At 37.5% G+C, this 288,358-nt stretch overlaps 1 protein-coding gene and 1 long non-coding RNA gene across 5 annotated transcripts; one reads left to right on the plus strand and one right to left on the minus strand.

The window, feature by feature from the left end:
- Nucleotides 1–28,232: 28,232 nt before the first annotated feature.
- On the minus strand, nt 28,233–182,517 carry CHRM2 (cholinergic receptor muscarinic 2). 4 transcript variants are annotated; one of them, XM_079149776.1, is made up of 4 exons: nt 182,092–182,517; nt 181,673–181,831; nt 53,498–53,575; nt 28,233–30,293 (listed from the first exon to the last, which is right to left on the minus strand). In XM_079149776.1, the coding sequence occupies exon 4, from the start codon at nt 30,251–30,253 to the stop codon at nt 28,853–28,855; it is 1,401 nt and encodes a 466-aa protein (XP_079005902.1). In that variant the 5' UTR covers nt 30,254–30,293; nt 53,498–53,575; nt 181,673–181,831; nt 182,092–182,517; the 3' UTR covers nt 28,233–28,852. The 4 variants fall into 4 exon arrangements, with proteins under 4 accessions (XP_079005902.1, XP_079005903.1, XP_079005905.1 ...); XM_079149777.1 differs by lacking the exon at nt 182,092–182,517 and adding an exon at nt 181,911–182,065; XM_079149779.1 differs by lacking the exon at nt 53,498–53,575.
- LOC306667760 lies at nt 86,961–136,970 on the plus strand. Its single transcript, XR_013765639.1, has 5 exons — nt 86,961–95,578; nt 104,385–104,455; nt 116,059–118,912; nt 131,299–131,359; nt 135,521–136,970. It is a non-coding gene; the product is annotated as an uncharacterized lncRNA (long non-coding RNA).
- Nucleotides 182,518–288,358: the final 105,841 nt, after the last annotated feature.

Consider the following 288,358-nt stretch of genomic DNA (forward strand, 5'->3'; position numbering starts at 1 on the left):
GTTCCTCTAAATATATAATCATGTTATCAGCAAATAGGGATAGTTTGAGTTCTTCTTTTCCTATCTGTACCCCTTTAATTTCCTTGGTCTGTCTAATTGCTCTGGCTAAAGTATCAAGGACAATGTTGAATAGAAATGGTGAAAGAGGGCATCCCTGTCTTGTTCCAGTTTTTAGGGTGAATGCTTTCAGTTTTTCAGCATTTAGAATGATATTAGCCATGGGCTTAGCATAGATAGCCTTTACAATGTTAAGAATGTTCCTACTATCCTTATTTTTTCTAGTGTCTTGAACATGATGGGGTGCTGTATTTTATCAAATGCTTTTTCTGCATCTATCGAAATAGTCATGTGATTCTTGACTTTAAGTCTGTTGATATGGTGAATTACATTTATTGATTTCCAGATGTTGAACCAACCTTGCATCCCTAGGATAAAACCCAATCGATCATGATGCACTATCTTTTTAATATGTTGTTGTATGTGATTTGCTAAAATTTTGTTGAGAATTTTTGCGTCAATGTTCATTAAGCATATTGGTCTGAAATTTTCTTTCCTCAACGTGTCTCTGTCTGGTTTAGGTATCAGGGTGATATTGGCTCCATAGAATGAGTTTGGAAGGGTTCCCTCCTCTTCTATTTCATGGAATACTTTGAGGAGTATTGGAATGAGTTCTTCTTTAAAGGTTTTGTAGAACTCGGCTGAGAATTCATTTGATCCTGGACTCTTCTTTGTTGATAGGCTTTTGATGACTTCTTCTATTTCATTACTTGAAATTGATCTATTTAAATTGTGTATGTCCTCCTGGTTCAGGTAATTCATATGTCTCTAGAAACCTGTTGATGTCTTCGAGATTTTCTATTTCGTTGGAGTATAGATTTTCTAATTATTTTTCATATTTCAATCGTGTCTGTTGTGATATTTCCTGTTCATTCTGAATTTTAGCAATTTTGAGTTTTCTTTCTCTTCCTCTTTGTTAGTGTGGCTAAGGATTTATCAATTTTGTTTATTTTTTCAAAGAACCAACTATTTATTTTGTCAATTTTTTCCATTGTTTCTTTTGTTTCAATTTCATTGCTTTCAGCTCTGATTTTAACTATTTCCTGTCTTCTACTACTTTTGGTGTTGCTCTGTTCTTTTTTGAACTACTTTGAACTGCAGTATTAGGTCGTTTATTTGTTGATTTTTTCTTCTTTTATTGAATGTGTTCTATGAAATAAATTTTCCTCTAAGTACTGCCTTTATAGTCTCCCAGAGATTTTGATATGATGTATCTTTATTCTCGTTTAACTCTAAGAATTTTTTTATTTCCCCTGATGTCTTCTGTTATCCATTCATATTTAATAGTGTACTATTTAATCTTCAGCTGTTGGAGTAGTTTCTGTTTTTTATTCTGTCATTTATTTCCAATTTCAATACATTATGATCTGATAGAATACAATGTAGTATCTCTATCTTCTTGTATTTGCTCCAAGTAGCTTTGTGGCATAAAATATGGTCTATATTAGAGAAGGATCCATTTACTGCTGAGAAGAAAGTGTATTTGCTCTTTGTTGGATGGTATATTCTATATATGTCCAGTAAGTCTAAATTATTGATTGTGTTATTGAGATCTATGGTTTCTTTGTTCAATTTTTGTTTGGAAGATCTATCCAGTGGTGAGAGAAGTGTGTTAAAGTCACCTAGTATTATTGTATTGTGGTCTATTTGATTTCTGGAATTGAGAAGGATTGTTTGATGTACATGGATGAATCACTGTTCGGGGCATAGATATTTATGATTGTTATGTCTTGCTGATTTATGCTTCCCTTAAGCAGTGTGAAATGTCCTTCTTTATCCCTTCTGACTAACTTTGGCTTGATATCCACATTATCTGATATGAGGATGGATACTCCGGCTTTTTTGCTGAGTCCATATGCATGTATGTTTTTTCCCATATTTTCACTTTTAGTCTGTGGGTATCTCTTTCTATGAGATGATTCTCTTGCAGGCAGCATATTGTTGGATCTTTCTTTTTAATCAGATCTGCCAACAGTCTATGTCTTTTGATTGATGAGTTCAGGCCATTAATATTCAGGGTTATTATTGAGACATGATTTGTATTCCTGGTCATTTGGTTCATTTTTGTTTTTTAACACAACTTGGTTTCTCCTTTATTTGGCTATTCCTTTAGGGTGGTTCCTCCCTTTGCTGATTTACATCATTGTTTTTCATCTCTTCCTCCTGGAATATTTTGCCGAGAATGTTCTATAGTGCAGGCTTGCTTTTTCTAAATGCTTTTAGCTTTTGTTTATCATGAAAGGTTTTTATTTCATCTTCAAATCTGAAGGTAAGTTTTGCTGGGTATAAGATTCTTGGTTGGCAACCATTTTCTTTCAGGGCTTGAAAAATGGTGTTCCAGGCCCTTCTAGCTTTTAGGGTCTGGGTTGAAAATTCTGCTGATATCTGTATTGGTTTTTCTCTGAATGTACTTTGATTTTTTTTTTTTCTCTCACAGCCTTTAAAATTCTGTCTTTATTTTTTGTGTTAAATATTTTCATTATAATGTGCCTTGGTGAGGGTCTGTTGTAATTTTGTATATTTGGAGTCCTATAAGCCTCTTCTACTTGATTTTCTATTTCATTCTTCAGATTTGGGAAATTTTATGGTATTATTTCATTGAATAGATTGTTTATTCCTTTGGTTTGTTTCTCTGTGCCTTCCTCAATCCCAATAATTCTTAAATTTGGCCTTTTCATTTTATCCCATAATTCTTGTAGATTCTGTTCATGATTTCTTAGCATCATCTCTGGTTAACTTTGTTTGCAAGATTAAATATTTTGTCTTCAATGTCTGAGGTTCTGTCTTCCAGGTGTTCTATTCTATTGGTTATGCTTTCTATGGAGTTTTTAATGTGGTTTTTTGTTTCCTTCATTTCAAGGATTTCTGTTTTATTTTTTTTAATCATTATCTCTAAGTCTTTATTGAATTGATCTTTTGCTTCCTGCATTTGCTCTTGCAACTGTTGATTGGTGCGATCATTCAAAGCCTGCATTTGTTCTTTCATCTTATTTGCTTCTCTGATCATTTTAATTATGTACATTCTGAACTCCTTTCTGACATTTCTTCTGCCATTCTGTCATTGGATTTTATTGATGTAGCATCTAGGTTTGTTTGGTACATTTTCTTCCCTTGTTTTCTCATGTTGCTCAGGTATCTTCCCCTCTAGTAGTGAAACTCTAAGATATTGCAGATTTTCCCTATTGACTTATAGTGTCCCTATAGATTTCCAGTAACTCACTTCCTATCCTTCAGTAGCCTGAAGACTTGAAGGAACTTGATAATGCAGTGATCCACAAGGAAGCTGCCCCTCTAGGTGTGGTAGCCTTCTGGTGGCATATATTCCCTGCTAGTGGACAGAGGTGCCTCCACTTGTTGACCAATGGTCAACCAAAGGGGGACTAGACTGCGAGCTGGTGCATGACTGGGCTGGGCTTGGGTCTCTGGTTCTACTGCCCCAATGGGAAAACTTCACATGGTGGGGAAACTCACCCAGTGGGGAAGTCTCCCTGGGCTGCTGTCCTCTGAGAAGTTACCTTAGTTCCGGAACTACCGCCTGGGCAGGGGGGCCTCACTCTGTGCAAAGTATCTCGCTGGACGGCCCTCTCCTCAATGCTCCTGGCTGTTGGGGTTCACTGCTCCAGTGGGGGAGTTTCACTGGGCAACTCTTCTCCATGAAGTTCCCTGTGTTCTGGGACTACTGCCCCAGCCAGGGAGCCTCGCCCAGTGGGAGAGACTCATCCGGTGGCTCTGAGTTGGTTCCAAGTCTCTCAATACCTCCTCTTCTTGAATCCTGCGTCCTGGAGTGACATGAAATGCAGTCACCATCTAGTCCGCCATCTTGAAAATCCCCCATTTTTCTTTTCTACCTCTGTATTTCATGAGGTCATTCTCATTTAGACTAAAAGATTTTTCCTTCATCAATTGACTCCTTAGTATGACAAGATTAACCCACTTTCTGAAGGATGTGTGTGTGCAGGTGTGTGTAAACTGTTCCTGGTTGCCATGCCCATAAAGACTTTAAAACCATAAATCTTTGAAGCAATCTCATTAAACAGAGAAAGTGCTATGTTCATCCTTCAGGGAACAAATGTCTTCAGAGCACCTGTCACACCAAAATGAATAAACATATGGAAAAAAATTAACTTTTAGGGAAGAAAAATAAAACAAACCACAAAATATATATTGTCGCCTTCAGAGTTTTTTGACTGTGTCTGTGTGTATGTGAACTATGAACTTGTCTCTCTTTGGGATTTTTTTGTTTAACATTCTCTTTCAATGTTCATTTCCCTCTTTAAGAAATAGTTTTGTTGCTTGCAGAATCTTTTGAATTGTTTAAACAGACTTATGCAGCCTCATATCACAGTTATAAAAATCATCGTAAATGATTTTATAGATCATTTCTTAGCATATTGTAATAATTTCGTTTTCTGCTGAACAATGGAAACAAAGATCACAGAATAACTTGTAAGCCGTTCACCACAGTTGCTATTTTTTGTACACCAAGAAACATGGTATTTTATTTCTGAACGATTTGCCCTCCTCAGAGCCTTATAGTTCACGCTCCTGCCCAAAGTGTCTTCCATATGGTGTCACAGGTAAGAGGGAAATGGGCAAAGCGGCACTGGAGCGGGGCTCACGACTTCTCCCTTGAGTGATTCTTATCTTTGAATTGCTGCAGACATTTATTGATGTGCCCAGACTCATATGCCCAGAAAAGCTTTCATTTTCCTTTTCTAGGAAGTACTTTCTATGAAGACATAACAATTTAATGGTCAGGACTGAATTTTTGCATTAAGTATTTGGAGTGGCAACTCCAAATGCTGTAGTAACTAAACATACCCATACCCAATCCCTCTAGTCTTAGAAGAGCCCCAACAAGAAATACCCACTGAATGCTGAGTAGCTAAAGGTTTTTTGAAATAAGAAAGGATGGATAAGGGATTTTATTCAAAAAAATCTAAACGTTAAAATGTGGTGCTCTTTAAAAGCAGGTGGGGTAAGTGAACCGTCAGCTCTTCAGATATTCAACTATAAGAGAACCAGTAAAAAAGCTAAAGAAATAACAAACAAACAAACAAAAAAGAATTAAAGGATTACAGTTTTAAATTAAAAAAAAAAGTTAAAGAAGGCATTCACAAACAAAATGTTTCTCTGGGGATAAATAGTTGAATGTCATGCTCAAGCAAAGATATAAATCTACCCTGTGCCTAACAAAAATCTGGGATGCAAGGAAACCATGGAGGTCAAATAACTTTATTAAACCAGTAATGAAAATATCTAGCAAAAGAAAGCCAGGATCTTAATACTGTCCCAGGACCAGCTTAAGAAAGAGAATTCATGTCTCCCAATTACCATTGTTCTGATTTCTATTTTAATATGTAGTTTCTGAAGGATTCTATAGTTCTCTAAGAAGCATAATGTAGATATGAATGTTGAATAAAAAGGAAAACAGTTTTTAAAGGCTTACCAGAGTGACACCCTAGTAATATTGAACATACTCAATACCCAGATTATAATTTCTACACACCATTTTTCAAGAAAAGACCAGGACTCATTGGAGAAATAGATGATTCTAGGACTGTGATACTGAAAATGTAAGATAGACCTGGAACTTCTTGTAGTGTTAGAAAATAAGAGCATGCTCACACAAAACAAAACAAAGCGAAGGATGGGCAAGTCCCACTAACACAGGAACCAACCACAAAGAGCATGCCATAGCCAAAGCTGAACAATAATGACGGCACTGAATAATACTGCAAAGAATCAATGTTCATGGGTATATAAAAATGAGTATGAGTAATATTGATACACATACTATCGATTTAACAAAATAGTTTTTAGGTATTTATATCAGTAAATGCCTTAAACATAGAAGAAAAGAAGCTAACTCAATAAATATATAAAGAACGGGGAAAGGACAGATTATTCTTAAACAAGCATTTCAAAAAATATTTAATTTCCCCTCTCTTCTTGTGTGGACTAGAGTTTGAGATCTTCCTAGTTGATTCTATTATGCAGTTAGCTTTGAGACCCATTGTACCTAATCTACTGAGGCATATAGGCATTGAGATCCAAAAAAGAATTTAAAAAGAGAGAAAGATGCAAAATATTATCTTAAATCTCCAGAAGAGTCATTCGATAATTTCATGGGGAAAAAAATCAAAATATGATTATTCCACTAGTATACTAATCATTCAATTGTTCATGTGTCATGATTGTGGGATAGATAAGGAAAACAGCAGGCATATCAGGATTGAATATGGAATTGTCTCATAAGAACCTGCTTTTCTACCTTGAATGAAAGATAAAGAAAGGGGAAGAGGTGTGTCAAAGCAAGGTGAAGGAGATGAATGAAAATCAGGATCTGTCACTTATTTTGCCCAAGGATCCCTCCTTAGGCCTACGTAATCAGAGTAGCCCAGCTTTCCTTAATGGCTGGAGCCCTTCAGATTAGTATTCACAGATTGCATTGTTATTGGTAAGTGACTTTCATAGCATATTAGCTATTATGCATACTAATTGAGACTGATGGAAGAGTGCTAATGAGAAAAGAATTCACTCTTGAGTTTCTGCCATTTCAGCTGACTTTATGGCATCTCTGAATGTCAAGGACCAGAGTGCTGGAGGGGGAAGAGTATGAGAGGGAAGGCAAGCTATAGCAACTGAAAACGAAGGAGACAGAGAAAGAGAAGAGAGGGAAGAGAAAAATGGTTTCTAAGGGGATTGGTGGTGGAGGCACAGTTGAATTCACATATGCAGTGTTTCCTAATCCTAAACACATCTAATCAGCCTGAATGGATTCTTAATAAAAGGGCACCTCCCCTGTCCTGTATTTTACAGTTCAGAATCTATTACTTGGCCAACAGGGATTGGGAATCCTCACAATTCAAAAGGAACCCTGGTTTCTACGACAGACAGACCATCGTCTGAATCACAAAGCAGACCCTCCCAGTCACAAAACTACCACTGCTTTGGCTTAGGATCCTCTTCCAGAACTGTAAGAAACAGATTGCTCCTGTTTATTAACCACTTAGTCTACTGGTAGTCTAAGTAGCCTGAACAGACGAAGACACTGTCCAACATGTAATTATTGCTGTGTGTTAGACCCTATCCAACTTTATGGAGTTAGTAATGTACTAAACAGACAAATTATTGTTAATGATGAGTTTATCATTCGGCTCACATAACGGTTAGCCACAATTTCAGAACAGTAACTCATATTTTCTTTACAATGACAGTCTCAATTGTCACTTCCTATATAAAAGGTTTTTAGTTTATCAACTTCCTCATTTACTTATTAATTCCTTCCTGGATAATTTGTGTCACCAAATATTTATAGAGCTTCTGCCAGAGCATGAGTTCCATGAGGCCACGGGGCATGTTCGATTTTTCTTTCAACCCCAGCACCTGGCACAAAGTTTTATGTATTCTAGATACTAAACAAATGAGAAGAGATTGAACATGCTCTGTATACTGAGTTAATCAATATGAAAACAGGTTCTGAACCATCACCATCCCCATCCGCAGTCTTCGCTTCTTACCTTAATCAATTTTTGTTTGTTTTGAATCTCATCTCTTACATGAGTATTTATATTCCTTCTCTGAAATATATTATTTTTTCTGCAGTAGCATCTCTAAATATACTTCCAGGGTATTATTCCTTGAAATCCTGCAATAATGAAAATCATTGAGATGGTTTTAGTGGGAATTTAAAAACCAAATTATTTGTAGTTTTATATTATGAGTTCCATAATACATTTTTATTGTGTTTTGTTTGTAATTGTAGTTTTCCCTGAGATTTTATTTTAATTATCATTTACATCTGGGTTGAAATTAACATTTTGTTCATAGGCTCTTTGAAAAGACAAATGCACAACTCTCAGATGTAAGAAGCTATCATTTTGCTGGTTAGTTTTTTTCAGAATTTAAAGGTAGGAATAATACTACCTTTGGCCCCTGATGGAGAGGAAAGGAAACAGACACTTAGCTTAATTTAAATTACAATAATCATTGTACTTTTTTTTTCCTTAAAGAATAAAGTCATATTCAAATGTCATAATTAATTTTTATCTGTTAATTATTTAATATTAACTTATAAATAGTTACAAGAAATTTATCATCGGGCTCTGAATAAAATTTTTTAAAAGTAGGTTTATCTCCTTATATCTGAGGCAATCATTTGAAAATGTGAGCAGAATTTATATCCAGAAAACAGTGAAAACTACATGAAAAGGAGCTTTCCTTTACAGATGGTACCAACTCAGGTCCACATTTAGTCTATGGTTTTAGAGTGGGGAGGACAGAGGGAATTGGGTTTTTTTTTTTAATTTTTTTATTTTTTATCATTTCCAAATACCATTGCAAAATGGTTTGGAAGGAATGTAACAGAAACTTCCACTTTTCTGTTTGAAGTAAACTCCTTCATATGAAAATCATAGTTCCTTTGAGGATCAAACCTACTCAATAAGATTATTGAGGACATTTATTATTAAATCCAAACAATCGAAGTGTTTGTGTTTAATTACATAATTCTTTTTCCAGGGGATTAAGCTTCTAAATTATTGCTGAAAACTGAGCATTTGAGGTTATTTGAATAAAATTATTATTCTGTATTCTTTATTATTAAAGAGATACAGAGGATTTTGATGTGAATTATGTGTCCTAAATCTACAATATCCCTGAAAATGGTGGGTCAGGACGTCATAAATTCATGGGACATCAGCCTCAGGAGTCATGAAGTACTGAAATACAGGGAGAGATGAACTTGAATATGCCAATCAACTATTCCTTAGCAGTTAAATGTTGCATCCAGATGGTGTCTCCTAAATGTCCCTGTTCCAGTACATTTCACCAACCCACTCTTAAATCCACAAAAGCCATGAAGAAGCCAACCAGTTAGTATCCCCTGATTCAGAGTTTAAATTCTCAGGTGGAATCTTTATGGAGTACTTTAACGAACTTGTGATTCTCAGGGAGACTATATAACATAAATGTGTTAGTCAGTTTTTTGACACTGTGAACAAAATGCCCAACAAGAACAACTTAGAGGATAAAAGATTTATGTTGGCTCACAGTTTTAGAAGGTGCATTTCATGGTTGCTGGCTCCATTGTTATGGGCCTGAGGTTAGGCAGAACATCATGGCCTAAGAGGGAAGTGGAGAAAAGCTGCTCAGCTCATGGTAGCCAGGGAACAACAAGCACGGAGCCAGGAATGATATATACTTTCAGGCTACACACCCAGTGACCAACTCTCTCCAGCCACATTGCACATGCCTATGGGTACCACCCAATAGACCATTCATATGATTTATCCATTTATATGGATTAATCCATCTATAAGCTTGCAACTCTCATAAACTAATCTTTTTACCTTCTGATCACGGCAGCATTGGCTAACACAAGAGCACGTTGGGTGGCATTTTAAAGCCAAATCTTAACAAAAGGAAATAGATGTAAACCCTGAGGTTATTTCCTGAAACACCTTGTTCCCTCCCAAAGAGGCAATGAATCCACAAAAATGATTTCATTAAAAAAATAAAAAACTCAGGAAAAATGATAGCATGTTATTTATTTACTCTAGGATCTCATGTTCTTGAAATAAGTTAGGAGATTTTTCATTTGTGAAGAGAGATTACAATGGCCAGTAACTGATCACTGTTTAAAACCTGTGATCCTTTCAGTTTTATACCTTCTTTTCATATTTTTTACATGAATAAGTAAATGACTAATTTGAAATTATTAGCAAAAATAATTTAAAATAAATTTATCTTACCTTACTCTGTTTATATTTACTTGCATTCCTGTTTCTCTCAATTTTATGTGAGAACAAGAGAATCAGAAAGATCTCAGCTTCTTCCATCCCTCATAAACTTCATGATGCTCGCTCTGTGTCCCAAAAGACTTATTTCTGCTTCTTACATGTATCTGTGACATCTAAGTCCTTAGGATGAATTCTTCATCACTTAGGCAGGCTTAAGAAGTTTTCTGTTTCTCAAAAGTGCATAATAATCTACAACTAAGATAATGTTCTTTTCTGTTACCTGCTCCTTATTTAATCAGATGACTTTAACAACTGTCCACGTCAATGAAATTCTTCAAGGTTTTAATGGGATAGAAGTGCCTTTTATTCAGCATTGTAATTTATTTTCCTTAGGATACTTGGTGCAATTGAAAATTTTAAATATGAACGTATGTTCCTGAGAAACACATAAATACAAAGTAGAGCAAAGAAGATAAAATGCAGTCACAATTTGATACCCAGTGTCCATCAGAAACTTGTAGCAGTATTTCCACTCCAGTTGTTATTTGTTTCATTTCTTTTAATTCCCCCAAGTAATATTTTTTCCTTGCTTAAGAAATAAAACACTGCCGCTCTTTCCCTCTGGAGATGGGCAGACTTCTCCTTTGAATGTACATTTCTTACTTTACCCCAAAAGAGAACCTGGGTTCTCCCTTGAATGTTGATTTGCTTTCCTAAATAAACATGACTCTGAATAAATAAATTGCCAAAGCATCAAAGTCTCCCATGACAATCATTTCCAATTCTGACTGTTCAGTCATTGGAAAGACTTTTTTGGGTTTATTGTATAATCTCACAGCCTGTTTCCCATACATTTACATATGGTAAGTGAAATTATAAAATGTCATTTTTGTGCCTGACTACACAAGTCTATAAATGATGTATTATCCTGTGCATAGTATTTTATAACTTTTTCACGTATAGTTATTTAGTTTATTTCTTTTAAAGAATTTCCTCCAATTTCATATTTGTAGTAAATTATGCTTTCTCCACTGAGAGATGTTTAGAATTAAACAGTATTCACAATTATGAACAATGCAATAATGAAATTTCTTGTACATGCCTCTTTAGTTCTTCACCCACCTGGGTCCTAGTCCTAGAAACAGAAAGCTAAACTCTCGGGTCGTCTTCGTGTGAATCATCTTACCCCCATCCATATGACAAAAGACTTAAGATTCTGAATTAGTGATGTCTCAGAGTTAAGGGATCACTACTTGAGTCACTCTGGAAGTGAACTGATCAACAGAAGTTCCCACCCTGCCTTTGCTCTTCCATGTAACCGAGATCTATAGTAATTCATGTCACTAGTATAGATATTTGTACTTTGGAGTGCAACCCAAACCATCACCTATATGATGGGATTTTGGTTAGTGGAAACCCTGATGTCAGAGGCAGGAAAGAGAAATAAATGCTTGGAATAATCTGGGAGGAGAACTCACAGCTCCTAGGGGAATCTAGGGAGAATGAAAACATGTTGACGATTATTGTGAAAAATTTCTAGGACAAAAACATGATTTCAGGGTGGTGGGTGGTGTGCAATAAACAATAGCTAGTGTGTAAGCACTAATGGAAGGCAAAGTGGTGATTCTGGACATGGCAGGTTGAGAAAGCTGACTGATGTTAGAGCCCCAAGGGGAAAGAAAGAACATTTTTAAGAGCTCTGAGTGGTGAAAGCCCAGAATATCTCACCCCTGTAAAGTGACTTAGAGCAAAGATAAGATGTGATCCTTTCACCTGTTTTCCCAAAGAGTTTAAAATTAGTTGCTATTTAGTAGAGAAAGTAAAAAACATGGTGTTAAGAGTGGAGAAGAAAAAAAATTTTTTAAAGCAGAACAGTTTTGTCTATTAAGCCCCCAAAGAATACTAGGTGTGGTTACCATGACATAGAAATGACAATCCAACAGAGCAACTCTGTGTTTAAGAAATTGTAGTTTTTAAAAAATTAAAAAAAATTTTTTTAGTTGAAGATGGACACAGTACCTTTATTTTATTTACTTATTTTTATGTGATGCTGAGGATCCATCCCAGGGACTCACACATGCAAGGCAAGTGCTCTACCACTGAGCCACAACCCCAGCCTGTAAAGTTCAGTTTTTATGACTAGACCCAAAAGTCTTTGAGTGTTCAAAGCAAAAATACAAACACAGTAGCAAAGCGACTAATCCCCTTGCCAATACCACAGGGCTTTGATTACTGTAGCTATGTAAGTCCTGAAATCAGGTAGAATTGATTCTTCACCATTTACTCTCCTTTTTCAAAATTGTCTTAGCTATTCTGGTTTCTTTCTTTTTTTCCATATCATTTTAGAAAAATCTTATATGCTCCTTAAAATGTCTTGCTGGGATTTTTTTTCATAGGGATCTGTTAATCATTTATATACTATAAGGAAAATTGACATCTTTACTATGTTTAATCCTCCAGGCAATGAACATTTTATTTCTCTGTATTTATACCTTTTTTTAAAAGAAAAAAGTTTCATCATCATTACTTAGTTTCCAGGATAGACCCTAACCATGTTTACTAGATTTATATCTAAGTATAATGTTTGAGCAATTGTAAAAGATATTGTATTTCTATGTTGTGGTCCTTAAGTGTATTGGTAGTCTAAAGAAATACTATTGATCTCTGTGTGTCTATATTGTATCCTGTGACTTATTAGACTCACTTAGTGGAGGAAGTTTTAGAGTTTTTTGTTTGTTTGTTTGCTTGTACATTTCTTGGGATTTTCTATGTGATCTGCATCCCCAGGAAGGGAATGTTTCATCTCTTCCTTTGGAATCTGTGTACTTTCCTTTCCTTTCTTGACTTATGCACTGAATCTTCCTTCTAACAATAAGTGACACAGTAGTGAGGCCAGAAGTCCTTCAATTGGTCTTGATAATATGGAGAAAACATGAGCTCTTTCAGCATGAAGAACAACATTAGCTGCATGGTTTTGTAGAAGTTCTTTTATCATATTTTTGTTTTTACAATTCTTTTGCCATGAACGAGTTTTGACCTATGTCAAATTCTTTCTCTAGCATCACATCGTCATGTGATTTTCTACTTTGGTTTCTTGATGTGGTGGGTTACATGAAATATTTTTCAAATATCAAACCAATTTTGTGTCCCTGAAATAAAGGTCAAATAATTTTAGTGTGTAATTTTCTTAACTTATTGCTGAATATATTGCTAAGGATTGTTGTACCTGTATTCTTGAGGAGTAACCCCACCCCTTTATTATTATTATTTTGTATGTACCAGGGATTGAACCCAGGGCACTTAACCACTGAGCCACAACTACAGTCCTTTTTAATGTTTTGTTCTGAGACAGGGTCTCACTAAGTTGTGTAGGGCCTTGCTAAATTGCTGAGGCTGACTTTGAACTTGAGATCCTCCTTCCTCAGCTGCTCAGCCACTGGAATTATGGGCATGTGCCACCATACCTGACATCCACCTCTTTTACTTATTTATTTATCTATTTATTTATTTTTTCTGGAGGAGATTGTACAGAATTGGGGTCCATTGTTTTAAAATGACTGGTAAGATTTTTCCAGTAAAATGGTCTGGCCTAGCAATTTTTTTTTTTCTTTTTGGGGAACGGGTATGTTAAAATTACTAATTCAATTTCCTGATAGTTCATAGTAACTCTTTCATGTTAAGTGAGCCATGGTTATTTGTGCTTTCCAAGGAAGGAGTCTATCTTACCTAAGTTGTCAATGTGGCAGATATAGAGCTTTTCATTAGATTCTCTAATTATCCCTGGAGATATCTGCAGGTTCCATAGGTATATACCCTTTTTAATTTCTCATATTGGTAATTTATATCTTCTCTTTTTCTTTGTCCATATTTTTTAAAGTTTATCAATTTTGTTCAAACAACCAGTCACTTGTTTCGTTGGTTTTCTTTGGGATAGACTAATGCTCATTTTTAGGGTTTTATTATAAAATGTCCAATTTCTCATAAAAGCAAAAATATACTGACAACCTCACAAGCGTTCTGTAAAAAACCTCATACTTCTATTGACATAGATTTTGCATTTTTGAAAACATTAGTTCATCATCACATAAAAATGGAATCTTACTGATTTAAATTGCATTTTTATTAATAATGATAATGCAAACTATTACATATTGAATAGTGTTCAACTTGTGTTTCTGTTTTCATAGGGTCACTTTTTCATTTCTTTGGCCAATCTTTTGTCAGTCTCATCTTTTTGGCAAAGTTCTATCTATCATGATAGCTCTCTCTATATATGAATGCATGAATATTTTAAATATATATATAGCAAATATACATATACACCTATAAATGTTGCAAAAAAATTCTACTTTTGCTTCTATCTTTGTTGAAGGGAGTTTTGTAATATAGATATTTTAAAACTTTTATTTCAAAGACATGAAAATGTTTGTTTTATGATTTCTGCTTATGGTATCAAAGCCTTAAGTCTTATAAAGTATCTTTTTCAGATATGTGATATGCAGAAAACAATAGCCATTCAATTCAACTCAAGTTTTTCTAGTTGGCAGTATCTGTATAGAATATCTTTTTGACCTATTTCACTTAGCATGATATTCTCCAATTCCATCCATTTATTTGCAAATGCCATAATATTATTCTTCTTTATGGCTCAATAGTATTCCATTGAGTATTCCGCTCTCATTGGGGGTGGGGGGTGGGAGATGAGAGAAGAATGGGGAAACTTTAGACTATGTAGAAGGAAATGAGAGGAAGGGGGTATGGAAAATGGTGGAATGAGACAGACATCATTACCTTATGTACATGTATGATTACATCAATGGTATGAATCTACATCATGCACAACCATAGAAACGAAATTATGTACCCCATTTGTGTGCAATGAATCAAAATGCAGTCTGTAAAAAATTAAAAGATAAATAAAAAATAAAAAAGAATATCTTTTTGAGGTTCAGAACTATTTTTTTGAAGTAGACATTACGATATGTTTTAAAGTCTCTAATCTTGTGCATTTTAAACCCAATGAAATAAGGTTAAAAAATTAAACAAATCCAGAAAGGAACATACTAAAATTAAAATTCACATTTTTGAAAATCTCTGTCAAGGATGCCATACAGTGGAAGCATGAGATTAGGAAAATCCAGAAATACCAGATAGTCACATTTTCTCACAAATTATTTGGCATCCAAATAATGTAGGACACTTTTCTAAACTTAGGAAAATACTTCCAAATATTCCAAAGCAATAAAATTATCATCCTTGTTTTAGATGAAGAAAATAAACATGCATAGTTCTGTTTGCATAAGAACTAGTTTGTTATCTGTACAAGATAATACCTTCAATTTTCAAAACCCAAATTTCTTGGTAATTTCAATTAATGGTTTTTATTGATCTGTTCAACATTCCAATTGAAACAGCTGCTAATTTGTCTTTCAGGTCACCAGTAAATATTTAGGAATGGCTTTTGATTTCTTTTGTTCATTGTAATTCATTATTTATGTAGAGCCTAGTGTATTCTTTATCTTCTATTTTTGGAAGATATGTTAAGCTCATCTGATTTCAAGTTCTAACAGTAAGTGAATATTTCATAATAGTCCTATAAATAATCACCCTTACACTTTGTTTAAAAATTCCCTTTGTATTTTCTTAAAGATTGTTCACAGCGAACAACATTGAGAATGATACTTAACTTAAAAATTAAGTATTTTATTTCTTTTTAATAATACATTTTTCATATAAGTCGAAGACAGCTGAAGCCATCATGGCTGGTGATTAAGCGAGAGATGTCTCTTTGAACATCAGTCTTAAGAAAGTACATTAATTATGTCAGTAAATAGAAATCTTGACTAGTGCAAGAATCCCACCACCCTGTGTCTACCTCTACCCCATCCTCTACGTTGCTGAGAACAGCACTGTAAAATCTCAGTTCTGAACATAGGCCGTCCCGCTTCAAATCCCCTTACCAGCTTGGGGTTATTTGGAGCATCTTCAGTACAGTCTTGTACTGAACCACCTTCCAGACTTCCATCACTCTGCTTACGTCACCTGGATCATGTGACAGTGAGGCATGAGGATTATTGGTCCTTTGTCTTGTGAATTCAAAGACTGAGATCCACGAACATGAAGGGTGAGAGGAAAGTAACAGAATTTTTTAAGATAATAAAAAGAAAGAAGAGCTCTGGCAGAGGGGAGGAGCCCCCAGGAGGGTCGGTGGAGGGTAGCTGTTGTCGAGGGGTTCACGAGATAATGTTAGAGGGGAGTTAGGTGGCCTTGAAGACCACAGGCTAGAGATGGTGAAGAAGTGGTAGAGTCAGTGCACTCGGGCATCCCGTGTCCATGCGCCCCCTGTCCAATCAGGAAGTTGATCAAGCCCCACTTCACCTCCGAGACTGACTTCAGGTTCTGGTGCATACTGCTCCTGAAGGCGGGGGGCGCTTAAACTGGTCAGCCTAACACATTTCTATCTTCTACTCTCAGTGGGAAGCCCTTTGCCTCTTCCCTGTGAAGTTTCTTAAGCATCTAGCAAAGACCCAGGTATATCATTTTTACTCTATAAATAATTGGCTGAATAACTGATATTGTACACAAATGGAACAATGAATCACTGGCTCCCGTGTTTTCTGGGTAGTCCATTGAATTAGCCCACGTCTCTAAAAAAGAAATGGATTGACAATTCCTCTTTAATTTCTTAGCCCTACTTCTGGTTTAAAGTTGATGTGTGAGACAATGCAAGAATTTTCAGAGGTGAAATGATTAGATTGTGAGAGGTATAATCTCGCTTATCGGAGGATTGATCTACTGATATGGATTAACTGAGTAGTAAGTGTAACTGGAGGAAGTAGGTCACTGGGGATCTGACTTTGGGGCTTATGTTTTGTCCCTGATGAGCAGAGCTCTCTGTCTTCTTCCCGTTTGCCACGCCCTGAACTTCTTCCCTCCACCACGCCCTTCTACCATGATGTTCTACCTCACCTCAGGCCCAGAGCTGTAGATACAGACCTCTGAAATTGTGAGTCAAATAAACTTTTCTTCCTCTGCATTGTTTCTGTCAGGTCTTTTATTCATCGTAACGAAAAACTGACAAAACAGTCCTTGTTCTGAAATTCTGATTTTTTAACCCAATTGCTTAATAGGTGGAGTCCTAAATTAATTTCTCTGTTCTTTTCTTTTCTTTTTTTTTTTTTTTTTCTTTTCATCTGTGAATTTAACCAGAGATGCTCAATCCCTAAGCCTCATTCCCAGCCCTTTTAATTTTTTATCTGGAGACAGAGACTCACTAAGTTTCTTAGGGCCTCACTAAGTTGCTGGGGCTGGTTTTGAACTTGTGATCGCCCTGCCTCAGCCTCCTGAATCACTGGGGTTACAGGCGTGTTCCACCATGCCCAGTCTATATTACCTAAAAAGCATTTCATGGAAATTAGAGGCATGCTCATGCTTTTTACCTTCATGAATGACATTTTAAAATTATTATTGCCTAGTGACATAGTGGGTAAAAGTATAAAAAAGGTACTTAAGTGCAAAGGGCGAAACTGTATATGTAAATATGGATTATCTCTACATATAAAAAATTAAATGACTTTCTCAAAGTTAAATAACTAGAAAGTCAGTTCTTAGAGTAAGAACAGTAACCAGATGTAAGTAATCACGTCTAAAAGTCCACCCTGTCTTTTATGGACAAATGTGGGACATGCTTTTGTACTTAAAATCTATAGGCAGAGATGAAAATGTGTTCAAATAAGTCCACACACATAAATAAGACTGTGCTCTGAGAAAGACAAAGAAGCCCTAGTGGAGGAATTCATGTTATTGCAGAGGTCAGGACAGATGATCCTGAAAATGTCACCCTTACCCTGAGATGTGAAGCGTTATTAGGAGTTAACCAGGTAATGAAGGGTGAGGAGAGCTTCCCAGGCAAAGTGCTATGTCTTCTGGTCGAAGGAGTCTGAGGAGGACGGTGTGGTTTGCAGCAAAGTGACACAAGCAAAGAAGTCATGGGGAAGCCTGATAAGAAGGGAAGGGATCAGCTCTTCCAGGGCTGGTAGGCTAGACAGACGAATCTGAACTTTGTCAAAAGAGTCATTACCAATAGATCTGAAAGAGGGGAATGACTCCCTCCACTCAGCCTTCTGAGAAGATTGCTTTGGCTGCACGGTAAGAGGCAGGTGGGATGGGCTTAGAGTTGATGTTGCAAGGTCAGGAAGGCCATTTCTGCTGTGAAGTGGTATGAGCAAAAGTGGGGGACATTGACAGGTGTGTTCGACAGAATTGACAGGTAAAGTTGTGAGGATTTGGAGAATGATAAAGGGTAATACCTTGGTTTCCATTTTGCACAACTTAGTAGACAAAAAAGTTGAGTAGAACAGGGCTGATTTTGTGGGTGAAATCATGTTACAGTTTTGATGTGAGATGTCCCCCAAAACTCATGTGTAAGACAATGAAAGAAGAGAAATGATTGGGTTTTGAGAGTCTTAACCCAATCAGTGAATTAATCCCCAGATAGGGATTAACTGAGTGGGAACTGAAGTGGTAGGGTGTGGCTGGAGGAGGGGGGATTAGGGACCAGGCTTTGGGGTATATATTTGTATCTGGCAAGTGGAGACTCCTCTCTCCACTTCCTGATCATCATGTAAGCTGTTTCCTTCCACCACTGTCCACCATGATGTTCAGCCTCACCTTAAGCTCCGAGGAGTGGCGCCTCCCTTCTATGGACTCAGAACTCTGAAGCAGTGAACTGTCAAATAAACTTTTCCTCTTCTACTGTTGTTCTGGGTGGGTCTTTTAGTCACAGCAATGAAAACGCTGACTAAAACAAATCAAGAATGCGATTCTGAATGTGGTGAGTTTGAGGTGCATTTGAGATGTCCAAGAGAGGCTTTGAGATGCTGAGACTATAGCACCTACTGGTCTGGTCAGGTATGCAATGGTGAAGACTAGATAGATGTGGCATTAATGTCTTGTCACATGTAAGGTGATAAAAGCTGAGGTTATGAATGAGAACACATTGGGAGAGAATAATGAGATGGGAAGGATGAGGCTCAGCCCTATGATCACAAAAGAGGTGAAAGAGAATCCCTGCTCTTGGAGGTGAGAAGAGGTGGTAGATGAGGATTTGATCAACCCCAGACTCAAAGTGTCTATGTTTACCACAAACCTGAGTGTGTGGATGTCTGAATGAGTTCTTTGCCAAAGTTGGCCTTGGCACTGCCTCACTGGGAAGAACACAGTCAACTCTAAGCCCAGTTACCATGGTACTTATGTGTATATTTGAGAACATTTCACGTTGGTGTATATGGGTTTCAGTTTTCCTCTCCTTGTTTAGAAGGAGAAAAATAATTCCATATTTGTGTCCCAAAGTCAGTTCATTGAAGAAAGTACAAAACAGGAAAGTTTCCCTCTAGAAGCAAGCAAACTTGACTTGCATCTACCCAGCATTTTAGGAATTTTAGAAATGTAGTTCAGAGGACAGAACGCACAGCCTTCATCTGGTAGACAGAGACAGTGACATGAAAGTACTGAAAGGGTAGAGTTGGAGTTAGCACTTATTTGCACAGAAATTAGTATTTACTTACACTAGTTGGTATTCTTTCTAGAGTGCCCAGTAGTACTCCGAATCTTATTTTCAAGATGTTCACAAATATGTTCTAAACATAATGAATCATTTTTTTTTAAAGCAAAATCTTTTATTTTTATATTTGTTGTATTTTCTTAGTGCTGTAATGTTTCTTTAAAGGATATAGTTGGGTAAAAATATATCTATGGACATGACATGTGATTGTTGTTTTCCAGCTCTTTCTGGGACTTGGCACCACCAAGTCCTCGGCCCTGGATCTGGACTATCTTAGCGTACATGCTCCATCAACACGTCAGCCCACACTCTTTTGGTATGTTGAGTATTTTCCAATGGTCCATATCTCATTGCTTTTGTAAATTATTTTCCATTAAATTCTAGTACCATCCCTTTAAAAATGTTCTTTTCTTTGTATAAATAAAATGTGAGATATGAATGTATTTATACGGTTTGTATAAATATGTGCAATTTATAGGAACACTGTATATATCCAATCAAATTTAAATATAAACTTGGATTATCTTTAAAGACCCTATCAACAATTATACATTTTATGGAATATAAAACATTCCTTCTTTAAGAATATGCATTCTTAAATTATTCTAGTGTGTCCATTCCACTTATTAAATAATCTCTTTGTGATTTAGAATTCACATCTACTTAATATCACCTTATGAAATTTTTTTGGTATACTTTTTATTAGGATAGTTTTTTTTTTTTTAGAACATTGTAATTAGGATACTATATTATGTATTTTCTATATTATGTGTGTTTCTTTCCAATGAATATTTCTTGTTTTTAAGAAATCAGTGTTGTGGAAACAAACAAGAAGGCATCAGTTTCCTTTGTCATAACAGGTTTCTAGAAATCATTATAGCTAGTAAAATTTATAATTCTCATTTGGCAGTTACATAAAATAGCTAATCTACACATGACCAAGAAATGTTATTTATCTGTTAAAATTTTCTTTCTAATTGCTATGTGTACACTAAATACAAATATTAGCTCCTTTTTTTAAAATCAAGCCTGAATTTTTCAATAATATTGTCATTCCTTGGTCCTCTCAAGCTTATGATACAGCAGAGTTTCTCACACACTCTGTGTTCAACAAAGGCGTGGCAATCTTTCAGTTTTTGATTTTGGATCAATAATTACTCATGACAAGTTCTTGACTGATAACCGTGTGCATGTTCGTATTCCCATAAGGCCTAGTTTAACACAGCAGTGATATGTCCAGTCTTCATGGGGTGATCTTGGAGCAATGTCTTCTGCACTATAAGCAAGCTGTGAGGGAGCCTACAAGACCACAGAGGAAATAATTGTCATATTGTTCAGAAATGTTTGCATATGGAAACCATCATGTGCACAGAATTACTTTTTAAATTAAAGTTGTATTTTTGCTATATTTTGTTTTAATATTAAAGCATATTGCATCATTATTTGCTTTTGTGGTAGTTTTTTAAAAAAAAAATTTGCTTTATGGAATGGCAGTATGAACTACAAGTTATAAACAAACCAGAGGAAATAGCAGTGTTTGTATTTTCCTTTGAAAACATTTATAAAAAGTACCTTTAAATGCCATTAGTAAGACTTTTGCAACAATCCGTGAAAGAGAAGAATTAAGTGCGTATAAGAAAAAATTACAACCAACTTAGAAAAGGAGTTCTATTAAAACTTTATCATCATTCCTTGGAAAGAATTTAGGGATAATGTGATTTTTTCTTCACTTGGACATCATACGTTTGCTTTTTAAATTTTTTTTTTTTGAGGTGCTGGGAGACTTCATATATTTATTACTCATGTTTCAATCTTTATTTTATTCTGTATGGCTTTTTTCCTGCTTAAATATAAAATTGTTCAGATTATAGTTTTTCTCTAAGTTAACGAATACTGTTGAGATAAATAAGATAGCTTTATTCAGTCACTTAATAGCTGACCTTTAAATGATGCTCTTTATTTCTTTATTAAAAATCTAAAATAATGAGATTCAAAACAAAAGTAATCTGAATTGTAACTTCAAATGTTCTGCAAGCTTGCAGACCCATTTTTGGCTTCCTTATTGCTCACTCAGGACCTCAGACATTTTGACCATTTGATTATCTTGTGCATATTTGGGGTACATATCGTTTCTAAATTTCTCTACCATCCATTGGTGTAAGAGGCTATTAGTTGAAAAAGAATGTCTGAAAGGGATTTTGGAAGAAATGGATTGAGGCATCATCCCTCTCTCCCCTCTGCTCTCACGATGGTTGATCTGTTGTGAAAAGCACCATATTATCTAGCTGCCTGGTGTTGAGGGAAAACGTTGTGAGGATACGTGTCTATGCACTGGTCCTCTGTGGGTTATGATGTATATCTCTGATCTTTCAATGACCCGTTGTAACCAGTGGGATGCAGTGAAGAGATGGCCTGCAGATGACTGGAAGGATGTTGGTGGAAGACACAAGGGTAAAACTCATGTGACCCGAACAATCGTAAGAAAACTCTGCAGTAAACTGACCATATGCAAAGAGGAAAGAGTGTTTCTGTGTTGTTTTTATTATTACTATTTTTAACACAGCTCAGTTGAACCCTAGAGTTCAGTGCTTTCTGTAGTAAAATTCCCAATGCTTTTGAAAGTAGTAGAAAGGTTATACCTCTGCAGACTGTCAAGAAACACAATGTGAGGCTTGTGTGTTTATATGTATGTTGGTGTCTTTGCATTTTTATGTGTACATGTGTGTTTATGTGCCTGAGTATGTGTGATTATATATGTGTCCATGAGTGTGTATATGAACAGGTTGATGAATTACTTAATTACAATTATTTTTACTCTATCATAATTTCAAACAGCAAAATAACGAAACGATTCATTCTCTAATACTCATATGGAGAGAATATGTGGCCTATATCATCTCTGGAAAAATATATGACATAGGTCATCATAGAAAAATCTATGTTTAAAAGTCTTTTTAGTGGGGATTTTATAGAAAAAAAATTCAAGTAACTCTTTTATTTAACTTTAAATGTTGATATGCTCATGGTTCTTCAAGTATCAATATTGTATCAATATGGCTATTTTTAATCCCTGCTGTTGAGAATATGAGACCCCAAAGTTTTCCAAGAAAGAAGATATGAGAGCTTACTTGTCCTAAGTTTGGATATGAGGTCTACCCCCAAAGCTCCTGTGTTAATGCAGGAATATTCAGAGATGAAATGATTGAACTGTGAGAGCTGTTGTTTAATTGGTCCATATAGGTTTGAACAGACTGATGGGATGGTAACTACAGGCAGGTGGGTCCCTGGTGGTGTCCCCTGGAAGGGTTCATCCCTGCCCCATTTCCTAGCCACCAGGAGCTGAGCTGCTTTCCTCTGCCATTCCCTTCTCTCATGTGTACTGCCTTACCTTGGGTCTAAGGCAATGGACTCACCAAGGTCCATAAACTAAACCTCTGAATCGTGAGCCAGAATAAAGTTGCCCTCCTCTAAGTTGTTTTTGTCAGGTTTTTTAGTCATAGCTACTCAAAGTTGATTTAGTGCAGTTGGTAAGCCTCAAATTTATGTCTAAGAAAAACTTCTTTTCATACAGATTGTGTTTTAGATGTAAATATTTTTTCCATCAAGAGCAGAGGTCTTGCTAATCATCAGGATGCTTGGTGAAATTTTTCACTGGACTAATAAGTCAGTCATTCTCTAAACGTGGTATGCATAAGGATGACTTGAGAACTTGCTATAAATACAAACTCCCAGACCCCACCTCCAGCCTACTGGGGTCTTGGAAGGAAGTCTCCACAACCTGTTTCAGTAAGCCCCCAGTTGATTCTTTTGCAGACTAATGTTTGAGAACATTGATATGTAGTGTAATAAAATATACCTCTGGCGAAGTTACACCAATGTAAGCTCCTGCTTCCTACACAGTGGTGGCCAGGAGACAAAGACAATGTTGAAGAAATTAGAGTGAATTAAGATGTTTGCTTTTTATACAAAGAGTGAAGCTATTATCTAGATTTAAATTAGCCACTTCTGTAATCCATTGTACTTCCAGACACAGACATATAGTGTAGTTACTAATGTGCTCCATTATTTTAGAATAATTTGAAAAGGATACTAATTTTCTAAAATCCTCTAACAAAACCTCAGGAATATCCCAATTTCCAGCAAAGGAATGGCTTATGAATTTAGATAACTTGCTGGGTGTGTGATACAAGTACAGAAGATGGATACCTTGTATTTTATTTCTGTGCAAGTTCCCATGACTATGTGAGTGTGTATTAGGGTTTTTTTTTTTTTTTTTAATGTGACCTATTTAATAAATCCTAGGTTCCACAACTTATCACACTGTGTTTCCTCCATTTGGGGCTGAAAAAAAAAACTGATAGATACAAGTATATGGTGGAAAATTCTTCCTTAATAATGGTAAGATGAGTTTTTTTTTTTTTTTTTCTTTTTTTTTTTCAGTGTTAGCAAACATCCTGTCAGGAATAGCATTTGACACTTCATTGACACAGATTTCATTGTTTGAAATGAAATGCGACTAGGTCACTGGGACAAGATGAAACCAATGAGAACTGATAGAATCCTCAAAGGTTTTCCTTTTTATTTTTCTATAATTGACTTTGGTATATAGGACCCCAATTCACCAATGGGTGAATGGTGTCATATGGGGTAAAACTTAGGAAGTACATGAACATCAAATGTGTCACAAGTTATGTAAAGAACACTAGAATTAATTGAACAATTTCTCTATCATTGTATGCCTTGGTATCTAATAACTGTAATAGTAATCTTACAAAGACTCAGTGTTAATGCTTTTTGTATTAAAATACAAGCATATCGTGAGATGGCTTGCCTGATCTCAACTAATTACAATAAGACCTTGGTAATGGACCAAAGGAAATGTTCCTGGGAGAGTGTGAACCAAGGGAAATATTCTTAGGAGAGAGTGCAACAGAGAGAGGAAGACTTTGTGGAGAAAATGTAGGACACTTGAGAACAAGCCATCTGTTTTATAATTTCATGGGGAAACTTGCAATTTTATACTTCATTAAAAAATTTTTGGTGTTTAATGTATGGGAGGCTGTATTGGAGCCCAGTTGAAAGAGTGGTTTATAAAATACAGTGCTTGTACAATTTTTTACCTTGTTTATCAGAATAAAAAATATTCTGAAGGTCATCCTTTTCTCCCAGTATGATTATTTTTTATTTCCCTAAAATCAGTTAATTTGGAAGAGAGTGAAACTTTCTGAGAACGGGTTGGGTGCAGCCTCATCAGGCAATCAGACACTAGATCAACACAGCTGTTGGGACTGCACCAGCTGGGAAGATTCTCATCACCAGCCTGTCAGGGGTGCAGGAGAAGAAAGCCTGGTTGTCATGCGGATTGGATGCCAGCAAGATTTATTAATTTACTCCTCCAAGAGATATTTAAAATCACTGCCTGGCTCTGGAAGATTATAAAGCAGTTGAATATTAATATAAGTAGGATTTGGGCTGCTCTAAAATCTCTTTCTTCAAATGCAAACACTGCTTTCTTTGAAAACAGGGCACATAAAATCTACTCTTATTTTTTCCGAAGCAACATACACCACATTGCATACCAAGATTTTGTGTATAATATATTTATTTGCATACAGAAATATGTATTTCTATTGTACATTTTATTATTGTATTTATAGTATATATATTAAGCATACAGCATATTCCAGGAAGATATATTAAATATGCACACAGTTCATGCTACAGCGTGCATCCTTTTGAGAGAAGCTTATTGAAGAGGCATGGTATTGTATATACATGCTGAAAATACAGAGGTTCATCCAGCTGTGGGTGCTTTCCTAGTCTATTTGCAACACCAGTACTATGGTTGTTGAGAAGGATGTTATCAAACTGGATGGGGGAGGCAACTATCAATGAACTAAGTAGAAGAAAATAAAAGTAGACTGCATTATTACTAAGTAACTGTTGCCATCATTTTGAACGCCCATCTCCCAAAAATGTCATCTCTTCAAGGTCAAAAATCAGTGAGTAGACCAAAAGCAGAGTACATGGGACCTGCAGCTTTCACATTTCAACCCAGAGAGCTTATTTCTTGTGACGTATTATGTTGGCAACTCTGTCCTATGCTAGGGACCTGGGATTAAAGTAAGGATGAACTGGACAATTATTTCTTTTTTCAGGAAAGTACTGGCTCATTTCATATTCTTAATCCCCTCTTCTTTCAGGACCACTCTGGGATATTTACATTATTGCTATGAGGAAAGAAGCAATAAAGACTTAACAGATATTGATGTTTCCAGCAAAAGCAAAGGAGATGAATCATGTTGTTTCTTTAAATGACTCTTCATTATTCTGAAAAGAAAAATGGCAGCTCTGATAGAAACTGACTATATGAACTGCAAACATTTTTAATGGACAACAACTACAAGCTTTGACTGGACTGCATGGCAATCATGATCAAACATTAAGATGTTAGAAATAATGGACAATATGCAGGGATGGGTGATTTTGACTACATACATACGGCCTGTGTTCCCAGTCTGAGAATTGCAAATACTCCAGAGTGAATGAAGGAATGTTTCTTATACGTTGTTGATTAATTTTACTTTCCTTTTCCAAGAGGTGAGCAATTTACATTAATTTTCTAAAAGTGGGTTATGTCTCCACTTTTACAGGAGTTTAATTCTAGAAATTCCTTATAAACACAAGCTTCTTAGCCATGGCACTATTTACATTTCAAAATAAATAAATTTTATTTGGAGGGGGTGGGGAGCCTCTCCTGTGTATGGTGACCTGTTCAGCAATGTTTCTGGCCCTACCCACTAGGTAAAAATGTCTTTCTCCAACTTGTGACAATCAAGCTCACATTGTTAAATGTCCCCTGGGGGGAAAATTGCCCCTGGCAGGGAGTCACTGAAATAGGCAAATCTAGCAATAGTTAATAAAATTTTTGAATTCAGCTTCCATATCTCTCAATCACTTCAATGTTCCTTCCATTTTTCTGATTCTGGTTTCCAGGGAATGTCAGTCTAACTTTGATTCTTTTCTTTAACTTGGTAGTTTCTTTTTCCATGAAATTGTGGTGACTGTGGTGTATATCAAGAACAGAAGGAAGAAATGGACACGTCTAATGGCAAAGGAGAGAAAGAGACAGTTTGATTCCCATTATTTGGATTCTTGGAGCAAATAAAACAGATGCTGAATCATAGACCTTGGGCTCCAAAGCATCCATCCCAAGTAAAACCAAATCTTCCCCACAGAGGTACAACAAATGAAAAAGTGAAATAGCAAGCCAAGTGGTTCCTTTGTTTATGGGTAACAAGAAGCCCATGGACTTGATGCCCTTTCCACTCAATTGAGCTGATTTGACAAAATGATATGGAAAAAATGTGAATTTAAAATGCAAAAGTTTATACTGAATTATTTGAGTTCATATAGATGGATGTTATGAGGTTACACATAGAATATTGGGGGTGAGTTGATGATATTGTTCAACCAAGAAGTTATTTTTATAAAAAATAAGTTACCTACAATGTTGTGGGCAATTTTGTTCTTACTGAATCACAACTTTTGTTGGTGCCCTGTGCTTCTTCTTCTTCCCTCTTCTTTTTAACTCTCCCAATTGGTGAGAAAAGTTATACAAAATAACACTAATAAGTTCTAGGGTTTAATTCTGACAAATTTGTCATGTAACTCATATTACCTAACACATCATATCTGGGCAAGATATTGTAAAGCCCATAAATTGTAAATGCAATTCATGACATTTGAAATAACATTTGCAAATTTAATTTCTACCCATTGGGCCATCTTTAGAAAATCTGATTGGAAGACTGTGGTGAGTAATGTAAGAAAAGATATAAAGGAGAAAAATGAGTGAAATGTGAATTGATTAATCCTACATTTTTTGTGCTACAAAATAACAAGTCTGTACATGGACCAGTTTCTATATAATGCTACTATAATAATTCCTGACATGATGTTTAGAATTAGATAGTGAGCAAAGACAAGGGAACACCCACCTACATTCTTCTGTCAGATTCTGAGAGTTTGTTGGACTGCTGTTTGATTAATTGATACATTCTGATCACAAAGATTACTGCGATTCTACTGAAACCAGAGAATTCTGTGTTAAATAATCTTAGGGAAAGTTGACAAGTTGAAGAATATGAAATATGTACTTTCAGTTAATGTTTCTGAATTTTTTTCTCCTTCCAACAGATAATGGCATAGTTATGCAACCTTACTTGATTCTAATTTGAATATCAACCATTATTGGGCAATGAATTGAAGATCTAACTCTTCTGAGACAGAATAAGTAAACTAATCTTATTTAGAAATCCAAATGAAAAAAGCTATTGAAAATGTGAGGAGTTTGTATTATACAAGTTAACATTTCCTACTTGGGTCAGGCAGATTCAGGTTCAAACAGAAACAACTCTAACCCTCTTATCTTTCTCATGTTGAAATTCAACATGCTGCATACTTTCTCCAGCTGGACTGACCATTTTTTAATTTGAGGAAATCTCAACTTTAGAATGATTGCTTTCTCAAGCATGTTCATGTTTTAAGGTAGACTATTCTATAAAAATAAAAGACAAGTTTAGAAGGAAACCAGATTGGAGACTATGTCCCACACATAGGATCATAAGTGAATAAAAGCCTTATACATTTTACCCCTCCTAGGAAGGCAAAGGATGCAGTGGGAGGGGTGAAGTGCCTGTGTTCCAGTTGTCTCCAGCTGGATTTAATGAAAGCCCCTTAGGTATTACCCATAGGCCATGTAGAATGGGGAAGTGCAAACCAATACTATAATAAGAAAAAAAATTCTTATAACCTAGGAATCTAGGTGGGTTTTTTTTGTTGTTTGTTTGTTTGCTTTCTTCTTCTTCTTCTTTTTTTTTTTTTTTTCATGGATGGGAAAAGCGACAGGTGAAAAAATAAGCACTGATTGTATTGCAGTTCTCTGAATAAGATCATACCAAAAGAACCGAATATACTTAACACTCTGGAGACCATTTCTGCAGGTTTTTTGATTTTCTTTCTTCACATGCCCATTGTATAAGGTCCATTTCTCCATATCGAAGTCTCCATGTTAGTGTGAACCTCTGGCATATTTCATCCTCACATGGACACTTGAGAACAACAGGAAAAAGAATAAGCAACAAAAAAAATAGGTTTTTCTTCTTGTGCAGAGACTCATAAAATTGTAGATTCAGAAGCCCTTCTTCAAGAGAGTACGGCAGCATAGATTTTTCCTTCAATGAACAATTCCAACATGTCTCTTTCCTGTTCTTGTTGCTCCTAAACTGACGGTGTTTATAAGGTGCAAGTTTTTTTTCTTTCAAACTGGAGCTTAGGCAGAGTAGAGGGTCACTGTGAAGCTCCTTCATTTCCCATTCCATAATAAGACTATAAAGTGCAATGGCAGAGATTTTAAAACTCAGAGCTCTTCTATCCTCTTTATACTTCCCAAGTTCCCCTGACCATTTCTCTTCTTTTCAAAGATGTTTTACCTCGTTGCACCTATGTTCTTGTAATGACACATGAGAAGGTGTTTGAAGGTCTTCTTGAAGGTGGCATTGCACAGTGCGTAGCAGGCAGGGTTGATAGTACTGTTGATGTAACAGAGCCAGTAACCAATGGTCCACACTGTGTTGGGGATGCACGGTGCACAGAAGGTGTTAATGAGCACCATGACATTGTATGGAGCCCAGGTGATGATAAAAGCCAACAGAATAGCCAAGATCGTCCTGGTCACTTTCTTTTCCCGGGAAGGAGGAGGCTTCTTCTTTGCAGGCTGCTTGGTCATCTTCACGATCTTGCGGGCTACAATGTTCTGTTTTTCCTCTCCGTTCTGACCCGAAGACCCAACTAGCTCCACAGTGGTGTTCGTTGGCGTGCAGGAGTCACCTTTTTGGGTCTTGGTGACAATTTTGATGCATGTTTGCTTCGAGTTCTCATCTTTGGAATGGCCCAAGGAAGTGGAAACTGTGTTTTCATCCTGGGTTATGTCATCATCCCTCATATTAGAGGCCACAGCACTGACTGAAGTGGAGTCATTGGAGCTCTCTTTCTCGTCCCCCTGGACGCAGTTCTCAGTCACAGCATCTCTGGGGGCCTTGCCGTTCTGAATTCTGTTGTGTTCTGGGCCACCGTCATTGCCAGGCATATTGTTATTATTTGGCTTCACTATTCTTCCTTGTACCAGGCTTGGAGAAACTGGATCTTGGTTGGCCACAGGCTCCTTCTTTTCCTTCTTTATCCTGCTCTTGCTGGCTCGGGATATATGCCAATACAGCACAGTCATGATGATCACTGGCAAGTAGAAAGCTGCAATGGCAGTACCAAAGGTGACGGCGGCATTGGAGAAAAACTGAATGTAGCATTCCCCATCCTCCACAGTTCTCACCCCTACGATGAACTGCCAGAAGAGAATGGCTGGAGCCCAGAGGATGAAGGACAGGACCCAAGCGGCTGCGATCATCATCCCTGCCATTTTCGTGGTCCGCTTAACTGGGTAGGTCAGAGGTTTGGTGACACAGAAGTACCTGTCAAAGCTGATGATGAGCAGATTCATGACAGAAGCATTGCTGACCACATAGTCCAAGGCAAGCCACAGGTCACACACCACAGGCCCTAGAGGCCAGTAGCCAATCACAGTGTAGAGGGTGTACAAGTTCATGGAGAAAACACCTATGATGAGGTCAGCACAGGCCAAGCTGAACAAAAAGTAATTGTTGACTGTCTGAAGGTGGCGGTTGACTTTAATGGAAACCATGACCAGGATGTTCCCGATAATGGTCACCAAGCTGAGGGATCCAGCCACAAGGACAATAAATACCACTTCGAATGTCTTATAAGGACTGGTAATAGCCAGGCCATTATTAGAGGAGTTTGTTGAGTTATTCATTTTGTGTTCAGTAGCCAAGTAGCCAAATCAACATTTAAGCCTGCAAGGAAATAGAATAAAATTCAAAATTATAATATAAACATTGCTTTAAAATACTTTAGATTTCTTTTGAATTTTATTACCCCCCCACTCCCTGCTATCTTTCTTCTCCTGCATGATTATTGTGCCTGCCTATGACAGTTCCCCACAAGAAGGGGAAAAATTTTATAAGGAGGATTCAAGAGGTCCTTTCAGGTTGGCAATGAACTTGAAGTCCAATAACATTTTGAATGTGTCCATACAGGGATGTCAGTATGTAACTATGCATCATCTCTCCATCTCATGAATTAAGTAGAGTGTAATTCTGATGAATTGAACTAAAAACCAAAATTATATATAAAATTTTCCAAAGCATCCAGAGACTTCTAGAATGTACATAAAAATTAATAAAACAGTGGGAGGACAAAGTTATGGGAGAAAGCATGAAAATGCGTGTATGACTTCTCTAGTCAATGGAACCTTCCCTCCTGGTAGCTCTAAACCTTTTTCATAATTATACTGAGGAGAGGAATAGTAAAGACAGCATAATGATATTTTATTAGTCAATATAATTCCCCCCAAAGAACTATTTTCTCTGACCTCTGTTTTATGCTTGCAGTCATTGTCACCTAGCATTAATACTTCCATTATTCCATATTACTTATTAAATGCATATCAATATAATTGTACCAATTTTCAGAATTTTTTTTCCTTCAAACCACTGTGAACTCTGTTTTTTACTGTGCTTTGCTGAAGATGGAACTGTGGTTCAGAAAGTGGAGAAACTGGTATCCGCTCACATATGGAGTCAGTGACAGGAATGAGATTGTGAACCTGTTTGCACACTCCTTCATTCATCCTATGGAGCAGCTTCTCTCTGTTAGGCATTGTGATATAGTCTGAGCATTCTGTGATGATGAGGACAGAGCTCCTGCTTGTGAGAGGCATGAACTCTGGCCGCTAAGATAGCTTGATAGAGAGATGATTATTAAAGCCCTGTACACTCTCTGCTGCCTAACCCTGTTGCACTAGAGTAAACACATCATGGACATTTTTCCACACAATGCTGCCAAAGTCTGATGACCACCCAGTGATCTTCCATAAGGGAGAACATATTGTGGGCCTTTAGGACAGAAAGATAGGAGGTCATCAAGAATTATGTTTCTGGAGAAAGGCATCTAAGGGAAAATGTGATCCAACTTCCACCTCCTTTGGACAAAATTGTTGCAAGCTGTGTGTCAGAAAAAAATAATTACAGAGAAAGTATTTGGTATCCCTTCAAAATTCAGAAATCTCTATTGATTCTGAAACCACTTATTTCCAGTAATGGTATGAGATTCAGTGGGGCAGTGGATAACTCTTGAAATCCAGGTAGAAAATTCTTTGGTAAGTACCTTCACAGCAGAAATAGCATTTGAACAAATGGTTTATTCTAGTTGAGAAAGCAAATTATCTTCAAGCATTCTAATAATAAAAAATATTGATAATAGAGTAGATTTTGACCCTAATAGATAAACTGCAAATTCAATAGCCATAAAAATATACATTAAGTACTACACGCATCATTTTTACAGAGAAAAAAATTAAAATAGGAAAACTATTTGTAAGAATATTTAAAGAAAATCACCTATTTTCCTTAATACAAAATAGTCTGGAAAAAAAGGAAAGATGGAAGACCAATCACCTAAAACACTGGTATGCTAGTTAGATCAAAGAAAAATTAAATGTAAGTAACTTTTTCATATAAAAGAGATATTCAGCTTCATAATTTAAAAATAAAAACCCATATATATGGGACTACAGTCTAATTTTGAGACAATATTTGGTAATTGCTGTGGGAGAATAATGTATAGCATTTAAGTTTAAAAATATATTTTTGAAATCAACAGATTTGATCCTTTATTTGATAGATTAAGTCACTGTAAGAGTAACTAAGTTATTTGTTCTTCGTCTTCTGGTTCTTGTCATAATTGGTGCTAATAATTATTATTATTGTAGAATTTATATTAAGTCAATAATTCTCACTCTGCCCCTTACTTATTATTTATTTATTTATTTTCCTCCTTCCTACTCATCCTCCTTCTGTTTACAAGTGGCATGCACTTTTTTCAATAGAAAAATAATTAAAGGAAAATGCAGCCTTAGGTTTCCCAAATAGGTACCTTCCTAAATGCTAACAGCTATAGAAAGTATATGGGGCAGATTCTATCACCTCCTTATGTGGAGAAGAATACTGAAATTATACCTTTGCTTTCATCCCAAGGCTGGTGAGCAGATGATCTACAACTAAACCCATTATCCTTCCCTGAGGGTTAGATACTCTTTGTGTCCCCTCTCCTTGGAAGAATTATAATTCATCCAGTTATCACAGGAAGTTGTTAGGCAGGCAGCACGGAGATGAACTGCACCCAGAGGATGCTAGTAACGGACTCTCTTGGTGAACTTGGAATTCTTACTGAGGTACAGCACAGTACATTTACATCATATTAACATACTTAGTTACTGTAACATCCCCTGAATTTTCAGTTGTATTATTTTCTGAGTTATAATAATGCTCTGCGTAAAAGTGGAAAAAAATTCTGTCTTGCTTTCTTCTAGTGTATGCACGGACTAGATATGTAGCTTCCTCTTCCATGAAAGAAAGCTTCCGTTCATAAAGTCCATCAACCCCTCGCTGCTTCTGCTGTTCAAATTTCTGTAAAAGCTTTCACTTCTGGTGTGGCACCCTAGGGTGTCATTAAAGCACTAATGGTTACATCATTGATGAAACAACATAATCACAACAGACTAACTGATGAAGATGACCTCCAAAGAGCTCAGCATCTTAGCATGGCAAGTGTGTCTTGAGAGTCCATCTGGTATTTCACAATTTGGTCTCTAAGTTCTTAAAGTGCTATGGAAACTTATGAGATGAAAAATTCTCTGCCCTTAGTTTGTTTGCTACTTGAGTCCCTATACATAGCAGAGAGGAATGTAACTGTGATTCAGTATTCTCTTCACAATGAGTTCTAATCTCTACCCTCAATTATCAGCTGTGTGACTCTGAGCCTGTCACTTAAATTCCAAAACCTTAATTTTCTTTTCTCTCAAACAGGAGTAATAATAATTAATCTTCCTTTTCTTTCAGAGTAGTGGAAAGGCTCATGGTGACATAAGGTCTTTAAACCATGATCTATAAATGTTAACTATTAAGGAAATACTAGTAATTTTCACACCTGTCAAATGGGTATAAATTATTCACCTTTCCTAATAGCTAACAGAAAATGGTGTGTGTGTGTGTGTGTGTGTGTGTGTGTGTGTGTGTGTGTGTGAGTGTGTCTTTGAACCATATTAACAGTGGGAAGGTGCAGGGTTTGGAGGTAGAAGTAGTACTAAATTATCATTACCAATGATATTAAACTACCAATAGCATTACTACTAACAAAAATTATAATGATGATAGCACACTTAAAGGATAATTGCTCTTCAAAGCAACTCAAAAGGTGATTAGTAATTTTATTACACACCTTTCATACATGTTAAAGATCAAGGAATTAGGTTACTTGAGACTGAAACCTAGGGCACCCAACCCTAGCCTCTACTACAAACACTGTCTGAGGACTGCTGTCAGTAGCTACAGTCACTCATCAACACCAGTGACCTGCCACGCCGGGGCCTTGGGCTCAATCGTCAAGTTGGGTCCATGATTAAGAAAACGAAGTAAAGATCATCTTGTCTAGGCCAATATTGTGACTTTGAGTGGAGATAATCACAGTAAGATAAGGAATTAGTGAGGTCTGCACAAAAAATATGTGATATTGGAGATTCAAAACATTTTACTAAAAACAACCATCAAAAACTGTAAGTTTTTATTAGTAAGAGATCTGGGATGTAGGTGAGTGATGCAGCAAGATATGCAAAAGATCCTTAGCACTGGAAAAATAGCTATATGTATATATCACCATGTGAACTAATAAATGGCCCCTTACAAAAACACTCATATTGATGGCATATATTTTCTAAATACTAACATTAATTTTTTTCTGAATTCCTAAAGAGAGAATACTAATTACAATTTTTAAAATATTCTGAAATACATTCAAACACAAGTTGATAATTAAATAAAATAAATGGGATTTTCTTCACACCTTTCCCGGGCTCAGGCAGTAAGCCTAATGAACATGTGAAGAACACTTTCATAGGTGCATCCATAGTGTAGTAAGCTGTCTACCTGTCTAGCCTAAGGGCTAGACTTTCTTTTTTCACATATTATTTTATTTAATTCTAACAATATGGTGGAATGAGACAGACATCATTATCCTATGTACATACATGTATGATTACACAAATGGTATGAATCTACATCATGCACATAGAAAGAAAAGATATACTCCATTTGGGTACAACAAATCAAAATGCAGTCTGTAAAAATAAAAAAAAAGTAATAAAAAATTCTCACAATAACCCTAAAAATTATTATTATTCTCTTTTCCAGTTTTACAGATGACGATGAGCTGTCACTCAAATTTAGATCTGTCTGACCCCTAGGAATACATTATCTCCACTAATGTTCCACCATGCAACAGAAAGTAAATCACTAAAAAAGTGCTCTAGAAGAATAAGAGAGTCAGGAAAAAAATGAATCTGTGTCAGAAACCATCAAATCTGGAGGGAGACATGTGATTGTGAAATCTAATTTAGGACAAGAAGGGAGTTTGGAAATCAAGAGGGACTTTCATGAAGTTGAATTTACAATTGCTTATATTTCTTTTAACTTTTGTTTTTAAAATGTACACTTTCTAATTTCTGCTGCTATTTGAACAAATTGTCAACAATGGCAAGATGTTCTGGATGATCTTCCTCCATCTCTTCCAGTTATTGAGATCTAAAAAACAGCATATTCGCTGAACAGACACAGTGACAGAATCATCAATCTTGCCAGAGTTGCCTGAAATTCCCACAACTGACAGGGCAGCAATAAGGCCATGTTACCCTTTAAATTATATGTATATATGTATATGTACATATGTATATATGTGTATATATATGTATGTGTATATATATATATATATGAAGTAAACACCATCGTATGTCTTGAGATAGTAAATTTTTAAAAATTATTTTTAGATGTCAATAGACTTTTATTTTATTTATTTATATGCAGTGTTGAGAATCAAACCCAATGCCTCACACATGATAGGCAAGCTCTACCCCTGAGCCACAATCCCAGACCCAGATAATTAAAATTCTGTTACGAGTATGTCATACTTAGATATATAACTTTCAGTATGTATATAAAATACTATCACAGAAAAGAAGAAAAATATAAGGTTGATACAATGTGGTAACAGAAAATATTAAATATTCCCAAATATCATTGGAAATAAGACCCTACCTTCTGAGGGAATAGCAGATGATGGGGGAAGGAACCTGAATATTCCCTTTTTGTCTTAAGAATGAGATGTGGTGATTGTGTGCTGTGTTATCCTTGATTAGGAAGCAAATTAAGCTTATTTATTTTTGATTTATACATAATATCTATAAATAAATGTGGTACATATTAATCTGATAAGTAATATTCCGAGTGTCAATTTTTTCGGACACAGAAGATGTGACTTTTGAGGTATATGATATATGATCTGTTTTTGATATTTTTAACATTCAAATAATCCCAGTAATCTGTAATAAAAATTGGTACAGGTATTAAGTAGGATTTGAGATTATCAATAACCATCACTCCTTCCATCAATAATGTAGGAGAGAAAAAGAAAAAACATGAGGAGAGATTTATTCAAGGAAGTTTTGGGGAGCAAAAGCCTCTTTTTCTAAGGGAAGATTTAAAATTGATGCAGCTGATAACATAGTTTGCTTGTATCATAATGGCCCTTGCAAATCATGAATTTCTTTAAATTTTACTGACAGGTAAAGAATAGCTTTTGCCTGGGGCTCAGAAGGAAGTCTCACACTCCAGATGACAATATTGACATTCCACCTTCTGACTGCTTTGGCAACATCACACAGAAATGGGGTGAGTTTTTATAATTTTTCCCCTTTAATCAGGGTTTATTTTTAATTTTTTTTTTATTTTTACAGACTGCATTAGATGCCCTTCATCAGATGATTGGATAAAGAAACTGTGGTATATATACAAATGAAATATTGTTCAGCCATAAAGAAGAGTAATATTATGGTATTTGCAGGGTTTCTTTTGAGTCAAGCTGCATGTGGGTGTTGGTCAACATTTGTACTGCTTCCTTGTGGACTCAGCAATTTGCACTGGTGGGGGTAGTGTCTTCAGGGAAGAGTAGGAGCCCTGAAATTAGGGTTGTTGCATTTTCATTACAAAATTGCTGTCAAAGGGCCCTTGTGAGCTGATGACCAGATCTTCCTATGTGATCAAGAGCTTTTGGGGTGGAAGTGAAGAGGAATGGGTGCCCAGAGACAAAACATTCTTGCCCATAAGGAATCTATAATGCAGGAGAGACATAAATAGAAACTTCCAGTTTTCTATACCAATTCTGGAGCAATATAATGACAGATGCCAGGACCAGGGATCTACTGAGGAAGATGGTCAGAATGGGGTGAAAGAAATAGATACAGAGGGCTCCCTGGGAATCTTTCCTAAGAAAGATACACCCATTAGGTTCAGAAACATGAGCAAGAACATAGTACAAGGCTTACTCACCTACACTGAGTTTTTCATGTGATCCAAAATAATGTGTCAAAAGTATTCTGGAAGCAATGTGTTTTTCCCATTTAGGAAACTGAGCACAGAATAGTAGATTTTATTAAATGTTCAGTAAGTAAAATATTAGGGGAGAAAACAGCCACACTGAAAACACATGACATTTTCCAAGGGTGCCTTTAAGGGGTGTGCATGTTACTACACAGAGGGTGCACTTTGACAAAAAAGAAAAGAACGCAAAAGCAAATGGTAGAAGAGTGAAAATAGCTGAAACGGCAATCCGGTCTTCACAGTAGTACCCGTGGAAGATAATTCAGGAATTTTTCTCAGTGCAAAAAACTGTCAGGATTATGCAAGACCTTGTTATGGTGTGAACACGTGTGCTGGGCTTCTTTGGCTGCCTGTCAAGTGTGACACTAGGCTTAGTGATTCTGGGACAAACCTCCACTTCGTGACAGCCAAGCCATCTTTTCCCTCTTCAGAACACATCGCCAACACCACTTACCCTAAATAATGTCATGACTAATGGGGACATTGTGGTAAACACAACTTAACTAGGATCCTTGTCTTTCTCATGACAAGCCTAGCGCATTTTAGCACACCTCCTGCTGGAAAGGAAAAGAGATCTAGACAAGAAGAAACCCGGAAAATCCCAAACTTTTGACTTTTAAAAGTCAAATTCCATCTGAGTAAGCCCTGCAGCACCCACCCTTCCCTATGTGAGGAATTTGACAGAACTCCAGAGGGATGATGGATGCGGTGGCAGAGAAGGTGCAGGCTAATCGGTGTGCTCCAGAGCATACAGTCCTTGAAAGGAGGAAGCTCTCTATGCAAAGGTTGTTCTGTCCTCTCAAGCAGGAGTAGTGAAAGGAGAGCGGAAGCAACGCCCGCAGAGCTGCTGAAGGTTGCGTTTGATTAGGCAGCTGGATTTGAATCAAAGTCTGTGTCTTCCCTACCATCTCGAGGAGCTGAAAATGTGTAGTCGGCTTTTTTTGTTGTTGTTTTATTTTTCTTTTCCCCCTGAAGTTGGCAGGCTGCTGGTTTAATAACTCTAAATTAGTTAATTCATTGCTTTGAATTAAAAATGTGAATCAAATTTGCAGAGGCATTGAGGCTTGTTATGATGCCCATGGAAAATTCTAGAATGAAAGCTGTTGTTCTCTGGAGAAACCAATCAATTCAAACAATGCATCCTGTTAGGGAGTGTTTTCAATGGTACACGTGCCTTCCCTTGGAAGCTGAGCACATGGCAAGAAGATTTGGGACAGCAGATCAAGGACAGCTCAGAAGAAAGGAAGGAAAAGCAGTTTAGGAGAAGAGAGGTCAAAGAGGAAGTTACTGTGTTTCCTCTGCAGGGTAGACGAGGATATCCAGGGTAAAATAAGTGGGATTGGAAGTGGTGAACAGGTTAGGAGGTGCACACAGAAGTGAAATATTTTTCTTCCAAGTGTAAAGAAAATAAACATTCAGATAATGCACGTATAATATTTGAGCACAGACAAGAACACTTAAATGTACATAGCAATATTCAGTTGTTTGTTCTTTTTTGATAGCAGGGATTGAACCCAGGGGCACTTAACCACTAAGTTAACATTTTTAAATTTTGAGACAGGATCTTGGTAAGTGCTCTGGGTCTCACTAGGTTGCCCAGGTTGGCCTTAAACTTGAAACTTGAGATCCTCCTACCTCAGCCTCTGGTGTTGCTGGGATTGCAGGCATGAAACATTGTGTATGACTGGCATAGACATCTATTTTAAGTGGTTCTCTACTTTAGGCTGCATTGCTTAAGAAAAGAAAGAAAAAGACCATTAATGCATGTGTTACTTTTCATAAAAGTCACATTTGCATGAAAAATAAATGTAATTAGATTGTTTTATACATATAAATTTACTGGCTACCACCCTTTAAATTACATGCACCTATAAGGATAAGCTTAAGAGATACCCCCTAATCCGGGAGCAAAATCTAGAATGTAGGTACCTAGAACCCAGAGAAGCAAATTTACCTCCATGAACTTTGGATCCTCTCAGTTTTCAATGACAGAAATGATACAGACCTCATATACTTATGATTCATACCAGATTCAATGAAGCTATAAAAATAAATAGTAAGGAAGTGTAGAAAGTAATGGGCAGCGACTATTTTTATTGTTTCCAATCGAAACACAGAATGATTGTTTGCCCAGAGTCTGATTGCAGACTATTTCTAGAACTGAGCCAAATGACCACAGTGTTATCTCACGAAAACTTGAAAAATCAGGGCAGGAAGAAGATGAAAGTCTTTACCAAATGGCAACTGAGATGAGGGAACATAAAAATCTGCATCAACTCAGCAAAGATTTGTGTCTCCAAAGCACTAATTTAGAGTTAAAATAAAGCAAGTTGGTCAGAGAGAATGAAGAGGTTTCTGTGGTAAATCAGGGCAGTCAGTTCTACCTGCTTGAAATAAACCACTTCTTGTTGATAATCTCAGGGGGAATCACAACATTATTATGTGACATGTCATTTCATGCCACCCAGTCTGCTCTTCATCCAGTCGTCTCCCATTTTTGGTCCCATCACCACTTTTTAGAACCTATTTGAATATTTAAATACCAACTCTCCTTCAGTCACAGATTCTCCACACAGGAAAAGCATATCTCTCAGGCAAACTGAGCTATTACTGCAGACCTCAAATCTCCACCTCCTGCCTCCAGGAGGCAGCTTTGTCCAGCATGAAAGTTCTGACAAAATTGACTTTTCTCATCCTCAGTTACACCGTCTTGGTTTGGTAATGGCCCCAGCACTTTTTATCTGCCTCCATCTTCACCACATCATCTAATAAAAAGTAACTAGAGTTTGAGCAGTTCACATAAGGAGGTGTTTAAACACAGTTTCCATTCCATGAGAAAAGAAGACCTTCCAATGCATAGGTTGTCAACAGATTAAGACTTGTGCACAGGTCTCAGAAACACGGTTGAGTTCCTATCAGCAAAGCAGTTTGAGTTTGCTGAGAGAAGGATATGCATAGGTGGACCTCGAAGAAGATGTAGGATTCTGTGAGTAAGTATTAAATCCCTAGAAGATCTCAAGGTGGAAGGAAGCAGGAGGCTGAGAGATTTTACCCTGGATTCTTCACCTAATCACCATGTCAGTCAAGTGTGTCAGTTGAGGAGGAAGTTATGATAACACATATAAGAAGAAAAGAAAGACAATATTTCTTCTGCTAAAGGTATACAGGTTAAGAAAAATTTCTTAAGTATGGGTGCAAAGTGACAATGTGTTACACAGGGGGACTCCCAAGGCCTGAATTGAACTGCTGTATGTAATCATCCAAGTGTGAAGAATGGAACTATCTGGTGCACACATCTGGAGGGAGAGAGCAGCGAAGGTCCTGAATACACATCTGAGGGATGGAGCAGCAGAAGGCTGGCTTCTTGCTCTCTATAAGTGAGCCAGCTCTTCTTCCTGTAACTTTACACACAGAAAACTCTGAGATGTCAGTGGAATCAATAAGCCTGAAGATGAAGCCTATCACTGCTGTTTTCTGGTTGTGTGAACTTAAATATGTTGAGCGCTTTTCCATTTCTGAAAGATCTCACAGACATGGAAAATAGCATGTGACACGCACAAGTTCTTTTATTTGAACACAGTACGCTGGGCTTCTTGAAGGTGCTCCATAAACACTTGTTATGATGGAGTTTATTATAACTGACAGGTGACTCTTAAAAGCAAGCAGAGCATAAAGAAAAAAAAATCAGAAAGGATCAAATCGCACTCTTCATATTTTCCCCCAAATATAAGAAAGTAATTTGACTTTTATTTACTATGAGTCAATTTCATATAACTTTTATTATTTACTTCCATTCATCTTAAGGCTTCCAGAAATCCCACCATCATTCTGTGCTATCCAGGCACTGGTGCTAAAGTGGAATCATCAATCTAACCTTCAATAAGCCAGTCTCTGCCTAACCAAAGGGTCAGAAGGTTACAGACAGGTGAGCCTCCATTCACACTTCTTGCTGTCAATTCGTGAACAATTATTTTGTGATTCTAAACTGATATTTTAGCTCAACGTAGTGAATTATGGGGAAGATTATCTTTCTGAGGTACTAAAGAAAGAAATTTAGTTGTTCACAAATTCAGAAGCAATCCTGAAACTAAGAGATTTCTTGCTGGCAAATAGAAAAATAGAAAAAAAATCACTATCTGTAATATTGTGTATGCTTAGAACATGCGCTATGAATAGCCATAAAATGAATTCATGACTTCCATTTCACAGATGACTCCGATGCTGCTTTCAAAGAAACAACTGCATTTAAAGTTTCAATTTAGTGGTTTTACTCATTGAAAGAAGACACCTTGTGACCAATAGAAGTCAAGAGCATTCTTTCAGTCAGTTGCCTGTTGTCCTGACTCGTCTCTTCTCTTCATAATCTCAGCTGCTTCCACCAAGTCCTTATCTTCCATGTATTTATTCACTTTCTCCCTCACCCATCCCATCTTCAATAAATGTAGCATTTATGAGGTGACATCAGCTGTTGAGAACCACATCGAGAGGAACTGCTCCCTAATCTTCCATGCCATGTTACTCTTCCGGTGTGACTGGCTACAAGTAAGAAATGTAACTCCATTTATGGATTTGGAGACTATAAAAAAAACATTAATTAGGTTTGTAGCTCAGTGGTAGGGTCCCTGGCACACGTGAGGCACTAGGTTTGATTCTCAGCACCACATATAAATAAATGAATAAAATAAAGACATTGTGTCCATCTACATAGTTTAAAAATATTTTAAAAAAACATTATCTGAAAATATTATTCTGCTAGGTAATGGACACAGCTTCACCATCCTAGAATTCAGGAGTCAAAACTAGGTCAGAGCTGAGTTCCAGCAGCAAGACAGGGATTCAGTCCTTTGGGGTAAAATGATACCTAATCACTTGCTGCACAGGCCCTATGGCCCTGTCTGATGAGCCACCCCAATTTTCACAGTAGCCGTGGGGAGCAGGTCTATGCATCCCTCAGTCTTCACCCTGGCTTATGGGTGGCTAGTGCGATGGGAATGCTCAGCTAAAGTCCTCATAGTCCTGGTTCTTCATGATAAAGCATTCTCTGCTCTGTGTGGGCATTTAGGAATATAACTTGTGAGCAGCTGCCTCTGGCTCTTCCCTCATTTGATTGCTTTCTAAGTTCATTGTAAAGCTGAAAGTTGACGACTGGGCCTGTTATTTTTTTCCTTCTTTTCCTTTTTGTATTTGTTATTAAAATTAAAAAAAAAAAAAAAGATAACTGTGAACAAAGCTGACCTCTTTCAAAAGGGACTAAACTAGTAAGTCACAGTGAAACAGCCCACTAGACTGGAATGGAAGAAGTAACTAGACTACAAAAATACCAAGACGCGTTGTGGGGGGTAGGGATGGTGGGAAGGGTTTTCATTATGTTTGTTACAATGTCCAGTACATCCTCAAATTTCCAAAATGTGCCTTAAAATAAAGATTTGGGTATCACTGAACCATAACTAACTCCTGTATTCTTAAGAGGAACTGTACATTCCTTTTCAAGCAAACATAAACCCTTGAGTGGTTACTTTAAAAGACTCACTGGATTTGTATACCTCAAACAATATTTTCATACACTGAGGTTAAATGAATTGGAAAATTATGAATTACTTTCAGCAAAATACACAAAGATATAAAAGCCAGAAAATAAAAGGAAAATAGTTCCTGTTACATGCACAGTAGTATGCAAAGTTGGATTGCTAACAAATAAAAATGTGAATGGACAGATCTCTGATTTGTACCTTGAGAATAAAACAAATCAGAGAAATGAAGTGATTTAAAATAAAAGTAGGTTAAGGGAGGCCTTTAAATTTGGTTTAGGACTGAGGATGTAACTCGGTGGTAGAACACTTTCCTAGCATGTGTAAGAATCTGAGTTCAATTTCCAGATATGACAATGAATAAATAAAATAAGAAATATTTGGCTTACTTTTTTTTTTTTTTTTTTTTTAAGGAAAAGTAGAAATTATGAAAGACAATGAAGAGAAGAAATATCCCAAAACTTAAGAGCAATAGTCATCTCTGGTTAGGCAAGACCTGAAGGAAGCAAAAGAGAATGGGTCTGGAGACATGGAGAGAGAATTACAGAATTAATCTCACAAACAGAAGGGAAGGGGAGAAGAATGACAGTGAATTCAATTAGTTCCGGAGATGCTAATGAATTGGGTGTTCAGGAAAATTTCCTTGATCCCTATATTGAGGATGAGGAGGGTAACAGTAGTCAGAGGCCTTAAAGGGCAATGGAGTCTGGAATCGCCATGGCAATGAAGGCCACTTCAGTTAGAAACTATCAAAAGCTGTTTGTCATCAACCAAACGGGCAGCAAGAGCCCTCTTGGCAGAATCTTAGCCAGGTTTCAGTTTCTAGGTGCCCATCTTTATTGCTTAGATTGCTGCTCTCCCTGGGTTCAGGTCCTGGTGTGACTTGGTCTGCCAGCTGTGACATTATGAGGCTCTGCCATAGCACTTTGAAAATGCCCCACTTCAATCTGAGCACATGAGCACTCACTAAAATTTTTCTTGTTTCTTAATTCTTCAAGAATAAGTTTTCTCATTGTTAATGTTGTGATGACCTCTGCTCAGCTGGTTATTAATTTGAAGAATCAAATGAAATGATGCTCACGAAAGGATTTAAGTTCACTCCAGGCTCTGAATCCTTTATTTTTAGACTTAAGAAAGGCTTAAAATTGTCTCTGGCAGACCCTGTGCCTAATAGAACAAAAGGTAGGCCCAAATCTTTGTCATGTCGGCCTAGGCCCTGACTTCCTTACCAAGACTCCTAAAGCGCAAGAAGTAAAATGAAGAATTAATGAATAGGATGGATTCAAACTAAAAAGTTTTTTCTCAGCAAAGGAAATAATCAATAATTTGAAGAGAGAGCGTACAGAGTGGGAGAAAATCTTTACCACACGCACCTCAGACAGAGCATAATCTCCAAGATGTATAAAGAACTCAAAAACTTAAAACCAAAACCAAAAATAACCTAATCAGTAAATGGACTAAGGAACTTCACAGAAGAAGAAATACAATCGATCAACAAACATATGGAAAAATGTCCGTTACCTCTTGCAATTAGAGAAATGCAAATCAAAACTGCTCTAAGATTTCATCTCACTCCAGTCAGAATGGTAATTATCAAGAATACAAACAATAATAAATGTTGGTGAAGATGCGGGGGAAAAGTTACACTCATACATAGTTGATTAGACTGCAGATTGGTGCAATCACTTTGAAAAACATTATGGAGATTTTTAAGAAAACTTGGAATGGAACCACCATTTGACTCAGCTATCCCACTCCTCGGTTTATACCCAAAGGACTTAAAATCAGCATATTACAGTGATGCAGCCACATCAATGTTTATGCAGCTCAATTCACAATAGCTAAACTATGGAACCAACCCAGATGTCCTTCAACAGATGATGGATAAAAAATGTGGTATATACATACAATGGAATATTACTCAGCTTCAAAGAAGAATGAAATTACGACATTTGCAGGTAAATGGATGGAACTGGAGAATATCATGCTAAGTGAAATAAGCCAATCCCACAAAACCAATGACCAAATGTTTTCTCTGATAAGTGGATGCTAATCCATAGTGGGGGGTGGGTAGGGAAGAATGAAGCAACTTTGGATTGTGCAGAGAGGAGTGAGGGGAGGGGTACGGCAGGTGGGTATGGGAAGGACAGTAGATTGAGACAGACATTATTACCCTATATACGTATGTGAAAAGAAGTTAAAAAAATATTTATTACTGTCCAAAAAATAAAATTAAATAAAAAAATATTGTCTCTGGCTAGGTCAAGAGTAGAAGTAGAAAGAAAATCACTTGTATAATTTGCAGAATGGCCACTATGGTAGGCCTGTTTGAGATGTTGTTTTATACTTTCTATTTACAAAGCAAATTCTTGGATATCTGAATATTGGAAGAATGATATAGCTTTGTCTTATTTATTCTGGTTAATAATAGTTGCCCTGAAGTTATAACCTCTCATATTCAAATGATCATTATTTATTACTGAATTTGTTGTAAGTATATAATAGATCAATTTGCTAATAACTGTTTTCTGTTACTAATGTTATCCATAAGTGGATCCTTTCTTGTCATATAACAGCATCATGAACGTGGGGATGTTGGAGAACACTGTCTCTTCTGTTTATTTGTTGTATGTGTAAAACAAACTGCAGTAGATTATGGATGTAATCAGAGCAAAAATATGTTCTGCATGACTTCTGTTTAAATATCAATATTGGTTTTTTTTTTTTTTTTTGGTGCCTGGGATTGAACCCAGTGGCACTTAAGCACTGAGCTACATCCCCAGCCTTTTTTTATATTTTATTTAGAGACAGGGTCTCACTGAGTTGCTTAGAGCCTTGCTAAATTGCTGAGGCTGGCTTTGAACTTGTGATCCTCCTGCCTCAGCCTCCCGAGTCACTGGGATTACAATGTGCCACCACACCTGGTTTATCAATACGTTATTGAAGCATCATAATGACAGCATTTATGACTCCAGTGATTTCCATCTTTAGCTACATGATGAAAAAGAGATAAGAAGGTGAAAAAGGGAGGCATGGATTGTGAATAGTGTCCATGGATCAATTATTAATAAACCTCCCATGCAAATAAGCGTTGGTCTCAAGTTATTACATTATCCAGGTAAGGATTTTCTGTTGAAAGCAGCTGAATGAATCCGAGGACACCTCCCTGCGGCCCTTCATTTTGTGCGAGCCATTCACTAGGCTGTCTTGCCTGAATGGTAGCTGCTCCTGTTGTTTCCTCCTCCCAAGTGTGTGCATGTGTGTGAGTGTGTGTGTGTGCGTGTGTGTGAGTGTGTGTGTGTGTGTGTGTCTTCCTTAATTTTTTAATTCAAGACTTCGAGACTTCGGGAGCACTATCTGAGAAAGGTTTTGGTTTTGAGTCTGTTTTATCTCAAAAATATGAGATATCGGATTCTGGAACACAGGAGCTTCCTCAGGAATTCAAGCATATTGACAGAGGCTGGTGGGCCACTCACTCCACCTCTTCAGTTCCTACGTGGATCTCTGTTTTTAAACAGCAGTGTTGTTCTAAACTCCTGGATCTACCATGGTCTACCATGGTTGAATATCTGCCTTCTCATCTGGGAGGCGCTATGTAACCTCTCTGTTTGGTTTTTGTCCTCTGTGGCAGTGAGGATGTCTGAATCTAACCTCTCCCTCATAAAACTTTCCATGATTCTAATTTTACTTTAATTCTCTGAGGACCCCCATGATGCTTGACTGAGAGGTCAGAGATGATGTCACTCACTTCTTCCTTAGATCTGCATTTTTCCCAAGACGCTATCTCCTTACCTGCCATGAGAAAACAGGTGCCTCTCTAGCGAATCTGCACTCCTTCAGCCTTGCTGAACTCACTGCAGAGGCCTCTGCTGCACCTCAGCCAGGTCCCTTTGTCATGATCTCCATTCCTCCCACTCCTAATATCCTGGTACATCTCAGCTTCCTTCTGTGACCCTTCATCCATGCAAGCTTGGAAATTAGATTCAAATTGCTATCTGTATCTTCATTTCACTCTCCATATTGAAAACATACAAGTGCAAACTAATTATTTCAATCGAGCTCCATATTTACCTACCAACTCATCCAATAGCAGCTTCAATGCAGGAGCAGGAGATCATATATTAGAGAAGGAAAGCAATTTTGTCAGCAAGTTCATTTGTGTGTTCTCTGGAATGTCACAGCAAAGGCTTGTCCTTGGGATGAGGGTGTTCTCTCACCCTGTCTCATCTCTCTGGATGTCTGATTCCTCAATTAACTGACACCTCTGTGCCAGTGATTTCATTCTGGATGTACTTAGTGGACAGACTAGAAATAGTCGTCCAATGACTTACATCCTCTTTTATAGAATCACTATAATCACTGCCTAAGTAGCCCTGCAAAGAGGGAGGGAAGTGCAAAGAAGACTCCTGGAAAGAGTGTGTTTAAGTGATGCAATAATTTGCAAAGGGTAAGGAAGGGTATTTTGACAATTTCTACTGGAAGCCTAAAATTTGAACAAAATTCCAAAGATCAGACAAGAATAAATTGGCTCATGTATTATGTTTTGAGTTATAGAGCAGAACTCATTGCCAAGGATTATCTATATTAAGTCACAACTAAAAATGGTGTATTTTTTTCTTTTAAATTAAAAAAATGAGGCTTATTTATGATACGATTTTGTTTTGCTCAGAAACTCTTCTCTGCCTTTGGATATTAAGAAATAGAAATGATCACAAATATCTTTTTCCTAATTTTCAAATTAGAATTTTAGAGAAGCAAGCCGAAATGAAAAAAAAAAAAAGATGGAATCATTCATACCTGACCCACAAGAGCTCTCTGTTTAATGACTATGTAACACATAATTTTTTTTAGCCAATTCAGGAGGCAAAACCATGAGCAGTATCTATTTGTTTCCTGTTGTCCAAATACCTTTTAGCTTTTTGGAAGCACCTGTGAACTTTTGGAATTTTGTTGTCTATCTTCCACAACACAAGCATTAGCATGCAATGCCCTCGCCTGCATACACATACAATATTTAAAATTTTAGATTATGCATGTCAATGCATTGTCTCACTAGGGCCGGGCAGGAACTGAAAGATGTCATGCACTTTGGATGGCTGGTAGGCCTTAGAGCTGCAGAGAACCATAGTAGCTTTCAGCCCTGGGCAGAGAGTTGATAGACATTTTGAATTGTAAAACAGTACTGTTAACCTGGATTTTTATGTGTATTCTCTCAATTGTTAAATACTTCAGTTTGAAGTTATAAAATACTGAAAAAGGAACAAAATGTTCTATACATGGACTTGATCTGTAGGCCCATACTTCCTAAACATTGACATTTACTAGGTCACTACATTTCCTAGTACAGATAATCGTGGACATTAGATAATCTTCTAGTATATCATTTTAATGGGTGCAATATTGAATTTTCTGCACATACAATAAATTCATTGAATAATTCTCTATTTGTGATATTTAGGTCACTTACAATTTTATACTTTAACAAAAAATGGCGCTGCAAAGTTCTTTATATGTGTATTCTTTTTATAGATTTGGAACTGCTTTCTTAGAGGAAATTTCTGTAAGTTGGCTCAGTGATTAAGGTTCCATACAATTGCTCTTTGTGATTGTAAAATTTCAAAAGCAACTGATAGTTATGATATATTCCTATAACTGATAACAAAAACAATCATTATTTTAAAAACTTTGTAAATAAGAGATATGAGTATCAATAAGGATAGTTTTACTTATCATTTCATTGATTTGAGAAGTTGTATATTTTTTATGCTATTGATCATTTTTTAAGAGTCTCATGCTGTTCTGACTGAGTTAGCTGAGCTCGTTGGCATTTCTTAAATTTGTCCTTTTTCTGTAGCAGGGGACTTTTGGTACATGTGTACATCTGTTGATGTTTGATCTTATGATGTCATTCAAAAAGATTTTGTCTATCCCAAAAAAGTAAACATTTCACAATAATTTCCTTTAATTATTTCTTGTATTTTATACTCAATCCTGTAATGTATATGAACTATACTTAGGATAAGGTGTGAATATATCTAATACTGATTTTTTCCAATTATTTAAAAAAATCATCACAGAAACAGTCATGGTAAAATTTACATTTTTTTCAATAATTTGAAAGGTTGCTCTAGCATCTACTAAATATTTTTGTATTCTTGGGCCTATTTAAGGGGTTTCTATTCTATTCTTTGTTTATTCTTGAGTGAAAAATACTTAATAAAATATTGGGAAAATAATATGCAAATGTATAGTAAATAATCTAAACCAAACACGATTATACCAAATTTCTAAAAAAGGAAATTTCCTTTTATTCTTGTCCCCATTTTAAATTTCCCTTCTTGGACACTACCACACATCAGTTTTCTATATCTTCTTCTAGTTCTTTTTCTTTGTTCATTAAAAATATATATATATATGCATATATGCTTAATAATATCGCTTTTAAATTGAAATATAATGCACTTTCCATTGGGTTCTGCAATTTGCATTTTTTTACTTTGCAATATATTTTTGAAATCTCTTTATATCAGTGTATACAATTACTTCATATTTAAAACAGTTGCATAATATTTCATAGTATGAGTACACCATAATGCATTAACACTTTCTTAATGAACATTTAGGTGATTTTCAGTTCTTCCCTGTGACAGCTGCAGGGTATCTCCTTGGTTAATATCTGTGAGCATGTGACTACCTATTTCTGCAGGTAAATTCCTAAAAATGTAATTATTGTGTCAAAGGTACAATATGACTTCCCTTCCCATCTTCCATTTTTATCATGGACATTTTCAAGCATACAGAAAATTTTAAAGAAGTGTATAGTGTGCACCCATATATCTACTACCTAGATTCTATCATTAACATGTAACTTTATTTACATTATCACATATTCATTCATTTACATATTCATCAAGCCATCTTTTAATTTGTGTATATATATATTAGAATGAAATAATATACACACAATAATACATATAATAACTATACAATAATAGATGACGAATATGTATTAGTCTTTTGTATTTTCTGTACTAGAGATTAACCATATGAAAATATTGGCCATTTATACTTCTTTTCCTGTAAATTGTCTCTGCATATTACTTTGTCTATTTGTGGCCTGTTTATTCTTTTCTATTCTATTGCTTTATTGTCTCCTCTTGCACCAGAAACATCATTTTTTTCTATCATAATGTTATGACATTTTAAAGGTCTAATTGTATCTATCATTTATTAGTGGTCCCTTTGAAATTATCTTTATTCTATTTTCATAGACCTTAGAACATTTTGTGAATTCATTTATACTGAGAGATTTTATTGGATTGTTTTAATCTGGGAACACTTAATATCTCTATAGTATATTCACGTGAAGAAATGGTTCCCTATAGTTTAGGTTTCTCTCTTGTGATGTCTTACAATCATATATGTTTTAAAGATTTGGGCTCGCATCTTATATTTGTTTGTATTTTGCTAAGTTAGACTTTGCTTATTTTAGATGCATAATGAATAAGGTATTTTTTCTCTGTATTTCTAATTGTGATATATGCATATGTACGTCATATGGACTACAGGGAATATGGAAACAAAATAAAATCATTAATATTATGTGTGGCTATCTCTACATAACAGTATAGGGCATATTAATAAATGGAAGCTAATACTTTACAAATGACCCCTTTCCATTTATAAATGAATAATATATTAATTAAAATTATGCTTATATAAATATAAAATTGTGCTCAAATGAACTTCATCTTATTACACAGTCTTCTCACTTCTGAATAAGAATTGTTGCAATGTACTGGTGACCACTCTCTTGCTTCAAATTTATCTTGTATAGAACTGAAAATTTTCCAAAACAAAGAATAAAAAACATAAATCTGCATACCCCCACTTTCCTATTAAATAGACCCAATCTATACTCAATTGACACACATGTGCCTCGCTTATACATTAGTTTTCATCTCATCATTTAAGATACTTCTAAATTAAAAATACACATCTAATATATTTAATATGTTTGCTTTAATCATCTAATAATTGACAATTATTTGAATAAAGACAACAATGTTAAGTGTGCTTTTTGCTTTAAAGCATGGAAGTTACTTCAGAAAGTAAATGTTTTACAACTAAATAATGCCTCTATATTAATACTAAACATACCTCTGTGTTAAAATAAGGAATGGATGTGGCTTATGTAGTGTGGTCCAGTAAGGGAAAGCAGTGAAGTGGAAATAATACTTTTAAAGCAAAGACATACTATTGATGATTCTGTTACAATGCCAGAATAACTCAAAAGTAACTCTTATGTGGAATAGCCACTAAATGTCAGTAAGCATGGGTACAAAATACATTACCGACTTTTCTGAATTACCATTGATGTCTGAGCTCTGACACTTTTGACTGTAAAATGACAGCTTTATTTTTGCTTTAGAATGTCCCCTGATTCTTCCCAAGGTCTGTCATTTGTGATGCAGAGGTCAGGACAGGCTTGGATCAAGGGAGCAGGTACACTCAGAGCCAGAGAGCATTTGGAAGAGCAAATGCTCTCACCTCTCACCATTAGTCTACTGCATTTGCCTGCTATTGCTACAATCACACACCAGCGAGCACCCTTTAAACAAACAGTGGAACATGGTCACACCGCTTTTCCTGTTAGTATCGTATATGGGAGCTAATTGACTAAAGGTTTTCACTTGGTGGCTATGACCTCTACATGACTGAATTTGTGAGTGGTTTCTTCTTTTGGAAAAAAAAAAATGGTATCTAAGGCTTTGGGGATCTGTATTTTGTCCTCATCTTACTTTTTCTTTTTGCTGTGGGATTGGCTTTCTTTGATCATAGAACTTGGAAATCGTTCCAAGGCTAATGCATTTGAAAGCTGTTCTCTCTGGATGATATAGGGTCAAAATCATGCACCTGCCACCTTCCCATGTTCTTCCTAGCCTGGGCTTATTATCTGACAAGCAGAAAGTCTTTGGGCTTCAGCAGGCACTTTCCTGCATAAGGCCACCCCTGGCGCTTCTCTGCATGCCAGGGTGGGCTGGGGCTCTGCCTTCAAGGGTGTTTGTGCATTTGCGCTCCGCCACCCCCACCATCTCTCTGGCAGTACCCAGGAGGGAGACTGGGAGGAGCTGCCATTGTTTGAATATCTGTTTTAAAAGTCCTAATGTCAAGGGGGGTATGCTATTTTCATCCTCACATTTACAGAAAAGGCACATTAGTAGGGTAAATGGGTAGATTTTCCAGTGCCAGCTAGTGAATAGTGATGCTCACTCTTGAAGTTAAGCGGGTGACAGAGAAAACTTTTGTTCTCAATTATGCAGACTTCTCACTTGTGAAGCCAGAACTGGGGACAGGCAGTTAGTGTAGAAATAGGGGATCAGGTCAAATAGAGGAAATGGAGGCCATGAAAGCATCTGGCTCTGGAAGTTGGAGACTGCCCCTGGGAGAGTGGACTGTCAAGGATCTGCAGAGCCCATTGATTACCAAATTCACCTGCCTTATCAAGGACTGCAGGCAAGGAGCTGCTAATTAATGCCTCTGGGTCTTTGCCTGGCCTAATCCTTTGGCCCTCCCCCTGCCCATTTGCTCCTCACTTTATGCATCTCACCTGCAAAACCAGGCCTAGTCACACAGGCGGAAGGAGAGAATAAGGGGAGAGAGAACTGGAGAACAAAAGGGACCTTAACCTATAAAAGATGTAAGGTGCGCTGACTTCTTGGGACTTTAGAACATCAGCCAAGGCCCCCTTCTCCCTCCTGTGAGAAGTCTGTATTATTACTTTTAAATAAAACCTGCTTAATATCCTTGCCTTGGTGTGCTTCTCTAGGGTTCAAACTTCAACATTAGAGGGAGCAGAACTCGTCACTGATAAATGGTGGCATCAGTTGGAACAGGAACATGTTGGAGATCTCTCTCTCTCTCTCTCTCTCCTCTCTCTCTCTCTCTCTCATCTCTCTCTCCCTCTCTCTCTCTAGTTTTGACTCAGTTCTATAAATAAAAATACCACTCAGTGAACTGGCCTTACTGTAAGCTTCTCAATATCTGTGTCATGATTATGTGAATATGACAGTTGATTTTATGAGTCAACCTAGTTGGGTCATAGTATTCAGTTATTTGTCCAAACATGAATCTAAGTGTTGCTCTGAAGGTATTCTGCTGCCGTGGTTAGCATCTACCATCAGCTGAATTTAAGTAAAGGAGATTTCTGGCAATAATGAAGGTGGGCCTCATCTAATTTATTGAAGCCCTAAAAGCAAACATTAAGGTTTTCTGGTGAAGACTTTCTGCCCCAAGGCTGCAGCATTTACCCTGCCTGAGTTTCTCACCTTTTGGCCGGTTCAATAGATTTCAGACTTTCTACTCTTCACAATTGCACAATCCAGTTCCTTACTATGCATCTCAATAGAGTCAGTCCTTGCTATTCACAAGGGTTGTTCCATAAAATCAGTATGAACACCGAATTTGAAAATACTACATTCAATTTTTTATTTGTTTACTCATATTTTGGTGCTAGAGACTGAGCCCCGAGCCTCGTACATGCTAAGCATATGTTCTACTAAAACTCCAAAAATGATAATTTGAAAATTCTAAGCCATTGCTGCTAGAAGAAATATAAGGCTACGTTCAAGAAAGTCTGATATTCAAAAAATTTTAAAAACTGAGAAAAATTTGACATGTTAAGCTATGTGCTTAAGGTAGAGTGTGCCTCTTTCTTTCTGCTAAGTTAAATCTGTATGATTCAGAATGGCAGGCATATCTTAAATAACAGTTTGCCTTTGGTCTGTGGTTGGTTTCTTTAAGCTAGAGTTTGTAAAAATATCCTAACATGATCATCTAGATTAATTGCCTTTTAACAAAAGTATCAGATGTCCAATTTGACCTTCTGTAACACCTTTCCAAAAGACTATTTTGACTTCATAGCAAAGTATATTATTGTCCATAAAATGTATTAATTCATTAAAAAGTTTATTGAACACTTACTATAGGCCAGGCATTGGGTGCTGGGGATACACTCTTGAACAGGTAAGATCCAGACCCTGCACTCATGTTGCTAACAACCTGGTAGGAAAAGAGAGACAAACAATGTATGGAAAACAATAAAAAAGAATTACAACTTGCCCCCAAGCAGGAAAATGCAAAGAATAAAATTATGGCATTTGCTGGTAAATGGATGAAGTTGGAAAATATCATGCTAAGTGAAATAGGCCAAGCCCAAAAAACCAAAGGCCAAATGTTTTCTCTGATAAGTACAAGACAATATATAATGATGTGGGGTGGAAGGGGAAGAGAAAAATGAAGGAGCTTTAGACGGTGCAGAGGAAAAAGGGGTGGGAGTGGGTGGGGATGGAAAAATAGTAGGAAAAGAAAAAAAAAAGACAATGCAACATATTTGTCTTCATAAGAACAGAACCTGCACTGGAAGCATGGGGAGAGAAGTCCGCTGGTACACAGTTAGAACCCAAGGCCTGAAGTATAGGCACCCTGGAATTGACCAGGCCAAAGCTCCACTTCTCCAGGAATGTGGGGGACTGGCAAGTCATGGAGGCCCGAGAATAGAACCCCGTGTATTAAAGGATCTGTCTCTGAGAAACATGGCTTGGGCAAAGGCCACAGCTTAGAAGGAGTGTGAGCAAGGGGGTAGTAAAACCTGGCTGCCACTAAGAAATGGGAATCTGAGACCACGACCTTCACCCATGACACAGTGTGTTTGCTGAGTTCCCTCATGGAACCACTGAACATCGATTATGCACACAATTCTACCAAGCAGACCTCGAGGGACTTTCATCAGAGAAACAGCAAAGCAGGAGATTGTTCATCTGTGTAAACATATCTGAATGTCACTTCCAGATGTCATCCAAGAAAGTTAACCCAAGCCTGGCAAGGTTCTGAAGGGGAATACTAAGGTGTCTACTTCGAATTCATTGTAAAGATTAGCTACATATAAATCTATATGAATGAAGATAATGTGGCATTGGCAGAAGACAAGACAAATAAGTCAGTGAAACAGACCAACAGAATGAGATGGGGTAGTCTTCAACAAATGGAGATAGAGCTAGACACTCACAGGAAACAATTGAAACTAGACACTGACATTCCACCTTTCAGAACATTGACTCAAAATACATTATCCATCTAAATGTGAAACTATAAAACTCCTTGAAGGTAGCACAGGAGAAGATCTACATGACTTTGAGAATGGCCATGACTTTTTTGCGGGGGTACGGGGATTGAGCTCAGGGGCACTTGACCATTGAGCCACATCCCCAGTCCTGTTTTGCACTTTTTTTTAGAGACAGTGTCTCACTGAGTTGCTTAGCACCTTGCTTTTGCTGAGGCTGGTTTGAACTTCTGATCCTCCTCCCTCAGCCTCCCTAGCCACTGGGATTACAGGCGGGTGTCACCCGCCCAACAAGAACAGCAATAATTCTTTACAAACAACACCAAAGGTATAATCCATGAGCAATAATTAATAAGATGGACATCATTAAAATTAAAAATTTCTACCCTCTGTCAAGAGAATAAGTAGACAAGCCACAACTGGGAGAAAATATTTCCAAATGACATCTCTGATAAAGAACTGTTGCACTAAATTGGCAAAGAACTCTCAATATTGAGAAAACAAACAGCCTGATTTAAAAATGAGCCAAAGACCCAAACCAGACACCTCATCAAAGAAGATAACCAGGTGGAAAATTAGCATATGGAAGGAAGCTCCATATCACATGTTAAAAAAGAAATGAAAATTAAAGATCAGGGTACCATTACACACCTATTAAAATGACCAACTCTGGAACACCAGATGCTGTGAAGGATGGTGGACAATACTACCTCTTGTTTACTGCTGTTGGGGCTGCGAAATAGTACAATAGTGGTTGAGGAGAGTCTGGCATTTTTTATAAACTAAACATACTCTTACCCTATGATCAAGTAATCGTGTTTCTTATTATTTTTCAAAGGAGTAGAAAATTTAAGTCCACAAAAAGCCTTGCACATGAATGTGCAGCTCTGTTCATAACAGCTTGCCCAAACTAGGAAGCAACCAAGATGTCTTTTAGTAGGTGAGTGGATAAAAAAACTGGGGTACATCCAGACCACGAACTATATTCAGCACTATAAAGAAACGAGCTATCAAATCATAAAAAGGCAAGGAAGATCTTAAATGCATGTTATTAATTAAAAGAAATGAACATGAAAAGGCTACCAACTGTATGATTCCTATTATAAGACATTCTGGGAATAGATACACTGTAAAGAGACTAAAAGATCAATGATTGGCAAGGTTTGGGAAGATTTTGAATAGACGAAGGACAGAAGACTTTTAGGGCAATAAAAGAAACCTCTGTGACACTGTAATGATAGGCATATCCCAACTCATATTTGTTCAAACCCACAGACCATATAACGCAAAGAATAAAGCATAAAGTAAACTGTGCACGTTGGGCGATTATGGTAGGTCAAGTGGAGAAGCTATGCATGTGCAGGTTTAAGAAGCATATGGAAAGTCTCTCCATCTTCTTATTAATTTTTCTGTGAACCTAAAGTGTTCTGAAGAAAAATCTTAAGCAATAAATATGATCGTGATCATAATGATGTGGTAATCTGAGAAAATGTAGAGAAGCAAGAAAGTTCAGTGCATATAAACTGAATGGTGCAGGGAAGGCAATTTTTTTTGGGGGGGGGGATAACTGAAAGGAGATGGCTGAGCAAGGGAAGTTGTGAAATATTCATGTCTTGTGCTTAAGAAACACAAACCTTATCCCATAATTGGGACCTGATGAAGAGTTCTAAAAAGGAAGTACTCCAAATAAATGTGTAGTTTAAGTAGATTTCTGTTTTATAAAATATTTTATTTTTTTATTGGTTCTTTTTAGTTATACATAATAATATGATTCATTTTGACATATTATAAAAGCATGGAATATAATTTGTTCTAACTCAGTCCCCAGTACTGCCCCTTTCCCTTTTCCTGCTCCCTCTCCATTCCTTAATATCTTCTTTTTAATTAAAAGCTTTTTTAATTTTACAGACTGCATTTTGATTCATTATACACAAATGAGGTACAACTTTTCATTTCTGTGGTTGTACACAATGTAGACTCACACCATTCATGTAATCATACATATACATAGGGTTAATACTCTCTGCTTCATTCTATTATCTTTCTCCCCGCACCCTCTCCCACCCCATTTTCCTCTACACCATCCAAAGCTCCTTCATTCTTCTCTTCCCCCCTGCCACCCCGCCTCATTATATATCGTCATCTACTTATCAGAAAAAAACTTTGTCCTTTGGATTTCTGGGCTTGGCCTACTTCACTTAGCATGATATTTTCCAACTTCATCCATTTACCAGTGAATGCCATAATTTTATTCTTCTTTATGACTGAGTAATATTCCTTTGTGTATATACACCACAGTTTCTTTATCCATTCGTCAATTGAAGGGCATCTAGGTTGGTTCCACAATCTAGCTATTGTGAATTGAGCTGCTTTGAACATTGATGTGGCTGCATCACTGTAGTATGCTTTGGGTATAGGCCAAGGAGTGGGATAGCTGAGTCAACTGGTGGGTCCATTCCAAGTTCTCTGAGAAATCTCCACACTGCTTTCCAGAGTGGCTGCACCAATTTGCAACTCCACCAGCAATGTATGAGTGTGCCTTTTTCCCCACATCCACGCCAACAGTTATTATTGCTTGTGTTCTTGATAATAGCCATTCCAATTGGAGTTAGATGAAATCTTAGGGTGGTTTTAATTTTCATTTCTCTAATTACTAGGGATGATGAGCACTTTTCCATATATTTGCTGATCACCTGCATATCTTCTTCAGTGTCATCTTTGATTCCTTCTTCTCCCTAGTCCCCCACATACAATCATACGTTTCAATGTGTCTATCCCCCACCCCTTCATTTTTAGGAATGCTCTTGGTCATGGAACATTGTCCATGAAAAGAGAAGACCAATGAAAAAAAGACTAATACCTAGGTCAGGACAATGTTCCATGACCAAGAACATTCCTAAAAATAAAAAGGGGGGAAATAGACATATCTAAACATATGATTCTATGTGGGGGACTAGGGAGAAGGAGGAATCAAAGATGACACACACATGTCTATCATTAACTGTTAACTCTGAACAGCAGAGGGGCTCAAATTCCTTATAAAGGAGTGTTGATACTGCAGCGGATATTTCTGATGTACATCTTTAGCAATGAGCTTGCAAGACAATATAGATTGTATTCTCATTAAATAAACTGCTTCTCAAATAAGCATCTGAATTGGCATAGGTCAGGACATCCTACTGAAGCAGAAAGAGCCCATAGTGCCTGAGGACCAAAGTGTGAGTCCTGCTTCACTCACTTGAATTAGTGACTTCATCCTCACCCCTTTAAATATTTAAATATTAAATCAAAACAAGGAAAAGCTATGATGTGGGAGGAGAGATGCAAAGGCAACATGGAATAATTGAAAACCACAGGATGATACTATTGACCCTCGCATGCATTTCCTCCTAAACACGCACAGAAATGGATACACAGAACATGGAATCCACATAACTTGTGGTCAAGAGAATGAGGCCTAAAATCACACTAGTGAGGGACAGATCTTAGCCCTGTCACAACTGGGTGACACTTAACAAGAGATACCCCCCAACACAGGCCTTAACTTCCTTTTATAAGATGGGTAAAATACGGACACCAACCTCATAAGTTTGGTGGACAGACTATGTGAAACTATAAATGAGAAGTATTTAGAGTATTTTCTTAAGTTCAAATATGAATGGAAGAAATATTAATCTTTAGTATGAATATTTAAACTTGTTTGCATATATATAAAGTACATGTATGTATGCAGACATACTTATTAGACTGAATTATATAAAATTACCAGTGTTCAACCATTTTGACTCACAAAAATGGCAATGTCCTATCTATCTATATCTATATCTATATATGTATACCTATAAATATGTAGAGATACGAAGATGTTTAATACACTAATTTAATTATGTAGTTTCTGATTATTTTCTCAGGTAAGCAATTTTCCAGGAAAGAGTTGAATTTCTGGGCCACAAAGTTACTATTTGTTTGCTCTCTTTGTTAACAGTTATGAAAGAAACAATAAAGATTGCATCCTGGGGCAGATAGTACTTCTGGATTCCAAATCAGAACCGTGTAACCTTGGACAAGTTACTTAACCTCTCCAAGCCTCTTGCCTCCTCTCTACAATGAAAATTGCAGAAATTTGTTTGAAATTTTAAGCGAGATGATATATGGAGTGTACACAGCACACAAGCCAGAAGATAACAAGTGTTCGAATATGTTAGCTCTTAGTACACAAATCATTCATGATTCGCTTAAATCCCGTTTCCTGCAGACGGCCATGTTATATTTTCTGTCCTTCATCTCCTTCCCCTTTTCCTCCCTTCTCACCTTCCTTTGTCATTCCCCTCCCCTCACTGTCCTTTTCCCTCTCTGTCTTCCCTTTTTTCCTCCTTTTCTTTTTTCCCTTTTCCTTAATTTCTTTTTTCGTAAGCTACATCTGAAGTTTTCCAGATATATGATAATTTCCTGGAAGATAATCCAATGTGTGTGTGTATTCATATTTTTATTTATTTTTGAGGGTATATATATACATATTTTTGAGGGTATATATATATATTATATTTGAGGGTGGTGGTGAGATACGTATGAAATTAATTTTGTAAGCAGACTTTAGATACACAATATTCTTATCCTAGAAGAGAGCATATGAATATCAATCTGTGCACCCTCTCTATTTGCTTGTAAGACTATCTAATTAAATAAGAAAATGTTGGAACAGTTGTGATCAATAGAGAGCATTCTACACACTCTCCCGAAAGACAGAAGGACTTCACTGAGGTCTGAATGTGCTTGAGAGAATATTTAAGTGGCCTCAGAGAGGACAATGACTGAAGAAGGAGGGATATGCATTTAGGAGGAGGAGCTCCTGCAGGGAGTCCTTGGTGGCTCTAATTTGTACACGCTCACCTGTGTGCATTTACCTGTTTGCCTACCTGGGGCCATTGGAACCACTGTGGTCTGTGTGAAGGGCAGTGCAAATCAGTCACTTGAGCTGCTTCGAGAAGGACCATGTAAGTAAAAATTGGCTGTGTGATAAATACTGTTAAGTTAACCAGGGACCGGAGGGGGTCGAGGCAGATCTTTGAGAGAAGTACTTTGCAGAACCGTCTTCCAACCTGTAATCTGAAGAACAAGGGGAGACCCTGGATTCGGGAGGTGCAGATGAAGGCACAGTGGGTACGCCACTGGTGCAGCCCTGACTCCAGAAGACCGGGCACCCCTAAATGCTTGTCTGCACACAGAGGGGAGGCCTGGAGGTCGGCTGGGGCTCCTCCAGCACAGCCCCACTGCTGCTGTGTTGGCCCCAGAGAGGGGCTGTGAGCCTGGACTTGAGGGAAGGGAGCCATGGAGGAAGGAGGAGAAGAGAGGAAAGAGAAATAAAGAAAGGATATCTGACTATGTCAGTGACATTGAAGAAACATTCATTTTCCCATTTAGAAGAGCAACCAGTTTTTCTTGGTTTGTATTTGTTTTATCAGTTTGTTTCAATTTTACCAAATACAAAGGTGGAAAACATTCTCCATACGATTACAGCTAGAAATTAGGCTAATAAGTAAATGAATGAATGAACGCACATAATAATAAGCAAATTGAGTCTAGTATAGGTTGGGGGATATTTCATCTATAGTTAGAATAAATTTGAATTAACATAAAACCTCTACTCAACTTACAACCAGACTGGGTTCCTATGGACAAGGGAGGTCCAGATAAGGTCTCTAATATGCAGGTGCTCCTGGTTGAAACTGCACCAGTCTGAGCCTGCCCCTGGGCTTGAGGGAAAGGTTTGTAAAAAGAAATTCAAACCAGATTTTTAAATATTTTCCAAATTATAACTAGGAAAATTATGGAAGAAGAAAAATGGCTGATCCCAACTGGCAAATATATCTCAATGGATAAACCAGATATGTGAGAAGGAAGGAACCTTCTGCCTGGTAAGCAGTCAGTAGTTCACAATGAACTTCACCAGTGTGTCCTCATGACCACGTGGGATCAGTACATACACTGTGTTTCTTTGCTCTCAGGCTAGAGTGAGAACTTCTAGCTCAGAATCTATGGGTAATGGGATTAATACCAGAAGCATATTGCTTACATTTTTTAAAAAATGATGTAAGAAGCAGGAAAGTATTGATATAAACAATTTCATCTTCGAGGGAAAATATATCTCAAGAAATAAAGGAACTAGGATGATTAATACTTATTTTTGAAAAAACTATCAAAATAAAGGAATGCTTTGGTGTTTCCTACTTGTGGGTTTAATATATGAGATGGTTATGGAGTGGGTTCAGGAGCCGCTGAGAAGAGCAATCTTTTCCAGTTCTATCCCTGCTGAAATATGAGTCATAAATCAACTGATTGGATTCTCATGTATTTCTAGTATGATAGAGGAAAGCAACACTGGATATAGTTATTGAGAACATATCCATTTATATCAAAGAAAATTAGAGGTATCATTGTCCTCAAGACATCTCCCCTCTTGTTTTTAACCCTTTGTGATATGGAAAATCATTAAGAGATTTTGAGTGCCTTACTTGCTTGTTAAGAAATTATCTCAATGTGAAAGCTGATCATTGTCAAATTAATATGAAGAATCAATGGCAAGCATACATGTCAATAATTACCCATGTAGGTCCACAGGCTTAGCAATCAAGTTTACATAACTCATTAAACACACCTAAATATTGGTTTTCTGCAGAGGAACACTATATAGGAAACTGAAAGAAATAGTCAAGTTATAATATGTCCTCACCATAAGACAAACACATTTGGATAACACTGGAAATAACTAAGGTGCCAATCTAGGACATTTATAATAAATATTCTTAAAGTGTAATCCTGTCTTAGATTGGTACAAACTTCATTGGTTTCTTCAATGCCATGGCTTAGGTTGTTTCAGATACCAGAGGTGACTTTCAAATGTAATTGTAGCAATCTCCAGAATACTAGTAGCTGGTAGAAAATAATATAGTTGAAATACACACATTTTCACATCTGTAAAGTTTATGTCAATGCTGTGTGTTGAAACTTTTGCATCGGGATTTTTCTGAAACTTGTCATGATGTTATACCAGCATTCATAATTTGTCCCATAGAACATTAGTTCCAAGAGTTAGTAAAAATATTCTCATCAATTACTCACTATGTGAGCCATGATGTACACTGGTACAGTAAAAATGCTAAAACAGAGCATCCAATTTATCTTCAAATATTTCAGCATATCTCAAAATAATTTTATTGGAGAATAGTATCTTCTCATGGAATATGTATTAGCATCTTATAGAAAAAAATATACCATGGAACACAGGGAATCCTATGTTAAATGAATCAAGAAATTGATCTGGCATATGGATTGAAATAAGTAAGGTTTTCTGGATGGTAATTCTTTTACTTCCTTACATTTGTGCTCACTGGTTCTGCCATGAGACTCTATGATTAGCCACCCACCCACTCCACTCCTTTGCCCCATATTGGATTAGATTATTCAAGTCCCAGTTGAAAAGTAATTGTCTATGAGAAATAGCTCAAGTCTGCATTGGTTGTCCCACCTCTCCCTTTTCCTAAAACTATGTACTAGTGTTTTAGTAAGTTTTTTCACTGCTGTGACTAAATGATCTGACCAGCACAATTATAGAGGAGGAAAGGTTTATTTGAGGGCTCACAGTTTCAGAGTTCTTAGTCCATAGAAGGTCGGCTCCATTCCTCAGGGCTTGAGGTGAGGCTGAACATTATGGCGAAGAGTGTGGCAGAGGGAAGCAGCTCACATCAAAAGGAAGCAGAGACAGAGACTTCACTTGCCAGATACAAATATATACCAAATAGCCATGTCCCAATTCCCACCCCCTCCAGCCACACCCTACCAATCTTAACTGATTGGGTTAAGACTCTTACAACCCAATCATTTCTTCTCTGAATGTTCCTGCATTGTCTCCTGCATTGTGAGCTTTGGGGGACACCCCATATCCAACCCATAACAACTAGTCTTTTCACAACACTTAGAACTCTTCTTACTCCTGTCGTCTTACTTAAAGGGACTGGCTACGTCTTATTCCATATTGTATACCTAGTGCCTTCAGTAAGACCCTGTATATAGGAATCGAAAAACAAATACTTGGTAAATGCATGTGTGGGAAGAAAATAAAGATTCAGAAAAGCATATCCTCAGGCTAGTTTGACTGATCTGAAAGAGATATAAGATCTTCAGCAAAGGGCTTTCGGGAATCAGAGGAAACTACCTTGTACCATAAATCTATCCCAGAGAGAATGAATCCCACGTAACCCCTAAAATGATGGAATCAATTGTAAAAGACATTAAACTCCTACTCTCATGGGTAAGAAAGATCCTTAAGATAATTTATTCACAAGTTGCTTACTAATCTGCTTTGAAGCAAGCCATGTGAGGAGCTTCTTTTGGATTCTAAAGCAAACAGATGTTCTTTCTCCCACAATGGTACTGAACTACTTACATCCCCCACCCCACCACTGAAAGCCAATAGTACTACAGACAGCGCAATAGGAATTTTATGCATTTTCATGGAAAAGCAACTACATCATTTACATAGTCAATAGACTGCAACATTTCCAGAAACGAAACCCTATGAATGGAAGGAAGGAAATAAATATCCTTGAGGGAAAGCAAATACCACTCGTGAAAGAGAGTTAGGGGCATTGTTCCAGGAAGCCAGTTGACTTGGGCCTGGCTGAGAAATCCATCTCTACTACAGGGGTAAGGGTCACTCCCTCTACATGAGCTGAAGTTTGACTGCAGAGACATCTTGCTCTGCATGAAAGGGCAAACGAAGGGCTACCTCTTCTGTCCCGACTACTGTTCAGTCCCCTAGCGTCTCAGACCTAATCTATGAGAACAGACTCCTGAAGAGTTCTTCAGCTTTTTTTTTTTTAATTCTACATTTTGACATGCAAACAATAAACTTGATGCAGAGACTGAGGTCCTATCCTGTGCCAGGCTCATGCATCTGCTTTATCAGGGGTTACTGATGCTATTTATACAAGTTCCCTACACATTTCACTTCTCAGTTTATACATCTGGAAAACAGGGAGATGAAAATCTAGCCTACGTCATAGGGTATTATTAGGCCTGAAGTAGGTGTTGTCTGCCACTTGTAATAAGCACTCAGAAAGTGTTTGCTGTTTGTTCATTTAATTAGTATTAATAATGTAAATATGTTATCATTCATTAAGCAGTAAAAGTTCCAACTCCTCCTTCTATTCAAAATCTGCTAACAATTTCCCAAGACTAAACTTCTAAACTTGGAAGGCTTCTATCTCATATGATACTTTGTAGGCCACTATTCCTTGATAGCAATTCTAAAACTCGTCCTGGAGACTGCTACATACACCCTAGACATGCTTAACCCATAGCCCAACCTTGAGATTTTGTACACATGGTTACTTTTTCATAATGCACCTTTCCTTCCTTCTAATGAGCCGATTTCTAATCATCCTTCAAGGTCTTGTTCCAATTTAACTTCATTGGAGAGATCATGCTCCTCTGAAATCATAATACTTCCTCTTCTGACCCGGAAACACTTGGTGTTGTGTCACATATGGACACTGATGAGAATTTCACGTGGATATAACCCAGAAAATTTTTCTTGAAAATATGATCAAGAACCCTATTGTCCTTGAAAGTATTGGAATTACCCTGATACAGTAACAAGATGATCGGAGAAGGTGATAAACTCTCCTACTTTATTTTCTTGTTTTGTTTCTGTCAGTTGACTCTTTTATTATGGGCACTAATCTTACAGGCTTTGTTCCAAGTACTTACCAACTTGCACAAAAAGAAGCCAATAAGAGGAGATGAAACAAATAGTAATATTATATCATTCCTAATAAAATAGCAAATATCTGTCCCTTGATATTAGAGATCTTGTGTGAGGGCAATGAAAAATGATATCTTAATATTTGAAAATGTCAGCATGATGACTTTACTGTTGAATTTTTATTTTGTTTTATTGGATATTGCAGGTCAGGTTTTCCAAGCTAAAAAGTAAAATCTTACTCTTTGACTACTTCCCCATGTTCATGAGAATAATTACTGAGTCCCGTTTTCTTCTTTCCTCCTCTTCTCTCCTTTTCTACTAAGATTTGTGATGGAGATTTTATTTATTTCTCTAATTAGAAATATAATTTTATTTGGAAAAGGTCTGGGTCCAGGGACTCTAGAACATAAATAGGAAAAAGAAAGTGAGTTATAAACCGGGTGCAGTGGCACGTACTTATAATCCCAGGGGCTCATGAGGCTGAGGCAAGAGGATCATGAGTTCAAAGCCAGCCTCAGGAAAAGTGAGGTGCTAAGCAATTCAGTGAGACCCTGTCTCTAAATGAAATACGAAATAGGGCTGGGGACGTGACTCAGTGGTTGAGTGGCCCTGAGTTCAATCCCTGGTATATCCCCTCAAAGTGAGTTCTAAGTCACTTAGGAAAATTGTATTTTTACAGCGTTCCATGCAACACTTCCTGGATACCCTAACTTCCATCCTTACACTTCTCCAAACAGTTTATTTTTTTTAAATAATTTCCCCCTTGTATGAACTTTAACTTACTTGTTTTTGAAACTACAAAATTTAGCAACTAATTATATATTATTTTCCTTGTTCATTCCCATGTAGTAAACCAATAATCTGGACATCATCCTTAAACCTTCCCACATTTTAAAATGGTCTTTACGTACTAAGATACTATTTCTTTTTCTATTCTATGCATCAATTGCCACATTCGCTTTACTACTGTCCTTGTGTTCGTTCAGAGTTCCAATCTGCTCTCATCTTCAAAGGCTACCCACTCACTCTAATCTGTCTTCTACCTTGACTTCTCCATGAGCTTTCTAAAAGTTAAATATGTCATTGCTCAGCAGAAATTAGTTCATAGAAAATAAAATATCCATGTAGAAAGGCCTATAAGAACTTCTATATGATGTCATCTGCCTGACTCCAAGTGCCATCTGAAATCAGAGAGATTTCCTCCCACACTCCACTGCTCCAGAGCAATGCTGACTTCGCTGCAGTTATTGTAAAAGCCATTTGCACTCACGCCAACATGCTCTTGTGTATTCTGTTTCTTCTATTTGAAAAGGTTTTTCTGCTTAAGTTTTCCCTCCAAGTCATAGCTAAAATGGTCTCTTCACAAATAAAGCCTTCCTTGACCACTAAGGGAAACTTAGATGTTCTTTCCTCCTCTTTTCAGTATACTCAATGGATGTCTATTTTAATAAATTTCTTACTGTGCATTGCAGTTTGCAATTCTGTCTTCCATTAGAATTTGAGGCAGTCATTGTATCTCCTCTGCTTGATTCAGCATCTAGCACTTAAAAGGTATTCAATAAACATTCATAGGATAAGTGAATATCGTAAGTTCTCATGAAAATACATCAACCTGTAGGCAAGACCACAGTAACCTTCCCAGTGCTAAAATAAACTCTGAGTGCTTGGAGAAGCTTTGGGAGAATGCTCAGTAAGCAATTTTTGGCAAAGAGACTAATTTATTCAGGTGGCATAAACTTTAGATACTACGTAATTTTATTATATTTGCAAATAGCTGCCATATAAAAGAGATTGACACAAGCTTGGAACTGCAGCCAGGGCCGAAGTAAAAGTAAAATATTTTTGAATGTTTTATTCTCAATACAGGTAACTTATTTCCCAGTTTTAAGATTCTCAGTCAAATAATATAATGTTGATGGAAATTATTTGATATCACTTTAGTCTATTAAATTCTTGCTGTATTTTTCTCCATTATTGTACAATTGGATCAAATTATCCTAAGAAATCCTTACTCTTTAAAAGGAAAAGTACTCTGACCAACAAATAGGTACTGTAAGTATCATGTCCCCTTACCACCACCACCCTCACTACCACCATCACCATCAACACCACCAGCATTGTCATCATCATTGCCAGTGGGCACCATCATTACCACCAATACCATCGCCATCACCATCACCATCATTATCACCACCATCATCACCACCATCATCACCACCATCACATCAATACCGGCATTGTCATCATCATTGCCAGTGGGCACCATCATCAACACCATCAATACCATCACCCTCACCATCATCATCACCACCAACACCACCATCACCATCACCACCACCACCACCATCAACACCATTACCTACAACCATCATGACCACACTAACATCTTCATCAACCATTCCGATATTGGTCACAGCATTTTCCAAAGTCCAGTCTAATTTATTCAAAGCTGAGTTCCTATTTGACAGAACTATCAACCATATTCTTTTTTCCTTTGCAAGAAATTAAATCTGAGAAAATGCTGGAGGGAATGGACTCACTGGTCTGGAAAAGCAGAGTTCTTGGCAAGCAGCAGACCGTTGTGTCACTGACAGAAGGAGAGAGAATAAATAATGGAAGTGCCACAGGCTATTGTTTCTGGAAACAAGATATATAAAGTAATAGATGTTGTTATCCTCTAGTTTGGACAAAAAGAGGTAGAGATTCAAAGAAGGTAGACAGATTCAGGGAGGCTTAAAATGAACATAGGTACCAAAACTTCGCCTAAGGTAAAAGGTAAAGGACATTTTTAAGAAATGAATAAGCATTTCACTCTCACACAAAAAAATAAAACACAGCCAAAGGATTTGTTCTTTAAGTGGATTTATATGATTCTGAAAGATGGCCTTTATTGAACTTTAGGGGAAAAGCCAGAGAATAAAAAAGAGTCCGGCTGACAATCCCCCAAACGGCTGCCTGGCTATTTCTCCAAGGCTCAGTATGCATAATGTCCAAATATCAGATCAATCAGTAGAAAGACAGTCAAACCATTTTGCCCTTTTTAGAATCATGTAAACAAAGCAGCGGTTTTCACACAGTTATTTTGGTTCAACATCAGTCAGAGGGTTCAGAGATTTTACCACTTGTCTGCTCCTTTCAAAGATTAACACCAAAAACACAGATGCAAGTGGTGGATGTGAAAAATAAAAAGTTCCTCTAGCCTGTGAGAAATCCAAGATGCCTTTCAGTTTGCCTCTTAATTCTTTACCAAATCCATGACAGCAAGGTTGGAAACCTTTTTGTGCTTTTTTCCTCCTCCTTTTAGATACTAAGAAAGTCTATCCTTTTCTCTTTAATGTTTTTCTTTCTGGTTTTTTTTACTACTATCCTTTTTTTGTTATAATTTTACTAAACTCCTGAAGCATGTCCTTAAGTTATACCCCCTAAACTCACTAAAGCAGTGGGTCTAAATCATGGCCTACAGTTAAAGGAGCCCGAGGTGGGTGGTGGAGGTCAGTCTGAGCTCCAGTCTGGGTTGGTCGCTCTATTACTTGAGGCCTATATGTGAGCTTCTGCTACAGACTTCTACTCCCTCATTTGGAAACAGAACAAGTGGGTAAACTGAGAAACAGAACAAGTGGGTAAACTGAACTGCGTGGTCTCTCAGATCTGAGATATGTTTCTAATTCTACCATTTTCAGTTTCTGTGCTGGTGGGTATCAGCACCTGTCTTGAGAATGATTTCATTCTGCACTTGAGCTAATTATTCGGTGCTTATGATTGCCAGACACTGGACTAAGAGGATAAAGAGAAGTAAGTAATTTATTTTGTCTTATTTTACCAATTATTTCCTTTGGATATTTTGAATTTGGAGAAGTTAAAAGGACATCATAGTCTATTTCCTGATTCTCAATGGAAACTGAAGGAAAAATGTTGGCAGTCTGGGATATGAACAACATCACCTGAGAGTCTCCAGAGAGCCAAAGTGAGGCAGAGTTTAACTGTATAGAGTTATAAAGAAGAAGAAGAAAAGAGAGATGAACTTTCCCTCTAAGGTATTAGCATGGAAATTTTAGGGAAAGAATAGATTTTAAGAATCAAATGACCAATTTAAGAATCAAATCAGTAGAGAATTATATTTAACCTGCTAGTTCATATAGGTGCTCATTAAATGCTATTGAATAAAGAAGGTTTGAAGATGAATCACATCAGCAATTATTTTCTAGAGACCTGTGTGCTCAATACAAAGAAATCCAAGACATGGTTTTTGCATTAAAAAGAATGACAAGGTAATTGTGGAAGAATTAACACAACCATAATTGGTGTTGTTGCCACTCCATGTATTCATGTGAAAAGCTAAGCTGAAATACATTAAAAGAAAAATAGGAATAAAATATAAAAAACATCTAATGATGGATAGACTTTGAATAAATGGGTGGGAGCAGATCTTTAAGGGACCTGAAATAGAAGTTAAAAGAGTATCAAGAATAAAGTGTGAATACAGATGTAGTTTAAGAAGAGAGGCTGTTAAGGGAACACAAAGAAATGAAACTAGAAATATGGTTTGGAACCAGATCATAATGGCACATTTTGTTATAGGTTGTATGAATGATTGTGTCTTCCCAAAATTTTTATGTTGAAGCTCTAACAACCTAAGAGATGGTACTTGAGATGGTGTCTTTGGGAGGTGACTTGGGTTCTATGATTTATGTGTTTTTTTTTTTCCTTTTTAATTAATTAATTATTTATTTTTTATTTTTTTAAGACTGTGTTTTGATTCATTGTACACAGATGAAGTACATCATTTTGTATCTATGGTTGTACACGATGTAGATTCATACCATTCGTGTAATCATACATCTACGTAGGGTAATGATGTCTGTCTCATTCCACCATTTTCATACCCTGCTTACCTCTCATTTCATTCTACATAATCTAAAGTTCCTCCATTCTTCTCTCACCCCCCACCCCCATTATATATCATCATCCACTTATGAGGGAAAGCATTTGACCTTTGGTTTTTGGGATTGACTTATTTCACTTGGCATGATATTCATGACGGTGGGACTTCATGAAGGAATCAGTACCTTTTTGAGGAAAGACACCAAAGGCTCATGTTTATTTTCCATGGGAGGACAGGGCTAGAAGGCAATCTTCCACCAGCCAGGAAGAGAGTCCTTACCAGCACCTGTATTGGCCAAAACTTTGATCTTGAATAACCCAGCCTCCAGAACTGTAAGGAAACTAATTTTGATTGTTTAAACCACCCAGCCTATGGTATTTTGTTGTGGCAGCCAGAGATGATGAATCCTCACTTCCTCTCAGAATTATTGGGAAACATTGGTATTGAGACAGTGATTTTAAGATAAGCAATCATTAAAGCAGCACTATGGAAGATTAGTGTACTAGAGGGATTTGTATTCATTTGTGAGTAATGAAAAGACAGAAAACCACAGGAAGATGGAAGGGTGGCAGATCCTAGTCAGAAGACTCTTAAGATAGAACCTGTGATGACACAGCTCTTTTCAGGACCAAGACATGGAAGAAAGCACCAAGCAGAGACCAAGCAGGAGAGACAGGCACAATACATGGATCTGGTGGTGATTTGGGGAGGAAGTTTGGAATCATGTAGGAAATTCAAAGCAGAATGATTTTAGAAACTAGGGGCTTCCAAGGCACAGTGTCAAAATTAGGAAAGTAGTGAAGAATCTAGAGACACATGGAACTAAGATTTCAGGGCATGGTCATGGGTTGTACCAAGTAGAGAAGCATGAACCATATGAATCCAAATAAAAGAAAGCAAATTTTAATCAAATGCCTGATAAAAAATATGAAACCCAAAGAAACAGAAAACTTGGAGTGTAAATTTAGAGGGTATTGCTAGGTAAATAAATGTTTGATTCTTGAAAATATTCATAAGAAGTCATCTTTTTTTTTTTTTTTCTCTGAACAATTCTAGTGCTGGGAAACTTCCAACTATGAGGTAGTTCATTCATTTTTTCAACAGTTCTTGTTTTATTAAAAAAATATTCTTAATTATGGAAGGAAGCCTACTAAGTTGTCTTTTATTAAAAAAATTGACCCTAAGTCTTCTTCCTGTAGCTATTTAAGATATGATTAACTTCTACATAACATTTCTTGAACAATTGAAGATGACTATCTCTGTCTGTCCTCAAGAAAAATATCTTTCTTCAAGTATTCTTCGTATGACTATTTGTACATTATTATGCATAGGATGAAGATAATATTCAAATAGGCTCTGTATAGTAGAACTATTGTTGCTCTTTTCCTGAGTACAAAATTGCCATTATCACTCATAAGATCATGAAACACATTTAATGTTTGCTAGTTTATGTTAATGGATATTGCTTCTTTCACTTGGTATAATGGCCTCCAGGTTCATCTGTGTTGTTGCAGATGATAGGATATTCTTTTTTTCAAAGGTTCCATTGTATGTGTTTGCTTCATTTGCTATTTCCCTTGATCTGTTTATGGACACTCAGGTTGATTCCACCTATGAAGAGTTCTGCAGTAAACATGGGACTGCAGATACCTCTTCAATATATTGATTTTAGTTCCTTCAGATATATGCCCAAAGTGAGATTCTGGATCATGTGGTAATTCTATTTTCAAGTTGTTAGGTAGCCGGGGGCAGGGAGACTCAATATTCTTTTCCCAAGTGCCTATTCCAATTTACCTTCTTGCCAACATTGGGCAAAAAGGGGTCCATAACTTCAGCAATTCTTGTTATCTTTTGTCCTTTGGATAAAAGACAGTCTGAGGTGCTATTGCTTTGGAATTTTTATTTCCCTGTTGATTAGTAGTATACAATTTTTCATATGCTGTTGGCTATTTGAGAGGCTTTCATTGGTTGTGGGGGCCAAGGAGATTTGTGGTAGAAGGCTATAAATTTCCAGTTAAACAAGAGGAATTCATTTTTGAGACCCATTGCAGAAAAAATGATAAGTTCTTGACTGAGGAATATATTAATTAGCTTGATTTAATAATTCTATGATATATACAGACATTGAAGAATCATATGTGCCATAAATGTAAAGAATTAATATTTTTAATTAGAAACTGATGGAAAGAAATATAAAACAGTAAATCCAATGTCTACTATTTTTTCTTCTCAAACTACCACAATATCTCATGTATGTGTGTGTGAAGAAAATTCTCAACAGAATAAGAATCGTATAGAAATTCTCTAAAAGGATAGACATGTATGAGATTGTATCATGAAAGAAAGAACTCAGCACAACTGTAGTTTCAGAGGACACTAAGCACTGGATATGGGAATGGAGTTGATAAGGGGCAAAGGAACGGAAAGGTAGAAGGTTAGAACCTATAATTTGATAGAAGTGATAGAGAATTAAAAATAAATGTAAGGGTGGAAATATCAGAACAAAAAAGAGAATTTCTATCTCTAAAGTCTCAGTATTCAAACCAGAAGGTCCTAAGTATGTTTAGAAGAATATATTTGAAATTAACTTGAACAATACGCAACTTTGCATTATCTGAATCATTAAGTCAGATCCCCTTTCATGGACTTGAATAGTCAATAATTTGGATCTCTTTAAAATTAAATTTTGCTTTAATTTGTTTATTGTTGCTTAATGTCAGGATCATCTTGAATTTGGACTGCAATGTTTTCCCTCCCCTATTTGCACTGTTGGCAAACTTGTCAATCATACCCTCTTGACCCTCAATGCATCGATAAAATGCTAAAAGGTAAATCCTTACTTTTAAAATTGGGTAAGGAATCTCTAAGAGGTAATTAATTAACCTTCTATAGATAAAACTGTTCAATCGGGTTTGAGGTGCACTTTATCCTACCTACTTTCCATCTGTTGCCCACATGCACATCCTGAAAAATTTTGCCACCTGGCTAGTTACAATCAAAATGTATGGTCTCTATGATATTCTTCTGTTATAGCCATTTAGAAAACTTGATGAGGTTTCTGTTGATTTATTCTTCAGAATTCATGAATTTTCCCTAGTCATTACCACATGCTTATTTCAACCTGTCCCTAAGCCATTGATCTCAACATAGAGCTTGTGTCTAGTATCAAACTCACCAGTATATCGGTTTCAAATCATTCTCTTTTTGCTTCGTGAAATATTGAGTCAACATGTCCATCTTTCATTCTATAAGATCTCATACTCCAAGATTTCTCAAGAAATTTTCACACTAATTCTATAAGCACAACAATCAATTATTTTGATATCCAGATGCAAGTTTAACTCAAAAGACAAGGAAGATAATGGTTCCATACCCTGGGAGATAGATGGATAATCACACACACACACACACACACACACACACACACACACACACAGTGTTGTGAGGGAAAAGCAAGTTATAGATTAATTGTGTTTGCTACCATTTGTTAAAAAAAGACATCTTTGTGCAAATTGCAGAATTTGTGCAGAATTGTGTATAGAATTAAATATAATGCTTGTCTTTCTGCAGAGAAACTGGAGGACAAGAGGTTGAAAGATAGGGACAAACAGAATACTATCATTGTCAGTATATGTACCTTTTCTGTTTTGTATCACATCCTGCTCCCATTCAAAAAGAATTTTTAAAAATAAAGAAGAAAATTCTAGTTACTTGGGATTTCAGATTTTATGATCCAATGAAACTTAGTATTTATAATGAATATAACTTTACCCAACTTTTTCTTTCCTCATATAAAGATAATACAGATAACTATCTTCTACTACCATCATCATTCACTAAAAACAAAACAAACGGGGCTGGGGCTGGGGCTGGGGCTCAGTGGTAAAGCGCAGGCCTAGCATGTGTGAGGCAGTGGGCTCAATCCTCAGCACCACATAAACATAAATAAATAAAATAAAGGTATAAAAATACAAACAAGAAAAACATGAGAAATCTGCAAAAACAAATGAAGCAAATAACAGTAGAAGAAAGAACACTTTTAAATTAAATAGAGTTTTATAAAGTAAAATCATTACCTTATTTTTATAGTTCTTATTTTGCAAATGATGAACATTTAGAAGCCAGTGATTCAAACCACCCAAACTCTTCTAGGCTAACTTTTCCTTTTTTGGCATCAATAATGATTCTGCCCTTTCTAGTGTAAAGTACACTCTACTTCATAGAAAACTGTAGAAGCAAAACAACATTATCTGAGTTCTAGTTCCCTATGGTACTCTGTCAACATTGCAGCGTATTCTAAAGGGAGACACAAAGCTTTTCTTTCTACCCTTTCTCCAAATAAAGGCTTAGGGTTACTTTGACACACTCTTTAGCCTCTTTTATTTGGACATATTTCCTCTCAGATACGATTCTGCCAACCCATGTCATTCATTTATTTTTCATTTTTCTGTCATTCGTGTGGATTTTTGTCTGTATGTTCCAATTTGTATTGGTAGCCCTTTGGTAAATATCCTCATCATAACATGATATTTGCAGCTGACCACCAGGAGGCTGATTTTCAAGGATGATACGGTGATATCAACTCCAATGAAAACAGTTTTTGCATTGATTTTTTGTGTCTTTAGGAACTTCTCCTTCTCCTTCTTCAAAATTGTTTGCAATTATACTGTCAACAACTTATTTTTCAATTCCCTCCAACGATTTTGAGTTATTTTCCCTAGAAAATAGAGTACATGGACCTGAAGTCTTGAGTATGCCTCTTGGGTTTTGGAATTTGTTTTGCAAGATGTTATGGTTATTATGCAAAATAAAATGGGTTGGCCATTCTCTCTAACAACTTCTCTTTGCTTAAATTTTACTAATGGGCTTTTATCAATCATAGTATTCATTGCATTCACTACTCTCTTGACTTCTAAATTATGAACTTCACAGTAGAACAAAACATTGCCTTTCAGATTTTAGATGATCTCTGTTTAGAAAACATCACCTTCTAACCAATATATTAATATCTGAATTCCCTCACCATTAATGTGCTTTTTTCTGCATCAGCTTGAATATCTGCATTAAGAAAATCTTTTACACGGAAGTTTGTAGAAATCACCCTAAACACCATTTCTTCTGTTTCTCTAATATTTTATTATAATGTAAAGGCCAACTGCAACATTTTTCTGAATTAGTTCATGCATTTCTGTAGTTTATTCTTGATGCAGATATTCCACTATTTATAATTGCCTTATTTAAACAAAGTATAACTTCCATGGTCTGATGTCAATCATGAGTCCCTCTCAACATATTTTCCATTATTTGCAAGGCTTTACAGTGACTAGAAGGTCATTTGTTAAAATTATGTTTAAAAATTCAGAAGGGAAAAAAGTGTTAGTTAGAAATGTGATAGTTTTATTTACTTTAAATAGACTGTTATCAATTGTTTTATTAAATGTAGTCATTCCACTGTTCAGAACAGGAAGTCAAGGCAAGAAAACTGAGATGATGTCAGAGTAGAGAGAGAATAGGTCCTTGCTGCCTGTGTCACAGACATCTTGGGACAGTGTGCTGTCATTAAAGGCCTGCAAAGGCAGAGCTGATTCTGGCTTACTGGACTTTATGGCTTCTGTTTTTCTGTCTGCAAAGGAAAAGGAGGTAGGAATCCATTATTTCCTTTGGGAGGCTGGACACAAAGAAGAAAGTGTTTTGGCAATGCTGACTAGTCTTGTAATATTTTCTGATATTTCGCAGGCCAGCAATTGAGAACTGTTTTGCTCCCGGCCCTTAAACTGCCAAGGCTGACTGAGGACTGTAACATAAACGTTCCAGACAGCATTCAAGAGGCATCCAGAGGTCATAGAATGTTGAGATTTGGGTGATTCTTCTTTACTTATAAAACCTGTAGGCATTGGAACAAGTTGAAGGAAAGGTATTCTGCTAACTAGCAAAAATACATTCAGATAAAAGGCTTCAATTTCTTTCTTATTTTGAAAAAAATGTATTGATATAAACCAGGCATGATGTCACAATCCTGTAATCCCAGTGACTGAGGAGGCTAAGGCAGGTAGGTCTGGGCAAATTAGCAAGACCCTATCTTAAAATAAAAACGTTAAAAGGGCTGGATATGTAGCTCAGCGGTAAAGTGCCCCTGTGTTCAATCCCCAGTACCAAAAAATAAATGAAAATAAATAAATATATATAATAAAAATATATTTATAGATATAGATACATTTACCTTTTGCTTAGTGCAATTAACTAATACCAACAATTATTTTGAAAATTCTATATTAATAAAAATGTTAAACTCTCAGAAATTACTTTTTTCCCTCTGGTACACCTGGGAAAGAATTATTTGGCTGGCCCTTTCATGAAATATATGACTCAGCAGTAAATTGCCACATTTTCAAAACAAGAATGTCCTGTGAATAAATCTATACCATCAATGACTGAATGTCACATAAATTCAACCCAATAGTACAGTGTGCAAATGGCAAGTATAATAAGAAGAACTAAGTGCTGCCAAAAGAAAAACTGCTGTCTCATTTGGAACCAACCAGACACCTTAGCTAGGACTCTACTGGAGTAAAAGACAGTGCAAACCTCTGTGTATGAACTAGTAGGCCTAGATGACTCTGGAAGAATGTTGGAGTCATCTAGAGAAGTCTTGTAATTAATACCTTTTTCCAGATCCCACCTGAGTGAAATATATATATATATTTAATATGAGATATTATATATATACATATTATATATTACATATATAATATATATCATGTAATTTAAATATATTTATATTATATATATTTTCATATAATATATAATTTACATATATATGATTTTTTTTCAGGTTCCTTGGTGACCCTAATTTGAAAAAAGGCTTGAAACTTCAGGGCAAACCACACTTCCAAGTAGGGACAGATGAACAGCTCTCCTTTGCTATCTGCCCTTCACCCACAGTTTCATGAACCCCCGGGTATCATCTGCACTATGTGAGGCTTCTGGAAACTGGGAGAAGGCACTAACCCCAGTGCCCCTTAGCATGTACTGCATAAATATCCAGTCTGGAAAACTGTGGACACTGGTTTCTGTCTTCACACTGAAGCACATCCTCCAGATTCTGAAAATATTATTAATCTCTCCTAATAACTGTCTCATCAACCTTTCCATTTTCATGCTGTCCTGGGTCTGCCCCATCTACAGACCACAGTTCCACGTTGGTCTGCACATCTGTTAGGCACTCTATCCCAGTAAGCACATTTCTCCTGACTCTCCTGCTGTAATCACTTTATTTGATTTTCGGCAGAAGGGCACAACCTCCTTTAAAAATATACTTTAGGATATAGTGTGAAAATTAGCAGAGTAGTTCATGCACGTTTAGTTATAATTTAAAAATGTATTGAGTGTTGGGGGCTGTGCCATGGGACGCGCCAGAATGGCGCCTATCACATCGGCAGCGAGGAGGTTAATTGACATAAGCGCACTCAGGTGATTTATCGTCCACGCACACAATGCATGCACATGTGTTCTCGAGCACTCCTAATCGTGCCTGCTCGGACATCTAGCGTCTTGCCTAATCTTTGCATAAGAGGCGTGGCCCTGCCCTCCGCTTCCTGGAGGGAATATAAGCGGGCAGTAGGTAGAAGGAAGAAAGCAGCAGCAACTAGCAGAAAGAAGTGGCAAGCAGAAAGAGCGCGACAGCGAAAGCAGCAGCTAGCAGCAAGAGGCGGAGAGAAGCCACTAGCAGAAAGGAAGAAGAAAAAGTAGCAAACAGATAGAAGCAGCGAGTAGGGGCAGCGGCGGAAGGCAGATCGTAGAGCGGAGAACTGAGAACACATCTTTAGGTTGCAGATCACAGATGGCAGTAAGCAGGACATCACTAAAGCACCTTAGGTAGACGCACCCTTAGTTCACAGGATGCAGGACGCACCTTTAAGAAGAAGCAGCAGAGCTAAGAAGATATGGATCTCTGAAAGTGTAGTCTCTCTCTCTTAAGCAAAGTCTCTCTTTCTCTCTGATAAGAAAAGCCTCTTTCTCTCTCTCCTCTCAAAGCAAGTAAGCTTCATTTCCTTTATCCTCTATAAATAAACAAGCAAGCAAGGAAGCAGCCCAGAGATAGAAGTAGCTCAGTTTCCAGTCCACCACCCATAAGACCCGCGCAAAATGTTGCTGCAGGCGGTGACAAATATCCATGGATTTGGTATCATAAAGAGCCACCGACAATTGAGGGTTACATTCTCCAACTGAGGGATGTAGCCAGAGAACATCTGGAAAGAAATGAGGCCGTGAAAGAGGTATGAGAAAACAAGGACAGAGGAAAGTAGAAGAAAGCGAGCATGAAGAGAAGAAGGGAAAGCAGCTTGGGAGAGAAGAGGGTCATTCACACTTGGAGAAGAGGAGAGCTCTGGGCCGGGTGGGAATAAGGAGAGTAAGGAGAGGACCCGTGGCAATGGCCCAGGTAGCGTAGAATTTTGGTAATCTGTTGTGTTGAGGACGGAGCCAGTGGCCTGATTACTTTTCACTCTGGACAGATGACCTTGCTCCCTTCTCTTCCAAAGGGGATATAGAAATGAAGAGAGGAAAGTCCACATGCGCTCCACATGGACTCTGGTACTGCATGACGAGCAGCAGAGCCCACAGACTGCTGGTCGCTGCTCACTGGATGAAATCTCCACATCCGGCAGCATCTCCGCTAGTCCACTGGATGTCTCTTACGTATTCAAAGTCCTCATCCTCCCACTGATGCCCCCTTGCAATCGCTCTTTCCCATCAGCACACAAGTGTGTAGTACATTCAGAATTTTACAAGTTCTCATTTTAAAAATTGGAATTTATGAAATGATGCCAGTGTACAAAATGGGTCCAAAACTGAATGGACTTGATAATTTCAAGTAGCCACAGTAAGTGAGTGTTACTTTTCCAAATCAGGAGATTTAATTCAGGGCACTTGGCCATTGAGCCACATCCCCAGCCCTATTTTGTATTTTATTTAGAGACAGAGTTTCACTGAGTTGCTTAGTACCTTGCTTTTTCTCAGGATGACTTTGAACATGGGACCCTCGTGCCTCAGCCTCCCAAGTCACTGGAATTATAGGTATGAGTCACTGCACCTGGCAGCAAATTGATTTTTAGGAATTCCAAAACAGACAAAGTGTTTTAACTGATTAGTGATGTGGCTTCAATAAAATACTCCCCTTCATATTCTAAAATAGGAAGAGTTTTTATTCAGTAAATGAAGTTATTGAGAGGTCATAATATTTTATTCTTGCTTGCAGAATTATACAGCACATCTAGTACACTCAGTAAGAAAATAAAACAAAAATTTTAAATTGACTAAAGAATGAATGGACACCAAATGCTTTAATACCACATAGAGGAAAGTTCTGGCATTTACCGTGTGGCTTTTTCAGGTACATATATTCTCCCCTGGTGGCTCTCCATTTGTCAGCTATCCTAACTCATTTCTCAGGTATCCCTAAGCAATAGCCAAAAAGGAATAATCTAATATGGTTCATAACAGTAAGGATGTCAATAGCCAAAAAAAGAATAAGCTAATATGGTTCATAATAGTAAGATGTCATTGCACAGCAAACAAATGTTCATTCTCTATCTCTGACTTAAGTGTATAGCAGCTTAATACTTCCAGTTCGTTTGCAAGAGCATCAAATCAGTAATTACAACTTGAAAATTGGAGCCCACTGAACACTTTACCAATAATGAAACTACCTGATTCCTTAGTTACTACATCTATGTTAGGAAAATAAACAAAACAACAAGAAAAACATTGTGACAAGTTTTATAACAGCAGAAGTGGGCCGCCTTCAAAAGACATGCTGAGTGGGGAACAGAAATGGTGTTTTATAGCCTCGTGACTGGGGTGAGCTCCTGATTCCTAGGCACCTACCTGTACAAATCAAAGTGGAATTCTGGTGCTTACTCTGTAGGGCCAGCTTACATGGTTGCCCACCAAGGCCAAAGCAACTGCTTCTCCAGTGGGTGTTCCTGAGGGGAGCTGAAGAGGGAGAGGCTTCTAGCCTCCCTGAACAGTGGGTCCCAGGGTCAACCTCACATCACAACTGGGCCTCAAGTCAGGCATGTCCATTGTCTGCTGCAGGGTCAGGCACCAAGAGGTCATCCTTCTGCCTCTGGTAAAATGACTGTCATAATAATAGCAACACAGAAAAAGAACCTTCCTATGATCCCACTCCCTCCCCCTGTCCCCTGTGTGTGTTGTTTTGTTACTGTGGCTTACAATAAAAAATTCTCTCAGCAACTGACTGTACAGCTGTAGGCAAAGCGATTGGAATTAAGGCTGATGTGTTGGCAGTCCCCGTTTCTTTAATAATAAAGGATAATATTAGGACGCTGTAACAACAGAAGAACAAGTCTAACAACTCAAACACTGTTGGCAAAGGGAGTAGGAATGTGAATTTTGTGGGGGAGACTTCCTGCCTCCCTTTGCAACTGATAAACCCATGGCCAGCTATTTTATATATTGGTGTTCTGTGATGGAGGATTCAGAAACCAGATCTATTTCCAATCTAGGCTTCCTATTGCTATCCACATGTATCTGTCTATACTCATTAATCTTAGGCCAGAGTGAAGTGGGTGTTTTTTGTTCTTGTTGTTTTTATTTTTCCTAGATGACTAAGAGTTGGCATTTCCCCTTAAATAGTATATTTATATTAAAGATCATCTACAAAAGAGCTCAAACAGAAAAGAAATAGTACACATAAAAAAAAGAAAGTACAAAAACTAAAGAAAAATCAAAACAAAATGGCCACTGGCTAACTATTCTTTCCCTTTCTTCTCTCATAAAGACCATATGTTATAGTCTGTGCCATTCCAGAGTCCTGAAATAGACTCTCTCCTTTCTCAAGATCATCCTCCTTTTCTTGTTCAAAATTATTTTTAAATTCTACTCTCTCTGTTGCAATAGTAAAATGATGACAATTATAGTCCCTCTCATTTCACCACCAAAAATATGCATCAGGGTGGACTGGAATTTAGAGATCTTACTTTTGAATTACTTCTAACATTAGGAGAAGTACAAGGATAAGAGAGGGTGCTTTGTAAATATCAGTTGGTGCATGTACTCAAATTTATTCAGGTAAAATAAAATAAAGAAACTCAAATACACACTTGACACATGCAGTCAACAGGTGCAGTGGATGCTGAGACGGTGATGTGATTGACACTTTATACACCTGTGAAATGTGCCAACTGGGAATTCAGGTATCAAGAGAATAGCACTTCATTATTTGTTATCAACTTAGTTTTACAATAATATTTTTCAAAGCTAGGACCAAAGGATAGAGAGAACGTTCAAACCTCAGTGTATGAGGGTAGTTCATCCAAAATTATGCAAAACCAACTGCTCGGACCAATGAGCCCTTTTTAGGACTCCAACTGCTTAACAGGATGAAGTGTGCCTCCTTGAGAAGACTCAGCACTCATGGTGATGAGTGGTTGAGCTGAATCAGGTCACCCTGGTGTGAATGGTTTGGTTCCCTCCTATATTCACGGGTTGAAACTACATCTCCAGTGTGACAGTGCTGGGAGGTGGGGTTCTTCAGAGGTGCTTAAGTCATGAGGCAGAGTTCTCACGAATGTGCTAATACCATCACTTAGTGGGCTCACAGAAGAGGGTTCTCCTTTGACCCTTCCACCTTCCACTGTATGACAATGCAACAAGAAGTCTCTCACCAATTCCAATACTTTGATCTTGGACTTCCCAGCCTCTAGAACTGTGAGAAATAACTTTCTGTGGATTGTAAATTTCCTTAGACTCAGGTGTTTTGTTACAGCAGCACAGAGTAGACTAAGACACGGGTTTGTCATGGCTATGGATGCACAGCCCATTCAGCTCATGGCTTGACGTTGATGCACAGTATGCTGACACAGCCTGAAACACAAGATATTCCATTTTATTCTGTCATTAGAATTCAGACTTTGCCTTAAGGGAAATAATGAAGAGCCAAGTAGTGGGTAGGAGACTGAAGACAGGAATATTCCAAGGAAGTAAACAAATATAAAATAGGAACCTCAATAGAAGAGTTGCTTAAAGCACCATTTTCACTCACATTATTATTATTTATGTCAGTCACATTGTTTATAAAAACTGAGTTAATTAATGCACTGGTATTATGGGATGATATAATGTCTTGACTCATGAAGTTAGGACACATTTTAGAATTTGGCCATGAGAAAATAAGGAGAAAGGTGAGTATTTTTCTCAGAAGAATTGGTCTGATGTTAAAGAAAACAGGAGCATTTACTACTCCTTTATGACTGAATGGAAATGGAAACAAGCGGAGTGAGAAGGGAGACACCTGTGAAAATAATTAACATCCAGCTAAATGAAAGTTATCACAGGGATCAAGGCCTGCTCCATTTAAGTTAATGTGCTGGAAAGAGGAGAAAAACAGTTGAAGAAGCTGTGAGACATTTTCTTAGTGGAAAGGGCATCTACTGAAGTGTTTTTTTTTTTTTGTTTTTTGTTTTTTTTTTTTTAATAGAATAAATACATAGCATGTATTAAAGAATTTCTAAAACTCAGAGAAATGTCCCTCAGGGTATTCTTGTAGCATTTTTTAGCCCTCTCTCCTCAGCCATTTCATTTCTTGATTTGTATACTTCAAATAAAAACCTTGCTTCTTTTTTCTAGGATGAAACCCGTATATCCTACTCCTACAACACAGCTCTAGGTTCCCAAAAGGAACCCAGAGAGATACGTACCCATTGTAGGGTAGAGTGCCAGGAGGAGCATGCCAGCACTAGGACTGAAGGGGACAGGAAGCCCATCTGATAGGCACTGCGGTCTTCAGTAGAGGGATGCGGCAATCTGTAGAGACCTTGCAGAAGGAGCAATAAGTACCTTAATCCAACTCTTCTTTTGTTTTCAGATCATGTCCTGGTGCCTCTCATTGGTGACACCCAACTGACACTAAAGGGTAGGAGAACCCAGAATGTAGTCCACATCTGTCCGCACTAAGCGTGGTGAAAGAGTGGAGAAGGAAATGCGTCCAACTCACCTAACGTTTCAGGTCTTACATGTTTTCCCTGGTTTCTGGTGGAGGGTTTTTTGTGGTTCCCTGGACTCACTGTTCATGGCAGAGAAATTTTTAGAAAAGAGAGTTCAGACAGGAAATCCAGTGAACATGAAAAGGAAAACATGTAAGCATTAGTCAAAAGAAATAAAACAAACCGAGTTAATGGATTTAGATGAAAATTCACAGCTCCGTGAAACCTTAGGGAAAGGCAGGTGATGGGGAAGAAAGCCATGGTGATTCGGAGACTTCACAAGTAGGGACACACCTGGCTGGCCTCCTTTCCCTTCGTCTTCCCTTCTCACAGGTCATCAAGGTGCCAGCTCATAGTCTCTATTGACACCAGGTGTCTGACTGATATTAGCAGCTGAGCTCAGCAGGTCCTCTTTTTGTTAAGTCCATTTCTTCACCGATTCAATTCTCATTATTTAATTGACTAGTCCAGCTCTGTTCCAACGTCCACTCTCACCATGATGGTGAAAGGATGGAAGAGACACTGGATAGGAAAATGTCAGGATGCATATGCTTGCTGAGACTTGTCCTTCTCCTTAGATTAATCTTCTAGCCTCCACGGTCAGTCTACGTTGTTGGTGGGCTCTCCCGAGAGAGGAAGTAGGAGTACAACCTGGAACCAGAGATGCGGGCATGTATCTCTATTATTTTTGCCATCTCTTGGTTTGTTTTCCTAAAAAGACCTGACTCATTCTCTAACTCTTAAAGCACAAGGATCCTTGTTCTGGAATAAGATGCAAAGTTTTGGGTTCCACGTGTATTTCAGTCACTGCCTCTGTCTTTCTGCGGGGAAAAAGATTGATCTGTTCTCTATATTTTCATTGCCTGACACAGTGTACATGGAAGGTATTCAATGAATGGATGTTGGATAAATGCTGTGTATGTGGCATAACTAAATGTTCCATTGATGTGATATTTTACTAAGTGTGGGTTCCCAAGGATAGGCAAAACAAGTTATGCATATATCCAAGATATTCATGACCGTGGAAAAATCATGAGAAACCAATGCACTAGAAAAGCTATCTCTATGTAATTGCATTTTGGTAGGTTGTTATAAAGGGTAACAATTCTACTGAGGTCTCAGCCAGGTCCACTTGGCAACACCACTGAGTCAGTGGTATTGATAGAGGCCACTGACTTTGAATAATGTGGGTATTTAGATGCTCAACCTCCGAACACTCAAACTGTACTTAGCTTTACTGCAGTGAAACACAAACTATAAATAGTAACTAAGATTTGATATAATTGCGATTAAGTACTTATCTTAATATTTACCAGGAAAGAAAGATAATCAAATGCAACATATTTGGATTTGTGATGTTAAATAAATGCTACAAAAGATTTCTGGGAGGTAGTTTCCTGGAGTTGCACTCTGGTCACAGTGGGTGGAGAATATCAATTTCGAAGTCAGAAGACCAGGCCTCATGGTTTAAGAGCATAAGCAAGCTGAACAATACCCTCGGTACTCAATGCCTCCTGTGTAAAGCAGTAGGGCTGGATTATAAGATCTCTAAGAATGGCTCAATTAAGTCTGTAAATCAATAAAGTAAATACATGAACAATAGCAGAAAGAAGGAAAGGCAAAAAATGAAAAAAGGTAGAGGAAAAATTAAGCTATTGCTTTTAGCAGAATATTTTGTAACTTGTAGTGATAGGACATGATATAGTTAAAAATATTATATTTTATATTGTCGTATTAGAATTGCAGAGCTATTTGTCCTATAGCAAATATTGGAAAGGGATCAGTGATGCCTTCAAAGCTTCCCTTGGGATCTGTTTTGCCCTTTTCTCTTTCCCAGTTCCCCTAAGCCTTCCCATACATTCCTGCCCTGTCCTGCAATCTGCCCACACACCACAGCGTCCTTCTCTTGGGCTATTACTACTTCCTTCTGCACTGAAGATCTATGGTTTCAGTTCAGAGCGTAGGAGTCTACAGAGCTGGACCCTGTGCCTCTGACAGGAGTGAGCCAATCTGCTTGGAAATGAGAGCCACTCCAAAGGCAGCAAAGCTTCCTCAATCAGAGAGACCTGAAGAAGGAAGAAAGAGGAGAGAGCAAGAGGGAAAGATGGGTGGCAGAACCTGGGAAGCTAATAGCAGAAAGAAAGGGGAGAATGCACGTAGACCATTGGCCATTTCGGTAAAAGTATAGGACTTTCCTTCCAAGTTCAACTCAGCATGTTGTTCAAGGAAAATGAGCTGGTGCTCACAGGGTGAATGAGAAGCAGTGAGGAAATGGGTGAAGAAATAAACTCAGTGAAATATTACACTTTACAGGTTTCTCCAATCCTGGGAGAAAGTGATCCTTGGAAGGTATTATTAGGAAGTGACAGCAAATCATCTTCTGTCCGCTTCTCTTATGCAGATCTCCCAACTCCCTCTTTTTCCATATGCAATCAGAGTGGGAGAATAGCATGCTGTCAAGCAAGTTATACATAAAGTGAGGCCAAGAGGGGAAGCTGCAGTAATGAAACCTTCTCATGCTGGCCGGCCAGCCAGCCAGCCTCTCTAGCCAGTCACGTTTTATTACTTTCTGCTCCAAGTGTCCTCTCTCTAGTGCCTGTCATGTATCCAATGTAAGGTTTCAAATCAAATCTATATTCACTCTCCTTTCTTTGGACTGCCTTTTCTGTGCCAGTGGAAGCTTGATAACAAATTCCATGTACCATCGCAGTTGACAGGGTTCCCTTGTATTTGATGTGCCTGGTGCATTTTTTGTTTCATTTCTACTGGAAGAAAGAAGCTGAAGTAACAAGAACATTTCTAGCTGGATATTCTGTGTGGTCCTGTGCAAAAAGCTTCACCCAGTAGCCCACTGAGAGAATGCCTACTCTGGGTGGAAAGGAGGCCTTGATGTCCTGTCTGAGTGCCAGGCTTGCTCAGTTCTTGTTCAGTCTCTTCCATGAAATCCTTATGTCACTTTGAGCACCTCACTTTATTTTATTGCTACAAAGTCCACAGTTATCAAATAAGGTGGTCCAATAGAAAATCACAATCATCACAATAGAAAAATGTGCAAAAATGACATGAATAGAGATTTCACAGGACATATTTACAACAAATAAACAAAGAATCTCAGCTTCATTACTAGTTATACTAGTAATCAGATAAATGCAAGTGAAGACCACCATAAATCATTTTAATTGGACTAGATAGGCAACAACAAAGAAAATATTACAATACCAGGTGCTGAAAATAACACAAAGGAACATAATAACTATTACCATAGACATTGCCATAGAATTATAATTCCAGCAGCTTGGAAGGATGGGCAGGAGAATCAAGTTCAAAATCAGCCTCAGAAACTTAGTGAGGCCTTAGGAAACTTAGCAAGACCTGTCTCAGAATAAATGGGTTTGAATGTGGCTCAGTGGTTAATAAAAAGAAAGAGAAAAAGAAAAAGAAAAAGAAATTGCTGGAGAAAATTTCCATTATAGAAAACAATGTGGTTTAATAAAGAAGAATATTTCTACTTCCTGTATCCAATTCCTCATAGAATGAGCTTATATGACAGAAAACCATTACATTTAAAGTAATGGATGAATGGGTAAGAGTATCTACCTATATTTATAGGGATTGGAGGGTCTAAATATGAGGAGTCATGAAAGAAGGAATTAATAGATGCATGTATAATTTCATTTGTTTATTTTAGGTTGTTTTTACAAACATCTCCCTGATCATTTAAAAACTAAGGGTGTTAGGTAAAGTGGATCTTATTGCTTCTTTCTTTCTTTTTTGAGATAAAGAACTAGACTCAAAAACTAATTGACTCACCAATTAATCCAGAAAATATGAATATGGAACTAGATATCAATTATTTCCAGTTGATAGAGGAGAAAGGATGCTTGGACCGATCAGGGTTTGGAATTTTGTTTGAAGCACTGTCTGCATTAATAACTGAAGAATAATTACTTCATTTCTCTGAGGTTCTATGTTGTCTTCCTTTCTTAAAAAAAAAAAAGAGGATACTTATGTTCACATTCTGGAGTCGTTCTAACGATTGATTATCTAACGATTTATCTACACTCTGATAAATATTAGTTTCCAACTTATTTTACTTCTCATATTAATACCGGTCTCTTTGCAATGAGACACAGGTGAAAAATGTCATCTTGCCAGAGAAACTACCCCATGTCTCCATGGACTAAGCACAGACAGACCTTTCAACCACTCTTCTGGATGGTCATTCTGTCTTGCTCCCTGTTCTTGATGTCCTTCATCTCTTGTCCCCAGTTGTAGCCCCTCTGCTCAGTGCCCTCTTCCTGCTACCTTGGTTGCTTTCCACAGTGCTGCCTTCCTTCTTGCCCTGAGACCTCGTGGGTCCACTATGGATGGACTTGTCTCTGCATCACCAGTTGTAAACTGCCCACCCCCTCGTTCTCTGTACATGAGAAGTTGTGGTGTAAAGAATACTGCCTTCTTTGTAATTGTTCAAACTATCCTCTGTTAACCCAATAAAAACAATGTGACATTCTTGCCATCCTGCCTTTTCTGCTTTATCACCAGATCTGTGGTCTCCTGCTCAGTTTTTCAGAATCTATTGGCCTTGACTTGTGGTAGTCTTCTATACTTCTATGCTTCTGTTACCACCAAGTTGATTGAAAGTCCATGCAGTGGATCCCTTGGATCCCTTGGATGGCCTAAACTAACATTTCTTGGCCTCTTCAACTCTATTTATCTTCATTTCCAACTTTCCCTGAACCACTCTCACAGGCCTTGGTCTTACCTACGTACACATTATTCTAGCCTTGAGGCCCTTAATATTTCCTTGTCTGTCTCCAACTTAGAATTCTGGTGCTCCACTTTCCTTGTTCCAATGTACTGACTTCTTAACTATAGAAAGACCCTTTTACTAGGCCATTCACTTAGTAATTTTCCTCCTGAGTTCTTTTTCTTATTTCCAGCTCCAGCAAGGCAATAGTCCATTTCCTTACCCATCCGTGGACTTGGATCTCTTGCTCCTCGCGGTTGTGGGAAATGCATTTGGCACACTGTACCCTTCCAAAAGCCCCAGTGCAGGATTAACCCAGCCTACTGCTGTAGAGAGTTACCCTAGCCTCAGGACTGGAACCAGGATTAAAATAAATTGAATCCTCCCCAGTCATCTCTCCTTCCAAGTGTTTTTGACAGATATTTCAAACCTTCACTACTTGTCTCATTTCCCGAGTTCTTACAAGTGTCTCCTGACTCCTGCATTGTTAGGAATGGAGGCTATCAAGAGAGAAGGTTCTAATCATCCTTCCTTGACACTGGTGACTTCCCTCTAATTGAACCCAATTTTTTCTCTTGGTTCCACAGAAGGCAACCTCTCTTAGCTACACTTAACCCCACTGCCTGGTCCCATCAACTCCGCCCGTTTGCGGTCCTTAATCTCTGTCTCCTGATCTTTAAATTATAAATAATAATCATTCTGTTAATGGAGGGAATCATTTTCTTCAAAGAAGAAGAGCTTCTTAGCAGAAGTCCCAAGCAGGAGGAATTCCTATCAGATAAACAGGTACATGGCATAGTTGTAGAGGCCTCCTGGGCAGATGGCCAAACCAGCAATGATGAAAGGGATATAATAAATTTTCCATGGTGAAAATTGTGTTATCACTTGGAGAAAAACCTACAATCATCATTTTACAGCATGTCTACATTAACCTTTGTTATAAAAATAAGGAACAAACCCAAAGACTTCAACTACCATATTCTTTCCCACAATTTCACCTTTTGACTGTCTGTGACAACATTTCTCTCCTTCAAATTGACTTTCCATCCCTAGATCCTAAGGAAATGAGAGGATATAAGGAAAAGAGGCACACAGATACTTTTTTTCTACATCAACTATTTGTCTATTTTCCCCTTCCTAATTCACTTCTGTATATGAAGAAAGAAAGAAAAACAAATAACAAAAGCCAAAACCCCACAGATGATTTTTTTCCATGTTGCTCCAAATTACTTGCTGGCCTTGGACATAAGACTAGTCAAACCCATCCTTAGTCTGCTGGAGACAATGATGGCTTGATTGACATTGTTCCTGGGGATGAGAAGCAAAAATGATTTCACGAATATAAAATGGAGGATATTATTTGGGCAGCAATTTCAATGAAAGTCCAGGAATTGCTTCTTTGTGCATATAGTCAGTCTACCAGGGAAAGTAATTACAATGATTCTCCTGGTTGCCTTTCTCTGGGTCTGGAACTGAAGACCTAGAAGCTGACAGAGGAACTAGAAAGTGACCTTTGAGGTTGTTTCCTTTCTCTGTGGGGGAAAATGCTCCCTCCAGAAAGGTTTTCATACTTCTGCCTTCGTGTAGGCCCAGGTCCTAGTGTATTTTAAAAGTATTTTGCCTTTCCAGGTTCAAGTGATTTGCAAATGGGTAGCAACATTCTACTTGTGGTAAATTTGAATATAATATAGCATGGAAAATACAGGTACCAAGCTAAAGTATATACTCTGTATTGGGAGAGAATAAAAACAAAACAAATAAGAACATCAACAAAGCCCTTGATTTCCCCATATGATTTCAATCACAAGAAATCCAAGAATAATGATGGCGTTACCCAAATAAATACATGCTGAAAATAAAATAAAATTTTCTGAAACTTCATGATAACACCAATACAACTTTTAAGATTATAAACCTTTTGAGGGAAGAGCTTTGTCTCATATATATCCTTGTACTTCTTGCTACTCTGTACAGTTTTGGATTTATAGACTATAAATAAGTGCTTTGGAAATCAATACACAAATTATTTAATTTTTATCAATTTATATCATCCAATGCTGTTTCCAATATCAGACTCTCCAAATTTTTCAGTTTATATATTCCAAATATTTTGCATTCATATATTTCTTATAATCTTATAGCATTTTGATATGTATTATATAATTTAATGTGTAGAATCACACCCAAATTAGGTTGGTATTTCCATTTGCCATTCAAGGCAAATGAGTCTAAGTGGAGTTGAATGATTTGCATGTTGCAAATTTATCTACAATCAAAGCTGGGACAAAAATGTCTGCCTCAAAATCCTCATTCCATTTCAACAAGCTGGTATCTTTCATCCTATGATCATATAATCTATGAGAAGATCAAAAATGATTGAGCCAATTGTTGGAGGTTATTGGGTCCATTATGGAATAGCTGCACACCCTCTTGGGACAGTGCCCACATCCTTGATCTTATCCCTGGCTGGGTTCAAACCTTGAATTAGTAGCAGTGTAATTTTGATAATTATTTCATCATTCTGATTCGGTCTTTCTCTTGACTAACAACAAAATAATAATATTTATCTTATACAGTTGTGAGGATTAACTGAGAAACTGTAAGTGTTTAGTATTTGGCCAGGCACACAGTAAGTGCCTCATACATGATTACTGAGATGTAATAAATTAATATTAGTACAAATAAAGAAACACATTCTTGAAAGTTGAGGTAAGAAAGTCTTCAGGAAGATTTTCCACGTCACATGTGTGGCTGAGGATGGCCAGTGTCAGGGCTTGATATCCCCCTAACCCTCCTATTGTCAACATGTCTTCCCAGCCTTCCCTGCCCACTCACACAGGGCTCCTCACGCCTGACACCCTATGCTTTGCACTTTCCTCTTTTGCATCTGAATCTGGACATTCATGCCAAGGCAGCTGTCAATGCAGAGCCTGCTCAGCAGCCTGGCAATTGTAGCTGCTTCTTAACCTGCTTCCCCATCCCCTACTGACAAAGGACCCTGCTTCTAACCTACCTGCAGGGTCATGTTGGTCCCGTTCCCTCCGCCGTGTTCAGTAAATGCACAAATACACATCCAATAGTCCTTCTAGCTGCCACAGGGCTGTGAGTTACTTTCGAGTTTGTGCTGCACTGCTGTCTGAATATGTGCCCAGGTTTCCCCTTTTGTGTGCACAGACAGGTGGGCTCTCCATGTATTCCACTGAGAGAAGTCTGTCAGCCAGCGTTTTTGCTAGTGTTCATGAATATGCAGGCTCTCTTCTGAGGCGGTGTTTATTTTAAGATACTTTGTGCTACAGAGGAGCTCATGGACAGCTGAATCTCTGTTTCATTTTCTTGCTGAATTCCTATTTGACCCTCTAACACTATTTTACTTAGAAACACCAACCTACCTTGAAAGTTCAACTGGTTCTAGCTCCCCAATTTTTGGTCTTCTACTGTTGCCCTGAGACATTTCCAGAAGATAATATCAAGTTAAAGAACTACTAGTTCAGAAACGTATTTTTGGTCAAGGAGATATTAGTTGGGTGGCTTCTTATAAGCCTAATAGGAGCACCGTGTATCATGGATGCATAAATTGAGGTAATCTGAGAATTCATAGTGTAACTCAAAAGGTCTCAGGTCTTAGTACTAGAAACAAAAGTGATATTTCAGTGACAGAAAGCTATGGTCCTGTTGTTTTCCTTATTTTCAATTTTTGGGAAAAATACAATGGAAAGTTCAATTTCCAATAGAAATTAAAAAAAAAAAAAACCAAAGAGGAAGCCAAAAATACCAGGTGAGTTTAAAGGCATAGAATAAAAGGAACACATGAGAAGAGATAGCATGTCTAAGAGATGATGGATTTCTTCGGTACAGCTCCAGAGACACCCTCAGTAATGGTTAGATGTCACCAAGAGACAGATGACAGCTAAAAAAAAAAAAAAAAAGAAAGAGCCCTGCTGATGGTTATGTTCCTGTAATGGGATGGGCTGCAGTGTCAGGGAGACTCCTGACACTGGAACTCTCCAAGCGGGCTGCCTGTTGCATGAGCTGAAGACGGAGTCCCTGTGTGAGCTGGGCTTGGTGACCTCTAAGTTCCCTTCCAGCCTGTGCAGGCCATGATTAAAAATGAAAACGTGAGCCAACGTGCCACTCCTAGCCAGGGATGAAGACTCCGACAGTCAGCGGTGAGAAAAGGATCTGAAGGACAAAGATGCATTTTCAAGGGGACAGAGAAGGAGAAGAAAAGAGCTAAATTCAAAACAAATTCTTCTGTGCATTGTCTGTGGTCGCCCCAGTGCGTGCCTGCAAACCAGCAAAGCATGTGCAAAATCAAAGAGGATAAAGACGTTTGGGAAAAACTAAATTATTTCTCTGCATCCTTTGCAAACGCAGAGGCAGACGAGAAAGCAGCCTGCCCTGGGGTTATTCTTCTCCGACAGTGAAGGTGAGCCTCTGTCAAGGAGTGATGTGTTAAATGAAAGGGCAAAGGGACAAGAGGAGAACTAAAAACGCCAGACATCACAGAGAAAGGATGCCAATTCTGGAAGAATGAGAGAACAGCACTTTGGGCTTCCTGACAAAACTGTGTTTTATCTTTCAAAATAGGCACGCTAAAAATTGAGTCCTGCAGGGGCGCTCTGTTTGCTATTGAGTTTTAGTAATAGGACTGACACGGGTCCTGGGGTCAGGTAACCAGGAGCACTTCCTAAGGGAAAGAGGAGGATGAACTGCAGTAACTGCCAGAACCCAAAGTCTTACTCTCTCCCATCCTCGAGGCCAAAGTGAGGACAATGTTTCTGGGTTTGCTTAGACTGGAATCTTCTCATGGAGTCTACCAGCAGCTGGCAGAGTTTGGGGACCTTGCAGAGATGACAGTGGGTTCCAATGAGAGAAAGACAACAGACCTCAAATACTGTATTTTTAATGTCTTTATCCTTTTAAAGTGCAAAATCTACACTGGGTTTTTATAAGACTGATTCTAATAGCAGCCCACCTCCTCTTGAGACTCAGTTCTAATTCTAAAGGCTGAGCAGTTTTTAATCATTTCCTGGAGACTCCACAAGGATCTAAAAGTAAGATATGAAAGTCCCTGTTTAGACCTAGGAAAGAAACCAAGGCTCAGAGAGGTGTTCTCACTACCTCTAAGTCACATAGCTTGACATGGACTTGACTGCTGATTATAGAACTGGAACTTAACCCACTTAACCATGAACCACGAATATTTTCTGGCAATTTAGTGGATGCATTCACTACAACTGGAATATCTCTTCTTCCTTACAACCGTCTCAAAATTAGCAATGGCAAATAATCAAACAAGAAGCAAAACGATGTCAGTGATACCAATAGCCTCAGTTCTACCTCACTCGTCACTTGACTTTGCCTGTTGTGACGTATATATGTTTCAGAACATCAGTTTGAATATATTTCTAGGTTCAAAGAAAACTATAGAAGACACTATTTATAGATGGTGAAAGACAAACCTCTCTCTGGGCTGCATGGAGAAATAATAGCCTACCATGTGGTCCAGGTCAATGCACTGTGCTTTGCTTTAGTTATTGTTGTTGACTCGGGTGTCCTGTTCACAATAGTGATAGAGAGACTCGAATAAGAATCCATGGTGCTTGTCTACTTAGAGGTTTTTGATAAATCATGAAACATTTCAGAGCTTTTTTATTCCATTTGATGAGAGGATAGGTCCACGTTAGGTCTGAAGTACCTTTTGATCCTAAAAACGGTGATTCTAAATGTTGGTTGCCACCAGATCATGAAAGAGCTTGAATGCCAAGTTAATTTTATCCTGAAAACCATGGAGAAACTACTGCAGAGTCTTAAGCTAAGGGCTGATATAATGGCAGCAGCACTTTTGGAAGATTAATCTTGTAATGGGATGCAGGAAGAATTGTACTAAGAAAAGCTTCGTGGAATGAGGTTCAGATAAGAGGTTAATGCAGTAAACTCGGGCCTGAACAGATAAGGGGATGAACTGGAGCCCTGGCCTGGAAACTTTCTGTAGGACTATATTATTAGCCAGGCAAGGTCAAAGCCCTGTTGTACTTGACAGTCCTTCAAATGTTAGGAGACAATGTGCTTTTATTTGGCCATTGCTTGTCCGGGTTTAACTTCAGTTTTGTCAGCTGAGCCTCAAATAAGCATTATTTAAATTAATAGGAAATGATATTTCAAAGCCAAGTAGTTATCTATCACTTAGTTGTGCTATATAATCTATCTAATTCATTTTCTCCACATGCAAAATCAAAAAATAGCACCTAACTCCCAGAGTTTTTAAGAGACAAAATGCAAATATTATTTCTTGCTTTAGAGCTTAATATATATTCAATAAATAGCAATTTATTATTATCTTGATGTCATCCTCCTTGCCTCTAAGGAAATATTCCAGGGTGTAAGCACCATGCCCCATTCTTGGTCTGTGATTCCAGATTTTCACACCGATAGTCAGAAAGGCTGACTATGTGCCAGGCAGGTCCCGTATTGAGGATCTGGTATAGAATCTTAAGCCTCATAATGCCTCAAGCAGCCATGAACTAGTGTTAACTCCATTTTTATAGTGAAAGAGACGAAAGTAGAAGATGATTAAGTAACTTTCCCAAAATCACATAACTAGGAGACAGTTGCAGAGCCAGTATTTAGCCAGGTAATCTAATTCTACAGCCTATGTCTTTAATCTCTCCATAAGGTTTCCTCTGTAGGGCTCTCCATCAAAGAGATAGATAACTACCGCTACTGCTTCCTACTCATGCCATCTCCTGAGATTGTATTCATGGTTTTAAAGCTTGTGAATCAGCCAGGAGCAATGGCCAATCGCACACCTTCGATCCCAGCTACTTGAGAGAATAGGGCAAGAGGACTTCAAATTCAAGGCCGTTCTCAGCAACATAGCAATACTCTGTCTAAAATACAAAAATCTCAATCACGCTATGGATTTATTGATTTTGTTATCACCTTCATTGATTCTTTAATAAAATTACTATATAAAACTTCCCTGTTTTAATTTTTGAAATGGTATATAATATTGTACTTATTAACATAAATGTCACCTGGATATTTTTGGCTCATTATTAAACCTACTGATATTACTTACATTTATTATTCTAAATTTTATGTATTAATTTTTTTGTGGTACTGAGTATCAAACTCAGGGCTTTTAGCATGTTAGGCAAGTTCTTTATAGCTGAGCTGTATACTCAATCCAACTTGATTCTAAATTTTAAAACTATCCTGTTCAACTATTATTATTTTACAGATTTTATCTGAGATATTAATAAATATGTTATAAAGTATATGAGCCAAATATATATGAACATAAAATCACAACTTGTAACCTATGGCTAGACCAAAATTGATACACAATCAATTTCACTGGATATACTTATTTAACTGGCTATGGATTTATTTACATGAATTCTCTTCCATTTCACAACATTCGATTTTTATTGTAAGCAGACTTTCTCCTCTGAAACTTCATCAAATGCCCACATAAGATTTATTAAAATATTTGCTTTATTTCTACCACTGTAGCAGTGATGTGACCTTTCTTAACTTATTTAATTTTCATGAGGTACTTTCCTCTCATTTGAAAAGTATAAGATAGTAAGCTCTGCTAGTTGTAATTTAATTATTTCTGTTAGGAGTCAAATTATTGAACATTTAAAATTATTTACTTGATATTTCCATTCCAATCTTATCTTAAGGAGGAAAATAAATAATATTTGCATAGAATGGTAACAAAGAAAACTCCATTTCTGTGTAATTTTTCTCCTCTACCTTTCACAATTGCACGTTAGTTCAGGAGAGTAAATAGCATTGTCCCCTCTTTACAGATAGAGAAGCATTGAAGCTACAGAAGCTTTTCCCCCAAATTGTCATGACTTGAATGGAGCACTAGGCCTAGAACCTGTTTAACTCAAGTTCGTATTATTGTTATTAAGACCAGGAAAGCCCTGAATCAAACTGCAAGTTAAATGGAGTCACACCTGGGTAAGCCTCTAAAAGCAGAGATAAAATAACAATTCTTCCTAAAACCAAACACACTACTTTTAGGGGGAAACACATCACGAATCATCAGGGCCCTACAAGGGACTGCTGTGGCAGGTTTCCTTCTGTGGTACTTCCTCATGGGGACAAGTAGGTTGCCATCTGTGATCGCTAAGTGGAACTCAAATCAGGAGGTGACCTCTGAATGTGGCTGTGAAGGAAGACAGGCAGAGCTCCTAAGCTAAAAGCATTGTCTTTAATTAATTACTCCACCTCTTCAGACAGGAATTATGTAAATGTTGGATTGCTTCATCAGCACTTTTAAAAGTTTCTGGAGCCAGGAGCTAATGACTCCACAACACAGAAAACCTGCAGGAGAAACCATCTCTACAACTGGCTTTTCTAGAGTAGTGTGCAGAGGTAGTACTCAGATTAGACAGAAAGATGAGGTTTGGGCCAGGTCACCTAACTCCACACTAAGTAGCTGGCCTGTTCCCCACTCCAGGAATACCTGCCTATCCCTCGTGAAGAGTGAAGCCCTGGAATCCACTAATGCTAATGCACTTGCTGTTGGTAAGTCATCAAGTTTGATTCCCCTTTATTACTAGGAAAAACTCAATTAGAAATAACTGCAGGAGACCCTCTCCTATTAAATCTGAGCTCAAAATGTCATGGACCGTGTGATGAAAGAAAACGAGTTCCATCTCCCCTTTCTAAGTGAGATGTAATGGTCATGTTTGATGTCAAAACCATGAAAATCTTATCTCAAGACTTGATTGTCTGTTTTTTCAAGCCTATTGCATATATTTATGTCAATCAAAAGAAAATTCTTTACACTTCTCCATTTGGATAAGTGCACAGGGCTCGTCTTCTCATCAACCAACTTGAAAACCTAATTATACTGAAGCAGATGTTGTGTTTAACACCAATTGATGTGGCAAGCAGTTGGTTTTTAACAATGACACAAATGTCAATTCAAACTGCTTACAATTTATCCTGGGAGCTGGATTCCAGTGCAGTCACAGTGATTGCTTCATCTCTTATTTTTAGCTTATTAAATAGAAAGGATGACCAAGTGAAGTTGTATTATAACATAATGAATCTTTAGGCAAGAGAGAGCTGAGAAAAATCACTGATACTCAACGAAATCATCGAGAAAAAGTAGTCTGCATATTACAGTCATTAAATTCTGAAATTTGTTCTTCCATTCAGTTTGGCTTCTTGTTTACCTCAGAAGAATTAAGAGTGAGGATAAAATAATTTTTATAGGTCCCAGAATTCTCCCTAATTTTGAAAGTTATTTTAACCATCCTAAGGCTGTCCATTCAAATCACTAAGGATGATAACTTCATTTACCTGGTCATTGAAAGCTGTGATCACTCTTTCTGTAGATCCTGGGTAAATCAGAAAAAGTAATGAAAGCTATCTATTTTTATTCTAGTCAAAACTTCTGTCATTGGGCCTAGAGACAATAAGAAAAGCTCAAGTTCATTAGTATTCAGGACGTAATGAAATGCAGTGCACTCCAGGTTTAAATCACCGTGCTCATAAGAAACTCTATTCATGTCGAATGGTTTGATAGGAATGGTGTGATCTTGAGACTTGAAGGCATGTGTGACCTTGATCTCTTTGAAACAGAGCAGATTACAGGAGGACAGTAGTGCAAACTCTGCAGCTTTATCTGGATGCCTACATTCAGAACCTTTTCCCTTAAAGAGAAAGCAACAGAGAGGTAAAGGGTGATATGGAAGAAAATGCAAATCTGCACTGGTAAAACAAATGTAAAATGTTGAAAATTATTATTGGTTTTGTTTTTGATTACAAAGTAGTGCCAAATAATTGTGGGAAATTTAGAAAATTCAGAAAGGCAAAACAAAGAAAATGAGACTGTATTTAAAATCTGTATTACCTCAGCCTTCATTTCTATGTATACATAGAACTTAGGCACAGAGAAATATTTCAAACATTCCACTCAAACACACACACACACACACACACACACACACACACACACACACCCAACAATCTTAAATTATTTACCTATGAGTGATGTGTATTCTGCTATTACTGATTCATAGTTTGAATTACCATTCATTTAAAGGCAATTTATACATTGATCAATCAACAGACCTCTTAGTAGGTGACAATTAATCACTTATTGCACTTAATTATAGTACAATGTGCTGTGTCACTTGTAGTTTATTCTTCTTTCTTGTTGGTGGGAGTGCAAATTAGTACCACTACTCTGGAAAGCAGTATGTCAATACCTCAAAAACCTAGGAATGGAACCACCCAGCTATCCCAGTCCTTGGTTTTTGTTCAAAATAACTAAAATTACCATACTGTAGCAATACAACTACATCGATATTTACAGAATCACAGCTCACAACAACCAAGTTATGGAACCATCCCATATGCCCAATAACAGACAAATGGATAAAAAACATGTTGCATATAAACACAATGGAGTTTTACTCAGCCATAGAAATGAAATGATGGCTTTTTGGTAAATGGATGGAGAACATCAAGCTGAGTGAAATAAGCTGGACTTAAAAAATCCAAGAGTTGGATGTTTCCTGTCATATGAAGAAGTTAGACCTGAATATAAGAGACATTTTAATAGTCTCTTTGCTCTACTTTTTTCAATTTGAGTAGACACTTATTTTAATCTAAAATATATCTAGACTGTGAACAATAGCAATCACTGCATCTTAGGAGAGAACACACTAATGGAAGGGTATATTACTTCACATATGTAGGTGTATTGGATAGCTAATTGTATCTCCTGGCTAGATTGACAATGGACAATCCTCACCCTAATGGAAAATCCTCACCCTACCCAAACATTGTGAAGCTGTAATGTATGAATAAATTACTCACTACTTTCCCAAGACTAGAGGGCAGGTGGGAGGAGCGGCAAAGACAGGGACTGTGGGGTAGCCTTAGTTGTAGGTCAGTATGAATACCACCGAGGGTCAACCTTGTGGAGTCTGACTTTGGGTTAAGTCCATTCTCCTTTCTCAGGCAAGACAAGGTTTACAGAAGCCTGATGTTTAGGGGAAGTGGAAAATGGCTGCTTCCTGGAATAAACTGGACAACCACTTACATGGGCACTTGTACCAAATCCAGAGAGGTAGTGATCCTTTGTAATAAAAATAATAATACATGTTCAGAGCTTGAAGAAATCTCTCTACCTCCAATGTAACTCATTTCCCACCAGAATAAGGAAATTGAAAGGTGGAATGACCCAGGCAAATGGCAAGCAAACAGTACAGCTGAAGATTCCCCCCAAAAATAGCTCTCTGAGAGGGTGACCCAAGAGGGAGGAAAGACAATTTGCATGTCTAGTACCGTTTCCTTTTATTCTCATTTAAACTTCACTGCTAGGTGTACATGTGTCTGTTACTACCTACTATTTAATCAAACACAGCTTGATTTTAAATTGTCATTAATTTATTGTTTCCCACCAGAGCGTTGTCTTCTCCCCTGATTTTACTACCTCTTCTAGCCCCAAGTTAGGCAACTTTTTCATACTTGATGCTACACACCATATGTAAGAAAAAAAGTTATCCAAATATGTACAGTTCTGTCTTTGAGGTGTCAGTTTTATTCTTTTCACTAATTTGTTTATCTTTACACAGGAGTACAGTGTCTCAATTAATATAGCTTTATAATAAGTCTTGATATATGGTAGAGCAAAAGTCTTTGGTTTCTCTGGCCCTTTATTCTTCCATGGAATTTTAGAATTTGCTTTAGTAAGTCCATAAAAATTCCTGTTAGATATTGTAGGGATCTGACTTGACCCGACCGCAGCCATCTTGAGTCATAACTGCCATGATTGCCCCAAAGTAACCCTGGTCAGTTTTGCCCACACAGTTTCCCACCATGCTTAAATAAACCAATCATTACAATGGTATGTGGAGCTTTATGAGCAGACCCTGGCGCAATCCGTGCCAGGAATGTGCCTGACGTCACTGATATTAGTTTGAGATACACCAGGTACACTCTGACTTGGATGAAGTCACTTTGCCCTGACATTATGTAAGCCTCCTCCCTCTGACCCAAATCATGGGGATCCACCTTGTCTTGCTGCCACCAAGATACACTTCTGTGAAAAGCCCCTAGTAAATTGCCCTCTCTGCAACTGGGCATCCCTCTGCCTCGTTCTTCCTTCTCTCAACCCCTCACAGCCAGTTCTCCTCTCACGGCTGAAACTGTCTTTCTCCAGAACAGAGATTTTAATTAGGGCGGTACTGAGTGTAAAGCACAACTAAGGGAGAACTGATATGTTTAAATACTGTCTCCTTAGCCAGGAATGCAATCCGATTTCCATTTATTTAGTCTTCACTAGTGCCTCTGACAATTTTATAATTTTGCCTAGTCATGTCTCCCAATTTTTTTTTTTTTTGAGGTGGGGGTACTGGGGATTGAACTCAGGGGCACTCGACCACTGAGCCACATCCCCAGCCCTATTTTGTATTTTATTTAGAGACAGGGTCTCACTGAGTTGCTTAGCACCTCACTTTTGCTGAGGCTAGCTTTGAAATTTCTATCCTCCTGTCTCAGCCTCCTGAGCTGCTGGGATTACAAGCCTGCACCACCATGCCCAGCTTGTGTCTTCCGATTTTTAGCAATTTATGGATCTATTTGACAAGATAGCAATTAATGTCCCCTTGGCAATTAAACTTTTGGTTATTTGTTTCTAGGGCACAAGAAGGCAATTTGACTTTTGGATATTAATTTTTGGCTTAGGCACCTTTCGGAACTCTTTATTATTTCTTATAATTTATCTGGAGATTATATTCTGTTTCACTGTAAAAGATCATATTATTTATAAGTAATGGCAGTTTTACTTACTCTTTTTCAAACCTTATCTTTGTACTATGATTTTTGTGTTTCATTACTCTGGCCCTCCCCATTCTGTAAAAGGGATTGTGATGGCAATGGACATTCCTCATAATGAATAGGACATGTCCAGTGTCAGAGGTATCACTACTGAAACAGGATGTTGACAGATACCTGGCTCATCAATTGTATCAATTCTTCCAAACCCCAAACACTTTGAAGACGAGCTATTGCGTATATATTCTTATCTCTACATTGCAGGGCATAGGGGGAAAATCTTTATAGAACTAGGAACCAATGCCCCGGAGCAAGGACTCTGTCTCCAGCAGGTATCACTGGTAACTAACGTCAGTATTAACTGAACTGTGGCTATTCACTTCTTACAGTGACCTTACTTTTATATCAACATCACATTTTTCAAAACTTCAAATCCAATAATTTATATTTCTTCAAAAAATGAGTGAAGGAATAATGAAGGACAAAGAATTATAATGAAGGAACAGTTGTTCAACTATGATTAAGTATGGCTGGTTCCATTTAGGTATTGTACAGAGTGCTAAGGGTGGAATGAATCAGAGAGCCATTCTAAGTTGCAAAGAATTTACTGTTTACTTAGGGTAAGGTTGTTAAAACTTGATTGCACATTCAAATCACCTGCAGAACTTTCAGACTGTTTCAATGTGCAGTGTGCTCTCCATACTAATGACGTGAGAAGCTCTGAATGTCAGGCTTCTGATGTACTTTGGGAGGTGCCTAATGATTTCAAGGTACAGACACAGTTCAGAACCACCAAGTTAGGGAGTCTGGGCACATAAGCACGTGGCATTTACCAACTCTAGACTGTATAATTCACACGCCAGTGGGATGACAGAGAGGACAAATGGTAGAATTGAATTGCTTGAGTAGGAGAAATTTGGATTTGGCTAGAAATAAATATCCATTTAAGATAGCTGATAAAAGGTCCAAGATGGCCAAATATGAATTTGGATTTTATTCCAATGGGGATATGCTTAAGATTTTTGAAAAGTGATTAGATGCTGGAAAAATCATTTGGAGAATAAGGCTAATTAAATAGAGAAAAAAAAATAGAAGGTAGTTAGAAAACAACTTCAGTCATCAATTTAAGAAGTTATAATGTAAGAAGTGAATAAAATTCATTTGGAAGAATAAAGAATCCAGAACACCCAAAGAAATCCTAAGCCAGGAAAGCAATGGTTGAGGCCTTCAAATTACACTACATAGTTACAGTAACAAAAACTGCATGGACCCGTGCTACAGAATAGAAGACACGGAGTCAAACTCACATGTATGCAGGTATCTGACTCTTGACAAAGGTGTCAAAAACATACACTGGACAAAAGACAGTCTTTTGAACAAATGGTGCTGAGAACATCAGTTATCTGTATGTAGAATAATGAAACTAGACCATTACTCTCACCCTGCACAAAAATCAACTAAAAATCGATTGAAGACCTAAGAGTTAGATCAGAAACTATGCAACTTCTAGAAGAAAACAGGGGAAACACTCCAACATGCAAGTACAGGTAATGAATTTCTTAATAGGAACTCCTAATGATCAGAAATAATGCTAAGATTTAATAAATGGGATGACATCAAATTAAAAAGCTTCTGTACAGCAAAAAAACAATTAAAAATATGAAGAGAGAACCTAGAGAAGAGGAGAAAATCTTTGCTAGCTACTCTTCTGACATAAGATTAATATCCAGAAAATACAAAGAACTCAAAAAAACTTAACACCCTAAACTCCCCCCAATAACCCAATTAAGAAATGGGCAAATGAAAGTGTATGTTTTATAAATACTAGTCAAAAGAAGAAATACAAGTGGTCAACCAATATATATTAAAAAATTCAACATCGTTAACCATTAGGGAAATATAATCAAAACTACTCTGAGATACATCTCTCTCTAGTTAGAAGGGCAGCCATCAGAAATGCAAAAATGATATACGCTAGAAAGGATGTAGGAGATATAGGGAACACTTTTACACTGTGAGATTGTAAATTAGTACACCTGCTTTGGAAATCAGTGTGGAGTTTCTTCAAAAGACTAGGCCACGAGCCCTATGTGATCCTGCTACACCACTCATCAGTATTTATCCTAAAAAATTAGTCATCATACTACAGTGATAGATGCTGTTTATAGCAGCATGATTTACAATAGCCAAACCGCAGAACCAGCCTAGGTGTGTATCACTGGTTAAATGGATAAAGACAATGTTATACACACACACACATACACACACACACACACACACACACACACACAATGGAGTTTTATTCAGCCATAAAGAAAAATAAAATATGTCATTTCCAGAAAATGGATGGAATTTGAGATCATTATGTGAAGCAAAATAAACCAAACTCAGAATGTCAAATGTCATATGTTTATATGTTTTCTCTCATATGAGGAAAAAAGGAAAAGAAAGTTGGCTTGAAAATCAAAGGGAGATAAGTAGACTAAAGCAAAAGGACCAGCAGGAGGGAAGAGAGAAGAGAGGAAATACTGGGAAACTGTATTGGCCAAACTACATTGTTCTGTTGTGTGCATGCACAAATATGTAACAACAAATTCTATCATTACATCCAACTATAATGCACTCATAAAAATATTTAAAAAGAGTTATAAAAAAGAAGTGATAATGGCATGAAATATTGTCAAGAACATATAAATGAAAAATAAGAACTGGATTTACAGTACTATTCAGGAAAAGACTGACTTACTTTAGTCTCAAGGGAAGAAAGGAAAGAGAGGAAGAATCTAAAAGAACCCAAAATTTAAGGTTGAGAGAGAAATATAAAAAGCTATAGGAAAATGGTTTAGTTGTAATTTTCCCAAACCAACCAGCCTATTCAACCATTACTCTGCTTTCTATCTCTATGGATATGTCTGCCCTGGAATTTAACATAAATAGAATTACATAGTGGTGGTCCTTTTGTGTTGGGTTTCTTGCACTTAGCTTGCTGTTTCCAAGATCAATCCATGCTGCCACATGCATTGGCACTGTGCTTGTTTGTACTGATGGATAATATTCCGTTACATGAAAGTGTCAGGCTTTATTAATTCATTCATTAGTTGATGGACAGTTGGGTAATTTTCACTTTTTAGCAATGAACAAAATTGCCATGAATATTCATGGATAAGCTTCTGTGTGGACATGCATCTTCACTAGGAGTAGAATTACTGAGTCATATGGTGACTCTATATTTAAATTTTTGAGGAAATGCCAAAATGTTTTACAAAGCAGCTGTAAATTTTTCATTCCCACCAACAATATATGATGGTTCAAATTTCTCTACATTCAGCATGTGTGAAACAGAATCTTCTTGTGGCTTTGATTTATATTTCTCTGATGGCTGATGATGTTGATCATCATTTTTACTTAGGATTATTACAATGAGCGTATTGACCATTGTATTCCTCCTTCAGATCCTTTGCTTATCATTTAATTAGGATATTTAGCTTTTCATTAATAAGTTGTAAGAATTATTTCCTTGGGAAATATGTAATTTTTAATGTTTCTTCCCATTCTATGTATACTTTTATTTGTTTTGAAGTAAATATTGGTTTTCATTTTGAAGAAAAGCAACTTATCTGTTTTTTTCTTATTGCATCATATCTAAGAAATTATTGCCTAACTCAAAGAACTCTAATGTTTTCCTCTGGATTTTAGAGTTGTAACTTTCATATTTAGTACACGGCCAGTTTTAGTTTTTGTGTATGGTGTCAGGAAGTGACATGAACACAGTGTTTGCGTGTGACTATCCGGTTGTCTCAGCACATTTGGTAAGTAGACCATTCTTTCCCCAGTGAACTCTCTTGTTATCGTTGTCAAAACAAATTGACCATAAATATAAGGGTTTATTCCTGCCTCAGAGAAAGGGTTGGACAGTATTCTCTCCCCTTGCGGTTTTTAAGAGTTGGTTAAAAAAAAAAAAAAAAAAAAAAATGGTATTGATTATTTAAGGCATTTGATGGAATCTAACAGTGAAGCCATCTGGGTTGGGAATTTCTATTCATATATCTATTCAAATTTTCTAGTTATTCTTTAATCTGTTTCATTCATTTATGTTTCCAGGATTTTTTTCCTCATTTTGTCTGTTACATAACTTGTTCATTGCAGATTTATAGTTCTTTTTATTTCTATAGCATTCCTAAGTGTAATTTTGGAACCAGATTACTATTTCTGTTTTTATTATTATTGGTATTTTATCAAATGCAATCTATGTAGATTACCAATATATAAAATAGGTGAAAAAGAAGCTCCTGGAAAAACTCCTAGAGTTTGGTTCCTTGTCCTCTGTGGACCCTCAATGAAGGCTCCTGAGACCATCATTTAAAAAGTCAGGATGCCACAGAAAACAAATTCCTGAGTTAGGACTGAGCATTGAGAGTGTATTTGTTTCTGATCAACCTTCTGAATTTTAGTTGTATCCAGGATATTTTGTTGGGAGCTTGGGAGTCGGAGAGTCAGACATCTGGACTTGTGATTTGTTTTTCAATCACCTCTCCAGATGTGAAAATTGAAGCAGCTCACTGAAGTTGTAAAGAAGAAAACACTGTCTTCCACAGTCAGATCTAGGAGGTACGTCTGGACTGTCAAAGCCAAAGGGCAAAGCAGAGGTGTGTCCAGGAGTGGACAGCACCACAGTGATTTTGAAAGGATCTTTGGATTCAGTGGAGGTGCTGGGAACTGTCTTAGTGCAATATGATGGTTGGTGTGATCTACAATCAAATGCCACTGGTCAGCTGTCCTTTAGGATGTACCTGGCCTCCTCTCTGACAGTACCCAACAGATCTTCACAGCTCCGGGAGGTCGGCCATTTCTGTTTGTTGCCTGAGGCTGCGCCTGCTGCTCCAAGAGCCCTGGGGCTCACTTGGGAATCTAGCTCCTTATCACCTAACTGCTGTCCTTGGCGCATTATCTCCCCTGAGTTTCAGCTGCTCCCACTGTGCATTTGCTGGAACAAAGATCCTTTTTTTGTCTTTGTGCCCCAGTAGTTTAACCCAAAGTAGTTGAGAATAGAAATCTAAAGTAGTGCTGCTTCCCCACATCCTAAATTATCTCATCAAAAGAAGCACTGATAAGCGGATGATGACCCATAATGGGGGATGGGAGGGTGGCAAGAAGGGAGGAAGGAAGGACTGTACAGAGGGAAAAGAGGGGTGGGAGGGGTGGGGGGGAAGGGAAAAAATAACAGAATGAATCAAACAACATTACCCTATGTAAGTTTATGATTACTCAAATATAGGTATGCCTTTACTCCATATACAAACAGAGAAACAACATGTATCCCATTTGTTTACAATAAAAAAAATTTACATTCAAAAAAAAAGAAGCACATTTTTGAAACTTTTTGTTATTTATACTTTTCCCAAAAAGGTTCTAAAGTCTTTATATTAACTATGTATATATCTAAGTCACTGCAAAACAGAATGAATTTAAATGATCTTAGTAATGAACTTAGGAAAATTCCTGTAACTGACACCCTATTAAATCCCCGTGGGGGTAAAGACCTTTCTGGCTATTTTTTATTGTTTTGTTGTTGTTGTTGGTTTGTTGGTTTGTTTTAACATGTAAAGCCCTGAGTACTTTAGTTGCACTGTTAATTTATCAGCTAAAGTAAAACTTTCCTGAGAAGAATTTAAAAACGAGAAGAAAGTAAAAACAAATCAGTTAAGGAACATATTACACTGCAGATTATGATTCAGAGAGTCTGGGACCAGATTCTCTGCTTTGCTAACTAGATTCCAGAAGAAGTTGGCATGCAACTTTTGGAACCTTTACCGCTGACTACCAGTGTGGCAATTCAGCAATGCACAATAGCGAATGTTTTCTATTTTTCAAATATCAAGAGAAACTTGTAGCTCTGAAGTTAAAAATGGTAAAAGTAACTATCAAATAATCTGGAATTTTAATTTCTGAGTTAATAACACCTTTTTCATTCAAACATGCATTTCAGGTTCTAAATACATATTTGTCATAAGATTTTTAAGCATGGTTAGTACAAACATAAAAGTCAGTAGGAATATCATATTGAGATAAAACATCAGCTCAAATAGGTTGTAACTACACCTGTCGGACAGAGTAGTAAATGAAGAAAAGCTGTAATTTAAGAACCGAAATAAATCACAATTCTATCAAAGATTATCAATGCAAAGTTCTCACTGACACACACTATATAGTTTTGTCTTTTGAAAGTGAGTGCCACTGTATTTGTTCAATAAAACTATAAATACATCAGGGTAAAACATGAAGCATATAGTTCAGAAATTCTACAGGCCAGATACTCCAGGGCTGTGTTCCTTCCAATATACATTATATAAACAGAATTATTTTTTAAGAAACTAAAATTCAGTTGGAGTATAACTGTCACTGGTTATACTCAGTTTATTATCAAGCTTTCTTCATCTTTAAATTGTTTATCATACAAGCACATATTAGCCTCTCTTTCAAATGCAATCTGACAACCTCTGTTCTTGAGTGGGATATTCAGTCTATTCATATTCAGTATAATGACTAACAGACTTGATATTTACCCTCCCATTTTATTTGATGATTATTCTCCTTTTGATTTCTTCTTTATTCCTTTCTCATTTTTACTGACATATCCATGATTTTAATCATGAAATATCTCTTCACTAACTTGGAGTTTCATTACCCTACTCTTATCAGTAAATTTATTTTCTCTTATATAAACAGGCACACACTTTTCTATTATTTGAAAACAAAATACCAAATATTCTACTCTTCTTTTGATTTGTTCAATTAATCCCCAATTTAGCATCTCCTACCTACCAGGCCTGTCTACTTCACGCTGACATCTGACTGGCAGCTCTGATTTGGTAAGGATACAGGTCACAGAGGCAAGGAAGCAGAAATAAAGAGAGTAACAAAAGTAAGAGTGGTCAAGGAGGGACTCCCTCTTCTTCAAAGGCCTGATCCCAGGAGAGGGCAGAGGCAACTGCTGTACATCCTGGTCTCCGCCCGTTTGCCTGGGTTGGAAATTTCGGTGGGTCCAGGCAGAACATATAGCCTCCTATTCCTATGAATAGCTGTGTCCACAAAAATTAAGCAGCAAAATACCCGTTAGGTGGGTATTTATCAATTAATAAATTTGGAGCTGCTACCAGAGAACGAGTTGCTGGGGGGAGGTAAAGAGAGGTGACCTTTATCCGTCCCATCTTTTATGCACACAGGGAACCTAAGACGGAAAGCAGCCCTTTGCTTTTGGTCCTCCCTCAATGGCAACATAGATCAATGTCTGCAGAGCCTCTCCTTCTCATGGAACGCAGCCTAATAAATCTTCTCATTCCAGCCTCTTTGGCTAGATGCTCCTTTTTTTTTTTTTCTATTCCCATCTCCAGTTACCCATTCTCAAAGGTTAAATGCTTTACCCCTGTCACAGAGGCCAATGACTTGTTGGGTTAGTGTTCCAATGAGATATCTGATTCCAAATCAGGAGCTCTTTTCAGTATATGACACCATCAAGCACAGCAGAGCTGCAGCCCCTTGGCACTACAGTCTCAAAATCATGAGTGAATTCTTCTCCGAAGAATATTTACTAAATAATCTGACTGAGAGAAGATAGCAGCTGGAATAGCACACGGCTAACTCAATCACTTCCATTATTTACAGTGAATACAAGTAAAATGACTGAATATTAAAAACATTGTTTCCTCTGCTGTTTTGAAGAGCTATGAAGCAAGAGTCCTTGCTCCAGGATCAACATGGTATCCAACATGCAAACCTCTCCCCCTTCACATTCAGAAAATATTCACTAGAGATTACTGATAATCCACATCTTTCCAGTCTTTATGCTAGATTCTTCCAATATTTAATTTGCTTTATAGTCCATTAAAGAAGATACGGTTTTCTCAACATACTCATGGGAACCACAAGGCTCAGAGAGGTTAACCAAATTCTCCAAGGTTACACAGGCAAAGAGTTGGGATTTGATGCCAGGTTCAACCATTATAGCAACTTGTTCCTCCTTCTTCTTCCACTGTGTGCAAAGCTCTTTCTAGCAACACCATAGAACAAGAAACAGCTTTGTTTCTGGAAAAGGAACTGAGATATAAAATGTAAAGCCAGATCACTACTCAGATTAGTGAGAATCCTTTGTATCACAGACAGTATAATATATCAGAGAAATAGCCTAAATTTCATAATTATGTTTTCCAGACTCATTTTATGAGCCTAAGAGTAACTAATTTAAAGATTACCGCCATCTGAATTACACCAAGTGACAGTGTCATCTCAGTGACATGGCAAAATTCTCTGCAGAGAATTTAGGAATTCCCAGTCCAATAGCTTTATTTTAAATTTGCTCTTGGAAATGAAAGCTGCAAGAGTATACCTGCTTCCTTCAAGAAGCAGAACTTGATCCCAGGCCACCTTAACTGGCTTGTCACTTGAGCAAAATATCTTGGAAATGTTATCCACAGATGGCTTGTTCTGGGTTATTTATTTTATAATTTGTATATTCTGACATAAGTACTTCCTATGACCTTAAGGCTTCCTTAAGGAATCTTTAAAAATATAATTTCCTTAAGACTGCATCCGTTCTTTTTTTCTGCTCATCTAGGGACCCATTAACTTGTAGAGATGATGGTCACCCTTTAGAGCTAAAAGAAACTGTAGCATTTAAAACACTGTAACACATGCACATCCCCCTCCTGCACACATGATGAAACTGAGGCTCAGAGAAGTCCCGTCATTTGTCCAATGTCACCTAGTCCCACAGTTCAATGGTAAGAGCATAGCTGATATTGTAATCTAGGTATTCAGGCTTCCGTTCCAGAGAGCTGTATGCAGGCGGTTTTAAAAGTTTTACATAATATCTAGATTTTTTAAATTCTCACTCTTAACACTGTAAGTAGAGACTCGCTATCTTCATTTCACTGAAGAAGCAGTTGATAAACCTGTTTAAGATCATATTCCTCAATAGAGTCAACCCTGGAACCCAGCTGTCGGACATGAAAAGCTGTTTGTGCTCCTTCACCACTGCAAGCAAGCACATCCCAAGGTGCGAAACAACTAATAAGGAACGTGAGGGCAAACAAAACATGTGTGGTAGACTTTGGTCCCTGGTTGGTAGAGACTGCAATTAGGGGATCCACTAAATATGCTAGTTCGGGAGCATGGCTTGTTTTTCTAAGTTTATCCCTGGATATAAATAGAATTTCATCAATTACGTCTCCATACATCTGACAGCTGCAGCAGGGCACCATCGGGAGGCATTGCGAACGCAAGAACTGCCTTTTTCCTGGATGCTCACAGCAGAGCACAATCTAACATGCGCACAGGAACAGGGACAGATGCCACAGACTCCTGGAACTCTCTCCTCTAGTACAGATAGTTAATTTCCTGCAAATAACCCATGCCCATCACCTCCTTCACAATCTTTCATGCTACCTCTTTCATGGCAACTTGAACTCCACTGCCTCAGTTACGGGACAGGAAACAATGGGCTACTGACTTAACTTATTTACTTTCATGTGTGGGTAGAAGAACTCAAAGGTCACAGTCCAAGAGCTGAGAGTTATAAAGACCAATTGGTGTGACAGGACAGAATGCATGGATTTCTACCTTGGGACGGATATTGGTCATTATTCCATCCCAGGCAATGGCACTGAAATGCTGTCTACTTTACCGGTTTGTGAGCAGTGTCAGTGTCTTCCCACACTTTATACTTAACTGAAAAATATGAGTTAAGAAAATTAGTCTGAGTTAGTTTATAAATAGGGGTTGGGAGAACTAGATCAAAACCTGGAGCCAGAATTTAAAAGTTGCTGGCACTTTCCTTCCAGGAGACAAATACAAGGGGCATTCACCTATGATAAGCCCTCACTGAAAGTTTTAAGTGAAGACAAGGGAATATTCAAAGTTACGCATGATTTCAGAAGAGAAAAAGAAGACAGTAGGAACTGAAGACAGACCTGAAAGTAAGGCAAGAACTGGCTTGTTTAGGCCAGCTGTTCACTGCTGTGACTAAAAGGTCCTGATCAGAACACTTGTAGAGGAGGAAAGGTTTACTTAGGGGCTGACAGTTTCAGAGGTCTCCATCCATATGTAGCAGGTTCCATCCCTCAGGGCGCCAGGTGAGGCAGAATATCATGGTGATCAGGAAACAGAGTTGAGAGATCTCCACTGGCCAGCTACAAATATATACCCTAAAGTCGTGCCCCCAATGTCCCACCTCCTCCAAGGGTACCCTACCTCTTCAGTTCCCTCTCAGCTAATCCCTCTCAGGGAATTAATTCACTGATTGGATTAAGACTCTCACAACCCAATCAATCCTCCTCTGAATCTTCTTGCACTGTCTCACATGCGAGCTTTTGGGGGACACCTCACATCCAAATCATAACATGCCTTAAAAAGTCAAAAGTCAAAAGCTCTGAATGCTTTGCTGCTACAAGAGGTACCAGAGGTTAATTTCCCAACACTCAGTCCATGGAGGGACTTGGCCATTCTTAGGAGATATGGGAGGGTCATGAGTGGCTAGATGAAAACACAACTATTTGTTATTATTAACTTGTGAAGCTCTTTATGTACTTTTTAAATTATCATACTTTTTTGAACAAAATATAAGAATCATCAATTGACATGAGATATTAGGTCTCCTTTTACTAACCACTTACTTGTTCTAAGGTGTTAGATCTGTGATACAATGTTATTGAGCCTTAAATTCCCTAAGGTACATGGGCTTAATAATACCTACATGGTTAGACATACTTTAGGAACAGAACCTAGTTCATCTGAGATGAAGAGGGGCTTGAGTTTTATTTGACCCACAGCCTGATGTCTGACAAGACAACGATAAACCCAAAAAGAACAAAGCCTTTGTCAATAGAAATGAAGACGCCAGGCCCCAGGAACAGTGGCCTTACAGTGATCAGCACCACTTAGAGCAGATTGGAGGAATATTTTTCACTCAGTCTCACACATTTTAAGAGGGACTTTAATGGTTGCAAAGTTTTTAGATCAGGTCTATGTGCCTTTTACCCTTACAACTCCATACACAGCACCCTGTATTTGGAAAAAGCTTAATAAATGCTTGCTGGGTAGATGAGTGAACAAATGATTACAAAGTGATGGCAGAGTAGGTATAAATACAGAGGCCGCATTGGGGAGTAATAAGTGAAATATTAATAGTGTTTTTTTCCAGAAATACTGTGCATTATTCCAGAAGTTGGAACCCTGACAAATGGGTGGAAATTGTAACAAACAAGATATGCCTCACCATAAAAAAGAGTTTCACAACAATTAGAGCTGTCTGTAGCTGGATGTGGGCACTAGTGAAACGGCCCTGGAGGTGACCAGCAGCAAGGGAGGGTCCACTGCTCACAGCTGGCAAAGGGGTTATCATGCTGTATTTTGAGTCTACCTGCATAAAGACTAGGGATTTTCTCCACTGATAAACCTATGAATTTATAATAATCAACCACAAGGTGTAAAAGTACCTGCAAACATAAAACTTTGATATTTATGCCAAAATATCACTGGGAGAAATTTCACAGGAGTATTATGTGCACACACACAAATACATCCAAGTCTTTTCTTAGAAAACTTATATTTAGGTGAATAGATTGGAAATTATTTACAACCTGTCCATTGGCAGGAAGTGGGAATTAAAGAGTGTGGTTCTTTTCATTTAATGTTTGAATTTATGAAAGTCTTTTTTTGTAAAAATGCAAGTCACTGTCAACACTGATAAAGATCTCATTAGGACACCTGTCACAGGCACCCACCAATTGGATGCTAGATCACTCATCCCACTCTGTAGCTTCATGCTCCCTAATTCCATGCTGGTCAGTTTGCATCTAGGCTTGTGGCCACTTCTTCCTAAGTATCCACTTATTTTTCTGTGCCTGACATTGGCTGAACAAATGTTTAGACTGAAAATCTCACCAAGTCCTTGACCAACAAGGAAATTCTACACCCAGACCTTCCAATCAGTTTGTGCAGAGGGAGCAGGGAGCACCTTCCTGGAGAGAGGGAGAGTGGACAGTCCATACCATGCTGGTCAACAGAACTTGATATTTGGGAGAGAGTTCACATTTCTACTGAACAGGATAAAATGGCAACTTGTTTGGATATTAGTTTTTATTTGTTTATTTGTTTTGTCATTTATGACCTCTCTTTTTACATGGTTTCCAGATGCACAGGTAGATAACAAAGAAAACACCTTTCATAAAACCCAGTTTCAGACTTTTAATGATGATCTAATAACCCTCTGCTCTACTAGATGTACCAAATGACATTGTAATTAAGGTTCACTTAAGGGTTGATGTATGCCAGGCATTTAGCATGTGATAGCTCATTTAATCATAACAACATGTCTCTGAGACAAATCCTATTATAATCCCTATTTGATAGATAAGTACACTGAGGCTCAGACAATTCAGAAAGTACATAAAAGAGTCACTTCTTAAAGTATATTTTCCTCCCACAAAACCTCAAATCAGTCTTGTGTTAGGCTATTGGTCAGGACACAGATGCAAGGAAAAAAGAACCAACTCAACAGACAGAGCCTTTGGTAATGAGATCAGAGTGTCAGCAAAAGTTTCTAATTGCTCCCAGTTACTGAGGATGGGCCAGGGACCAATTCCCAGGAGAATAACATCAAAGTGAATGACTGAATGATAAATTGTGGTTATCTAGGTCAGTTGGAGAGAGTGACAGGGAACAGTCAGGATACAGAGGAAAGCCAGGACATGGTGGGGTAGAGTTCACAAAGGACAGAGCTTGGGAAATTCTAGAGAGTGCGAGTGGATGTACAGAGTGTGGGAAGACACAAACAAGGACAGTAAGCTGTGTCCGAAGAGCCTACAAGACGTTGAATGGTATGTAAAGGAATCTCAGCTTTTTCTAAGAAGTACAGAAGAATGTCTTTAAGCCGGTGAACAGATTTGCGTTTTCCAAAGATCATGCTAGTTGCTATGAGAAAAAGAGCAGGTCCAGGAGGTAGCCTGGAAAATGTGTTATTACAGTAATCTAGGGGGAACAAGGTGTCAGGCCGGATTAAGGCAGCGGTGGTGTAAAGGCAGAGAAATTTGAGAAATGTTTGTGAGGCAAAATTTACAGGACTTCCGGATTGCATGAAGGAAATCAAAATGTCAATGGGGACAGCAAAGTTGCTGCTTGAGCAAATGAGCTTTAGGAGAGCAGAGACACCAAAACTGACTCCAGAACATCTCCAGGGCCTAGGAGAGGTTGGAGGACATGACTGCAATGGCCCTGATTTGTATGGATGGGTCATTTCCACAGAACTACTTGGCAAAGCAAGGGCAGCATCTGAGAAGAGAGGCTGGTTTTTATCTAGGAAAAGGGACTTTAAAACGGCAGTGTCTAAAAAACAGTGGGGACAGTGATTTGAAGTAATGACAGGAATATTGAACTGGTGGGTCCTGGAGTGTAAGACAGTGAGAAAAAGCTGAACAGAGAAGGAAACTGGTGTTGTGGTTAAGTGAAGGGTCATCATTGGTGAAGGGCTTTACGTTACTGAAGAATAAAGGTAATTGAAATAACAAAACCATAAGGACAGGAAGTTGTGTCCAGAGAGGACAATTAATTTAGGATCTTAAGAGGTGATAGAGCTGTTCCAGATGATGACCATCAGCAGGGTCTGGATGACTAAAGTGAAGTGAAGGCAAACCTCATTGGAGACAATGAGGAGGAGGGATTAACAGCGATACAAAACTCAGCTACGTTATATTCAATGTCAACAATAAAGAAGTGGTTTTCAAAAACAGCACATTTAAGGAGAAAGAGAATATGGGCGTGAAAGGAACAGTGCAAGGAACAAGTATACACAAAATGTAGCAATACCCATCTAGAGAAAAGAAAAGAAATAGAACAGGCCTAAGAAGTATCTGCAATTGAGCCAGTGTGCAATCTGTTCCTTGGAGTCCATATGATGCAAACATGTTACAGAAAGGATGAGATTCTGAGTTTATGTCTTTAAGAGACATAAACTGAAATAACCTCTTCCATGAAGTCCAAAGTGGACCCATTATAAAGTGTGTGCTTCTCGGTAGAGACAGTATAGTGTCTAAAAGGTGAATTAAATGTATTCACTATTATATTTTTTCTTTTTTCTTTTTTTGGTATTGGGAATTGAACCCAGGGGTGCTTTACCACTGAGTTACCATTTCAGACCTTTTAATTTTTTATTTTGACACAGGGAGCCTTGAGTTTGAGCTTGAGATCCTCCTGCCTCAGCCTCCTGAGTCACTGGAATTATAGGCACACACCACCACAGTGGACCCTATTTATTGTATTTTCTAAGGTGAAATTTGATTTGAAAATTTATAGCATTTCCCAAATTGAGATACTGAAGAAGTTAGACCATATTTAATTTATAAGGATTCTGATATGAAAACCAAAATGGCGGTGGTAATGTGATGGAAGTGTTAGTAAAACATCCTCTTAGTAAGAATCCCAGTCTAGCAGAAATAGTGGGGATGATGTAGCCATGGTTCCTGTGACCTGGGGCCCACTACCAAGTTAGAGCTTCCATTGCTCTGTTAGTTCCACATCAATATACAAGTTTTTACCACGGGGCAGACTTGAAAGGGGTAAAAGTGAGATGGAGAGGAATATAATAATCTAGGTTTCATCTAAGTTTACTGGCTCCTGTTTCTAAGTAAGAAAGTGTGGTTCCCCAGTATACCGTTTACACTATCACAGAATATAAAATAAAATAATAAAATAAAAAAGATAAATTCTTATTTTAAAAATGTTTCCCAATTTGGAAACCCTAATCCCTGCTTGTGGTATTGTTTGCTGTCAGGCTGTATAGAATTCACTGAGGCCAGCACCCTGGCAGTGTAGACAGAACAATGGTAGGCACTACTTTGTCAGCCTTCCTCCCTGAGTCCCTGAGAGTGTTGCATATTTCTACCAACACAATGTTTTGTTGATTTAGTTGTGACTGGAAGTTTGAGCTAATTAACATGTGTGCATTTAAAGGAGAAATTCCAGTTGAGAAGTTATGAGATTTTTCAGTTTCCCTCTAGAGAAAAACATGTTCCAGTCCTTCAAAAGTCTTGAGATTTTTAAATAATATCCATGACATAAAGTGAGATCAATATGCCCAAATTAGCAATCATTTCAATTTAAAACCAATCAGTCAATTCAGGGGAGGTAAATTAGTCACATCAATGATTCATTATAGTCTCAGCATTTGAAAATTGGCCAGGCTTTTCTCAGTGAATTATTCAGTAAATTAATCTAATGGTATGCATGTACAGCCTTGGTTAATTAATCCCATTTAACCTGAGACTGATAATGCATGATTGTGCTTTGTGACTCTAAGCACATTACTTGACTTTACCATTTCTCCTCATAATTTTCTTTCCCTAAACTGTAGAAATGAACCTTGACTTAGCTATACATACCTCTTACTGAATATATCCCTTTTCTCCCAAACTAATTTTTATATGAAAGAAGTCAAGATTGTAGTGGAAGTCTGTAAGTGAATTAATGATGCCAGCAACTCCTGAAGGGTTTGGAAGTCATACTCTGCATATAGTGTGGATACTAGAGTGGAAACATCAATCTCTCTCTCTAGGCCTCTAAAATTGTAGGATCACAACTCTTTCTGTGTCCAGAAATCATTCAATTATCTAAAAGAACCAATGTCCTTCTTGAAGTACTAAAATCACCCAAGGTCCTAATCTGCCATTCACTTAGCAATAACTACTTCTTTATAATAACAAATGTTTGCAAATAATTTACAGTTTACCAAAACCTGTGATTTGCATTTTAGCCTCTGTTCCCCTTAAATAAAGTAGGTTTGATTAATATTTCTATTTTATAAATGAGGAAACAGGCTGAAAAATCCCATTGCTTCTTAGAACTATCCAACATATCTTCAAGGTAGCACTTGAATCAGGAAACATCGTGTTCCCTTTCTTTAATAACTCTGTCTCATTTCCTTTATTTCTAAGGGGCTCTTTCTGATTCTGCTCATGGGTTGCTCAGGTGCAGGTTATGATGCCCCTTTTGTAAGTCACGGGGGTGAAGTCATTCCCAGGTGCGCACCAACGTGAATGCTCTGCAGCCACCCGGAAAGAGCCCTGCTCTGCCTTTCCGAAGTAGGTGGGCTGACACTGTTTATTCCTTTACTAACCACTATAATATGTAGTAATGAACAAAAACTGCAATTGTTTTTTGTTCAGGTATAACCCTTTCCTTAGATGCCATTTTATGAATCTTTTGCAATCAACTGGAAAGTAGGTGAGCTGGAAATTGCCATTTCAGTGATTGCATAATCAATGGAGAAAAATGGTATGAACCAGGAAAGGAGGCTGACAATTGGAACAATAATGAAATGAAATAAAAGGAAGAGGTGGTAAGCAATTTTATGTGTATTTCTGGAACCCTGGTGCAAGACAGGAGAGTGAGTTAGGCAGGAGAGGAAAGGGGTTAATCTCAGATTTCCCTTGTCATGTTTGTGGATCTTTTACAATAACAGCAAGACTTTTCATTCAGTACATTAACATAATGTTTAATGATAACCAGCCCTGTTTTGGCATAAGGCCCTACCAGTCTTGATAAGCATAATACCTGTATTTGGAAATTAGTTTTGAGAAATGAACCTGATGGGGGGGGCAGGCAGTTAACTCTAAAAGGAAATGAAAGGCATAAATAGTCAGAACCCAGATCTGCCATCTACATGTTTTATTGTTTCTCTGGACTTCAGCTCTGCTCATAATACCTGATTCACAGCATTGCTTTGACAAGCAAATGCCACTAAGGTGATAAGGACTAGGACGCACTCAGAATGGGAAGTGGTTCTTAGGTGGTCAACAAAGTGACCTTTTTATAGGTCCTCAGTCTTTGGGGAAAGAGACAGCTCAGCTGTACTCTATGGAGATCAGCTGAGACAGAATCTCTCCTCAAACCCAGGGAAATGTGCTGTTGAGACCTCCCAGAGAAACTGAGAGATTGCTTTAGCAAGGTTTCCAAAGAAGTTTTTTATTCTGAAAATGGATTTCTTTGAATAACTTTTTTTCCTGTAGAAATAGAAAACTGATATACTGCCACCTTGAATAATAACTAAGCTAATACATTATTTAATTTTTATTCTGAAAATTTCAATCAGAAAGATGCCAGCTACAAAAAAGATGCTCAAAAACAAATTAATAGAATAATCTGCTTTGTATCACAAAATTATTTAGATAGATATTGAATATTCATTAAGTCAGACATTTTGTCAGAAATTTCATATATTATAAATGTATTACTTATAAGTTTATTTTCTATGATATTAGATATAAAAAGCAGTTTCCACTTGAATTCTAGGTTTTACCCCATCTTTTCTCTTCTACATAATAGTGATGAGCTAAATAAACCTGTAGCAATTACACAAAAACATGTATTGTGCCTTAAGCCTCACAGTGAACTTGTCAGATTATTTCACTCCACACCACAACTCTATGAGAGAGGTGTCATTATTGCCCATTTCACAGAGGATGAAATTAAAACTTTAATAAACTAATTCTGTGTATGTTAGGATTACAATTATTTAAAATCCATTAGCAGTTTTGTAGTAGCAATGATACACATTTATGTGTTTTAGTTATCTTTTCATAAAGAGTATCCATGGAATGCCTTAAGTTCTAGTCTTATTCTTATTAAAAATAATACTTAAAGTGGCAAAGTTTTTAACTGCCTAATAAGCTCGATGAAGAGTCAGATATTCTGAGCTTAAATGGCAGCTCCACTCTCACTGGGAGGACAAAGAAGAGATCTTTTACATGTATTAAAATTAATTCCCACTGACATGGAGTGACAATTCTGTGCGGTGGGATGAAGAGAGTTCAGTGAAGGGACCAGAAGAAGGCAGAGGGTCACAGTCCCCTCAGGACAGGGAGCAGGATTTACTGCCTTCATATCTTTCAAAGCAATACTTCTGTTTCTGCTGGATACACTGAGACAGGTAAAGGAACACTCAGGTATAGTTGGAAATTAATGAGCAATAGGTATAATGACAGATTTTTCCTCTCACTCAAGTGACTATGCTAAATTGCAAGTCACTGTGATTAAAAAACATGTGCTCTAACTTAGTGAAGAAGAAAGCCTTTCACAGATTTTTATCCTTTAAATATTATTGTCAATAAATTATTTGTAAAACATGTCAAAATCAATGGAACTACAATAGGGAATGTAAGATAACTTATGGTATATGCCAATAAATATTTTTTGTATTGGCCATATGTAGAAGGATGGAAACAAGTCAAATTATTTTTTTCATTGACAACATCCTATATTGAAAAGTAAATATTTAGACACATCTTGCTTAAAGAGAACCATAAAGCTATTGAAGGAGAAGGGTTTAAAAATTTCAGTTATATTTTCATAATATTAAAAAATATTTTTCCCATTTATAAAAGACTCCTTTAGAATCTTTCCCTTAGAAAGGTATGAGAAATTAAGATCTGTATTTTAATCACATTTTTGTTGTGAGGACAAAATCGTACCAAAGAAATTACTACAACAAAAATGAGTAGTCACCATTAGCCAATTATTCTTAACTTTATTTTTAAAATATTTGCCTATAAGGATAGCTATTTTAAGATGGTCATAATATATTTAGAAATATGGGGAAATATTATGGAATTCAGTGGAATCTACTGAAAAAACAATCTTCTTTTTTTGCACAGTGTCTACTAAGTTTCCTTAAGGCTTTTGCTAATTCACATTGATGAGAATATTATACATTGTATAAAGGAGAAAAGATAAATAAATTAAATCCTAAGAACTATGCAAAAAGGAAAAGAAAAGTGAACACAGAGAACAGACTTTTCAACCAAAAGAAAATTGACTAAACTGAGACATGTCATAGACCGGTGGTAACTATTTACTAATTGCTTTTTGCAACCCAATACAACTCACCACTTACTGCTCTTTCAGACCCTGTGTGCATGGAGATATTGCCTGAGGACGCAAATAAATCAGAGTCAGCACACTGGTGGAAAGGAGCCTGGGTCTGAGTCCTGGCCTTGATAGAGACTAGTCCTATAACTTCAGGCAAGTTACTTAATTCATATTTAGATCCTTAGTTTCTTCAAATACAAATGTGTGGAATAATAGTATCAAATTTCTAGAAAGCTTTTATCTGTAGAATACATAGCCTAGTATAAATATACAACAAGTACTAAATCAATATCCCTGTCTTTTGGTTGATTTTGCTAAGATACTAATAAGTATATTATTATATTAGACACATTAGATATTATATTTGCTCTGGTCTTAGTTCTATGAACCAACAAAACACTACTTTCATTCACATCATTGCTAAAATCTAATTGTTAATTTGCTGTATAAAATCAATTTGCTCCTCAAGTACATAACTTAGGATCATTGTAAGTAAAACTTTTTGTTTTGTTCATTCTTTAACTAAGGCTATTTGAATGGGATTGGTGAGAAAAAACCAGTTTTCTCTAAAAGTGACAGAAATCACACAAGGTCAGCTCCACTACTCAAGAACAGAATTTCTATATTGAGTCAACCAAATTGTGAAGTAACAATTTACATACTGGGGCCATTAAATTATGAAGTAGCAAGTAAATTTAAAATGCTAATTGGGATGACGGTGGAGTGACAATAATTCAAATGATTTCATTTGGCACCAAAATGCTCTCTCTTTCCTACACACACACACACACACACACACACACACACACACACCACTCAAATTTAATGAACTACACCAAAACCTAAGAATGACGCAATCAGAAGTCAGAAACTACTCAGCACTAACAAAACATTAGTGGCCCTGAGACACAGCGACAATGACAAGGCAGTCAGACACAGAGGACGCGTTGGCAGTTTTAGCTGTGGGTGAGTATCTACACACTTCCAATCATGTTCCTTTTCATGTCCCACCTTAGTAAACTGGAAGGCTTTATTCCCAGAATCTCAGTGATGAAAAGAGATTCACAGTCCTCACATCTTACAAAGGTGACAGGCGACAGGTATACTAGCTGAGCCAATAAAGCACTAGTGCTTTCATAGGAGGACCTTAAAGTTCTGAGAGATGATTCAAATCCTGACAGAGAACCTCTTATTACAACAATATTGGCTTCAATTCAAACTCCCAGGGGTTGGGGGGGAGAGGAAGGAAGCACTAAGCTTATGTACCCAGAGAATATTAGTAATTTACTATGTTAATCAGAACCATAGGTAATTAAAATCTGCTGAGTAGTTATGAAGTAATGGCACTATATACCAGGAACTGGACAGCACTTTAGATATTAAGGACAAAATGATTATAGATGTCTTTTTGTGTGTTCTAATTACCTAAACAATCTAAATACAATATTGTCTTTGCTCTTTTTTCTTAAACTTCTTCCCTGACCATAGTACCCACATGATCTCTTGACTTAGCTAAAATAAAAAAAATCACATTTGCCAGTAGTCACCCAAATACTGAACATAAATGAACTTTTGTGTATGTAGAGATATATATATGCATGCATAAAATATATTACATATTGTTCACATATTATATATATATATATAATTTTATCTTGGACAGATTTTTTTTCTGTACAAGATGATTTTGGTATCTTAAAGTCAGTCCTTCTCCAACAAAAATTGTATGCTAGAATGGAGTTTTCCATGAATGCTATGGGATTTGTGTCAGCTACATAAAAGAGAGGTACAAATGTATGCTTGAGTTAAAGAAGGAAGTACCTCTAAAAGAAATGTGCTGGGATAGGTTTCACACCATCCTCTATGTAAAAATGCTCAAAGTGCCAGAGAAGTCAAGGATATATTTACTCTGCCAGCATATATATGTATGTGCCTGTTCATGAATGAATGCACACACTAGGGTTCTTGCAATAAAGTGTATTGTAAGTATGAAGCTGACCTGTGTAGGTGAATTTTTTGCATTCAAATGCTTGGGCCAATATTTATAAGCAGTGTGACCTTAAGCAAGTTATTTGAACTCTCTTCGTTTTAGTTTAATCATCTATATAAAGAGGGCATAAAATTGTACCTGCTTCATTGAGTTACACTGAGAGTTAAGAAGAATAACTTTTTAAAAAGCAGAGACCTGGCACATTTTTAAAAAAGCAATCAGTAAATATTATCGTCTATTATTCTGTCCTCAAAAAGGAGTACATATCTATACAACATAACTAGATGTGTTGTGAATGGGTCATAAAACAAGGTTGTCTGTGTCTCTCTGTGTGTGTTATCATCTTCTTTTCTCTCCCTACAAATGCTGACATGAATGCCACAAGAATAAAATAATGATAGTTGGAAGCAGTTATTGAGCCCAGAAACATCCCTGAGTCAATGAGATGAAATTCCAGTGGGATTTCTGTGTGCTGCTGGCTGATCAGCATGTTAAGCATATTATTATACAATTAGCACATAAAAAGGTGGAGCAGAAAATCAAGGGAAAGGCTTGTCAACTCCTTGGGAAAACAAACTCGAAAATTCATAATTCAAAAGAATTTTAAATTCTCTCTGTTGTTGCATGCTGTTGTAAGTGGGTGATAAGTCATTTCAAGTTCTGTGTCTACTAATGCACTCTCACCTATATTTCAGAGATGCAGGCTTATCTTGGATCTTGCAAGTTTATTCTCTAGTATTCATTTCACATGTTCCTTTCATTAACATGAAAGATTTGTATATCTTGTGAATCCATTTTCTGGTTATACTTTTAGAGGATATTTATAAATAAGATGACTTCAATTTCCAGATGAACAGGTTGATTTTGTTGGAAATTCAACCTTGAATGTCAGAATAGTCTCGTTCATTTTGAACAAGTCATAACACTTGATCACTGAAAACTTAGCGAATGCACAGAAGCACCCAGCCAGGGTTAAAAAGAAGAGAAGACAGAAAAATCAGGTCTTAGAATCCTCCACTGTGCCTGCTGTATAAGGGAGAGTGGCCTCATCCCTGCCAACCAGTGGCTTCAGCTTCCACTTGACAAACTTGTAAAATCTTTACCATCCTCTATATCTAAAAACCCAATTTATAAATTCTATCATAATAAATATGAATTCATTTATGAAAACACAGTTACTTATATCCAATCTTGCTCTGTCTTTAATTCAAAAATGTTAAAATTTTGAGATTTTAACATTGCATAGTACTTGCATGTAAGCAACCTATCAATTCACAGGTGTTTGGTCTTGAGCAAACTACTCAAGACTCAATTTTCTTCTCTACCTGCCCCCCAAAAAAGGATGATAACTCAAACAGTCATCTCACACAATTGTTTTGATTTTTAAATAAGAAAATAAATATAACAGAGTTTCAGGAATACATCGTCTTCAAACAAGTAATAATTATTATTTTCATGATTCCCTATGTCTATAATGCTCTTTTACTATCTCCCACTAAACTGATAATCTCTCTATTAAACTGATAATTGTGCTTCAGTCATAAATTCAAGTAATTCCTTTATAAATCCTTCCTGCCATCTTCAAGGAAGTCAAGCACATATCCCCTAGGGAGCAATGGAGAAGCACCCCACAGAAAGGCAGAAGGAGGCTGATAGTAGAAACAAGAACTGGGTGAGGGATGGAATAACCCAGCCCTGCACCTGAGCTTGGTGACTTCTGCTTCCCCTCTCAATGGGCACCTGCTTAGTATAGGGAGACTGAATTTGTAGGATGGAAAATATAAATATGGTAATTTTTAAATGGAATTTAGATTTTTTGTTGTCTTTTTCTTTTTCTCCTTTTTTTTTTAATTGGCCTCATAATGCCTACTTTTAAGTACCTTTGGCTGAAACAGAGTGTATTGCACAAACATATTTCACAGGCTGGGTCTAGGCTCAAGAGAGAGAATAATGGGGCATGTTCATTTCATTTTTAAAATTTACTCTTTCCTGGATATAAAAGAATTAGAGATTTAGGGTGAAAAGTGAAAATGAAAATATCTCATTACACATATCAGAATCTCCCATGTGTTGCTTCTTGATAACTGGAGTGACAAGTAAAGGGAAGAGTTTGGGATGTTTTGCACAAACACCCATAAGCCAATTATTAATAATATAAGAAGTTATTTATTTACACTGTCAGGCAAAAGTGAATAAAATGTTCTAATAGCTGAAAGTTCTTTTGACTATTTGCCTATTTCAACTTTCATCTATAAACCATGGTGCACACATGCATTATACATTTGCCAAAACCCAAAGAATGTGCAACACAAAGTGTAAACTATAATGTAAGCTACCCACCTTAGTTAATAATAATTAATTAATATTAGTTTATCAATTGTAACAAATGTACCTCCTCTATATGAGATGTTAGTAAGAGGAAACGGCCTCAGGTTATGGAAGATGAGTGGCATTGAGAACCTTGTATGCTTTACAATCAATCTGTATACTGCTGCAAAGAATAAAGTTTTTTAATTAAAAAATGAAAGAAAAGAAAAACACATTCTCTGGACAAAATTAAATTAAAACTTACGAGAAAATTTTAAATGAGGACCATCTAAGATACAAACACCCAGAGCTTGAGGTTTTAATAATTAAAATAATTATCAAGCCAAAAGAAAAATAATAAATATTACTATATGTGTTGAACATTTGATTTTGCTACCACTGTTCTACACACTTTCGAATATATTATCTCATTTCATCTCACCAAGAACTATAAGGTAGGTGTGTTTAAGTTATAAATAAAGAAAGGTAGCAAAAGTCTCTTGCACATTATGTGTGACACAATCAGAATTCAAACCTAATCCCATTTCATTGTAAGCCTATGTTTTTATTAATCAGGTTACATTTTAAACCTTGGATGAGATGAAAGCAATTGTCAAAAACAAATCCATGACTCTAAATGTTTTCAATATTAAACAAAGGATGGAAGAGGAAGTAAGCATTCAATTGAAAAAGCTATAAAACGGAGAGAAAAAAATTCCTATGGAATTATAAAAAGGAACTAAAAAAGTCACAAAATTCTGGAAAATCTTACTAAAAAGCATGAGAAAAACAGAAAATTAGGAAAATGAAAAGAAAGTAAATTTGGAGAATAATCAATTTAATGGTCATATGCACAAGTATTTAAGGAAATTTTCAGCATTGTCACTACATAGATAACTAATAGGAAATCCATTATTTACCAAAATTAATAAATAAGCACATACAAAATGTGAACACACAAATGACTTAGAAAATGTAATGATTCACTTTTAAAATTTCTGTAAGAATTAATTTGCAGTTTTACCTAAAGCTTTAAAGGCAGGAGCATTCAAATATATATGACCAATTTCATTCTATACAAACTCTTCAACAGCATAAGCAAAAAGGAGAAGCCACCAATTAATTTTACATATGTGACTCTGATATAGACATTCATCAAATATAACACAAAATTAAAAACAAACACTTTATCTCAATCTCACTGGTAAAAGTTGATGCAGAAGCTTTAATAAAGTAGCAGTGAATGGAATTCAATAGTACATTAAAGGAATAACATAACAGGACAATTAAAACCATGGAATTAAGAAATGTGTTAATATTAGAGAAATTAATAATATTATATCACACAACAGTCCCAATAAGAAAAATATCTTATACACAAGACTACCAATACATTAACCCCAAAACTTCTGATAAAAGTCACTCTACCATATATAACACCTACCTTAAACCAAACCCCAATGCCATATTACTGTTGAAAGACAAATTCTTACTAAGTCATCACAAAATGATTATTTGGACTTATTAAATGTCACAGTAGTGCCCCCTGTCCATGGCTTCACTTTCTACTGTTCCAGTTACTTACAGTAACTCCAGGGGAGCTATGGGGTCTGAAAACATAAACTGGAAAATTATAAAAATAAATAATTCATATGCTTTAAATAACTTTTTCCAACATATTTCTACAATTATTTTATTATTTTTTTTTGTTTATCTCTTACTGTGTCTAATTTTTAAATTAAACTCCATTTGAAAGATTTAAATAGGGAAAAAAACAGTGCTTATGGGGTTTGGTACTATCTGCAATTTCAGGCATCATGGAGCATTCTGAACTCTGTGGAGAAGAGGGGACTACTGTATTACAAAACATATATAGCAAAAACATTTAAAAAGGTGCTAAGCTAAAATAAAGAACATATTTATTGTAAACTAAGGAACATTTTTTCATGAGTTATGAACAATACACTGACATACCAACTTTAGAAGTCCAACAAATTGAAATTCTAGAAAAAAAAATCAATTGTTTTATATCCTAGACTCACCTATTGCTAAAATTCATTGAACAAATAATTAAAATTCCACAAGTTAATATTCCAATGCTGCCTCTATGGTTTCTAATCAGCTTTTAAACAGATAAATCTTTTTATACTTACTCTCATTTTAATAGAGTACAGTGTGACACAAGTTTTCATCATATCCACAAAAATAACATTTGTTTTGATGTAGAGGTATGAAGTTTGTACATTCCCCATGTTTGAAAGAGGGAAGAGTAAGCTCTCTCTTGAAGGAGGTATGCTTACACACTATGGATGATGCCAATTTAGTTCCTGGGGAGATGGAGTTGGAAGTGTCCGCTGCTTGTGAACAGCTCAACAGCATGGAGTCCTCCAGGTTGGTGTATCTCTAAACGTGACCCACCTGGAGATCCATGGTGTCGAACAATGAACTTTCCAAACAGGCCAGGCCTCCATAAAGTGAGGGGGATTTCCTCTTCACCAGCGTTGGTTGAAGAACACACAGCCTGTACCTACTCTAACCCAAATGAGTTTCTGTCATTAGTCTTCTCCGTCAGAATTTTCTCCATCTGTTGGCCATTTCTGGCTACAATATTTATTTGCAGACTTCAGATTAATCCCAGACTTGGACATTTTGCCTTTGGTTAAGGAAAACGAACAAGAAAATTGGCCAAAATTGGCAAGTAGTGTCTGTCTTACCATCATGGTTCAAAGAGTACAAAACTGTTTTCCATATGACTGTTGTATAACAAACATTAAATTGAACTAGGTAGCCAAATATCTACATCTTGCTATAGAATTTCAAAGTTCAAATATCTGTTGATCTTATTGCATTTATCTATACTTTCATGATAGAGAAGGGATGACTGACTAACAGTCATGTATAAAACTAACCTGGGATGGGACCTAATTGTTTATGATTTACCTTTCCACACTTAGGGTTGTCCTAGTCCCACAGTCCCATCTAAGCTTCTCCATCCTTCCTGTGGTCTGCTTCTGGTGCTTCTGGGTCTTGCATTTGGAATGGGGTCTTGGAAGTCATTTTTGGCTTTGTCTGTTTCTGCTATGCCTCTTAGCTCCCCACAGATAAGCACAATGCTTGCTTCAGGGCCCCAAAGTTATATTTTCTCCAAATAGTGCCAAGAGTCCCAATGCTGGACTAATATTTATGGAAAGTACCTGCATAATGGTATGAGTTCCTAAGATCTGGCGAGGACTGCATTTAATACTTGCATGTACCCTACTTTCAATTTCTAGATGTTTTTAACTGTCTGCTAGTTTTCAGTTAAAGAAAGAGAAAAAAATTAAATGTCTATATCCTGGCTAGCATTCATGAGGCCCTGGGTTCCATCTCAAGCATTGCAAGAAAACAAAGAAACCAACATACAGAAACAAGCCCAATGCATATCCTTAGAAGACATCACAGCTTCCTTTCTTACTTCTTATGAAGTTGCAACCTAAATCCAAACTCTTGAAATTCATATCAATTATTGATTCTGAGAATAATTCTAATTATTTTAGTAACTGATAACTCCCTACACAATTAGATAGATGGTAATATACATAAGTAGATAATAGAAATATATACCATAGAAAGATAGACAAACAGATAAAGTTTAAAATGATGACAGATAGGTCATAGTATGAATGTCAACACTTCCTATTTTGATCTGAGAATAGCCTCTGGCACAGGGAAATCATGGAGTCTGATAAAATTCATGGAAAGAATGATCTGGTAAGTGGAGGCCGAAGTGTTAAAGACAACTCTTCATTTATCTAATCCAGTGTAACCAAGTATAGCATTTTGTTAAAGGAAGAGAGGCTGATTGTAATCTACCTGGAGTCCTCCCAACCTGGTTAGTTATAAATGAGCTTAGTTGGAGTTGAACACACTCTCCTGCACCAGAAAACTTGGACTAAAAGTCACATCTTGAGGCTCTAGCCATTGATGACCAGCATCATCTTGGCAAATCATTTAGCCTCTGTGCCCATGCTTCTCCACGTATTATTTGGAAACGACAACCTGTGTTTTGTGAAGTATATACATGATGATATGCAAGTCTTTGCATGTTTTTAAAGCTTACACATTTAGGAAATCATTAATATTATTTTAGTGAATATGAGTGATCAGAAAAACAAAGGGCTAGGCTCTTACAACAAATGAATCAAAAAGTATTTGGATATTTCTAAAGAAGGAGAAAAAAAATGGAAGAGAATGGCCAAAACTGGATTGGGAGGACTCCAAGGATCATTGATATTCCACTTGCCTCACTACAAGCTCACCTGAGCAGCCTGCTGCTTTGTTTGATTCACTCTAGTGCAGAGTCCAGCATGTGAAGGATGCTAAAATAAGTACGTGTAGGATGAATAAGGAAAAGTTTTCTTCTCTTTTGACAGTGTTCAGTTTTCAAACATTCCTGGATGGCAAAGCCACAGTGACTTTGGAAACCTACCCCTCAAGAGCCCATGGATTTAAATCATCTTAATCCTCTTCCACCAGAATGCAGGTGCAAACCCTATCCTTTCTACTTTTCCAAGAATCAGGGCCACCAGTCTATGTCTTTCATTTCATGCAGATCTGTATTGCCTGGGTCTTGAAAGGGGCCTTTTCACTCTCCCAGGGCACTGGTCTTCATATTAAGATACTAGAATCCAGGGACTGAAAAGACAACTGGCTTGCAGGAAGAAAATATTAGAAAATCTGTTATCATTTATATTTAGCTCCTCTTTTGAAATAACTTTGTCTGTATACATTATAGCACATGAAACCAAGGAATATCTAGTTCAGTCTATACCATATGGCAATAAGTACCTATATATTGATCAGAGCTCAAATTATATTTGTGAGGGACTGGGGATGTCACTCACTGGTAGAGTGCTTGCCTAACATGAGTGGGCCCTGGGTTTGATCCCCAACATCACACAAACAAAACTACATGGAAAAATTATTGTTATGATTAGAGGTATGTAGTTGATGTTTTCAGTAGCCTACACTCCCATATCTTCCAGATCTTTCCTCATGCTTGATTTCCATATGCCATACAGTTTCTCTACATCTGAGAACTTTCTCAGAAACCAAGGAAGGCTTGTCTGCCCTCTGCTCATAAAAGCTGGAAATAGTCCAGAAATGTATAGCCCCTAGAAGCAACCTTCAAATAATGATTCTTTCAAATAATAATCACTTCAGCAGTTGGCAAGATGAGTATGAGTGCTTTTAAACCATTTCATAGAGTTTCTCCAGTGTGTAGCTCAGTCACCCTCTAAGGTACCCAGCTTTCATTGAACACCCTTTTTATGCCTGCCTCCCTTTTCCTGTGGTGTTCTCTTTATTTGACTTTTTACGCTTCCCAAATAGAAGTGGGGTCTTGCTTCTGGGAGAACCCAAGGTAAAGGAAGTGTGTGGCCAATGTCATTCCAATGCTACTGCTCCAAACACTGACCCCATTTTATTGTCTTTCAAGGCAACCTGCTTGGAAGACTGACAAGAGCAGTGCCATTCGCTTTGACTCCTCCCTGTGGCTGGGCCTAGAAGGGTTGTGTGGTATGAAGGTGGCAAATCACCTAGGTTGGTCTTCAGTGTTGTTCAGGGAGCCTTGTTTCTTCCACGTATTAGTGGCGTGCAGTCCTGACCACTCTCAGGTCCTCAGAGTCAAGGAATGGGGGGGAAACTAATGTCCCTGGCAATAACAGTACCAGAAAGAGCCCTGCCTTTTGTTTTAGAATTGTTTTTCTCCTGTTCATTCACGCACACAAAACCTGCTCCCTAGGATTCTGTGTTTATTTTTGTTTATTTAAACAGTCTTCAGTGCCTCCTGGGAAACTAAAAGGAAAAATAATGACAATAATAAAAACGAAACACTCCTGTTTAGAGGAGATTATTCTTCTTGATCAGATAATTTTCAGTCTTTATTTTGCTGCAGGAATTTGCTAGAGATATTTGCATGAAAACAAGCTTTTCAAGCTACAAAGAAATGTACCCATATCTGCTGCTTGTCACCTAATCCATAACACTCTGAATCTTCCCTTCCATATTTTAACTTAGAAGAAGGTCCTGACTTTCTTAAAAACATACTGTTGAGTCAAAGGAAGGAATATGGCTAAACGGAAGATGAATTATAATGTTCTCTGTATAATATCAGTAGGGAGAAAGACACAGAATCTAATATTCTCTATAAAAGTCTGCTGCAGTGCTTCTAAAGGTAATAGTGGAAAGTAGCTCAAACCTCTTTTATAGCAATGCCTCTTTAATTTCTTAATTTTGATTGGATTATGAATATTCTGATTCCAACAATTATGGAAAGATGTGGTCTAGCTAGAAAATCTTCCATATTATAGATTTCATTTGGATAGTAGATAGAGAAGATGCAGATCAATATGGATTCCCTAATAGCTCCCCTACAAAAATACATTGAATTTGAAATTAATAGCTGAGATTCTTCAGAAGTCAAATCAATTATTCACATTATTACACTGTAAAACATGCTCTGGAGTTAATGCCATATTGTAAGAAGATCTCTCATGATGCTCAATTGTGGGGTGATTTTTAGTTTGCTAAATGGTGAGATTTCAACACAGAATTAGTTTATTTTGTTATGGTTTAGACATGAGGTGTCCCCCAAAAGCTCATGTGTGAGACAATGCAAGAACGTTCAGAGGTGAAATGATCAGATTATGGGAACTGTAACCTAATCAGTGGGTTTATCCACTGATATGGATTAACTGGGTGTTCATGGCTGGCAGGAAGTGTGGACTGGAGGACAAAGATTATTGCGGGTATGCCTTTAGGCTTATATCTTGTCCCTGGTGAGCAGAGCTCTCTTGCTGCTTCCTGGTTGCCATGTTCTGAGCTGCTTTTCTCTGTCACACCCTTCCACCATGATGTTCTGATTCACCTTATGCTCGGAACTATGGAGTTGGCTGATCATGGACTGAAACCATGAGCCAAAATAAACTTTTCCTCCTCTAAGTTGTTCTTTTCAGGTTTTGTGGTCACAGTGATGAAAAGCTGACTAAAGCACTATTTAAATAATTTATAAGGGCAACACATATATAATAAAATTTCCAAAATGAAATTGTTGACTTATGGAGAACAATCGACCATGCCCACTAGAATGCTATGGAAATGATACAGATAGTAAAATATGGGGGATCGCTAGAAATAAAATTAAAACATTGAAATTCTAAACTATGTAATATTCCTAAGGTATAAGTTGACTGAAAATGATGACTGTCACATCTGATTTTGTGTAAACCATAAACTAACCATAATCATGAATCAGCCAAAGTAATTTATAGAATATAAAATTAGCTTCATATATATTTTATAAGCTTATTAACTTTCATATTTTTATTCTTCCATAATTGTTTTATGTGTGCTCTTATTTTAGCAAACAAATTTGAATTTCTTTGAGATCTTTCATTATGTCCAACTTTATGATAGATTCTTTAACAAATTGAAATAAATGGGGTTTAGTTTAACCTTTTAATTTACCTCATTGTGTAGCCACCATGGCATCCTTTCTCTGCCTTCAGAACCCACTTCACTCAATATGCACTGAGTGAATCCCTTATCCAACTTTCCATTTATCATGTATCAAGATTGGGCTAACCCTTCCTAGTCAGTTACTATTTTATCCAACCTTAAAAATGAATTGGTCACTACATGTTAGTCTCCTCTCTCCCTAAAGGGTCACAGAAAGACTACCACATATCCTTAGTTTTAAACACACACACACACACACACACACACACACACACACAATTTTAGAGAAATAACAAAGCAAAATAATTCACAATTCAATCCACGACTTTAAAGAATTCACAATGCAAAATAATTAACTGCATGAATATAAATTAAATAAAAAATCAGATATTAATAAGGCCTAGACAATCTTGTAACTGCAAGTATTTAGTACTTGACTTTAGAGATGATCTGTCAAGTTAAGAGTATTTTCTAGATGTGACACTTTAATGAAGGGGCACTGATCAATCTTTGTTTTTAATTTGAAAGCCATGTAATGCTAACACAAGATTATCAGATACAAATTCTCATAATCATATGTATGGACTATAACAAATATGTAAACTTTGAGAAAAATATTTCATAATCTTCAATGTTAATTTTAAGAGAATCCTGATTTTCTGTTAAATTTTACTTTCAACCCTTCAGCTATACCATCTAATAACCAGAAATAAGATTACTTCTAATTTATGTATTGCCATCACAGGGTGGCTATTGCTGGCATCAGTAGCTATCTCAAAGTACTGGAGAGAAATACATACCTCCAGGTAAGCTGGCCCTTGATCACACTACAGAAGTGGACATAAAACTTAACATTTGGACTTTGACATTTGGACTTTTACTTTCTTTTGATCACCATTCTTATTTTTTAAAAAAAGTTAAAATCACATTGGGAGAGACATAAACAAAAGACGCAAAGTGAAGACAAATAGTGATTCAGTTTACACAGAAGTAAAAATGAAGCCATCTATGTAAATATGAGCTCTCCCCTGAGAAACACCACAAAGGCCATGTCTGTTTTTACTTCTCATGACTGTTATTAATGCTTGCTAAAAATGGCTCTAATAATGGTGCAATCCACAGCTCTTTAATTATACTTTGGATTATACCTATAGTATTCAAAAGGCAAAGACATTAAACAAAAAGCAGGGAAACGAATAAAAGATAAACTGTTTTCAATTAAGAAAAATAGTCTAACACTGCTTTCTGGTTCAGGAGCTCATTTATTACAAATTTGCCTTTGTTCATCACTACTTGGCCATTTTACTTCCTAAAGGGATGCAGCATGAGAGCTGTTGAGTTGGAAACAAGTATGAATTGACAATAAATTGTTTACACATGGATATACAAATGCAATAGCAGTTTATTTTTAATGTACAGTTGCCCCTCAATATCCATAGATGTGACCATGCACAGATTGAATATAAAATGAAATTCTGTTTGTACTGAACATGCATAGGCTTTCTCCTTATAATTACTCTCTAAATAATATAGTACAACTATTTATACATACCTTACGTTATATTAGATATTATTTGTAGTCTAGAGATGATTTAAAATGTGGAAAATTGTGTGTAGGTTATATGCAAATGTTTTGCCATTTTATAGAAGGGACTTGGGCATTTGAGGATTGGGGTATCTAGAACCAATCCTTTGCAGATACTGAGAGCTGATTATACTGGCAATTAATACATGTACGCCCTCCATCCAGATCTCTCTAAGACATGTACATCCAATAACTCATGCTACTCTCTTCTTAGATATGCTTTAGCTTTCTCAACCCTGCATTTACAACTGAACTATTGATTCTTCTTGTGGGACCTGAACCATGTCCATCTGCCCAATTGCCTATCTTAGAAACCTAATCGTCCTCAGGTCCAGTCTACCACCACAACCACACATACTCAATCACCCCAATCAGTCTGCTCTGCTGTTTATTATTTATCTAACATGTCTGGTCCTTGTCACCTGCATTGACATTAACTTAGTTTGGAAGCCATTACCCTGTTTAACCTCAGTTCTTTATTTTGCTTTCCTGTTTTCAGTCTTTACTCTTTACAAATCAGTTTGCATTCCCACACCAGAATCATTTCTCATAACCATAAGCCAATCATATTTCTTCCTTGATTAGTCCTTTAACAATGTTTCACTTCCCAAAACTTGACCTTGTTAGGTTTCTTCCAAGGCTGTTGGTAACCTGTCACTGTCAACCTGTACAGTCATGTGGCCCTGCTTCACCACGCCTCCCCCACCGTCCTATAGTCTGGTCATGTGCAGCTACTTTAATTTGGCAAACACATCATGTTTTCCTCTGCATGATTCTTCAGCCTCTTCTGAGAGTATATGACTCTCACAGTGCTCTTGAAGCCTTTCATTTTTAGATAGAATCGCTCTGAACACACACATATAAGTGCATGTGTGAGCTTGCACACACACCATGTTCACACACTACACAAGGTAGAATAACTATAATAGCACCAGGACCTTATTTCTCTTTGGATTTAGGGGCTCACAGTTTAGTCAATAATTGTCCAGCTTGGAAAGTACCACTTTTTCCCTAGAAAAATAATCCCTCAGAATGAGGAAGGTATTGCTTCTAGATGCATGGGAAGACTTTGCCATAATGCTTTCCTAGACCCACGAAATTTAGGAAACCACATTTGCCCTAACCTCTGACAGTCACTAAGAAATTAGGTCCCATCTCTCAAAAAATTGTAGGACAGGGCTTTTCTTTGTAGTAGAAAACTGGAACTGACTTTCTAAATACCTCTGATGGATACCATCTCATAGATCTTTTGAACATCATCTATTCAACCCTTTTATTTTTGGTGAAAGAGACTGAAACCAAGATGAATGTGTTGTCTCTCTGCATAAGTCTACTATTGTTGTTATTTTCTATTTAGAAAAACAGAGGTGAATTTTCCCATCACTCAGATATTTTCATTTTCTTCATACACTAACTGCAAGGGGAAAAAATCAGTCTTCATTACACTACTGAAGACCTTGCATATAGGAAGCATAGACTATGTACCACAAGTATTATGTTCTAGTATTTGTCCCAGAAACATTGTGTTCAGGAAGTTCCCCCAATCAGACATATATCACCCATCCCTCCAGATCTCTGAAAAATTATCAAATTAATTGTCTCAGTGGTGGTACACAGCTTCAAGACTTCCAGGGTTAGAAGAAGAGCCCCTTGTGCCCAGACTTACTGGCATAAGATCCATGTTTCCTATGGCAGTAACCACACTAAGGAAAAAGTGATTTGCCAGGGAAATATCTTTTTAGTGATGAGAGGTCAGGTAAGGAAGATATAGCAGAAGGAATGTTTAAGTGAGTTAAATCTTGCTGTTGCAACCAAGGAAGAGAAAGGAGAACAGGCAAGCTAAGACTTAAAACCCCATTTTTTTTAACTAACTGAATTATTAAATTTATTTTCAGACAATCCATGTAAAGAACTGTAAGCTGAATTTAAGTAGAAACAACATGGCTAGATGGTGGAAACATTCAAAAACTTTATAAAATCATCAATTCTCTACACTAAATAGAACTCCTGGGCTAATGGAAGTGGGAATGGAATGAAGTAGAAGGGTTACAGCTTAAAGTGTTTATCAAGAAGAAAACTTAGGGCCTGAATTGCTAACAACTGGAGGATTTCAAATTATATTTTATTGTAAGAGCACTTTTGCAAAGTTATCAGGATTTAGATTCTTATTAAGCATGTTCAAAATTATGCATCATAGGACACATAAATTTTATCAAACTTGAAATGAGACTTATTTAAACACACAGTATTAGGTTTCTACACACAGGTAGAAATTTCAATTTCTACATTTGAATCTATACAGATAAAATAACTGCCCTACTTTCTTTTGTGGGTCCTAGAAAAATTTTCTAACCCCAAAGTACAAAGAGATAAATGGATACTCCAAAGTATGAAATAGTTACCTAGGGAAAAAATAAACAACAAACAAAACTTTCAAGCAAGCTCAAATGTACAACAGACCCATTCAATAACCTTCACTTTGTTAATTTGGTTATGTTGCTACAGGACAATAATGAAAATCAGTGCTAATTGAAGTATACAGTCTTTTATGAAAAATTCTTAAGGATTCGTGGATGTTCATAGCTAAGTTTTGGACACTTATATGACATAGAATACATAATACTTATAGTTTTAAAAAATTATGGTCATTATTTTTTCTGATTGAAAAATAAATATATACATGTTATAATCTACATCATGCAGAAACATAAAAATTAAAAGTTACACCTCATTTGTGTACAATGAATCAAAATGCAGCCTGTAAAAATAAAAAACAAATAAATTTAAAAAATAAATACAGAATTCTAAAAATGTATAAAGAGAAAGTTCACTATGTTTAGTTCTGAGAGTAAATGTAAATATAATATAACATTTCCTATATATTATTTAATTTGGGATAGATTTTTTTTTCATATGCTACCCTTTAGATATCTATTATGATGTTATTGATATCATTTTATATAGAGAGTGATCCCAAAGGACCTTTTGAGATTAGATGCTTTTGTTTTTAACTTTCTAAAATGTTTTGCAATTGTCTATGATTTTATTTAATGATGCGTGGGAAGGGATGTCACCTCCAAGTTGAAGGTAGTTTGGTTATGATAGAACAAAGAAGAGTCAAAAGGCCTTTGGTAAATAAGATTACAGATATAGGGTAAAAGCAAAGGTATAATGTGCTGAGCCATAGCCAAGATAAGGGGAAGCATATAATTAGAAAAAGAGAAGTTGAAGATGCAGAAAGGAAAGTAAAAAGCAGGAAAAAATATAAGGACTATTTGTAGAGATGAGTAGTTTGGGACCAGGGACTGATTACAATCGCTTCATGGAAGACAGAATGTCCACATCTACACAACCCTATCTGCCCATTTCCTGTTTCCCTCAGGTTAAAAGGTGGTCAGTCAGCAGAGTAACACCTGGACATTAAGCTGAGATGGTTATGTGAGCAGGTGAAAGGTTTCCTTGAAATGCTTCCACCTCTGACCATGGAAGACTGCAAGGACAGCAGCGATCCACAGACCTGGATTCAAGGTTTGAGCCAGGAGCCAGGATCCTCAGCGGTTCAGTGATCTCGGAGGTCAGATACAACCTCTTGATGAAGTAAAAATGGTACCTGCCCTCTGTAGCATTTTTGAGCTAAACTCATCAGGGAGCAGTTAGCTTGGGTAACCATGAAGGCTGACTCCATGTCCTCAATGTGAACCAGTGGCAGAAGAATATGAGCTTATAGCACTATCTCAAATCCTTATCATTTTGATTAACCACTGATAAGATCATTTTAATTCAAGCAATTGCCTATTCCAATGAGTCTTTCCAGATGTGCTGGGGTGTTGTCGAAGTATGACACCTGCGTCCTACTTTTTCAGGTAAGTCACTGCAGGACTTCTGTGCCCCACCCAATCTAAAAAGGAGAAGCCCAAGACCACTGAGTTAGGAAAAATGTATGTGACTGCTGGCAGAGTTGGGAAGGACAGGGGTCAGATCCTAAATGGTGAAGAACAGAGGAGATCCTTAAGCATTTTTAAATATGTACAACTTTTCCCTATCTTGGTTTTGGGCCCTTATCACACCTGAGTCCGGACGACCTCAAAGGTACCTATTTGTTGCTCTGTTTGTTTGACACTTAGGTCAGATTTCCTCTTGTGCTCCTGCCAGGCGTCTTCATTTTCTTTCCCTTGAGTTTCATCTCTTTGTTTGCACAATTTTTTCTGTTCAGGGACCATCAAGTATGACAACCCAGAGGTGGCCTCTCAGATCCAAGACCGTCTTATTGAAGAGTTATAGATGATTTTCCTTTTTTTTTTTTTTTTTTTACAGGAAATAAATCTTGTTTTCTCTGTCTTCTTAAAATATATTCTCAAATCATGTATCAAACAAAGCAAGGAGGAGGGATGACATTAAATATCAAATGAAGCACAATTCACCAACTGTCTACAACTGAGGCCAAAGAAATTTTCCTAAATATCAGATATCATCCAAAATACCCAGAGCAAGTGGCTTTCCCTTCATTTTCAAAAGCAAGCTTTGTTGTTTTATTAATCTAAGACCCTGTGATTCATTCATTCAGTCAAGTGATATTAATAACTAATGTATCAGACATGATTTTAGAGCACATTGGTAAATTAGACAGCTGTGTGCCTGCCTCCTCCTGAGGTTCAAAAACATAAAGAGAAAGTTAGGTAAATAACAGTATTAAATTCTAGAAAGTAAACAGACAAGGTGTTAAGGGCTCATAAACCAAAGCCTAAGGGCACTATTTTAGACTGGATTCAGTAGAAAGGCTTTTTTAAAAAAAATTTGGTCTAATTAATTATATATGACAGTAGAATGCATTTTGACACATTGTACACAAATGGAGCAGAGCGCGACATCTCCTTCCTCTTGCTGGACATGGTGCAGAGCCACACGGGTTGTGGAATCATACATGTATATAGGGTAATGATGTCTAATTCATTCCACTGACCTTCCCAAACCCTAGAAAGGCTTTTTGAGGAGTGACAGATGATCCAACTGAACAATAAGATGTTTGCTGTGACAATTGGGCAGAGGTGAAAAGATAGAATGTTCCACAGGAAAGGAACAATGTATGCCACATACTAAACAGAAGATTTAATGCAGAAAAAGGCAAATTGTGTCATGAAACTCAGAGACAAATAAGTGTGACTGAAATCTGATTTAAGCAGCAACAGCCCAAGATAAGACAGATGAGATGAGAAGTTCTCAGTCATGTACTAAGGGCCACAATAAGGAGCATGGTGTCCGAGGGAGCGGAGAGTCAAATATATGTCACAGTGAACACTGCAGTGAGGGGTCAGGCTTAACACCACCAAGTGATACATCACGTGGAGAGCAGGTACCCCTGATCTTCCTTCCTGAAGTTCCATCCTCCTGTCGAACTGTGAGAAAATCATCAGACAAACCAAAATTGAAAGACAGTCTACAAAATTTCAGTCCAGTCCACCCCAATGCTGTCAAGGTTATCAAAAACAAGAAGGTCAGTTACGGTGAAACCCTCATCCTAAGAGCCTGAGGAGAGAGACGTGAAGACTAAATTTATTGTAGTATCTGGTTGGGATCCCAAACCAAAAAAAAATATTGGGTAACAATTAAAAGTCGGAATAAAGTACAGACTTTAATAATGGTTCACTATTGATTCATGAGTGTTAACTGCATCACAGTGATACAATGGCTTAACAGAGGACCCTAGGTGATGGATACATGAGAAGTCTTGGTACTATCTTTACTCTAATTTCAAAACTATGATAAAATAAGAAGGCTCTTTTTAAAGAAATGTATGCTGAGTTTCTGAACTTAGTAATTTAGTGAATGGTGGTACCATTTCCTGAGAGGGGAAAGATAAGGAGACAGAGTAGGGACAAATGCAGAGGAAGGGCTATTTTCAGGATACCTACACACACCCACATGCACAGTTGTATTTTAATATGTCCTCAATAAAGGACAATCTTAATTACTCTAAACTGTCTTTGCATAAAACCATGGGTCACAGCCTCCCTTGTGTGCACAGAGCTGGGTGGTGACCCTGCTTCTGTTTTGGGCTAGAAGCCGCCACCACACGGTTCTATTGCTCACCAGAGCAGAACCTGAGCTTTCTGGCTACCAGAAGGAAGGCAGCCTTCTGGGGCTTCTCCTCAGAACACCCCTGGTAAACAGACTGTTTCTATTCATGATCTTTCTGCCTCTGAGTCACAAGTTCTCACAACTGCAGAACATGGCAATTTTCTTTTGAGCACTGGCACTCTTTGGGGATTCTGCAAAGGAAAACTACTTAATTTGTAAGGTAGCCAATGGTCACAGAATACTCTCTGTCCAGACACTTTGTTATCCCCAGAATACATGATCAATAGATCGCTTATTCTTAGTCGCACACACAGCAGCACATTCCTGTGTCCAAGCAATGCCAGGATGACATCATGGCTCTGATGCCCTGTGCCCATGCCTTTCCCTAGATCACATTTCATTTACCTCCTTTCTAACCCGTATCAGCAAGACATAAGTCAGCACTTACCAAAGATCATTTAAATGCAAACTAGACATTTCTTAACTCTCTTCAAGATTAGGAACATATTATCTCAGTTTTGAAGGGATTTCCTTGATAATTTGGAAATAACTTTAACCTCTAATCTTGAATTAGGAAAGAATAAGTAATTGTAAGGTTCATGCTGGACATGTGCAGAAAACAATTAGAACCTACTGGACGTGGCAAGCTCTGCTGCAGCAGGGAGAGGGTTTTGTTCTTCATTGACAATCCTGGTTAACTGGAAGGCAGCCATGACCTCCTGTCTGTGCTTTATATTAGTGAAATGTCTCTGGGTCTAACACGAAGGAGTGTGTCTAACAAGACAAGGAACATAATTTAAAAGTGTGTTTGACATGGAGAAAATGGCATCCTCATAATGGTACTATTATCTAAACAAGCCAAATAAAAATCATCGAAGGTTTCATCTGAAGCTGAATCATTGTAAGTAGCAATTATAATTGTAGTATGCTTCATGCATCTAGCATGTAGGTGTTTACAAAATGTTCCCAATGTCTTTTATCCATGAAAAACTTTAAAGTAAGAGGTGTAGATAATGGCACAATCCATCATAGAAATGAGGTAGTTTCAGGATGGATGAAGGCCTGACACACTCTTTCTTGGAGAAATGTTCTACACCTGAGGTGAAAAAATTGAATTGAAGTTGAGATTGCGTAAACTCTTAATTACTCATGTCCCTCACCAGGAAATCAGTCATAGTTCTTATCTTCCAAGATCATAAAGACAGAACAGATGCAAATATGTAAAAGCTGTAAATGTTAAATAATATAAGAAGGTCATTCTCTTCCTCACCTCAAGAGGAACTTGAAGTCATGGGCACAGTGTCCCCAGAACACTTAAGCCACTCACTGAAAGCTGACCATACATCTCTCATACCACCATAAAACACCTCCCCTTCAATACTGAGTATTGCATCCATATTTGAGAACAATAATTTTGAAGGAAAATGGGGACACTCCAAACTAGGCTATAAGACTGAAAATTTTTATTTGAATAGATAATTACTAATTACTTTCAATTGATCCAGGCCCATCAACATTCCTTGGCAGTTTTAGAGCCATTTTTTAAAAGAGGAATAACCTTTCTTGTGATTTTCCTGCTGGAGGAAAGAAAAGAAGTCCTAACCCATGCTAAATAAAAGGAAATTGAAGCACAGTTATTGTCAACAGTCTGAGCAGGAAATGCTAATATCTCATTTCTCAAAATTCATTCTCTACCCCAGAGACCTTTTATGCGCAATGCCGAATGCCAATTGACTAGAGTTGAAAAATGTTATTGCTACTCATATATGTAATTCTCTTCTGAAAAAACTGCTATAACATTTCTCACTGATTCCTCACAAGTCCCAGCATCACAGGTCTGCTGCTCACTTCAAGCTGAATAACGATTAAACCAGGAAGTTCCCCTGCCTTCCCATGCAGAGAAGAGTAGGGACAAGAATGGGTACGTTTAGCAGAGGTCACAGGGAAGAGAGGGAACTCAGTTTTTCTCTATTTTAAGAGAGTAAGACTTTTCTTAGGTTTCCTATTGAGGGACCACAGACAAAGCTATGATGTGCTTATTTGTGAGGAACAACTGTTCATTGATAAAATTCTGTTTAAATTCTGTAGAATCAAGTAACACTTCTAACAGAGCCAAGGCAAGTAAGAAAGATCTGGAAAGTTCACCATAGCCTGGAGGAAAGAGGCATCTATTGGGCTGTCAAGTGAGCTCCCCTTAGGGCACACAGGAAAAATCTTAGGTTCCACCCTGAAGATTTAAACGTCCTCTCTGTTATTTTTCTCCAGTTGTGCTTTCCCAAAGATCCCCAAGTTGGAGTTGTCTCTGTGAATCAAGGGTGGCCACCGACACATTCCCGAGACAGAGAAAATTTCCTCTCCGCATCTACTTCTTCCAGTGTGAAGCAGGTCATATCAGATCACAAGATATTTTCAAGGAAAGTAAAACACAATGCTTTAAGTATGCCCCACAAGGGAATTGCTTCACGGAGACCTAGCACCAGAGACTCTTCTCTTCCACGTAAACACTCTTTATCCTCAGGAGGAAGGCAAAATAATTACCTTGAGGCAGGGTCAGTGAGGTTTGAATTTTACACTAAAATTCTCTGGTTTTATGGCAGGTTGTTGATTCAAGAGAAAAGTTCAGACTCATCACACTTAATTAACATCTCCAAAATTCATGTATAGGATTTATCACAGATGAGTGACCAGTTAATTTTGCTATACATTCGGGACATTTCTGTCAATGACAGTGTCAGTGAGATTGCACCCAGGCTGTGTTGCCTTGGACAAGTCATGGGATGTTAGTAATTTTGAATTTCCTCAATTTGTCATTACCTTCCTTTGGGGTTTTTGTAAAAATGAGAAGAGGAGATGAATGCATTGATCCAAAGCAAATTATAATTTTTTAAAAATAAAGTCCTATTTTAAGCCATATTTAATCCACAAATATCACTTTTCAGGAAAGTGGGAATCCAGTACAAGGATGGATGGTGGACATGTACTAACCCAAATAAGACAGCTGATTGAGGAGAGATGCTTGCAGGACAATGGGATCTGTCCATTAGAACCACCATAGAAAAGCAAGTTCCCTTCATCCATAACACATGATGTCAGGCCACTATGCTTCCTGATCTTGCTTTCATTCTTCAGGAAATTATTCCTCAAAGTGTACCAAAGGCAGTTATCTGCGAACATACTTCTCCAAAGGGATCAGAAATAACAGGGTACACTTTCTGCTTCCTCCAGTACCTCCGTCACTTGCTTTAGGATACACGTAGGAATGATCCTATTGCTCTAGCCAAAGCCCAGACCATGCGGCTGAGTGGTGAAATCATTGGAATAGAAAACTGGCATTGTGTTTTCACGGTGTGCTCTCAGCATGGCACACCGTGCAGTTCCCAAACACAGGCTAGGTGTTGCTATTGACCAGACTAACTAATCTTCTCTGTCATGGTTTTTTTCAGATTGTGTATTACCGTCTTAAGTGAGTGTCATATGAAATAGAAGAGTGCAGTACACATAACTTAGGTAAAATATTTCCTTTAGGTGAAGGAGTTTGCACACGGTAACTGACAGGGTAAGTCCAAATCTGTGGAATGGCTGTCTTTTATGACCTGATCCACTTAATATGTTCTGCTTTCCTCCTGATGACTCTGGGCTATGAGAAAAATAGGCAGGACTTGCAATGCTCTATTCTTACGCTTTGGCACCAGGCATACCCTCTTCTGAGAGGTCCTTCTTGCTTCCCATTAATCCATTAAGACCCTACTCACCCTTTAGTGCTTTATTAAACCAAGCTTCAGTTGGATTCATCCCACCCTCTTCTCTGTGATTTCCTAGTTCCATCTAGCATCCATATGTTGTGTTTCATTTGTTTTTCCCCTTATGTCTCAGGATAGAATAGCAGGATGACTCATCTTGAAGTCTAGATGTCTAGCAAAAGTACCTGGATGCACCTAATTTTGCAGCAATAAATGTTGAAGAACAAGTGAAAAAACAAAAATTTCTAATGTAGCAATACCCATCCCTTATAAACCATATGATTTCCATACTCTGACTGAATACAGCAAGGAAAAGAAAAGTAAGCTTTAAAATGAAGAGTAGGAACATGAAAATGATACTGACATGAAGATGACTTTTTCTGGTGTAAGTATGGATAATATCCTCTTATTTATATTCACGTAAGATACCTCTGGATTGGAAACTATTTTGCCAGGCAGAGGTGGAGATGGAGGGAGTTTCCAAGACCTGCTCCCCTTTTTTTAAGAAAGGTGCACCCCAATTGTCTTTGGATTCTTGGGCTTTCACAGACCAAACAATAGGTTGACTTTGAAGTGATATTTGTTTCTTTTGCTGCATTGTTAAAGAGGTTCAATCTTCCAAGGAAGAACTGCCATTCCTGTCCAAATCTTTTTTATTGGGATCTTGTATTAAGATGAATGAAGCATTTTCTTAAAAAAAAAAAAAAAAAAAAAAAAGATGGAGGCAAATTAGCTTTCAGCCTCTTTAAATGCAGTTTCTCTGAAAACAAAGTCCTATCTGTCTTCTGGCGGATTACTGGTACCAGTTAATGGCACCAGGGGTCTATAAATTGGGGCACTCAAGTAAGAAACACAGAAAACAAACAAACAAACAAACAGAAAAACAAATTTCCTGTCATTCGTTGAAAGAAATGTTTCAGTTTTAATTTTCAGGCTTCATTGAGTGTGGAATTCTCTCCTACTGAGTCAAGATAAGCAGCTTTACTTCCTGGCAAGCTGTCCCTTTTGATTTTGCTACCGAGTAGCCCTTAAAGAGAATACAGTCTTTACAAACAAGGCTTCTGGCATGTTCTCCCATAGTTCCCTGTCCTCTCACAGTTCCACACGCCTCTTAAAATAGCTTTACAAGTGCCTTCCCAACATTCCCCAGAAGCACATCACGTTCCCAGTGTAAGTGACAGGGGCCTGAGAGAGCAATCTATCACCTCATTGCGAATGTCTGTGGACCATGAAATACTCAGTGTCTCAGGCAACACCAGATCCTCAGCTCCTCTCCAACTGCTCTCCTCTCCCCTTCCCCGGATCAAAAGCAAAGAAAAAGATGGCCCCACCTCTCCAAAATATAAGTATTTCATTTTGAAAAAATTAATGGCCAAACTGATTACATATATGGTTATAGGACTTATAGATGAAGTCATCTGCTATTTGAAAGAAAAAATACATTGGCAGAATTAAGAAAGATGACATCAAGATACTGCTTTACACTTTGTCTCTTTTGCTCACTCTAAAGATAGTGCATGGACAATTTTTGCAAATTGGGCCAGTACATGCCATAACAGCTTCCTAATAATCTTATGAAATGAGAAAGCAGAAGAAAGTCTGATTTGATGTAGTTTTATAGGAGTTAGTCCATCATCCTTCCTTAGAATTTTTGAAGTTGCACATCTCCAGGGAACAAATACATTGCATAGTTAGTTTTTGTTTGTTTGTTTTTTATTTTTTGCAGTGCTGGAGATTGAACCCAGGGCCTTATGCTTGCAAGGCAAGCACTCTACCAACTGAGCTATCTCCCCAGCCTGCATAGTGAGTTTTTGATTATTCTTGATTTTATAAAAGGCCTAGTTGTTTATTTTTTTTTTCAATGACCACCAACATTATTTTTAAAATTATTGGTCCAAATAGTATAATGTAATAAAAACCCTAATTATTTATATGTAAATCAGTAGCAAAAATGACTATATGGTATCTCCAAAACCACTAAGAGAGGAAAATAGTTACTCTCAAGAGTAGCTTGCTGACCCTAGGCTGGCTCTTCAGCAGAACCCAGAAGATGGCTTAGTGGCCAAGACATATTTGAAGGGGTTGGCACTACTTCAAATCTATTGCTGAAGTTTTAACAATTTCTCAGTTTTGAATCTCAGCTTTTCCAGCAAAATATTACCTGTAAATCATGGAATCCCTTAATAAAACATTAGAAAAATAAGTAGGAAATGGAATAAAAGGACATATAAATCCATACTTCAGTTTTATTCCTAAGGCTACACATGGCAAAACTATTCAGAATGGTACTTAGATTCACAATGCAAATTGATTTTCATCTTCTGTTACATATGTCTTTTACATAGGGTTAAGTAAGAAGAGAAAATGGTAGTAAATTTATCCTTAATGTGTAGAAAAATCTACTTAAATCATATGTGATTGGTTTCTGGCTAAAATTTCTTTCAATATATGTTATATATAAAAACTAGAGTTTGGTCCCTTTGGAAGTCCATTTGCTTGAGATTAACTGCATTCACTTAACCAGAATTATGCTACCATATACCAACAAAGGCAGCTGGAGTAAACTTTGCTAAAGTTTAGATGGACTGCTCTTTTCAAAAGTGGGGAAATGTGTCATAAGGAAAGATTAATTCTGAAAGAGAAATTTTACCTAGGAACAGTTTTTTGGCATTATATCAGGAAACAGTAACTACCGAATGAACAGAAGTATATTGGGGTAGGAGGAAACTTGAAACTTTTAGCAGACCACCTCTTAACATCTTCATTAGATAATATTTATTGTGCCAAATAGAGGTAGGGATCAGATTCAAAACTGAGAAGAAGAAAGAAAAAAGTAAAGAAGAAGCAGATATAAAAGGAGAGAAAAAAATGACATTCAAATCCCGTCCTTATGGAATAGGTTTCTCCAAATGAAATCAGAAAATATCAGGAGGACTTTGCTGTGTGAAGGAGCTGAAATATCGATGCATGTATAAGGTAAAGAGCGGACCGAAGTGAAGATGTTAAAAGTAAGTCAACTATCATTAACTATCATTAACTATCTTGTGCAAACTCCGTGTCTAAAACAGCTGGGATGACTAGACCAACATATCCAATCCATCAATTTTCCTAAAGGCAGAGGTAAGAGAGAAGGGCATACCCCAGGGGACATTAAGTGACCATAGGACTTCTCTTACTTCTCAAATAGAAATCAGAGTTCCCCGTCTGCCATTGGTAAAGTGAATTAAGATGTAGGTGTTCTCGTTTAGGGGTCAGTGCGCTGTTTCACAGAATAGTCTTTCCTTTAGGTCACCAGCATTTCTACCCAGCTTCTTCATGGCCATGGCTGCCAAGTCTTGGGAGATCAACTAAGGAAGAGAAATGGAAAAGAAACAGCTCCTTGACATCCTCTCCTCCCCTTTTCTTGAATTTAGACTCAAGGGAGCAGAACAGTTGCCCAAACTGTATAAACAAACCATTTAAATCCTTCAACAGAAAGGTAAAGGATTTTGTTGCCTGAATTATTTAAAAATCTTATTTAAAAAATCCTCTCAGTACTCAATTAAGGGTAGGGTATATTAAAGGAAGAGGAAGAAGAGAAAGAGTTAAAATATTCAGGACAGGAGTTATGTGGTTATTATTGGAAAGTTCCAGAATTTAAGAACATGGAAATTAAGAATCAGAGAAAAATGTAGTATAAGAATGAAATAATATGCATGGTGAAAGGAAATATATTTTCTAATATACAGCTAAAATTTATCTTCAAGGAGCAAGGGTAAACCTTTACTGATGAAAAAAAAAAAAGAATCCTCTAGAAAAACTCATGTAACAGAATATTATTCAGTTCTAAAAAGAAATGAACGAGCAAGCCATGAAAAGACATGGAACAGACTTAAATGCTTATTACTAAGTACAAGAAGCCAGTCTGACCTACATGACGTTCTAGAGAAAACTAAGTGTAGAGAAGGTAGAAGGATTTGATAAGTGAATGTCATGAGTTAAGGACGTAGAAATACACTTTATGATATTATAATGGTGAGAAACATCATTATACATTTGTTCAAATCCACACAATGTACAACACCAGGAGTGAATCCCAGGTGGGCTCAGTGGCATATGCCTGTTGTCCCAGATATTCCTGAGGCTGAAGCAGGAGGACCGCTTAAAGTCAGGAGACCAAATAAATAAATAAATAAATAAATAAATAAAGTCAGGAGACCATCCTGGAGTGAAATCCCATTTCCACCCAAAAAGAGAGAAGAAGAACCAGAAAGAGTGAGCCCTCCTGTAAACTATGGGCTCTAAGTGGTGATGACATGTCAGTGTAGGTTCAGGGACTGTTAAATATATCACTCTACTAGGGCTTGGTGATCATAGGGGACACTTTTGCATGCATGGGCATAGCTGGTCTATGAACTCTCTGTGCCTTTCACTGTATTTTGCTGTGAAGTTAAGACTGCTACAAAAAATAAAGTCTATTTATAAAAAGAAAAAAAAGAAAAGATGTCTTTCCATGATTATACCTAAGAAGGGGAAATTTTTGAATAGTAGATAACTGACTTCTTGGTATCAAGTCTCATTGCAATCGTATTGGAAAAGTGAAGCCAGCACACACAAGTTTGGGAGAAATAATAATTTTAAAATGTGGCCAAATGTTTGCTACAAGTGAAATGAAATAGTCACAGTGATTTAATTAAAAGAAGCAAACAGGAGTGACCTTTAGAAAATCTGACCAATATATGGTGCAGGGATTTCAATGCTCTGGATTCCCAAGACTTAGGGAAATAGCTCATGATTTGACGTTGCCATCAATTATTTCCAAAAATGCATCTCAGATACCAAGAGGTGCCAAAAGATGGGAGTGAGAGCAATATCTATTAAAGGAGAAGAGAGCATGGCTGCCAATTATAGACGGCATCTAGATTCAGTGTCTCCTGAATTGATGAGACCAACACAGATGGGAAAATTTAACAAAGCTTTTACACTGAAAAGGCTAAAGAGAGGCAGGTGGCAGGCAGGGGAGAGCTATTAAGTAGCTGAGGACTAGGAGACAGAAAGCACCCAGGAGGCATGGACATGAGAACTTGCACCGTAATAAAGAACCTAAAAGAAACTAGAGGACGCCAAAGTGGGAGACACTGGACTGTCACTCTCTCTTCTAGGAAAGTGACCCTTGGGATTTGATTGGAATATGTCAATGATAGAAAGATGTCATTTATTTTGTTTGAATATGGAATCTCACTGGAAAATAAATATGACCTTTCTGTATCACTGCTAGAAAATAAATAATTTGAGTTTTCAGTAAATTCTTATGGCATTAGAAGCTAAAGGATCTTTTTTAAAAATGGGGGAATTTTAAAGAGGAATGCTAAAGATGTGAATTTCCTGCAGAATGTGTTATGTAACCAACAAACTGCAAGGGAGAGAGAAGCAATTATCACTTTAATTAATTAGGGCCCTGTTGTAGCTCCCTTGTGAAAGATAATCCTTGATTAAAAGTGTCAGTATGTAAAAATATTGACTGATATTGAAGTGTAAGAGTGTGAAATTTCAATTAATTGTAAAAAATTAGCTGGTATTATCATTTACCAATAGACACTAATGATTCTCAGGAGCCTGGGGTATACAAATAAATGGAGTTGACAATGGACATGTAAAGAGGAACAGAATTAATCTGCTGATGGTTTATCCCTTAAAACAATTAGGTCCTTTGGCCTTTTGTTTGCGCATCTGCAATGCAGAGGTTAACATTAAATAAGAACTATTACTTTGCACAGCAATGGAATAGATTGTTAAAGCAATATGAAATAGAAGGAGATCAAATAATAACATTTCACCCGTATTTGGTGGTTTCCTATTCAACAGAAACACCCTATATGTATCTCATGTCCATGCCCAAAAAGATGTCCCAGGAGATCCTGAAGCCTCCTGTACTTTTAGATGTGAAGTCTGTAAACTGGACTGTGCCAGGAAGTTTGCGGCCAAGACAGTGGTTTTAAACCTCACCTGAGACTCATTCTTCTCACACAAACTCCACTTCCTCACGATTCCTTTCTCTGAACACCGATTGGAAGTGAGATTTACCTCTGTTTCTTTTTCTTCCCTGTTTCTCCGTGACTGTATCAAAATTAAATGTCAATAATATAATGGAATGGCCTCCTAAAGAAGTTGCTTGTGATAAGTACAGCAAAACATTAAAGTTTAAAAATCATTTTTTAACCTTAGATGTGGGTCTGATGCCAAAGTCACAAACTCACTCTAAAACTGAGACCCAGATACTTAGTGTGGAAGAGCCCCAATGTCAAGGCTTAGGAAGAAAAATAAACAAAGAAACATCACATAGGATGAGTGCAAGGGACAGGGACAATAGATGTAAATAAATGGCAGCAGTCCTAAATTTTGTCAACACAAGAGACAGCAGCTGACATTTCATCTTTCTCTGATCCTTGTTATTGTCACAGAAAAGTATCTTGCTCATAATTCTGAAATTTCCCTTAACATGGAAATATCTAGTCACAGGAAATATCCATTTATGCTCCCATCAGACTAAAGACAAAATTGGGCCTCCTTTTTTGCGGTTGAATGACACCCATTTGTCAGAAACAACAGGACTTAAACCTGCATCAGCCAAAACTCTCCTTTCCTTCAGGACCTCAGCACTCAGTAGTAAGGACCAAAAAACAAACAACAACAACAACAAAAAAAAACTTTAATATTTAGGATTACATGTGAAGACACAACTGCACACTCCACTGATAAAATCTGATGGAAAACTAATTTTGAGGATAAAGCAAGAAAACAGCAGACCTACCTGGGAAACATGCCTTGGCCCCCCGGGCTGCTCATTATCTTCTCCCTAAAATGAAACCAGAAGTCCTCCAAAGAATACAATTAAGTGCAATTTCTCTCTTTCCCCATTTTCATGCTGGTGTTGGTAGTAACTTTTCCCACTGTAACAGTGCTGAGGGAGGTACAAGTTCAACAATATGAAATTGTGTAGGAAATTTATTTTATTTCTCCTATCAGTCAAATTGTTCTGTGCTTTGCTTTTATGAAGAGTGGGAACATTGTCCTTCAGGTAATTCTTTAGCTCCCTGTCTTGCCACTTGTAAAGAGTTCCTTAGTAGTTAATAATCAGGAAATAAGAAGCTTGCCTTCCTAAGAAATTTCATCTTGTTATTGGCTTGACATGGATGGTGAAGTAGGAAAAAGCTTATTTGCTTTATTAGAACAGAAGAATCATCTTTATGATTAAGAGTGAACAATAACATCAGGGAAAATCATTACAATGTTCTGATTCCTAGAGGAGGTTTGATATTATATCAGTGTGTCATTCAGCATAATCATAGTGCTCCAACATTTTGTAATATTAGCAGCCAAATGCATCCCTGTTAACATTTAAGACAATTGCCTCAGACAATTCCTCCCCCATCCAAGGCTGAGAGAGGAAGAGGAAGAGGGCCGGCCAGGTGCTCCATCCAACTAGATCTCCCAGAAAAATCTAAAAGAGAACACAGGAGTTTTGGAGTCAAGAAGATATTTATGGTCTGGGAAGATACACAAGAGAACAGAAGGATTGTGAAAGAGAAAAAGATGAATTGAGTCGTAGAAAAGAAAATGGAATGCTTATTTCTTAAGTGGTCAGGACTAAGGTATAAGATATGCAGGTAGAACTGTGCCCCAGTGAAAACAACAGGTATGCAGGTTCCATAGAAAATGGAAGAGAAGCATCTTTATCTATGACTGTCCTCCTGAACTGTGATTCATCACTGACGCTAGAATCTGCCTAGGAATCAAAAAGTCTCTGGCCATAACTCAGCACTCTTTCTGGCCTTGACCCACGTAGGGATGGAGAACTCATATGGAGTTGAGCTTTCCGTTTTCTTCTTAGCTTCTAAGTTTTCATTCTGCTATTATGTAAAATATGATCATCTACTTCAGGATCATGTCAGGTGCTTGTTAAAAATCTAGATTCCTGGGAGTCATTCCCAACTTGCTAACTCTCAATCTTTGCAAGAGGAATAAAGTATTTTAGGAACTTAATCTGTCTCTTTTAAAAAAAACTTCTTAGAAGATAGTGGGAACGTCACTAATTCAAACACTTGTCATTCAAACCACTATGAATATTGAGTGTTGAAGAAAATGCTTATTTCTGTAAGAGGTCACTGCTCAAGGATATATAGCAAGAGAGATCTTGCTTTTATGAGCCATATAAATGCAGATAGCTTCAAAAAATTACCTTCTACCATGCTTTTATTATTTATTTTCACTTATCTGAAAACTTTTTTAAAAAATATAGATCTTCAGTTTTGTTGTTGCTGTTCCATTTTCCATGGGCTGGAAATCTAACCTTAAACTAGTATTTAGTCCATGAAGAGGTTTATAGCTTCTCTGATACAGTAAAACCGGAAGGGGAATATAAACTAATGGAATTATAAACTGTGCCAAAAAAATGAGGAAAAGAAAGTGAAATGTTAAAAAAGGTAAATCTCCCCTACTGCTAATACATTTTAAATGAATATTTCTGTAAAACACATGGCTCAGCTCTTACTCAAAACCTCATCTACATCCCTCACCACTTCTAGTTGTTATGTTATCAGCACCAGATAAAATCATCTAAGTTGCCTAGCATTCGTATTTTGTAAATAATTTAGTTAAATCCAGGAAAATGATTCACCCAAATCCACAGTGCTCATTAAAATAAAAAAAGAACCCACATTTTCACTTTCCAAAAGATTTCTGTGGATATTAAATGCCAGCAAAGCTACATTATCATTATATTGATTACATATATAAAATAGCAAGTATGCAACTTATCATTGCTGATTGATATAATGAGCATAATAAATTACATTAAAAGGAAGAAGGAGAAGAGGAGGAGGAGGAGAATAAAAAGAAAATAAATATTTTGACGAATGTTTACCTGGCATTTACTCTGTACCAGTCATTATACTAGTATAGCTATTTATGAGTATGCCTCCAGTGCAATCGGAGAATGAAGAAGTGATGGGTGAGATCCAGCAGGCAAATAGCTTTACTCAGCTATAGCAGATCTTGTGTGGGTTTCATTTCAGGGTTTATCCAAACAGTCAAGAAACACTGAAGTTTTTCCCGAGAGAATGACACGTTCAGATTTGCATTTTAGAAAGGTCACTCTGGCATTGAGAGAATAGATTGTACTAGAGAAAGACAGAAGGGTGGGAGACCAGTTAGAAACATATGGCTCTGGTAATAGTCCATGTGTGAGGTGCGAAAGGTCTGAAAAGATGTGCCAATGGATGGAGGGACTGGATCCTTGAGAGGTGTCAAGGATAGAATTTACTGGATCACAAGACCACAGACTTTGGTGTGAGGGGGATGAAGAGCTGTTTATGGTATACCTGCCTCACTTCCAGCTCATCATATCTTTAGTAGTTAAAAATAATGTGAAATTGGTATTAGTGTTCATGTTGTTCATACGATCATATAAAGAATAAAGCTTCCAAGTATTTCCAGCAAGAAAAATGTTCCCATTCTAAAGGACAGAAGACTTCCATTTGGAAGTCTTAAAGACTTAAACATATAAAATATTCTATTAGGTTCTCCTCCAAGAGATATGTACTCTCCTTTTTCTCCCATAGACACATTTTCACAATGTTAAGCATGAAAAGGTATAAATATCCCTCCTTTTGCCATAACTTTCTAGAACACTGCACAGTACACAACACTAAACGACCCAGAAAACAAATATTTTATTCTAATCTCTTTGCTTAAATCACATTAATTGAAGACATTTCTTACTTATGTCCATTTTTAATTGTAATTGAAGTTGACATCCAACCCCCCACCCCACCACCAGCTTTAAAACTGAGGACTTGTCCTGTCCAAACCAACGTTCTTCCTGTTACTGAACACCAGATGGCATCAGTCAGCGAAAGCGTGACTGTAGGGAGAAGGGGAGGGGAGAAAGAATTCCATCACTAATGAAAGAAACTGGTTTTTTAGTGTGTACCCTTATCTACCATGAAACATCACCATGGTAACAGCACCAGTTAAGATGACTGTATATTTAGGTCATAGTATAAAGGAGCTTGAACATGTGAAAAAAGAAAGAAGAAAAAGAAATAAAGTAAGACAAGAATATCTAAGGAGTAGAAGGAAGCAAACTAACTGGAACCCACTTCATCTTTTGTTAGTAGCAATTCACAAAGTCACATCATGCCTTTCAAAGCAAAGGTGGACAAGAAATGTCTAATTAAAAGTAATGAAGCCTTTGAAATTCAGAACCGGAATTGCCCAAAACATCTTAATAAAGAAAGAGGAGCTCATTCAGCATGGCTAAATGAAGACACAGTAGATTGGAAGCTGGCATATGTGTATTCTTGTGACACTCTTGGTTAGCTGTGTCACCTTTGGAAACTATTTGTCCACTTCAACACTTACCATGAGTTCAACTGGATTATATCAAAATTCCTTTTTTTTTTTTTTTTTGCTTCAGACAAAAGAAAATCCATTTAGTAATATCTCAGTATAGCTGAGAAGTGGAAATGGCATCTGCCAAAATGTCAGGTAATTTGGGTGCCTTTGTTTTCCCCTGCCGGAGGCAATCACTGACTAAATAGAATAAGCATGTTGTGCCAACTAAGAATCTAGTTGGCACTCAATCTTCTTTGCTTAGAGTTTAGGGGATCCAACAAGAACATGCAAAGTTGAATTAAACAGATGGGGAGAACGTCATTGAAACTCTGAATACAAACAGTTTGCATTCCCTAAACATAGGGGAAAACAAATGATACTGCTATGTATAGAGAGCCAATCAGCACAGCAGAGGAGTAAAGACCTGGAGTCCGACAGGCTGGCGTTTGTGTGTCTGGCATGCAGGGGCTGCAGCGTAATAGCTGTATGATCTAGGACCCTCTGAATGCTGGTTTCCTCTCCCATAAAACCAAGAAAATAGCAGCTGCTTCATATTTTGTTGCCATGATAAAATGAGAAAATCAATCCATCTATTTACCCAGTGAACAAAGATTTAATAAGTCCCTAGGATGTGCCTGGCACAATCTTAAGTTGGGAAGATAAAGGAAGATAACGCACTAACAAAACACATCATATAATATGTGAAAGCTGCTCTGGATGGTACCAGAGACTTAGGAGACATACTCTGGAGATGCCTGCCCCAGGAAGGATGGCCTGTTTCCCATGTCCTCCGCAAACAAACACCACCAAAACCACGACACAACTCCATTAAGCTTGGGGATGCAGTCCTCACGCTTGCATCGCTGACCCTTAAAGAAAGGAGTCCTAACATTTTGCTCAGTGAACCAAAGGGAAGCAGAAGGAGGACAGATGATAGGAAACAAAGCCAGTTGTTAACAGCCACAAGGAGGATATTGGTCAGTGTTCAACACAAGAAGTGTGACAGAGACCCCACAATCTAAAACAAGGAATCAACTCCAATATAACTTTCAATGAAGAAGATCGGCCCTTCAAGCGAACCGTGTAACAAAATGTTAGCTATCTCTATGTCACTGAGTAAAAGGAAGAAATTTTAAGATTAAGAATAGGTTTTCACACAATTACGAAAGAAGGCCAACATCAGGGCCAGAGGCTGAACCCTGCACTCTTAACAGCAACACCCACACATTCTTGCCCTCCTTTTGCCCTCTCCCATTCCCTCCTCATTTCTTTCTCTCTATTCTGTGTTCTCTTCTTCCTCCTCCGTTGTGCTTGCTTTAAGTTTATTCATTGCTATGGGTCAGAGGGTGACTTCTAATCTGCCAGCTTATTCTCCACTGATGGCTGTGCCAGTTATGCCTTCAGTTCCTTCCCTATCCATCAGCAGGCTGGTGACGGTGCTATTTTCTTCCTACCTCTGAAGCTGCTCATCCCTCTTGTGCCCTTGGCCCTGGGGGCTGGCTGCTATGGATTGGAATTGGGAAACTGCCCACTGAACATGCATCCAGCTGCCTGACTTTGGGGCTTGTCTGTGCAAAGAAGAGGCCAGAGTCCCATTTAGAGAAACATAGTTGTTGTGTGTTGTTGTTATAATGATGTGATGATAGCAATCGCTGCCCTCCCAATTTAAGAGAACGTGGGAAATCATTCCCAAAGGACTTTTACCTGTATTTGAATTGCTCGTTGCTTCCACATCCGTCTCTGAAGTCAGTTAAGAGCTGCGAACATGTTCTTTGGGCTCTCTTATACTTCACCTATGATAGGGATATTCAAATCCACCTATTTTCTGACTCCATTTCCCCTCCAGGAACCCTCAGACACACTTACATAAACAAACATTGCCTTTTTCTTTTATCAGAAGGCAAAGCATCTATCAGGCAGTCTATTCAACATTTTGAGTCCTAGAACTTTCTCCCATGCCCACCTCATCTCATTCGCTTTCAAACCAACTAACTTGGATGGAGTTCCCACATCTTTTTAGGTTAAAGTCTTATTTTTAAGTGTAGTCAGCATTATTTTGTAGCCCAGTAAAGCACACAGAGTCAGTGGGAAGTTGTATTTCCACAACTGGAGGACCATTATTAATAATATTAATAATAAAAAAACTATTATGGCATTAGTATTGCTTCTCAAGTCCTTAGCTGCCAAGCCTGCAAGGCTGGCAACATTGTTGGCACAGAATTCTACCATCCATTTGACCAGAGTCTCAAAAGTCCACTTTCTGAATTGCAGCCTAATAGAGTTCCCAGCATGAAACTGTTTCTTTGGCCAAATCAAGTGGTTTTACTTCTACAGTCATCAGTGCCTTGCTTATTATTCCCAACAACGATGATACACATATGCCTAATGCCTAATTGTTACTAGTTTGTAGTCAAGAGTATCATTATCTCTATTACTTTCTTGGCAGGTTAAAATGCACATATGTATACATATATCTATGTGTGTTATGTAAATATTCTACTGCATGCTTATTATGACTGTTATACACATATATCCATTAAAAACAAAATACAATGTGAAGGCTTTGCCTTACAATCCAGTGTTAGTTACCCTGGAGTTTATGAGCTGCTTTATTTCAGAGTTTCTTCACTCCAGGGACACCAGATTGCAAAGAGTAAAGAGGGATGCTGGCCCACCTCAGCACTAGGTCATTGGACTTCTCTGGGCCGGCTGGAGTAAGGCTGCAGGCCCTGGGTGGGTCCTGCTGGGACACCAGCGGACTGTGCAGTAGGGACAGAGACCTGAGGTGCAGAAGTCTTTGGAGCCACTCGACAGCTCCACGAAAGTAGCTGAGTAGTTCTTCCAGAGCCACCCCACCACACTTCCCATCCAAAATATAGTTTTACTGCAGGCCTTTTAATGGTCCCAGAGTTACTTTCTGGAGTCAGCTGGCTTGAGTGAATCCCTTATCCAACTTTCCATTTATCATGTATCAAGATTGGGCTAACCCTTCCTAGTCAGTTACTATTTTATCCAACCTTAAAAATGAATTGGTCACTACATGTTAGTCTCCTCTCTCCCTAAAGGGTCACAGAAAGACTACCACATATCCTTAGTTTTAAACAACACACACACACACACACACACACACACACACAATTTTAGAGAAATAACAAAGCAAAATAATTCACAATTCAATCCACGACTTTAAAGAATTCACAATGCAAAATAATTAACTGCATGAATATAAATTAAATAAAAATCAGATATTAATAAGGCCTAGACAATCTTGTAACTGCAAGTATTTAGTACTTGACTTTAGAGATGATCTGTCAAGTTAAGAGTATTTTCTAGATGTGACACTTTAATGAAGGGGCACTGATCAATCTTTGTTTTTAATTTGAAAGCCATGTAATGCTAACACAAGATTATCAGATACAAATTCTCATAATCATATGTATGGACTATAACAAATATGTAAACTTTGAGAAAAATATTTCATAATCTTCAATGTTAATTTTAAGAGAATCCTGATTTTCTGTTAAATTTTACTTTCAACCCTTCAGCTATACCATCTAATAACCAGAAATAAGATTACTTCTAATTTATGTATTGCCATCACAGGGTGGCTATTGCTGGCATCAGTAGCTATCTCAAAGTACTGGAGAGAAATACATACCTCCAGGTAAGCTGGCCCTTGATCACACTACAGAAGGTGGACATAAAACTTAACATTTGGACTTTGACATTTGGACTTTTACTTTCTTTTGATCACCATTCTTATTTTTAAAAAAAGTTAAAATCACATTGGGAGAGACATAAACAAAAGACGCAAAGTGAAGACAAATAGTGATTCAGTTTACACAGAAGTAAAAATGAAGCCATCTATGTAAATATGAGCTCTCCCCTGAGAAACACCACAAAGGCCATGTCTGTTTTTACTTCTCATGACTGTTATTAATGCTTGCTAAAAATGGCTCTAATAATTGGTGCAATCCACAGCTCTTTAATTATACTTTGGATTATACCTATAGTATTCAAAAGGCAAAGACATTAAACAAAAAGCAGGGAAACGAATAAAAGATAAACTGTTTTCAATTAAGAAAAATAGTCTACACTGCTTTCTGGTTCAGGAGCTCATTTATTACAAATTTGCCTTTGTTCATCACTACTTGGCCATTTTACTTCCTAAAGGGATGCAGCATGAGAGCTGTTGAGTTGGAAACAAGTATGAATTGACAATAAATTGTTTACACATGGATATTACAAATGCAATAGCAGGTTTATTTTTAATGTACAGTTGCCCCTCAATATCCATAGATGTGACCATGCACAGATTGAATATAAATGAAATTCTGTTTGTACTGAACATGCATAGGCTTTCTCCTTATAATTACTCTCTCTAAATCATATAGTACAACTATTTATACATACCTTACGTTATATTAGATATTATTTTGTAGTCTAGAGATGATTTAAAATGTGGAAAATTGTGTGTAGGTTATATGCAAATGTTTTGCCATTTATAGAAGGGACTTGGGCATTTGAGGATTGGGGTATCTAGAACCAATCCTTTGCAGATACTGAGAGCTGATTATACTGGCAATTAATACATGTACGCCCTCCATCCAGATCTCTCTAAGACATGTACATCCAATAACTCATGCTACTCTCTTCTTAGATATGCTTTAGCTTTCTCAACCCTGCATTTACAACTGAACTATTGATTCTCTTGTGGGACCTGAACCATGTCCATCTGCCCAATTGCCTATCTTAGAAACCTAATCGTCCTCAGGTCCAGTCTACCACCACAACCACACATACTCAATCACCCCAATCAGTCTGCTCTGCTGTTTATTATTTATCTAACATGTCTGGTCCTTGTCACCTGCATTGACATTAACTTAGTTTGGAAGCCATTACCCTGGTTTAACCTCAGTCTTTATTTTGCTTTCCTGTTTTCAGTCTTTACTCTTTACAAATCAGTTTGCATTCCCACACCAGAATCATTTCTCATAACATAAGCCCAATCATATTTCTTCCTTGATTAGTCCTTTAACAATGTTTCACTTCCAAAACTTGACCTTGTTAGGTTTCTTCCAAGGCTGTTGGTAACCTGTCACATGTCAACCTGTACAGTCATGTGGCCCTGCTTCACCACGCCTCCCCCACCGTCCTATAGTCTGGTCATGTGCAGCTACTTTAATTTGGCAAACACATCATGTTTTCCTCTGCATGATTCTTCAGCCTCTTCTGAGAGTATATGACTCTCACAGTGCTCTTGAAGCCTTTCATTTTTAGATAGAATCGCTCTGAACACACATATAAGTGCATGTGTGAGCTTGCACACACACCATGTTCACACACTACACAAGGTAGAAAACTATAATAGCACCAGGACCTTATTTCTCTTTGGATTTAGGGGCTCACAGTTTAGTCAATAATTGTCCAGCTTGGAAAGTACCACTTTTTCCCTAGAAAAAATAATCCCTCAGAATGAGGAAGGTATTGCTTCTAGATGCATGGGAAGACTTTGCCATAATGCTTTCCTAGACCCACGAAATTTAGGAAACCACATTTGCCCTAACCTCTGACAGTCACTAAGAAATTAGGTCCCATCTCTCAAAAAATTGTAGGACAGGGCTTTTCTTTGTAGTAGAAACTGGAACTGACTTTCTAAATACCTCTGATGGATACCATCTCATAGATCTTTTGAACATCATCTATTCAACCCTTTTATTTTTGGTGAAAGAGACTGAAACCAAGATGAATGTGTTGTCTCTCTGCATAAGTCTACTATTGTTGTTATTTTCTATTTAGAAAAACAGAGGTGAATTTTCCCATCACTCAGATATTTTTCATTTTCTTCATACACTAACTGCAAGGGGAAAAAATCAGTCTTCATTACACTACTGAAGACCTTGCATATAGGAAGCATAGACTATGTACCACAAGTATTATGTTCTAGTATTTGTCCCAGAAACATTGTGTTCAGGAAGTTCCCCCAATCAGACATATATCACCCATCCCTCCAGATCTCTGAAAAATTATCAAATTAATTGTCTCAGTGGTGGTACACAGCTTCAAGACTTCCAGGGTTAGAAGAAGAGCCCCTTGTGCCCAGACTTACTGGCATAAGATCCATGTTTCCTATGGCAGTAACCACACTAAGGAAAAAGTGATTTGCCAGGGAAATATCTTTTTAGTGATGATGAGGTCAGGTAAGGAAGATATAGCAGAAGGAATGTTTAAGTGAGTTAAATCTTGCTGTTGCAACCAAGGAAGAGAAAGGAGAACAGGGCAAGCTAAGACTTAAAACCCCATTTTTTTTAACTAACTGAATTATTAAATTTATTTTCAGACAATCCATGTAAAGAACTGTAAGCTGAATTTAAGTAGAAACAACATGGCTAGATGGTGGAAACATTCAAAAACTTTATAAACTCATCAATTCTCTACACTAAATAGAACTCCTGGGCTAATGGAAGTGGGAATGGAAGGAAGTAGAAGGGTTACAGCTTAAAGTGTTTATCCAGAAGAAAACTAGGGCCTGAATTGCTAACAACTGGAGGATTTCAAATTATATTTTATTGTAGAGCACTTTTGCAAAGTTATCAGGATTTAGATTCTTATTAAGCATGTTCAAAATTATGCATCATAGGACACATAAATTTTATCAAACTTGAATTTGAGACTTATTTAAACACACCGTATTAGGTTTTCTACACACAGGTAGAAATTTCAATTTCTACATTTGAATCTATACAGATAAATAACTGCCCTACTTTCTTTTGTGGGTCCTAGAAAAATTTTTCTAACCCCAAAGTACAAAGAGATAAATGGATACTCCAAAGTATGAAATAGTTACCTAGGAAAAAATAAACAACAAACAAAACTTTCAAGCAAGCTCAAAATGTTACAACAGACCCATTCAATAACTTCACTTTGTTAATTTGGTTTATGTTGCTACAGGACAATAATGAAAATCAGTGGCTAATTGAAGTATACCGTCTTTTATGAAAAATTCTTAAGGATTCGTGGATGTTCATAGCTAAGTTTTGGACACTTATATGACATAGAATCATAATACTTATAGTTTTAAAAAATTATGTCATTATTTTTTCTGATTGAAAAATAAATATATACATGTTATAATCTACATCATGCAGAAACATAAAAATTAAAAGTTACACCTCATTTGTGTACAAGAATCAAATGCAGCCTGTAAAAATAAAAAACAAATAAATTTAAAAATAAATACAGAATTCTAAAAATGTATAAAGAGAAAGTTCACTATGTTTAGTTATGAGAGTAAATGTAAATATAATATAACATTTCCTATATATATTTAATTTGGGATAGATTTTTTTTCATATGCTACCCTTTAGATATCTATATGATGTTATGATATCATTTATATAGAGAGTGATCCAAAAGACCTTTTGAGATTAGATGCTTTGTTTTTAACTTTCTAAAAGGTTTTGCAATTGTCTATGATTTTATTTAATGATGCGTGGGAAGGGATGTCACCTCCAAGTTGAAGGTAGTTTGGTTATGATAAGAACAAAGAAGAGTCAAAAGGCCTTTGGTAAATAAGATTACAGATATAGGGTAAAAGCAAAGTATAATGTTGCTGAGCCATAGCCAAGATAAGGGGAAGCATATAATTAGAAAAAGAGAAGTTGAAGATGCAGAAAGGAAAGTAAAAAGCAGGAAAAAATATAAGGACTATTTGTAGAGATGAGTAGTTTGGGACAGGGACTGATTACAATCGCTTCATGGAAGACAGAATGTCCACATCTACACAACCCTATCTGCCCATTTCCTGTTTCCCTCAGGTTTAAAGGTGGTCAGTCAGCAGAGTAACACCTGGACATTAAGCTGAGATGGTTATGTGAGCAGGTGAAAGGTTTCCTTGAAATGCTTCCACCTCTGACCATGGAAGACTGCAAGGACAGCCAGCGATCCACAGACCTGGATTCAAGGTTTGAGCCAGGAGCCAGGATCCTCAGCGGTTCAGTGATCTCGGAGGTCAGATACAACCTCTTGATGAAGTAAAAATGGTACCTGCCCTCTGTAGCATTTTTGAGCTAAACTCATCAGTGAGCAGTTAGCTTGGGTAACCATGAAGGCTGACTCCATGTCCTCAATGTGAACCAGTGGCAGAAGAATATGAGCTTATAGCACTATCTCAAATCCTTATCATTTTGATTAACCACTGATAAGATCATTTTAATTCAAGCAATTGCCTATTCCAATGAGTCTTTCCAGATGTGCTGGGGTGTTGTCGAAGTATGACACCTGCGTCCTACTTTTTCAGGTAAGTCACTGCAGGACTTCTGTGCCCCACCCAATCTAAAAAGGAGAAGCCCAAGACCACTGAGTTAGGAAAAATGTATGTGACTGCTGGCAGAGTTGGGAAGGACAGGGGTCAGATCCTAAATGGTGAAGAACAGAGGAGATCCTTAAGCATTTTAAATATGTACAACTTTTCCCTATCTTGGTTTTGGGCCCTTATCACACCTGAGTCCGGACGACCTCAAAGGTACCTATTTGTTGCTCTGTTTGTTTGACACTTAGGTCAGATTTCCTCTTGTGCTCCTGCCAGGCGTCTTCATTTTCTTTCCCTTGAGTTTCATCTCTTTGTTTGCACAATTTTTTCTGTTCAGGGACCATCAAGTATGACAACCCAGAGGTGGCCTCTCAGATCCAAGACCGTCTTATTGAAGAGTTATAGATGATTTTCCTTTTTTTTTTTTTTTTTTTTACAGGAAATAAATCTTGTTTTCTCTGTCTTCTTAAAATATATTCTCAAATCATGTATCAAACAAAGCAAGGAGGAGGGATGACATTAAATATCAAATGAAGCACAATTCACCAACTGTCTACAACTGAGGCCAAAGAAATTTTCCTAAATATCAGATATCATCCAAAATACCCAGAGCAAGTGGCTTTCCCTTCATTTTCAAAAGCAAGCTTTGTTGTTTTATTAATCTAAGACCCTGTGATTCATTCATTCAGTCAAGTGATATTAATAACTAATGTATCAGACATGATTTTAGAGCACATTGGTAAATTAGACAGCTGTGTGCCTGCCTCCTCCTGAGGTTCAAAAACATAAAGAGAAAGTTAGGTAAATAACAGTATTAAATTCTAGAAAGTAAACAGACAAGGTGTTAAGGGCTCATAACCAAAGCCTAAGGGCACTATTTTAGACTGGATTCAGTAGAAAGGCTTTTTTAAAAAAATTTGGTCTAATTAATTATATATGACAGTAGAATGCATTTTGACACATTGTACACAAATGGAGCAGAGCGCGACATCTCCTTCCTCTTGCTGGACATGGTGCAGAGCCACACGGGTTGTGGAATCATACATGTATATAGGGTAATGATGTCTAATTCATTCCACTGACCTTCCCAAACCCTAGAAAGGCTTTTTGAGGAGTGACAGATGATCCAACTGAACAATAAGATGTTTGCTGTGACAATTGGGCAGAGGTGAAAAGATAGAATGTTCCACAGGAAAGGAACAATGTATGCCACATACTAAACAGAAGATTTAATGCAGAAAAAGGCAAATTGTGTCATGAAACTCAGAGACAAATAAGTGTGACTGAAATCTGATTTAAGCAGCAACAGCCCAAGATAAGACAGATGAGATGAGAAGTTCTCAGTCATGTACTAAGGGCCACAATAAGGAGCATGGTGTCCGAGGGAGCGGAGAGTCAAATATATGTCACAGTGAACACTGCAGTGAGGGGTCAGGCTTAACACCACCAAGTGATACATCACGTGGAGAGCAGGTACCCCTGATCTTCCTTCCTGAAGTTCCATCCTCCTGTCGAACTGTGAGAAAATCATCAGACAAAACCAAAATTGAAAGACAGTCTACAAAATTTCAGTCCAGTCCACCCCAATGCTGTCAAGGTTATCAAAACAAGAAGGTCAGTTACGGTGAAACCCTCATCCTAAGAGCCTGAGGAGAGAGACGTGAAGACTAAATTTATTGTAGTATCTGGTTGGGATCCCAAACCAAAAAAAAATATTGGGTAACAATTAAAAGTCGGAATAAAGTACAGACTTTAATAATGGTTCACTATTGATTCATGAGTGTTAAACTGCATCACAGTGATACAATGGCTTAACAGAGGACCCTAGGTGATGGATACATGAGAAGTCTTGGTACTATCTTTACTCTAATTTCAAAACTATGATAAAATAAGAAGGCTCTTTTTAAAGAAATGTATGCTGAGTTTCTGAACTTAGTAATTTAGTGAATGGTGGTACCATTTCCTGAGAGGGGAAAGATAAGGAGACAGAGTAGGGACAAATGCAGAGGAAGGGCTATTTTCAGGATACCTACACACACCCACATGCACAGTTGTATTTTAATATGTCCTCAATAAAGGACAATCTTAATTACTCTAAACTGTCTTTGCATAAAACCATGGGTCACAGCCTCCCTTGTGTGCACAGAGCTGGGTGGTGACCCTGCTTCTGTTTTGGGCTAGAAGCCGCCACCACACGGTTTCTATTGCTCACCAGAGCAGAACCTGAGCTTTCTGGCTACCAGAAGGAAGGCAGCCTTCTGGGGCTTCTCCTCAGAACACCCCTGGTAAACAGACTGTTTCTATTCATGATCTTTCTGCCTCTGAGTCACAAGTTCTCACAACTGCAGAACATGGCAATTTTCTTTTGAGCACTGGCACTCTTTGGGGATTCTGCAAAGGAAAACTACTTAATTTGTAAGGTAGCCAATGGTCACAGAATACTCTGTCCAGACACTTTGTTATCCCCAGAATACATGATCAATAGATCGCTTATTCTTAGTCGCACACACAGCAGCACATTCCTGTGTCCAAGCAATGCCAGGATGACATCATGGCTCTGATGCCCTGTGCCCATGCCTTTCCCTAGATCACATTTCATTTACCTCCTTTCTAACCCGTATCAGCAAGACATAAGTCAGCACTTACCAAAGATCATTTAAATGCAAACTAGACATTTCTTAACTCTCTTCAAGATTAGGAACATATTATCTCAGTTTTGAAGGGATTTCCTTGATAATTTGGAAATAACTTTAACCTCTAATCTTGAATTAGGAAAGAATAAGTAATTGTAAGGTTCATGCTGGACATGTGCAGAAAACAATTAGAACCTACTGGACGTGGCAAGCTCTGCTGCAGCAGGGAGAGGGTTTTGTTCTTCATTGACAATCCTGGTTAACTGGAAGGCAGCCATGACCTCCTGTCTGTGCTTTATATTAGTGAAATGTCTCTGGGTCTAACACGAAGGAGTGTGTCTAACAAGACAAGGAACATAATTTAAAAGTGTGTTTGACATGGAGAAAATGGCATCCTCATAATGGTACTATTATCTAAACAAGCCAAATAAAAATCATCGAAGGTTTCATCTGAAGCTGAATCATTGTAAGTAGCAATTATAATTGTAGTATGCTTCATGCATCTAGCATGTAGGTGTTTACAAAATGTTCCCAATGTCTTTTATCCATGAAAAACTTTAAAGTAAGAGGTGTAGATAATGGCACAATCCATCATAGAAATGAGGTAGTTTCAGGATGGATGAAGGCCTGACACACTCTTTCTTGGAGAAATGTTCTACACCTGAGGTGAAAAAATTGAATTGAAGTTGAGATTGCGTAAACTCTTAATTACTCATGTCCCTCACCAGGAAATCAGTCATAGTTCTTATCTTCCAAGATCATAAAGACAGAACAGATGCAAATATGTAAAAGCTGTAAATGTTAAATAATATAAGAAGGTCATTCTCTTCCTCACCTCAAGAGGAACTTGAAGTCATGGGCACAGTGTCCCCAGAACACTTAAGCCACTCACTGAAAGCTGACCATACATCTCTCATACCACCATAAAACACCTCCCCTTCAATACTGAGTATTGCATCCATATTTGAGAACAATAATTTTGAAGGAAAATGGGGACACTCCAAACTAGGCTATAAGACTGAAATTTTTATTTGAATAGATAATTACTAATTACTTTCAATTGATCCAGGCCCATCAACATTCCTTGGCAGTTTTAGAGCCATTTTTTAAAAGAGGAATAACCTTTCTTGTGATTTTCCTGCTGGAGGAAAGAAAGAAGTCCTAACCCATGCTAAATAAAGGAAATTGAAGCACAGTTATTGTCAACAGTCTGAGCAGGAAATGCTAATATCTCATTTCTCAAAATTCATTCTCTACCCCAGAGACCTTTTATGCGCAATGCCGAATGCCAATTGACTAGAGTTGAAAAATGTTATTGCTACTCATATATGTAATTCTCTTCTGAAAAAACTGCTATAACATTTCTCACTGATTCCTCACAAGTCCCAGCATCACAGGTCTGCTGCTCACTTCAAGCTGAATAACGATTAAACCAGGAAGTTCCCCTGCCCTCCCATGCAGAGAAGAGTAGGGACAAGAATGGGTACGTTTAGCAGAGGTCACAGGGAAGAGAGGGAACTCAGTTTTTCTCTATTTTAAGAGAGTAAGACTTTTCTTAGGTTTCCTATTGAGGGACCACAGACAAAGCTATGATGTGCTTATTTGTGAGGAACAACTGTTCATTGATAAAATTCTGTTTAAATTCTGTAGAATCAAGTAACACTTCTAACAGAGCCAGGGCAAGTAAGAAAGATCTGGAAAGTTCACCATAGCCTGGAGGAAAGAGGCATCTATTGGGCTGTCAAGTGAGCTCCCCTTAGGGCACACAGGAAAAATCTTAGGTTCCACCCTGAAGATTTAAACGTCCTCTCTGTTATTTTTCTCCAGTTGTGCTTTCCCAAAGATCCCCAAGTTGGAGTTGTCTCTGTGAATCAAGGGTGGCCACCGACACATTCCCGAGACAGAGAAAATTTCCTCTCCGCATCTACTTCTTCCAGTGTGAAGCAGGTCATATCAGATCACAAGATATTTTCAAGGAAAGTAAAACACAATGCTTTAAGTATGCCCCACAAGGGAATTGCTTCACGGAGACCTAGCACCAGAGACTCTTCTCTTCCACGTAAACACTCTTTATCCTCAGGAGGAAGGCAAAATAATTACCTTGAGGCAGGGTCAGTGAGGTTTGAATTTTACACTAAAATTCTCTGGTTTTATGGCAGGTTGTTGATTCAAGAGAAAAGTTCAGACTCATCACACTTAATTAACATCTCCAAAATTCATGTATAGGATTTATCACAGATGAGTGACCAGTTAATTTTGCTATACATTCAGGACATTTCTGTCAATGACAGTGTCAGTGAGATTGCACCCAGGCTGTGTTGCCTTGGACAAGTCATGGGATGTTAGTAATTTTGAATTTCCTCAATTTGTCATTACCTTCCTTTGGGGTTTTTGTAAAAATGAGAAGAGGAGATGAATGCATTGATCCAAAGCAAATTATAATTTTTTAAAAATAAAGTCCTATTTTAAGCCATATTTAATCCACAAATATCACTTTTCAGGAAAGTGGGAATCCAGTACAAGGATGGATGGTGGACATGTACTAACCCAAATAAGACAGCTGATTGAGGAGAGATGCTTGCAGGACAATGGGATCTGTCCATTAGAACCACCATAGAAAAGCAAGTTCCCTTCATCCATAACACATGATGTCAGGCCACTATGCTTCCTGATCTTGCTTTCATTCTTCAGGAAATTATTCCTCAAAGTGTACCAAAGGCAGTTATCTGCGAACATACTTCTCCAAAGGGATCAGAAATAACAGGGTACACTTTCTGCTTCCTCCAGTACCTCCGTCACTTGCTTTAGGATACACGTAGGAATGATCCTATTGCTCTAGCCAAAGCCCAGACCATGCGGCTGAGTGGTGAAATCATTGGAATAGAAAACTGGCATTGTGTTTTCACGGTGTGCTCTCAGCATGGCACACCGTGCAGTTCCCAAACACAGGCTAGGTGTTGCTATTGACCAGACTAACTAATCTTCTCTGTCATGGTTTTTTTCAGATTGTGTATTACCGTCTTAAGTGAGTGTCATATGAAATAGAAGAGTGCAGTACACATAACTTAGGTAAAATATTTCCTTTAGGTGAAGGAGTTTGCACACGGTAACTGACAGGGTAAGTCCAAATCTGTGGAATGGCTGTCTTTTATGACCTGATCCACTTAATATGTTCTGCTTTCCTCCTGATGACTCTGGGCTATGAGAAAAATAGGCAGGACTTGCAATGCTCTATTCTTACGCTTTGGCACCAGGCATACCCTCTTCTGAGAGGTCCTTCTTGCTTCCCATTAATCCATTAAGACCCTACTCACCCTTTAGTGCTTTATTAAACCAAGCTTCAGTTGGATTCATCCCACCCTCTTCTCTGTGATTTCCTAGTTCCATCTAGCATCCATATGTTGTGTTTCATTTGTTTTTTCCCCTTATGTCTCAGGATAGAATAGCAGGATGACTCATCTTGAAGTCTAGATGTCTAGCAAAAGTACCTGGATGCACCTAATTTTGCAGCAATAAATGTTGAAGAACAAGTGAAAAAACAAAAATTTCTAATGTAGCAATACCCATCCCTTATAAACCATATGATTTCCATACTCTGACTGAATACAGCAAGGAAAAGAAAAGTAAGCTTTAAAATGAAGAGTAGGAACATGAAAATGATACTGACATGAAGATGACTTTTTCTGGTGTAAGTATGGATAATATCCTCTTATTTATATTCACGTAAGATACCTCTGGATTGGAAACTATTTTGCCAGGCAGAGGTGGAGATGGAGGGAGTTTCCAAGACCTGCTCCCCTTTTTTTAAGAAAGGTGCACCCCAATTGTCTTTGGATTCTTGGGCTTTCACAGACCAAACAATAGGTTGACTTTGAAGTGATATTTGTTTCTTTTGCTGCATTGTTAAAGAGGTTCAATCTTCCAAGGAAGAACTGCCATTCCTGTCCAAATCTTTTTTATTGGGATCTTGTATTAAGATGAATGAAGCATTTTCTTAAAAAAAAAAAAAAAAAAAAAAAAGATGGAGGCAAATTAGCTTTCAGCCTCTTTAAATGCAGTTTCTCTGAAAACAAAGTCCTATCTGTCTTCTGGCGGATTACTGGTACCAGTTAATGGCACCAGGGGTCTATAAATTGGGGCACTCAAGTAAGAAACACAGAAAACAAACAAACAAACAAACAGAAAAACAAATTTCCTGTCATTCGTTGAAAGAAATGTTTCAGTTTTAATTTTCAGGCTTCATTGAGTGTGGAATTCTCTCCTACTGAGTCAAGATAAGCAGCTTTACTTCCTGGCAAGCTGTCCCTTTTGATTTTGCTACCGAGTAGCCCTTAAAGAGAATACAGTCTTTACAAACAAGGCTTCTGGCATGTTCTCCCATAGTTCCCTGTCCTCTCACAGTTCCACACGCCTCTTAAAATAGCTTTACAAGTGCCTTCCCAACATTCCCCAGAAGCACATCACGTTCCCAGTGTAAGTGACAGGGGCCTGAGAGAGCAATCTATCACCTCATTGCGAATGTCTGTGGACCATGAAATACTCAGTGTCTCAGGCAACACCAGATCCTCAGCTCCTCTCCAACTGCTCTCCTCTCCCCTTCCCCGGATCAAAAGCAAAGAAAAAGATGGCCCCACCTCTCCAAAATATAAGTATTTCATTTTGAAAAAATTAATGGCCAAACTGATTACATATATGGTTATAGGACTTATAGATGAAGTCATCTGCTATTTGAAAGAAAAAATACATTGGCAGAATTAAGAAAGATGACATCAAGATACTGCTTTACACTTTGTCTCTTTTGCTCACTCTAAAGATAGTGCATGGACAATTTTTGCAAATTGGGCCAGTACATGCCATAACAGCTTCCTAATAATCTTATGAAATGAGAAAGCAGAAGAAAGTCTGATTTGATGTAGTTTTATAGGAGTTAGTCCATCATCCTTCCTTAGAATTTTTGAAGTTGCACATCTCCAGGGAACAAATACATTGCATAGTTAGTTTTTGTTTGTTTGTTTTTTATTTTTGCAGTGCTGGAGATTGAACCCAGGGCCTTATGCTTGCAAGGCAAGCACTCTACCAACTGAGCTATCTCCCCAGCCTGCATAGTGAGTTTTTGATTATTCTTGATTTTATAAAAGGCCTAGTTGTTTATTTTTTTTTTTCAATGACCACCAACATTATTTTTAAAATTATTGGTCCAAATAGTATAATGTAATAAAAACCCTAATTATTTATATGTAAATCAGTAGCAAAAATGACTATATGGTATCTCCAAAACCACTAAGAGAGGAAAATAGTTACTCTCAAGAGTAGCTTGCTGACCCTAGGCTGGCTCTTCAGCAGAACCCAGAAGATGGCTTAGTGGCCAAGACATATTTGAAGGGGTTGGCACTACTTCAAATCTATTGCTGAAGTTTTAACAATTTCTCAGTTTTGAATCTCAGCTTTTCCAGCAAAATATTACCTGTAAATCATGGAATCCCTTAATAAAACATTAGAAAAATAAGTAGGAAATGGAATAAAAGGACATATAAATCCATACTTCAGTTTTATTCCTAAGGCTACACATGGCAAACTATTCAGAATGGTACTTAGATTCACAATGCAAATTGATTTTCATCTTCTGTTACATATGTCTTTTACATAGGGTTAAGTAAGAAGAGAAAATGGTAGTAAATTTATCCTTAATGTGTAGAAAAATCTACTTAAATCATATGTGATTGGTTTTCTGGCTAAAATTTCTTTCAATATATGTTATATATAAAAACTAGAGTTTGGTCCCTTTGGAAGTCCATTTGCTTGAGATTAACTGCATTCACTTAACCAGAATTATGCTACCATATACCAACAAAGGCAGCTGGAGTAAACTTTGCTAAAGTTTAGATGGACTGCTCTTTTCAAAAGTGGGGAAATGTGTCATAAGGAAAGATTAATTCTGAAAGAGAAATTTTACCTAGGAACAGTTTTTTGGCATTATATCAGGAAACAGTAACTACCGAATGAACAGAAGTATATTGGGGTAGGAGGAAACTTGAAACTTTTAGCAGACCACCTCTTAACATCTTCATTAGATAATATTTATTGTGCCAAATAGAGGTAGGGATCAGATTCAAAACTGAGAAGAAGAAAGAAAAAAGTAAAGAAGAAGCAGATATAAAAGGAGAGAAAAAAATGACATTCAAATCCCGTCCTTATGGAATAGGTTTCTCCAAATGAAATCAGAAAATATCAGGAGGACTTTGCTGTGTGAAGGAGCTGAAATATCGATGCATGTATAAGGTAAAGAGCGGACCGAAGTGAAGATGTTAAAAGTAAGTCAACTATCATTAACTATCATTAACTATCTTGTGCAAACTCCGTGTCTAAAACAGCTGGGATGACTAGACCAACATATCCAATCCATCAATTTTCCTAAAGGCAGAGGTAAGAGAGAAGGGCATACCCCAGGGGACATTAAGTGACCATAGGACTTCTCTTACTTCTCAAATAGAAATCAGAGTTCCCCGTCTGCCATTGGTAAAGTGAATTAAGATGTAGGTGTTCTCGTTTAGGGGTCAGTGCGCTGTTTCACAGAATAGTCTTTCCTTTAGGTCACCAGCATTTCTACCCAGCTTCTTCATGGCCATGGCTGCCAAGTCTTGGGAGATCAACTAAGGAAGAGAAATGGAAAAGAAACAGCTCCTTGACATCCTCTCCTCCCCTTTTCTTGAATTTAGACTCAAGGGAGCAGAACAGTTGCCCAAACTGTATAAACAAACCATTTAAATCCTTCAACAGAAAGGTAAAGGATTTTGTTGCCTGAATTATTTAAAAATCTTATTTAAAAAATCCTCTCAGTACTCAATTAAGGGTAGGGTATATTAAAGGAAGAGGAAGAAGAGAAAGAGTTAAAATATTCAGGACAGGAGTTATGTGGTTATTATTGGAAAGTTCCAGAATTTAAGAACATGGAAATTAAGAATCAGAGAAAAATGTAGTATAAGAATGAAATAATATGCATGGTGAAAGGAAATATATTTTCTAATATACAGCTAAAATTTATCTTCAAGGAGCAAGGGTAAACCTTTACTGATGAAAAAAAAAAAAGAATCCTCTAGAAAAACTCATGTAACAGAATATTATTCAGTTCTAAAAAGAAATGAACGAGCAAGCCATGAAAAGACATGGAACAGACTTAAATGCTTATTACTAAGTACAAGAAGCCAGTCTGACCTACATGACGTTCTAGAGAAAACTAAAGTGTAGAGAAGGTAGAAGGATTTGATAAGTGAATGTCATGAGTTAAGGACGTAGAAATACACTTTATGATATTATAATGGTGAGAAACATCATTATACATTTGTTCAAATCCACACAATGTACAACACCAGGAGTGAATCCCAGGTGGGCTCAGTGGCATATGCCTGTTGTCCCAGATATTCCTGAGGCTGAAGCAGGAGGACCGCTTAAAGTCAGGAGACCAAATAAATAAATAAATAAATAAATAAATAAAGTCAGGAGACCATCCTGGAGTGAAATCCCATTTCCACCCAAAAAGAGAGAAGAAGAACCAGAAAGAGTGAGCCCTCCTGTAAACTATGGGCTCTAAGTGGTGATGACATGTCAGTGTAGGTTCAGGGACTGTTAAATATATCACTCTACTAGGGCTTGGTGATCATAGGGGACACTTTTGCATGCATGGGCATAGCTGGTCTATGAACTCTCTGTGCCTTTCACTGTATTTTGCTGTGAAGTTAAGACTGCTACAAAAAATAAAGTCTATTTATAAAAAGAAAAAAAGAAAAGATGTCTTTCCATGATTATACCTAAGAAGGGGAAATTTTTGAATAGTAGATAACTGACTTCTTGGTATCAAGTCTCATTGCAATCGTATTGGAAAAGTGAAGCCAGCACACACAAGTTTGGGAGAAATAATAATTTTAAAATGTGGCCAAATGTTTGCTACAAGTGAAATGAAATAGTCACAGTGATTTAATTAAAAGAAGCAAACAGGAGTGACCTTTAGAAAATCTGACCAATATATGGTGCAGGGATTTCAATGCTCTGGATTCCCAAGACTTAGGGAAATAGCTCATGATTTGACGTTGCCATCAATTATTTCCAAAAATGCATCTCAGATACCAAGAGGTGCCAAAAGATGGGAGTGAGAGCAATATCTATTAAAGGAGAAGAGAGCATGGCTGCCAATTATAGACGGCATCTAGATTCAGTGTCTCCTGAATTGATGAGACCAACACAGATGGGAAAATTTAACAAAGCTTTTACACTGAAAAGGCTAAAGAGAGGCAGGTGGCAGGCAGGGGAGAGCTATTAAGTAGCTGAGGACTAGGAGACAGAAAGCACCCAGGAGGCATGGACATGAGAACTTGCACCGTAATAAAGAACCTAAAAGAAACTAGAGGACGCCAAAGTGGGAGACACTGGACTGTCACTCTCTCTTCTAGGAAAGTGACCCTTGGGATTTGATTGGAATATGTCAATGATAGAAAGATGTCATTTATTTTGTTTGAATATGGAATCTCACTGGAAAATAAATATGACCTTTCTGTATCACTGCTAGAAAATAAATAATTTGAGTTTTCAGTAAATTCTTATGGCATTAGAAGCTAAAGGATCTTTTTTAAAAATGGGGGGAATTTTAAAGAGGAATGCTAAAGATGTGAATTTCCTGCAGAATGTGTTATGTAACCAACAAACTGCAAGGGAGAGAGAAGCAATTATCACTTTAATTAATTAGGGCCCTGTTGTAGCTCCCTTGTGAAAGATAATCCTTGATTAAAAGTGTCAGTATGTAAAAATATTGACTGATATTGAAGTGTAAGAGTGTGAAATTTCAATTAATTGTAAAAAATTAGCTGGTATTATCATTTACCAATAGACACTAATGATTCTCAGGAGCCTGGGGTATACAAATAAATGGAGTTGACAATGGACATGTAAAGAGGAACAGAATTAATCTGCTGATGGTTTATCCCTTAAAACAATTAGGTCCTTTGGCCTTTTGTTTGCGCATCTGCAATGCAGAGGTTAACATTAAATAAGAACTATTACTTTGCACAGCAATGGAATAGATTGTTAAAGCAATATGAAATAGAAGGAGATCAAATAATAACATTTCACCCGTATTTGGTGGTTTCCTATTCAACAGAAACACCCTATATGTATCTCATGTCCATGCCCAAAAAGATGTCCCAGGAGATCCTGAAGCCTCCTGTACTTTTAGATGTGAAGTCTGTAAACTGGACTGTGCCAGGAAGTTTGCGGCCAAGACAGTGGTTTTAAACCTCACCTGAGACTCATTCTTCTCACACAAACTCCACTTCCTCACGATTCCTTTCTCTGAACACCGATTGGAAGTGAGATTTACCTCTGTTTCTTTTTCTTCCCTGTTTCTCCGTGACTGTATCAAAATTAAATGTCAATAATATAATGGAATGGCCTCCTAAAGAAGTTGCTTGTGATAAGTACAGCAAAACATTAAAGTTTAAAAATCATTTTTTAACCTTAGATGTGGGTCTGATGCCAAAGTCACAAACTCACTCTAAAACTGAGACCCAGATACTTAGTGTGGAAGAGCCCCAATGTCAAGGCTTAGGAAGAAAAATAAACAAAGAAACATCACATAGGATGAGTGCAAGGGACAGGGACAATAGATGTAAATAAATGGCAGCAGTCCTAAATTTTGTCAACACAAGAGACAGCAGCTGACATTTCATCTTTCTCTGATCCTTGTTATTGTCACAGAAAAGTATCTTGCTCATAATTCTGAAATTTCCCTTAACATGGAAATATCTAGTCACAGGAAATATCCATTTATGCTCCCATCAGACTAAAGACAAAATTGGGCCTCCTTTTTTGCGGTTGAATGACACCCATTTGTCAGAAACAACAGGACTTAAACCTGCATCAGCCAAAACTCTCCTTTCCTTCAGGACCTCAGCACTCAGTAGTAAGGACCAAAAAACAAACAACAACAACAACAAAAAAAAACTTTAATATTTAGGATTACATGTGAAGACACAACTGCACACTCCACTGATAAAATCTGATGGAAAACTAATTTTGAGGATAAAGCAAGAAAACAGCAGACCTACCTGGGAAACATGCCTTGGCCCCCCGGGCTGCTCATTATCTTCTCCCTAAAATGAAACCAGAAGTCCTCCAAAGAATACAATTAAGTGCAATTTCTCTCTTTCCCCATTTTCATGCTGGTGTTGGTAGTAACTTTTCCCACTGTAACAGTGCTGAGGGAGGTACAAGTTCAACAATATGAAATTGTGTAGGAAATTTATTTTATTTCTCCTATCAGTCAAATTGTTCTGTGCTTTGCTTTTATGAAGAGTGGGAACATTGTCCTTCAGGTAATTCTTTAGCTCCCTGTCTTGCCACTTGTAAAGAGTTCCTTAGTAGTTAATAATCAGGAAATAAGAAGCTTGCCTTCCTAAGAAATTTCATCTTGTTATTGGCTTGACATGGATGGTGAAGTAGGAAAAAGCTTATTTGCTTTATTAGAACAGAAGAATCATCTTTATGATTAAGAGTGAACAATAACATCAGGGAAAATCATTACAATGTTCTGATTCCTAGAGGAGGTTTGATATTATATCAGTGTGTCATTCAGCATAATCATAGTGCTCCAACATTTTGTAATATTAGCAGCCAAATGCATCCCTGTTAACATTTAAGACAATTGCCTCAGACAATTCCTCCCCCATCCAAGGCTGAGAGAGGAAGAGGAAGAGGGCCGGCCAGGTGCTCCATCCAACTAGATCTCCCAGAAAAATCTAAAAGAGAACACAGGAGTTTTGGAGTCAAGAAGATATTTATGGTCTGGGAAGATACACAAGAGAACAGAAGGATTGTGAAAGAGAAAAAGATGAATTGAGTCGTAGAAAAGAAAATGGAATGCTTATTTCTTAAGTGGTCAGGACTAAGGTATAAGATATGCAGGTAGAACTGTGCCCCAGTGAAAACAACAGGTATGCAGGTTCCATAGAAAATGGAAGAGAAGCATCTTTATCTATGACTGTCCTCCTGAACTGTGATTCATCACTGACGCTAGAATCTGCCTAGGAATCAAAAAGTCTCTGGCCATAACTCAGCACTCTTTCTGGGCCTTGACCCACGTAGGGATGGAGAACTCATATGGAGTTGAGCTTTCCGTTTTCTTCTTAGCTTCTAAGTTTTCATTCTGCTATTATGTAAAATATGATCATCTACTTCAGGATCATGTCAGGTGCTTGTTAAAAATCTAGATTCCTGGGAGTCATTCCCAACTTGCTAACTCTCAATCTTTGCAAGAGGAATAAAGTATTTTAGGAACTTAATCTGTCTCTTTTAAAAAAACTTCTTAGAAGATAGTGGGAACGTCACTAATTCAAACACTTGTCATTCAAACCACTATGAATATTGAGTGTTGAAGAAAATGCTTATTTCTGTAAGAGGTCACTGCTCAAGGATATATAGCAAGAGAGATCTTGCTTTTATGAGCCATATAAATGCAGATAGCTTCAAAAAATTACCTTCTACCATGCTTTTATTATTTATTTTCACTTATCTGAAAACTTTTTTAAAAAATATAGATCTTCAGTTTTGTTGTTGCTGTTCCATTTTCCATGGGCTGGAAATCTAACCTTAAACTAGTATTTAGTCCATGAAGAGGTTTATAGCTTCTCTGATACAGTAAAACCGGAAGGGGAATATAAACTAATGGAATTATAAACTGTGCCAAAAAAATGAGGAAAAGAAAGTGAAATGTTAAAAAAGGTAAATCTCCCCTACTGCTAATACATTTTAAATGAATATTTCTGTAAAACACATGGCTCAGCTCTTACTCAAAACCTCATCTACATCCCTCACCACTTCTAGTTGTTATGTTATCAGCACCAGATAAAATCATCTAAGTTGCCTAGCATTCGTATTTTGTAAATAATTTAGTTAAATCCAGGAAAATGATTCACCCAAATCCACAGTGCTCATTAAAATAAAAAAAGAAACCCACATTTTCACTTTCCAAAAGATTTCTGTGGATATTAAATGCCAGCAAAGCTACATTATCATTATATTGATTACATATATAAAATAGCAAGTATGCAACTTATCATTGCTGATTGATATAATGAGCATAATAAATTACATTAAAAGGAAGAAGGAGAAGAGGAGGAGGAGGAGAATAAAAAGAAAATAAATATTTTGACGAATGTTTACCTGGCATTTACTCTGTACCAGTCATTATACTAGTATAGCTATTTATGAGTATGCCCTCCAGTGCAATCGGAGAATGAAGAAGTGATGGGTGAGATCCAGCAGGCAAATAGCTTTACTCAGCTATAGCAGATCTTGTGTGGGTTTCATTTCAGGGTTTATCCAAAACAGTCAAGAAACACTGAAGTTTTTCCCGAGAGAATGACACGTTCAGATTTGCATTTTAGAAAGGTCACTCTGGCATTGAGAGAATAGATTGTACTAGAGAAAGACAGAAGGGTGGGAGACCAGTTAGAAACATATGGCTCTGGTAATAGTCCATGTGTGAGGTGCGAAAGGTCTGAAAAGATGTGCCAATGGATGGAGGGACTGAATCCTTGAGAGGTGTCAAGGATAGAATTTACTGGATCACAAGACCACAGACTTTGGTGTGAGGGGGATGAAGAGCTGTTTATGGTATACCTGCCTCACTTCCAGCTCATCATATCTTTAGTAGTTAAAAATAATGTGAAATTGGTATTAGTGTTCATGTTGTTCATACGATCATATAAAGAATAAAGCTTCCAAGTATTTCCAGCAAGAAAAATGTTCCCATTCTAAAGACAGAAGACTTCCATTTGGAAGTCTTAAAGACTTAAACATATAAAATATTCTATTAGGTTCTCCTCCAAGAGATATGTACTCTCCTTTTTCTCCCATAGACACATTTTCACAATGTTAAGCATGAAAAGGTATAAATATCCCTCCTTTTGCCATAACTTTCTAGAACACTGCACAGTACACAACACTAAACGACCCAGAAAACAAATATTTTATTCTAATCTCTTTGCTTAAATCACATTAATTGAAGACATTTCTTACTTATGTCCATTTTTAATTGTAATTGAAGTTGACATCCAACCCCCCACCCCACCACCAGCTTTAAAACTGAGGACTTGTCCTGTCCAAACCAACGTTCTTCCTGTTACTGAACACCAGATGGCATCAGTCAGCGAAAGCGTGACTGTAGGGAGAAGGGGAGGGGAGAAAGAATTCCATCACTAATGAAAGAAACTGGTTTTTTAGTGTGTACCCTTATCTACCATGAAACATCACCATGGTAACAGCACCAGTTAAGATGACTGTATATTTAGGTCATAGTATAAAAGGAGCTTGAACATGTGAAAAAAGAAAGAAGAAAAAGAAATAAAGTAAGACAAGAATATCTAAGGAGTAGAAGGAAGCAAACTAACTGGAACCCACTTCATCTTTTGTTAGTAGCAATTCACAAAGTCACATCATGCCTTTCAAAGCAAAGGTGGACAAGAATGTCTAATTAAAAGTAAATGAAGCCTTTGAAATTCAGAACCGGAATTGCCCAAAACAATCTTAATAAAGAAAGAGGAGCTCATTCAGCATGGCTAAATGAAGACACAGTAGATTGGAAGCTGGCATATGTGTATTCTTGTGACACTCTTGGTTAGCTGTGTCACCTTTGGAAACTATTTGTCCACTTCAACACTTACCATGAGTTCAACTGGATTATATCAAAATTCCTTTTTTTTTTTTTTTTGCTTCAGACAAAAGAAAATCCATTTAGTAATATCTCAGTATAGCTGAGAAGTGGAAATGGCATCTGCCAAAATGTCAGGTAATTTGGGTGCCTTTGTTTTCCCCTGCCGGAGGCAATCACTGACTAAATAGAATAAGCATGTTGTGCCAACTAAGAATCTAGTTGGCACTCAATCTTCTTTGCTTAGAGTTTAGGGGATCCAACAAGAACATGCAAAGTTGAATTAAACAGATGGGGAGAACGTCATTGAACTCTGAATACAACAGTTTGCATTCCCTAAACATAGGGGAAAACAAATGATACTGCTATGTATAGAGAGCCAATCAGCACAGCAGAGGAGTAAAGACTGGAGTCCGACAGGCTGGCGTTTGTGTGTCTGCATGCAGGGGCTGCAGCGTAATAGCTGTATGATCTAGGACCCTCTGAATGCTGGTTTCCTCTCCCATAAAACCAAGAAAATAGCAGCTGCTTCATATTTTGTTGCCATGATAAAATGAGAAAATCAATCCATCTATTTACCCAGTGAACAAAGATTTAATAAGTCCCTAGGATGTGCCTGGCACAATCTTAAGTTGGGAAGATAAAGGAAGATAACGCACTAACAAAACACATCATATAATATGTGAAAGCTGCTCTGGATGGTACCAGAGACTTAGGAGACATACTCTGGAGATGCCTGCCCCAGGAAGGATGGCCTGTTTCCCATGTCCTCCGCAAACAAACACCACCAAAACCACGACACAACTCCATTAAGCTTGGGGATGCAGTCCTCACGCTTGCATCGCTGACCCTTAAAGAAAGGAGTCCTAACATTTTGCTCAGTGAACCAAAGGGAAGCAGAAGGAGGACAGATGATAGGAAACAAAAGCCAGTTGTTAACAGCCACAAGGAGGATATGGTCAGTGTTCAACACAAGAAGTGTGACAGAGACCCCACAATCTAAAACAAGGAATCAACTCCAATATAACTTTCAATGAAGAAGATCGGCCCTTCAAGCGAACCGTGTAACAAAATGTTTAGCTATCTCTATGTCACTGAGTAAAAGGAAGAAATTTTAAGATTAAGAATAGGTTTTCACACAATTACGAAAGAAGGCCAACATCAGGGCCAGAGGCTGAACCCTGCACTCTTAACAGCACACCCACACATTCTTGCCCTCCTTTTGCCCTCTCCCATTCCCTCCTCATTTCTCTTTCTCTCTATTCTGTGTTCTCTTCTTCCTCCTCCGTTGTGCTTGCTTTAAGTTTATTCATTGCTATGGGTCAGAGGGTGACTTCTAATCTGCCAGCTTATTCTCCACTGATGGCTGTGCCAGTTATGCCTTCAGTTCCTTCCCTATCCATCAGCAGGCTGGTGACGGTGCTATTTTCTTCCTACCTCTGAAGCTGCTCATCCCTCTTGTGCCCTTGGCCCTGGGGGCTGGCTGCTATGGATTGGAATTGGGAAACTGCCCACTGAACATGCATCCAGCTGCCTGACTTTGGGGCTTGTCTGTGCAAAGAAGAGGCCAGAGTCCCATTTAGAGAAACATAGTTGTTGTTGTTGTTGTTGTTATAATGATGTGATGATAGCAATCGCTGCCCTCCCAATTTAAGAGAACGTGGGAAATCATTCCCAAAGGACTTTTACCTGTATTTGAATTGCTCGTTGCTTCCACATCCGTCTCTGAAGTCAGTTAAGAGCTGCGAACATGTTCTTTGGGCTCTCTTATACTTCACCTATGATAGGGATATTCAAATCCACCTATTTTCTGACTCCATTTCCCCTCCAGGAACCCTCAGACACACTTACATAAACAAACATTGCCTTTTTCTTTTATCAGAAGGCAAAGCATCTATCAGGCAGTCTATTCAACATTTTGAGTCCTAGAACTTTCTCCCATGCCCACCTCATCTCATTCGCTTTCAAACCAACTAACTTGGATGGAGTTCCCACATCTTTTTAGGTTAAAGTCTTATTTTTAAGTGTAGTCAGCATTATTTTGTAGCCCAGTAAAGCACACAGAGTCAGTGGGAAGTTGTATTTCCACAACTGGAGGACCATTATTAATAATATTAATAATAATAAAAAACTATTATGGCATTAGTATTGCTTCTCAAGTCCTTAGCTGCCAAGCCTGCAAGGCTGGCAACATTGTTGGCACAGAATTCTACCATCCATTTGACCAGAGTCTCAAAAGTCCACTTTCTGAATTGCAGCCTAATAGAGTTCCCAGCATGAAACTGTTTCTTGGCCAAATCAAGTGGTTTTACTTCTACAGTCATCAGTGCCTTGCTTATTATTCCCCAACAACGATGATACACATATGCCTAATGCCTAATTGTTACTAGTTTGTAGTCAAGAGTATCATTATCTCTATTACTTTCTTGGCAGTTAAAATGCACATATGTATACATATATATATGTGTGTGTATGTAAATATTCTACTGCATGCTTATTATGACTGTTTATACACATATATCCATTAAAAACAAAATACAATGTGAAGGCTTTGCCTTACAATCCAGTGTTAGTTACCCTGGAGTTTATGAGCTGCTTTATTTTCAGAGTTTCTTCACTCCAGGGACACCAGATTGCAAAGAGTAAAGAGGGATGCTGGCCCACCTCAGCACTAGGTCATTGGACTTCTCTGGGCCGGCTGGAGTAAGGCTGCAGGCCCTGGGTGGGTTCCTGCTGGGACACCCAGCGGACTGTGCAGTAGGGACAGAGACCTGAGGTGCAGAAGTCTCTTGGAGCACTCGACAGCTCCACAGAAAGGTAGCTGGAGTAGTTCCTTCCAGAGCCACCCCCACCACACTTCCCATCCAAATATAGTTTTACTGCAGGCCTTTCTAATGGTCCCAGAGTTACTTTCTGGAGTCAGCTGGCTCCCCTCTGCTGTGTGGGGCTGAGGCCCAAACCCTGGCGGTGATCCTGGCCACAGATGCCCAGGGCTATCCAGAGTGTCTGTGTGCAGGAGCGCTGGTGTGTGTGTGTGTGTGTGTGTGTGTGTGTGTGTGTATGTGTGTGTGTGTGTGTGTGTGTCAGAGCGTGGGGAAGGGGACCTGTGTTTTTGTCTCTGGCTGAGTGTACTAGGAAACAGACACACCACAAGCCTGCCACGTACCCATAGCCACCCAGTGCTAAGAAAAGGGCAAGAAAAGCAAAACAAAAACCAATCAACCAACCAAACAAACAACAACAACAAAGGAAATGGAAACAGAAAGTCAATGTGGGGGGATTCCGGAGCTTGAGGACCCGGAGGCGCCGCGCTCTGGCAGGGCTCGCAGCTCCTGGGCGGGCACTTGGAGCCTCGGGTGGCTGCAGTCACAGGCAAGCCATGGCCGTGAACTGACATAAGGACACAAGAGGGCGGCTTGGGTGAGATGTCAGCGGGCAGCTCTACTTGCCTTAAGCGTTTACCTCCATTTCTCTGCTCTCCTCCCTCCTCTCTGTACCGAGCGAGTCTCTCCGCGGATATTTCCATATATGCAAGAGCCTTGGGACTGGCGGGTCGGTGGACCCTCCCTGGGACAATTCTGTGGCTCAGAGCAGCCTCGAGGACAGCGGCTCGCATGAAGTAGAGAAAGGTTTGCGGTGCTGAAGGAGGACGGAGGCTGAGGGTGTGTGCCCCGCTCTGAATCAATAACTTGGGTGGATGTGCACCGCAGGAGCTCTCTGCTAGGCAAACCTCCACCTACTCCACGGGGGTCACACCAGGGGCGCGGGGTGGAGAGCACAGGTGGAATTTCTGCGTGTTCTACGCGCCACTGCGCTTGGACCGCACCTCGCGGGTTCGGAGAGCTACAAGTTAGCGGCGATTGTCCAGGTGCAGCGAGGAATATTTGGGGCGCAGCAGTTCCCTATCTACGATCTCATGGTCCTCTAGGGTGATCCAGTTCCCACCGTGAGTTGGGTGGTCAAGCCCAGGCACTGTCTTGAACCTCACCGGCTCGGAGCTGGGACCCTGTCTCACAGTGGCGGCGGGCCACCAACCTCCGGCGCGTGTCACAAATTGGATTGGGTGGCTGAAAGCTTCCTTCGCTTTTGTCCTGGAAACCGTCCCCTAGTCTCATTCCCCTGCCCCTTGGCCAGGGTGCACGGACCGCAATGCCAAACCTCTCTCCAGCGCTGGAGGGGCTGCTCCGAAGGCGGAGTCAGGGAGGCGCGGAGAGAGGATCAGTCGGGCCTCCACCCTAAACGCACAGACGACATGGTCAGACCCCAAGCAGAAAGGGGCTTGAGGGCGGGAGAGGCAAAGCTCTCCTTATCTTTTCCATGAAGGCATCTGAGGTGAGGGATTGACAGGGAGGGGGTTCGGTGACCGTGGAGGAAATGCCACGCTCTAAGTGATGCTGCGGGGCAGCGCGGCTCCCACGCTGCTTTCGCCACATTCCTCCGGACTCTGTGACCCGCGTAATCGCGCCCCCACCCTGCGCTGTGCCTCATTTCCCCCTTCTTTCTAGACCGGCCATCGCTGCCTTCATAACTCCAAACCTCAGAAGCGAAAGTTTCCTTTGGAAAATATGCAAGTGTCCGGACCACCCTTCATTTCCCCGAAAACCGCGACCTCTCAGTGCCCGAGTTAGGGAGACTGGGAGGAAACCCGTCGCACCAGGGCCCCTAGTGTGGGCAAGCGGAGAACTGGGCAGCACGGTGCCCTTACCTGCTGCTGGTTTAGCTCCAGCTGTCACTCCTGGCTGCGATTTGGTGGAAGCTAGCACAGGCGAGGAGCCTTTCGCGGGTTCGGGGTCGGCCGGCTCTGGCGCGAGCTGCGCACCGCTTAGAGTCCGAAGCCAGCCGCCGGCTCGCTTTCTCCCTTGATCTTGAAAGAGAAAAGGAAAAGATTAGTTGGCGCCGCGACACTGAAGGGGTGGGGCGGGGGAGGCGGGGAGACTGCCGACCCAAAGACTCTAGCTGGAGCTGCGGGGCTGGCGCGCGCGCGAGCACAGTCGCGCACCCCGCACGGGTCCCAGCCGCCTGGACAGTCTGGGACCCGTTCGCGATTGAGACTGGAGTTAAATTGTTGCGGCCCCCGCCCTCCACACCAAACCACCAAAAAAGAAGCAAATAAGACTTTCAAACCTGGCCTTTGCGAAGATAAGTCTGGAGACTAAAATAGAACCGAGACCTGGATGTGCCGGCGAGCTGGGCGGGATTCATTTCTTCACTAAAGTGCCTGGGGAAGTAGTAATTAGTGTGGGGAGAGCAACACTTATTCCAATCCCTCTGGCGAGTTCCTTGTGGTATCTGCGACTCCAAGGCTCTGGCCAACCCGCAAGCTGGCGTGTGTGTGTGTGTGTGTGTGTGTGTGTGTGTGTGTGTGTGTGTGTGTGTGTGTGTGTGTGCGCGCGCGCGCTCACTGTAGCAGGTCTCTGCGCCTGGGTATCTTGGGTCTGGGCATGGCAGGAGAGCGTGTCTGTATTCGTGCGTGTGTGTTCGATTAGCTGCAATGGACGGGCAATTTCTGGAGAGAACATTTACAATTTTCTTTCAATATGACAGGATTAGTTGCCGTTGACGGAGCTCCTCCAATGAAATCTTGTCTGCTCTCTGATTTGGCGGTTCTTCTGAGCAAACATGACAGCCTTTTCTCCAGGCTCTTTTCTTCTTTTCTCCATGTCCATCCCCAGAGCCCTGCTCTCCATCTGCAATTTTCACATCAGAACCTTTGCAATCACCACCACCACTCCCAAGTCCCATTCCAGCAAGTGTCTGATTGCTACAAAGGTGACATGGCATTTTGGGACGAATGCAGTGTTGCTTGTTGATTGCAGAAGATACTTAAGCCCAGTTTTTCCAGGTGGGGAAATGTTAGAATAAATGCACTGTACTTTGTAGTAAATATATAATCATGCTGACTTAGATTGTTTATTTCTTTGGGACTTTGGCAAATGCTATCTTTTTCCTAAATTTCTTCAATTAATGAGAAGTAGCCTATAAAATATGTCTGATGTTTTGGTGAATTTGTGATGTCCATGAAAAAAAAAAATAGGATACTAACTTTTTATATAAGGACTAGCCTTAGGTTTTTATTTATTTCAATGAGAAATTCCTTCCAGAAATTGTACCCATTATTTTTAGTTACTAACTTGTCTGATAAAGGTAGAATGATATGATTTTTCTAAAGTATAGCTGAGAACAAGTCTTGCTTTTGTGAAAGCATATTGTATGGTGTGTAATGTAGTTTGCATTTTCTCTCATTCAACTTGAATTAAAAGAAAAGGGGTTGAAACCTTAAACTGAATAACCCAGAAAGGGATATATCACCTTTCAAATCACAAAAACAGACAAGGAGCACGTTAAGGATCTATCGATTTAATATATCCAATTGACTTTAGCTTAATTATTGATGCCCAGGCTTTTGCTGGGTATTAAAGGACACAGGATGATGATAGCCACTGTTCTTGTTCTCTAGAAGCTTCTAATCTTGTCAGTGAGAGAAGACATTCATGTGAAACATCTACATAGATGGAGTTATACAGCAATACAGATTCATTGATTAATGGAAATTCTACACTAAAATCTTTGGCCCTTTCTGTTAACTCATGGCTAACTCACCCATGCAGAACCTGACGGAAACTTGATTTTGCTTAGTTAATGTCATCCTGAAATAAAGCATTGCATACTAAACCTACCTTCAATATCCACATTCATATCCCACCATAACAGAAAGATAAGATCCATGTGAAAAAGTACGGACAGCTCTGTTCAACCTGATCCCTAGCCTTTCCCAGTACTGGGTTCACAGCATAATCCGATTTTGTCATTTTCCCCCTTTAGATTCACTTTTGAAAATAAATCCACAATTTCATCTCTTATTCCATTATTTCTATTTACTAAGCCTCCATAAGCCAATATTGTTGCCATAATTTTTTGAACACACACACACACACACACACACACACACACAATCAAACCAAAAGCAAAACAAAACAAGAAAAGAAAAGGAATCGTGATCAGTAATACAGAAGAAAATCCAGTGATTTGTTGCTATTATATTCTTTCCCATCATTAATGCCCTGTTACTAACAGGTGGTACTGATTCCAAAAAATTAATAGCCAAAAAGGCTAACAAATACGTTCCTAGCTGAAGTACGGTGTTTGAAATAAGTGACCATACTTAAGACCTTTGGGGAGGCACGTAGACTGAATCCTCAATACTGTTCATTTTCTTGGCCTGGGTCCTCATTGAGAACACTCTTACTATGTATACTTGGATCTCCACCACTGACTGCATGATTTTGGAAAAATTATTTAACCACTTGGGACCTCAGTTACTTAATCTATAAAATGGATGCAGTGATATCTGTAGGGTTTTATAAATAATAAAATAATTAATTCACGTAAAATTCTCAGCAGAGTGCCTGGTAAAGAACAAATTAGTTATGTCAGTCAAGTGGGCTGGGGATGTGGCTCAGTGGTAGAGTGTTTCCAGCCCCGGCACCATACACACACACAAAAATGTCATTAAAATTTTGAAACACAGCTACCTGGGTCATGACTATGACCTACTGCAAGAAAGTATTTAGTAGTGGGTGGGGACAGTGGAACCACAGCCTCATTAACATCATGAACCAGGTGTGTCAGACATCATCCAGCCTAACACAGGCCCCCGGGAGCCCCATTCTTTTTCTTTCTTATTTCTTCCTATACAAGAAATAATCAGAATCATGCATGTTCTGGAACATTTTATATTCATATCTTAAACAATTTTAGTTTCTGAGATAAAAGAGTGCTCCTTCACCCTAGGAATATAGCATTTACATTTATTAGTAACTCTCAGTGTGGAACATTTTCAAAAGTGCTTTTTAAAGACTTTGTAGAATGCATCTATGGCTTTTCCTTTATCTACATGCCTATTTTCCACCTCAAAGAACTCTAATAAATTAGTAATTTCCACTTGTGAAGCCTAACTTCATTACCTACCTCCTCATAACACTCGTTTTAGGCTTGTGCTGAAGATGCCTATAAGGGATGACTTTGAATTTCTGACAAAGTTCGCTTCTGAATAAGACTATAAATAAGGTCACCACTAACATGAAGAGCAGGGGACCGATGGGTCTTATTCCTGGGAACGTGGCACACATTTTTTTGTGCCATGTTGATTTCAGTGCAGCAATAATTAGGCTTCAGTAATTAAATGTACAAATCAGCACTCTGTCATCTTAAGTGGATTAAGAGGGTGCCAAGTTCAACCCCAGTGCTTCCCTACCAGGTATGGCGGCCATGGCTTTTTTTGTTTTTCTATTTTCAAAGAACCAAGATATGAAGATGAAGTCTATATGGGGAAAATGAGCCTAGAGTAGGAGATCCTGCCTTGTCCTTCATCTCCCACTTACACAAACTGTTTAAGAGTTGAACCAGGGAAACACAGGATTTATCAGCAGGAGGTTTGGCAAAGGCAGCCTGATTTATCTGACGCATGCCAAAAGAACCTTTCATTTCCTTGACCTCAGCTTGAAATAAAACTATCTTGGGTTAAGAGTGGATCTCCACTAGATGACAATCACTACTTAAAATGGGTTCTGCAGTATCCCTCACTGTTTTTTGAAATCTTAATAACAGCTGCATAATAGACATGCCATTCTTCTTAGAGTTATTTATTTTCTCTATAAATCTTCCCGGGGAATAATCTAAAAGCTTCTGTTCTTTAGCTAGAAAAGATGATCTCTTTTTCTCCTAGAAAATCCTAAGCTTTTCTTTTTCAGACCGTGCAATAGAAGTTTTCATTTACAAATGGGACTGATTCTGAGTGACAATGTTTAGTGACAGTCTGACAAACAATACTTTGCTATTTTTTTTTCTTTTCCTTTTTCTTGAAGTTTGGCATCACAGATGTCTTAAACTCTTCCCGTCTTAGCAGTGGTACTGTTATCCAAAGCCTGAAAACATTTACTGCTGCTGAGTCTGAAATATTTAAAATGCAAAGCTCTTTTTTTTTCAAACAGGGAATATTAGGAAGGGGGAAAAGGGCAGGGGAGGAGGAGCACCACCCTGAGAAACCTTAAGCAGTAGCTGTGGTGGTAAATCAGTATTAAGGATACGGAAGGGGCAGGCTACACAGGATGCAGGTTTGCTTAGAGAAGCGGTGAATGTGAGTGAGTCTCCCCTACCAAGAGGTAAGGCTCAGAGCTGGAACCCTAAGAGAGGTTGACCTGAAAAGTTCCAACAACATTTATCTCAGAGTATATTTTGACAAATGGCTTAAATTTCCCCTTTTCACAATCTCAGATGCTGGAGTCTCAGACAGAGATAAGGTTCTAGCAAGTTCAAAGTGAAGGTCTTATCAGATTCTTTTATATGCACGAGGCTCCAAATTCTTTGATTTAGACCTCTTTGTGCAGGAAAGAGTCATCCAGGAATACTTAAAATCTTAGTCTGTAGGGAAACCTACTTTACTTAGAGTTGAGAGTGAACTAATCACTCACGAGAATTCCTGTAATGTCTTAGATCATATAGCAAGCTAGTTTCTTAGGCGAGCTTAAAATGGCCTTTCAAGGGAAGGCTGGAAATACAACCTATGCCAAAGAAGTATGTTCTGCAAGCCATCACAGCATATGACAGCTTCCTTACTAAATGCGACCCAATCTATTTCTTGAAAGTGAATGTGATCATTGTGATACAGAAAGTAGCATTTTCCTAAGTAAGACTCAACTGAGAGTGACTGCTAATCCCACTTCACATGGATTGTTTCACTTTAAAAATGGACTCTTCTAATCATGCTGAAGAAAGTGGCCTCTAAGGAATTCCTTGATTTACTGTGCCTAATAAGACACATCCTGGACATTTTGTCCTTTCTTCCTCATTTAATCAGCAAGGTGACTAGGTGTTGGGCTCAAGGACCTCATTTACAAAACTTCAAGGGCAGTAGTCTATAAATCCTCCCAGAAGGGGACAAGGCAAGGTCCTAGTCACACTTAATATGTGTGTCCCATTCCTATGAAGTTTTTATTGATAAATATTTTCTTAGACAGTCAGTTTATTTAAAAAGGTTGCAACAAAAGCATGCATTGGTAATCATTAAATGCCTTCAAAAACATCTCAAAACCTATCCTTAGGACTCCACAGATGGCATAATGCACTCTTTTTTCATTGATGCCAGGATATGGAGTAGACAGTTTTTCTGCTTGATGGTAGCACCTGGAAGTACTTTCTTGAGCAACTTTTGCGTAAACAAGTAGCCATTGCTTTCCTTTCCTTTTCATGTGACACAAATTTCAGAGTGTGGTTCTGAGAATACCAGATCCAGTCTCTGAGAAGGAGTGTTTCTCGGGAGCTACCACAGACTGGATCCAAAGCATTGGGGTTGTTTTAACATGTATTTATAGTTTGCTCAATATTCTCTTCAATACTAGGGCTACAAAAGCAATAAGGAAGATTTCCTGCCACTCAGAAGCTAAAGATACAACTGGGGAGAAACATATACAAAAAAGATATCTCGGCCTCAGGAGAGGTGAATTCTACCTGACTTACACTCTACCTAAAATTTGTGAGTAAAATCTCTGGGCAATAAAGTGATACTTAAAATACTTAAGGCATTTATCAGAAAGATACTTCCAATATTGAAAATATTATCAATGACCATATTTCAAAGTCTTGGGCTCACACTTTACAGCACTCAGGAAATATAAATGGAATCTGAGATCACTGAGTACCATGTCTACTTTCTGCGGTTGGTTAATGGAGAAGTCTAGGATAGGACAGGATAGGAACACTCTTACAAGTTCTTTGTGCAGGATGCTATGCTTTAGGATGGGTTTCTAATCTTCCTACTGCCCTGAAGCTCTTTCTTTTCTTTTCTTTTAAAAATTGTATGTTTTAGAATAAGCCAACTTACTTACCAGTGAGTGTATCTGGCACATGGACATTGTAATTTCTCAAGCAGATTCTTGGTTGTGGCCCTTACAGCTTGTTCTAATTATGTGATGGCTTTGGGGATGGGAGTAGTGTAACTAAGAACTGGAATGTGGTCTGTGATCACAGAATGAACTGAAGAGAGGGAAACACTGAGCCATAGCAAGTCCCTTCGGTTTGCTGGCTTATTCCTAGGGGTGCTCTCTCAGGTTCCTATGCATCTTGCCTCAGAACTTGTCCACAGGAGTAAGTGAAAGAATTAGGAAGGGACGCAAATTTGGAGGTGAACGTGGAGAATACGCCATCCAGTTCCTAAAAACAGTCCTGGGGAGAAAGCATTGCTGTCATTATCTCAAAAGCAGGGTCATCTGGGCAACGTGAGGGGCAGTGCAGGAGGTGGAAGACTGCAAAGGTTTTAAATACTAGACTTGCTATTAGGGCCAAAACATGGGAAAGATGTGATTCAGAACTCTGCCTATGGCAAAGCCATGTTTAGGCTCAAATTTCACCATTTAATGCTCAGGTGACCCTAGAGAAAATGCTTACCCTTCATGTCTCAGTTCTATAACAGGTAAATAATGTACAAATTATGTGCCAGCATTGTCATGATGATTAAATAAAATCCTGTTTGTCAAAGCATTTGTAAATGAATTATTGACACATTTGTTATTATTTAGGTGCATTATTATTGATGATAAGCATGTGGCTAAATTGGTCTGCCAGTGATTTCTTTTACCTGTGTCAAATCCCAACTCCTTCCAAGTGGGTGTTTCCTCTTAATTAAAAATAATACCTATTTGGGGAATATCAAGCAACATGTGGTTGGAGACAAGGGAAGAGTTAGTCAGGAAATTAATCCTGTTCCCTCGAAGCACACCGGTAAATAACATAAGTGTATCATTACCCTTCTTTATGTTTGTGGACTCAAAAGCTCCTGGTATAAAATATGAAATCCAGGTATGCCTTGACTTTATATAACTCTCAATGAAAAGGATGAGATTTCTGCTCAAAAGCAAGATTCCTGTCTTACCTCCTGTCAAATTCAGAACCCAACAGTTGATTTTCTCTGGCTTCAAAAACCCTGAGCAGTGGTTTCTATGAAAATGCAAACTAGTTCTAAACCTCTAGAACATGAACATTTTTGGATTGCAAAATGGTACTTATAAACTTCCTATAAATCTATAATTTATAGAAGGAAATCAATTTTTCTCTTCCTGGTCATCTAACTCAGAAGTGTTCTCACATTCTCAACCTTTTGTCCTTGAACATTTTCTCAAGTTCAATTGTTATTCTATTCTTTTGCATCCTAATAATTGGCTGGAGATTCATTTGAAAATGTTAGCCCTCAACCCTTACATTCTAATACTTCTGTGTTACTTTAAATGTGCATTCCTCCTTAAATTATTTTTGGTTTGAACCATGAACTTTTGAACCTAATAACATTTTTAAAATTGGAGTGTGGCTCCTACAAGGCTGTCAGCAGAATGGACTTTCCCCCCAATGGCCATATCAGTTTTGTTTGGGTATATTTAATTTAAACTCTACACAACGTTTGCAACTTGAACAACAAATGATATGGAGCATTTCTCAACATTTTATTATGTAACTGTGATAACAATTCTCATGGAAGTCTTTTAAAACTCACTAAAACATGAGTAGTGTTCATCATTGAGTTTACATTAGACCAGACACTAATATACATATTAACATAAAATGCATTATTCACATATGCTTCTTAAAAATCCCACCACATTAATAACTTTTTTTTTTTTTTTGGCCATGACTTCTTAGTGAAGATGTCATTTTAGGAATGTGAAAGTTGATACATTTTCTTACTTTAGTCTTTCTTCTTTACAGAACTTCTCATAGATATTTTTGTTTGTAATCTAAGCTATACCTAGGGAGTATAACCTATGCACTAAGAAGAAAACATTGAATTAAACACTAATGAAAATGGTAAACCAGGAATAAATTCTAAGCATGACTTTCATCCAATGGAAAGAGATTGGAGTAGAAAGAGGAAGTTTGGGAAGAAATTATGGAAAAGGCATCTACTGAGTGAAATTGGAAGTCCTGATGGAGCACATGCTCTTGATGTAAGAGAGACACCAAAGAACCAGTTCCTCATGTCAACCCAAGTGAATGATGGGAGATGAAGTAGATGATGAATAGCCAGGAAAAGACAAGGAGTGACTGCCATTTCATGTTCCTTCATTAGACTGCTGGAAACAACAGCACAGCTTTCAGTTCCTCAGGATGCAACTTGTAAACCCCTTTCATTTTAGCTCTTAAGGAAAAAGTATTGAAAACAAAAAATCCTGAAAATCTTCTAGTTCTCTGCTTTTGCTCACTGTCTCTCTTGTGTAGTGACAATATAGCCTCTTTAGAAACCTGATGGTACAAATGAAAAGAATGTACCCAAAATAGTCTGGGGGTGTTGAGACAGAGTGGAAGAGAGGATTGGAATGCACAGGCATCTAGTAGCTGAGGATGAAGGTCAGACTCTGATACCCAAGACCAGCGTGCCCCAGTCTCTCTCAAAATGGATTCGTGGCAAACCGTAAAAATTAATCTAAATGCTTTATTAGAGATATAAATAGCATCTTCCATGCCTGTTTTACAAAGCACAGCAGTGCTAGGGAGACAGCATATTTTAAGCGATTTTATGTGACTGTCTATAAACATGCAAAGTATTTGTTTAGCTTTCAGTTAGCCCTAAAGAATAAACGTGGCTCTCCAGCACAGATAATACTTCATAATACAGTTTCAATCAACACAGATTTGAAGATGAATGATTATTCAGGAGTAGATCTCAAGACTCCATTCACCTGCTCCTATATTTGCCTCCATCCTCACAAATGTTTGTATTTTTCCTCAATAGTGATCATCTGGGCTCATTTAAAAATAACTCCTCAAACATGTATCTATTTATGTGCACACTCCTGGGAAGGGAGATGAACCTCACATGGTGAGCTTCAGCTTCTCACAGCAAAGATGTATTTTGCATACAGAACTGCCCTGCCACAGTGGTGACTACACACTACCCACACCTGGGAACATTAAGTTCTTGTACCTAGGGCACTCAGAGCATCGGGGTACTCCTTGTATCACATACTTATATGAATGCTCCTCTGGCCAACATCAAAGAACAAACTTATTCTACACTGTCTAATCACCTTTGTAATGTAAATTTAAAACTTTAAGCTTTTGTTAGGATCTCACTAAGTTGTTGAGGCTGACTTTGAACTTGAGATCCTCCTGCCTCAGCCTCCCAAGTCCCTGGAATTACAGCTGTGTATCACTGCACCTGGCTAACTTTAAGCTTTATGAATTAAAAATAAAACACTTGATAGATTTGTAGTAATTATTTTTAAAATAAATGTTCTTCCTAAATGGAATGCAATAAGAATTTCAAATGTCCTGGATCCTACCCTCAATTCTTGGATACCATGTGGCCTTGGATAAGTCACTTAACTAACTCCTGCCTCACTTATTTTCATCTGTACAAAGACATTATGTCCATCCTTATATCCTAAGTGATTCCAGATGTTCAGCAATGTTTTAGAACAGAGAGAAGCTATTCATCATGCTTCTTCAACCATTTTTATCATAGTTCTTATAGCAATATTTCTAATCCTCAGCTTTGGTAGGCAGAATAATGCCTCCCCAAGATGTCCACATTCTAATCCCTGGATACTGGATATGTTTCCAGCTTCTCTCAATCATAGCAAAAAAGAAATTCAGATGGCAAATAGAATAAAGTCTGCTAACCTGCTTACCTTAAGTTAGAGAGATCATCTGGCATTGCTCAAGGGGGTGCTATGTAGTCACAAGCAACCTTAAAAGTGATCATCCAGGCAGACAGCTGAGTATTGGAGCACTGTGATTTGAGAAGGCCAGCCATTGATAGACTTGAAAATAGAGGGGGCTGGTGACCCCAGAAATTCATGCAGCCTCTGGAAGCTAGAAAATATAAGAAAACTGATTTTTCTGTCAGCGCCCACAGAAGGAACATAGTCCTACTGACATTATGATTTTAGCCCAGTGAGATTTCTGTAGGACTTCTGAACTGCTGAGCTAAATAAATTTGTATTGCTTTGAGCTACCATGTTTATGGCCCTTTGTTGCAGCAGCCATAGGAAACTAGCATACCAGGTTTCCACTTGGGTCAAAGAAATGATTTAGGTACTACAAGATTAACAATAATTTATCCCAATTTCCAGGTATATTATGGTACTTTAATTGTGCCAAGTATTTTGCCCAAAAGTCTCGGTCAAGTATGGCAACTATAGTAACTACCCTAGCAGAGCAAGTAGCGTACAGAAGTTTTAGGAAAGCCATTTGCTAATATTAAACATTCAGCACTAGGGACAGTTCAAGAATAGTTTCCAGTCTTGAGTCAGAACCTTGGAGAGAGGTTAGGACACATGACTCCACCACAGATTATCTGGATAGAGCCAGTTAGTCAAATATTCTATGATGTCAGCCTCTGCCAACATCTCTGAGATTTGGGGAGTGATCGTGCTGAGTAGAAACTGAGGAGGAAACATAGCCTCACTCCATTTTTATGTAGTTCTTCCCTCAATATCAAGTCCTTCAATTGAGCTTTGCTAAAGCCAGTTGGAGCCACACTATGAGGTGATCTTTGACTCCGTCCATGCTGATTACTATGTGAAGCTCCCAGAAACCTTCCAGTCTTATTCCACAAATACTTTTGCCCTTACAGATTATTCTATTCTGACTGGTAAAGATTAGTCAGGGAAGTCATGACACTCAGGAACTGACACTCAGGCAAAGACTGGATGATAATTAGTGAGGTCAAGTTCTGGAGGAGTAATATTTTAGACATAGGAAAGAGCTGAGGTAGGTGTCATACAGGCCCTAAGATAGTGCCAAACAACTTGGACACTGTTTGAGCATGGATAATTGTTCTGGACAATGAGTGTTTTTCTTGTCCTATTTCTTGCATAATAATTTCTATTTCTTCAAATCTTGATATTAATGTTGAAAGTCAAAGAACATGTTGGAACCAGTTCTGATATCTTACAGATCCAATCCTAAACATCCAGCTAAGGACTCATCTAATTTCTTACCTCTACAATTATTAGTTTTTTTTTTTTTTTTTTTAAGGTTCTTGCCACCATCTTTATACCCTAGCCAAAGTTCTTATAATTTTTCTTTGTAATCTTGGGGACAATGCTTAGGGGTCTCTGATTCACTGAAATCTTATCATATTTCATTTATTCAATAAATATTTATTAATATTTAATATAGCCATGATATTACTGATCATGAAAAAATACACCCTGGATGAAATGGTGATCAAAGACAGAAATTACAAGGGGAGGGAAGATACAATATTAGCAAGTAATCACACTGATTCACTGGAAAATTACAACTATGATGAATGTGATGGAATTAACGTTATTTTGCTTTGAGAGTACAAAGCAAGGCAGTCTGAATCTGCAAGTGTGATTGGGGGGGGCGGTCAGGGAAGACATGGTTGAAGGAATGAAGCTTAAGTTAAATCTCAAAGAGGAGTAGAAATTAATCAGGTAAAGAATATAAATAAATGGTACAAAAAAGGAATGGTGGGTCAAATTCTCTGTAGTGGCAGAGCACATGAATGGTAGAAAAGGCAAGGACAACTGAGAGAGGGAGTGGGAGAGAAGCAATGGGGTTTACATGATTCTTCATGAAAGGAAGTGGGTCAGGCAGGCATGGAGGAGGGAGGACCTGCATAACACTATAACCATGCTTAGAAATTCTGTCTTATTAATGAAAATATTGGGAATCCACTGGAGTATTTAAGTGGGTGTGGGCAGGATGTCTATAATTCAGTACATTTCAAAACTATTTTCTGGCCACAGTGAGGAGAAAAGGGCTGGAAGAATTCATGAACAAATGTGGATAGATAAACGTGGCATTGCTCAAGTCCAACTGAGCATTATACAAGTCCCACTTGTATAATGGTGGGAATAACATAGTAAGCTTCAAAGTGGTTGATGAGGTGAATTTTCTGGAATTTGGTGAGACTTGGCTATGATTGGCAGAAGAGGGAGATTTTGAGGATGACGCCATGTAGTGACGAGGCCGTTCTCTGAAACTGGAAACACAGGAAGAAAATAAGACTCCCAGAGGAGGTTTCATGTTGAAAGCATTGAATTTGAAGGCCCTTTGAGACAAACAAGGAGGGGTGACAAGAAGACAGTTGAAAATACAGATCTGGAACTCAAAATAAAGGTCTAAACTAGATATATAACCTTGTGAGTCACTTGCTCCTAGGTGGTAATTGAAGCTGTGGGCAAGGCTGAGACTGCCTAGGGAGCCATCATAGAAGAGGAGGAGCAAAGGGCAGGAAGCTGGGGAGACGGATGGTGGATCAGCAGAGCAAGCAGGGAGGGGCATAGCAGGTGCAGGGCTGGAGCTAGAGCTGCATCAGGACAAACATCAGGAAACCTGGAGTCTGCACCCACCGTAGTCCAGAGAAAAGGCTTTAAACACTTTGTACCCCGAGAGAGAAATTCTTTACAAGAGACTTTTCTATATGAATTAAACACTCACTGAATTAGATAAGAAAGAGCAGTTCTCCAAAATCAGTTACTGCTCTTTTCCCGTAAGTTATTCCAAATTCGTGTGTTCATGAACGAGAGGCATGTTCCACAGACACATCTTAAATCTTCAGTGCACACAGACATCCTCAGCAACTCAGGAAGCAGATGACTAACATTCCTGTGGGAACAGGACACCAGCTACCTGTATGTGTTAGGACTACAGTAAAGCAATGGTTTTCTTAGTCAGAAGACAGACTTCCAACAACTGCAAGACTGAGCATATTTGTAAACCCAGAAGAGCAAACAAGCAAGGAGACAACTCCTGAGCATTAAAGATAGATGTTTAAAAATGTAAAATATATGTTTTAGGGTGGACATTTTTTTCAGATATTAGCACAGACCCATTTTTTTCTTCTTTTATATAAAACTCTTACAGATTCTACTGCTTTCCAACTAATAGACAACTATGTCAGGTGATAAGGATTAAAGAACTTCTCGAAACGGGTATGCAGACACTGAGGGTAATAGACAACTAGAATCCTGGCAAGAGGGGATAAAAGAAAAAAAAACAAACAACAATATTTAAAAGTTATCTTAGCAACTCAGGAAGCAGAGATCTCTGAGACCCTAACCTGAACACATAGACTTTCTCATTCCGATGGCCCTAAAAACCTGGGTTGTATTTCAAAATGGTGAAACACTTTGAGTCATCCTAATAAACCTGAGTTTGAATGATGTTAATTAAATTTTAATATGCCTTTAATATTAATTTCTTTAATTAAAAAAAAAAAAACACAGCACTTGTGGGGATCAACTTCGGTCATCTCGAAATGAACTTTTCCAAACCTCTCATTTCTGTGTGAGCTAGATAATTGTGAGTGTGAATTAACCATTGCATTAATTAATTAGTCTTTTCTGACTTAAGATATTAACTGGGAACATATTGAAACAAGAATATTAGGTTTGGGGGATACTATAACAACAAAACACAAACTGGGTGACCCAAACGGCAGAAACGTGTTGTCTCATAGTACTGGAGTCCAAGGTGTTGGCAGGATTGGTTCCTCCTGAGAACTGTAAGAGAAGGGTCTGCTCCAGGCACGTGCCTAGGCTTACATAGACGGTTGTCTTCATGCTGTATGAGTCCCTCTCCAAATTTTCCCTTTTTATGAGAATTCCAGTCATGGGTTTAGGGCTCCCCTTACTGACCTCATTTTAACCTGGTTAGAACCCCATCCTAGAAAAGGTCACATTCTGAAACACTGGGCATTAAATCTTTAACATATGAATTTTGGGGGAAGGGGAACATAATTTAATCCATCAGAGTTGGCATCTGTGCAAAAAGAATTAGAAAATAAATTCATAGATGTCCTCTTTTCCACCTACTGCTAATCTTTGTCAAAGGAATCCTCTTTAAAGTTTAGTATTGCTGATGGGTCACCTTAAATTCATTGCCTTATCTTCTTCATGATCAAAAGCAGTGTTTAATAATTAAAGACTAGCCACTGTACTTCCACATACTTACCATAGTCAACCTGGTGCTCTATTTTTTCTAAAATATCCCCACCTCCTCTAATTTTCTGATAATGGTCTTGGAAACATGAACCATATATTGATCATCTTAGTATACTTGTTGTGCACGGAGCATTGTGTTTTAAATGTGATGCATGATTAATAAGCATTTTCGAGATGAATTGAATTGGAATGTTAGTTTGGATTATCAATTTTCTCAGTGACTATGGAACTTTGTGAAGTTAATTGACTCACATAGGAGATTGCCTTAGTCTCAGTCACCAAGTTCTAATTAAGTAAACTAATGAAAAATTGACAAATGGTGGCTCAATTAGACCTATCCCATCTATCTTGTTCTCTGGACATTCACTGGCCTTACATTCCTAGAGCAAATGTAATTAATTGGGATACATTAAAACTGTGGTCTCATCCCCTGAAAAATGAGGACCCCAGAATTTGGTGGGCTTTCTTCAAGAGTCCATCCAGGAGGATCTTGTAGCCAGCTAATGAGGATGGCACAATTAAAGTTTATTACTGATCAAATTTTCCCACAGGCTACATACTACTAATTGAGAGAAAAGTTTGTACATGTGAATGGAATGAAATTTTTATGTTGTTCAGTAATTTGCATGTAGATTCTGATGTTATTTTCAGGTGACACCAGTCTCAGTTCTATGACCTTTTCAAAGATATCTCCCTGAGAATGCAAACTGAAGATACCTATTTAGCCCATTCTTTTTCTATTATTATCCTTTCAGAACTTATCTTTTTAGTGCTAGGCACAATTGCAAATAATCCTTTATATTTGTTTTTACTCTTTACTGCCTCATACATTCCACCCACACCCCTACTGGCATATAAATCCCCAGGAGTTCAGGAGTTTAGTCCCTCTCCATTGCTAGCTCATAAGGCCTTGCCATAGGAGGAAACCACAATATTTGGCAAGCATGACTGCATGACACCCCCTCTGCCCATACCAGCTCTCTCACCTCTCACAAATCTCCCCTCTGTTCATGTCACTCAGCTCTGACTGGTCTCCTTACTGTTATTCAAACACACATACCATGTCCTATCTCAAAGTCTTTGCAGTTTGTTTTCTCTCTTCTTCCATTTTCTTCACTACTTTGCCTTTTTCAGGTGTCTTCTCAACAAGTCGTACTACCTTTTCTCTATGGAATCCCCCTCCATGCCCCAGACTCTTCTAATGCCTGGTTTTACTTTGTGTTTTCCATTGCATACACCATGTAAAATAGCATATATCCATTTTTCCCCCTGGATGCTGTGATCCACCACTTATAAAACCCTGCTAGAACTAAACATTCATTCCCCAAGCTGTGGGGAAGGTTTCTTGCCCTCAGATACCTGGTCAGTGGGAAGGCCATTCCTGCTCTGGGTTTTGAGGAGGCCTTTGTTACAACTAAGCTTCAATTTAACTTTTCTTTCTGCCCAAACTTGTTCCACTCCCTCCTTCCTTCATAACATACTGGTTCTTAATAAAATTTCCTAAACAAAAATTTCTATTTAAGAATGCTTTTCCTGTGAATATAAGTTAAGCCACCAGGGAAGAGTTACCTGGAGTGCACAGTTCATGAGAACAAGAACTTTGCCTAACAGATCCATTCTTATTCACTCCTGTGTACCAGGGGTCTGGAACAGTACTGAAGGGCACTCCATTAGTGTTCATTGAACATATATATGGATAACATGGCAGTCATCTCTCCTCCTAGAATTTAGGGTGTGCACATGCGTGAATGCCATATATTTTTTACTTGAAGACAATGCAGAGCAGCTTTCAGGAGGTTGTTCACCTCCTTTGAAGGAAAATGCTACACACCATGAATAACCACACTGGAGAGTATATCTTGCCAATCACCATTTCTAGTTATTGTTTTCTCATAGACATTCAGAGGTCCTCTGGGGTGACCTCACAGCTCATTTGACCTTCCTGGAAACATAAAGAAGCCATATGAGCAATTCTTTATTTTCTAAATGAAGAAACTGAAGACTAAAATAGTTTAAATGACTCATTTAAGCCAGTTACTAGAGCTCAACAGCACTAGCCCCTAGGCCTGTGCTGTGTTCGTTTTTCATTCAAGAACAAGTCTAGCTACTAAGAACTAAATTTTAATTTATATAACAATAATTTTTATACACACACAATTTTTTGTCTTGCCCATGCATTATTTAAAACTCGATTTCATTCTTTGAAAGACTAGGTATCCCTCTTTGATTATGACTCAAAGATTCCTCTGTAGTGTTGAAACAAGTAGAAAATTAAATAAAAAGAATCTATTGCTTTTAAAATTTATTTGTGAGGCTCTTAATAAACACTGCAGGAAATGGTAATCATTATGCCATTGATTTTGAGAAGACTTCCAAGAGCCACTGTTACTATAGAGATATCAATATGACTGTTGTCAAGATAACTTTATTATATAAAGTCTGAATTTTAGTAGATGATAGGCACAACATATTTAATATGTGCTGACACCTCTGCATATTTATATAGAGTTACTATTTGTGTATCCATGTATAGATGCAAAAAAGAATAGTAAATTTTAACTGGCATGCTTAATATTTCTGCCTAATTTGCTTTAAAAATGGCACATTTGATTTAATATTTGGTTCACTTGAAACTCATGGCCAATAAGACTGAGAACAATTAAGAATATAAAAATATCAAATATTTCAGAGCAACTTATTTTAGCGGAATGAAGAATACCACTGTAGTAGGACCCATGAAGACGTCCTTCTGAAGTTATCTTCTCTGCTGCACACACTGACTGGTGACCCTAGCTGCTCTCTCTGTCTGGATCCACGGAGTCCATTTGCCACATAGACCGTTCCTGATGAACAGCCAAGGTACCAAGTAGACCCAAGCTGGTGAAATGACAGACTTCTCCAGCTAGTGGCATTGGTTCAAGGACTCTACATTAACCTGGCAGAACCATTCATACAACTGTAATATAGTCCAAGATGTTTTTACCCAATTTTTCTACCTTACCTCTCACCTGAATTCCTGTCTAAAGGAAGGTAATTTTATCTTCCCCCACTTCCTCTGCCAGTAAATTTTATATACCCATCCAAATCCAAATGAGTATCTGCTTCTTGGCAAATCTGGTCTAATGCAAATGATAAAGATTATGTGCGACGTGAGATGTTCCACCCAACTTCACCACTTCCTATGCTCAAAGACAACGTTCAGTATAACTTCCAAAGTAATTATTCCTTTACCTATCATGTATGAGAACCTGATTTGGTCCCCAGCACCACAGAAACTGAAAGAAACTACAAAGTAACTATTCCTTATTAGGTGTCCAAGTGACCAGGAAACATCTAGAAATCACTTTGGGGGAATCTCAACTATCACACAGCTACATCCAGTCTCAGGACTGGATGTAGAGAATCCTTTTCTTAATGTGACAATGCTTCATGGTTAGTTTTGATGCAGTAGGAAAAAATCACTATGTTTGAGTTTCTAGAAATTGGTCTATGATATACATCAAAATGGACAAAAGTAAAATCTTAAGAGGAACCAATGATATTAAATTATAGATAACTGAAATAAAGTCTGGGAGAATGATGGCACATATCTGCCATTACAGCCTAGGAAAGCAGTCAGTATCACAGAGACCTCTCCTTCCTGGGCATGCTTGAGGGAGAAATACATATTCTGTGAGCCTGATCTGCAGAGACAGACATACTTAGCAGTTATGATAAGCAGTTATTTACATAAACTTTATAATGCAATCATAAATATTTTTTTCTAGAAAACATTTGTGTTCATTCCAATGTGCTACGAAATGATCTAAGAGGGACTATCATTTGATAGTCATTACCACTTGTTGCATATTGTGTAAGTGCATGGAAAGAGACCTGGGCTCCACCAGATCCACCATTAACCAGCCATGGGCCTTTGGGTAAACTTCCTTGTGGGCAACAATGCTGTCAACTCCAGCATCTTCAGTTCAAAGGATTGTGCATATTCAAAGGAGTCAACATGTCGGGAAGGACTTTGCAAATTAGAATGTGCAAGAACAAAACATGATTTCTCTTTAAAATAGAAGTCTGTACCATAAAATTGTCAGAATTTTAGCTCTGCAGTATTGTTTCACTTGTTAGAATCAAAGTCGTATAATGTAAGTATGAAGGACAGAGAGTGCTTCCAGTGAACATTCCTGTATATTACCTTTCTTTGTGGTTTTCGACTCTTAATGCACTGGGACTGTGTTGGCTAATGTAGGGTAAATCATCCTATTTCCACTTATGGGCAGGAATATAGATTTTTAAATGTAACCCATAAAGTTTATTAATCAGTGACCAAGACACAAATAAACATACACAGCATATAATTGAATCCCTTTTAATTCCCACAACAGGGTTCTATAGTGACATTTATGGCTCAAATTGATGTTTTTTTTATTACACAAACTGAAATATCAGGAAAAAAATCATTCAGCCTCCTGGCATGTATTATCTATTCTAAAACCAGGTCTTAGAGTTCTTTTTTCTATGCCCATGATTAATATACAGTACAGGATACTTTTTCTTCACCCATATGTATTGGCAAGACCTCTAAACAGAACCCCCAAAGCTTCTAGTCCCTTCTTCATTCACGTCACTTCAAACTGCTTTTCTGTAGAGCTTCAATTTGGCAACACATCTTCTGCTCTAAACTTGTCAGTGGCTTCTCGTTGGGTGGTGTTTGTCCTCTTTGGACTGGCACTCAAAATATCTGCAGTGCCATTCAGACTCACCCTGTCCGTCAAGTTCCCCATAATCCATCTTATTCCCCTTTCACTCTGGAGGAAAGTGGTTTACTCTCTAATTTTGGAAGTAAGGTTGTACTTTTCAGCTTCCTTTCCCTCCTTTTTTTCAAATGCATTCCTATTTAAATATTACTTAGTTCTTGAACAGGAAGGCTCTCAAGAGGTGTCTGTTCAAAGTCTTTAGATACCAAAAGATAAAGCAGATCCAATTCCATCAGTTAATGAAAACTATATTCCCAAGCCACAACTCAAAACTCTGACATTTATATGTTCACTGTGCCCAGAGTCCTGCAGTGATTCAGCCATGGAGTAAGTGTAACACCCAGCTTCCATGGTTTCTAAAGAAGCATTGTCTGACATCTACCTTCAGTGGTACCCCTTCCATTGATCTTTCAAGATTGAGTCAAATGAGGAATTAGCTCTATCTTTTTTGACTCTCTTATAACTTTTATTGTCTATATAAAATTCACCTGAATACTAACCATAAGGCACTTCATGATGTTAAATTTTCTTAATGATTTTTAAATGACAAAAGTATTACCTACTTACCATTATACTTTGAAACTTCACAGAGAATTATAAATAAAAAATGGAAAGACCACTATCTTCCTTGTAAGTCCCCCATCCAGAGTAACAACTGCTAATAACTTATTTTCCTGTGCATCTACTAATATGTACATAGAACTGATACACCTAGAAAAAGTTCTAGTCTGTTCTTCAAAGAGCTCACATTCAATCTTTCTTGTTTTCCTTACCCAGTGTGAACACATGGGCACACACAAATGTATTGTGATCACACTATGCATATTAACCTTAAATTTAAACATATCTAAAATTAATTGAATTAATAATTAAATTTTTGATTGACACCTTTATTGTTTCAAATTCTTAGTACACACCTATGGTTTTCCTAGTGAGCCCCTCCTCAGTACTTAATATATTTTGACAACTGTATAAGATTCCGCAGTAACATAGTTGGTAGAAGACTACTAGAATTTTGTGTGTGTGTGTGTGTGTGTGTGTGTGTGTGTGTGTGTGTAAAGAGAGAAAACTCATGTACAGCACATATAAAATTTATATAGGAAATTTACCAAAAATAAATTATATCAAATGCACATTGTACTTAAAATCTTTATATATATATATGTATATGTATATATATAAATATACACACATATGTACACACATATATATTTTTCAACAACTGAATATAAAAGGATTTATTTTCCTCATCTCACTACCCATCATTTTTTCACTTTTTACCCATCTGATGAATAAAAATGCTAGTATGTTATTACAATATGTGTCTCTATATATACAGTGTATTTGTCTATCTTTTCAGTTACGTGTAAGACATTTTTTCTGTACAATTTTCTTCTTCCCATTTCAACATCTCTTCTATCCTCTTTCTGCACTTTCTTTTATTTTGCTAAATGTCTTTCTTCTTGTTTAAAAGTAGAATGAGAACTTAAGGCCAAGATTTTCTTTCCAACTTTGTTTCCTCGTAAGTTTTCAACACAGAGCTTGCTAAGAGCAATAATTCTGCAAGTGCTTAGAGTTTGGTTTCTCTATAGCAGGATGTCTAGCTATCAGTCTTTAAAGTTAACTTGGACAGAGATAAAGGCTAAGTAAACCAGATGTGTTTGCACTTTGGGGTTGACAGTATCGGCTGGCTTTGATGCACTTTTTTCTCCAATCAAACAGGTGTCAGTAAAGACAGGTGTACAGAGATCATTGACTGGACATGATATCTATAAGCAAAAGGAGCTATATAGTGTTAGGTATATTTATCTCCTTTACTGACTTGTGAGACAGTGCTACATAGAAAATGATCCTCCATTTAGAATAATTTTATTCTACCACACATACCACTCTCTAGTTCACATTCATGTACAGCCCAGGCTCCTATCTTGTCCTCCTGATTTAGTTTCACATCATGTTTTCAAATAATCTCTATCACTTGGAATCAATTGATAAGAATCAAAGTTGTGTTTACTTCCTTTCCTTTTGGTCAGATGAGAATGTGTTCCAATCTTTACTTCTAGGAGAATGAAAATATAATGATAACATATTCTTACTGGGTAGAAAGAGAGGAAGGACACATGATCTAAATCCTCTCCATGACCATGAGATGCTTGCAGCCCACTCAGGAAGGGACGTTCTCTCATAGTGCCAGCTGTCCCTGCAGCTCAGAGTAAACCTAATTCTCTGTGCAGATTGAGGAAGCAGCTACCCATCAGCGTCCAATGGGAAAAAAACCCATCCAATCTCACCCAAGCATCAAATATGATGCTTGAATCTTCTGTGAAGTTGAATCTTCTTTCTGTTTAGTCAATGGAAAGTATGTAAAGATCTTGGAGAGAGTTCCTTCTTTCAATGGTCAGACATTTCGAACCCTCCAACACTCTTGAGGACACCTCAGTAAGTGGTTCTCTCACGACCTTCCCAGGGAGTATAGACACACATCACCGCTCTTCCTCCCCATGATTCCTCCTCATCCCCACTCCCACGTGACTAATTTCTGCCATTCCTTAAAACGAAAGCCTACCTAATTACTCCACCCCCTCATTACCTTGCCTCCCTGTCTCTTTTCTGTCATATAGCCCAACAATCCACGGATAGAAATTGGTTAACTGTGTATGTGAATCTCCGTGCTTTCTTTATTTTGGGAAACGTTATAGCCCTTCTGTTGCCAGAATGGACTCAGTTTTATTTCTGCAGCCTGGACCTGTTCTTCTCTCTGTGTTGTGATTTCTTCCGCTCTTTTCCTGTGTCACATCTTTAACAATGCATGAAAGAATAGCCTGTCATTCTTTCCCTGTCCTACTGTAACACTTCTCTGTATTTTTCTCTTACTCATCTCTTTTTTTCCAACTAGCTGCGTATTTTACTTTCATCAAGTTCCCCTTTCTTCCTTTTCTCACTGGAGTGCCTTGGGTCTGGGTTTTGTTTTTATATTTTAAGAATTATACATCCTTACCTTTTTTTCCCAGAGGCCCTTTAAGGAAGCAGCCCTTGATATTTCTTAGGCTGGTTTGTTTCATAAAGATTTCTAAAAGAGTTGTTTGAGGGCCAGCGATCCCTGTGATTTATGAGTATTGTTCAAACAGTAGCAGAGCTGCAAGAATTGAGCAAAACACAAGGATCCAGAGGGAAACAGAAAGCTAATGTAAAATACCATAGACCTCTAGTTTCAAAAAGATCCTGACAGTAGTCTCAGTACTTACAGAAGAACATACTGCCTTTCAAAGACAGTGAGTAACTTACAGAAGGCCATACCACTAATGACAGCAAGATTGAGAAAAGGGAACCATACCCAAGACTCTCGTTTGCTACTTGGTTTCTTCCTCTACCCCTTCCATTACCGTCACTTCACCATTTTTAAAGTTCCAGAATTAAGCACCAGCTATGTGAACCCTCTCTCATTAATCTAGGGGTACAGATCTCTGGCATACATCAAGGGAGTTACTTTCCATGGAAGGGAAGTCGGTCTGACAACAGCTCGGGAACTCACAATTGCATTGTTTTAAGAGCAAACTGCCTCTCTGATCTGCCTTGTAAATTATAGGGGAGGAAGAATCCAAGCTCCTAATAAAGTTTTAAATAGACTGCATCGAGCGGCAAGCTAACTTTGAATAATGGTGCCATCCAGGAGAGCCTCATTCTCCTTCTGGAAGGCAGAGACTTGGCCCTACTACCAAAGGGAGCTAATGATTCTCAGGTTAATCCAAAGAGAAAGGCAAAGAAGTCTCAAGTTGCCTTCCCTTAATACCTTTACCAGTTTTATGCTTAGAGAAAGGAGAAAGAACTCCCCATCCTGGGTAGGTCACGGTGGCTGTTTGCAAGCAACGTGATTGCCTTTGCAAAGCTGCTGTTTCTAGATTTATGTCAAGATTGAAGTATGATAGGAAAAAGGGAGAGAGCAGATCTGGAAGAAAAGACTGCCCGCCCCCCACTGATTCAATGCATTTCAGGAGGCATGGCCCGTATTTATGAGTCCTGCCTTCTATGTTGTACATTCTGTGACTGGTGCCTTGATATTTCCTTCTTTCCCCCTTCAAAGTATGGGAGAGGGGTTAGTAAAAAGGGTTCCTGGAGGAGGAAAGAAAACATTTTTAATTGTAGACTTTAGATGTTCTTTTTATACAAACAAATCCAGTAAGCATTATTTGTAATAATGTCTTATGTTTTTATTTGCCTGGGACACACAAGATTATCTCTCATTGGGGGGAAGTGTCTAAAATTATACTGCTTCAATTTAGGTTTGACTTACTAGATCCAATACAGGACAGCAAGTTAAATTTGAATTTCAAATGAAAACTAAATTTTTTTTTTTAGTATTAGTTGCCTCAAATATTTCATGATGCATACATACACTAAAAATGTCTTTGTTTTTCAATTAAAATACAAGTTTAAAAATGCATCCTTGCATTTTTCTTTGCTAAATATGGCAACCCTATTTAGACTTCAGTATTGAGCCAAATGTGGAGACTTCTGCCTCTGTAATTGTAGAGAAGTCTGAAGTTAAAGGAATTGTTAGGTAGAGTGGAAAGGAAAAGAGGGAGAAAAAGAAAGGAAGAATATCAAAATACTACAGAAATGATAACAAAAATTTCAAGTATTTCTTGGATATGCTCACAAATGTGGATTTGATCCATAGGTTGGAATTATGATTTTTGCTGTCAGTGAAAGTTTTGGTCTTATAAATGTAGCAGTTAGGAATATTCTTTTATCACTTGTCACCGCAGTGGTGGAAAAACATAGAAGCAAACGGTTTCACAATTTTGGAGGCAGGTAAAGGAGGAGTATTTCATGGTCCTCAAGATCTGGGGCACTGCATTAATACAGGATTGCCCATACTCAGGATAAATCACTTTTCAGGAATATAGTGTCTTTTATGTGTTCCATGACACAGTTGTTTCAATTTTAAGTCCAGGGCAAAAACAGTGGCTCTCTCATAGCTTCCTCATGGGGACCCTTGAGTATAATTCATATAAAGTACCAAGTACCATACTTGGTTAACAAATATCCAGTAAGTAGTAATGATTCTTCTTCCACCTTCCTCTCCACCTTTGAAAAATAGCTATCAAAATTTTAAAAGGAGGATAAAAGTGGTTTATCCAAGAATAGATTTGGACTCAGCACAAAAAAAGAAAAAAATAAAAAGCTCTTAAACATACAATAAGTGTTTTATCTAATACCATGAGTGAAATTTTGAGCAAAAGTAGCCAGGTAAATGAGACTACATTGTTTATTTGTGGCATATTTCACATAAGGACTGGGTCATTTTTAATATTTCTGTTCTATGCAATGAAAATATCCTCAATAATACTTCTAAAATAATTGCAAATAACAATTGACTAAAGAACAAGGTGAACGGCAAAAATAAAAATCATTAAAAATTGTTAGTAAAATCACTTAAAATAAATATTATAGTATGAAAAGATAAAAAATATTGACAAAGGTATTTGATTTTATTTCTATAAAAACATGTTCCATACCAAATGTTGACTATGATTATCATTTGGTAGTGGCATGTTGGGGATTTCTTTGTTTATTATTGTTAGTTTCAAGGTTATTAGAATGGAAGTGAAAGAAATAGTGTATAAGAAGAATTATGTGATTAATTTTTCCTTTTATTATAAAAATTAAAAGAAAAAACTGATTTTTAAAAAGTCAAGAATGTCCCTTCCTAGAGTCTGAGATCAGAATTCAGTATCATCAGGCAAGATGTGAGGCCTCTATATTGATCTCATGGTTTGATCCCACTGTTATTTTATTGAAGAACAGGAGTGTGAAGTAGATTAGACCAAGGTGATGGGATTCTGATTTAGTTATCAACAAAGCATAAACATTATGATGGAGTATTACATATGAATTGAAGTAATAAATATTATCTGCAAGATACTTCCACTTTTCCAGATCTTCATATATCATCTGTTATTTTTACGTTCCATGTTTTCCATCCAAATGTGACTAGCTTGTGTCCCTTCACTTAGAGTCAAAACTTTTAGAGAACTCCTTGAAGACTTTATCATGGATTATTACCTTTGGGTAAAAATCCCAGGCAATTTGACATAGGGTTCTTAATTTTTCAAGAATCACGGTTGTCAATCATTATGGGGCATCTCATCTTCAATGGAGTTCTTATAAAATCCAAGTATTTGGACAGGATGTGAGTCCTACTGCTTCAGAACCTCCATGGGTGTGTTTCTGAATTTTTTTTCCTGTTTTATTTAATCCCACACTGAATGTTAATGGATAGCCAGGGCTAAACACCATTACTCCAGTCATAGAGGCCTGTACTATACAAGAAATAAAATCAAAGAAAAGACATCAAGTTACCTTGCTGTAATTCTAAATCAGTTATAATTGAGTAGTGAATTCCTGGCAACTTCAATTCATAGGTAGAAGCTAAAAGAAAATTAATTTTCTTCATAGCATGTTTATATCAGCAAAATAATTTCCTGGGAATTGACCTTTTCTCAAATCAAACATTTTTGATCTTTTCTTTTCATTTAATTTAATCTCCCATTTATAACAATTTGACTTTCATATGTTATGAACAGCAGAATCAAGAATGTATTTGAACATTTAGATTAGATTTTTGTTTCCTTAATTTTGAATTTCAAAGTCCATTAGCAAATGCAGCATTTATGAGATTTTCTGGCTAAGAATCAATCAATACAGATTTCATCTACAAATTGTATAGGAACATAGTTTTTTTAAAAAATGAGATTTTTGAGGGATAATTGATGCTGAATGAACTGCATCATATATGTTTAAAGTATAAAAATTATTTAATTTAAAAATTTTATACACTCAAAACTATTACCACAATTAAGATATTTTTATTACTCCTAAAGTTTCATATGTCTCTCTATATGTCATCCCAATCAACATCTCTCTTCCTTGGCAACCATCTATCTGTTTTCCAGCACTAAAAATAGTTTTACTTTCTAGAATTTTTAAAATGTGACATTACTCACATATATATTTAAGTCTGATTTCCTCCACTCACCATTTTTTAAAATCTTTTTTGGATCTTTGAATCAGTGATTTTTAGCTTCCAATGTATAGATCATGCAAATATTTTGTTAATCTATACCTAATTGTTTCATGTTTCTGGGTACTATTCTGTTTTTTTTTTTCCCATTATAATTATACTTCATAGCCATTGTACTTTATGCCATTGCCAACCTAAATTGCTAGTTCTAGAATTTTTAATGCAAAATATAAAATTAGTTTACAAAAACTGCATTGACATTCAAATAGAATTTTATTTTATTTTTTATATAAAATTTGCAGGCATTTTATTTCTTTTTCTTCTCTGATTGCATTGGATAGTAATTTTTGTATGATAGTGAGTAAAATGGATGAGAGGAGACATCTATGCTATTTTCCTGAAATTAGGTGGAACACATTCAGTCTCTCACTTTTAATAGAATTTTATTTACTTATTTAATTGATACATATTTATCAAGTTGAGGAAATTCTCTTTCAAGTTTATTGAGAGTTTTACTTTTGATGCACGTTGAAAATGTTAAATGTCTTTTTGGCATTAACTGAGATGATTAAACTTTTTTTTACTTATGTTGATATGTTGAATTACATTCAATGATTTTCTTTCTCTTTTTCATGGTAACCAGTTATATTTTAATTATTTATTTTTATGGGTGCATATTAATTATACATAAGGATGGTTTTCACTGCGGCACTTTAGTGCATACATAGAAACACAAATTTGATCAATGTCCCTTTACCAGACTTGGATTCCTATAAATATGCTATGTTCTCCTTTTCTTGTTTCTTTATTCTTCTTTTTTTGTTCCTGGAAGCTTTTGGATTAATTTTATGTTCATAATATTTTATATAATCTCTGTCACTGGGTCATTGTTAATGCTTCTTTAAGCAACTGATGGTTCCACTAAGGTTTACAATATGCAGCTTTAATTAATCATAATATAGCTTCTTTCAAATAATCAATCAACATATTTCAAATAATACTATGTGGTTTTGTACGTATATAAGAATCTTATAGATGGCTACAGATTCCTTCCTTCTCTTTTTATCTTTTTTATGTTATTTCTTTATAAACCCCAAATGTATTGCTATTATATATATAATATATATTATAAACTTCAAATTGCTATTATATGTATTCTATATATGTGTGTATACATATATATGTATTAACCAAGAAAATATCTTTTATAGCAACTAAAGCATTTTAAAACATCTTTTATATTTACATTTATATTAACCATTTCCAGAATTTTTTTGTGTGATGTGTATATGTGTAGATAAGTTTTTACCTGTTACATTCAGGCTTTCCTGAGAACCATATTACACAGCATCTGTATGGCACAAGTCTGCTGGTGAATTCCCTATTTTGTTTGTCTAAAGAAAGTCATGCCTCTTCTACTTACATAAGTGTTTTCACTGTGTGTAAATTTTGGGTTGACAGCATTTTACTTTTAGTACTTTAGACATGATGATCCTTTTTCTTTGGGCTTGCATACTTTCTGACAAGAATTCTGCTACATTTCTCTCCTTACTCTGTAAATCACTTATTATTCTGTCCTCTCACTATCTTCAAGATATTTAGTTTATTTTTATTTCGAGCTCATGAAATATGAAGCATGTTGGTATGTATGTATGTATTTTTTTTTCTCCTGTGTTTCTGTTTGGGTAATTTCAGTTGATAAATCTGTAAATTCAAAGATGTTTATCTGAGTTTTTTGAGGCTGGTCTGACTGTCCCAAGTCTTTATTTCTATTTCTCTGATTTTTATTTCTACCCTTTCCTTTTGATTTTTTCTTTTGGTTTTGGCTGTTTTTTTTTTTTTTTTTTAAATTCTGCACATATTATTGCATTTTGTCAGCCTTGTTTATTAGAGTCTTGAACATATCAATCATTATTATTTAAAATGCCTGTCTGAAATTTCAACCTCTCAACCATCTCATGGTCTGGTTCTGTTGATTGCTTTGTCTCTTGACTATGTTTTGCTTTCTTTTTGCAGTTATGGAGAGTCCCATAAGTTTTGATTGAGTATTGAGCATAGTTTGCAGAAGAGCTGAGCTGAAATAATTGAATAAATGAAATGAGCATTCTTCTTCTATTGTTGGACATTCAGCTGTAGGGTTGAATTAGTATGGGGAAATGTGGAGTAATTTTGGATTTTGTTGTCATTATTACTTTCACTGACCTCAAATTCCTTTAGTGTTACCGTGTACTTAATGTGAGGAGTACACTAGTGGATTTTTCTCAATGTTTTACTGGACAGAAACATTACTTAAGCTGCATCCCACGTATTTTTTTGATTTGACATTTTTAGTTTTATTTGATTCAAAATATTTTGATTAAAATTTTGATTTCATCTGTTACCCATAAGTGATACAAAAAGCATTTTTTAAATTTCTAAATATTTGGAACATTCCACATACCTTCCTGTTATTAATTTATAATTCAAAACTTTTATGGTCAGAGAACACACTTTGCATGGTTTCAATCATTTCAGATTTATTGAACCTTGTTTTATGGGCAAGCACATTGTCTATTTTGGTAAATTTTCTGAAAAGGAAATGAGTATGCTATTCTATAAAGTCAATATGCTTGATAATTTGTATTCTCCATAGTTTCTGAATATTTTCTTGATTTATCAGTTATTGAAAGAAAGTTGTTGAAATATCCAAATGTACTCATAAATGTGTTCATTTCCCCTTTCAGATCTATCTGCTTTGCTGGATGTATTTTGAAGTCTTTTTATTAAGTGCATAAAAATGTTCAGTTATGTCCTTATGAACTAATGCCTTTATTATGAAATCATAGTCTTCATCACCAATAATATTCCTTACCTTGTGTTATGTATTGATGGTAAAAAAAAACTAGACTTTATTATTTGATTAGGTAAAACTAATATAAGTTCTTCAAATCTACATTAGCATAACATGTATTTTTTTATTTGATTTTTTATAAAATATTGTATTTACATTTATTCATATTTAAAATGGGTTCATGTAGACATAACTATCTATACATGATGCTGTTTGTATTTAAGTGAGTTTCGTAGATAGATTTCAATGAGATCTAACTTATTTATCCATTCAGAACATCTTTGACCTTTATTGGTTAGTTTAGACCTTTAGTTAACTCTTATAGTAAGGTTAATTCTACCAACTTAATAGTTTTTTCATCTGTTCCTTTTTCCTTTTTTCTCTTTTTATACTTTTCATTGATGGACTTTTATGATTCTGTTTCATATTCTATATTAGCTTATTATATATACCTCACTATTTAATTTTCTTAATCGGTACTTTCAGGTTTACAATATACAGCTCTAACATATACCACCTCAGGTATAGTGTAAGTCTCCTACAATTATATGTTTCTCTACCTGTAATTACACAATTGTCACATATTATTTTTAAAAGAATTTTATTTTTAAATAATTAAATATTTACATATATTTATAAGAAACATTGCAGAGAGACCCTGTGTAATATATAGTTTCCCTCAATAGCATTATCTTGAAATATTATAGTACAAAATCACAAGCAGAACATTGACATTGATACAGTCAAGATACAAAGTATTTCATGCCCCCCATATTGACCTCTCAGAGCCTTAGCCACTTTCCTTCCGTCCTTGGTCCCCTCTTTAATCCCTGTCAATTATTAATCTATTCTTCATTTCTATAATTTTGCCATTTCAAGAATGTTTTATAAATTAATTATACAACATGTGATCATTTGGGATTGGGCTTTGTTGCTCTGTGTAATTCTCTAGAAATTTACCAGATTGTTGTGTATATGGATAGTACATAACTTAGTTATCACTGTTAGCACAGTTACTTAAGCTAGCTTAGTTAGCACAGTTCAGTTAAGCATTAAACTATTGAAGGACACCTGGGTAGTTTAAAGTTTCTATAAATTACTAATAAAGCTACTCTCTATACATTTGTTTCCAATGAACACATCCTCACTTCTCTGGGATAAATGCCAGGAGTATGATTGCTAGGTCGCATGGTAGTTGTATGTGATCTTTCAAAGACATTGTCCAGCAACTGTTTTCCAGTGCCCAAATGATTGTAGTATTGTACATTTTCACCAAACATGGATGAGCCAGTTTCTCTGCATCTTTATCAGCACTTACTCTTTATACAAGTTTTCATTTAGACATTTTGATTGGCATGTAGTCATACCTCACTGCAAGTTCTCAGAGGATGACGATTTTAAGGGATTTTCATGTGCATGTTTGCTATGTGACATTTCACTTTTGGTGGAATAATTTTTGTGCACTTTGACAATTTTCTAAAAGTAATGCATGTGGTTTTTTACTGTTAAGTTTTATAAGTCTGTATGTAGTATAGATATTAGCCCTTTGTTGTATGAGTTTGCAAATATTTACTTCTAGCCTATAGCTCATCTTTTCATCCATGAGAGGATCTTTTGAAGATCAATTTTTGAAACCTGCATCAAAGTCAATTCATTCATTTCTCCTTTTAAGGGTAATAGTTTTAGTGTAAATCCAAAAATCTGCCTCACACTAGATACAGATTAATTTTCTCCTACATTTTTTTATTGTTTGTAAATGGAGAAAAACAGAAAGCATTCCCTCTAAAAACTGGAAAAAGACATTCTATTCAACATCATCCTTGAAACTCTAACTAGAGCAATTAGACAGACCAAAGATATTAAAGGGATATGAATAGGAAAAGAAGAACTCAAACTATCACTATTTGCTAACGACATGATTCTATATTTAAAGGATTCAAAAAATTCCACCAGAAAACATTTAAAACTAATAAATGAATTCAGGAAAGTTGCAGGATATGCAATCAATACTCATGAATATACTGCATTTCTATTCATAAGTGATGAATCTTCTGAAAGAGAAATTAGAAAAACTACCCCATTCACAATAACCTCAAAAAAACACTTGGGAATTAATCTAATAAAAGAGGTAAAAGACTTCTATGATATAAACTGACTTCTATGATATAAACTACAGAACACTAAAGAAAGAAACACTAAAGAAAGATCTCTCATGTTCTTGGATAGGCAGAATTAATATTATCAAAATGGCCATACTACCAAAAGTGCTATACAGATACAATGTGATTTCTATTGAAATTCCAATGATGTACCTCATAGAAATAGAGAAAGCAATCATGAAATTCATTTGGAAAAATAAGAGACCCAGAAGAGCCAAAGCAATTCTGAGCAGAAGAGTGAAACAGAAGGCATCACAATACTAGGTCTCCTATATTCTTTTTCTAAATGTTTTAACAGTTTGACAGTTTTACACTTTACATTTAAGCCTGTGAACCATTAGTGCTTAATTTCTGTATAAGTCGTGAAACTGAGGTTGAAATATATGTTTTGCTTATGTATGTGCAATTATTTACAAGCATCATGTGTTGCCATAACTTCCTTTAATTAGTTAGACATATATCTAAGTACTTAGTTCTTTTCCATTTATTTTAACACACTACACCGTGCAATGAGTACTGACCCTGAGTAGACTGTTTGCTCTGAACACCTTCTTTTTAAAAATTACTTTAGCTATTTTAATTATTTTTTCTTTTCCACTTAAACTTCATAATAATTTTGCCTATAAACACACAAATTGTTATGAGGCTTTGAAGTACACAGTATTAAACATGCATATAAATTTGGGGGAGCAATGGACACCACTACTGTTTTTGTGCCTTCCAATTAAACAACACGGTGTGTTTCTCCACTTATTTAGGCCTTCTATTAACATTTTCTATGTTTTACCACACAAGTCTTTACCTTTTGTTAAAAGACTTACATGGAGTTTTCTTTTCAAAGCAATTATAAATAATATTGTATTTAAAGGTTCATGCCCACGTGTTCATTTTTAGTAGGTAGAATCAAAATTGATTTTTTACATTATTTTTTTTTTTTGCATCCTGCAGCCTTGTTAAACTCATTTAGTTTTAGGATAAGTTTAAGTTAAATGAAAACAGTTTAACCCTTTTCACTCTTGTTTTTCTAAGCTTTGTTCCCTGGGTCCAGAGACCCCTTATCTTTGGATTATGGTTATTTTGTCTTGGCTGTATAGGAACTAACCTGATGAAGACTCGACTTGATATCCCAAGCATTATGGAGTCATTACACCATGTTTGCTTCTTTTCTTTTGGTGGCTTTCTCCCAGTACTAGAATTTCCTCACAGTTCTTCTCTGATGAGTTCTTAACAGAACACAAGGAGGTATCCTCTGAAAATACCTGTGGCGCTCTCTCTCTCTTTCCCTCTTTTTCTTCTCTCTCTCTCTCTCTCTCTCTCTCTCTCTCTCTCTCTCTCTCTCTCTCTCTCTCTCTCTCTAACACACACACACACACACAGAGAAACGCACACACACATTCCTGACCCTTGTGAAGTCTGAGTCCCATCTAATCTGTTCAGGGAGGCCACCAAGTTCTGATTGGGTTTCCCTTCCATATATCGCTACCTGGGTATTCTTTAGGAAGTAAGTTGGGGCAATCATAAGGCTCGCCTGCTTTATTTTCCTCTCTCTGGGATAATTATCTTGGGCTGCCTTTGGTTCAATATCTGAAACTGAACTACTGATTACGTATGTGTACATGCAAATATATATACAGATTGACAAAATTTGCACATATTTTTGCAGTTGCTTGATAGAGGAGGGTAAATTAAGTCCCTCTTACTATACCTTCACCTGATTCTACACAATTTCCCTCAGATAATACAGAATGGGACACTTTCCAACTCACATAATGAGATCAACATTATTCCAAAACCCAAACTAGACAAATACATTGCAAAAAAGAAAATTGGACCAAAATATCTTATGATGGAAATGCTAATTACTCTGACTTTATCATTATATGTTGCGGACATGTATTACGTGTAATCCCTTAAAGGTATACAATCATTACATGTCAATTACAACAAAAAATAACATATATTGAATTATAACATCCCATAAATATATACAATTAGTATTTGTCAATTAAAATAAAAATAGATTAAACTGAAAAAATAAACATCCTGGGTTGGGGACATAGCTCAGTAAGTTGGTAGAGTGCTTGCCTTCAAAGCATAAGGCCCTGGGTTTATCTCCAGCACAGCAAAAAAAAAAAAAAAAGAAAAAAAAATCCTATGGAAAATGAATATAGACCCAGGAAACAATCTAGAAGAGTTCACTAGAGCTAAATGCTAGAACAAGAAAGTAAGTAATGATAGCATTGATTATAACTTCAAAATAAGACAAATATGCATGTGTCTAGTGTCTATGCTGAATTAAACAAATGACTGAATAAGCAAATAACTGTGGAAGAAAGAGCACATTTTTGTAGAAGAATTCAAAAGAGTAAGTATAAAAGGAATCAGGAAAATAAATATTCACTACAAAAATAATTACTCCAGGCAAAGTTTACTAGTACACACTAAAATTCATGGATAACACTTCAAGAATCAAAATTATTCTGCAGCTTCAAAGTATTTCCCCAAATATGTATTTGCTGCTGTGAATGTTTTAACCAATGTTCAAATATTATTTGATGTTCCTGTCTCCAAGAAGTTTAGATGTCTTTCCCTTTTGGCTCCATGTGGAGACTAACATTAATGAATAGATTATGGAAAGAAATAAATATCAACTTAAGAGGAACTTGACAGATACCACACTAATAAAGTGATCAAAGATAATATCACCAGTGCTGTCATGTTAATATTATGCACCTCTTAGTATGAGGCTAGGGTGAAAAAACTTTGCTTTCTAGATTCTTCCCCCAAATCCATAATCTCATTCTAGTGATAAGAAAACATCAACAAATTAAACAGAGGAATCACTCTACAAAATACCTGACGAGTGCTCTTCAAAAGAGTCAAGGTGGTAAAGGAAAGCAAAATCTAAGAAACGCTCACAGGTCAGAGACCATTAATACCTGATGATTAAAAAACCAGGCCATCCTGGTTCGGGTTGTGAAATACACATGGGGCAATGGTGGAAAATTTAGTGAAATCTAAAAAAACCCTGCAGTTGAGTCAATCCCATTGTGCCCATGTTCATTTCCTGTTTTTAATCAATGCATTATGGTGCTATAATATGGAACCTTAGAGTTCCTGAGTGAAGGAAAATAAGAGTTGTCTGTATTGTTTAAAACGTTTCTATAGACCTCCAATTATTTCTACATAAAAATCATAAAAACAAAGCTCCGTAACACTTGCCTGAATAGCAAAAGCTACCTCTGTCACTCTCAGTCTTCCTGCTTCAATCTGCACGTTCCTTCCAACTCCCTCCTACCCCAGGGCTTTTGCACAGGGCTCACAAATTCTCTGGCCTTAATTAAATCTCTGACATTTTATTCTGTAGCAATAATCCCTTATTCACCCTGAAGATCCCAGATCAAGAATCTCTTCCTCACTTTGGCAACTCTCACTAGAACAAATCCTTCCTATGTAAATTCTCATAAGTCATGGACCACTCCTCCATAGCCCAAGACCCAGCTGCAATGCCTCTGTACGATTATTTATTAATACTTGTCTCTTCTACGAAACAGTAAGCTGTATTGTCAGGGACTGTCCACGGTTCCATTTAACCAATACTTAGCACAAACTCTGACATAGTGTAGGCACTCAGTAAATACTAGTTCAATAAATAATGTTGTTTCTTTACGTATCTGAAAAGTCTGAAATTGTTCTTCCACTTGCCCACAGAAGGACTTCCCTTTCCATCAAGCGTTTTGGCAGGCAAACATCCCAGTTATAAACACTGTACAGGGAAATCATTTAAAGGAAGCAGTTTACCAGTTCCTCTCTGTCCAACCTCTCACCCCAGAAAAATTCCAGGCAGCTCTGCCACGCAGGGTGAAATCTTCCAGCTCCTTCTATAGTAACTCTCCCTCAATAAATAAAGAACGAGAGGATTCGTCCAAGCCTACAGTACAAGCCAGGGAAGCCTTTGTCTTCTGCTTTTTAATTTTTTTATTGTTAACTGAAAGGTGTTAAAACCCATTTTTCAAGTTGCTGTTTATCAGGCAAATGAGTCTTTGAGGCAAACCCCTGTGGGATTTGCTTTACATTTCGGGGACATTCCAGTTCAGTGACAGCAGATGGAAAATCATAGTTAGAATTTTAAAAAAGAGCCACAATGAAATGAGTTCTGGAGAGATAACAAGACTGCAGATACACAGGAGGGGAATATAGCTAGAAAAATTTGTGTTTCGAACCAAAACCTATACCCAGGGATAAGAGCATGTGCAAAGAAGGGAAGTGAACTCTTGCTTGGTGTTGGTTATAAAGTCCTCCCTGTGGCTGACTACCTGAAAACGGAATCCTCTCTGCTGATTTAATTTCCTGCAGTACCCAGTGTTCTTTCTTGGGAGAATAATATGGGGAATTCAAGTCCATCTGATACTTGGTACGGACCCTCTGCATGGAAGTCATATTTATTATTTGCCTTTCTATGGGATTGTTATTGGACATTAATAGCCCAAAATATACAACAATATTTATCTTGTATTAAAAGAATATCAAGCATTAAATAGTTGATGGGAAGAATTTCAGGTGACAAGTGATTCTTGATCTCATGGCCATCACACCACAGATACTGAAGACTTGGCTTGTTTCATATATGAGTGGTGTTGACTCACATATACAAGATCTACTCACTGAGTGGATAATAATGTGCCCATGATCAGGAATTTATCTGCAACAAATATTTCTTTTATATTAAAAGACCATCCATGCACCATTCCCTGCTAATGTTTAGAAAGTTGAGAAAATAAACATAAGTAACCTATAATCACACCACTCAGAGATCATGCCTGCCCCCTGAATCTTTTTAGTAATTATAATGAAGAACACTGATTCTTCTTATTTATTTGCAATATCCTAAGAATTTTCTTTTATTATTAATTGTTTCTCCCGAATAAAATGGGATTGGGTATGCAATAATTCAATAGCTGGGTATATCATAAAAAAAAAAAAAATAGGACTCAAACCTCTAAGAGATTTCCAAATATAATCTGATGTGTATATGGGGTGGGAGATGGGTGAGTTTACCTAAAAAGACCCCATATATGGTTGTCTTTTCTACCACATGCCAGGCTCATGAACTGAGTATATGCCTGCAAAAGCAGTTTTTAGAAACTGGCACAGTTATTAAGTGGTAAGAGTAAATCTCACCAAAGATCTTATCATCCATCTGTGGTTTTTCTGAAGACTTCCCTTACTGCTGAAGGGAACTTCTCCAGGTTGGATGCATTTAGTTACTACCAAATGACTGTTATGTCTCCAAACTATTCCAATATTGTCCTGGATGATTTTGCTTGAAATTGTCAGTCTTTATACGAGTGTCTGATCAGTTGTTCACTACAGTTTCGACTATTCTAAGGAACTATATAAATACCATGGCACAAGCAGTGAAGCACTGACCATCTCAGGTGATGGCTAATGATCATGCATTAGAAAAGTCCTGGTATGGATGCATCTGAATTGGTCCTGGAGGTTGAGATACAGGGCGCAGAGGTGCAGTTCATAATGGAGCTCTGAGACATGGAGCAGCAGCCAGCGGAAGTGGGCTAGAATGGTGGTGACCATGGGGCACTCCTTTGAAAACTGACATGTGGGACGTGCAGAGTTGGAGGGAGGAGGTATGCTTAAAAAGAAAAAAAAAAAAAAAAAAAGGTGTAGGCAGGAAGACACAGGTGAAGCAGGTTCTTGAAACTTGCTGCAAGTGAGGAATCTTAGGAGTTATGCATCCGAATTCAATAAAGTCTTTGTCAAGATATTTTAAAGTTTTGTTTCTTTATTTTTAATCTGCCCCTGGAAGTAGCAGAGTTATTACTTACCTGTTAAACAGAGGGCACTACCTGACTTTTTGGTCTTGTTGAGTGTTATATAAACCAATTTCATGTTTTTAGTTAATCTGGTGGAAGAGACCATCCTGAGGTGGATGGTAGGTGGGTTATCAGCTATCTCAGGATGCTTCCACCACAGCCTCCGTTGTGGGCAACTTTCTGCTTATGACAGTTGACATGTTCTTATACAATGTTACAACCCTGCATAATATATTCTCCCTTAAGTTGAATTCCTAATCTACAGAGGAGAAATGCTGCTTATACATAATTTACTGAAAATATTTTTAATTACCTAAATATATCCCCATATTAACAATGAAACAAATAAGCATGACATAAACACTGTTTGCTCACGCATAGATTGGACAAACATAGAAAATGGGTGTTAATTAACAAAGCAGGAATTTTGCAAGGGCGTCAATTGAGATTCATAAGTCAGGAAGCTTCCATGGTGTATTTCCTTCTTATGATAAATACACTTCAGTAAATCATGTGCAAGGACATAATTTATTACAATGACCATTGATTTATGTTCTCTTCCTGACCTATAAAAATCTTATCCATAAACTGGATGCTGTGGGACACACCTGTAATCTCAGCAGTTCAAGAGTTTGAGGCAAGAGGATTGCATGTTCAAAGCCAGCCTCAGCAACTTAGTGAGACCCTGTCTCAAAATTAAACAATTAAAAGAGCTGAGCATGTGGCTCAGGAGTCAAGTGCCTCTGGCTTCATCCCTGGTTATGGTATTGGCATCAAAATAGACAGGCAGACCAATGGTACAGAATAGAAGACACAGAGACAAACCCACAAAAATACAATTACTTCATACTAGACAGAGCCAAAAACATACAATGGAGAAAACATAGCCTGTTCAACAAACAGTGCTGGGAAAACTGGAAATCCATGTGCAACAGAATGAAATTAAACCCCTATCTCTCACCCTGCACAAAACTCAACTCAAAATGGATCAAGGACTTAGGAATTAGTCCAAAGATCCTGCACCAAATACAAGACAAAGTAAGCCCGAATCTTCATCATGTTGGCTTAGGATCAAGCTTCCTTAACAGGACACCCAAGGCACACAAGAAATCAAAACAAGAATCAATAAATGGAATGGATTCAAACTCAAAAGCTTTTTCTCAGCAAAGGATACAATCAATAATGTGAGAGACTACAGAGTGGGAGAAAATCTTTTCCACATGCACCTCAGATACAGCAGTAATCTCTAAAATTTATAAAGAACTTATAAAACTTTACACCAAAAATACAAAGAACCCAATCAATAAATGGGCCAAGGAACTGAACAGACACTTTATAGAAGATATATATACAGGTAAACTAATATATGAAAACATGTTCCACATATCTAATAATTAGAGAAATGCATATTAAAACAACTCCAAGATTCCATCTTATTCCAATTAGAATGATTATTATCAAGAACACAAGCAATAATAGGTGTTGTCGAGGATGTGGGGAAAAGGCACACTTTTACATTGCTGATGGAGTTGCAAATTGGTGTAGCCACTCTGGAAGGCAGTATGGAGATGTGGAATATATCCACCTTTTCACCAAGTTTTCCCACTCCTTGGTTTATACTCGAACTTAAAATTAGCACACTACAGTAACGCAGCCACATCAATGTTTATAGCAACTCAATTCACACAGCTAGATTGTGGAACCAACCTAGATGCCCTTCAACAGATGAATGGATAAAGAAACTGTGAGATATATATATATATATATATATATATATATATATATATATATAAATGAATATTATTCAGCCATAAAGAAGAATAATACTATGACATTTGCAGAGTAATGGATGTAACTGGAGAATATCATGCTAAGTGAAATAAGCCAATCCCAAAAAACCAAGGGCCAAATGTTTTCCCTGATAGGTGGAGGATGATATATAAACGGGTATAGGGGAGTGAGAGAAGAATGGAGGAACTGTAGACTACATAGAGGGAAATGAGAGGGAGGAGGGGGTGGGGGTATGAAAGATGGTGGAATGAGACAGACATCATTACCCTGTGTACATGTATGATTACATGAATGGTATGAATCTACATCATGCACAATCATAGAAACGAAAAATTGTACCCTATGTATATACAATGAATCAAAATGCAATGTGTAAAAATAAAAAAATAAAATAAAAAAAAACCACCACCCCCACAACCAAATCTTATCCATAGATCATTTCTATAAGATCTGTTGAGAAAAGGGACTCACTCAATGGTTAAACCTCCGAGCATTTGCCTCAAACTTTGAAAATAAGGATAGTTCGAAAACCTCTTTTTAATACTTAAATCCAATGATTGCTGGAAAAGATTCCATGGCTAGCTTTGTAGGGGAGAGAAGGAAACCTTCTTTGTAGATTTTGTTAATTTCTATGGTGCAAATACTCCCTTTACGGTCAATTTCAAGTTAACAATGTAATAACAACTAGTTCCCAAAATTCCTGAAAATTTCTTAGTTTTCTCTCCTGATTTGTGATCATCTGGCACCGGCATGCATTAGCTTTTCACAGGTCGTATTTAAGAGGTATTCTCTTCCCATAGGTAAAAATTAGAGAAGTAAATTTATTTTCCGTTCTGTCTCCTCTCCACATGAGTCAAAACAAATCACCAGGAGAAAAGGCTGGAGCTCCAGAGGCCACCTGGTAGCTGAGCCCCTTCCTGCTGGGTCTCCTCCCCCTGCCTTGTGTTACACTGACCCATAACCCTGTCTGGGCTGAGGAGTTCAAGAAAAGAACCAGAATCACTTAAGAAAGAAGTAGCATATCCTTTGTAATATGTGGATATAAATGAGATTGCAGATTAGCTTTAAATTGCATCCCAGCTTCGAGAACACATCGTAGCAACTCTCCACTCTGGATAAGTATTAGAATGAGCTGGGGGAACTTTAAAAAATGCCCAAATGCCCCAGTCCCCAGAGATTGTGATTCCAACTGGGCTGGTGTGAAGCTCAGGCATTGACAGATTTTGAAAGTTCTCTGGGTGATGCACTGAAGTTTGGAAATCACTGGTTTATAAGTAGCTGACAGTTATTTTAGATAGATGGCAATGAGCAGGCACAAATGTGTTGAGAAGCACTCAATGGTAAGAGTGAAGGGTTTGAGTTGTGTATTTAGGGTTAGAAAAGATCTTGCTGGACAAAGTGGCACGTGCCTGTATTCCCAGCAGCTTGGGAGCCTGGGGCAGGGGGATCCCAAGTTTGAGGCCATCTCTCAAAATAGAAAGTTTAGTTAGACCTCTCTTAAAATAGAAAGGGTCTGGGGTTGTAGCTCAGTGGTAGAATGCTCGCCTGACATTCTACCACAATGTGTAGGGCACTGAGCTTGATCCTCAGCACCACATATAAATAAATAAAACAAAGGTCCATGGACAACTTAAAACAAAATAAATAAATAAATAAATAAAGGGCTGGGAATGCAGCTGTATGGTAAAGCACCCCTGGGTTCAATCCCTAGCACTGAAAAAGAGAAAAAGATACTCAGTATGTTATTGAAACATCTAATAACGAAAATTATATAGTACAGTAACATTTTGGCAAGTTCATGTAAAAGGAGCCAAGTTAATGTAGATGATTACTTATCTTTCAATTTGGTTGAGAGTAGGGTTTCTAAAAATTTAGGAGTAAAAAAAAACCTACAAGTGTTAAATCTTCAAATTTTTAAGTTAAACTTTTAATATCAGGAAAAGAAGCAGGATTTTTTCTGTCTAGGTTTTATTGGTCCCAAAGTTTAAAAAAAAAAAAAAAAAAAGACAATAAGGGTCAACTAATTACATCATTCCCAGGAAGCCTTTATCCAGGACTTGCAAGAGTAATCTACAAAAAATGGCTTAGTGACTCCTGTTCCCCCCACCAGGCTGGAGCAAAGAAGTTTTGATTCTTCTTAGAGAGGGTTTTCTTGAAGTCAGACTTTAAGAGGGTTGTGGCATTTTTCCTCATCACCCCACTTCAAAAGAAATGAGAGGGTCCCTCGGAGAGCTTGAGGTACATTCCTCACAAGTTTGGAGAACACAAGAGACCGACTTTTGTCCTGTGCTGCTGAAGTCTGAAGGCAGAAGTTGAGGCTGGAGCTGACTGCCTGAGGGGAGAGCGTAGGGGAAGTCAGCAGGAAAGCTGGCCCAGCTTCCTCTGGTCACAAGGCAGAGATGTCCCTGCTTTGGTTAAGGCGAGAGCCTCAGAGGAGGAAGCTGGCCTGCGGGTTGTTTGAAAAGAGACCTCATCCAAAGCACTTCTTTTTAAAGAGAAGCCATCCTAGCAGAAAAACTGAAGGTGGATTCTCAGATCCAGATGCAGAGAAGACCATCTCCGAGGACTGGCTGGAGGAGGGACTGTTGTTTACATTGAGAAAGACGGAGCCCCATTGTCCCAGTGAGGGATCTCTGTGGTATCCACTGAGCGCCATCCAGGAAAGTCAGCTTTAAACACCGGCTAAACCTGTCCACAGCTGTAATCCCAGTGCCTCAGGAGTCTGAGACAGGAGGATGGCAAGTTCCAAGCCAGTCTCAGCAATTTAGCAGGACCCTCGGCAACGTTGTGAGACCCTGTCTCAAATTTTTAAAATAAAACAGGCTGGAATTGTCACTCAGTGCTAAAGTGCCCCTGGGTTCAATCCCTTGCACCAATAAATAAATAAATAAATACCTGCTAAAACTAGAGAAAATCAGCCTCAGACTATGGTATGAAAATTAAAAAAAAAAAAAACAGACTCTCTTTCTGTCCCAATTTACTCCATTAAGCCCCATTTAGACCTCTAAAACCAGAGTCAGGTAAGAAAAAGGAACAGGCAGTCGTAGCCCTAGGGACACACACATGCTCTTTCTCCACTTAGGGCTGCCTTCCTGGAAGCAGATCAAACTGGGGAGGGCAAATATTTGACAGAGACAAGTTTAGAGTTCTGATGTTTAAAATGGATTGGGGACTTTGATGATGAAAATGGAGTCTAGTCTTGTGATCGATGAGTCTACAGATATTTTTTTAAATCCAAGAAAGAGTAAAGAGTTATTTCACTCACCCATGAGCAATGGGAATGAAAAAAAAAAAAAAAAAAAAGAGCTCAAACAGTGGGTTTAGAAGAACAGTGATGGAAAGAATAAAGTTATATTTTGCTGCACCTCATTGAAAATCTGCTCATTCAATGGACTAGCTGTTCTATTCCACCAAATATCTGATTTGGAGAGCCAGTTTGAGATCTAAGAACTCACTGGAATATAATTTCTTAACACTGTAACTGTAATTTTGCCCAAAGTCATATAATCAAGATGAACGATAACAAAAGCCAGTCCCTCTGCACTGTGTGAGCATGTGCTGGAAAGAGAATTACACGAAGTGAGAACACAAAGGCTGTAGTCTGGGTGGTGCCATTTTTAAAGTGTGCAACTGAAGGAAAGACTTAGCCTTTCTTAACCTCTGATGGTCTGCAAACTAGAAATAATGATTCTTCACCCTGCCTGCCTCCCCAAGTCATAGAGAAGATAATAGAAGGAAATGCTTTGAAAACGAGCAAATATCTACAAATGTGTGTGTCACAATGGACCATCCTAGGGCTCAGGATGGCGTACAGTAGGGAGGTCAATGGTTTTTCTGTTGTTCTGCTTAAATTATTTCCCCAATTGCCTTTTCGTATCAGAGGAATAAAATCTTTTCTCCACAGGATGCTTTGCTCTCTGTTGGTTCCATCCAAGAGCAAAACACTATTTCTCTGGCTTTTGTTTCCTCTAATGCATTTCCCTCGAGAGGTAGAAATCAGAGACCAATCTGAAGAAGACATATTCATTATGTTTGAAACTGACATTGATTTATGCTAAAAATACATGGATGTTATGGAATATTTAGAAATACACAAAAGCACATAAAATAAGTCTTCCTTCATTCCAACAGGCATTTCTTGGGCCCATTTTTCTGTTGGATTGTTTTTCTATTCATATGCAGAAGTTCCTATAGAGAAAATTCATTACTGGATAAGCTCCCTCGCTTGTGCCACACTTAAAACGTCTTCATTTCTCTGTTGTTTGTGAAGGATTATTTGGGAGGTATGCAATTTTACTTGACAGGCATTTTCTTCAAACACTATGAACCTGTCAGTTCACTGTCATCTGCCTTCTATTGTGGCTTTTGGGTCTGTCTTCAGTCTAATTTGCATTCTTTCTAAGGCTATCATTTCTCTTTGCCTACTTTTAAGATCTTCTTCCTCTCTTTACTGCTACTTATTTCATCATGATATATGTAAGTCTTTTTGTTTTAAGTTTTAACCTTTTAGATGTGTGTATTTGAATATCACGATTGTATAGCATTGATCAAAGTTTCATTTAAAAAGTCTAGTTATTCCCTTATTGTTTATACATTTTTGTTTCTGACCTTTATCTCTTTAAAAGACTTGTGCATCTAAGTCCTTTCGGATTAGTTGGAAAGAATAACACAACCTATCTTTCCGGCCCTAACATACCCTGTCTGGATCTGAATTACCCATTCCCATAGGGAAGTGACTACTACATCCTTCATGATATTCTCTTCAACCTTCATGAAACAGTACCTTTTTTTGTATGTTGAAACCCAAATTATTGAAAAAAAACCACACACACACACTTTTACTTGGGTACTTATTTTTCCCTGTCCTAGAGGTTTAGGTTATGGTCCTATTTTTCTCTGTCTCCACTTTTTGCAATTAGCCTATAAGCATTTTGAGAAAGCTACACTTTATTCATCTATTTCCTACCTCATCTAGCATAAGTCTTTGGACATGAAAGGCATTTATATTTGTTGGATGGAATTTAAGTAAACAATATTTCTAAGGAAAAAAGAGACTTGTGCATCATTAGTCTGTAGTTTATATCTGATAATTCTGGAATCTTCAGTTCTTGGAATCTTTATCTGTTGCTGATTCTGACTTATGATGTTCTGTCTCTGTGTTTTTAAATCTCTGATGAGATTATCATGGTTGATCTTACTCTGTGGGACTCCTGAGGGTCTCAATTCAAGATGTTTTCCTCCAGGGATCTCTGCTTAGACTTCCACCAGGAGCCAGAGATAAGCATCGTGCACATAATCACATAGTCTCATTGGCTCATGACTGCACCTTTCAGGTGACTCAAGTTCAGAAACCTAATGGTCATCTGCCATAGGCCATCGTTCTCAGCACAAACCTGGCTCTTAGAATTTCTATTGTTCACCATTTCTATGAAGTCATTCAACAATTTGAAGGGTAAATAGAATTGCAAACCCAGAAATACGTTTTTTAAAAATGTATTCTATGCAGGATTAAAATCTTGTCTTTGTCTTCTCCTTCTTCTTTCTTTGCTTCTCTTTCTTCTACTTCTGCAGTTTTTGTTGAGAAGAGAGGGGAGAAGGTTCTCAGAGCACTTGGTTGGTCACACTGCCAAAGGTTCCAAAGTCTTTCACCTTGTTTATGTGTCTCACCTCCTCCATTTCCTCTACATTTCCTTAAGGAGTATTTCAAGTTCATCTTGCACATCACTATTTTAATTTTCTGTAGTGCTTCTCTGTCCTTATTTGTTCTCATCCACATTTTACTTCTGCCTTTTTTATTTTTAATTTTATTGCAAGCTGTATCATTTTCATCAGCTTTTTATTTATATCTACCTCTTATAAAGCTCTTTCTCATCTCAAGCTGTAGTTTTACCAATTGATTATTCATTTCTCATTTCTTAGAGGTCACGATTTCTCAAATAGTATTGAGAATACCAAAGTCAATGCATTACAAGTTTTACGTCTGTTGTTTATAGTACTTTCCCCCAAATATGCTTTAACTCTGGATACTGTTTTTCTTCCTATGCACATTATTACAGTCACCTATTTTATTAGTCAAACTTGAAACAAAAGCTACATTCCAGCAAATCACAATATTTATTGAGAGAGAGAGAAGGTGAGAGTAGATTCTTCTTAATTATTATCATAGTATCTCAATTATTATTTAGAATCCTCTAGGCAGATATCAAACTAGAGAAATAGTAGATAAAACACTCCTAGTTAAATTGACCTAAGTGCAAACTTCCAAAACAATATCCAAGACCTGGTGCAAGTTCTTTTGTTTGTTAATGAAAAGATAATTTTCTCATGAATTATCTAAAGTGACTTCTGTGTGTGTGTGTGTGTGTGTGTGTGTGTGTGTGTGTGTGTGTGTGTGCGCACATGTGTATGGGTTTACTTTTTAGAAACTGTCATTTTGGCCACAACATCTAATGGGGCCCTGCATGTTCAGCTTCTTCAGCCCCTTTGCCTGCTCTGCTTTCAGCTTCAGGTGAGATGATACAATGTAACACTTAACCTACCTCAGCTCACACCTTTATTTTAACAGTGGACCTTTTCTTCTTGGAAGGAATGTGGGAGGACAGAAGATGAGGTGCAAAATGAGCCCAGGAGCTAATAAGGCCAGAGAGAGACCAGTGCTTGGATTTCTGGTTGGAAGAGCTCTTGGGACTTCAAATTGAGATGGAAAACCATAACCATGGGAAGAGATGACTCTGGAAGCCTATCTTGCCAATCAGAAGGTTTTCTCCTGAGCATGTTGCTATTAATATCAACTGCAGATGAATTTTTCTTATTTCAGTTTATTAGCTTTAAATTAGTGGAAATTCCTATCAGATTCTATCAGTACTTTTTTATTTCAATTTTTGATGTTCCAGGTTTTCTTTTTATTTTCAGTCTTCATAGGTAGAATTATCCCTTGGTAACCACTGGAATTTAGTTCCAGGACTCTCTATGGATACTAAAATATAAGGCTGTTCCTTAAATAAAAAAGGGATAATCTGTGTACTTCATCTGAAACTTTTAATCTTCTCTAGATTAATTATAATACCTAGTACAAAGTAAATATCATGCAAGTAGTGTCTATGCTGTATTGGGTAAGGAAAAATGGCAAGAAAAAGGAAACAAGCCACATGTTTAGCACAGATGTGATTTTTTAAAAAAATATTTAGATCCCTGGCTTATTGAATTTGTAGATGCAGAAATCATGGATATGAAGGTCCAACTGTGTTTTATTTGAAGCTCAGAGAGATCAAGTTATGGAATATTAGTCAGACATCATCTTAATCCAGAAGTTAGCCTGATTTTATTTTATTCCATCTGCACTCAAGTGTCATACTTTTATTCATTATTTGCTAGAGAAAAGAAAATCAGAGGAGAGTGTAAAAAGTTTCGTTTCTGTTCTTCAGTCATTGCTTTCCTGTGTTGTCTGCTCCTACTCACTGCTCGGGCTAAATAAGACCTCTGAAGCTCCAGGTGTGCTATTGACAAGGACTTGAAGTTGAGAGTAAAGAGACCTAAACTTCACCCATGGCAATAACCAAGTATACAGTTTTGGTCGGTCACTTGAAGTGACCAAGGTTTTCCTTATTTCTCAACTGAGGAAAACAATTGCCTTTCCTCCTTGAAGGAGATGCCATGAAGTGTGCCCAGGGTATTGGTGCAGAATTGCTGGCACTGCATTTCAAGGGTGAGATGAGACAGAGCAAGGAAGCACGAGACACGACCCAAGAACCCAAGAAGAGGGCGGAGAAGCTGGAGGAAGGAGGAGTTAGAGGTCACAAGCAGAAGCACCTCCTGCAGGTTTTGAGAGCAGTGGTTCTCTAAGTGTGCTTCCTCAGAAAACTAGCCACAGCAACCCAAGGAATTTCTTAGATGTGAAAATGCTTGGACTCTGCCCAGACCCACTCAGTCAGGGACGCTAAGGTGGGACTTAGTGATTTGTATTGGAACAAGTCTGTGAGACAATTTCTGAGGCTCATTCCAGCGGGATAATCACTGGTATAGAGGAATTCCTAAACACACCCCCTTGCTTGCCTTCCTTCATCCTAAAAGTGAAGACCCTCTGACTCGCCTTTGAGTACCAAGCACCTCATGTCCTAAGAGAGGGACTAACTGAATCTGAGCATTTTAAAAATTATATTGTCAATTGAATTTTGAGGCAAAAGTCAAGTTATCTAACAACTGGACTCTTGCTGATGATTTTAATTCTATTTATTGCTTGTTGACTTCCTATGGTTCCACAGTTTTCTGTACAAATTAATTAGCAACTCCACCTCTTCATTCTTAGCAGATAGGCTTGCTTGGCATGTCAAGGGATTTCAGCCAACTTTCCTCTTCTATACAGTGGTAATGACTCTATTATTTTCTATTGTTACCATAGTCCTATTATTATAATTATATATGTAATATTAATCATTCTATTTCTAATAATTTTCTAATAACTTTAATGTTTTATTAGTACCATAATACAATTATTTATTCATTAAAAGTGTCCACCTTTGTCTTGATAGACTGATAATATGAAAGAATTAATATTATCTTCTTGAAAGAAAAGGTTACACTAACTCCATTCCAAGCAATTTTTAAAAATTGCATTCTATTTTAAAATGTATGTAATATAAAATAAGCCATTTAAACCATCTTAAGTATACAACACATTGGCACTGATCACATTCACAATGTGGTGCAACCATCACCACCATCTGTTTCTAGAGTTTTCTATTCCTATTTCCCACTAGGCCCTGGTAATCTCTAAACTTTATTTTGTTTCTATGCATTTGCCTGTTTTAGATCATCCAGTCCACATAAGCAGAACCATACAGGATTGGTCATTTCTTGCTAATTTCACTTAGCATCACATTTCCAGGGTTCATTTAGGTTGTAGCATGTATCAGAACCTCATTCCTTTTTCCAGCTGAGCAGAGTTTCATGGTATGCTTATGCCATATTTTGTTTATCCAGTCCCCTGCAGTTGGACACATGACCATTTGTACATTTTATCTGTTGTGACTAATGACATAATGAACACTGGCATACAAATATCTATTTGTGGCCCTCATTCATTTATTTACTTACCATTATGAGAACACTTAACATGACATCTACCTTAATGAATTTTTTAATGCACAATGCAGCATTGTTAATAATAGGTACAATGACATAGAACAGATCTCTAGACCTTATTCATCTTCCTCTTTACAATTATTTTGAGTATGGACAAAGGGTGGAAATTACTTGTTATATGGTAATTCTATGTTTGTGTTTCTGAGAAACTTCCAAAATGTATTCCACAACGGTTGAACCATTTTACATTTCCATCAGCAACCTACAATGGTTCCTATCCTCCATATCTTTGCCAATATTTCTTATCCTCCATTTGTTAAAATTATAACCATTACTACAGATGTGAAGTGGTGCATCATTGTACAATGTGACTGATGCACATTCTGTTACTTATGATGTTGAGTATCTTTGTGTGTACTTATTGGCCATTTGTTTATCTTCTTTGAAGAGATATATGTTCAAGTCAACACTATTTTTTAAATGTGTTGTTAGTATTTTTGTTGTTGAGTTGCAGGACTTCTGTACATATTCTGAATATTAAACACTTATCAGATATATGATTTCCAAACACTTTCTCTCATTTTGTCCATTGTCTTTTCTCTTTCTTGGTTATATTCTTTGATGCACAAATTTTTGATAAAATCCCATTCATCCATCTTTTGCTATCATTTGTGTTTTCCTTGTTGCTTGTGCTAAGAATTTATGATGAAATCCAAGGTCATGAAGATTACCCTTGTGCTTTCTTCTAATTTTGTGGTTTTAACTCCTATATTTACTTTTGATGATCCATTTGAGTTAATTTTTTGAATATTGGTCACAGAAGGCAAGGGTCCTACTTCATTCTGTTATTTTATTCAATCAGAAAGTCTGGGCTCAGATGTAGCTCTGCAGGACTAAACAGAATTGAGAATAAGACATAGAAACTCAAATGAAAAATTACATTAATTTATGTATTAATTCACGTTTAAACTTATTCTGCAGAACTGATTCATACCTTCCTTTCTTCATACGACATTTACTGGCTGTATGTATAGATCTTGCAGAATACACAGACCACAAATGAGACACAGAAATACAGAAATAGTGAATAAAATGTAGAATCATATAATTTATGTATTGATGTATACCTTGCTTTATTCTAGGAAAAGAACTTGAAGTATCAAAAGATAGGTAATAGAAAAAGATATTAATGTTGCATAATGCAAGAGTCTTCTTGTCTATTTCTTTGCAAACACAAAACAATGCAAAAACACCTCGTTCACTCTACACTGGTTCCTGAACTTGTGCAAGTTGGCAAGAGGGTAGACAGACTGGACTGATTTACACTGAGAAGGGCAAAGCAACTCTCTGCAGAAGAAATCAGACAAAGACAAAAGGCGAATGATGAGAAGGACAAAAGTCTCTGTAGCTGGGTTGTAAAGTGAGGGATGGTTTAAGAGAGAGATGAAGGTCTTTGTAGAACAGGTGATAATTGAACTCTAATGAAGGGAGCTTTGGAGACACAGGTAAAAAGAAGAGCTCATGAGGGTTGTACTATGAATGGGATTCTGGAGATTTCTTAAAAATTCCAATTAACTCCATCCATTTACCAGCAAATGCCATAATTTCATTCTTCTTTAAAGTTGAGTAATAGTCCATCATATATATGCTAAGTGAAATAAGCCAAACCCAAAAATCCAAAGGCCAGATGTTTTCTCTGATATGCGGATGCTAATGCACAAAAGGGGGAGTTGCTAGGGAAGAATAGAGATACTTTATATTAAGTAGAGGGAAGTGACAGGAGGGGAAGGGGTCTGGGGTTAGGAAGAATAGTAGAGTGAAACAGACATTATTATCTCATGTACATATATGACTGCATGACTGATATGATCCTACAATATGTATAATCAGAAAAATGAGATATTACACTCCATTTTTGTATGATCTATCAAAATGTAAAATGCATCCTACTATCATGTACAGCAAATTAGAACAAATAAAAATTTTTTAAAAATTCCAATTAAAATTTAAATAGCTTCTTAGTCATTTTGATTATTAAGCTGTCATTTCTTTTGAATTGAACACCACATGGAGAAAGATGGGTAGATTACAGATACATTGTTTTTCTCTTGTCTCATTATTGAGGGTATTTATGGAAAAGGTTCAAAAAAGAGTAGAACTATAGTGAAAGAGTATTTAGTTGAGACTTAAAGAAATTTTTAATCTGCTAAGGTTGTCTTATTTTAATGCTAAGACAAAAATAGAAATATATACAAGATAGATAAATAGATGGATAGATATAGAGAACTGGCTTAATACACTTACCACTCCCAAATTGATCACAAGGGCACACTTTATGAGGAAATGCACAAGATTGATTCTACATAAGTGGTGGGCATTGACTTCACAAAGCTTCTGGGAAGTCAGAACAGACTTTTCAGTTACTGTTTTTCTGTCATGATCACATCTACAAGTCAACCCATTCTCCAGGCAAAAAGCCAGGCTTTGAGCAATTCTCGATAAGACAGACTAAACCCCTGCAGTCACTGAAGTCATCCAAGAGTCCAGTTCAATTGGATTTCAGTTTGATTTGTTTTAGCTCAACAAACACAACATGAGATGGCTGGGGGATGCACAAGTCAATTACCTCGGGAGTTTGAAAATTATGAATCTCATTGGCCATGAATTATTTCTCATTAGAGAAAAACTATTTGGAGCTTTTTTTCAACACTGTACTGTACTGTACTGTCCTCACTATGATGTTTTCAAACAATCTTATGGCCTACTTTTATTGTTGCCAACCTATGGAAGCATGATGTGGCAGAAAGATGAGTGACTTAGCAATCAAATCACTGAAACTATAGTCCTGCCTAATCTACTAACTGCAAACAAATTTGAAAATTTCTCAAATTCCAGATTCCTCATTAGCAAATTGAGAGAATTAACAACAACAACAAAAAAATCTGTATTGCTTTTCACCTACAGTGTTTTCTACCTGTCTCTGCCATCTTTTAATTTGCTTCTTCCATGTGATAAGTTGGATTTGGAGGTGGAATTGATGCTCAGATGGATATCACTGTCTACTTGTACCATTCTTGTGTTTCCCAAACATGGGTTAGTAAATAACACCAGAGTTGCTGTGTTCACTTTATTTCAGTCATGTATTCCATTTTGGTTATATAGCACACACAAATAGCTGTTTGGAGATTAAGGAAATACCAAAGTTGCTCAGAAGGAAGTGAGAAAGCTATGCACACAATAAGAGAGAAAGAGAGAAAGAAAAAAAAAATTAAATGCCATATAATAGAGCATGGCCAATATATTAGTCATCTGAGATGAAGATCAGTATGCTCTCAATTTATTTTAATAGTCTGTTTGGCACTGGAAAAAGTATATGTGTGATTTTGAAGGTAATGCTAAGATACTCTCACACACCCAAGTACTATCTCTTACTGTTCTTTCCTCTCAAAAATTTCTTCCAACATGACCTGATATTCCCATTAGCATGACTATGGAGAATGGCCTTCCCCTGCCTCTGCTGGGATTTGTACTTTGGTCTGTTGCATGGGAATGTCAAGCATTTGGAAAGTTTTGGAGAAATAGCTTTTCTCTTCTTTTGTGCTTCTTCAATTACTTCTTCCCAAAAGAGATTCATCAAAGGCAAAAACTCACAAAAAAGGAGCAGAAGCTTATTATATCCATGGGGTTGGGGGCAGGGACATACATGTGCCACAAGTTTTCCTCATCAGTCATTCAGAGCAGCCTCTGAATGAATTTGTTGTTAGGGCACAAATTTTCTACCCCATCTGTAGTAAGTTTACAGAATTAGTTTTTTCCCCTAACCAGGGAGACCTAAAGCTCTGGGTGAGTAAATTAATTGGGTGGGGGGTTATAGAAAGCCTAATCGTGGCCACGGGTTAAGCCCTATTTTCCAATGCATCTTCTACAATAACAGCTGTGATATTGGATATTTATTCCTATGATAGATACCTGAGTGTGTTTCAGAGTTGGTAATGGGGATAGTCACAGTAATGACTTACAAAACCGTGACAAATGGATCATGGGTCAAAGAAAGCTTCAAAGTAGCATTCTGGCATCTGAGCACCAAAATAGCCCTTGGCGTGACAGCTTGGATTGTATTTAAGCAAATGCTCCTTACCTTCCTTCTGAGCAGAATACACCTTCCTTGGCCATTGAGATTGAACTTGGTTTGGCCATGTGATTTGCTTTTGCTTGTGTTAGCAGATTGAACCAACCAAAGCTTGGCTCTTCTGCCATCCATATTCTTTTGATATTCCAGTCAAGACAATGTGAGACATGGGGAGCAAAATTACACACAGCTTGGAGTCAACCCCGGACTATATTAACCAAACCTAAGAGACTCATTGTCTTATGAGCATGAGAACAAATGTTCCTTCCTGCATTAGATTTAGCTTGAGGTGGTTTATTAAACATTAATGATTAATACACATGGGTACCTAGGTCTTGGTTAGACTACAGCTGAAATATCTGAATGTCAGTAGTTTGGTGTACCTTCCAGTGTGGCTAGTATTTACTGATGTCCAACAGTGTTTTTAATAGCTGTGGTTATTACTTAGCTAGAGAAGTTTCTGAAGTAGACCTTGTTTAGCACCTCACAAGCTTAGCTTGTCCTCAGAAGGAACTTGGTTTCTGTTAGAGACAACTGCAAACATGCTAGAGTTTTAGGGTCCAGGTCTCCAAGTAGCATAATTTATAATCAGTGTGTATGGTATATTAACTGTGTTTCATCAGGTATTTCTCTTGCTAGCTCTTTGATCTAGAAGTCACAGAGTAAGTAAAGGCTGCACATGATCCTCAGTGACTGATGATGTCCGGTCTGCTGATGAATAGTTACTGTGCATCTCTTCATCTCTTCTTTGGTTTGTGCACAGATAACAAAGGACATAGTGTGCTTTGTCATTTTCTTCCATGGTAAACCCCACACCACATTTACACAAAAAACGGTCAGGGAAGGAGAGAATCTGCAACAAGAGCCAAGGGTGACGAGGAGTGAAAACGGATGATGCTGAAGGGAAACTTGGATCCCGAGGAAGTGAAATTGTAGAAGATGTCAGGACAGTCCTAAGGCGACTAAGCCACTCTAGACGCTGGACGGTGAACACATCTGCATCCACGAGGAAACGGCTGTGACAGGTACCATGAAGACAGCCAGGAAAGTGACACCAGAAAGACAGTCACGGTAAAGGAACTCTCAGACACAATTCCCAACATCGGGGGCAGACAGGATGCAATACTGGAAGTTGATCCAGACGCAGAAAGAATGACTTTGCCAAGTCCTCAAAAAAACTTCTGCTCTGCGCCATAGATGCAGAAGAAAAAGTCACTGTTCAAGTGACTCTTGATGACCTTTTCACAAAGAAATAAGACATGACAATTTTTAGGGTTGCTAATACCTAAAACAACAGTGTACTGATGCATGTTTAATCTATTTTTTATTAAATATACAAAATGTTGTAATTTTATATTTAATGATGTCTATAGTAATATAATTTGTTTGTATAATGATGCCTACCTCTAGATATAATCTAAAATTGTTTTGAAATGTTCCCCAAATACATGATTTTATAAATGTATCAAAATAAATATGTATTTAGCAGATTATTTTAGTTTGTTAAAAATTTCCCAGTACATTTGTAGCTGATAGATTTTTAAGGCTTTGACAACAAACTTTTAAATTTAAAGAACACCTGTGATGTTCTTTTCCCATTGATTATCAAAGTCGTTTGGCACAGTTCTGGCTTGTGGTCTTTTTTAAGGTCCTTCACTGTCTGCGTGTGAGGACTGCCTGGGTTTGCAATTGTTTAGAAATACAGCTGCCCTGCCCCTTCCTGGGGCTTGGTCCTGATTCCTACAGGAAGCTGTGTTCATCTGTTCTGTGTCTTGTGGTATTAATCTTCACATTAGTAATTCATATGCCTTTCCTACTGTCTCACTTCAGTACTTTTTTATAGTTTTTATTATTTTTTACCACCTTCTCTTGAATTTTTAACTTTAGGAATCATCTACTAACTTCTTCTTTTAAGATTTAGCTTCCAATTTTACCAACCTCACCCCACACCCACTTTTGCACCATGCCCCTTAATAGTTGCGACTTAATTTTTGTTTTTATCAATAGTAAATGTTTGTATCATGGCTCTGTGAGTATTACCTTCTGCTGGGTCAGGTGGAGGGCTTTGATTGTACCTTCTCATTTTTTTTGCAATTGCTGGCTAAAATTTACTACATTCTTCTTCATTTGATTAGGTTTTGATAATTCCATTGAGAATGATTTTTTTTCCCCAATGTACCAAAGTGTAGAAAAATTTCCAAACTTTCAACCCCATAGAGTAATTGATTGGCTTTTGGTTTTGTATTTTAAAGTTCGCTGTTTCCATAGCCCTTCTTGTATCTCTTTGTCTTTGCCAGTTTCTGCTTTTGTGTTCTGTTGGTTTTCTCTTTATCTTCTCTTTCATACTTTGGGGTAACACATGCCATCAAGTAGAGTAAGCATTAAGTGTGTAGATTTGTGTCTGTGTGCACCTAAAATGCTCGTAGCCACCTGCTGATCAAGATACAACATGCTTCCACCTCGAAAGTCCCCTGCTCTCCTTCCTGATCAATGCCTGCACCTTCCTTTCCTACTGACCCGCTCCCCATGGAATCCTACTGCTGGATCTCTACCCTGTGAAACTTACTGAAGTGAAATAATTGGTGTCTGAATTCTTTTGAACAACATATTACCTGTGAGATTGGTTCACATTATTGTGTGCAATAGTACTTTGTAACTTTGTACAATACTTTATGGACTAGAGTACAATCTGTTTATCCATTTTCCAGTTGGATAGTATTTTTGTGACATTGTCTACAGAAGTGAAGCTGCTTGGAGCATACTTTCATGTGTCTTTTGATGGACTTTTCACCTGAAGTGTCAATGTTCTGTCTCCATAATCATTCTAATTAGTGGAAAATGAATCTTATTTTTTTCAAAAATATTTACTTCGGAAACCACACACGGATTTTTTTTACTGTGTATACAATTAAGTTTGGGTATAATGTATTCAGGGACATAAGCATATGTTCCTCTAGGTTTGTTGGTAAGAATTAGTTTCTAGCATTGCATATAAAGCAGTGATGGAAGGATGCTAATTGTCAAGTCTTCACTAGGGTTTTCTCTTTTATTCTATTAGTGACCTATTGCTTTAGTCCTTCCAGGTCCTCCTTTCCAAAGTGTCAACAGAGAGTTGATCTGAGAATTTCAGCATTTGGCTTTGACTGCCACAATGCTCAGGGGTTACATTTCAGCGCTCGAGTGATGTCGATTTTCAATGCTTTTATTTTAATTATCTTCTCATATTTAAAAATGTTTCTATCCAGTACACTTTTGTCCTTTTAGACTATCTCTCATAGAATCTAAAAAGGTTATAAATAGAATAACAAACACAAACTGTCTCCAATTTATGATCTTTCGCCTCGGTAATTTTTCAAGTTTAAGATGCTATAAAAGTGATACTCATTCAGAAGAAGTCTCCAAATTCTGAATTTTGATCTTTCCCTGGGCTAATGATATGCAGTTTAATACTCTGTTGCAAAGCTGGGCCGTGGCAGAGATTCCGTTCGTGCGAGGCACGTGATCACAGTGGCAACAGTCTGTATTTTGCAGCGTACTGCATTGCTAAGATATGACATTCAGTAGGTTAGGTTAGGTGGCTAAAATGCACGTTTTATGTACAATATTTCCACTTTACAATATTTCTTAGGATACAACCTTGTTGTATGTTGTGTCACTTAAAAATTGAAGTGTGCTGCCTAGTCACATGCCTTCACTATTCTTCTTCACCACCTAGAACAGAATCCGTTCAGATGTGTTCATGTCAAACAGAGGGCTGGCCAAAGTAATACATTACTACTGGGAAAACAGAAATGGAGAATCTGGTTTGTTCTGTGGCCAACTATTATTTCCCTTGGAATTGAATTTCCCCCCCAGAACTACATCCTGCCACCACATCTAAGATACCATTTGCCACAGGAAGAGGTATGGAATCCTGGCATCTTAAGGCCAGGCTGCTCTCAGGGAAGGGACAAAGGGTTGCTGGCTGAATTGCCTCCACACAGAGAGATCCCTGCAGAGCAGAAGTGCAGTCTCAAAATCTCCCAAAGGACCATAGTAGGAACATGGAGAGGAGAACTTTCATGTGGGTATCATTGAAAGCACTGGGCAGGTGCCCAGCCCTACTCTAGGAACTCTTATGGTTTCAGGAAGATCTAACCTTTAAGCAAACTCTACTTGCTATCTGCACTTTATAGATGGACAACTGAAGGCCTAGAAAGAGTACATAACTTGTCCAAGGTCACACTGTGAGCAAGTGGCTAAGCTGAGGCTGAAACACACAAGGGTCATGCCTGGAATTCACAATACTTCCTACAGCCTATGCAGTCTTCCTCTCCAGAACTTGTAGAGTTTGATAAATTATCCCATGGAGTCTGAGAGCGCAGAAGTGTTCCTCATGTCAGAAGACCAACTCCCATCTTTTAAGTCACATTTTTGGTACAAAACTTTGTTCTTTTGTCTGTGTTCCTGGGAACATTGTGAGTTGAGCTTGTGCCCAGGATTATGAGTGTGAGTGAGCCATTAATTAAGTTAAATTAAAGACCGCCCCATACTCCAAAGTTGATGTCTCATCACTAATACAATTCCCATTTCAGAAGTTTTCCTGCCAGTCTGTTGAATATAGCTCACTAGAGGTTATGTAATAAACATAAACGACTCCATAAAATTACTAAGAATTTGCTCATCAACATAAAAAGATCCCAATTTTGCACAACATGAAACTTCTTCCATAATTAAATTATCAAGAGAGAATTAAGGTCCCAAAATTCAGTCTTCTTGCTCTTGTGATATGCTGTCCTAAGAAATTAAAATCCTAAATCATCTGCAACTCTTTATTTTGGTTGGGTTCAGTCTTAGGAGAGGTTTCCCAGTTCCTGGTGTAGCTGGGGATCCTCTATAGCAGAAGCCCCTCTCAGTGGAAATGTGCAGGATATCTCCCAAATGTAAATCATTCAAACCTACGTTTCTCATAGATCCATACTTCTAAGTGTTATTGTTGGGGGCTATGCCATACGGATTATGTCAAGATGGCGCCTGGCGGCCAGCCAGAAGTTGTTTTGATCACATCGGTGTTGAGGAAGTCAGTTAACATAAGCACACCCAGGTGTTTTATCATTGGCCGTATTAAATTAAGTCCACGCACATAATGCGTGCACATGTGTTCCCGAGTGCTCCTGCTCCTGCCTGCTGTTTTGACCTTTACCGTGATTGGACAGCTAGCTCCTCCCCTGATCTTCGCTTAACTAGCATTGGCCCTACCCTTTGCCTCCTGGTGGGGATATAAGCCGGCTCTCCTGAGTGCCGGTGTTCCCGGGTTTCTGAATCATCAATAAACCCTTTCAAATTCTAGAGTCTCGCTACTCATTTGTCTCCCACGCCAAATTGACTCTGCTGGACGGCGTCATGTTATAATGAATTAACAGATCAAATATTTAGTGTCTCTCCTTGCCTAATTCTTCTGTAAGAGGATTGCAAAATAAATTTTATACAAAAACATACACATATATTTGCATGTGTATGGGGTTAAATAGGCATGCATGCATGTATACACAGTTAAAAGTAAATAATTTCAGATTATTTATATTAAGTACATAATATATATTTATAAGATTTCCTTTATTTAATGTATTGAAATTGTTGGTCAGATTTTTCAATTTCTGTGTGTAGATAATGAGTCCAGTCTCTCTCTCTCTCTCTTTCTTTCTCTCTTTTGAATTAAGTTTGGTTTTGGTTCAGATTACATGAGGATGCTTTCCATCCTGGTAGTAGAACCCCTGGTCACCATGACTATTTCCAGATCCAAGCTATATAACCGTAGGGCTTTGGACTGAATTTCCATTCTATCTTTTTTCACAGAGATGCTTATCTTGACCATGCATACATCTTTTTATTAGCTTCTTTTAAAACACAACTATCAAGAAAATAGTATCTATCATTATATTAAATTAAACTGTAAAGGTAGAAGCAATTTCTTCATTAACTCATCTGCTATTTTGAAATATGTCTATAATTTTCATACATACATTACACACATGCACACCATATTCTAAGTATTGATCTTTTGAATTTTTTACCTTTGCAACAAAACAGACTTGGAGCTGCTGCGTATGTGGAGTCCTGCAATTGAACATTCAAGTGTATATAGTGCAGATGAGGCTACCCATCCTCAAATGCTATATTTTAACACTTAAAAATAACTTCTCATTCATACAACATGTATTTCCTCATTTTATTCAATACCATATTTAGAAACATGTTAGCTAATGTTGCAATAGCATAAACAAGAATACAAGGTATAACCTATTTTTAAAACAAGATGAGCTCTTTCTAAGCTCTTTCAGAAGTTAACTTTGTAGCACATGTTTGCATAGAATGTGCTAATTTCAAATGGTGCTTATTTAATCCTTGGAGGAAAATATGCCCATTATCCTCTACTTGGAGGAAGTATGCCTGCCCTAGAATAACCTCGAGGATCCTGAAAGCTTTTAAAAACGATTTCTTATATTTTAAAGATATTTAAATCATTCTTAACCATATTTAGTAGTTTGCTCTGAAAAGTAGCACTATAGTGAAAAGAGAAAAAAATCTTAATGCTTTGATAGATTTTGAGGCCAGACAAATCTGTGGTCTCTAATCCACCTCTGTTACTTTCATTTGGGTGAACTTAAGCAAAATTAATGTTTCCAAGTTTCATTTTTATATATTTTTAAGTGGAGATTATAATGGCTTTCTAATTTCTAATACTTGGAGTGGTAATAAAGACTTTGCAATATGCAATTGTAGCAGAGTTTACATTCAGTATGCTTTAACTTCAGTGTTTGTTTATCCAACATCTGTGAGATTGTATCCTAAAATGTAAATGTGACAATTATGTGCATCTCTAGCAAGTAAGTTTTAATGACTAAGACTATGCTTACCAGCTCTTGTGTCCCTTCATGTCAGAATGATAAAAGCTGACTTGAAAATAGACTTTAGTTCCTTACTTGTGCATATGTCTTTCCATTTTCTACTGCAGTTTGGATTTTAAAAAAAAGAGGGGGGTATTTGTAAGATAAGAAGGAGCTTATGGGACACAGCACAGTTATCTGGCCATCCTAAAATGACCCAGGAGATATTTTTTCTACTTGCAGAGACTCAACAAATAGATAATGCCATAATGAACTCTTGTTCTAAAGATGTATTTTATACCACTAGCATATTAAATATAGCAAATGCCAAATGGAATTAAAGAAGAGAGAACAAAACTCAGCACATTTGTCTCCCTTTGAAGTACACTGGGACAGGACCTGAGGTGTTCTGCCAAAAGTTTTCCATCTTTAAGTCCTGCAAACACTATGTTGTGCTGTGCATCCTGATGCTGCTCTGTGAGCAGATATCTGTTCCACAAATACCAATGAAGTAAAAAATGCTTACACAAGTGAGCCCTACAGTTATCATTCCAATGCCAATTATTTGGGGAGGGATGCTGTAAAAATGTTCTATAGGGGAACACACACACACACACACACACACACACACACAAACGTGAAAAGACTAATTCAAATCCCAACTCTTTCTCCTTAATATGACTATGAACAAGATAAGTGTTCCCTCGAAAGTTCAGTTTTATCACCTATAGAATACAAAATTTTTTTCACAGTCTAGCAACATGTATCATGTACTTGGTAGCAAAACACAGATTACCTCACATTCTTTCTGTGTAAGTAACATTACAAACTCCAAAATGGAACTCTTAGGCAATTTCTGTGATGGGTAGAAGAATTAAAGTTTTAAAATACCAATGATAGGATTGGTACCGCAATTTATTGGTGACGAGTTCTGCTTCCTCAGGTGTTGAAGTATAACATCAGAGAAACATGTCAAGGCAAGCATATTAAGCAGGTTTTATTTAAAGATAATAATACAGACTTCTCCAGGGAGAGAGACGAGACGGGGGCCATGCTGATGTTGTAGAGTCCCAAGAAGATGTAGTGACATCTTTTATAGGTTAAGGTCTCTTTTGTTCTCCAGTTCTCTCCCCTCTTATCTCTCATTCCTGCCTATGTGACTAGGCCTGGTTTTGCAGGTGAGTTGCATAAAGTGAGAAGCAAATAGGCAGAGGGAGGGCCAAAGTGATTCAGCCAGGCAAGGGCCCAGGGGGCCTCAATTAGCAGCTCCCTGCCTGTAGCCCCTGATAAGGGCAGGTAAATTTGGTAATCAGTGGGCTCCCCAGATCCTTGACATTCCATTCTCCCAGGGGCAGTCTCCAACTTCCAGAGGCAGATGGCATACCCTCCATTTCCTCAATTTGAACGGACCCCTATTTCTACACAAACTGCCTGTCCCCAATTCTGGCTTTAGGATTTTACTCACATGGATGTATTCTCCTCTTAATATTTATATTATTCAACAAGTAGGTTCAATAGTGATTAGTAAATTAAATATAGAACTAAATGATTCCATCAAAGTCATTTATTTAGCTTTTTATTTGGTTGAAACTTCTTGATTTTCATTTTATTTTTTTAAATTTATTCATTTTTAATTTTGGGGATTTTTTTTGTTATACATGACAACAGAATCCTTTTGGATATAATTATGTAAGCATGGAATATATCTTATTCTAGTTTGAGTCCCATTCTTATGGATGTACACGATGGTGGGATTTTCAACAAAGTTTAAAACTATACAGAAAATCTGAGGATATAACTCTACAGTTCGATAAGTGTTAAGCATCAGTAAGTCTTGTGCTAAACTAGGTATTAATGACATAAATTCAAGAAAGCACCACCCAAAATTGTAACCCTCAGACACTGCTGATGGGAATGTAAAATGATGCAGATACCTTGGCAAGCAGTCACGCAGTTCCTCAAATGACTCAACATAGAGATCCTAAATCATTCCGCAATTCCAGTCTGGGTATTTACCAAGAAATTAAAACCTACATCCACATAAAATCTCATGCATAAATGTTTACGACAAACATTATTTATTAAAACCAAAAAGTGGAAACAACTCAATATCCATCTACGGATGAATCAATAAAATGATACATCTGTACAATGAAATAGTATTCTGCAATGTAAATAAAGTACTGGTGAATGCCATAACATGGATAAATCATGAAAATATTATATGAAGTAAAACAAGTCAATCACAAAAGACCACATATTTACTGTGATTCCACTTGTGTCAAATATCCAAAATGGGAAAATTGGAGAGACAGAAAGTATCTTGCTTAGGGCAAGGATAGTGTCCAAAGTGTTGGGAGACTCAGGACTGAAGCTATGCTGTCTAGAGTTTCTTCCTTGGTATAATGAAATGTCCCACAACTGATTGTAGTAATCAGTGCACAACTTTGTGAAAATACTAAAGGTCATTGAATTGTACATTAAGTGGATGAACTGTAAATGAATGATACCTCAGTAATGCTGCTAAAAATAAAGCATGATCCCATTCCCAAGGAGGTATCAAGCGTGACAAACAGTTAACAAAACCGTTATAATGGGTCCTCCTTCAGAGAGCCATTTCATTTTTTCACTCTTCTTTCATCCTATCGCTATTAAGTGGGTACCTACTCTTTGTTGGGCACAATGCTGGAGCAGGACACACATAAAATAGTGAACAAAGTGGATATGGCTTCCGTTCACATGGAGATAGCCATTAACAGCACAGTGACAGGTGCTTCATTGATTTGCTTTGTTCAGAAAAACGAGAGTATGACCCTATTGATTTCTGAAGCTTAATTCTCAGTTCCTGTGTCCTAAATGGGATGACTCTAAGTTTCATATAAGATGGAAAAGTTTTCAATGTAAGATTCTTAGAGTCAGAGTAAAAAAAAAAAAAAAAATACAATAAGAAGGACTTCATCTCCTAAAGATGAAGAGTGAGTCCTTGACTGTGACTAAAATATGAGCATCTCTGACCAGCTTTACTGATGTTTTTTCTTATATTGAATACTTGTTGTAGATTGGATGTGAGGTGTCCCCCAAAAGCTCACATGTGAGACAATGCAAGAAGGCTCAGAAAAGAATTGATTGGGTTATGAAACCTTAACCCAATCAGTGCATTAATCACATGTTGGGATTGTTGAGTAGTAACTGAAGGCAGGTGGTGTATGGTTGAAGGAGGTGGGGCATTGGGGGAGTGAATTGGGGGTACATATTTGTATTTGGCAAGTGAAGATCCCTCTCTGTCTCTACTTACTACTTATTATGTGAGCTACTTCACTCCACACTTTTCCATCATGATGTTCAGCCTCACCTGGAGCCCTGAGGAATGCAGCTGGCTGTCCATGGGTTGAGACCTCTGCAACTGTGAGCCCTCAAATAAACTATTCCTCCTCTACAGTTGTGCTGGTTGGGTCTTTCAGTTACAGTGGAGAAAAGGCTGACTAAAACAATAGCCAAAAATTATAACTATTGGGAGTTCATAATAAAATTCCAGAGATTTTTGAACTAAGTAACTTACATGCATTATTTTGGGAAATACAAAAAAATCTCCTTCCACTTGTTTTGCTTTATTTCCTCTGTCACTTGGAAGAGGTTGTTTTGTATACACTAAAGTCCAGAGGACACATTGATATGAAATGGAGACTTAGGAGGAGAGTCAATGACATTTTTTGTAGCTTTCTTTCAATTTGCAGAAGCATGTTCACATCTTACTTTTTTCAACCAACTTCTCCCACCCAATTCATTCAAAAAGATAGGCAGAATGTTGAATGAGACTCAGGAGGGAAAAACATGGGACAAGAACTTACAATCTAGGTTTAAAGACATTGTACTGATAAAACAAAGTTAGGCTTATGAGGGTAAAATAATCTGTGGAGATTAGGAGTTGCTATGATCTGATATCTAGTTGATACCTAATCGCCTAATGTGATAGTGTTAGAGGATCTTTGGGGGATGATTACCAAAAAGACTCCAGAGAGAGAAAGAGAGATAGTGATCTACGCCTCTGCACCAGGTGAGGACACAATGAGAAGGTCTCATCCACCAACCAGAGGGCAAGGTCTCAGCAGAGATGAGTCTACCAGTGCCTTGATCTTGGAATGCTCAGCCTTCAGAAATGGGAGACTTTTATTTCTGTTTTAATAAGCCATTTTGTTTATGTTATTTTTTTGTCTTAGCAGCTTTAATGACAAAGAATTTAATCAGAGTAACCACCAATCCTGGTGACAGAGTATAGTATTGACACTCAGAAGAACTTGATGTTCTAGCCCCTTCTTTACTGCTAACTGATTGTGTGAGGTTCCATACTTGGTTGATTGAAGGAGTTTAACGAAATGGTATTTTAGTTCTTCTTAGCTTCAACATTAGTATTTTTCATTATATCACAGTAGACTTAAGAACTTTTCTTGTTATAGGTTGACCAATGAATTGGAAAATCTGAAATTTGAAATGCTCCAAAATCTGGAACTTTCTGTGCACCAACATGACCTGGGGTGGGGAATTCCACACCATCAAACTTTATTGGGGATCCAAGATGGCGGACTAGAGGGTGACTGCATCTCCTGTCGCTCCAGAACCCAGGATTCAAGAAGGGGAGGCATTGAGAGACTCGGACTAACATAGAGCCACAGGGTGAGTCTCCTCCACTGTGTGAAGCTTGGCCCGGATGGCAGGCCCAGGCAGGGGAGGCTTCTCAGAGCAGGGCAGGGTAGCTAGAGTCATTCCCAGGCAGCCCTGCTCCCTCCAGCCATGGGCTCCTTCCACAGCCAGCTTCTCGGAGCAGGCCACCCAGTGAGAGCCTTTCTGTACAGAGCCAGCTCCAAGCCCTGAAACCAATAGCGGGCTAGGGGCAGCTTTCCTCAGAAGCACTGCATTATCAAGTTCCTCCAAGACTTCAGGCTACTGAAGGCTGGGAGGTGATATACTGGAAACCCACAGGGACAATATAAGCCAATAGAGGAAAAATGCAATATCTCAGAGTCCCACTGATATCTGACCAATATGAGAAAACAAGGAAAGAAAATGTCCCAAACAAACCTAGATACTATATAAATAAAACCCAATGACAGCACAGCAGAAGAAATGTCAGAAAGGGAGTTCAGAATGTACATAACTAAAACAATCAGGGAAGCAAACGAGGAGATGAAAGAGCAAATGCAGGCAATGAAGGAGGAGATGAAAGAGCAAATGCAGGCATTAAATGATCACACCAATCAACAGTTAAAAGAGCAAATACAGGAAGCAAGAGATCATTTCAATAAAGAGTTAGAGATACTGAAAACGAACAAACAAACAAACAGAAATCCTTGAAATGAAGGAAACAATAAACCAAGTTAAAAACTCCATAGAAAGCATAACCAATAGGATAGAACACCTGGAAGACAGAACCTCAGACATTGAAGACAAAATATTTAACCTTGAAAACAAAGTTGAACAAACAGAGAAGATGGTAAGAAATCATGAACACAATCTACAAGAATTATGGGATATCATGAAAAGGCCAAATTTAAGAATTATTGGGATTGAGGAAGGCTTAGAGAAACAAACCAAAGGAATGAACAATCTATTCAATGAAATAATATCAGAAAATTTCCCAAGCCTGAAGAATGAAATGGAAAACCAAGTACAAGAAGCTTATAGGATTCCAAATATACAAAATTACAACAGACCCACACGAAGGCACATTATTATGAAAATACCTAACATACAAAATAAAGACAGAATTTTAAAGGACTTGGGAGAAAAGAATCAAATTACATTCAGGGGGCAACCAAAACAACATCAGCAGATTTTTCAATCCAGACCCTAAAAGCTAGAAGGGCCTGGAACAACATTTACCAAGCCCTGAAAGAAAACGGATGCCAACCAAGAATCTTATACCCAGCAAAACTTACTTTCAGATTTGACGATGAAGTAAGATCCTTCCATGATAAACAAAAGCTAAAGGAATTTACAAAAAGAAAGCCAGCATTACAGAACATTCTCAGCAAAATATTCCATGAGGAAGAGATGAAAAACAACGATGCAAATCAGCAATGGGAGCAACTAGCCTAAAGGAATAGCCAATAAAGGAGAAACAAAATCATGTCAAAAAACAAAAATGAGTCAAATGACTGGGAATACAAATCACATCACAATAACAACCCTGAATGTTAATGGCCTGAACTCATCAATCAAAAGACATAGACTGGCAGATTGGATTAAAAAGAAAAATCCAACAATTTGCTGCCTGCAAGAGACTCATCTCATAGAAAGAGATACCCATAGACTAAAGGTGAAAGGATGGGAAAAAACATACCACGCACACGGATGCAGCAAAAAAGCTGGAGTATCCATCCTCATTTCAGATACTGTGGACTTCAAGCCAAAACTAGTCAGAAGGGATAAAGAAGGACATTACATACTGCTTAAGGGAAGCATAAATCAGCAAGACATAACAATCATAAATATCTATGCCCGAACATTGGCTAATCCATGTATTTCAAACAAATCCTTCTCAATTCCAGAAATCAAATAGACCACAACACAATAATACTAGGCAATTTTAACACACCTCTCTCACCACTGGATAGATCTTCCAAAAAAAAAAAAAATTGAATAAAGCATAGATCTCAATAACACAATCAACAATTTAGATTTAATGGACACATATAGAATATACCATCCAACAAAGAACAGATACACTTTCTTCTCAGCAGTACATGGATCCTTCTCTAAAATAGGCCATATTTTATGCCACAAAGCTACTGTTAGCAAATACAAGAAGATAGAAATACTACCTTGTATTCTATCAGATCATAATGGATTGAAATTAGAAATAAATGACAGAATAAAAAACAGAAAATTTTCCAATACCTGGAGATTAAATAATACACTATTATATGATGAATGGATAACAGAAGACATCAGGAGGGAAATAAAAAATTCTTAGAAGTAAACAAGAACAAAGACACATCATATCAAAATCTCTGGGACACTATGAAAGCAGTACTTAGAGGAAGATTTATTTCATGGGGTGCATTCAACAAAAGAAGTAGAAATCAACAAATAAATGACTTAACACTACATCTCAAAGCCCTACAAAAAGAAGAGCAGACCAACACCAAAAGTAGTAGAAGACAGAAAATAGTTAAAATGGGAGCGGAAATCAACGAAATTGAAACAAAAGAAACAATCAGAAAAATTAACAAAATAAATAGTTGGTTCTTAGAAAAAATAAACAAAATTGATAAACCCTTAGACACACTAACAAAGAGAAAGAGGGAGAAAAGTCAAATTATTAAAATCAGAATGAACAAGGAAATATCACAACAGACACGAGTGAAATATGAAACATAATTAGAAGTTATTTTGAAAATCTATACTCCAACAAAACAGAAAACCTCGAAGACATCAACAAGTTTCTAGAGACATATGAATTACCTAAACTGAACCAGGAGGACATACACAACTTAAATAAATCAATTTCAAGCAATGAAATAACAGAGGTCATCAAAAGCCTACCAACAAAGAAAAGTCCGGGACCAGATGGGTTCTCAGCCGAGTTCTACAAAACCTTTAAAGAAGAGCTCATTCCAATACTCCTCAAAGTATTCCATCAAATAGAAGAGGAGGGAACCCTCCCAAACTCATTCTATGAAGCCAATATCACCCTGATACCTAAACCAGACAGAGACACATCAAGGAAAGAAAATTTCAGACCAATATCCTTAATGAACATCGTCGCAAAAATTCTCAACACAATTTTAGCAACTTGCATACAAAAATATATTAAAAAGATAGTGCACCACGATCAAGTGGGCTTTATCTCAGGGATGCAAGGTTGGTTCAAAATCTGGAAATCAATAAATGTCATTCACCATATCAATAGACTAAAAGTTAAGAATCACATGATTATTTCAATAGATGCAGAAAAAGCATTCGATAAAATATAGCATCCCTTCATGCTCAAAACAGTAGAGAAAATTGGGGTAGCGGGAACATTCCTTAACATTGTAAAGACCATCTACGCTAAGCCCATGGCCAATATCATTCTAAATGGTGAAAAACTGAAAGCATTCTCCTTAAAAACTAGAACAAGGCAGGGATGCCCTCTTTTACCACTTCTATTCAACATTGTCATTGAAACTCTAGCCAGAGCAATTAGACAAACCAAAGAAATTAAAGGGAAACAAATTGGAAAAGAGGAACTCAAACTATCCCTGTTCGCTGATGACATGATTATATATTTAGAGGAACCTGGAAATTCCACCAGAAAACTTTTAGAACTCATAAGTGAATTCACTAAAGTAGCAGGTTACAAGATCAATGCTCATAAATCCAATATATTTTAATACATAAGTGATGAATCTTCAGAAAGAGAAGTTAGGAAAACTACCCCATTCACAATAGCATCGAAAAAAATAAAATACTTGGGAATCAATCTCACAAAAGAGGGGAAAGACCTCTACAATGAGAACTACAGAACACTAAAGAAAGAAATTAAAGAAAACCTTAGAAGATGGAAAGATCTCCCATGTTCTTGTATAGGCAGAATTAATATTGTCAAAATGGCCATACTACCAAAAGTGCCATACAGATTCAAAGCAATTCCAATTAAAATCCCAATGATGTACCTTACAGAAATAGAGCAAGCAATTATGAAATTCATCTGGAAGAATAAGAAACCCAGAATAGCTAAAGCAATCCTTAGCAGGAAGAGTGAAACAGGGGGTATTGCAATACCAGATCTTCAACTCTACTACAAAGCAATAGTAACAAAAACGGCATGCTATTGGTACCAAAATAGACAGGTAGATCAATGGTACAGAATAGAGGACATGGACACAAACCCAAATAAATACAATTTTCTCATACTAGACAAAGGTGCCAAAAATATGCAATGGAGAAAAGACAGCCTCTTCAACAAATGGTGCTGGGAAAACTGGAAAACCATATGCAACACAATGAAATTAAACCCCTATCTCTCACCCTGCACAAAACTCCTCTCAAAATGGATCAAGGACCTCGAAATCATACCAGAGACCCTGCATCTTATAGAAGAAAAAGTAGGTTCAAATCTTCAACTTGTTGGCTTAGGATCAGACTTCCTTAACAGGACTCCCATAGCACAAGAAATAAAAGCGAGAATCAACAACTGGGATAGATTCAAACTAAAAAGCTTTCTCTCAGCAAAGGAAACTATCAGTAATGTGAAGAGATAGCCTACAGAGTGGGAGAATATCTTTGCCACTCATACTTCAGATAGAGCACTAATTTCCAGAATCTATAAAGAACTCAAAAAACTCTACACCAAGAATACAAATAACCCAATCAACAAATGGGCTAAGGAAATGAACAGACACTTCACAGAAGAAGATGTACAAGCAATCAACAGATATATGAAAAAATGTTCAACAGCTCTAGTAATTAGAGAAATGCAAATCAAAACTACCCTAAGATTCCATCTTACCCCAATTAGAATGGCGATTATCAAGAACACAAACAACAATAGGTGTTGGCAAGGATGTGGGGAAAAAGGTACACTCCTACATTGCTGGTGGGGTTGCAAATTAGTGCAGCCACTCTGGAAAGCAGTATGGAGATTCCTCAGAAAGGTTGGAATGGAACCACCATTTGACCCAGCTATCCCACTCCTTGGCCTATACCCAAAGGACTTAAAATCTGCAAATCTGCATCCTACAGAGATACAGCCACATCCATGTTCACAGCTGCTCAATTCATAATAGCCAGACTGTAGAACCAACCTAGATGTCCTTCAATTTATGATTGGATAAAGATACTGTGGCATATATATATATATTACTCTACCATAAAGAATGATAAAATTATGGCATTTGCAGGCAAATGGATGAAATTGGAGAATATCATGCTAAGTGAGATAAGCCAATCTCAAAAAACTAAAAGACAAATGATCTCGCTGATAAGTGGATGATGACATATAATGGGGGTTGGGAGCGGTAGCATTAGGGTTAGGGTTAGGTTTAGGGTTAGGGTTAAGGAGGGTGGCAAGAATGGAGGAAGAAAGGACTGTATAGAGGGAAAAGAGGGTGGGAGGAGTGGGGGGAAGGGAAAAAAGAACAGAATGAATCAAACAACATTACTCTATGTAAATTTATGATTACACAAATGGTATGCCTTGACTCCATGTACAAACAGAGAAACAACATGTATCCCATTTGTTTACAATAAAAAAATGTAAAAAAAAAGAAAAACTTTATCAAAGTTATTTAATTTTGTATGAAGTTACCTTCAGGCTGGGCATAATAGGTAGAAGCAAATTAATTTTCTTAGAATTGGGTTCCATCTCCAAGATATCTTATGCATCTGCAAATATTCCAAAATTGGAAAATAATCTGATGTTAGCAACACTTCTGCTTCCAAACATTTGGAATAAGGAATAATTGACCTATATGCTTTTTGGAGTACGAAATGTGGATAATGAAGATAGGATTTGGAATCAGAGCTGAGAGTGAAAAGTCTACTATTTCTCAGAAAGTTGTGTGGACACTGGGAAGACTCTTTATAACCTCATTTAATTGGCCTTTGAACAGGGAACAGAGTGGCCCTGTGAGATAATATTGAGAATAAAACAACATCCCATATAAAAAGCATCTGGGCCACAAAATGAGCTCAATGCACGGAAGCTATTGTACTTGATCTCTAGTGGATTTATTTGTTTTATGTAGTGTGCTCTGTATCTTTGGTAAAACATTTCTCTTATATGTAAAATGTCTAATTGATGCATTGCAATATTGTCTGGCTTCAATATCCTATGTGTCTTCCTCTATCTGTAAAGGCCAGAAACTATTTCTAAGCTCTAATCTCTGAGCCAATGAATCATTCCAAACACCTGACTGCTCTCCCTTCCCTATGATATTCTTGAGAAGCCTGTATCAACAGTGTGAAGAGACAATGGAGGAAGTGGGGTGGAGAGAGAGAGAGAGAGAAAAGGAAGGAGAGAGTGAGTGATATATAAAAAGAAATTAGTCCAGAAGTTAGAAGACAAAAAAATGTTAAAAAAAAGTATAAAAACGAACAATTTAATTCATTTTCATTTTTTAAATATTTTTGTGGTTTGTGAGTCTTTTAAAAAGACCAAATAGCACTTTTATTTTGGGAAAACTTATATAACTTATAAAAAAAGAATGCATCATTGTATAAAACAGTATTGTTATTTAAAAATTCAAAATATCTCTGGAAGGGAGAAGAGCAGAAGCTAAGTGGATTTCTTCACCCCTGTTTAAAAATCAGACCTGAGGTATTTATACACAAGGCTTCAGCAAATGCCCTTCTAGTCATGCATATATTTACAGGTATCTTTCCAAAAAGAGACGTCTCTCTGTGCCTATTTACAGTTGAATGTAGTTTCACTAACCACAGAGATCCATTCAGTCCAATAGATACAATACAAACTCTTATTTATATTTATCCACGTGTGTAGCACGTAAACGCTGACACCCACGTGAGAGGAAGTATCTACACGAGCCAACACGAGTCCTTCAGTTTTAGCAAACAGAAGAGAGCTGTTTTTCTCACAATAATCTTTTAGGACTTCTTAAGTACAATGCTTTTTCTTTGCACTTGTAATTTTTTGAGGTGTAAGAGATCACAACTTGCCAATAAAGTAGGTTAGGATTTTAAAGTTGAAAATAAACATATAGGGAAATCAGTTTTGTATCTTCCTCCTAATCCTATATAAGAGATGGTTGCATAAGTGCCTTAGGACAGTTCATTAATGAGGTTTGGCCTCATTACAAATTTTCTGAGCTGGCCTCATGGACACTGCCTGGTGGCCCTGGACAGTGCTAGGGAGATGACATCACAATGTGACCTTTAATCCTATAGATGTATGAGTTTAAAGGAGGAGGTTTCATAGGTGCCAACGAAAGGCCCTGAAAGTCCCCCTGGTGGGAATAACAGTGACTTGCGTCTAGATGCTCCACATAAAATCTAGCCCTGTTAGTATGGGAATTGAACTCGGCAGCTGCTGTACTTGAGTGAGCATCAAAATCACCTGGAAGGTGTGATAAAACATATTGCAGGGACCCACTCCCCTCCCCAGATATCTGATGGGGACAATGATTTAGGAAAGGAATTACTGGAATTTTCCAGGGAGAAGAGTTGGAATGTGAATGGAAAAAAAGTAATTTTGCAAAGTTCTCTAGGGGATTCTGCTTTAACTCCTCCATCACCCAACCCCAGTCCTGAGATTGATAACTCTTGGGCTAGGTAAATTAGACAGTTTCAAGCACAGAATAGAATCCCCGCTTTGGGGAATAGGAGTTGCAGATTGAAAGTTTCCATGGAGCGGGAAAAGAAAATAGATAGAAGTTCATAGTAGTTACCTCATCTTGGTCAAGCCACCTCATCCTTGAAAATGAATACTTGTTATAGTTGATGCTACCATGATCTTGAAGTTATTGGTTAAGTGACAATGAAGCCAGAAGGTGAAAGGAAGGAAAGTTACATTTGCAGAAAATTAGTACTAGAGATTTGCTCTCTGGTAATATTGATTAGAAGATGTTTTGTAGCCTTGGTCAATTAAATTAGCTACCATACCACAGCGAGAGAAAGATTGATTCTGAGTGTCTTAACAGGGAGAAGGTGGGGAGAATTAATAAAGGACAGCAGAATGCATTCCCTTTACAGCAAGAGAGAAATATCCAGAGGAAAAACACGAGCTTCCACATCTGAAATGGAGTGAAAATGGTTTCAACTCTGAAAGCTGTAGCTATGGAGCCACAGTCCTCAAGGCACTGGGTTAATGATGTGGCTGATTGCTTCTATGCACAGAGTCATTATGACCGATATGGGCAAATTGCTTAACCTCTTCTGGGCCCAGTTTCCTCATCTGTAAAATGAGGAAGTTGGACTGGATGATTTCTGAAGTACCTTCCAGCTCTAACATTTTATGATTTAGTGCCTGACTGGCAATGTGGCCTCTTAAGTGCTGCTGTGCACAGCCGTGCATGACTTAAAACACTCCTATGCAGGGAGCTTGGGAGTCTGCACCACTGAAAATAAAAGGAGCTAGCTTTAGGCAAAATCGTGAAGTAATCCAAGTTTTATCTAACCTTCTTTAGGTTTTATGTAAACCTGACTTTTAGACCCTTTAGATTTCCTTTCAGGCAATTAGAGTTTCTTTGCATTTCCTCACTGTTCTCTCTGCGTGCTGCCTTTACCTCGACAGCTAAGAAGATTTGCAGTTATTATTTATCAAACAATGTGATTGGATTTTGGAAGTGTATAACCTCTTTTTATGGATAAATTGTACTTAAGGCTAATTTCTCAAAAGAACAAACTGTTTTGTCAGTGCCAAAGGCATGTTGGGCACTGATAAATGGGTAAGAAATATTTGTTGAGTAATTGATAATTGCTCTAAGGAATAAATGGCTATAGGTTATTGTCCTAAAAAATGCCTAAAGGCAGATGGTAACACTAAAGACTGAGTGTATCTGGATAATAATTCTAGATTAAAGGGAAGAAGCTGGGCAATCAGACTCAGAAACCCAAACAAATTGCCAGACAATGAATCTGTCCCTTAAGCAGACAGGAGACAAGCTTGGTAGGCTTGGAAGAAGAGGAACCTTGTTCTTCAAATATAATTTCACACAACCCAGGATACAAAGCTGTCACACAGTGCTACAAAATAGTCCAAACTTGGCTAGCTGGAGAGAAATAAATATTGATGTAATTGTTAAGTGAGTTGTCAAAAGATTATGTAGGTTTAAAACCAGGAAATTCTTACCTGAGTTTCCCCCATTGCTCCTGAAATTATACCAGCCTTCCTCAAAGGAAGACCACTGAAAAACTCAATGGATTGGTCTCCTATCCTTGAAGGCTGGCCATGTTTTTCCAAACCCCTTTCTGAACTTCCTCCCTTTCCTAGGAAGGCACTTTTTGAAGGACACTAGGTTTTTTGGAAGAGGTAGAGAAGCATGTGTCCAAGAGTTACTGGCATCTGACTAGGACACTGGCACTTGGAGCCTTCTTTCCTGAACACTGGTTTGCCTCTCTGCTGAGGTCATGGGCCTGCTCCTCTTCCTTTTCCCACCCAGTGTGTAACCACCCATGATCATAGCTAGGTCACCCACCCAAAGCCAAGTGACCTAGAATTCCCATAATCACAATCCTTCTGACTTCTAGCATATGATCCCAAGATGGGGAATGGCCGAAGAGTCAATTCAGATCAGAGAAAGAGAGAAGAACAGGAAGAAAGAACAGCAAGGGTCTTAGAACTAGGCTGTAGTAGACAACATGAGGTAAATCCAACCTCAGCATTAGAAAAGTGCCTCTGAATAAAGAGTTCTATTAACCTCAAAAATTTACATAAATTGATTTCCTCTATCTAATAATTATATACAAGAGAAGAGTATACCTAGTAAATTGTAGATATTAATGATAGACAGCAGTTTATTCTAAGCTTGATATAGCTACAACATGAAATTCCAGTCATATGCTCTCATGCTATGTCTTCATAGTTCATTGGTGGAGGGACTCTTTGTATGTGTTCATAGCCCAAACATTAGAAGAAAGAATAAATGATTGAGCTACTATGCTTACAGATTCAGTCATAAGTCTTAAAGATAAATGAATATTGGTCTTTCTAAGATCTTCATTCAAAGGAAAAGATAAAACTACTGCTTTTATCCACTTTTAAAAACATCAGAAGTAAGCTATTCTTATAGGAACCATGATCCAACTCAGCAGCCCAAATTTTGTTCTTAATTGTTCCCTTCATACAGATGTGGCTTGGAAGGCAACCAACAAACCAATCCTTTTATTTCTATATCCACTGGCTGGAATAAGCCCAGGTTGAATATTTTAAAATAATCACAAGCAATTTTGCTTTACTCTTTAATGCTTTTATGTTGAATGTGGAATTCAAAAGTTCCTTATAAAATTATCAAGGGGCCTTTTAAGAAATTCAGATGAAGTCTTTGATTAATCTTAACCCCACTTCATTCTTGGCTTTTGAGCCAAGTATGAAAACCTATACTGTTTTCCAAGGGTCCTTGGTTTTTCATAGAGCAGCTGTAGGTGCAGAGAAAAGGCAGCACACCTAAATATCCTGAATATAGCTGAAAGGGAGACTTGGTATGTCGGGGTCTTAAGCCCCCTTGTTCTTCTCGACCAGCAACAAGGGAAGGGGACACTCCCCAACAAGGTCAGACCGGGATAGGTAAGGCCGACTGACCTCCCAATCCTAGCCCTCCAGGCGGAGGACAATCAGACTCGTCAGGGAGACCAGTCACAGCAGGAACTCGTTTATTGAGGAAGTCACACAGCTTTTATGTAGGGTGGGGGCTGGGCGGGAACCAATCAGCTTAAAGGTCAGCAAGGCATGGGGTGTTCACGCAGGCAAGAGTCCCATAAGACTATATGGCAAGCACGAGCTGATCACGTTCACAGAACTGTTGTTAACCAATCCCTGACGGTGGTCCGATTCATCATCATTAACTATTGAAACCGCCTTTGAGGCCTTGATCTTGCTCACTCGCCAGGGAGTAAGGAGTCAGCCTGAGTTAGTTAACGTGTCATTAGTCCCAACATATCCCCCTTTTTTGTTTTATATTAAGGGTGTGTCTGTCTTAGGTTGCCCCTGGAAGGGTCTTACCCGTCATGGACCATCACCCTAGCAGTTTGGGGGTCCGCCTTACTCGAAGGTGTGCCTGTCTTAGGTTGTCCACGGCAGAGCAACATCCTTACCCGTCATTGGACAATGAGGCTCTAGCCCTCATTTCCTGTCTTAGGTCGGTATGAGCTCCCCATGAATCTTACCCATCTTTGACTACCACCTTAGCACTTCAGGTGGGCCCCTCAGGAGGAGCAGGGCTTAAGGGAGAGACACTTAGACCCCAATGTCCTGATACGAGTGAGTGATCCATGATCCTATAGGGCTCCCAACCATCATTATGAAGGGCAGTATAATGTTGTCGGACCACCATGAACTGCACAGAATTAGCCTGGCTTTTCAGTAAATGGATAAGCTTATTGATTATGCAAGGCCCAAAGGTGAACACAAGGATAATGGTGATTAGCAGTCCCATAAGCGGGAGGAGGTAGGGGAGCCACCCATGTAACCCAGTCCAGAGGAAATTAGAGTGGAGCTCGTTCCTACAATGTTCCAGATCTTCTTGTAGGTTTTTGATTTTATCTTGTACAATGCCAGAGCAGTTGGCGTAGAAATAGCACTTCTCACCAAGGAACAGGCAAAGCCTTCCTTCCTTCCTTCGCCATTAGCAGATCCAAACCATGACGATCTTGCAGGACAACAGTGGTCAAGGAGTCAAGTTGAGCCTGTAGATCTAAGATGGTAGACCTGCAAAGTGCAATGTTAGGAGCTCTGTGTAGCTCTCAAGGAAGTCCACTGTCCAGAGTCATGAGGTCAGAGACCCCAATCTCAATCACTGTTGTCCCATTTTGCTACTGCGCATTACATTCTTAAATGTCATTTTAAGAAGTTTACATATATTGACTCCTGAGTCTACATGAACATTAGTAAACACAATTTAACATTGAATCTAAAAATGAATTAAAGAAAAGCTCAGAGAGCTTTTAACTTTCCTTTTGTGTGGCAAAGTGACAAAATGTTTTTATGTTTAACCTTTAAACAAATCAGGCTCTCAATAACCTTCAGAAATACATTTAACAAATTTTACATATACCCTATTGATGACAGGTCCTATAATAGAACATTAAATGATAGAAAGAAATCCCCAATAAAATTTACTCTTTTTAAGTTTAAAATTACTATTACAGACAAGTTTAGTTTGGAGAATAGCAGCTTGATAAATTCCCTGCTTTAAAAACTTGTATACCTGGAAAATATGAACACATTTAATATATAAAGAGTGACCATTTCACAATTACCTTGACATTTTTATCTTACCAAATTTAGTTTTTTAAAGAAAAAATTAGACTCTGTAACATAGTACAATACTATAACAGTTGCTTAGCCATAATTGTATAAACCCCAATTTTTAAGACTAATTGTTCTAAAGAATAAAACTTAATAGACACAAAGTTAAGATTAAATTAGTGTTTCTAAGAAATCCTTGTCATTTTACCATATAGATTAAACTTTGGTTTATATCAGAACATTAGTATTTCACCTTAGGAAAAAAATCTTAAATAGCTTTAACTGTGTCACATACATACAACCAACTTAGTTACATGCAAACTTATTGAAACTTGCCCTTTACAGACTTTCTTAGCACTTATTTAGACCCTCATGTATTTTATCACATAAGCACTTTCTTACCCAGAAACATTTTGTTTTTCACTAAATATATTTCCATATCTAGAACCTTTTATTTTTTCTTTCCTATCTGTTGACCTTTCTGTTCACATTCTGAAACAACTCTTATGAAATTTCTTAATTTATATAAATTACTCCATTTTAATAAGATTAAATATTTTGTTACTTATAGTACTCTAATTGAAACACAGTTGAAACGTTTAGAACCCTTTGTATATAGAATTATACCTGTTAGGACATAACTCTTAGTAACCTTGTTTTTAGTTTAGTGATGACACAAAACAATTTTCTCTACAAACACATTTGAGTAATCCCATGCATGTCAACTCTAATTCACTTATTTTCTTAAAAAAAAAAAAAAAAACCAAGATATTAGACAAGTGTCGTGAACAGTATTTGCCAGCTTTTTCTTGTTGGAGGAAAGTTCTAGAAAAATTGATGTTAGACATTTTATTAACATCAACATTTTATTAGTTTGACCACCTAGAGACTTGCGAGTTATTTTCAAGACATTTTACTTCTATTAGTTTACCCAATTTAAATTGAACCTTTTTAAATCGCGTGAATTAAAAGTATTTGAATCCATTATTAAATTTTAATTTTAGGAGTGCTCAGTTTTGATACAGACAAAACATGACACCAGACAGCACGACATACACATAACACAAAATCAAAGGCCTTGTAACTTTATCGGTGACTCTCCATTGCAGTGTAACAGATGTTCAAAAACTCTAGTTGAAGAAAAAAAAAAAAGAACTGATCAAAAAAGTCATGAGCTCAAAAAAAATGTAGAATTCAAAAAAAAAAAAAACAAGAGCCCTGGAAAAATGATACAGTCATTAATTACTTTAGTAAAGCACCGTAAAATTTACTTTTGCTGGAGTTCAGGTAAGACTCTTTTTGCTCTTTTTTTTTCTTTTTTTGGGTTTGAGACTGGTCTCCTACTAAGCATTCTGGCTTCCTTCATTTACATTTCAATGTAAGCCTTGACTGAGATCTAGATCTGAAAGGGGCCAAAATGTTCCAGCAGAAACTTGATGCCTAGGGCATTTTAACCCTTATTCCTGGTTAGTAATCAATTCAGGTTTGGATGCAGAAAATTGTGAAACAATTATCTCCCAATACCTGTGGGGACTGGGGCTACTATATCATACTCCTTACTAGGACATGCCACTGATGGTTGGGTTGGTTACTCCCTCCACGCCAGCATATGTGGGTCCTCGTGGCAGGAGGACTAGGTGGGCTGGGCTGGGGAATGGAAGCAGAAAGAGCTGAGTTGGAGGAGGAGGAGGAGGAGGGATTGAGAGTGGGAGAAGAAGGAGGCATTCGAGTTTGCAGGAAGAGCAGAGAAGTGCAAGAAAGAAGAGACTTGAAGATAAGGAATCCCTTTCCATCTGCCCGCTTGCTTGTGGAAGCTGTGTGCCAATATCTTTGGTAGCCACAATCCACCTTCCCATGGAGCAATCTTTCATCCCTGCACAGGCCAATTTGTGATCAGTAGTCATTCCTTCCCGAACTAACATTTTAACATTTACCCGGAAGGCCATATGGGGGGGAGAGGGGAGGTTAGAGTCTGTGAATTCTTGCCCAGTATCATTAAATGGCCACCGGGAAGATTTCCCGCCATCCAGAAGGAGGAGGGCGAGGGCTTTCATTGGAGTCTGATATGGCCCCAGAATACAAGATGGCAACAATGAGCCTCCCCGGGGCGGTAGTGGGCCCTCCCTATGTGTAGAGGCTGGCTGCCCACGTGGTTCCTCAACCTTGGGAGGAGTGGATGGAGATGGATTGGGCTCCTCATTAAAGGTCTCCCAACGTTGTTTACTATATGTCAAGTTTCTGGAAGGAGATGCAACGGGAGGAGCCAGCGGTTCTTTAGGTGGCGGCTCTTTGGGGAGAAACTTAGAGCCCCCTTTGGGAGGTCCTGGAGAGAAGCAGGCCTTAAGGGTGGATAATGTAGGGCAGACTCCCAATGGGGGACCCTCCCCTAAATTGTTTTCCCACTTCCTAACAAGTTGTTCTACACGATCCCATGTGGACCAGTCAAAAAGATTAGTGGCAGGAAGCCAAGGGGCCACCCAAGTAAAGGTGTCCCAGGCTTTTTCCGCCTGTGTATCAGAGCACCCAAGGCCCCTACTCTTCAGCATGAGTCTAAGAGCTGAGAGCGCAGGGTCGCCATGTGTGGTGTGTGTTTGCCCCATCTTTTCAGGGATGCCTTACCTCGGAACTCACTTGGCCTGATCTGCTGGTACTTTCGGTTTCGAAACTGCCTCTTCACTTCGGCTGCGGTTCAGCCTTGAGGGGCCCCACGTTGGGCGCCAGACGTTGGGGTCTTAAGCCCCCTTGCTCTTCTCAACCAGCGACAAGGGAAGGGGACACTCCCCACCAAGGTCAGACCGGGATAGGTATGGCCTACTGACCGCCCGCTCCCAGCCCTCTCAGCGGAGGACAATCAGACCCGTCAGGGAGACCAGTCACAGCAGGAACTCGTTTATTGAGGAAATCACACAGCTTTTATGTAGGGTGGGGGCTGGGCGGGAACCAATCAGCTTAAAGGTCAGCAAGGCATGGGGTGTTCACGCAGGCAAGAGTCCCATAAGACTATATGGCAAGCACGAGCTGATCACGTTCACAGAACTGTTGTTAACCAATCCCTGACGGTGGTCCGATACATCGTCATTAACTATTGAAACTGCCTTTGAGGCCTTGATCTTGCTCACTCGCCAGGGAGTAAGGAGTCAGCCTGAGTTAGTTAACGTGTCATGAGTCCCAACACTGGTATATTTAGCTGACTGATGCAGGGACTCATTGGAACACAGAGAGCCCTTTCTCATAAAACACGCAGTAGGCCAGGTATCCTCCAAAGAATTCCTACTGCTTCAGAAAGAAGGGACCCAGGGAACTGTTCACGATACATTATGGAGAAAATGCAAAGGGATGCTACAAAAATAAACAGCCTAAAGGAATGGAAAAGCATGTTTAAACTTTAGCATTTGTGTTGTACCTTTGGGCTTTTGCTATATCCACATGCCACCTGTAGTACTATTTACTGAATAATTGTATTCAGATATAGTTACATAAACTCATTTAAATGAATTTAAAAATTAGCCTTTTTCTCTGAATTGATACTTTTGAAAATCTAAGTTTGCATCAGTCATTTTTCTAGACAGACATGTATCTGCACATGAGCACATACAAAAATCATCCTGCAGACTCCTGGTCCCAACGCTTCCCTTCCTTGTACCCACAACCCTTGTGGTTTTCCATTAAATAGGTGGATTTCATGTCCCCATTCTTTGAATCTTTAAATCTGTGTATAGCTTATGGTTCACTGTGGGCAATAAAATGAGACAGGAGTAAGATTATGCTGCTTCTGTGCCAAGGCCTTCAGGGACTTGGGGCATTAATACTTACTCCTGGACACTTGCCTTCACCATAGCAGAGTTTGCAATAGTCATCCATAACTGATACAACCATCTACACCTTTTCTAGTCCTCCTTCCTCAATTGAAGAAAACCCTTCAATTAGGTAGGATGAGCCTTTGGTGGAAACGGTAAAGAACATTTATTTTCTCTTTGTTGCTGGCTTATTCTTTCTTTTATAGATAAATCATTTATCTGCTAAGTTCTGAGGAGGCTAATTTCTGATTTAGGATATTCTGCTTGGAAAGGATACCTGGCTTTGAAGGAACAAACAGGAGACAGAGCTGCACTATGAGAAAATAAAGGAGATCAGTATTGATAGACCCTTATGATAGATGCAGTGACTTATGTGAAAAAAAGCAGTTGGGGTAAAGGTGACTTTCATGGATACCCAATTCAGTTGAAAGGAAAGTAGACCTGGAAAGGGCAGAAATACTCTTCAAGAATAGAATATGCATTTGACTAATGTATCTTTAGAAACACATTAAAATGTGCTAATAGTGCTACTTTTTATTTATTTGTTTGGAGCTTCACATGAGGACAATACCAATGTTAGTTGACAGAATCTCTGTGCCAAGATTTTGCAATATGACAGCCAAATCCAATAGAACAAAAATGAATGCACCACCAAAGTCTAGAGCACATAAAAAATTCTAGCGAATTAACTCAGTGGGGGTACTGGGGAATGTGATTCAAAGTTTTCTTCCTGTCTACAAAGGAATGGAGGGAGATATTTCTCCAGACCAAGTAAAGTGATGAGAGAGATTTAAGACAAAGTCTTAGGTAATACATATATTTTTGCTTAAATTTTCCTGGAAAATTTTTAAAATGGTAATCTAGCTCAAGTTGCCTATGGGAACCAGTGAGGAAAGAGATAAAATGGGAAGACATTTTTCCACTGAATGCACAGAAAGAGGTTTAAGTACATAAGCTGGAGTGGAAAAGTAAAAGGTAACTGAATATTGGACCTCCAGAAAAGACCCTATGAAAAAGAGGACATGTGACCTCAACAGACTGTCTTAAGTATACTGACAGAAGGAACAGCTGAGGGGGAGTACCAAAAAGAGAATCTTTAGGGTAGACCCATGTGGAGGAATCTCTCCATCACACAAAGACACCTCACAGGAGACATACATCCTCAAGCCATGAGTCAAGTGAAATCTCACCCTTTTCCATGCCTAACCACGGAGGATCATGGGGAAAAACTGCCAGTGGGAAGAGAAGATACCAAGATTTAATAAGATGAAAGATAGAACATATGGCCCTTCCTTCAAGCCTGAGATGGGACAGAGAAAGAAACTGATTTGTACTAGAATCTTAAATTTTCTTTACAGCAGACTAGATTTTCTGATGCATGAGAGTTTGTAGTACTTATAAACATCTGAATCATCTATAGAATCCAATGAAGGTGTATGCTGGAATTGCATGACTCAATAAAGTAATGGCATACGATGGGAAGTTCTTTTCCCCCCTTTGGCATTACTTTGGATTGAACCTAGAACCTTGAGCATGCTAGGCAAATGCTCTAAGAGTAAGCTACCTCCCCAGCCCAGGAGTACACTTCTCATTATTGGAATGGAAATTTACAAACAACCAAAGAGAGAAAGCTATAGTGACTTATGTGAAAACACACTACAATTGTAGACTTCAGTTATAACTCATGTTTACTTTAATAGAGGTATGGGTAGTTACAGATGAAAAACATTTATAGATATATGCATATTTGCAGATTAGTGTGCACACACATATTTCTTTCCATGGTCAGCCAAGAGGGCCTAAAAGAAGTGACACCAATAGAAAAATGCACATCTGATTTCCAGATCTTGGTTTTGACCATCATTGTCTAGTAAAAGGAAGAGGGTTCCTTGGAGAACTGGCTGATGTTAGGATTGGAGCAGAAAATATCCAATGTAAGCCTGGAGCATTGTGTAGTGGTAAAAAGCAATGAAGTGATTAAAAAAATGTTGTAGGAATATCAAATTGATGTGAGAGAAAACTGAGAGAATTCCCAGTGACCAAAGCTGGAAAAATTTGAACAATAAAATAAAGTAGTATCAGATTTAATCCAAACATAAACATACTTTAATCATAATAATCTCAATAAAAATTTAATATGTTAATAAATGGTAAAGAAGAAAATATCTATGCCAAGAATTCCAAATAAATCATGTAGCTACTACACCATAGAGAAAGGGAGATTAGTCCCCCACACCCAAGATGTATTCCAAGTATGAAATGCACACAGTAAGTTCTTTCTAGAAGAGTGCAGTCTGGGAAAGCAGGAGCAAAACTGTGGAGAAACCTGACAATCACTATGTCATCCAGGTGATCAAAGTCAACATCAGTATCCATTGATCATATAATAATGAGTATCTTCAGCATGATGTGATAAAAATGGCATTTCTATGATCTTCCTTCCCTAAGCTAACCCAGTAATTAACCCCAAACTAATTATGAGAATGAAAAATCAAGCATCAATGGAATGACATCAAAAACAAGGTCTGGAAAACTGACATAGACAAACAGAACCTAAGAGTCTTGAGAGCTAAATGTGATGTGGTATTCTGGATGAGATCCTGGAACAGAAAAAGGTCATTAGGCAAAATAAAAGCAACCCTGAATAAAACCATGGACTCAGTTAATGCAGCGATATTGGCTCATTAATGCAACAACTATGCCATAAAATGTAAGTTGTTAGTAATACAAAGAATTTCCTGCTCGTATTAAAAGGGGACAGAGGGTGTATGAAAACCTTTTTATTGTACACAACTTCCTATAAGTGTAAAATTGTTCTAAAAGATAAAGTCTATTAAAAAATAGTAGCAGATGGGTGAGTAAGAAGATCTCAGTGAACGGGGTTGGGTTTCTCATGATTATCCTCCATTTTCCTCCAGAAAAATTAACCTGAAATTCTTAAGTGGGCATTAAGGCAGTCAGAACTTCAGAAGAGGCCTTCAGGAACCAGGAGTGTTTTTCTAACATGCAGATAAAATAGGACATTCTTCATTTTCCTTTCCTTCAATCTTCTTTTCTTATGCCCTGATCCCAAATAATCCTAGGACTGTAATAGTAAGAAGGCAGTGTAAACCTACACGAGCCCCAAACCCTGAAAGACAGGACTCCTCTTCAAAGGGGCTATGGTCCCAAGTGGCAGAAGAAAACTCTTCTCTGTGTCTGTCCTACTGCCCTTTACCCCAGACACAGATGTATCCCAAAGACTTGCACAGCACAGGTGTATAAAGATTTCCCTTCCTCAAGGGAGGAGCTCAAAGTAACGAGGATAAGGCAAAGAAGGAGGAGGGGAGTATGACTTCTTAAAGTCCTGTATGAGTCCCAGGCTCATGTATAGGCTGAGCGTAAATGACCCTGACTTGGACAGTACATAGACTTTGGTAACTGAACTGTGGGAGAGACCACCATTCACGTCCCACACTGGCCACTGGAGGGTGCACACATGGCACAGATCCTGAGAGTCCTGCAGAGGTTTTGAAAACTGAACTGAGCTGGGAATCACAATTCACAGGTAGCTGGTCAAGACTCTGATCCCAAACAGGATGACTGCCTGATTAGAAACATAATGTTCTTCTTAGAAACTAAATCAAGCAACTAAATATTCAAATTGTCCATGGTCAATCAAAATTACTCACCCTATAGAGAATAAGGAAAATCCCATCCTGTTTGAGAAAAGATCCATCAGACGTCAACATCAAGAAGACACAGATGCACCATCTTCTATCTTCAGAACTGTAAATGGAAATTTAAAAATAAAAAATATAATAGCCAAAAGCAAAATGAACCAAAAAAAAAAAAAAACAAAAAAACCTCAATAAGGTAAATAGCAGAATGGGAAAGCAGAGAAAAGAGTTGGGGAATCTGAAGATCGATCAATAAATATTACCTAATATGAATAATGGTAAGTAAAAAAAAATGGGAAAAAATCAAATTCAGTCTGGCTCAGTGACTCAGACCTGTAATCCCAGCAACTTGAGAGGCTGAGACAGGAGGATCACAATTTTGAAACCCACCTCAGCAATTTATCAAGGTCCTAAACAACATAATGAGACCCTGTCTCAACATAAAAAATAAAAGGGACTGAGGATGTAGCTCCGTGGTAGAGCACCCCTGGGTTTAGTCCCCAGTATGCTCCCCAAACCAAATCAATACAAGTTAAAGAACGCATGGGAAAATACCAGTATCTAACATCCACACCATCAGTGCCTTAGAAGGAATAGAGACAGAATGCAGTGCAAAAGCTTTTGAAGACTGGTGATTGAAAACTTGCCAAATTTAGAAAAAGACATAAACCTACAGATTAAAGAAGATCAACAAACCACACACACAATAAACACAAAGAAATTCACACCCATACATATCATAATCGAACTGGTTAAAACCAAAGATAACAAATCTTAAAAGCAGTCAGGGGGAAAATGGTGCACACTTTTAGTGAAATAATGTTTCATATGACTGTAGGTTGCATCGAAAACCATGAGGCCAGGAACATTTTCCTTTTTTAAGGTTGGGTGAAAAGAAGTGTAATGCAGAATTGTACATCCAGCAGATATATCCTTCAGGAATGAAGATGAAAGAGAAATATTTCCAGATGAATGAAACTAAGATGATTTGTTAGTAAGCAGACATGCTGCAATATGATTGTACAGAAGTTCCCAAGACCAGGAAAATGGTACCAAAAGGAAACAGGACATGGGAAATAGAGGAAAAGTAACAGAAATGGGAAAAGCAGGGCAAATAGAACATTAGTCTCTTATTTAATTCCATAAGACACTTTATGACAGTTGAAAGAAATAACTATGTGCCAGTCTACTTTTCATTACTGTAACAAAATACCTAAGATAATCAAGGTAAAGCCAGGTTATTATTATGGTTTCAGAAGTTTCGGTGTGTGGTGAGCAGGCCCCACTGCTCTTCGGTCTGTGGTAAGACAAAACATCACATCAGGGAGCACATGATGGAGCAAGCTTCTCATCTCATGACAGCTGGGATGAAAAGAGAAAGGTACCCTGTCTTCACCTGCTTGGTGGTTAATTCAGAAAACTGGAGAAGAGTGATGGGGGATTAGAAAAAACAGACACTCAACAAGAGAAAAAGCTGGGACCCGGTGGCACCACACTCTGACGGAGTGCAGTGACAAGAAGTCAGCTCAGCATGTTTATTATAGAGACTTCAAAATCAAAGGGATTCATTGTGAGAAAGTTTAAAACAGAACCAAGGTCAAAAGTCTGAACAGCCCAATTACAGTCCTCAGCTTGCATCCATAATTCTCCACTCCCAGGGCAGCTGTCAATTGAACCTTAGATCATGAACTGATAAACTCCATGGTAACCACAGAATTTCTCTTTGCATAGTGCATCACTGTACACCTGGGTGGTTTTCTCAGTGCCTTTACACCAAGAAATTCCCAAGAGAGGTGTCACTCTGTCTCTGGGCAGCTCAAAGACCATCATTCATTTGCCACTCCCAACAGCATGCCCTTCAAGTACACCTTCAACAACCTACTATTATTCCCCTAGGCCCCACCTCCCAATCACACCAGGGGCAGGGATTGAGCTTTCAATGCCTGGGTCTTTGGAAAACATTCAAGATCCAACCTATAGTAAATTATGACATTGACTTATGAAGTTTTCACTGTATGTGGATATAATGCGTGAGACAGATACAGTGTAATGGGGGAAGGGGTAAAGGATCTACATGGTGGTGAGGTTCTATTTGAAATGGAAAATCATCAGTAAAATTAAGTATGTGTATTAGAATTCCCAGAAAAACCTCTATAAGTTGTACAAAGTGAAATCAGAATTAAATCTGCCATGATATACCACTGTCAAACTTAGAAGATTTAAAATAAAATGCAATGACAGGGCCAAGTGGTAGCAAGGAAGAAGAGCAACTGGAACTTTCAAACCTTGCTGGAGGGAATGAAAAATAGGCTAGCTACTCTAGAAACCAGTTTGGCAAGTTTCTCATAAAATTGAAAACCCACTTATCACCTGACCTCAAATCTCATTCACAGGAGTTCACACTTGAAAAATGAAAGACACAAAAGTATACACATGTTTATAACAACCAAAATGGCTGTTGAAGAGATAATGAATCATAGTACATTCATACTGTGTAGTACCACACGGCAGTGATGATGATGATGATGATGATGATGATGATGATGATGATGATGAAGAAGAAGAAGAATTAATGATTTATGCAACATCCTGAGTGAATCTCAATGGCATTTTTCTGAGTGAAAAAAAACACATTCTCAAAAAGTTAGACTACTTATGTAGCAATCTTGTAAAGGAGACCTACAGATTAGATCATCAGTTACCAGATTTGGGGAAGGATAGTGTGATTACGAAGGGTAGCAATGGGAGTCTTTCAGAATAAAGGAACTGTCCTGATAGTGATGCCTGATGTGCAAATTTATATGTGTTTAAATTCATAGGAATGCATATTCACACAAGTAATTCTTATTGTGTTATATAAAAGGTATGTATATGTGTGTGTACATATATTCAGTTTAGTAGTTTATTAAGAAATCAGTGATAGACAAAAATCTAAGTCTATTTAAAGTACAGATTTAATGGGTTTTGATATATGTATGCAAACATGCAACATCACCATAGTCAAGGTAGTAAACATATCCATCACCTGAAAACATTTCCTCCGACTTCTTTTCTTTTCTTTTTCTTTTAAATAAAAAATGAATACTTAACATGAAATTTACCCTCTTAATAAATTTTAAGTGTACAATATAGTATCGTTGACTATGGGCAAGATACGGTATAGCGATCTCCAGAATTTATGATCTTGCAAACTAAAACTCCATACCCATGAAGCAGTAAACCCCACTTTCCCTCTACCCCAAATGTTGCCAATTACCATTTCATTTCTGCTTCTATGAGTGTGACTCCTTTAGATACCTCATATGAGTGGAATTGTGTGTTGTGTGGCTCTTGTCCTATTGCAGTCTAATTTCGTCTTGCCAATATCCTCCAGGCTTATCCTTATTGTAGTTTGTGGCAGGAGTTCCTTCCTTTTTAGGGCTGAACGATGTTCTGTTGTTTTAACCATTCTTTTCAGCCACATCCATTGATGAATATTTAGATTGTTTCTACATCTTGTCTATTATGGATAATACTGCCACTAACCTGGGGGCACAGCTATGTCTTCAAACTCAGAATTTCAGTTCTCTTAGTAAATATCTTAGAACTGGAGTTGTTGGATCATATAGTGGTTCTTGTTTTCCATTTTAATTTTTTGAGGAAGCTTCACACTCTTCCTTTGACAAGTCATAGTACATCGAACTAAAATGGTTCTGCGTGGTGAAGGAAATAATCAAAAGGGAAAGGCAACCTGAGAATGAGAGAAAATATTTACCAATCATTTATCTGATAAGGGGTTAATATTCAAAATATGAAAACAACCCCTGCAATTCAATAGTAAAAAAAATAACAAATCATCTGATTAAAAATGGGCAAGGACTCAAATTGATAGTTCTACAAAGAAGTCATACAAATGACCAACATGTATGTGAAAAGAAGCTCAGCATCTCTAGCCATCAGGGAGATGCAAATCAGAATCAGTATTAGATGTCACCTCACACCTGTTAGTATTGCTTTTATCAAAAAATTGGAGAACATGTATATTTCAAGACATTCACAGAGGTAATGAGGAGAATGAACTCAGAGGAGTTCAATGAAACTTTACCTCTGTGGGCACCAAAGTAACAATATGGATTATCTTTTGTTTTCACATATCTTTTCACATACCTAGGAGGTCAGAGACAGCAATCCAATAGTGCTAAATTCACACAATGCTCTTCATTTACTGGACAAATTAAATTTAAAACTCACTAGGCCAATGGCATTCTTGAAAAATGTTTTGAGGAGACTATGTCAGGGAGAAACTGGTTCCTACTCTCTCAAGTTTTTAACACCATAATTGGTTTCACCTCTGAATTTCCAGTTCCTAGAGCACCTTTCATTTTGGGGCAGTTTTTATTGAGAATCATAAACATGATTAGATGTGAAATATAAATTTATAGTATTGGAGTGAAAATGATCAAGGGATAAATATTAAGTTTCCAAAATGCTTGCCCATAAACATTTACCCTGAAATAGTCCTATTTGATGTCCTCTGAAAGAGGGGCAGAGATGGATTTATACAGGTGACTCTAACATCTTGGATACTAGGCTCTTAGCCCTTGTGAAAATTCTTGGTCAGAGAAGAAAAGCTCCTGCAGTTATAAAGTGAACTGGACATAAGATGCTCACAGAGAACTGCCACAAACAAATAGGAGGAAAGAGAAAAGACATTCTGAGTAACCTAGAAATGAGAAATTAGTGAAAATACTTAAAAAAAAAGACTTTCCTTCTAATTAGCCCTTATATTCATATTTACTCATTTCCTTCAGCAGAGATAGGAATTCAAAGGAATAAATTTAAGATACCTGGCGGGGGTGGGGGCTGCATGCTTTTGCCACTCTTCTAGTGTAATTATGCAGCAGGCTTATTGGAGTAACCTGGCAAGGATCAGCCCCATTACCCACTGTCACCAAAGGGCTAAGAATTTTGTAGTTCTCTTTCCTATTCTTTTTGACAATGTTTCAGTCAGCTTTTTCTTTGCTGTGACCAAAAGACCCGACAAGGACAATTTTACAGGAGGAAAGTTTATTTAGTGCTCAGGGTGTCCAAGGTCTCAGTCTATAGGTGGCCACTCCATTGCTCTGGGCCCAAGGTGAGGCAGAACATCATGGCAGAAGGGTGTGGAGGAGGAAAGCAGGCAATCAGAAAGCAGAGAGAGTTCAGTTCACCAAAGATAAAATATAAATTCCAAAGTCACACCCCTAGTGACCTATTTCCTTTAGCCACACCCTACCTGCCTACAGTTACCACCCACTTAATCCATTAGTGGATCGATTCATTGATTAGGTTAAAGCTCTCATAACTGGATCATTTCACCTCTGAATTTTTTTGCACTAACACATAATCTTTCAGCGGACACCTCATATGTAAACCATAACAATGCCTTTATGAAGATGCTGATGTGTACCACCCTGGAAGAGACCTGATTACTCAGAATTTCCTAAGTCATTTTCCAGTACGATTGATTCTCTGCATTTTGTTGAAGCAAAGGATAACCATGATAATTGTTTATAACTTTAGATGTCAGAAAATTTTGACAGAAAAGTTGAATGGACGACTTTGGCACACTATTTCTAAAAGGGTGATAACAAGGTCTGTACACCTAGAAGTGAGAACAAAGTTGATATGGGAAGAGAGCCAAATCCAAAGAAAATAACTTCTCCAAATAGGTGATGGTTCATAAAAAGCCATCACAGATAAAGAGTTCTTTAGCTGCAATCACAGACATTTCATATACATAATTCAAATGAATTCTAGCAACTTTGTGAAAGAAGTGAAACAGAACTGAAATAGTCACTCATGGTAATCCTTAGGTACCACTTATTAGTTAAGTAGAAGTGAATGAGCTGGTTGTTCGACTGGACATGGTAGAGTTAGCTTCCTGCTCCAGAGTTCATGGTCTATGGGGAAAAACAGATATTAAACAAATAATTCAGTCCTAGAAATTTCTAACAGGGCAACTACCAATCATTGTGGTCAAAGAAAGCCTTTTCTAATAGTTAATACTGACACTGCCCCCAGAATCATAAATTGGGGTTAGTTGGGCTGGATTAGACATTTCTTCAGGGTAATGTGGAAGCTTACCCCTCTTAATGCTCTCTACCCTCTTTGGTTATTACTGTGCTAATTGTGTTGGAATGAGTTAATCAAAATGTTAAAGTAATGAAATAATCTAGTCAGAGTATTTAGAGCTTACCACAAGTAGAATAATGAGAAGGTTCAAAAAATCTGAATGATCAGGGTAGCAATAGAAATGAGGGAAAAATAATCTCAATATTAATAAATATCTGTTCTCCCTGTGTGGCCCTCCTCTCACCCATAAACAAACTGGGCTATTATTTTTCTTATTTTATATACTTTTGGATATACAAAGTTGAATTTATGTTATATAATTTTTTTTTTTTTGGTAAAAGCTTTGAAATTTTGCAAGTTTTATTACAGATTTCCAAAAGGTAAAAGAGAAAACAAAATTAACCTGAAAGCAGAATAAAGGGAAGAGTAGTTCATCTTTCCATCTTCAGTTAGACACTGCTCCATGCTTGGAAGAATGTGGACAGGTCTCAGTGGTGTTGACTTTAGTTGCATAGGGATAGGCAGGAACATCAACACTGGCATTCCTAGGCATGTTAGCATTCCTAGGCATGTTAAATTTTATGTCACCCAACAGAGAATCACCAGAGAGGGAATGACCCTTCAACCTTAGAAAACATGTTGCTCAGTAGCAACCAAAATAGACCTAGTTCTGAAAGGAACTTCTGGAACTTTTTTTGTTAAAATAATATGTTAAGACTTGCATGACGGTTGATAAGGGAGGAAACCCTATTGATGGCTTGCACTTAAATTCCAAATAAGACTTTAAATCTAATTGAATTTGATTTAACAAAACTAAGTAAAAGTAACTCTTTTGGTACAGCATTTCATTAACCAAAAGAATACTGATTTTATGTAGGAGGCAGAAAATTTCCATTTAGTGAAGTAAAACACTTTTGATATTGTATGGACTAAAATTAAATACTAATTTGAATATACAACCATTGTAGAAACTCCTCTCACCTCTATCTCACCCCCAAGTACACCCACTACCCCTCACAAACTCTCCACAAGAAGCAGGAAGCAGATACATTTCACTTTGCAATAGACTTTGGAAGATTACTGGAAAAGGACATGAGAGAAAAGGAGAGTAGGCCTTTCTATTTTCTAGTCTTCAGATTTAATTCTAACTGAGAAACATGACCTAGAATTGAATTGAAAATGGAATTAGAAAAATTACCATACTTGCTGAATGAACATAGGTTGGGCTGCCCTCTTGGCTTGATCAGCTTTGATTTCCTTCCAGTTCCTCTGTCTGCTGTTGTTACCTTCCAATGTCCCAAATGTGCCTTCTTCAATTAGCATGCCAAGCTTCCTGGCTGGCCCAGGGTCCTGGAATGAAATCAATGTTAATGATTCCTGTGATTCTGGTTGTTTTTGCTTTATTGATATTTCCTTCTCCTTTCATCCCACCTTCAAACTAATTTTTATTCTATTTGAAAACAACCTGAAATGATGAATTATTTTGTGCTTTCCTGAAGGATTTAATTGTGTTTCTCTAGCTCAGCTCAATTCCTGGCACAAGTGAATCAAATCCTTGAACATGAGGGACAGACAATAGGTGAGATGGTGAATGTTGGTGCCTGAGCACTATAAAATTCTGCTGAATACCATTACATCACTCACAAAATGGAATGCCATCTTTCTTTTTGGCAAAATATTTCCATAGTTATATGGTGTACACTAGGAAACAGAAATACTGCAATTAAAATTAAAAGAACCTAATGATTTTATTTTGTAGATCATGTAGTAAAATGAAATTGTATAAACCTCTTTTCAATTTTTCCTTTAATATCTATAAGTTTTATAATATTTGCTTCTCTTATCTACTGATTGGGGAAGACTTAAAAAGAAATGCCAAGTGTAATACTGATGTGAAAATTCTATTTGAACAAAATCTGTTATAGCCCGGAAACAGGTAGGCTATAATGGCCACACTGTATTTGCCACAACTCTGTTTGCTGGTCTTTCCTGGGTCACTCACAGGGTTGCACTTGGCCAGCCCCTTAGGGCTAAGGATCCAAGATGGCCTCTGTCCTGTGTCTGGGGTTCAGGAACTTTGGCACTGACATTAGCTAGGTTGTCTCTTCTGTGGTCTTTCTTTCTTCATGGACTAGGTAGAATCTTATAATTATACTGGAGGGAAAGACAGAACCTTCCAAGGTTAACAAGTGGAGCTCATTTTTGCCACATCTTATTAGTGAATGAAAGTCATGGGGCAGCTAACATTTAAAGAGTAGGGAAAAGACTCTCCCTTTTGATTGGAATGTTTACTATGAATTTGCAATAATATTACAATCACCATATCAAACAAATGAAAATGTATAAAAAATTTTATGTCAAAATCCCATGTTGAATTTCTTAAAGGTAAAGAGTATCATTTTTTTTTTCATATTTTAGGCTTAGAGTGCTTTCATATAGAACTCAATATTGAGCAAGTATTTATGAACTATGGAACGAGACAGTACAGCAAAATGAAATAATGATAATTTCTTTTGACAGTCTTATAGTGTATAATTTTAATGGTGGTTTGTGCAAAGTCAATTATTGTGTGAGATTAATTTGGGAAGACTTAGAAGCATATAATTTCCAGCCTTTTTATTGTTATCATTAATACCTGCATATAACTTACAAACTGATGCTTACAAGGAGGATAACACCCCCCCCCCCTTGCAGATTCTCTATAGACTATGGGCAAATAAGCATCTGGACTGACTTAAGTAACAGATGTTCATTGCACATTATATATATGCTAAATTCACATTTTCAATAGCAGGCAAAGTAGAATGATTCCTCCCTCTATGGAGCTTGAAGTGTGGATTGGGTGGAGCATATATTAAACCAGTCCAGAAGCAAATTATAAATTCCAATGAGTGCTACAAAGGAAAAGAAAGGGTTCTATGAGTAAGTATATAGGGGAGAGAACAAGATAGTAGATCTGTGTTCATGGGCTATACTTCTTAAGAAGTCATATATGTCAATTTTAAAAAATGCATCCACCCCAGTGCGTGGTTCTAGAAGAGCATCTAGACAGAAGGAGGAGCATGGGGCCAAATATATGTGATGAAAAAAGAGGATAGCACCTGTAAAACAGAAGAATGTCAACCTCCCTAGAGGCTGATGGGCTAGAAGGAAAACAGCATGAAGTTAGGGTAGACATGAAGGCAGGGCCAAGTCCTACAGTAGGCCTTGGGAATGATATCGAATTTTATCCAAATTATAACTAAAGGGTTATAAACAGGGAAATGGTTTCATAAATGAATTAACTATTCCCCGTGGTTGCTACATGGAGGATAAATCAGAGGGAAAGTAGAGGGAAACCAGGGGACTCTGAGACAACGATGCAGTCAGGGGACCAGGGCAAGGGTTGGCGAGGCCAAGGTGACGAGGAGGAGTGGATACACGGTTGAGATACACTTTGGTGGTGGGAGTCACAGGATTCACAGCAGATTGCATGGAGGTGTGAGTGAAAAGGATGTGTTGGGAATGAGTCCCAGGTTTCTGCCTTAAATGACTATGGGGACATTCTCCTAGATGAAGATTTAGAGGAACCAGAGTTGAGTTGTAGGTCTGTTGTTTGAGTTGTCTGTGATACAACCAAGTATGACTTTGAGTAATAAGTGGTATAAGAACATGGTGATCACAGAACAGCATAGGAAGGGGACCAGGGGGAGGGAGGTGGGAGGGGAAAGGAAGGTACTGGGGAATGAAATTCACCAAAGTACTTGTGACATGTACCATATGTAACAATGAACCCCACCGTTATGTATGAATCTGATGGACTAAAAAAATAATTAAAAAGAAGTCGGGGGTCAGAAAAGAAGTCTGGCTTCCAGACAAGAATTTGGAAAATTTCAACGTATTGATGGCATTTAAATTCATAGTACTAGATAAAATCACCTCCAAGAATATAGACAGAATAGGCAGAAGAGCCAAGGTTATGTCCCAACGAATTCTGTACTTTCCGTTATGTTACAGGAAAAATATCTGGCAGAGAAGGATATAAAAATGCAAGAAGAGGTAGGAGAAAAAACAGCAGATTATGAGAATATCCTCAGACTTTTGCAAACCTAAAAGACAGTTGCTACCCACATCCTCTAATCTGCATAGGTTCCAGGAAACTCGTGCAAAAAGAATGTACCATGTCTAAAACTGGAGTTATTTCTGAGAAACCTAGAAAGATGGGAGAAGTGAATCAGAACCACAGAGAAATTGTGTGCAAAGATAAAGTCTGGCAGCCTGAAGTGATGCAAAAGCAGCAGTAGTGGATGCTTCTCTGTGTAGTGAGAGACTGCTTGGTCACCCACTGAACCTATAAGTCCCCTCTCTACTTCCAACCTCACCTGTAGAGTTGAAGAGTGTGGTAAAGAGAAGGTCCTGGTATAAATGAAAAGGGTATGACTTTATCTATCCAAGAAGCATTGCCCAAAATCTAGACATGGAGAGTGATGTTCCCTCTACTGGCAGAGAAAAACAGATTAGTATCAAAGCCACCACACCAGCTGGATCTATAATTCTAGCTATTCCTTTGTTTTGGAATCTGTAGCCATTTAAACTTCTGGGATGCATAAATGAAGGTAATTGGGGGCATATCTTATATTCATTTTCTGTTGAGGAAATGTGGGCACCTAGTACATATTCTAGAATAACACTTTTGGTGAAGAGAATGCAGTACACGAGAAAGCTCTTCCTCAACGACAGTGCTATATAGTCTTCTTTTATGTTTAGTCCTTTTCTTATATGTCATTGATTGTTTCACAGATGGGACAGGAATTCTTTGGTAGAAGAGAGATGGAGATTACAATTTTGGAGTTAACAGAATAATTCAGCCTGCCAAAGCTACATTTGTCCTTTGTTATTTTGATTTTTCCAAATGTCTCTTTTACTATGACTTCTAGAATTACATTGTATCTGTATTTATTTATGTTGTGAGGTGCTGAATGTTGAACCCATGGCCACATGCATGCCATGCACTTGTTCTACCACTGAGCTACACCACTCATTCCTTTTGTTTGTTTGTTTGTTTGTTTGTTAAAGAAAGGAAACAGAAAAGATACTGTTAGTTGCATAGGTGACCATTATTTTTTGAGCTCCAGTGTGGATAACCAGCTTTTCCTTGAAAACCCTGGCTTTAGCATGCTATGCCAGGTTTCTTGGTATCTGTGGTTTTTCCAATGTTTTCCATCACTAGATAGACAGACAAATGTCCAGAATTTCACTGGATCTACAAATAAAAGAATAAATGTCCAAAGAACTTCAAGACTTGAGGTCAAAGACCATTGTGGAAAAAAGAACTATGTCTCCTTTTATTACCATATTCCTACCTGCTAATACAATGTCAGTGACACACTAGACTCCATATATAGATGTGCACTAGATAAACAAGTAAGTATGCAAATAAATAATCAAGTGACTCCATTCCTTAAAACAAAGGAAAGGAGGAAAGGAGGGAGGGAGTGAAATGAAGAACTATCACTGTACTTACTGTACGATGGTAGGGAAATGACACCCTCCCCAATCCTTTTGCAGTTTTGACTCAGACCTTGCCTAAGTAAGGATTAAAGAATCATAGTCTCTCAAATGACTTTTAGTGCTGTACATGAGGGAAGAGTTTGGCATTTTCTTATTCAAATAGCTTCCCAAAGCAAGACTCCCAAGTGAGGAAAACAACTAATTGTAGCTGTTCTTGTGCCAGGCTAGCTCATTCATGGGGTAAGCAGCATAGAGTCAAGACCCAGACTCCAGGAGTTGAGTGGAAGCAAGCTTGTGATGAGCAGCTTGCAAACTCGTTTATTGCAGGAACAGCTATACATTTTATAGGTTTCTTGCCCAATCACAATGTGACATGGGGAATCAGACCACCAGGTTCCTATACGAGTTCTCTTGATAACAATTTGGGGCAGTTGTGTACTTTCCTAGGTGGCCAAAGTGGAACGCTCCTCCCTGCAGGTTTTCCTGTTGGGTCTGAATGTGCGAAAATTTTCCTTACATACTTGAGATGTTCACTGCTGCCAGCCAAGAACTAGGATTTCTCCCAACAACTAATGACATAAATGTTATATAAATGTGTGAACTGTGTTCCATTCTGTGGAGGATGTCTCCTGGGATGCCTCCTGTGCCCCCTAAAATTCAGGTAAATCAACCCTCCAATGTGATTTCAGGCAGAGGGAGCACCAGCCCTGCACCAGCTCCAAGTCATTTTCCTCTACCAGTGTCATACCTCAGGCACACAAGCTCAAATCTTCATCAGGTTTTAGTTTTTTTTTTCCCCTGGGTTCCAATAGGAACTTGATGGTCCTTGTTCAGTTGCAGCTTGGAACCGCAGAGAGAAAACTCTCTTAAAGTTTTTCTTCCACTGAAGTCAGACAGGAGCCTATGCATAGGAGCTTCTTTGCCCTCTCCTATCTCTCTCATGAGCATTTCATATCTTTCCCATAGCATTCACAGCGGAAACCACCATACAACTTGGTACTGAATTGTCCTACTTCCCACAAAGTTTCTTCTTCTCCAGTTATCTACATGCAAACCAGAAACAATAATGGTCACCTATCCACCTGACAGTAGTTTTTAAATCTTTCCTTTCTTTCTTTAAAAAAAATACAAAAGGGCTGGGGTTGTAGCTCAATAGTAGAGCACATGTGCAAGCTCAATCTCCAGCACCTCAATAAATAAATAAATAAATAAATAAATAAATAAATAAATAAACACAAATGTCATGTAATTATAGACGCTATCATACAAGAACCTTTGGAAAAATCCCAAAAAAGGTTTTATACATATGTGTGGGTATGTGTGTGTGATATGTATGCATATATTATCATATATATGATATATACATATATGTATGTATATATATCATAGAGGAAAATATGTGCATACTCTATACATAATATATTAGTATAAGAATATAAATATACATATACTCCTCCATCATTCATTGTATTTAAGTGGAGAAATGAAATTCATTGGAAGTTTGAGAGTACTGACCATTACACATGTACAAAACACTAAACAGGTAATTTATGGATGCTTTATCTCTCTTAGCATTAGCTGTAGTGGAGGAATGTAGGGAAATAAAAGAGCAATATTCTAAGATTATATTAAGTGTGAATGTTTCTATATACCTTATGAAAGTTCAATTCTATCACTTCTTCAATTTCTGCTTGAGCAACTATACTACAAAGCAATAGTAACAAAAACGGCATGGTATTGGTACCAAAATAGACAGGTAGATCAATGGTACAGAATAGAGGACATGGACACAAACCCAAATAAATACAATTTTCTCATACTACACAAAGGTACCAAAAACATGCAATGGAGAAAAGACAGCCTGTTCAACAAATGGTTGGAAAACTGGAAAGCCATATGCAGCAGAATGAAACTAAACCCCTATCTCTCACCCTGCACAAAACTCAACTCAAAATGGATCAAGAACCTTGGAATCAGACCAGAGACCCTGCATCTTATAGAAGAAAAAGTAGGTCCAAATCTTCACCTTGTTGGCTTAGGATCAGACTTCCTTAACAGGACTCCCATAGAACAAGAAATAAGAGCAAGAATCAATAACTGGGATAGATTCAAACTAAAAAGCTTTCTCTCAGCAAAGGAAACTATCAGCAATGTGAAGAGAGAGCCTACAGAGTGGGATAAAATCTTTGCCACTCATACTTCAGATAGAGCACTAATTTCCAGAATCTATAAAGAACTCAAAAAACTCTACACCAAGAATATGAATAACCCAATCAACAAATGGGCTAAGGATATGAACAGACACTTCACAGAAGAAGATGTACAAGCAATCAACAGATATATGAAAAAATGTTCAACAGCTCTAGTAATTAGAGAAATGCAAATCAAAACTACCCTAAGATTCCATCTAACCCAATTAGAATGACAATTATCAAGATTACAAGCAACAATAGGTATTGGCAAGGATGTTGGGAAAAAGGTACACTCATACATTGCTAGTGGGGTTACAAATGAGTGCAGTCACTCTGGAAAGCAATGTGGAGATTCCTTAGAAAACTTGGAATGGAACCACCATTTCACCCAGCTATTCCACTCCTTGGCCTATACCCAAAGGACTTAAAATCAGCATACTACAGAGATACAGCCACATCAATGTTCATAGCTGCTCAATTCACAATAGCCAGACTGTGGAACCAACCTAGATGCCCTTCAATTGATGTATGGATAAAGAAACTGCGGTATGTGTGTGTGTGTGTGTGTGTGTGTGTGTGTGTGTGTGTGCATATATATATATATGTTTATATACATATACATATATATATATATATGTTTACACACACAAAAGAATATTACTTGGTCATAAAGAATAATAAAATTATGGCATTTGCAGGCAAATGGATTAAATTGGAGAATATCATGCTAAGTGAGATAAGCCAATCTCAAAAAACCAAAAGGCAAATGATCTCACTGATAAGTGGATGATGGTACATAATGGTGGGTGGGAGGGAGGCAAGAATGGAGGAAGGAGGGACTTTATAGAGGGAAAAGAGGGGTGGGGGTTGGGGGGAAGGAAAAAATAGCAGAATGAATCAAACTCTATTGCCCTATGTAAATGTATGATTACACAAATGGTATGCCTCTATTTCATGTACAACCAGAGAAACAAGTTGTACCCCATTTGTTTACAATAAAAAAAAAAAAAATGGCCTCCTCTGTACCTGCAAGTACTTTTAAATTTTTTTTTTAATACAAATATCTTATCATTTTTGGTGCTAACTTTAAAGAACCATTTGGAAAACCCTAAATTTTAAGGAAGTCCCTTAAACAAAGACTCTGTATTTATCAACTCTATAGAGTCAACTATTATTCAACCTTTTTTGAAATTGATGTGATTTTTAACTATTCGGTCTTTTTGTTTCCATTGGTGGATTTGTAAATACAGACTTAAGGATAAAACATTCACTGGGTTAGATGTGAAAACTACTGTGCCTCAGTATTGCTCCTGACAGCCATCTATTCTTTTGCTCCCTGTTCTCCTCTATGGTAATCAAAGGATATGACCTTTAATAGAATGTAAAGGTGAAGATGACAGGAAAAAGCCAGCATTTGGTCTGTATACATGTAGCATGGTTTTATTTTGGTTAAAAAAAATATGTGTGCATGTGTTATTCACTTGGCTGAGAGAGCGAAAGATAGAGACTGACAGGTGGGTGAGTGAGGAGAGAAGGGAGCCACCGGGGAACAGGAGAGATACAGAAGGGTATAAAATATTCACCTTGAATTATAAGTTTTCTGATTTTTATAGGTTTTATTACCTGTTTATACTTCTTAATTTTTTATAATGCATTTATACTATATATTCCACAAAATCACACACTTAATAATTTATATATAATGTAAATATATGGAACATGTGTGTGTATAGATAGATAGATACATAGATACATAGATACAGATATAGATCTCACAACTTGAAGAAAGTGCTAGTTTAAATTTTATTTGAGGGAACTTTTGTTCTTCTTCACAAACACAACAAAACAAAATAAAAACATGATTTCTTGCAAGTATGAACCAACCCAAATACCAATGAGAGGTTTCTAGTTTGCCTAATATTTCCAAGTTCACGAATGTTGAGTGGTCTCTAAATTTAGTAACCCATTTTTCCCTTTGCTAATAATAAGTCTTCTCTACTATCATACACAAAGCATTGGATACCCTAAATAAACTTTATAAAAATAACCCCCTTTATTTATGGTCATGCCATTTCAGATGCCCATGGTAGATTCTCTGTCCTGCTTGGGAACCAGAACTCGCCTCTCTCTCTTCCTTTCATTCTTCTGCTCTCACTTCCTTACCAATTTGCTAAATAATAAGTCAAACAGGTGACAGGGACAGGGAGTAAGCAAGTAACATTGCTATCTAGTCCTTTCAGGCACCTTCCGTGTTTTCTTTAGTTTTCCAGCCAGAAGGTTCTGCAGCTTCTCAAGGTCCCTGTCCTTTAGGAACTTCCCCTGCAGCTCCACTGCCTTGTGGCACTCCACAGAGACCCTTTTACTGGGTTATAAAAGGCACTACTAGTTATTTTCAGGCAAAAGCAAGTGGTTCCTGTGGTGAATTTTAGAGAACTCCAAAGCTTCACGTAAAAAGTCTCTGACAAATAAGAAGGAAAGGTTATTCCTCTGTCATTCTCCTGCTCCCTCTGGATGGTGTGTGTGGTTTTGCTTTCTGCTCTTGAGGAGCATCAGGCAGAGCTGAGAGACCTGAGGACTGAGTGTGGCCATTCTAACCCTACTATGTGTAATGACAGAGAGCCTAGCCAGACCACTGTAATGTATGGATATTTCAGAGGAGCAAGGAAATATCGTAAGACTTCATTTACTTAATGGCTTACAGATTAATTGGGTCCCATATGGCCCTGAACATTATACAGCTTCCTTTAAAACACAATGTATTCCTTTTTAAACAATATGGATGATTCTTAAATAAAAATTGCATTTTTCTTCCTTTGAATTAACTCATTCTAACTGCCCCTTCCCATCAAACTCAAATGTAGAGAATTCACACTGGAAGAAATTACATTATATTATTCCTCTAACTACAATAAAAAAATATACAGGAGGCACACTATTGAATTATGTAGGGATAAAATCCCAAACACAAAGGCTGATTAGTTTGAGTACCTTTCAGATAGGGGAGGATTGCAAATGTACCTCAATAAAGGGATATTTTAATTATTTTCTCTTTAGCTAATCTTTTAATTAAGTATGGAAAAGCATTATTTGGCTCCTTTCAGTCCTTTGGATTCTCTTTGAGTTGTACAGTCAATGATTTCTGGGGAGAAATTAAGTAAAAATACTTAATCTGTTAAGTAACTTCTTCCCTTGCATCATAAAACCTATGTTGAATAAAGAAACTTCAAAGAACCATTTCTTAAAATAAAAATGTTAAATGAATGCCACATGATTCTATTATTTGGATAATAAAATAAATGAAAGACTTAATAAGAATTGTCAAAATTCAGAGCAACAAGCAATTATAAGCCACCAAAGAGAGAGTTGTTGCTGAGGAGGAGAGAAGATGTGCTTTTTGAACGATGGGCTCAACTTGGATATGTAGAGGTAAAGATGAACTCATGACCAAAGTGCAGAAGGAAGGGATCAGGAGAGACTGTGGGCAGGGAGAAATTCAGCCTTCCTGCAACAGGCATTTCAAGTGAAAAAGATGTAGCGAGTTTGGATAAATGTGGTGGCATGGGATGGAAAGCAGATGGGGACAGTAGTAAGAAAAGAGGGTAAATTCTGAAGTGCCCACTTGAGGAGTTTAGAGTAGACCCTTTACGTGCTGAAAGGTCATTACAGTTTTCAGAAAAATCTAAATTGTCATCTCCATAAAGGAGGTCAAGAATGAAGACCAGTAACAGAGATGAAAGAAGGGCCAGATGGCCATTTGTGGTTTCCTCTTCTGGTAATGAAACCAAACGTGATCTGGACTGAAATGAGAGCCCATGAACGCAGCAGCAGCAGCAGCAGGCTAGTGCCTCAAGTCCTGAGAGGGTAAGGAGCCCAATGGCAGGTGCCAGACTGGTGGCAGCTGGCATCTACCATTAGGTGGGCTCTTGCCATAGACATACAGGAGGGAAGATTTCAGGGAAAACTATTACAAGGCTAGAAAAGCTGGGGCGTACTCACATTTGCCTTTTGAAAGACTGAGAAGTCATGGAAGAAATTATAATGAATTTATTAAAGTTATGTTTTAAATTAATGTTAATGAGCTTACCTTATTTTCCCAGTTCCATGAACAATCCAATTATTAGACTGGACGCTACCAGACAGGTCATCTCTCAGGGTTTCCAGTCTTTCCCATATCATGTCAGGAGTTTGCCCTCAACTTTTTTGGCATCTGCTATGCACTCTTCATATTCATTCATTCATTCATTCTCATTGTCTCTCTCTCTCTCTCTCTCTCTCTCTCTCCCCCCCCCCTCACCCCCACAGGCTGTACATTATAAATATTTTATTGCTGCTCAAAATTCTACTCTTTTTCTCTTACTCAGTTTTTTATAATTTCAGATCTTTCTCTTCTGTTTCCATTTTTGTTAGCTTTTAATTAATTATTAAGCTTCTTATTGGACTGAGCAGAAGAAAATAATCTCCATGAGTTTTCTAATGTATTTGTCTTCACTAAAGTAAATGACTGACTAAAATTATTCTTTCAATTATCAGAGAAATCTTCTTTTTTTCATGCTCTAGGGTGAATCTTCTCACGTTACTGCTGGACCCTCTAGCTCCTTGTCCTTTTTGCCATAGCTTTTCTATCAATTTTAGGCCTACTATATTAAGAACACACAATTTCTTCAGGAAAGATAGTTGTTCTATTGGTCAGTGAGATTTTAAATGTTGGTTTCCATTTTCCCAATTCCTGTTAGGAATTCTTATTGAAGAATGGTGTATTAACCATCTGGGACTACATTTCCTCCTCCTCCTTCAGATCCTACTGAAATGTGAAATCCATAGTACTACTGCAAAAGCCAGAAGGGTTTGATTGAATGATCAGAACATAGAAGAATAATTTCCTGACAACTGAAACAGACAGTTATGAAACCAACCAAACATAGTCACCTGAAATTCACACAGGTGAAAAACAAGGAAGCAAATGTATTTGGTAAGACATCCAAAGTTTCCCAGTTCCAAAGGCAGCTGGAGCTGGGAGTAAGACCAAGCATGTCAGGTGTTCAGCAAGGTGATTGATTCCAGAACTGTGGAACAGTTGGGTCAGTCTCTCACTAAGGAATTTTCCACCAGCTTTACTAAGTAAACAACTTTTCAAATAAAATGGAAATTCTGCCCTACGAGACTCCCTACATAGACAGAGGGTCAATAAAAGAGCTGCCTATGGTAGACACAGAACTGCTGTACCCATATGTTCTCTTCTCTCCTAAGGAAACCCAGCCACCCTCAAACCTTCCCCCCATTTTCACCACCACCCCCTCTCTTCTCTCAGTTTAGGCCCTTCCAAATCAGGTTCAGCACTTATGGTAGGAGAAAAATCTTGCTTTACCTGTGAGTTTGAAAACACTTCAGCCTAACATAAATGCCATTAGTTATAACTAAAAACAGACTAAAATGTCAAGCAGTCAAAAGCAAAGCAAAGAAAGAAATACATTAGGTTGAATAAAAGAAACTCTCAGGGAACCAAAAACAATGAGTGAAATAGAAGATAGCATCCAATATAGTCTCTTTAATAAATCTCAGAGATTCTAAATGATGACACTTCTTTAAAACAAGAACTGGACTACTACAAAAGTAACTGATATTCTCTAACTCCATCCATATAAACCAAACCCAAAACATCAAAAGCCGAATGTTTTCTCTGATATGCCGGTGCTAACTCACAATAAGGGGCAGGGGGCATAGGAAAAAATAGTAACTTTAAGTACAGGAGAGTGAAGGGAGGGGAAGTGGTATGGAGGAAGGAACAACAGTAAAGTGAAACAAACACTATTACCTGGTATACGTGTATGACTGCATGACCGATATGGTCCTGCAATATGTATAATCAGAAAAGTGAGAGGTTACACTCTATTTGTGATCTATTAAAATGTATAAGTGCATTCTACTGTCATGTACGACTAATTAGAACAAAACAATTTTTTTAAAAAGTAACTCAGTTGCCTAGGTTCTTGAGAATTAAATTTAAATGAGAAAGACATTGAAATACATTGAAAGTATTCACAAAGTTAATAAGGTGCAGGGCAGTGAAGTGGGTCCTAAAGACGACACAGGTGCACACCTCAACATGAGATCCCACGAGAGGAGAATGATGAAGATGTGAAATGATGAGTATACAATTAGAAACTGTGGAAAGTAGATCCAGGGATTTGAATTATTATTCTAGAAGGAAAGAATGGAAGAATGGAATAGACAAAATGTTTAAAAATGGAAGAACAGTTATCTTCCAGAAAAAAAGATGCAGTGTAGGGAGCAGATCTGTCTAAACTTCTGAAGATTAGTGCAGGTGCCCTGGACACATGGCTCTTTCTGCTTCTTTCAGGTGTGTTGCACCAAACTTGACTTCTCCTAGGCAAGGGAACTGCAAACTTTCCTGGACCTGCTTTCTCCTGGTTCTCCTGGTGCTAGGCAGCTCATCTCCCAGATAGATATTGTAAATATCTGGGCACCCGGATTCCAGACCACCTGGCACCAAGCAAGCTCTTCCTTCCCCTTGAAGATTATTCTTCCATTTGCACCATAACAAAGTGGATACTTAGAAGAAAGGTGTGTCCACTGAAGTTCAGACTCATGGTGACCTCAGTACTTCCCTCTGCAGGGCATTAGGAAGTGGAAAGCCTACTCTATCGCTTCTGTTCTTGTTGAGGCTGCACTTGTGAATTGTCCCCTTCCTCTCTGAATCTTGTTCTTGAAACCACCCAAGGAGGTATTGCAGCACCTCTGGCAGATGGAGACCTAGAAGGTACTAACCATGCCCGACACGACACTTGAGTCATCAGAGAAAGAGATACACCCATCAGTTTGCAAGATAATCAGTTATTTAAACATAATCTGGAGAAAATATGTTATAATCAAGGTAAAAATGAATTGCTACATTTCTTATAGTTTGGGGTGCACTATGTTATGCATCCAGCTAATCTTTAAAGGAATTTAAACATATTTCAAACAGGAACTAGAAAGGAACTTGAAAGTACAGGGTTAAAATTCATTTGAAGAGAAAAATGAATTAAAAATCTTCAAAATTTATAAAAATATAATGAAGTGTGTAGTAGATCCTGGGCTTTTCTACCCAGATCCCTTGTTAGGACCAAGGACCTGCTGCTCCCACTGCCTAGAGTACTGCCAGCTGCAACTCAGCCCTTTCCAGGAACTTCTCTCAACACAAGAACCTCTTCACACAAAATTCATGTTCCTTTTCAGAAGAAACCTGCATCCAATTAATCATTGATGCCAGAATATAAGAGCTCAGCCCTCTCACCCTAAATTGAGATATAGCTGAAGGGTTGACCTTTTTTTTATTTTTCAGATCTCCTTGTGAGTCACCTGTGGCTTTACTGGATCATGTTAAACCTATTTCTCCCTCCACCCATTATGCTCTGTCCATTCCCCATAGGTATCGATCACGAATAAACTTCTTGCATTCTAATCTCCATCTCAGACCCTGGTTCCAGAGACTCAAATCTGCCCTATCAGATATAGATGTAAAAGTATGTAAAATAGTATTCTAAAGAGGGAGAGCTCAATACATTAGCAGACAACTGAATCAGAAAGAGAATAGATAGACTAGAAACTAGATAGACTAGAAACAAGACCCACTTGTATGTGATGATTTGATATGTCATGATGGTGTGTTTTGTTTGTTTTTCAAACTAGAGGGGAAATGATGGACTTTTACATAAATGGTTGGGGACAATAATTGTCCACATAATGTATATATTTATAATGTATATAGCAGAATCAATTCTATACATTTAGGCGCAACCACTCTAGAAATCAGTATGGAGATTCTCAGAAAGCCTGGAATGGAACCACCATTTGACCCAGGTATCCCACTCCTTGGTTCACACCCAAAGGTCTTTATATCAGCATACTACAGTGATGCAGCCACATCGATGTTCATAGTAGCTCAACTCACAATAGCCAAACTATGGAACCAATCTAGGTGTCCTTCAACAGATGAATGGATAAAGAAAATGTGTATACATACACAATGAAATATTACTCAGCTTTAAAGAAGAGTGAAATGATGTCATTTGCTAGTAAATGGATGGAGTTGGAGAGTACCATGCTAAGCAAAATAAGCCAATCCCACAAAACCAAAGGCCAAAAGTTTTCTCTGATATGCAGATGCTAATTCACAATAAGCGGGGGCACTAGGGAAGAATAGAGCTACTTTGATTAGGTAGAAGGGAGTGAAAGGAGGGGAAGGGATATGGTTTGGGGATAGGAAGAGTAGCAGAATGAACAAGACATTATTACCTTAGGTACATATATGACTGTACATACATGACTGCATGACCAATGTGTGCAACATGTATAATCAGGAAAATGAGAAATTATACTCCATTTATGTATGATTTATCAAAATGCATAAATACATTCTACTGTCATGTATACCTAATTAGAGCAAATCTAAAATGTTAAAAAAAAATGTAGTCAGAAACAGTGTAATCCCAGACACTTGGGAGGCTGAGACGGGGGGATTGAAACTTCCAGGGCAACCTAAGCAATGACCCTGTCTCAGAAAATAAATAAACATATAAGTAAGTAAATAAGGACTGGGATGTAGCCCAGTGGTAAAGCGCTCCTGGGTTTAGTCCCTCATACAAAAAATAAATTAAAAATTACACATAAATTAAAGACAGATATAAAAATCAGGATATTTAAACATTTGGAATTAAGTGTCAAACAAAATTTTATAATCTTGGATAAGATGGTGGTATTACAAAAAGTCTTCCCAAGTAAAAATGAAATTCAAAAGTCATTTTTAAAAATTATCCTCAAATTTTAAAAAATAATTTTTTCCTTACAATTAAAAAAAAATTCTGTTGTGCACAGTCTTAAAAGCAATAAAAAAGTATTTCCAGATACACTTCTCTCCTACACTAAGGAAAATGATGTACAAGACATTATGTAATACTTAGTAGGTTTGTTTTAGATGGAGATATAATTTAGCGATTGTTATGGTTTGAATATGAGGTGTTCCCCCAAATCTCCTGTTAATGCAAGAATATTGAGGTAAAGTGATTAGACTGTGAGAGGTATAGCCTAATCAATTCATCCTCCTTTGAATGGACTGACCACATGGTAACCTTAGGCAGGTGGCTGGAGGGGGCAGGTCACTGGGGCTGAGCCCTGGAAAGGCTCCCTTTGGTAATTGGAAATATTAGTGATAATTCATGGTTACAGATAGATGACGGATATATAGATAAATTGATCCGTATGGACACGCATGTATTTCCCATCTCTGTCTACTCAGGCCTAGAACTAACGACAATCTAGTATTGATGAAGGAAACTAGTGTCTGAATCCTGGTTTCTAAATGCCATTCTCAAATGAAAGGAACACAAACATTTTAATAAAAATTCTGGGGAAGAGGTATTACATGGTAAACCTAGTATCTTATTATTACAAAAAATAAGGATACACTAAAAAATTGTGGCAACATTTTAAAAACTAACTTTTTTTTTTAAGTAAAATTTTTACTCTAAATGTTCTTTGCTTTCATAGTAATAGCTAACTCATGGTGCTTACTACACATCAGACAATCTTCTAAGTGATTTTCATATGTTAAATTCACTTAATCCTTAAAACAACATATGTACTGTTTTTAGCCCCTACTTCACAGGTAAGGAGGTTATAGGAGGTTATAACAGAAGGGTTATGAGGTCTACCCAGAGTGATATACCCATTGCATGGCAGAGCTGGTATTTGAACTTCAGCAACCTAATTTCAGACTTTATCCTTTAATCTACTTCGTTTTGTGTTTTCTGTTATTTGCCATTCTTGGTTAT

The sequence above is a fragment of the Sciurus vulgaris genome (genome assembly GCF_902686455.1).
Source record: "Sciurus vulgaris genome assembly, chromosome: 8".
Lineage (NCBI taxonomy): Eukaryota > Metazoa > Chordata > Mammalia > Rodentia > Sciuridae > Sciurus > Sciurus vulgaris.

What these genes read in the sequence shown, in the direction of transcription:
- CHRM2 (XM_079149779.1), bottom strand. Translation starts at nt 30,253, where the DNA reads ATGAATAACTCAACAAACTCCTCTAATAATGGCCTGGCTATTACCAGT.